Here is a 288,358-nt window from a genome sequence, read left to right on the forward strand (position 1 = left end):
ACCAAGGAATCTGTTTGTCCATGGATGCCTTCCTGGTTGAATTTTACCGGCATGTCTTCGGGGCACCTTTTACCTCCCTGCCAAAGCTGTACCTATTTATCTACTCACATTGCTGTTTTCGAACTGCTAGATAAGCAGAAGCTAGGGCTGACAGCAGGAGTTCACCCCAACCCGCGGCTTGAACTGACAACCTTCCAGTTGACAAGATTTTCTCTAGCTGGCGGTTTAAGTTGCTGTGCTAACCACGGCCCCTATCATACGTTTGCCTACCCTTGTAACCCTGCCTTCCCACATTTCTGCTGCTGATGATGATGATGCTATAATACAGACCATCATCAAAAGTGACAGTTCTGCTTCAGTGCCAGTTTGCCTGCTTCTTGCAATAAAGCCCAGTGATAAAATCTCTAGACTCTGGAACTCCTTTCCCAAAGACCCACTCCTTGTGATCCTTCCATTGGCAAAGTAGAATTTTTAATTACAGAATCATAGAATAATAGAGTTGGAAGAGGCCATATGGGCCATCTAGTCCAATCCCCTGCCATGCAGGAAAGGCACAAAATAATAACAAGGTTTTTTAAAACTAGTCTAGGGCAGAGCTTTTCTGTTGATGACACACCATTTTTATACATGCATAATTTTGTGACACAGAAATTGAATTTTACTAGCAAACCAGAAATTAAACCAACCGCTTATAAGAGATACAGAGATACACCTAGATTGCCATAACAAAACTTATGGAGTCAAACTATCTCATGAAAATCTTTCATTTATATTTTTTAAAGATTTATTGTGTATTTTACAAAAACTCAGAGATTTCTCATTACGTTTGTGCGACACTCCTATACACTGCAGCCGACACACTAATGTGTCGTCACACACAGTTCAGAAAGCTCTGGGGTAGGGAGTGCTGGGTTGTTTAAACTGACATCTTTTAAATAGCTTTTAGTATGATTTTAATTGCATGTTATTCTTTTAACTTGAGTTTTGGATTATTTTAATGCTATGAATAGTTTGATTCTGTTTTAATCTCCACTTTTTGTATGTTTTTAATTGTATTGTTCTGCCAATTTGTAAGACACTTTGATTCTCAGTTTTCAAGAGGAAAGTGGAGATAAATGTTGCAGCAACAGTGAGGGCGTCCCTCTGGGCAGCTAAACCAGGAAACCCCAAATTGATGCCTCCCCCCCCCCCCAACAAGGGTCTTCCTCCAGGGGTAAAACAAGAATGGGCAACTTGGAAGTCCCTGAACAGACTCAGAAGCGGAGTGGGAAGATCAAAAGACAACCTGGCAAAATGGCACTACCTAGAAGACTCCTCCACCTTGTGCAACTGTGGAGCAGAACAAACAACTCTGCATCTGCATGCTTGCCCACAATACCCTGCCTCATGCACAGGGGAAGATTTGTTTAAAGCTACAGACAGTACAGATGCTGTTGCCCATTTTTTGGTCTAAAATTATTTAGTCTCCTGTGCGCTCCCTCTATTTTATCAGTTTTATACTTATATCTGCAATGCTTTTGACACGAAATAAAAAGAGGGATGTCTTAGGGAAGGCAGTGGAAAGGCAGTCCAAAATCCCATTTGCAATACATTTAGCATAATGGTTCTGAAGGTGCACTAGGAAAGAAATCCCATTTGAGTGGTATTTTTACACACAATGCAATTATAGTGGGAAAGGAGGCTCACGTGGTAAGGCTCTTAGCTATAGATCCTCTCTGGTGCTCTTTGGTGCAAAACACCAGGATTTCATGAGACAGAAAGTATTTAGAATCAAAGTGCTATAACCCTATAGTTCAAAAGGGCTCCAGTCAATGCCCCTGCTCTGTGCTCATTCTCTGGTCCAGGCACACACTGTTGAGTGTCCAAACCTCTGTTCCCTCTTCAAATGGTTTTCTACTTTTAAATCAGACTTGAACACACACAAAAATCAAATATGGTATGCTTTCATGTTGAAGATTATCTTCTGTAAAGTACCTCCTACATAAGTATGTCTGTTGCTAAGGAATAAGAGGTTCTTTTACAATATTGTCATTTTTACAACAAGTCTTCATCTCTATTTCTTTAACACATATTACATAATATATTGAGGATTCTAACCATTTCAGTTTTAAGTCCATTGGTTGTATTTTATTTTGTTTTCTCTCATTGTTTCCTGGTTTTCATATATTCTTTTCCTATTCTTCTGAATAGGAATTTTTCATAGCAGATTATATTACATTAAAACTTTTCTTAGATTATTTTATTATTAATCTCTACAAAGAAAGTTCTACAATTTTCATTTAGATTGTTAGTAGGTTAGTGTTTTATCATTTTATCATTATCATGCTGTCTCTCTTTCTGTATTTACATCAAATATATTTTCCATCTATAACTCTTGGGATCAAAAACTCTTCTGACTTAGCCATAATATCTCAGTATGATGATATTCTTATAGTCCATTTTTAAGAACTTTCCCTGATAGCTCCTGAAGGCCAGATCTCTCAAACTTCTCTTTCTCATGGTTTTGTTCACACTCGCCTGTCTAACCTTCTTTTAGATCAATCTGTATCACTTTCACTCTTTTTCTGTATGTACATACATGAACACATTCATATATATATGTGTGTATGTGTGTGTGTATAGATGATAGGTAGATAGATAGATAGATAGATAGATAGATAGATAGATAGATAGATAGATAGATAGATAGACAGACAGACAGACAGACAGACAGATAGATAGATTTCTGTGTATATGCTTCAATAATTTCTATATCATCGATATTAGGCATTTTTCTATTATAATTTCTTAACAAATGACCCACCAGATAGTATTCATCTCTTAAGTTTTAACATATCAAACAGTATTTCTAAATGTTTACCTGATGTTTTATGTTACCAAAATGCTAGAAATTCAGAGATTGTGGCACTCCTTGCCCAAGGAAATTAGGCCAGTCCCATCTCATTTAAGCTTCCATTGGGCATCCAAAGCAGTGCTATTTGAAATGGCATCCAGTGTTTGAAACTGCTATTTTGAAACTGGATTTGAGGGTTGTTTTTAGACTGCTTTCAAGAGTTTTTAAAGTGTATTTTAATGTGATTTTTAAAATTGTATTAATTTAATTAGCTTTTATTTGTTTGTTGCCTTGTGAGCACTTGTGAGCTGAGAGATGAAACAGAATCATTTTAAATAAATAAATAATGGTGAAGCCAGGGCCTGAATACTTTAGTATTTCATGAGAAGTAAGACGTAAACAATCCACATCTCAGTCTCAAGCTTTCTTGTTCCTCTGAATATACCTGCAGCACTCACCATGAAGGGGTGACCTTTCCCAACAAAGTCCACATTGTTGCAAGCTATCCCTGTTATTAGGCAAAATATTTTTGGGGTGACCTGGTCTTGAATGAGCAGCCAAGATCCACTAGCTGTATCTAGTCCTGGTGGGGATGAAAACTGCTAGAACTAGTTTGTTGATATGGAGCGACACAGCTGTTTGCAGTTTGTGATCCTCCTGTAAGTGGAAGGTGGTTTGTCTGTGACGATGGTTGTGCTAAATGTCTGCACTTCAAACATTACCACTATGGCACTTGGCATCTCTTATCATGATTGCTTGACTGGTTTAGAAGTGGTGAATTCGACCGAGATTATTTTCTTTAAAAGTAAAAGTGAAGGGAGCTCTACTAATCTGTGTTAACTGTGTTTCAAAATCAGAAGCAGAATTCTTGCTTTTTTGGGGGGTTATTTTTGCTAGTCTGTGGCAGATAGCTACCAAAAGTGGCTGTTTCAACGCGCTTTCGAATGAGTAGACCAGTTAGATACTCATTACAATCACTGCACTTTATCAATGTTCCTCATCATTGTTCATTTTAATATTTTTAAGGAGACTTTCCCCGCCTTTCCCTACACTATTATCCTCGAGCTTCACTCAGAGACCTGCATAAGTTCACCCCTGCACATTTTGTACTATGCCTAGGTCTAAGGATTTGATATGTTTTATGCTATTTTATGCTGTTTTATATTGTTTTATTGTTTTTAATTTATGGATTGTGTTTTAATATAAGCTGATGTTGGGCTTGTCCCCATGTGAGCCGCCCCGAGTCCCTTCGGGGGGGATGGAGGCAGGATAAAAAAAATTAAGTTGTTATTATTATTATTATTATTATTATTATTATTATTATTATTATTATTATTATTAGGCAGGGTTTTTATATCTTTGATTAACAGTTTTATGATTAATAAATTCAGCAGACAGAGCTTTCTCCACCTGTGCAGGAACATGACACTTTTCTAGACAAAACCACTTTCTGGTCCATGTTCAAAAGCTAACTGAGTATCAGAGTATGAGTTTTGAGATCCCACTATACCTGCACACAGAACATGATACTGTATAGGGCACATAGTTTTCTCCTATTGTTGCCTAGGGTGTGCTCCGGCTAGCAACCGTTAGGGGTCTGCTGAAACCCTTTGGGGGTGCATGCGGCCCACATGCTGGACATTATTCATGTCTGCAGTACATATTCCTTGTGCTATTGAATATATAGGGAGGATAAATAGGAACGATCATGAATGCATAATTACAGGATGTGCATCTGCTATTGTGAATTGCAGCCTGTATTTTTAATCCAGAGTTTGGATAAGTTACATTCCAGACCCCTGAGCCAGGATAGAAGGGTTTTTTTTTGTGTCAGAAACAATTTGAGTCGCTTCTGGCCGTCTGCAAGGACATTGCCATGTGGACACTCGGATGTTTTGATGTTTTACCATCCTTGTGGGAGGCTTCTCTCATGTCCCCACATGGAGCTGGAGCTGCTAGAGGGAGCTCATCCATGCTTTTCCCAGGTTGGATTTAAACTGGCAACCATCAGGTCAGCAGCCCAACTTTCAAGTCATCAGTCCTGCTGGCACAAGGGTTTAACCCACTGTGCCACCAGGGGCTCCTAGGATAGAAGTTGTAACCCCCAGAAACAACTTTCCAAAGTTGGTCTTCAAGCGAAGACCAAATGACAGCCTGAACCTTTGGTAGTTGCCAAACAGGTCAGGCCTGAGAGAGAAGGCCCTGCAGCTGTAGGTTAATAATGATCATAAAACAACAAAGAATGAGGAGGAGGAGGAGGAGGCAGCTTGCCAAGCCTGATAGGTAACTGTTTTAACCACAGAGGTATACATATCCCAGGGTGCTTTGCAGAGATCTGGGACTGCAGATGGAGCTGAGTGATTCTTCTCTTTGTAACAACAAACATGAGCATGAAAGAGAATTTGAGCAGGTGCAGCCAAGCCGGGATGTTAAATGCTGGATATGCTCATAAGGAAAGACCATAACTCACTGGCTGGACAATACACTTTGAAGGCAGTGAACCATAGGTCCAGTGCCCAACATTTCCGGCTACCAATGGATGGAAGGTTGACTGAAGCCTCCAGATGTTCTTGGGCTGCAAATCCCATTGGCCCTAGCAATCATAGCCAGTGGCGAGGAGAGCCCTAAGCTGTAACCAAATAACTCCTGGACAGCCTCATCATTCTCTCCCCTTTTCTGTATGTTTAATCAGAAGTAATTGCTCTTTGATTTCTATGAAGCTTATGCCCTAGAGCAGAGCTTTCTAAACATTTCATGTTGGTGACACACTTTTTAGAAATGCATCATTTTGCAAAACAGTAATTCAATTTTACCCAAAGAGATGCAGAATCAGCTTTTTCTGCCCAATTACGGATACGGCACACCTATATATTCCTTGACTGTGGTGCATACATGGATAGAGCAGAAGGGAGTATGCACTATACTAATCAACACTTTTGCTGCATAAAAATACATGCAAGTTGGTATTGCTTATTTTAGATTGAGTCAGAGATTTTTCGTTATGCTTGCATAACACACCTACACACTGCAGCTGATAGAGTAATGTGTTGCAACACACAGTTTGGAAAGCTCTGCCCTAGAGGGTATGCACAGAGCTAGGTTAGGCACACTGAGCCAACTCAGTCACCAAAATCTATGGCACATCAATGATATCTTCATGGCTGTTTTTCTTGAACTTCCCAGCCCTTTTTGTCGTTAGGGTGGCATGCAGAAATGTATCTTCTTCCAGGCATCTGAAGAGGTTTAATGACCTGGTTTTTATTATTCTTTTCTGCTGTGCCCTGCTGTGGAGGATAATGTTTAGTAATTCCTCAGCATCGTGATGAATATGCTGTGGTTTGTTGTAGAACTTTATTTTCTTGTAAATTATTTTGAAGCAACTTTTGGTGGCATGATTTTGTGAAAAATGCATTGGTTTAATTAACTAACTAGTCAATTAACTTGAGGCAATGTAAACACCTTCCTGAAGGATAAACTTTAAAGGGTCCTCTTATCTGTTAGTGCTGAGACAAGGAACCTGTTATCCTCCTGATGTTGTTGGACTGTAGCTCCCATCATACCCACACTTTGTTGTAGTGACTAGCGATTATGGAAATTGTAGTGTAACAGTACCTAGAGGATGACACTTTCTCCATGCTGTATGAATGCCTCAGTTTCTAGTGTAGTATAGTGATTTGAGAATTGGGCCAGGATCAGGGGTGGCCTTAGGTATAAGCGAGGGAAACTTTTGCAGGTTGCGCCAATCCCCTAGGGGTGCTGTCGAGGCGCGCCCGGTTCAGCGCCGAGAAAGAGAGAGGCGAGCAAACAAAGGTTTACCTCTCTGCCTCAGAGCCACCTCTGCCTCCGACTAAATCCCCAGCCAAATGCTCAAGAGCTAGAGCAGCACCCAAACCTAGGAGAGAGTCTCTTTCTCCTGCGGCAGCACCCAGTTCCTCCCGCTTCCCTCCTTTGACTCCCTCCAGCCCTGTGAGTGAGTTTGCCTCTTCCCTTGGCCAAGATCCGCAGCGTCCTAACACCCCACCCTCTCCTCCTCTTATTCCCAGTTTTTTTTTTTAAACTAGTTTGGGTACCTGCCAATTCCCAGATTATTTGAAAGGGGCATTGTTTGTTTTTTGGAAGTTAGGGATTAAATCAGATCCTGGAATCAGATCCTGGAATATAGGGCAGTGTAGATTCATCATGAGGCCCCTTCCATAGTGCCCCTACATCCCAAGATTTGATTCCCTACACTGCCAGATAATCTGTGATAAGAAGATAATCTGGGAACAGATCCTGGGAATTAGGTCATAGATTCAGCCTGAGGCCCTTTCCACACTGTACCTATATCCCAGGATCTTATCCCAGATTATCTCAGATTATATGGCAGTGGAGGCTCATATAATCCAGTTTCAATAAGATCATCTGGAATCAGATCCTGGGACATAAAGCAACCTTGAAGGGGCCTGATTTCCATTATTAATTCCAATGGGTTTAACAATTTTTTTTTGGGGGGGGGGGGGACAAACCTCAATTAAGGTATCAGTTTTTAAGTGTGTATACCTTTTTCGGGATACCCAGTTTAGAGCAAGTTCAGATGGAAAGTGGGGCTCTTAATACAGGAGGATTAAAGGCATAATAATCTATCCACACTGACATTTCTATGCAGTTTCAAACCAGTATTGTAAGGGGGGAAATGCAGAAAATCCTGGAACAAATTTGAAGCCTGGAAGAGGAGGGAATTGCACCAATGGCAGAACCTTGTTCCGCATTGAGGAGTTTGCATGTAAAGGATCAGCGTAGATTGGGAGGAGGGGAAGGGACTTGATTTCCATGCAATCAGGATAGAGGGGTCCTGGTTCTTCCTGTTTGCATTGATCAACTAACCTAGATTCCTGGCTGTATGCAGCTAATTGCTGTAGGTTTTTCGGTCTGTATGGCCATGTTCCAGAAGTATTCTCTCCTGACGTTTCGCCCACATCTATTGAAGGCATCCTCAGAGGTTGAGGTCTGTTGGAGACTGGAGAAGAACCTACAGCCCGAAAAACCTACAGCAATCCAAAAAAATCACTGCTTTCTCAAAATGTTAATTGTCCCTCCCCTCATTAGTGTTTCTTTGTATTGACTTTTGTTTTCCAAAGTTTGGTAACTGAGAGTTGATATATACATTTTAGGACCTGATTGGTTTTTTTTGGGGGGGGGGGCAAAATACTGTTTGCTAACGCTTGAAAATTACCTAGGGCCAGCCCTGGCCAGGACTTCTAGAGACCAGCTTTGGAAATCTGCTAAGTGGCCTTGGGTAAGTAACTCTCTTTCAGCCTCAGAGGAAGGCAGCAGCAAATTTTCTCTTTAAAAATCTCTTCAGGAAATCCACAATATGGATTCACATTAGGGTCATCATAAGTCAGAAATTATTTGTAGGCACACAACAGCCACATTATCAGGTTAGTGGCAATGAAGAATTATACTTTGCCCTTGCCATAGTAGCAGTTGGCAGTATGATTACCAGGGGAAGAGTGCTTAGCCCTGCCAAACATCTGGAAAGGGGCTACTTTTGAAGCCTTGCACAGCAGTTTAAACATAAAAAGTGAAGCTTTTTACATCCTGAATGTGGAAGTGAATCCTTTTATAACCCGAAGAGCGCCAATTCTTGAAGATTGAACTGCACTTTAAAGGAACAGTTGCAGTGAATGGTTCAAAAATTGCCAACCTCAAGCCCTCAGCCAGCAGGGCAGTGTGTATGTGTGTGTCATATTATATTGACGGGGCTTTACTTAAAGAACAAAAGTCCTGTGACAAATGAAACTATGCTTGATGTTCTTCCAACTCACACATAGGCAAATTCCTGGCCCTCCCACCTGCTGAGCTCTAGAAAAATTGATCTACTCCATTAGCCACCCTAGGAGAACAAACAGGTCCCTGAGGCAATTATTTCCTTCTCCAGCTTCCCTGTTTACATGTTATTTTGGGTTTAAAAAAAATTTATTAACATACATTTTAATAGCAAAAGAATACATATAGTAGACTAAACTTAGGGGGGGGGGGGAAAGCAAAACGATAAAATAAAAGTACACAAAATTACATACATACAAAACTAATTAATAACTAAATTTGATAATATCTACATACAACTACATATACACAGGATATATATGACATCCAAATTGCCAATTTGTGATTGTAAGTGTTCAGCAACTTAGAATCATATAACTGGAAGAGACAGCATGGGCCATCTAGTTCAACCCCCTACCATGCAGAGTACCCCTGACAGATGGCCATCCAGCCTCTGTTTAAAAGTTTCCAAGAAAGGAGCCTCCACCACACTCCGAGGCAGAGAGTTCCACTACTGAACAGTTCTTACAGTCAGGAAGCTTTTCCTAATGTTCAGGTGGAATCTCCTTTCCTATTATTTGAACCCATCCGAGTCCATCGGAGTCCTAGTCTCAGAAAACAAGCCTGCTCTCTCTTTCTTATGACATCCTTTTGCATATTTTTACATGGCTATCATGTCTCTTCTCAACCTTCTCTTCTGCAGTCTAAACATACCCAGCTCTTTAAGACACTCGTCATAGAGCATGCTCTCCAGACCTTTGATCCTTTTAGTTGGCCTCCTCTGTACACTTTCCAGCTTGTAAATATCTCCCTTGAATTGTGGTGCCCAGAAATGGACACAGTATTCCAGGTGGGGTCTGACCAAAGCAGACTACAAAGGTACCATGACTTACCTTGATATAGACACTATACTCCTTTTGATGCAGCCCAAAATCTCATGGTCTTTTTTAACTGCTGCATCACACTGTTGGCTCATGTTCAACTTATTGTCCATGAAGACGCCGAGACTTTTTTCACATGTACTGTTGTTGAGCCAGACATCACCCATCCTGTATCTGTGCATTTCATTTTTTCTGCCTAAGTGTAGTATCTTACATTTGTTCTTGATGAAATTCATTTTGTTAGTGTTGGCCCAACTCTCTAATCTGTTAAGATCGTTTTGAATTCTGATCCTGTCCTCTGGAGTATTAGCTATCCCTCTTAATTTGGTGTCATCTGCAAACTTGACATGCATGCCCTCTAAACCTTTATCCAAAGGCCTTACTGAAATCAAGATATGCTACGTCCACAGCATTCCTTTTATCTACCAATCTTGTAACTCTATTAAAAAAAGAGATTAGATTAGTCTGGCATGATTTGATTTTGGCAAAAATCCATGTTGACTTTTTGTAATCATAGCACTCTTTTCTAAGTGATTGCAGACTGCCTCCTTAAAGATCTCCTCCAGAATCTTTCCTGGTACAGTATGTTAGGCTGACTGGATGGCAATTGTATAGGTCCTCTTTTTTCCCTTCTTGAGGATAGGAATAGCATTTGCCCGCCTCCAGTCTGCTGGGATTTCTCTCGTTTTCCAATAATTCTCAAATATTATTGCCAGCAGTTCTGAAATTGCTTTTGCTACATCCTTCAATACTCTTGAGTGTCATTCATCTGGCCCTGGAGGCTTGAATTCATTTTGAGTAGCCAGGTATTCCTTGACTACTTCTTTACCTATTTTGAGTTATATACCCCTTATTGGCTTGTCTGCCCCATATTGCTCAGTTTCAATTCTGATTTCCTTTTGGGAAAAGACTGAAGCAGAGAGCGTGTTGAGTAATTCTTCCTTTTCCGTATCCCCTGTCAGCATTTCACCATCCTTTCCATGCAGGGGTCCTACCATTTCCTTCTTCTTCCTTTTTCTACTGACATAACCAAAGAACCCCTTTGTACTGTTTTTAATCTCTTTGACAAGCTTGAGCTCATTTTGTGCTTTAGCCTTTCAGACTTTTTCCATACATATTCACTATTTGTTCAAATTCCTCTTTGGTGATTTGTCAGTTTGTTGATTTCAGCAAAATTGCATGGCTTCATTAACCATTTTGTTTGTATTGGTATGGCCATATCTTTCCATCTTTGTGCAGAGAGCATTCTAGATAATAAAAAAATCTCCCAACTTTCTCCCAATTCTCTTCATACCATAGCCCCATATGTACATACAGTAGAGTCTCACTTATCCAACACTCGCTTATCCAACGTTCTGGATTATCCAACACATTTTTGTAGTCAATGTTTTCAATACATCATGATATTTTGATGCTAAATTCATAAATACAGTAATTACTACATAGCATTACTGCATATTGAACTATTTTTTCTGTCAAATTTGTTGTTAAACATGATGTTTTGGTGCTTAATTTGTAAAATCACAACCTAATTTGATGTTTAATAGGCTTTTTCTTAATCTCTCCTTATTATCCAACATATTCGCTTATCCAACGTTCTGCCGGCCCGTTTATGTTGGATAAGTGAGACTCTACTGTATTATTGTTTGTCCTCGATTCCACAGCAACAAAGCTGGAAATGAGAAATCAACACATTTCCCTTCGTAGCTCTTCAATCTTTTCATATCCTGCTTTTATACTGTGCCATATCAGGCACACTGGAAGATACCTACAAGCAGCAATAAGGGAATAACCCCAAATAATTCCACCAAACTGTGTACCGAATAACAATTGCAAGATACATTTCACCCACATTCATAGCTAGCTGTTGGGGCTGGGTGCTTGATTTAATGTTGGGTGGCGGTGGGAGAGATTCATTGAACCAGAAAGACATCACTGCCACATCCTTGTGAAAATAAGAGGTCATTCCACCCATGCCCCTTGTATGTGAAAGATCTCTAGGTGCAACCTTATGCAGGATCATAGAGATTCTCCAAATGAAGGTGGGTGCTGGCAAAGGAGGATTTCAGGGAACTTCCTCAGTGCTAGGATCCTTTATGAGATAATATAGTCTCTACATGTCAAGATCACCATTTTCCAAAGCAGTTGCCTTATTCTCAGCTTAAGAACAGAAAACAAAATATCGGTGGACAATAAAATATATTTAAAATAAATTTCAAAACTGTGGTATAAACATTGGGAACTGGGAAGCCCTGGCCCTTGAGCATTGTAACTGGAGGTCAGCCATTATTAATGGTGCTGTGCATTTTGAGTAGGCACAAACACAGGACGAAAGGGAGATGTGTGCAAGAGGAAGGCGCACCAAGCAAACATTTGTCATGACTGCCTTTTATCTGGAAATCTATGTTCTCAGTGTGAAAGACCTTGTGTCTCCAGAATAGTTCTTCACAGTCATTTATGGATCTACTTCTAATACTCTACCTCTGGAAGACAATGAGACTAAGCCACGAGTGAATGTCCATGTGACATGACAAGGATGGGCAAATCAATTGGGTGAATACATCCCTACCTTTTCCTGGTAATATATGACTGTTCCTTTGTTCTCTATCAGCATGATGTACACAAACATTCAAAGTTATCAGTAACCGTACCCATGCAGTTTTCCTATAGTACAATAAAGGGATACTTTAATTTTGTTCCAGCTACATTCATTTTAGGTATGCCATGCGGAGTCATGTAGCCAGAGCTTTTGCTATGACCTCCCAGACCATCCTGCAAACCTCTTTCTTGGCCTCAGTTGTCTGTATCTATAAATAAGAATGACAGTTAACTACCTCATTTGTGAGAACAGGTCAAAACTTTTTAAGTGTTTTGTAAGTCAACTTCAGTTTCAGGCAAAACCTTTTATCATGCCAGCAGTGGTGATGCCACCCCGAGAGGGCGTCACTTTAAAAGACCACCATGATCTTTGCTCTTTAGTACTGGTAGCCCCTAGAATAAATGCAGACACCTTACTTACTTACTTAGGCGATCCCTTGTAGTTCGAGGATGATGGTCCTCCATTTCTTGGAAGATGGCTGTGAGTGGTTTTTTTAAATGTGTGGAGGTCGGTGCACGGCCGGTCAACACACAGTCTTCACAGATTGAGGTCCCAGCAGTGGTGTGATTAACACAACGAGAGTGGCTTCTCAATCTGTTGCAGCCTTCTTCCGCCTTCACAGCCGTTATAACATGTACCATGTTATCCTCCGCCTGCTCCGCCATTGAGGTCTTTGGGTCTTCGGATTGTTCTTGGTCTGGATCCTCCCCTGTGGCCACTCCTCGGAGTGCATGACTCCAGTGCTTGTGCCCACAGGTTCATTGGAACACGTAAGCCCCCTCACCACATCAAGGTGACACCTCTTTACTTATATCTCTGCATCTTCCTTGTTGTAGTGGGAGGGAGATGCAAAGACAGCAATAGCAAAGTTGTTCTCTTTTGACATTCGAGAGCCATTAGAAGCCATGCTTCCATGTTCCTAATCCTCCCTTCTTCTCTTTTCTATAATCGGAATTGCAGGGGATGACCAGCCTCCCACATACCAGCATGCCATTGTTCTCCTTCATTTGTCAAATTTTACAGGAGCTTCTAGGTATGTTGTTGACATTCACTCATAACTGCTCTTGTTTTACCACTACTTCCTCCTTTATAAATTACCTCAGAAAATCTGTTAAGGAGAAAAGATGAACTAGCAGCAAAGAGCTTTCTAACAACTTCTCCCCCTCTGGTTCTGCCTCAATGACGCTGGGAATATGAACATTTATCATAAGGTTAGAATATCTGATGTGTTGAGAAGGGAAAGTAAGGAAAACACCCCGTGCTAATTTAATGCTAACTATTTAATCCCCCCAAAACTGCCATTTTTATATAATAAAAAGATACATAATGTATTTCATTCCCAGAAATGGCCAGCCTGGACAACTGAAGTTGATATTAAAACCCAGTATTCATGTTGTGATAAACATTGGTATGAGTGTACAGGTCATAGAAATATAACATGGGTGCCATCTGCTGTCTGAAACTAGCAAGGCAAAGGTAAGTTAGGAAAACCAGGAAACAATTCAAGCATCTGCTATTTTTTCTGCAGTGTGAAAACACTTACATTTAAAAAATATTTTGAGGGCACCAGAGTTCTTTGAAGATCTGGGATGGAGTTTCGGGGGGAACAAAGGCAGAATGCAAGGACACATGCAGCCTGCAATCACAATGTGACCACTAGTGTTGCAGAGAATGGCATTAGCTTCCCGTTGCTACAGAAATGTGATTTGGGTCATGGCAGGTGCCCCACAATTTAGCACTGTTTGTTTTTTCTCATGGTATGTTCTGAAATTATAGAGAAATGCCTTTTAGGACATCATCACATGGGGCTTTTTCCCCGTCATAGGATGCTTTCAGCATGAAGCCAGTATGGGGCCTGCTGGAGCCCATCACATGATGTAGGGCTAATTCCGACAGGACTGCACGCTGACTCCATGTTGAAAGCATTTAGGAGGAAGAATTTAGAACACAGGTGACTGTCTGTGTTCTGACTGAGTAAACCCGGGACAGCGTGAGGGGAAGCCGGGCAGTGACGGCTTCCCCTGTGCGATGTGGGCAATGTGCGGTACAGAGCAACAGTTCCCTCCACCGCCCCACAGATTCCCCTGTTGTCACCCAGCTTAAAGACCTCAATATGATGAGGTCCTTAGTTTACACATGCAGCTAATGCAGGAAAGAATTGGGGAGAGAGTACTTTTCAAAAAGTAGACACAGATTCTGGACTATAGGAAATCAAGACATGGGTGTAAGAATCTGCAGTATTGATTTAAATAAGAGCTTGGAAACATTATTTTCTAGACTACAACTCCCAGACTCATGGCTAGCAGGAGATATTATAATCCAAAAAGGTCATTCTTCCAAACTGATTTGAATGTAGGAACTTTATCCTGCAATGGTAGCATCAACACAGCTGGTTCAACAGGAAGGCCTATGATGTGGTTTTGCATTCGCATTACTGCTGCAGGATACACAAAAACTGGTGTTAATGTTTTTGAAAGAAGATGCAAGGGAGCAGCTCTTCTGTCACATTGGTTCAATTGCTTTCTAGGCAATCGGGATAGCATATCAGCTGATCAGCCTTAATCAAGGGTCAAAAATTAGGAGAGGATTACTAAATATTTTGTAATGCTTCAGGAATGTGGTTACGTAATTTCTAACCCACTCACCTCACAATTGCCTCATTGCTCTTCTCCTGTGAAAAACACTATAAACGTCCTCACAGTGAGTGGAGTGGGAGGAAGCCCAGTACTGAAAGTGAAGCACAGAAAACTGCTGAGGAGTCTTTTTACGAGGAAGATCTGTATGCGTGCTACAATGGGCCCATTGAAAGTAGATCGCAACCACGTTCCACATGACCCAAAAATCAGGGGTAGAAGAACCTGTTACGTGATTAGTACAATTCGTTGCTGTTTTAAGAGAAGAGACAAGGGAGGGAGCAATATTCTACAGACAGACATTTTACGCAAAATATATTGACTTGTGATAGTTATGGATTTGTTTACCCCATATGCTCACAAATAAATCTAAAAAAATTTGTCAAAAAATCAGCCCCAAAACCCTGGGTTAATTTATCCACAAGTCAGTATGAGTACTATATCTTAACTCTTATTTTAAAAAGTAACAAACTCCTTTTCTGAGTAGAGTGGTGAAACACAAGAGCTTAGTCAGTCCCAGGAAAACCTAAAAGGAGCAGCAAAGCCCTCTGTTACTTGCCACCATGGCATCACCTCCGGCTTTTTATGAATGCCTGGGCAGGGAAATAGCTGCAGAAGCCAAGGGCGGCATTCTCCTCTCCATGGAATGACTCTCAGCTTATCCATGGGTTATATTAGGCTTCAAAACCTGCCTTCAATTTATACATGAGGTCAATTTATACATTAAAATATACACTATATTTATATCTTATCATCCAGAAAAAAGAAGAAAAACCAGTTACCTTCATAGCAATCTGGTGACTTGTTCACATGTAATTATAAACTATAGTTTATTGTAATTTAGCATTAAGAGAGAAAGCCTCAGTGAATCTCAGACATGCTTGTTTGCTTTCTTCCTTCTCCTCCAGCATAAAAATAATGAGACACATTTCACTGTTGTGTTAGATTAAAATCAGATTGCTATGGCATTCAGGGTCAATTTTAACTACGGTATGTTAGAACTACACTGCCATATAATCCAGTTTCAGAATACAGATTAATTGCATATATGGCAATGTAGATCCAGCCTTAGTTTGGAATTTGAACAGAATGTTAAAATATTGTTGATTTAAAAGAGAAGGAGGAGTTTCCAGTCTCCTCCTTTCAGCCACCATGAAGTAAGAATGGTAATTCATTTTCTTCACACTAAACCATGGTTTAATGCAATGTGGAAAAAGGTTTAGTTACTGGTTAGGCAGAAAATTGCTTGCACAAGAGCATAATGTAATGCTTGGACTAGACATTTAACATATGGTGTTGGCCCATTGATGAAAAGTTATACAAATCCCGTATTGCTAATAAATACACTAAGCAATATTTTTTAAAAGAAATTGCAGTAAAAACCTATTTATACTATTTTTAAGATAGAAGCCATTATGAAAGGCTGTAATTTAAGAATTTGTGCATCACTCTTCCAACCTACATCATGTTTATTTCAATCACAGTTCCCTAATCAAGCCAAGACTTTTCTGTTTAAGGAGTGTCAGCTGAATAATGGAGCAGATGCTTCACCCAAAGAAGGTCCCAAATTCAATCCTTGACATTTTGAAATAGGTTTGGGGCAAAGGGGGGGGGGGGGCTGCACTTGAAATCCCAGAATGCCACTGCAAGTCATTGCAGATCAAAGGGACAATGGAGCCTCCGATGGCGCAGTGGGTTAAACCCTTGTGATGGCAAGACTGATGACTTGAAGGTTAGGTTGCTGATCTGAAGGTTGCCAGTTTGAATCCAACCCAGGGAGAGCTCAGATGAGATCCCTCTATCAGCTCCAGCTCCATGCAGGGACATGAGAGAAGGATGGTATAAACAGCAAAAACATCCAGGCATCCCCTGGGCAACGTCTGTGCAGACAGCCAATTCTCTTACACCAGAAGCAACTTGCATTTTCTCGAGTCGCTCCTGAAACAAAAAAAAAGTGCCAATTGTCTGGATTTCCAAATGCTGCTGAATTGCACTTCCCTGCAGGTCTATCCAATGCAAACAGAAATGTTGAGTATTCAATCCAACAATATCTGGGAAGCTGCATGATTCCCACCGCTGATGTAGGCAGTATTGAGCTAGATAGAACAATGTTCTGTCTTGGATTTGAGACAGGTCACAGAAGTTCATAAAAACACATTGCTTGTTGTGGTGTGCCTTCAAGTTGCTTCTGACCCTCAGGAGGACTTATCATGGGATTTTCTTTTCAAGATTTGTTCAGAACAGGTTTCCTCTTCAGCTAAGAGAGTGTTACTTGTCACCCAGTGGGTTTCCTTACTGAGTGGTTATTTAAACCCTGCTTTCCTAGAGCAATCCCCAGTCCAGTACTCAGTCATCTATACTATGTTGGTACTCAAAATACACGTTTCTTTTTGTTGTTGTATGCCTTCAAGACATTTCCAACTTACAGTGACCCTCTCTCAAAAATAGTTTTGGAATCTTTCCAGGAGAGATGTGATACTTTTGAGTGGAGAAGCAATGCTTAGTTTTATCTAAAAATGACAGAACCTCCTCCCAGGTTCCTTTGCCAGTCACAAGGCACAGAAGACATGGCACAGAAGACATGAGACAGGTGCCTTTTTGTCCTTGTAAATGGCAGCAATGGGTTGGGAGAGAAGGTGCAATTCGAACTCCTGCCCAGCAGCACCAAATTGGCTTTAGTGCAACTGGACAGTAGAGACCCCCTTCCGTTGCTGAAGTGGCTTGGGGTATCCCTATCAGGCCGCAATGCAGGCCAGAATTGGCATTTCCACCCCACATTTTGTACCTTAATAGAACTGACCCTAGTGTCCATAGCACTGCTTACTCAGGTGTCATTCTCATTGTGTAACTGGATAAGCAGAGTATGATTACAGCCTAGGCAAAGTTCACAGGAAAACAAGTATCACTGATATTGAACAGCAACAACTGCACAGAGTATAGTAAAATAAATACAAAATAAAACACCACCATATTTAAAACAGAAATATCCTCACTTCTATGAAATACAGTGGTTCTCAACCTGTGGGTCCCCAGATGTTTTGGCCTTCAGCTCCCAAAAATCCTAACAGCTGGTAAACACGTACAAATCCAGGATTGCACACATTTTCCACCTTGTGTGGATGTGCCCTTGAAAAAGGGGAAGATTTCTTTTATATATACACAACTAGCTGTGCCCGGCCACGCATTGCTGTGGCAAAGTGGTGGTGGTATTGGTTAAAAATTGTTGTGCAATTTTTATTTGACATTTGTATTTTTTTATTAATTTTATTGTAAGTTATCTTTTTATTTATTATATTTTATTATTTTCTTGTATTATTTTTTGTTATTTTCTGTTATTATAGTATTTTATTGTATTAATTTTTTAGTGTTTTAAATTATTTTTAGTGTTTTTATTATTATTTTTTATTGGGTTGCTAGAAGACCAAGTTGGAGGAGCTTAGCCTTCTAACTGGCAGCAATTGGATAAAAGCAATTATTCCTCTCTCTCTCTAATTAGGACTTTATTTTTCTTTTCTTTTTGTTGTATCAACCTAGAGGCGTGGATGATGGGTTGTGTTGTCAAATTTTGAGGTTGGGGGGCCTGTAGTTTTGTTGTTTTGTGGGTCACTGTGATGCCATCACTCTTTTATATATATAGATAGTGAAGGAAGAGTGCTTACATTGACCCATGGTAGATTTTTGCCTAAAATTTCTAACTTATGCATGAGTACATATAGTATGTATTTTAGTAAAGACTTCTGTCCTGGTTTCCCAACAGGAATGTGTGTGTGTGTGTGTGTGTGTTTGAATACGAAGCTGTGAGCAACTATGTTTGGTACTTCGCATGCATGTTCTTTTAAGACTCTTGTTAATTTATTGACGATGTCATGAATTTCACAGGGAATAAATACTTAGAGATGGTTTGCCACTTCTTTCCTCTGACATATAACTCATAGTACCTGGTGTTCATTGACAGTGTTAATGGACAATGACACCTGCAGCAAGTGTACTAGGCCTCAGGTCTTGACTTGGAATACTTAGGGTCTGTGACAATCCTGAACTGGTAATCCTAATTCTCATACACTGCTGAAAAGCAAAGGCTGTGTCATTGTGATAGTTCCACATTTTAGTCATAAAAATAGTTCTTGCCTGGTAATAACTCAACATTTGAGAACAAGCCAAGAATCACCCTGGCAAACTCCACAGGAATCGTTTCATCCTGCTCTACCAGCACATTCTCATTTTTGCTTCTTTTGGCTTATTGCCAGTTCTCCAACATGAAAGGCTGTTCCCATTAGTAACCTCATTTTAATTAGATGTCCATGCTTTGTAATTAGTCAGGGAAACAGCAAAATGATACAACAGGAGAGGACTGTTTTCTTTTGAGTCAGGGCTAGGGGATATGGTTAAGTTGCTTTTAAAACAAACTCAAGGCATCTAGGATACGTAGTTTTGTTTACAAGGAATGTTTGGCTGCCTGGAGATAGCAGGGGCATATAAACAAAACATCATGTATGAAGTGGTATGTTTGTAACCAAATGATTCAGAGCGGGAGAAGCCAAGATAGCCACACACTTTCTTCTGTGGTAGAAATGCAAATAATCATGAGGAACGGATTCATCACATTCACTATTAGTGCTGATCTTCTACTGGCTCTCATCGAGGATTGAACCTACTGTTAGCCTCTGCTAAAAGATCAGTACAAGATGGGTGGAATTCTCTCTAACCATAGCCTTAAACCACAGCTTGGAAATTAGGATTTGACCCAATTTACCTCCACATAAGCAGTGTGGATCGCAACTTTATGAGAGGTACATCTTCTGAGATATTTTCAAACCAGCAATAGATCAGTCCTGTTTAGAGATTTCACATAAACGGTCTCTTCACACAAAAAAACCCCAACAACTTGGAATGGATTTGATTTTGATTTTTACAACGAGAATTCCCCAGTTGCCATGGCCACTGCTCATCATACTCTGAAAAATTCTGGCAGTCCTAGAATAAAAAGTACCCTTTCCAATCCCTGGCCAAGATTTACCCAAACGTACATTTGCAATCTCCATGGCTAGCTAACGATATGCTTAAGAGTTTCAACACATTCTCTGAACAGCTGTTTCAGCAGTTCAGACCTGAGTAGAATCTGTTGTCACTTCATTTATGGCATGGGCAAAAGTTCTGCTGTTGGCATTATTTTTTGAAGGCATTCTTAGTTTTCCTGCGGCACACACAAATGCACACACTTTCAGCTGCAGGTGCCAGGAAGGCTGAAGTGACTTGATTACTCAGGTTTCTTACTTTGTTTACACACTTTCATATCCCCATTTTATGATCTATTGTCTGCTATTTTCCTTTCAGCCCCATGAGAGCCAGGCAACATTTTTCCAATTGTTTTCTAACACGTTTGTTTGTCCTTCTATTTCTAAGAGGAAGCAGTTGATACAAAAAGGAAGTATCCGTTATCTGCATGTTACTATTCCATGCATTTGTTTTGTTCAGGCAAATCCATGGTTGGCCTAAGACATTTTGCTGCCTAAGGCAGAGCAACAGATTCCCCGGTCTCTATGACTCCTAAATCAAAGGCCACATCTACAATGATATATAATCCAGTTCTAAGCAGTTAATCTGCTTTCTGAAACTGGATTATATGGCAATGTAGATCCAGCCAAAGTTAATAGTACTTGAAGCCAGTAAAGTTATTCTTGCACACAAGGCAAAAAAATCCCACAAGTGCCTTTCTCCTTCACTTGTAATAAAACTACAATAATAACAAATTAAACAAGAAGTATTTTGCCTCGTTTTCATTATCACTCAAAATGTGTTCCCTAAGGCACGGGCCTCAGTCTGTCAAACAACAAGGCAGACCATATTCGAATGTCTGGCAAATATTATATGCAGAATATTCGGTAGTAAGAGCCTCAAAAGGCCATTTTATTCATGCCATTTTTTTTTTTTGAGTGAAACAATATGATCAAGAACTGATGACATTAAGAGGTCTCATCTCATGAATTAGCATGTCTCACTTTTCTTTTAATTTGAAGTATAATAATATCAAGCTTCTCTTGGAAACGTATGCCTCACGTGTGGCAGCAAGTGGATTGGATTTGCATTGTTATAGCTCACCTTTGTTCTGTGGGGCCCTGATCAATGTGTCTGGAGCTGAAAATTTTCTCTGAAAAGAATTCTTGATATCAACACTAGAGACTAACTCAAACTTCATTCTTATAAAACAGTAGTAGTTGCTCTTTAGTCCAATCCAGTGGTGTGAAAGTGATGTCGAACAGAAACGCATCAGCCCCTGCCCTCATCCTGCTCTGATTTACCCCCAGTCCCAGCCAGGAGCTCCCTGGCTCTCGGGAACATTGGCTTTCCTTCCTACCCTACCCTCACACCTCAGAGATACACTGTTTCCATTTTGCTGCAAAAAGGAAACCTCTCTGCCTCCTCTCCCATTGAAGCTCGCTTAACTCCTATTACTTATTAACCGACCAGCAATAAAAAAACTGTTGCAAAACACTCTCCCTCTTGTTTGCAGGAGGCAAGGTCTCTGGCAAATCACTTCAAAAATCCCAAAATATTAATAATTTCCTCCCAGAGCTGCAGATTCCTGCGGGCTTTGGCAAGGTGATCCCCAGGTTGCCTCAGAGGTAGGGAAATACAGTTTCTCAAACCGCGGATACCAGGGCCCGCGGATCTCAATAACCACGAACTCACCAATTTCCCCCAGATCGATCACTATGCGCATCGGAGTCAATCTGAAATCTAACTACCATCTCAAATTTAGCCGGAATAGCCCCGATCTGGCTCCACAGGCTTAAATTGTTTTGTTTTTTTTTTATGAATGAAGTCTTTATTTTTATGAATGAGCACCAGCAACGCAGCTCGGAATTGCTTTTAAAATGCCTTTTATGAACTTCTTCTTTCTGAACTTTTATAAACTTTTATGAATTCCCTTCTAAAGAGATACACACCCCCATGGAAATACGTCCAGGGATCGAAGCCTGGCCCTACAGCCATGGGGCTCCCTTGCGTGTCACTATCATATGATTGTATTATTGTTGTTTTCTATTGCCAATATTATTTTCCTTATGAAAAGTCTCTCCCCTCCCATGTATGTATCAAAGCGAAGCATGATGACCGAGGTCTGACCTCTGTGCCAGGAAATCAGCCCGGATGCTCCAAATAAGGACATTGACCTGCCATAGCTTGAATTCCCAAAATTCCTTTATTGACAATAAGTCTCGCTCCAGGCTTCAGAGGACACTGGGATGTCAGTCCACCTGGGGAGAGACCCCATAGGTAACACAAAAGATTCATTTCCTTGAGGAAGGGGAGCTGGTTTCAACTGGGGTCACCCTTTCTCAGAAGTTTGAGTCAACCTATAATCCTATCACTCGTTCCTAGTCAAAGACTGCAGGAGCCAGACCCCATTCATAAAACTGATCAGGAACTATTAGCCAGCCCATTGTCCAAGGTCTGGTTGAAGATAATCCTGTCATCTCCACCTGTATGCTTATTGTTCCCCTACGGCCGCACCTCCTCCTCCTCCATTGGACAACGTCATAAGCGGCACTCGCTCGCTCATTGGATGAAGAGGCCAAGCCCCCTGGCAGTGCCTCCTCCTCAATGACATCAGGGAACCTCCTGGTGAATCAGCGCAGGGCTGGGAGGCAGGGAAAGGCAGGAAATTCAAAACTAGAAATGTATAAAAAGCGCTTTTTCTACTATAAATGTATGCCAGTTTATTTCTGCATCATATTGTGACCGTCATCCTGTACCAGCTGGACAGATTAAAAAGCCTCGGTGATTTCTGCTTCTAAATGTTCTGGTGAGATTTTATTGGGATAAGGGAAATCTGCTTCTCGGGAGCTCGCCAGGCGATCACGCAATTCTCCTTGCAGACTTTGGGCAGGATCCCCTCCGCTAGGAGAGATCCCCAAATTCTTTGATCTCGACCTCAAAAGTGACTAGTAAGCACATTCTGTTCATCATTTGATACTGTCATCAAGTGAGATAAGTCCATGCAGAAATGAGCCTTAAGGTAGCAATACCATGCAGACTTACCTGATGTGTCTTCTTGGTAGAATATATCATGAAATAACTTCACATATACATAACAAGATTATATATCATCTCATAATCAGAAGCTTGGCAAACATAGAGTGAGGAACTACACATACAAAATGGAGGGTGAAAATCTGAAATTAGATGCAAACTAACTGAAGGTGCATCTACACAGGAGATTAATGCAGTTTGGCATCACTTTAACTGCCATGGTTCAATGCTATGGGATCCCAGGAATTATAGTTTGGTAAGCCATCAGAACTCTTTGGCAAAGAAGGCTGAAGACCTTGTAAAACTGCAACTTCCAGGATTCCCTGGTATTAAGCCATGGCAGTCAAAGTGGTGTCAAACTTCATTAATTCTACATATAAATGCACCCTATGGCTAGAAGTTGTAGGAAGAGAGAGGGTGTGGTTTAGACCAGGAAATAGGATATAACATGAATATATCCTATGCCTAAAGCCTGTATAAGATAGCAATTATAAATATGCTAAGAATGTTATCTGTACCATTATCACCCTCACTGGCTGCTCCCAAATCCAGAACTCTCTGGCTGAATACTGGGAGCAGTGGCATAAAAAACTAGCCATTCTAAACTTCTAGAAAATAGTTATATAATAAAAATTAATAAGCGTACAGAAAGTGCTTTGTTAAGAGATTTCTGGGCATCTTTTCCATGTACACACATGCAATAGTTGCTTGAGATTCCTTCCAATCATATTCTGACATCTATATTAATAGGAGTTATGAGACAGTTTTAACTCCAGGAGCTTAACATTTTCAGTTTTCAGCTTGGCTGGGTGTTTTCCTGAAATCACAGAGTATAATTATTCATAAATTATCTCAAGCCAAGAAACTGTAGAATTCAGAAAAGACATTGAAATAATCACTGGTCCACTCCCTTTTAATTAGACAGTGGAAGAAAAACAACAGACCCCGTATTGGTTTCAAAAAATTCAGATTGCATTAGCTGTCATGACTATTATAGATTAATGGATACCTCTAGCTTATTAGAAATCATTGGCAGTGGATAGTGTTGTTTCCTGGTTCCTATGAAATTTAATTGAATGTATGGAGTATTGGTTTTCAAAGTAGTATTTCTCTAGTTTGCTAAAATCTAATTATTTTGGTGTCATTTTCTAACATTCACAAATGGGGAGGAGGGTACCTTGTAACTTTAAAAATAAATGTAGAAGCCAAGAGTGGATAAAGCTGAAGTATGCTATATATCTGACACAGCATACCAATGGAGCAAGATGTTTTTAGTCTGACCCAAGGGATAGTTTATGCAATCATAATGGGATAGTCTTCCGCTGTTTAGACCATGGAAACAAACATTCCACACCATTAGCTGTTTGCTTTCAAACAATGGCTGGGCTGTTTAAGCAAGATGAAAGAAAAAATGTTTATACTCCTTACTTAAAGGAAAGAAGAATAAAACCACAGTATTTTTCCCTCTGATGTACGTAGAACACTCATTCTAAACAGGGAAAATCTGAAACACTCCTCCTGATAAGGTCTACAGATTATGAGATTGTTACACAGAGATATTTGGGGTCGATAAAACTTCCCAGTCACGGAATTGTTCAGGGTTGAGTGGGTGCTGTTTATTTTCACCCACTTCACCCTGAGCGCACACAAACAAATGTATGTCATGAATCCTTCAACCGCTTTCCAAATTATTATGAGTAAAATGCACATGACTCTCTCGGGGCTAGGCAAACACAAGCAATGTTTAAAAGAACAACGCTTAAATGCTCCTCAAATGTAGAAAAAAGAGTTACATAAGATTCAGTATCTTAGAAGTGTGCATGGTACTTGTTTCTCCTGTTTCATTCGTTATTTCATTCCTTTCATTTCAGGTGGGAGTAAGAAACGGGAACACCCCCTGCGGAACTAAAATTAGCTTGAAACAACAGAAAGCAGGAGCAGATACTGTTTCCTTGCTTGCTTTTCATGAGCACAGTTTAATCTTTTTTTATTAATCCCCCAACAAACAAAAAGTAAACCCCCATTTACTCTTCTCTTCCAGGAAGTCATTGTTCTTCCTTATCTGGAAGTGGGAGGCCTCATAAAAATGCCTTGGAGAGTGCATGGCTCCTCCTCTCTCCTCCTCGGCTCTTGGAGCTGCCGTCTTGGGTCCTTGCTTGCTGCTGCTGCTGCTGTTGCTGCACTGGGTGCCTTCCTCCTCCTCCTCCTCCTCTTCCTCCACCTCTCATACAAGAAAGGCACCTTCAGCCCTCCCTCCTCTTCCTCCTTTGCACCTCGTATCCTCTCCTCCTCCTGCCTCCTCAACTCTTGGAGCTGCTGCCTTGAGTCATTGCTGCTGCTGCTTCTGTCTCTCATGCAAGGAAGGCACCTTCAGCCCCCTTCTCATCCTACTTTGTGCTTCTTACTCCAGAGTAAGCCAGGCAGCAGCAGCAACCCAAGGTGGCAGCTCCAAGATGGGAGGAGGAGAGGATAAGAGGCGTGAAGTAGGAAGGGGGGGTGAAGGTGCCTTCCTTGTATGAGAGACAGAGGAGGAGGAGAAGAGGAAGGCGCCCAGCCGGGCAGCAACCGCAGCAGCAACCAAGGACCCAAGGCAGCAGCTCCAAGAAAACCATACCATTGCCAAAAATGCCATTGCCACCAGCTAAAGAAGAAGTGAAATAATGCAACTGAGCACTGGGCTGCATGTGTGGTGTGTGGAGCATCTTTGACATTTGGCCGAAAGGAATGGTGCCCTGCCCTGCCTCCCTCCTCCTGCTGCTCCTGGAGAAGTTAGCAGGCAGGGCTAGCAGGGTGAGAAAGGGAATGTTTTTAAGGAGATTTATAGAAAGAAAAAATCCCTAAAAATCAGGGGATGACCCAAACGTTATAAAACATGGTGGCCTAAGAGTGGTAGATGTGACTTCCATGTGTGGCAATTTTCACTCCTCTAGACCTAAAACTGAGGGGAAGGGGAACCTGGGGAATCCACCCATTGCCACTAATGGACCGAAAATTTTCGTATTTTCAGATGCAAAAGGAATACACCCATGCAGTGTTGCTTTTCCCTAGAAGTTGGGCCCAAGGATGTGTATCTTGAGTTTTAGCTCCTGGATTTCTCTGGTTAAAACAGCAGGTGGCTTCTAAGCTGCTGCTTCCCCACTTCCCCCGGCCCTAAAAAATTAAATCATTTTCCATCTAGGAAAAAAGTTTGACCCTTTCCTTCAAGGAAAAGCCTAAATTATCTCAGGGGAAAGACACGGCTGGCTAAAAGAACTGTTCCATGCATTCAACGGTGATTCAAGGAGGGCTCTGCCTTACCGTAGACAAGCCTTGGAGCCAAGCACATGATGCAAGCAGTCCCAAGGGAGCCTAATAGGCAAGTAAAACAGATGAAAGAGCAGACTCCTTATCAAATTAATGGAATTTATCTGTAATTTGGAAGTGCTGAAAGAGTGAGTTATCAAACGTTTAGGTGTCAAAAGGTTGGAGAAGCCTGTACTCATTTAAAACAAAAAGTGCTCTTTAATGTGTTGTTCCATCAAAAGGTGGAGACAGTCACAAAGAAGGCAGCCATCGTCTCTCCCCCTCCTCCATAAAAAAAGATTGTCTTTCCCCTGAGATATTACATGTGCTACTGTCATCATGTGCAGATTTACTTGAGCCTGGTGTTTGTCAGGACTGTATTGTCAGAGTTCTCAACCCTTGCCAATTTGATTACTCTACTTGACGGAACTAGTGCGATTCCTCACATTTCACAATATGAACTACATACAGTAGGCCTCTGGATCCACACATTCTGGATCCACGGATTTCACCACTCAGGGCCTGGAAATATTTTTAATCCCAAAAAGTACACATTGATTTTACGATTTTATGTAAGGAACATAATTTTACTACATCATTGTATATAAAAGAACATGAGCATTCATAGATTTTGGTATCCATGGGAAGTCCTGGAACCAAACCACAGCAGATATGAAGGTCCCACTGAATTAAGAAGAAAATACAGTCCGATCCCCATATTGGCAGACTATAGAATAGTACTGGAGAATCCAGAGAAGTGAGTCATACTGTAAACAGTTCTCAGTGTCAGTACCACCTTAAGCTTAAGGTGGCAGGGACTAGAAGAATCATTTGGTTTAGACGCAAGAGAGGGTTAAACTCTCCTTCCCTCTAAACTGCCAGTCCTCCCATACAATTCCCCTTTAAGCTTCTGACTAGTGACTGAGGCCCCATCTTATACTGCCATTATACTGCAGATTGAATTGCATCATATAGATGAGTGATTTCAGCTAACTGTATAAAGAGAGTTCAAGCCCAGCGCGCTTCACAAAGTCCAATGAGACAGATTCAAGAACTGGGTTTGAAGGCAACGAAAGAAGTGTATTCAATTTGGCAAGGTAGAATGGCAGTACAGAATCTGCACTCAAAAAGAACTGATATAAATCTTATAGGGAAGTATAGAGCATTTGATCTACTTTGATTGCCATTCAAAATACCTGCGTCCTCCCCTGATTGATTGAAAAGTCACAAGTGGCAAATTTATGTACAGAGCAAGCATTGTTCGGTTATATATTCATTTTGATGTACCTAGTATTAACATTACAATTGTAAATTCTGTACTTATTGTATTACATTCAATATAAGTTTATTTTTATACTTGTTTATTAACTATTTACCACTGCATATCGTTGTACTTGTGGGAAAAGAGGAACAGCTGTGGATGGTATATTTAAAGGCCAAGTCCTTTTAAAGATCTGCCCCCCCCCCTCCCGAGGGGCATGTGTCCAGGAATGTGTTAATGAAAAAGGCAAATAGTTATGTGGCTGACTTAATGTCTAGTCCAGTGGTTCTCAACCTGGGGTCCCCAGATGTTTTTAGTCAACTCCCAGAAATCCTAACAGCTGGTATACTGGCTGGGATTTCTGGGAGTTGTAGGCCAAAAACATCTGGGGACCCCAGGTTGAGAACCACTGTTCTTGTCTAGGTAAGCTCGAAAAGATAGTCTGGAAAACACAAAAAAGGGTGATTGATATTATCTGATGAAACAAAGGCTGGTTCCACCTGCAGCAGGTGTGTTGCAATTCTATCAATGCAGACCAGGAAGTTTCCCAGGCCACATATGCAGATTAGTGAATGGGAAGAGGCTTGACAATGGAATGGAATTGCTGTTTACATTCACACAATGGAAATTCTATCCAAGAGGCTTGCATTCCTTAACCATCTTAGCCCATTTCCTGTCTCCAGACATGAAATTAAGCAAGACAGATTTATACATTTGCAGTTCCAGTTACATTTCATTTGATTCTATTTCACATAATTTATATAATTTCATAAAAGTGGATTTCATACACAAGAGGAGATTTGGTTGGTTGGACTTTTTGCAGTTAAAGCGTAGCGGTACTTCAGAATTGTGAAATTGAAAAAAGGAAAAACATAAAATAAAATAAATATTTAAGTCAAAAGTAACTAAAAGAATAATTTCCTTTGGTCAGAATGACTTTTGAAATGTGTGCAACATTCCCTCATTTTGTTATTATTTTTTTCTATGATATGACACTTGAAAAACCATTTGGCCAAGATAACAAAATAATAACCAAGACCTTGCACATTCAAGCAATTTGCTTCCAGTGGCTGGAGTCCAGAAACCACTTATTAACACTTGGTCCCCCTATTGAAAATTTGGGCTACTTGGAAGAAAAAGAATACTCAGATTACTGCCAAAGGCCATTAAAATTTGTATTTCTCAGCTCGTTTCTTCTTGGCATTGGGCCAGAAAGGTTATTATTCTTCCTTCTTCCTTTAAGAGCCTCCAGTTTAGGAATATCTGAAAATGTTGGATGTTAAAAGGAGGGGAAAGGGGAGGGGGGATTCATGATGTTTTTCTGACAGGACTCCTGGGGTTTCAACAGCTGTAACACAGACAAAATGTCAACGAGTTATATTTTATTTATTAATTTCACAGTGTTGTTTAGATATTGGAGAAAATGAAATGTATAAGTCAAGAGAATGTTAGTATAGTTAGTATGGCCTGTGCTTCCCATCCACCACTTAGCTCTTGCTACTCATACAAACCTTCTTCCAAAAAGGATGAAGTTCAATGAAGGGCTTAAGAACAGCAGGACATTTAGGACCCTCAATAAACCAGAGTGAACATCAGGAGTTTTAAGAAGAGCCCATCTCCAACCACTCAACCTGCTTTCTCATTGGGTGTCATTTTGTGCCATCTGGAGAGTCTTCAGAACAGCTCAGGCTTCCAAAGTGATGCCAATGGAGGCTGGACATATGAGAGCATGTGCAATGCTCACTTTACCCATTTTTTGTATTGTATTCTTCGTCTCTGCCCTACCAAGAGTTTATCGTACAAGGTATGCAAAGCTGGCAATGGTCCCTATCACATGATGCCATGAGCAACTCACTGCTGGTTTGCATCCTTCCCATAATTTTCTCATGTCTAACTATTGACACCATCATGTCTCCAATGCCCCAACATTCCCATTATCTACCTTTTGTGTAATGGGCACCTTCCACTTCTGTGTCAGTTTGTTAGCAGTAAAGTGACATCAGGTGGTACGATTCTTCTCTTCCCCTCTTCTGTTTTCCCCTCACAATTTATTTTTATTTTTATTTGCCTTTTTAAAATGCTGAAATTGAATAATTGTTGTTGGAAATGACAACCTTTTTAAGCCTCCTCTAGTAATGTTTACCTATGATCCTGTTTGTATATATGTTCTGGTATGCAGCTTCTTTTACTCTATGGTTCCTGAGAAGCTGGAAAAGGGGCTTCAGAACACATGCTCTTTCTCTCTCTCCTTTTGACTATGTGATCTGCTGATACCTGTTTTATTATAAGAGAGATGTCCTAGCAGGAGACACAGAGAATTATCTCAAACATATCTGAAACTGGACTGATAAGTTTTGTACCTGTGTATGCTGAACACATGAAGGTTGTGAGTAAACCAAATATGCTATTTTTTATCAAAGTCTATTTCATTTTTGTCTCTTGAGTGCATGATATAAAACAAGTTGTTTTATGGGAGAGAAGATAGATAGATAGATAGATAGATAGATAGATAGATAGATAGATAGATAGATCCAAAAAAACACTTCTAAAACTCTGCTGTTTTTATGCACCGACAAATCTGTTTTCCTGACAGATCAGAGATAACAGGTCATTCAGTCTAACAAATGAAAACCATTGCCTAGCATAATTATATATGGTTGTACCACAAGAGAAGATTCTACTCTAAATGGTTTTTGGCTCTTCTCTGAAAGGTCATACATTTCTTTAAAAAGTTATGGTATCCAAATGGTGTTTTCCAAAAGGTTATAAATGCAACTTTTCAAAAATTGTACTAAAAATAAAAAGAAGAAATGGCAGTAGTGCAGGAAGGTGGAGTTTTGAGGGTGTACAGAAGTACAATCACAGGACCGTAAACTGGCGAATCAGTGGAATTGTGCTAATGGAGAGAGGTACTATTTTGAAGGTTCTCAATCTGGTATGTATCTGCAATCAATGATAACACAATTGTTGTGGAATAATGGGTTCAAGTGGTAAAGTCCTCAGTAAGACAGGGGGTTTCTTTTTCTCAAGACACTGTCAGGATTGTTGGGGCACATGGAGGTGGAAAAAAATAATTTTTGGGAAAAAAGTAAGATTGTGGGCCACAAAAATGGAGCTGAATGTTATCCATGACCCATACTTTCTCAATTCTTCCTTTAAAAACCATGGTTTTAAATACATGGAGTGATCTCATTGTTTAGAAAATTCCTACATAGATAGGAGATCAACATTTCTTCCTTTTTAACTCATTTGCTTTGCGTGAACCAGAGAATAACCTATTACAAAAAACAGGGGCAAGCAAAAGGAGCACAGCAATTAAACCCTATATTTGGGAGAGTTATTCCCAATACTAGCAAGAATAATCTTTTCCACAAAAAAAGGGAGAGTAGTTTATAGCCGTGTTTCTCTTGCTTGTCTCATTTCCCTTTCATCATCATCTGAAACCTTTTCTCCACAGCGTAAATCAAAGTAATTGCCCTGTGAATCAGTCAGGAATGTTTTAAACATTTGAACTGAAATGTTCTCACTATAAATTCATCAGAAAGGTTACACTCACCAGGAAAGTCGTAAGACCTATTCTCTCTACCAAATACCATGGGAAAGTTTGTTTTAAACAGAATACTGGGGCAAAAACAAAATATGTATCAAATCTACATGTATGTATACAATCTATCTTTCTGTCTTACAATACACACATTCACAAATATAAATATAACCTTGTTTCCCCTCTCATTCATCTCTGAGCATATCATTTAAATCAAAGGCAGGCAAAATGTAGTCCGCAGGCTATTTACAGGTAGTCCTTCTGGGTTTTTGTGGCCCCAGGGATCAGTCCCCCCCCCCCAAAGGCACTCTCTGGGCATAAAGGGCATTTCCACCATATTTTAAGCCCTCTCCATCTCCAAGGGATAAAAAAAAATTACCAAAAAAATTATATCAAAATATCCAAAAATATTCACTAACAGCAGAGAATGCATTTCAACTATATTTTGCAGACTCCTGGAACATAAATAGGAAATGACTTCTGCTGATTTCCAATTATGAAGGAGCCCCCGGTGGCACAGTCAGTTAAACCACTGAGCTGATGAACTTGCTTACTGAAAGGTCAGCGGTTTGAATTCAGGGAGCGGGGTGAGCTCCCGCTATTAACCCCAGCTTCTGTCAACCTAGCAGTTTGAAAACATGCCAATACGTACTGTTCTGACGGGAAGGTAAAGGCGCTCCATGCAGTCATGCCAGCCACATGACCTAGGAGATGTCTACGGACAACGCCAGCTCTTCACCATTTGGAGCCATGGAGAAAAAGAACTAAACAAGTCCCTGGACCACCTCAACAGCATCCACCCAAACATCCAATTCACCATGGAAAAAGAAAACGAAGGGGAACTGCCATTTCTAGATGTCCTAGTCATCTGCAAACCCAATCAATAATTGGACCACACAGTTTACAGAAACCTACACACATGGATAGATACCTTCATTAAAAAAACTCCAATCATCACCCAAGTAAAAAAAGAAGCACAATTAAAGCCCTGGCAGACCGTGCACAAAGAATCTGTGAACCTCACCTCCTCCGAGGTGAACTAAACCACCTAAACTGGGCTCTATGGGCCAATGGATACTCCACCACAGACATCAGAAGAGCTGCAAGGCCAAGAACAAGCCATGATAGCAAAGACAAAGATCAACCCAGAGGAAAAGTGTTCTTACCATACATCAAGGGAACCACTGACCGCATAGATGAAGAAACACAACCTACAAACTATCTACAGACCCACTAAGAAAATCCAACAAATGCTACAGTCAGCGAAGGACAAGAGGGATCCTCTCACCTCTGCAGGAGTCTACTGTATATCATGCAGCTAGGGACCACCAAACGCAACGATGCCCAAACACCAATCAAGGAACATGAAAGGCACTGCCGACTAACTCAGCCAGAGAAATCAGCCATAGCAGACCACTTGATGAACCAACCTGGACACAGCATATTATTTGAAAACACAGAAATGCTGGACTACTCTAACAATTACCATGTCAGACTACACAGAGAAGCCACTGAAATCCACAAGCATGTGGACAATTTCAACAGAAAGGAGGAAACAATGAAAATGAACAATATCTGGCAACCAGTATTTAAAAAATCTTTAAAATCAGAACAGTAAATAAAGAACAACACTCTGAAGACAGGGGAGTTCCAGACATGAAACAATCAGGGCCAGCTAACACTTATGAACAAAGGATTCCCCCAGGAAGGAATAAACCAGGCCTTGAAGCTGGCAAGGCCATAAAATGTTAATCAGGGTGACTAATTACAACATTCACACTTGCCTCCAACAGACAAGAGTTCTTTCTCCCACCCTGGGCTTTCCACAGGTATATAAACCTTCCTTGCCTAGTTTCCAATATACCTCACAATCTCTGAGGATGCCTGTCATAGATGTGGGCAAAACATCAGGAGGGAATGGTTCTGGAATATGGCCATACAGCCCAGAATACTCACAGCAACCCTATATCAATATTTCTTTGGATTCTTCTTTGCCAGTAATAAATTGTTTCTGTTTTGAACACAACACAGAAACAATTCTACTTATGAATCTTTTTACTACACATAATATGGGTCAAAGTAGGGGAATGTGTAAACACCCACATGGGAATGGGAGTCCTATATTGGTAGAAAGGCAGGATATTAAATTTATGTACAGATATATATATATATATATATATATATATATATATATATATATATATATTCCTGAATATTCATGAATGGAAATTGATAAATGTATGGAAGTGCAGATATATTCAAAAATTTGCACTCCTTTCCCTCTTTTCTTTCCCTACAAGATTTTTTAATAAAAAGAAATCTTATTACCAATGTAAGCAATGTGAATGTTTCTGTTCTCTTCCTATATTTTTAAACAATACTAGACAGTGGCTAACTCCTGTCTGCAAGGTTTAGCAATAGTATTGCTCAGATGTTACATGAGGCTGGAACCTTGAATGAAGGTTACCTACCTTCTAAATGTGATGGATTAACAAAGCTTGTAGGTATGGTGATGAGATAACCAGTTTAATTTTAATGATCATTATTGGGGGACAAAAGCAGTGACAAAGATATTATAAAATACACATGTATATGCCTCCTGGCCCCTGCATCTTTGTATTTAAAGTTTGAGTACACATACAAACTTCTCAGCTGATAAGGGTATCTCCATTTTTTTTAATTCTTGAAAAACAGCCCTAAAGGAGTTTAAACAATGTATCAATAATATACATGCTTCTTTCCTTTCTTCTTCCTCCCTTGTTCATAAGAACAAAGCAAATGTTTTTCTTCAGACTGAACCAGATGAAAACAGAAAGACAGAGAGAGAAAGAGAAGGCATGTCCTGCATACCTTGTTCCTCATTCCAGATTTCCAATAGATGGGTTGTATTGCCTCACTTTACTTGAATAAAGCATTAGAGTCTAGAAAAGCAAGGCAGTATTTTGTCTGACTCAGAAGCTGTTCCCTCATGACCACAATTTCCTTCAAGATTTATGTGTTTCTTGGAAATCTTCCAAGCAGTTGACCTAGCCCAGCTCTGCTATGGTTCTAAATCATTGCATCAGGTCTTCAAACTGCAAATAAATTGGGATTCCGCTAAGACTATTAATCTATTGAAGTGGTTACCTTTTTCTTTCTGAACTGAGGGTCATACTCCTTTTCAGGGAATCTTTTAGGGACTACATGCCAGAGGTGGATGGGCCATCTATCTGCTCTTACAGATTGGCACTTTGATCAGAGATACTATGTGTCTCTGTTTGTTCAAAAATGCTATGCTATCCCAATGTATACACCAGTTTTCAACCACAATTCCTCCTTGCATGTTGTAGCCAGCAGATATCTAACTTTCTCCCATGAATCAGATATGAAATGAGAACAGATAATGCAGTGGTTCTCAACCTGTGGGTCCCCAGGTGTTTTGGCCTACAACTCCCAGAAATCCCAGCCAGTTTACCAGTTGTTAGGGAGTTGAAGGCTAAAACATCTGGGAACCAACAGGTTGAGAACCACTGAGATAAGGGAACCTGGACACACAAAAGGGAATAGCCACTAGAGCCATCACCACACCTGGCATCTTTGGGCAGCTACTGTGACTTCAGCACTCTAGCAGAGCCTACCGCTGATACATGCTTCAGTGGTTTAGCCTTTTAAATAACCCAGCCATTCATTCCTAGTAACAAAATCCTAGTAATGAAAAGGCAAGAGGAGGGAGGGAGGAAATAATCTAGATTTCAGTTTGATACCTAGCCAGCATCATGTTATCTTCCATTACGTCCCATCTCATAGTTATCATGATTGGAGAAATCCTATTTTATAGGTAGTAGCCAGCTGTGTACATGAAATAGAAAATATTCTGAATATGCGGTCTTACCCCACAATCATGCCATGTATTGTACATGTTCATAACAAAAACAAAAATATTAAAATAAACTAAATGTCTTCCTACACAGAAGGCATTTGCACATACGTAGATCACTCGATGCAATAGTCCCCACCTTATGCTTTTTGCACACATTTTGCTGCATCTATTTATTGATTTATTTACAACATTTCTACCCCGCCTTTCTCACCCAAGGGGACTCAAGGCGGCTTACAAAACTAGCAAAATTCAATGCCAATAATACAAACCACAGTAATAAAATAAAACATAAACATTTAAACACCTAAATATAATCAAATAAAAACAGTATACAAAATTTAAAACATAATATTGCTTAAGTCCATTCATCCAATAACCTTAATTTGCAAACTTTATGTCGAGCCATAAGGTTTGCAAATATATACACCTATATATGAAACCAACACATGTAGTGGACTTCGTGAGCTCTTACACCAAACTGCTTTAATTTGTAGGCCAGCCATTTTGCTTATCATTTTCTCTTTTTATTGTTCAGAAGAGAAATATTTGGTTTATCCAATTTCATACCAAATTGTGTTCGCATCAATGCCAACTCTTCGTGACCTCATGGACCAGTCTATGCCAGAGCTCCCTGTCACCCATCACCGCCCCCAGCTCCTTCAGGGTCAAGCCAGTCACTTCAAGGATACCATCCATCCATCTCGCCCTTGGTCGGCCTCTCTTCCTTTTTCCTTCCATTTTCCCCAGGATCATGATTTTTTCCAAGCTTTCCTGTCTTCGCATGATGTGGCCAAAATACTTCATCGTTGCCTCCAATATCCTTTCCTCCAGTGAGCAGCCGGGCATTATTTCCTGGAGGATGGACTGGTTGGATCTTTTTGCGGTCCAAGGCACACTCAGGATTTTCTTCCAGCACCAAAGTTCAAAAGCGTCTATCTTCCTTCGTTCAGCCTTCCTTATGGTCCAGCTCTCGCATCTATAGGTTACTATGGGGAATACCATTGTTTTAACTATGCAGACCTTCATTGCCAGTGTGATGTCTCTGCTTTTCACTATTTTATTGAGGTTCGCCATTGCTCTCCTCCCAAGAAGTAAACGTCTTCTGATTTCCTGGCTGCAGTCTGAATCTGCGGTGATCTTCGCGCCTAGAAATATAAAGTCTGTCACTGCCTCCACGTTTTCTCCCTCAGTTTGCTAGTTATCAGTCAGTCTGGTTGCCATAATTTTGGTTTTCTTGATGTTTAACTGCAGCCCGGCTTTTGCGCTTTCTTCTTTCACCTTGGTGATAAGGCTCCTCAGCTCCTCCTCACTTTCAGCCATCAGAGTGGTATCATCTGCATACCTAATCTTAAATGTTAGATACCTAATAAAACAGGTTCTATGGAACCTCCATCACTGTTTAAGTGTCTATCTTCCCAAACTGTTTAAGTGTCTATCTTCCCAGTGACCATTGTCACCTCCTCACCATACTCACAAGTCTTTCATTTCTATTGCTGTTTACACACATAATCTGCTCATTCATATGTATGTGTGTGTTCCTAGGCACTTCATTCCATGTATTTGAAGTAGTCTCAACTCTACAAAAGCTTATACCAAAAAAAATCATTCTCTCACAAGTCTCAAAGGGGCTGCGATATCCCTTTTCATACTTTTTTTCCATATAAGATGTGACTTGAGAAACTGCAAGTTGCTTCTGATATGAGAGAATTGGCCATCTGTAAGGGCATTGCCCAAGGGATGCCTGGATGTTTTTTTTTAATGTTTTAAAATCCTTGTGCGGAGGCTTCTCTCATGTCCCCGGTTAGGGAGCAGAAGCTGATAGAGGGAGCTCACCCACTCTTCCCAGATTCAAACTGCCATCAGTCCTGCCGGCACAAGGGTTTATTTAACCCATTGCATCACCAAGGGCTCCCTTTTTCATACTGATCCAGACTAACATTGCTGTATCTTTGAATTGTAAAGGAGAGCAATCATTGAAGCATCTCCAATGTAGCAGCACAAAAATATTTGCATAGGAAACATGCATGTAATGTTCTGATTTTTCTGTATTTAATCTATGAGCAGAGTGGTGCCTGTCCTTCAGTACATAGGGATAAACACTAGAAGTGCACATATGATTTCCTGGCATTGTAAAGCTAAAAGCATACAACTCACATCAGGCACCAGAGCGTTGCAATAGCTGGCTAATGTTGACCTGTCTCAAGATGTTCTGTTGAGGCTTCTAATGACAACGAGGAATTACCTGGTTTTAATTCCATTATCCAGCAGCTATTTTGTTCAAGAGAGAAACCACAGAGGGATTATATTTGCATTCTCCTTCTCAATTGTACTTTGGCTGTGCAAATGAATCTCCCAATATCACAAATCCAGACATACTTATATTACACACTGATTGCTAAATCCATTAGTATGAACTATGTCTTAACTGTTTTCAAGAACTGAGTTGAAGTGAAGAAATGTGTATCATTAGGAATATTTGCCTGGTCCTTAGAAGAACATTTACTTTTTACTTTAATTCACAGGTCAGGAACCAGAGATTCAAAGAATTTGGTACCTTGCTAATTCCAGAGAAAGGTCAAGCGAAGGGGTACTTCTCATAAGAACATAGGAGGCCGCCTTCCACTGAGTCATCTGACTGTTTTGTCAGCTCTGCTGGTAGTGACTCTCCAAGGTTTTAGACAGGATTATTTCATAGCTCTATTGGGAGATCCCCGATATTCCAAACAGTAACAAGGCCCAAATGCTGCTTAGATTCTGAGATCAGATGAGATCAGTTGTTTTGTTTCATTGATTGGCTGATATCCTGCCTTTCTCCCAAATATGGGAGGGTACACTCTCAGCAGTGTATAAGCTGGAGGAAGCATTGCAGTTCTCTCACAATAAGAAAGAGTTCCATTTGTTGATGGTTAGAGAGGCCCTCCATGGCTGGAAAATGTGGGGGAGAATACAGGATACCACTAACGTGAAAAAATGAAGTAGAAATCTTGGCAGCTTCAGCTACACGGTAGTCATTCAGTGCTACTTCTCCTGAGATTATCTGAAAAGGGATTCCCACACTGCAGCTCCCAGAAGTTCAAACAGAAATGAGGAGACAGAGATCTTCTTACATTCCTTGGTGGACTCAAACACTTGGGCCCGGGCTGTGGCGCAGGCGGGAGAGCAAGCCAGCTGCAACTAGCTGCAATGACTCACTCTGACCAGGAGGTCATGAGTTCGAGGCCTGCTCGGAGCCTATGTTTGTCTTGTCTTTGTTCTATGTTAAAAGGCATTGAATGTTTGCCTATATGTGTAATGTGATCCGCCCTGAGTCCCCTTCAGGGTGAGAAGGGCGGAATATAAATGTTGTAAATAAATAAATAAATAAATAAATAAATAAATTAGACCTTTTTTGTTGTTGTTGAAGAGGCACACATCTCTGCCATTGAATCTGTCACTGGAGGATTTCACAAGTTACTCCAGTTTCAGAGCTCCTCTATAACCTGGGGACATATCCACCATGCCAGCACAAAGTTAGTCAAGGGCCAGTATATTCTAATCAATTGCCAAGACGCTTAAGTTGGAAAAGGTTTTGAATTTGACACAGTTGGTAATTCTCCTCTTGCTTTTGTGAAAACTACAGAAAATGTCTCTCCCACTCTAAAATTTGCTGCTTCAAAGAAAAGCTAGTCATGGCAACATGTCACATGAAGAAGCAGAACCAGAGCAGCATCAGTTTCTTAAGAAAAATGTGCAATATTATATCAGCGATGCTAGTCACATCTAATGAAAAACTGTTCTGTTAAATTGTTTATCTTTTTGAGCTTCTTGAAATCAAACCAATTTGATTTCCTTTCCTTTAACCCCGGAGATATATGAGATTGGTGACTTAAACCAAGAAAGACTTGCTGTGATCAATTCAGTGTCACTATGCCATTAATTAAAATATATGCATAAAATACAGGTGCAGTAAAACTGTAGTATTTTTCTTCTGTTAAGAATTGCGACTGATACTATGATTGCTGACATGTTAAGATACTTTGCTAAATTGGATTAATATTGGATTAATATAATCCACAGTGAGTAGATGTGGGAACATACGTGTGTTCTTTTCCAGTATTTATTGGTAGGTAAAACTGTGATAGGTAAATAGATCTAGGTAAGTAAACGGTGGTATAAAGTCTCTGACACTGCCATATTATTCAGGACTTATTTAGTTCTAATGAATTCAATGAGATTGACGCCTACATAAGAGTATGCAGGACCGGGCTGTGGCACAGCTGGTTAGTAGCCAGCTGCAACAAATCACTAATGAGAGGTCATGCGTTCAAAACCAGCCCGGGTCAGAGGAAGCTCCTGACTATAAATAGCCCAGCTGCTGTTGACCTATGCAGCCAAAAGACAGTTGCATCTGTCAAGTAGGAATGTAGGTACCGCTTATGTGGGGAGGATAATTTAACTAATTTACAACGCCATAAAATCTCCAGCAGAAAGAGGAGGAAGTTTCCATCAAAGGACTTGGTGTCCCAATGGATGATGAAGCAGCAGCTCCCCTAGCGGCCGGAATCGAGCATATCCTCATGAAGCCAAAAGCTGGTGTTAAATTGTCTCTGTGTCTCTGTCTGTATGTGGTTGTCTATACATGTCGTTTGTTCAATGGCATTGGATGTTTGCCATTATATGTGCATTGTGATCCGCGCCGTGAGTCCCCTTCAGGGTGAGAAGGGCGGAATATAAATACTGTAAATAAATAATAAATAAATAAACCAGGGTGGGCAATTGTGGTGTTCCAGATGCTTTTGCACTGTAAATCCCATCAGCCTTCATAAAACATCTGTATGTCAATTCAAGTTGCCCATGCCCAACATACAGTGCTACGAAATCCTCAGTTCAAGTCTCATTAATCCATTAACTGCTTTTGGAGAAGTAACTTTCTCTCAGCTTCAACCTCTCAGCTGCTATATGATAACTATTATGAAATACCTTCCAGGATTCTTGTAAATATTCTGAAATAAAAATTAGTTGGCAATTACTGTCAAATCAGATTTAACTCATCTGAGACACCCCTGAGACACTATTAAGGTCTGAAAACTCAGGGTCATAGTTTTCTTGACTTAGTTTTTTCAGTCTTCCCTTTTCCCTACAGCTAAGCATTACTAATGAAACCATGAAATATCAAACTATGATATAGTCTCGGTTTAGCTATCTTGGCTTCAGGTCGCATTTGTTTCAGGACCCATTTATTTGTCTTTTTGGTGGCCCATGGTATCCATACAAGTCTTCTCCGGCACATTTCAAATGAGTTCATTTTCTTCATGTTAGCTTTCCTATTAACACACAGAAATTGGATAAATGATATATGAGGAGTATGTTAACTTACCATTCAGCAGTTGATTCAATGAGTATACTCTAGTTGGGAACAGCAATCAGATCTAGACCCAAGTTATAATACAAAGATATTGGGAAAGGCCTTAGGTTAAGGCACTGGGCTAAAAGTGTAATTATTTAATCTATTTTATTTATTTTGTCCCAATCTCATGACACAAAACAAAATTTAACTAAAAGTTAATTGGGTTGTTGTATGTCTTTCGGGCTGTGTGGCCATGTTCCAGAAGCATTCTCTCCTGACGTTTCGCCCACATCTATGGCAGGCATCCTCAGAGGTTGTGAGGTATGGAGAAAACTAAGCAAAGAGGTTAATATATATCTGTGGAAAGTCTAGGGTGAGAGAGGTCAGTGTGAATGTGTAGTTAATCACTTAAATTAGCATTGAAAAGCTTATCTGCTGTCTTCTTCCTGCCTCTGGGGCATCCTTTGTTTAGAGTCGTTAACTGCCCTTGGTTGATTCATGTCTGGAAACCCTCTGTTTTCAGAGTATTGCTTTTTATTTACTGTTCTGATTTTTGAGTTTTGTAATACTGGTAGCCAGATTTTGTTCATTTTCATGGTTTCTTCCTTTCTGTTGAAGTTGTCCACATGCTTGTGGATTTCAATGGCTTCTCTGTGTAGTCTGACATGATAGTTGTTAGAATGGTCCAGCATTTTTGTGTTCTCAAATAGTATTCTGTGTCCAGGCTGGTTCATCAAATGCTCTGCTATGGCTGATTTCTCTGGTTGAATTAGTCTGCAGTGCCTTTCATGTTCTTTGACTCTTGTTTGGGCGCTGCGTTTGGTGGTCCCTATGTAGACTTGTCCACAGCTGCATGGTATCCGGTAGACTCCTGCAGAAGAGAGAGGATCCCTCTTGTCCTTCGCTGACCGTAGCATTTGTTGGATTTTCTTCGTGGGTCTGTAGATAGTTTGTAGGTTGTGCTTCTTCATCAGCTTCCCTATGCGGTCAGTAGTTCCCTTGATGTATGGTAAGAACACCTTTCCTCTGGGTGGATCTTTGTCTTGACTCTCCTGGCTTGTTCTTGGCCTTGCAGCTCTTCTGATGTCTGTGGTGGAGTATCCATTGGCCTGTAGAGCCCAGTTTAGGTGGTTGAGTTCACCTTGGAGGAGGTGAGGTTCGCAGATTCTTTGTGCACGGTCTGTCAGGGCTTTGATTGTGCTCCTTTTTTGACTTGGGTGATGGTTGGAGTTTTTATGAAGGTATCTATCTGTGTGTGTAGGTTTTCTGTAAACTGTGTGGCCCAATTGTTGATTGGGTTTGCGGATGACCAGAACATCTAGAAATGGCAGTTTTCCTTCCTTTTCTTTTTCCATGGTGAATTGGATGTTTGGGTGGATGCTGTTAAGATGGTCCAGGAACTTGCTGAGTTCTTCCTCTCCATGGCTCCAAATTGTGAAGGTGTCATCTACGTATCTGAACCAAACAGTTGGCTTTTTTGGTGCTGTTTCTAGGGCCTGTTTTTCAAAGTATTCCATATAGAAATTTGCTACTACTGGGCTGAGAGGGCTCCCCATGGCCACTCCATCCTTCTGTTCATAGAATCCAGTGTCCCACTGAAAGTAGCTAGTGGTGAGGCAATGGTGAAACAGGGCTGTGATGTCTTCTGGGAAGTTTTGTTTGATTAGTGTGAGGGTGTCAGCTACTGGGACTTTGGTAAAAAGGGACACCACATCAAAGCTGATCAGGATGTCCTTGGTGCTTAGATTGAGGTTGCTGATCTTTTCTATAAAGTGTGTAGAGTCCTTGATATAATGTGCAGTGAGCCCAATGTGGGTTTGTAGCTGTGTAGCCAGAAATTTTGCCAGGTTGTAAGTCGGCGATCCAATGGCACTTACAATGGGTCTGAGTGGGATGGAGTTAATTAGTTATAAATTCAAAGAATAAAAAGCAATTAAAGAAATACTTTAAATGTAAAAATGGGAGTAGAATGCCCTTACCTAAAGTCCCTTCTTCATAGTCAAAGGCCAAAAGTTAGTCCTTGCTTATAGTTAAAGGGACCAGTATAGTTTCCCATGGAAGAGAATTCCATGGGGTTGAAGCAGATAATTTAATAATTGACACTGGGCAAACATTTTGGACTGCCAGTTAACTTTTACATATATACTGTCTTCAATAAATATATTTGTTTATATTTGTTGAAGAAATTTGTATAATTTCTTCAACAATTCGCAATTTTAATGAAATTAGTGGCTTTTCTGAGGATAGAAGTAAAGCAGCTTAGTAATGAAAATAGCATTTAAACTTAGGGATGACAAACTAAAGTATTCAAGGGGCAAAGGAAATTCACCCCTTGATCACCAAATAGAAAGGAAGAAAAAGTTGAGATGTTTGATATCCTCTTCAACATCTATACCCGTTAGCTTACAATGTTAACACAATGTTGTTATGTTGTTGTTATAGTGGGAAGATTTTGTGATCTGATAATAATTAGTGAGCATACCCTGTCCAAAATCTTGGCATCAAACAGTAAACTAATAGTGCTAGAAAAAGCATTTTTCATTTTTACTCTTGCCAGACAGAATGTATACACCACTTGAAATAAGATTGTACTTTCATCCTTTGTTGTAAAAAACACTTATCATAGCACCTCTATTTGGCAAAAAGAGATTCAACTCAAACAATCATAGGGAGAGTAAAGTTATTTTATTAAATCATGCACATCACGTGTGTTAGTGCAAATAGTTCAATCTGTACTCCAGAAATTCTATTGTTTCTTTTATATCTTTACAAAATAGATTTAAAACAATTATTTACTTTTAAAAATGTAATTCTGAAGTTAAGTCTTTTCAGAATAATATTTGCAATAACCTATATACAAGAGGTACTAAGTACCACTGGTGTGTATATGTATGTGTTGTGTGTGTGTGTGTGTGTGTGTGTTACAGCTTCCTTCAACTGCAAAGAATGAAATGAACAAAAATGACATTTTCTACATCTGTGTACTAACATTCCCTTAAATCTAAATGATCCTCCCATTAACAAATCCCAAATAGTTTTAAGACAGAAACTTTAAAGTAAAATGACCCTCAAAACCGCAAAGGCAAATAAGAACTAAATTCTATTTAAATATGTAATTAAATCTGTTGATTGCCATTCAATCCATTAAACCAAACTCTGAGGCAGTCTTCCTGTGAAATTTCCATCAGATGAATTGTTTTACTTTGCAATTCATTTTATATAATTATAGACCTTAATGAATAGAGCAGTTGTGTATGCCAGCACTTCACTCAGGCTTTAATTATAGATGCCCCTATTCATAGGTTAACCCTTACTGGAGACATTAATATTAAGGCCATATAAACTGTGGTGTAAAGCTTCTATTCATTGAAAGCACATTCTTTCAGTTTAAGTTGTTGCATAGAGGACCAATTAGATTATTCTAACTTTCCCGAAGGCTTGTGCATTTTTTGTTTTTTCTTCATTTCCCTAACAGTAGAACCACTCAAGCACTTCACATAATGAAGTTATGCCAATGAAAGCGCAATTAAAGAGACAAATATTATTTCTCCAGCTTATTTTGATATAATATGGGACTGGAAAAATCATTTCTATAATGTGATATGTGAGAAAATACGTTGGTTTCTATAGTGTCTATATACATGAGATTTAATAAATTACATTCAAACTAAAAGTTGGATCACTGCATTATGTCCATCAGGAAAAAATCAAGATTTTGCTCCCAGAAAAACCTTAGTTCACTCAGGCACACACATGCACACACCTGCACACAAGAAGTCTAGACTGAGGCTTTCCATTCAGTTTCTTCTAGAGCTCTTTAAGGCTGACAATGAATTGTACTATTTCCCAAGTCATCAACAAAATAGGACCTTTACTGAAGAAAAATATTTGTTTCTGCCAGAAGACTTGGGGAAAAAAAGAAAATTGTTCCCAATAGCTCAGTGACTCACAGCAAGTAAAAAATAATAATGGTATGTTAATATACAAATAAAGTCAAACTGAAAGGCACTGAGCACACTGCACCTGTTTCTGAGTATTTAACGGGTATTTGGCATGGGAGTCCAAATCAGAGAAATAATGCATTGCTTTCAATCTGGCAATCAGATTTTAAGTAAATTATCCACACACCTAACCACCATAAATAATTTGGTACCAAGAAGCCTACTTTAGGCCACCATAACAGTATTTAGAATTCAAACATACTACTTTAAGAATTACATGAAAGTGTAAGCAACAATATTGCTCACAACAGAATGAAGTAATAATTTTATTCCCTCTTTATAGACAGATACATTTTGTACAATTTAAAGCAATGATCCTACTGCTGCTCTGAAGCCAAACTCTGTGGTATTACTAAGGTAAAAAACGGAACAGGATGAATCTGGTTTTCCCCCCAGTATGCGAATGATGCCAGCTTCTAAAGGGAGGATGGTGTATGGATTCAACAACAGTTCTTATGGAGAGGCTCTGGTTAAGCCTGGGTACAGCACCAGGGCTGTCACAGCGACCAAAGCTGCCATCACAGGCATCCAAGGCCATTGTCTCTGTGTGGGAGAGAAAAGAAAAGAAAATAATCAGTATCTCATTCTCTTTAGTGGACAGCACATCCCTTTAAGTATCCAGCAGTCCCTAAAATGGTTCCCATGTGTTCTAGGTTTAGATAATTTCAACTGGATATTAAGGAGAATTCAATGCACACATGTCCCCATGATGTGGCTTCTTCAGATTGTTAGCTGCATGATGTCATATTTTAATAGAATTGCTTCCCAATAAACACTTTGTAATCTAATTCACTAAGAACACTCCTTCTTTGCATCAAGGTAAACTGAATACATGCCATGCCAAATTATGATTCCTCTAAACACCTTCCAACATCCTACAACAATGCATGAGATGAACTTTGCTTGCTATTATTTAACAATACTTTTCTTGTTTTGATCTCATTTTAAAGAAGATAGCACATGCAGAAATGTTAATCTTATATGTATATTTATCATCACAGCTGCCATATAACTTACATTTTGACATATAATTCCACACAGAAGGCTGTATTCTTGCAGAATATATTTTGAAATGTACTACAAATCAGTGCAAATGTCTGTTGATTTCATCTTGTCCCCCCCCCCCCCCAAATACCTTCTTTATCACAAAAGTGAGAAAAATAAAAAGCATTCAGCCCCAAAGAGAAATATTTGAATTAGTTGAAGATGGATAAAAGAAAAGAAACCCCAGGACCAAATGCAAATATGCAAACACCTCATGTGTTACATTTAATTAAACGGTTAGATTTTTCTCCAAAACGTCTCTGCAGTAACTTACAAAAGACAAATGTGTTAGAAGACGAACAGTCAGAAACATTTAGGTTATTAAAGGAACATGGTTAGCACTAGCACAAGGATACCAGACAGATGTTAAATGATTAGTTTGCTTGTTTTGCCAGTATTACACATAATAATGGCTTATTAGATGAAGGATTTGTGTCAGGTACATAAAAACCTGTTTTTCACCATGCATTTTTACAAAAAAAATGGCACAAACAGGTGACAGGGACGAACATACATGGACTGAATAGTGCGTGTAGTACCTTTCTCTACCACAATGGGCTGTAACACCAAAACAGGAAAGCCAGGATTAGGCCGATGAATACGGCTGGGACAGGTGGTAATATGGAAGGCTAAAGGGAAGGGAAGGGATATTAAAATCATTTTGTGCTATAAAATATCAATTAGGTAAAATGATTTAGATAGGGGGAGAGTTCAAAGATCACGTTTTGTTTCAAGTGAAACACTAAAGACATCTAACAAGACACAGCTAGTCTGGTATACAAAGTTAGTACACCACTGTACAAAATAAACATGGATACTGAAGATAAAGCATTTTTCCTTCTAAGTCAGTCACTGCAGTATTTCATTTAGTAGTTTAGAACAAAATGAGCTTAGACTCATTTTGAGGCAGAAGGATGCCCTAGACAATAGAGTACAGCTATGTTTTATATGCACAACAAAGTACAGAAATTCAATCTACAGTGTTCCCTCACTGATCGCTGGGGTTAGGTTCCAGGACCACCCGCAATAAGTGAAAATCCGCGAAGTAGGGACACTGTATTTATTTTAATATTTATACATTATTTTAGTAGTTATACACTATTTTAAGTCTTTATCAACCAATCGTGTGTTGATAAATTGCCTCCTTCTCCTCCTGTTGCTGCTTGGGCTCCTTGGCTTCTCCTCTTGGTTTCTCCTTCCTCCCTTCCTTAGGCTGTAAATTGTAATTCTTTTATGATTTATAATAGTCTTTTAGAGTTTATTGAAAAACTGCGAATCCGCGAAAAGTGAACCACAAAGTAGTGAGGGAACACTGTATATTCAACACATAATTCAGAAAATAAAACTGCTAATCAGGTTTTTCTTTTTTATATGCTATCATTTAAAATGCTCTTCCTCGAGTATAACTTCTTTTCCATCTTAGAGATCTAACAGAATGCATTTTGTTTAGTAATTTTTGTTAAAACAGGGGCCATTTCACACAGACACAAGTATCATCTCCATGTAGGAATACCAAAAGTGACCACTATCAGTTATGAAAAACAGACATACTTACTGAAATGTCTGTGCTCATCAATGTTCTTAACAAATGAGAATGCTTCCTTTATACTCAGTATCTTGGTGTTACCTGTTTGACCGACATTCAAGCTGGTTTTAAAAAAAACCTTTCCAGGTCAAGGAACAGCATACGATATTTTATCAGTTCCTCTGGTATGCCAAAGACCACATTTATCTCAGTATCCCCAATAACATTATTTTTCTGTTTGTGTACTACCTATGTCCACAGCACTATTAGCGTCTGTTTATTTGAGACTGAGTCTAAAAGAGAAACGAATTACTCCAGCTGAGATTACAGTAAAGTGTAAAACAGTCCATCTCTCAAAGCACTCTGCTATCATTTGTTCGTGATCCAACAACTCCGTCACCAGGTCTGAATCTGTTTGAGCTTTTCAAATATTTTCAAATATTTCTACAAGTTAAATGCTAGATAAAACAATGAAATATTTCTGTTCCACAGAATTTGTATTTGTTAGTCAGGATCATTGTCCATGTCAGAACTACTTAAAGAGGCAACAATACATGGAGTATTCTATACTATCAGGAATAGCACATATTCTTTATTGATGATTGGTCCAAATCCTAATCTTAGCTCTTGATGACTGTAATGATCTCATACAAAATGAGCCTTTTCAGAAACAACAGTACTCAATTATGCCATCTTTGTGTGTGGGGGGGGGGGGGTGCTCTAATTTCAATGGTTTTTAATCCTTTCTATATTTCAAATGTTTCGTTATTTTGAAAAACAATCTCTGCTATATCTTTTTCCTTTCTTCTGATACCTGTGTTAGGCCTACTGCTTTTAATTGACCATTTTGTAAAGGTTTTGGATTGTGCGTTTTCTCGTAGATCATCCAAATAGCATGTACAATGACAACTCTATTTAAACAGATTTGTTTGTATACTACTCTTAGTAACAGCTTCACATAAGTACTGCCTTAACAAAATTTGCCAAACTATTATCATCAGAACAACACAGAAACTGAAGTTATGCATCACAGATAACAGCCAACAGATCAAAACAGCGGGAAGATCACAGATAAAGGAAAATGAACTTGCCAGCAAGACCAACAGCAAGGAAATATTTGTCAACATTTTAAAAGGTATTATCTGGTATGTAGACAAAGGAGAGAGCATGCTGTAGTGATCTGAGCATATAATAATAATATTATTGGGGTTGTTGTGTGTTTTCCAGGTTGTATGGTCATGTTCCAGAATCATTCTCTCCTGACATTTTGCCCACATCTGTGGCAGGCATCCTCAGAGGTTGTGAGGATGCCTGCCATACAGCCCTGAAAACACACAACAACCCTGTGATTCCAGCCATGAAAGCCTTTGACAACACAATAATAATAATAATAATAATAATAATAATAATAATAATAATAACAATATGAAAACCAGCATAAATATCTCGTTTGCTGTACCATACTATGTCGTTGTGTCAATAATAATAATAATAATAATAATAATAATAATAATCGTAATCTTTATTTGTATACTGCTCTATCTTCCCAAAGGGACTCGGGGTGATTTCCAATATAGGTAAATCACTCAATATCAATATAAAAAACATACATCACAACATAGTAATACATAAACATAATTACTATTAACACAATATACTCATTTAAAATTAAAGATTAAAAAACCCGATTCGAAATTATTCCATTGGGTGGATTCAGCTACCAAAGGTCAGCATTCCAGGGTGGGCCTAGACACTGTAAAAGGCTGGGCAAGGGTTAATGCAGCAAAGTAAACATAGAGGGGGTGGTGGTAATTAAAATGAAACTGATAGGGCCTGGGTTACTTGGTCTCCAGGCCTGGTGAGGAGCTATAAAGTAACAAGGCTAGTGTAACGAGGTATGAGGTATCGGTATCGTAGGGCCGGGAAGTGGATAAAGTGCAAGGCGAGGCCCTATCTGGAGGCATGAGTGGGATCTGGGATTAAACATTTTCAAAGGCCTGCTGGAACCACCAGGTTTTCAGGTTTTTATATGACTCTGAACACCAGGATTCCAATCCCTGCTTGGCCATGGAAACCCAATGAGTGACCTAGGGCAAATTATGCTCTCTCAGTCTCAGAGGAAGGCCAAAACAAACCCCCTCTCAACAAATCTTGCTAAGAAAACCCTCTGCTCCAACAGATTTGCCTTCGGGTTGCTATAATCCAGAAACAAGTTGAAGACACACAATTATGGAAATAATCAATAACAATTCCTCAAACATAAGTAATAAAGTAATATTCACTGGAGGAATGGGCTGGATCATAACATCACATATATTATAATTCTCATTCAATTTCTGTATGCTATTACCTATGTAGGTAAAACAGTAGCACACAAACTCAAGCAGGGAATTAAATGACTTGGAAAAATTCTGAGATTAGCACAAGTACAAAATGAATCTGTAAGAAGATTTTTTAAAGGGAATCCAAGAGCAACAAGTGAAAACAGCATCATTGGGGGCCACAGCATGCCCACTATTCAGAGGCGAGCCCTTGGAAATTAACAGGATATGCAGTAGCTGGAGAAGGACACATATGATTTAAAAGGACAAAAAGAACTAATGAGAAGTATCTCATTAGCTGGTCCACATGACAAGCTAAAATGTCCCTTAAAATCAGTGGAGAAATGCATGATTGTAGAAATGCTAGGCCACCAGCACTGGAACTCTCATTAAGATAAGCAGTACAGATAAGAAGCCTAACTCTATTCTTGTTTGGAATGAAATGTTGGAATGTAACCCTGCTAAAGTGTCAGGTGTACTTTGATTGTGCTTTCCTGCATGGCAGGGGTTGGACTGGATAGCCCATGTGGTCTCTTCCAATTCTATGACTCTAATGATTCTATGATTCTAATGTAAGTTTGAGAGCAAATACAGTTCATTGTCTTCATCCTTCAGGCTGGAACAGGTTGTGGTTGGGACAGCAATTTATGACAGCCCTTTGTTGCTAACATGTATATTTCAGTGCTGTCCAAAAACACTAGAACATCTATCTACCCAAAATGCCATTCCAGACCAAATCAAAGATTCAAATATATGTAATCTTGTGTTAAACTAATTTGCATATAAACTGTTTAAATATTCTGACACTAAGACAGTTCTATACTTAAAATAATACCAATTCTGAGTATTCTCCTGTCTTTGATGATAAATTTTCAACTGCCACATGCAACAGATGCTCACCAAGGATACATTTTGTGGTCAGGCCCTATCTATTCAGATTATTGCACATGTAGGGAAAATTGCATGACTTATCGACAACAGAAAGGAATCAGGAGGTTTAACCAGAGTTAACGGACTGCTAGGAAAAGAGATTGGGAAACTGAGGAGAGGAGAGCAGTTTACCTTACATAATTCAAATTCAAATTTACATTTTGTAGACTCTTTATCAAGAATTACGTTATTCCAAACACACTAGTTTTCTGTGTAGTACAACATTTTGACACTAAGAACAATTTTTGGGAAAATTCTTATTTCTTATTTCTCCCTATAGGATCAATACAAATGAGATTATTTTTTAAAAAATTAGTGGGATACTAAAGTGTCTTTTTCAGTAGCTTCCACATTTTCTAACTGTGTTCATTATATACCATGTACATGGGCTAAATGAGTATGTAACAAGTGATATGAATATGATGGATTTAGTCATGGATTTAGTCATGAAATAGCAGAGGTGGAAGTCAGCAAAGGATGGTTAAAAACATGTTTCTGTGAACTCAGGAGTATGTGTTAAATGTTCCTTGTTTACATATTAAATCTAGGCACTGGTCACTGGATTATAACTTTGTAATGGCAAGACCTTATTTTGGATAGGTCTGGGAAGGTGTAAAGTCCTTTCCCAACACTTAATCCTCAAATCCTATGTCTGTTCCTCTTCCAGTAATTTAACTCAATTTTCCAACCCTGCAGATATATTTTGATTTTTATCTGAGCCTCAGGAGAATTTAGGGCTTTTTATGTGGAGGTGTGCATCATTAGCCCCTGAAACTTATTTCTCAACCAAAATCAGGTGAGTTTTGCCAGCAATCCTACAAATTTCTTTTATATACAAGTATTTATTCTAGATATATACAAGTCAACGTAGGTAGATATGTTTTGGACCATAAAGACTCGTACATGAATCTGGACCAAACATGGTACACATACCCTTCATTATCCAACTTAAAAGAATTGAGGGCTTTGAATTACAAAATGGCCCCCTTTTGGGGGCAAGGCTCCCAAAATAATGAAAGATATAGGCAGTGCTCAGAGGGTCAGAGCATTGCCATGGAGACATTGTGAGGGAGGCCTTTTCAGAGGATCAGGCAAACATGGAAGCAAGGTGGAAAAGGCAGCTGGACAGCGGCTCCTCTGACACCCGGGAAATGCCGAGTATATGTGCTAGTTATTTAATATAATTCAAATTTTGATTTGGTCTATACAGTTCAAAATGAAAGATGTGCTGAAACCTTTTGCTACTATTCCTAGCACATGGAATACTGCTAGGAATCAATATTCCATGAAAGGGATAAATATATCTAAAAGAACAAAGTGATGAAAAAAAGCCAAAGATTACATTCCTTCCTACTCCAAGCAACCAAATAAATAATTATATAATGTGGATCTGAAAGCAAATCACAATCAAATGCCATAAATAATTTTTCACTCTTCTTTTACCAAAGGAAGTACACTTTCAACTACATGCAAGGTGTACAGCTGTACCTCCTCTCAGTTTTGATGCGGGTATGAAGAGGGACACATAATAATAAAATGGTCATTTGAATCTAATTCTATCTTGAAGCATATTGAGAAAAAAATTCAAGAGGAAGTCTATTTGAGCTCAAAGGTTTTCAAGTAGAGGAACCTAAATGCTACATGTTTCACTACAAATCCCTTAGTTTGCTATCAATCATTATCTTCTTGCTAAATATTTTTCAGTTGATAAAAGATCTTATGCCTCACACTTATCTCCTTTAAATTAACCACTTTTTTCATACATAACCTTCCTCACAAATTATGTTTGATAATATAGCAATCCAGGAATAAAACTGATATGGTAGGAAATATGGTCCTATTTCAAACTAATCTAGTTTGCTAATCTAGAGAAAAGTTTTCCTCCTCCAAAAAGCCAGATCAAGTAAAGCCATCAGAATGTTTCTGATCCTCAGAAAGCAAACATCATTTAGATAATGCCCACCTGATCCTTTTATGTAACTGAATTAACACTGTTATGACTGAAAACATAATCTGTGAAGGTTCTGTAGGAAAATCCAGTGAGCAGACAACCTAATCAACACAGATGCTATATTTCAAAATATATGTCACATTTCTTCAGTCACAGATATCACAATCACTTCCTATACTGAAATGGGATCCAAGAGAAAAAAGCAGCAGGTGAGAGTCCATGCTGAAATTAATTTCAATTATTGATACTTTAAAGGTATTTTATTGATATATGATGACATTCATGGTTGTTCTATACACTGTTCATTGTATTTTTCAAATAGCATTTAGAGTTAATTTAACACAAAAGCAATCAATAAGCATTATTAAGAAACGCTGAAACTGCAAGCTTACAGGAATGTGAAGTGTTTTCACCCCATTCCAAAGTACGTACACAGACCTACATCAGAATACAGCCATAAGAAGACTATATTAAATCACCCATTTCATGCATCCTTGGGGAACAAAGCTCTTATTATGACTGAATCCTCCCTGAATAATGTTAAACTGCAAAGAGATCATTCTAGATACTGGGCAGGAGTATAGTAGACCCAAGCTCTACTTTTCCTGATATAAAACAGTAACTCATTCTTCCTAGAAAGTTAACCTGTTGTTCAAGAAAATATTTGCTGCCACAAAATATGGCCAAAGACAACAACACTGAATACATTTCTTTTTTATATCATGGTGTTTGTTTTTTTGCTTTACATAATATAACATCCTGTGAAGCAGAATGTTTGAGTAATTGTATATAATAAATTGTACATATTCACTAGCCACATTATTGGCCTTTACAGGGATATTCACTAGTCACATTATTGGCCTTTACAGAAGCACAAAAGGAGAAATACTGGTGAAGTTCTCCCAAGCCAGGTTCAGCAAAGAAATCAATATGCTCTTTTAGATCTTGTTTCAAAAGAGGCGAGATTTGCAAACCTCAGAATAGTTTTCTCTGGCAAAGAACTGTTATCTGAGTGTAACTGAGATGTACCTCTTTTCATTAACAGGAAAAAAAATGCAGAGGTCTGTAAGGGCAAAATTCAATTAAGGAGAAAGCCATCCTCAAAGCCTTCTCTAAATTTTTCCATCTGTATCCAGAAATCACCTGACAATACTATTGTGCCTACTGAGCTTTGCAAAACAAACACACAAATAAATGTCCAAATCTTTAGCCTGTAGGTCTAATATATATGCTCACAAAACAAAAATGAAATTACCAGAATCTCACACACATTTTACACCAACTTACATGGTTTCCTTTTTCTTGTAACAGCTTCAGGTTTTCTTTACACTGTTTGAGTTCATCTGTGATTGATTGCTTTTCCTGCTCAGTGATTTCAAATTTAAACTTCAGTTCTGAGAGTATGGTCTGTGTCTTTTCATACTAAAAGCAAAAAAACAAACATACATCTATAGACCTATTTAGAGTAGATATGTCACATCTTATGACTGTGTTCCTAAGCTTCTTAATGTATTTCTCAGATTGGGTTTTATAATGGAAATTTGTGGCAACAGTTTAAGATGTGTTTATTTATAAATATGATGCCTATTTGCAGCTGCACAATACTTATTTATTATTTGTATTTATTAGACACAAAAGTCAAGGTGAAAGCAAATGCATGTCTATTCCCTACACAGAAATACTTGATTTACTAGCAATGTTGAATAAGATTTATCTCCCACTGTTGTTTTCCTACTCTATGATTCTATCGTATGGAATAAATGTAGAAATTGAGTCTTACAGTTGAATTTTTCAGAGATGCATATTCATATTTCACCTAACTCAAGAACGAAGTCAACAAAGAAATATGGACCAAGTTCATAATCAGGTTTTACAGTGAATAAACAATACTCAGTTTTAAAAGGCCTGGACAATATTTCAATAAGTATAAAAGCATGTTAGAGACATAATACAATGGTCCCCTTCATGTATGTTTAATCAGATTTTAGATACCCATCCCTGGACTTTAGACCTCCTCTTTTATAACAGCTGTGACACACCACAACTTTATTTATTTTTTATTCTGAAAGCAACACAATGCCATTACTCATTCACAACATTAAACTATGGTTCAAAATGGTGTGCATAAGGCTCAGAAATTGTGGGCTCCTCCTGTTCTTGTCCTCCTATCTAGCAAGGTAATTTGAAAGACACTGAAGGCTACTGGTTCTATAGTTTAACAACCACAGTTATTTCTTAAATCCAAATCAAATATAGACATACTGTAGTATGTCTTAATCACTGTTTAGTAAAACATAGTATAGCTTACCTGCCTGACCTGTTTCCCTAAACCATAGCATAGTCTAACTATCTTCAAATCCCATTTTGAAAAATTGAGTAACTAGGATTGAAATCAGAAACAATAGCTTCTGAGCTATTTTTATGATCACATAAACAGGCTAGAATAGGATGGGAGAGTGGAGAGGCCTGGGCATGTTTTATAAAACTAAACAATTGTTCAGTATTGTACTCAGCCAATGAGCAGACTGGATAAGAAGTGTGAATCCTTATTACATTACCATAGTCTAGGAAAACAAAATTATTACTATAAACATCCATATAGGTGAAATCAATTTGATATCAACCTCATTCTGAACATCCTTGGCTTGGTTTTCTGCCTCGTGAAGAAGAGTTTTTAGACTAGCGGCATCTCGCTGGTGTTCTTCTTTCAAAGAACCCATTTTATTTTCAAGCTCCTTTCGAGTCAGTTCAAGAATACTCAGGTCACTGGTAAGTGCCAGACTATGTTGCTGAGAGCTGGAAAAGACAAAAAAGATAAAATCTCAAAGGAATTGCTTGAGTAGAAAGAAATGCTTTTAATCAGCATCTTCAAAACTATGTTTTATATGCTAAACGCTAAACAAATCTTTATTATGGTCATTGACCAGCATAAGGGGAGTAGGGTACAGTCTCATAGAAGCATTATGCATTAAAATCATTATAATATAGGCTAAAGGCTAAAATACAGAGGTGTATTAAAAGGCTAAAATACAAAATACTATTCAAAAGAGAAAAAATGACTAGAGAAATTGAAAAGGGAAGAAAGTCTGGAGGAAGGGGTAAGAGCATTCAGGCAGTATGAGGGAGCATAAAGAGAGAGAGGGTACAGGCACAGGTTTAGGGGGCTAGGGAATGGGAGCACTAAATATCTATAGTTTCAATTTGTTGATAAGTTAGAGTGCTAATTTTATATGTTTTATAACCTCTGTACAGTACTAGGAATCCATAGCAGTCCCTAGATGAAAGAGTGTATTGATATATTGGTATACTGTATAAAAAGGACAAAGCAATATTCTGTGGAAGGATAATGCTTTGTTATTGGAAATGCAAACCTTTATTTGTTAAAGCAACAGACAATTACTAAATTATAATATACTATAAAAATGGAATGGTGCCAATGTAACTTCCTAATTGGAGGAAATGGCTGACAGGAATCCCAAACAGGAACAATCTTGTGAAGAAGTTAAGGTAGGCTACAACACTTGTTATAACAATATACAGCCAGTCCCTAAGTTACAACCATTTGACTTACAAATGACTCATAGTTAAGAACTAAGCGGAGGCAACAAGAAGTGAGAGAAATCTACCCGTCGGAAAGGAAAACTACTCCTGGAAGAATTATCATGGGGAAAAGGTGTCCCAACTGAAGCTTTATCATCAATTCTCAATCAAGGCAAATTTTTCAAAATAAAATTATGTTATCACGGGGACAGAAAGTGAGGTGAAATTTGAACAGGTTATTACTTTTAAAGGCCTATATGTGTGACCCTAGGTCACATATGGGATTGACTCTTTCCATATAATCCACTTCATATACTCCGAGGGACATTTGCTTCAATCAGCCAAGACTATGTTGGCAACTATCAGCCAGATAACTTTTCTTCAGCCAGACTTTGATTGTAGAACAACGTGACAGAAGAGGCTTGCTGGCTAAATATGCTGCCTGAAGTTAAAACATCATCTCTTTCAGCAGGGCTATCGAGATAATTTTAAATTATGGATTTTATATAACGAATATTAATTTATGGACTGATTGTTTTAATATGTATTTGTCTTATATCTACATGTATACTGATGTTATGTGTTTTATTGATTCATATGTTTTAAACTGATGTTATGTGATATAATAATCTGTTTTTGTTCACTGTCTCAATCTATGGGGAAAGTTTGGTAAGAAAACAACAACAACAACAACAACAACAGTAATAATAACTAGTAGTAGGGGTGAAGCTATTTGGAAATTATTTCAGACAAAGTAAAGTACTTTTTGTATACTTCACAAGACTTTAGAATTAATTGTTCCATAGAAAAGGAGATGATGGTTATGATGATGATGATTAACTGAGACCCAGAAGCACTTGGTTTCTATGTAAAATGGCCCAAGTTCAGTCCCTAGCATCTCAATAAAGAGTAGGAAAAACAACGTACAATGGTCATTCACTGCAGACAGTTCTGAAAAGATGCACCAATAATATGGTCCAGTATAAAGTAACTTTTGATTCACTTCTGATTTTGTATAACAGCTACTGAGCCTATAGAATATAGCTCCAGCCAGGCAATTATCTGAATTGTACACAAGATTCATTAATAGATATGATATTTAGGTTATATAAAAAAGATAGCATTATGGAAAAAATGCATAGCTATTGACCTTGACATTACAGTAGAGTCTCACTTATCCAACACTCGCTTATCCAACGTTCTAGATTATCCAATGCATTTTTGTAGTCAATGTTTTCAATATATCGTGATATTTTGGTGCTAAATTCATAAATACAGTAATTACTACATAGCATTACTGCGGATTGAACTACTTTTTCTGCCAAATTTGTTGTCTAACATGATGTTTTAGTGCTTCATTTGTAAAATCATAACCTAATTTGATGTTTAATAGGCTTTTCCTTAATGCCTTCTTATTATCCAACATATTCGCTTATCCAACATTCTGCCGGCCCGTTTATGTTGGATAAGTGAGACTCTACTGTACTTGCATTTGATATTGTTTTCTATTTTAATTCTACAGGTGTATTTGAGTAGCATGAATTATTACTTTTACTGAAGTAAACTTAAAACGTATCTTCAAATCCTGTCGCTAAATTGGTAATTTTAACTTGTTTTTTTAAGTTAGGAAATACTGGCTTCCCTCTACCTTTTAAGGTTCCAGCTCTTCCTGATGCCTGTGAACAACTGTCCCTTCTAGCCATTCCCTCAGCCCTGAAAAGGTGGCAGGGGCAAAAAAATGATTTGTGATGTAGGTCTGACAGAGCACATGGCAATCTGATAAAAACCCCTAAATGTGCTGAAATTTTTTTTATTATTGAATGCAGAGATCACTGTTTGGGCTTCTCCTTATTCCCAACTCTTCCATCTAATGTGAAGATCTCCTCCTACCCCACCATCATGGTATCAAACCTCCAGGTCTTCTAGATGTGGAAGCTCTCTGCGCCCACAATATAGCATTTGATAGATAGTGTAAGGCTCTGGTTTCACCCAGTCAAATCCTGATATCTCCCATTAGACTCAGAAGCACTTACTTATGTAGTTCCTTCTCATGTCGCTGAAGTTCACCCGCAAGCAAAGAATTCTCCTTCTTTAATGAAAGACACTCTGTTTCAAGAACAGTCCACTCCTTTCTCAGCTTTTCAAGTTCACCTACAAGCAAATAATGCTACGTTATCCATTAAAACTGACAAATAATATCTTCAAAAGCCTCCAGCAGAGTCTACAGACATAGCTTCAAATTATATGAAAGAAATGCTATGTTATGTGTATTTTGTGGTTTTTAAAAGTCTGAATGAGTAATCAGCATCATTATCTCATGCAGGTTACCACAGAAGCCATAGCACTATTATGTGCTGAGCAAAATTTCCAAGGGAAACCATTCACACATAGATATGAATTAACAAAAAAAACTTTATGCATCTGATAAAATACCACCATAAATCATAATCCCACTCATCAAACCAACCTGAAGTAGAAAAGACAATGAATCAACTTAAGAGTATGACCAAAATATTTTTTTAAACCTATTATTTATTTATTTTACGTCATTTCTATCCCGCCTTTCTCACCCGAGGGACTCAAGGCGGCTTACAAATCTGGCAAGATTCAACTATTAATAAGAACTTGTATCACTAAGAACACATGCAAGTGTATCTATAGGGTTTCATCAATACTATAATAGAAAGAAACAGGCATTTAAAGTATGATATTAATGAGTGAACTCATTCTAAAACTAATGTTTCAAGCATCAGTCTTCAGTGTGCTTATGGCATAATTGCTACAAGAAATAATTTCCATTGATTTGATATATATATAAAATATACACAGGAGCCAAATTACTGGAAGCTCAAATACTATTTAAAAAACACCAATCAATTTAATTTGCACTGACTCTTGAAGGAACTAGGTAAGTGTGGCTACAATTCTTGCAAAGACTCTTACAACTAATGAGCACGAACAGGATGTTATTATCAAGAGCTCTAGGACAGTATTACCAATCTCAGTTTTTCTGGTGGCTTATTTTAACCAACAATTCTGAATTCTGAATTTGATGCAGCCTGCTAATATAGCTTGATTTAACATTACATGTTTTTTCATGGACTACATGGGCAGTAGAAAACGGAGTCTTTAAATCGATGTGTATAACTTCATATGCTAGAGGTGAAAACATCTACGTAGAATGGTCAGCTAGATGCCCCAAAAAATACCCTGGTAGAACATGAAGGCAGCAGTTCTCCTCTGCTATTGTCCCTTGTCCCTGGCAAGTGAAATTACCCAATATGCCAAAGATGTCCAAGAAGTCTCCTGACCACCACTAGTATTCCCTTAAAGTCAATACTGGTCTCTCCAACCTCTTTCTCTGTCTTAAAGGCTGTCTTGACTTGAATTATCATTTGTACTTAAACCTAATGTAACGAGAGTACTTTTCTTAACAAACCCTTGAAATCCTCAACCTAAAATAGCCTAGTTGTATTACCTCATCTGATTCATCAAAATCCTGATCAGTGTAACTTTCCAACTCCTCTACACTATCTTCAGAATCTGATTAAAATTTTCACAAATCTAAGTTGCTGTCAGAAACCTTCCTATTAATTGCGCTGCCTGCAATAACTGTCTGCTTTGTCTTTCTTCTGTACTTCAGAGATTTATTGGATGAATTAACTGCAATGTCTTCCTTTCTCTGTTCCTTTGAAGTCATTCTTTGTTCCTGCACCTGCAAACTCAATTGCATTTTATTAATTTCATTGAATGAACTTATTCCTAACCTATTTATACTTTCATTTAACAATGAACTTAATGAATCAAATTGAGAAATGAGATTAATCAAATTGCCTGAATTATTCATATAAGTAAAATTGTTTAAATTACTTCTATGCCATAAATTAATGTCCCTTCTTTCTTTCTTAAGAGCTGCCTGACTTTCGGCATAGAATATGATTTTTCAAAATGGCAACCAGATTTCAAATTTGTGCTTTTCAGATGCAAAGACCCTTTGCCACTCTTACTGCCTTTACAAGATGTGGGTTTTTTAAAGAAATGCAGAGGTGTTTTTATCTGGCGCTGCCCACTTCTGCAGAAACTCGCTCTCAGTTTCGCTTACACTAATCAAAATCTTAATAGCAACTCCATTCCTGAATTGGACTCTTTTGGCAATTAATTTTTAATATTGGCCACATTGTGCTGCTCACCCTCCGCAATCTGCTGACTCAGTCTTGGAGGGACTTAAGAAAAATTAAATCACGCTCCACTTGTGCCCTTCTTTTCTCAGGATGCAAGCAGGAATCTTCCTTAACTTTGTCTGCTTCATTCTTATTTTTTCTTGTTGAATAAATCAGTAGCTCTGTCTTAAGTGTTATCTTAAATAACATAATTTAAGACCTATAATTAATTTGCAATGTAATTAAAGAAAGACGGAGGGGGGGGGACATTTGATCAGTTGGCAAGGCAGGCATTTTAAAGCCGAGAGGAGAGAGTATTTGGAGACAATGGATTAGTATTTTGATGATTCCTGCTTTTAAGACTTTGGAACAAATTATGAAACCACTCGTAATGGATTGTTCTTTTAGCTTATCTGAGAATGCCATCTTGCCTCCTTCTTGATTTACACTAAAGATATAAATGAAGATAATTTCATCTGACTATTCAGTTCTGAAAAGTACATTTCATTAATTATGAGGCCCCATTGCTATACCTTGTAAACGGGAGGCCTCCTCTTTCTTCTGCTCCTCGCACTGCTGACATCGTAACTGAAAACTGGCCTGGAGACTCACAATTTCTTTTTCATATTCAGAAGCCTCTTTGCGCCACTTTTCGAGCTCAGCTCTTACTTCTGTAAGCTCTTCTTGTAAAGAGGTGACATCTACTTCCCTTTCTGATGCAGCCTTTTCAGCCACTTTCTGCAGTAAGAGGATCTCACTCTGAGCACTAAGCAACTCATTCCGTGTACTAGAGATCTCGTTCTCCTTTTCCTTACGAACACGTTCAATGTCTTCCTGTAGCCTAAGCAGCTGAGCTGTGAAAATGTGTAAGAAATCAGAATTTATAAAGCAATCACTAGTAACTAATGGGACTTTAAAACTTAATTAAAAGAAAAGGGAAAAAAAGATTCATATGGAGTAATAAGGTGCAATACATTTCTTATATTCTACCATGACTAAATTAGCATTTTTAAGTACAGTATTCAGAAAAAAATGGAAAACTGGGTACATTAATATTTAGCACAAACACACGTTTGTGACAAGACTTCATGGTGCTGAGATTTTTCATATTGATTGACAGGGTGCATATTCTTGTAATTACAGAATCATAGAATTGTGGTGTCAAAGATATATCACTGTTTGCCAGAATGGGGATCTGCCAGCCACCAAATACAGTAGAGTCTCACTTCTCCAAGCTAAACGGGCTGGCAGAAGCTTGGATAAGCGAATATCTTGGATAATAAGAAGAGATTAAGGACAAGCCTATTAAACATCAAATTAGGTTATAATTTTACAAATTAAGCACCAAAACATCATGTTTTACAACAAATTTGAAAGAAAAATCAGTTCAATACGCAATAATGTTATGTTGCAATTACTGTATTTACGAATTTAGCACCAAAATTTCATGATATATTGAAAACATTGACTATAAAAATGGCTTGGATAATCCAGAAACTTGGATAAGCGAGGCTTGGATAAGTGAGACTCTACTGTACTATTATAAATAACAATAGCAGTTGAGAATAATAAAGGGACAAGTGATATTTGCTCCCATTTTTTTTGTCTGGACACAAGGAAAAGTGATAATATGCCAATCTACAGATGTCTTAATGGTGTGTCTTATTAGAAAGGTGTCAATACCACAAATTAGTAGGTACTCTCTTTTTTGCAAGCACTCCATTACATTCATTTGTTCAGTCATTCTTCAATGGAAACTTTGTTCTGTTTTCAGAACAATGTTTCCAATTCCTTGCTCTTTCAGTGACATCATCCCCATAGTCATTTTTGTATTCTAGATTATTATTTTTTTACCTTGGAGAACTTGAATTTGCTTAGTGGACTCTTCAGCTTGCAATTTGTAAGCCTTTCTTTCTTCTTCTAAAAGAGCTATAAATAAAATGAAATTATCTTAGAATTTTTATTAGTTATTTTTACTGTTAAGTAATTTGCATATTAGACATTAGTTTTTAGACTAGTTTAGTGGGTCATTAACAAAGCCAAGAGAAGTAAATTATCATATTTAAATGACTGAATTATTTTGCTAGTAGTTAATAGTTCTTTAAGTTTGTTCAAAATTTGAACTTCTTTTCTGTACATCCATGATATCCTTATGCTATGAAGCATCATAAATCTGATCATAAGAAAAGTGTCTTATGTTGTTTCCACTGCTTGCACGATAAATGCTTTTAAACTTAAATTACAGTGCAATCCTATGCATGTTTACTCAGAATTAAGTCCCACAAAGTTCACTAGGACAAAGTTCACATGGAAATCTTTAGTAAAAGGAGAAAGATTTAGATGATCTGAACAGAAACCAGAGTAACTAGGACTAACTTCTAAGTAAGCCAACAAAGAATTGCAGTGTTACACTTTTTCCCCTTCACTAAAAACAGATAATAAAATATACTATGGACATAGATGAAAGTATCTGTTTCTATCACTGATGAACTTGGACATACATTTTCTGAGATATTCTGCAGATTCAAATGAATCTTAATCTCACCTTGCAGTTCAGAGCATTTTTGTTTACTTGTCCTAGCTAGCTCTTGGGCTTCAACCAGTTCCTTGTGCAGCTGTTGAATTTCTTGGTTAGTCTCAGTTTCTGACTGTGCACCCTGCAATTCATCTGCTAAAAGAACATTTTTCTTTAAAGCATCAGTTCTGGCAGTGGATCAGTTTCTATTAACTTGTTAAGACAGGATCTTAAAGAGTCATGCAAAATAAGTTAGCTACAAATTAGACAAAGGTTAAGAGATAAAATATTGTTATGAAATCAAATGCCCGTACATTGAAGTTCTGCATGCCAAAAAATAAAGTGTATTTCAGCAGGTATAATGAAGACTACTACTACCACGACGACGACGACTACTACTACTACTACTAATAATAATAATAATAATAATATTTATTTCTATCCCGCCCCATCTCCCCAAAAGGACTTGGGGCAGCTCACAACGTAAGTAAATAAAAAGTAAACACATAAGTGATAATGCTGACCACAGTGTATACTTTAAGATTTCAGACAAGATTTCATAAAGATGTTCAAATCAACCTGAAAATAGCTGATCTTTCATCTCAGATGTTGAAGTTATTACTATGATACAAAAACAGAGCACTACGCATGCCAGATACCAGAGAATACCTAATAGAAACAGTGGGTCCTTGAGCTATTTTGGAAATGTTTCTAAAACATGGAAATTTCAATTTTTAAACATTTTTCTTGTGATCAATGAAAAAAAGCAGTATAGTATTGGAAATGGTACAATTACACTTTCAAAATGGGAAGGCAGGGTTTTTTTTTCACTTTTCATAAGAAAAAACGTTTAAAAATGTGAAAAGTTGGGGAAAACATGAGTATGCACCCAAAAGGCTTGAGATCATACTTGAGATCATTCTAGCAGATTGGGTGTCACTGACTTAAAGAGGAAAAGATAAAGCACCATGGAAGAAGTTCTAACAAATTACAGTACCTATCCACCTTAACTTCAAGTTGCATAGCTTCCAGTAAAGAAGTGGGACAGATAACAAGGTAAATAGTGGTTGATAAACAAAACAATAAACCATCTTCTCTATGCACTCTGATCAAGAGGGTGGGGAAATCATAAGGAGATAAAATACTAATTTAAATGCATTTAGGCTAGTGAAATCTACTCCCAAAGTCATGTTATTTCCAGAAGGCAAGACAGCACAAAATATTTGTCAAGGTTTACTAAAAGTCACATCTATGTTGAAGTGATTTCTCTAATTCAGTAATCAGAGGGGGGAAAGTAGTACAGCACAAAGAAATTACAGCTTTATTTTCAGAAGAGAATTTCAAATTATTGCCACGATGTCTGATTACATTGCAGATCCTGCTATCTGAACTGCAGAAAGATAAAAGATAATTTAAAATCTCCTCTTTGCCAGCCTGCTTGGGACATATGACCAGCCAAGGAAATCACATATCATGATCTCTTATTGATTGACCAGGGACAATTTAGAGTTAAGACAACTAGCCCTTGAGGGTTATATTTTCCAATTGTATTCTTACAGATAAATATTTGAGAAATTTACGATGAGTTAGAAGTTATATAGCCGTGAACCAATAAGACTGAATGTGAAATGAAGCTATGCAAGGAAGATGAACATTTAATGGATAAAATGTATAAACTGTGGTAGTAGTTGGTAAGAATGTATGGTAAAATGGGCACAAAACTTTGATTACAATATGTATATTTGGAACAATGGGGTAACTGTGTACTAAGGGCTTAAAATTTATATTTTTGTTCTGATCTAAAGAATAATTTTATAAGATGATGTACCATTGGTACTTGACACCTGACTGGCTAAAAAATATAAAGTGTAAACAATGACTGTTGGAAAAGTGGACAACAAGAGGGAACTTTTTAACCATATGTGGGGGACTTGTGAAAATGCAAAAATAAAAGGGGGGGGGGCAAATATATTATTTCACCTACAAGATTCTTAAAGAATGTCATCAAGAACAATATGGACTTCTGGTCATTGTTTACCTGCATAGACAAATATGGACAAATACCAAAGGACTGGGGGCTGGAAATTATTGTTTCAATACATAAAAAGAAAGTGAAGCAGGATGATCCTGCTAACTATAGATCCATCAGCCTCTTCAATACCATCAGCAAAATATATGCAAGGCATCTTCAATGGAAACTGCTGGACTGAAGGGAGCAAGACAACAAACAATTTTATCACAAGACGACTTATAAAACTTTGAGATTTAACACAAATGGACAAGTTACCTACTTTAATAAGAGACAAATCTTTGGAAAACTTTGTGAAAGTCTGGCCACCCTTAACAGTTGAGGTTTTTTGGTAGTGCTGGAGGAATAACATTTTAATATGGGTTTTGAATAGTAGTTAAAACATAAGTGGTAGACATATGAAATACCGTTGATTAGTATAAAGGGAGTAAAATTTTATAGCATCTGTAACTATCTGCCATACAGCTTATTTTATTTGCGCTTTTAATTATGATCTGTATTTTATAGTTTTATCATGTTATGTTTTTATGTATATTTGCTTGTTTTTATGTTTGTATACTATATGGCATCAAATATTTACCTTTTGTATGTGTAAACCACCTGGGTCCCTTTGGGGAGAGAGGGCAGGTTAGAAATAAATTATTATTATTATTATTATTATTATTATTATTATTATTATTATTATTATTATTATTATCGTTTAAAAAATCAGAAGTCGATATTCTATTCAGATATTTTCTTCTTTCTTTCCTTTCCCTTCTTTTGTATATAGTCTATTCTACCTGTAGCTTTCTGTTATTTCTTTTTAATCTGTATATCTTATTTTATTATAGTTAAAATAGTTAACAATTTTTAAGAAATAAAAAAAGAAAAGAGAAATCTGTGGGTATAAACACACTTACCTTTGTGTTTGTACTGAATGTTTATTTTACCAAACAAAATGCTAAGAAAAAACAACTGCCATTCAAAGTCTAGACAAATAACCCAACGTGGATGATGAAATAGAAGATATTCTTATCAAATTTGCAGATGACATTAAATTGGAAGGGATAGGACAGGATTCTGTTCTAAGAGGACAGGATCAAAATAAAAAATGACCTTAACAAATTAGAGTGCTGGTCCAAAACTGACAAAATGAGCTCTAACAGAGAGGGAAAAAAAAACAAAATATATAGATACAGGATGGGTGACACCTGGCTTGAAAACAATCCATGTAAAAGGGATCTAGAAATTTTAGCTGCTGAACATCAATCAACAGTGATGCAGCAGCCAAAACACTCCAATGCAATTCTAGGCTGCATCAATAGGACTATAGTGTCTGGTTCAAGGGAAATGATTAGGAGCGGCTTACGGAGTTGGGGATGTTTAATGTGGAGAAGAGAGGGTTGGGAGGAGACAAAATATTCCTATTTTAATATTTGAAAGGAAATGTTGAGGAAAGGACAAGCTCATTTTCTTCTGCTCCTGGAACTAGGACACGGAGTAATGGATTCAAACTCCAGGAAAAGAGATTTCCCTCTAAACATTAAAAAGAACGTCTTTATAGTAACAACTGTTTGGCAGTGAAATATGTTGCCTTGGGAGTGGTGCAGTCTTTTTCTCTGGAGGTTTTTAGGCAGAGGCTAGATGGCCAACTCTCGGGACTACCTTGATTGGGTTTTCCTTCACTGCAGGAGTTTGGACTAGGTAGCCCTTGTGGTCTTTTCCAATTCTATGATTCTATCATGCTATGTTTTAACTAATTTAACAGTCTCCTGATCAGTCAGACATTAGCATTCACAACCAAAGCACTTTAAGATATTCATTCAGAAGTATGACTTCATATTTAAAGATGAATTCTAATTCCCGAACCTGAAAACTATCACCAATCATTAAAATACAATCAAAATGCAATTGGCTGAAAGTTCACAAGTCCATATCAATTCAGAGGGCCAAAATAGATGAGACATAAGGGAGACATTTCTTATGATCCTTATCTTTGCTTCAAAATAAGTGAAGGATGGGCAGGGGTTGAAGTTCCTGCATGAACAAAGGATTTCAGTTCTTTTACCACACCAATTGCAAAAGGTACTTCCCTTTTCCTCCTTTTTAAAAGTAATAGAAATCTTCAAGGACCAAATTGAGAAACGGTATATGTTAAAGGGTCAATCCCTCTCATGAACAAAACAGCTGTACTTCAATTTGTGCTTATTCCAATTTGCAGGTGCCCTTAGGCAGAGAACAAGAAATTATCAGGGTCAATCAAGGATCTACAAAGCCAAATCTTATTTGCCTAGAGCTAACTGGTAGCTGGTACACTGAGAAGCCTTTCACAATGGGCCACCTGCTTCTGAGTAAGTGAAAGTAAGTGATGGCTGAACTGAACTTGGGGTTGCCATGCCTTTTCTGTATGACTCATGACTGATATTATGAGAAGTGTCTGCTCTTCAATTCAAGTCACTTGCAGTCGTTGCACAGATATGTACAATTACATACTATAGCTTCATTACAGCTGAACTTTGATAGGAAATAATAATAATATTATTATTATTATTATTATTATTATCAACCAGTACAGGTGGTCCCGGTAGTGATGGGCACACTGGGTGCCGTGCCAAAAGATGTCAGCCGGCATTTGGAAACAACAGACATTGACAAAATTACGATCTGCCGACTGCAAAAAGCCACCCTACTGGGATCTGCGTGCATCATCCGAAAATACATCACACAGTCCTAGACACTTGGGAAGTGTTCGACTTGTGATTTTGTGATATGAAATCCAGCATGTCTATTCTGTTTGCTGTGTCATACAATAACAACAACAACAACAACAATAACTTTATTTATACCCGCCACCATCTCCCCATGGGGACTTGGGGCAGCTCACATGGGGCAAAGCCCGAAACAGCATAAATGAGCAAAACAGCAGCATAAATACAATTTACAATATACAAAAGATAAAACAGTAGTACAATAAAACAAGAATTTTACAACAGTTAATAAAAACAATCAACCACCAGGTACAGTCCTGTCGACTATATCGGTGGAGGAACTACAGCAGCCATGCAAGAACAACATATGTTAAAAATACACAGATGATGGGGACCTAATAAAATTCAGGATAGAATTATAAAGCCATCTGAGGCTGGTCATCCAGTGACTGTCTAACCAAAGGCCAACCGAAACATCCAAGTCTTCAGTTGTTTCTTGAAGGAGGGTAGAGAGGGAGCCAACCTAATCTCCCTGGAGATGGAGTTACAGAGTCGGGGGGCCATGGCCGAGAAGGCCCTCTCTCTCGCCCACACCAAACACATTTGTGAGGAAGGCAGAAGCGAGAGGAGGGCCTCCCCGGAGGATCTTAGAGATCGCGTAGGTTCATAGGGGACGACGCGGTCACAAAGATAGGCAGGTCCCAAACCGTTTAGAGCTTTATAGGTAATAACCTGCACCTTGAATTGGGCTCGGAATATTATTGGCAGCCAGTGAAGCTGCTTAAACGGGGGGGGGGGGGGGGGTTAACGCTCCCCGTAAGCAGCTCCAGTTAGTAACCTAGCTGCCAACCGTTGTACCAATTGCAATTTACAGACCATCTTCAAGGGCAGCCCCACATAGAGTGCATTACAGTAATCCATCCTTGAGGTAACCAGAGCATGGACCACCAAGGAATGCTGTGCAGCAACACAAAAACTCAAGAGGAAAGTATATGCATTATATTTTTTGTTTGTAAAATATTGATACTTCAGATATTTAAATTTTATTCACCTCTGTTTTTTTAAAAAACAACTTGGTTAAAATGAAATAAATATACTAATATATTTGATTTGGTGCTCAAACGAGCATTCTCAAGGGATTTATGTTGACAAAAATGTTAAGAAACTTTTCACAGAATGCATAAAATCTAAATAATGCTTTTAAGTCTACAATCCTATGCAGAATTACACTGCAACCACCTTAGTGAAAACCACTTCTACACAGAATTCAGCTGCTGGCTAAACCTATCCATACAGCATCAATTATACACCACCAAGAAACAATTAAAATTCTTCATTATATTCTACAAGCAAACCGATGCTCCAGTTCACCTTATTTCCAACTTATTTTTTACTATCAAAAGCTGGAATATTGTATTAAGAAAAAGTTACAGGAATCAATCTGAACTGTGAAGAAAAGCAGTAATTTACCTTTTAAGAGGGCTACTTTAGCAATAGGTTCATTCAGTTCATGGTCATCCATTTGAGCATCTAAGCGGAAAAATAAAAGTATTATAGCATTTCAAATATCATATCATTTAAACATATAATCAAAAAAGTAGCAACATGCATTTATCTGAAAAGACAGCATTTAACTACTTTATTTGAAATTTAAAGCTTTTGTTTTATTTTTAAATGACATTTGAGTACATGTAAATGTATACCCCAAACATACCTGTAGTGTCGTCACTGCTTTTCTCTTTGCTTGGGCTAAGAGTATCTGACAATTCTGCTTCCTTAGTTTTTGCCTGATTTTCTATAAAACAAAAAAATGCCTCTGTTACAATACATAGATATTGAGCAGTATTTTTTGTATTCGTTCAAAGTTGTATTTTTGATGTGTTAAAATGTAAGGTCAAAACAATCTAAAAGAACACAAGTTAAAATCAATGTTTTCTTATGCCTTTCCACTCCGGTTCCCAACTGGATTAAATATCTCCAGGTCACATATTTAATACTAAACAACCCAACACAGGATGCAGTTGCCTCATGCATAGTTCAGCCTTTTGTTTAAAACTTGTACTCTGGCCAGCTGGAACCCAGTGTAAAGTTTGTTGTTTTGTTCACTAATTCAGGGAGCAAATCAGGAGAGAGGGACACTGAAAACTAGTTCCAGAACAATACAGATATTGTAACATGTTAGAAAAGAAAGCTATTAGAATGAACACTGCTTTAGAGCACGTTGTATTAGGTAAGACAAGGCTTGCATAATAATAAGAGAGGGCCTCCAGTACAGAAGCACAAAATTTAAAATAATCCAACATCTGAAGTAATACAGAACAATATAGACAACTTTTCAAAAGGAGTGTTAATAGGAAATTGTGTTCAAATAATCCTGATACAGTAAATCAAAAACTACCTTGTCTCATTTGCAACTTTTTATAAGCCTTCCTGCCCACCCACAAATTATGCTTCAAAGGTTGTCTGAAGCATATAAGGTTGATTGAATGTTGATGAATTCTGAGAGAAATGAGAACTTCATTGTAAAGTTCATTTTTCATACTATTCAATTCTATAAATTAAAATGCAGTTTTTATAGCCAAATTTCAATTTAGATGGATGCTTTAACTGAACAAAGTAGAAATAATCCAAAAAAAGCAAAGTATGCCTCATCTGGGAAAACACATTCCGTTTTAACAGAGAGCTCCAACTCACAAACGAGTTATCCTAGTGTCTATTTTTTTTTAAAAAAAATCTTATAATGTATTGTATTAAGTACAGGCAGTCCCAAGTTACAAACATCCAACATAAAAACAACGGGGGTGAGACAACAGGAAGTGAGATAAATCTACCCCTAGGAAGGGAAATTCACTCTTGAAAGAGTTATCAAGTCCCTACTTGATTGATCACCAGTCCTTGTTTCCACAACAAGCCAAATAACAAACCTACAGAACCTATCTTGTTCGTAACTTGGGGACTGCCTCTATTTTGTAAGCCTCCTTGAGGCCCATTATTAAGGGAAAGGTGATATATAAATGAATATAAAAATATTAATAATGACTACAACTACTTTTACTGCTACTACCCCTCCTCCTAGGAAGCAGTGGCAAAGCAGCCACTGTTTTCAAAGCAAGTATTTAAAAGAGATGTTGATATTTTAGAGCAAGTGTTTTCATAACATGCAAACACTACATAGAGAAAATTCAGACAGCTGTGTTAGTCTCGACTGGTAAGCAAAGGGGTCTCATGGCACCTTTTGGACTAACTGAGAGAAAGAAGTTGGTAGTTTTTGTAGACTTAAGTGTACTTCATCAGGTGCATCTGATGAAATACACTTATTCTATGTCTATGAAAGTTTATACGACAACTTGTTACTCTCAGTTTCAGAAGTGCTACAAAACCTCTTTGAATCAGTTTCTTTTAAAAATCAATCTTAAGTTGTCTACTATGCCACAATTAAAAATGTATCAGTTTCACTGAAATACAGAGAGGAAAAAAAAGAAGAGGTACATTTTCTATAGAAAAGAGATGGCCACTAAAAACTCAAAGAGAAATATACTGATAAGGGCTGTCTTGTAACACTGAGCTGAGCAAGAATTGTAGCACATTTCCCAGATATAGAAGAAAAAACTAATATTTGACATTTACAAGAATTAAAACAAAATATCAAGAAAAATCCTTTCGCTTTGCTATATACTGCACATCTAGTCACAGACGACATCAAATTACCATTACTAGTCACATTAATACATCTTTAAACAAGCCTTCAGCCCAAATTAGAACAAGCCCTCTCAAAAACACGTAACTCCATTTCGTCATTTTAATTCCTGGTACCCGAACTGTGCTGTTTTTGCCTTCCTTTCTCCCAGACCTATTCTCATTTTAGAACTATAAGATCTAAACAGCATGATTTCTTGTCCTTGTTTATGTTTCTCTACAAGGTGTCATATACACCCATGGCAATTTGATGCCTCCTAACCACTGGAGGAGTGAGCATCAAGTTCAATTGGTCTACCCTCATCACTTGGTAGTTTTAATTGGTTTCCTGGTGACCTAATAGAATTGTTTACTGACACAGCTGGTGCTCCTGTCAAATATGTAGTTTGTCTCTGGAATTCAGAATTGATCAGGATGACTGTAATTGCTTCTAAGCAACTAAACTGATTCCTCAGATTTCCAGGGAGGGAATAGTTTCCTGAAATACAAATGGGAGAAAAAAATGGGAAAGCCCCCTGTCAAAAAACGTCTTAGAGCTTCTTGTGAAGGCCTATTTGATGGCAGTGACAGCGACAAAAAGCTGGTTATCCCCAATGTGCACAGTGCTGAACTTTTTTAAAACAATGACAGATGTTCTATCGTGGCTTATAGAGAAGCTCAGGTGACTCTTAAGAATCTCCTTCACAGATAAAACTCTCATATTTACTCTCATTCAGATTCTAGTTTAAATTCAATATATACAGATGCAGAACACTCCAAGAACTACAAGAACATTATAGTTATGACAGCCCAAAGATGTGTCAAAGGATACTGAAAACTCATTTTACCAATTTTTTACAATCCTTTACCATTCTCACCAATAATATCTAGATAAGAGAAATGGATACATAGCCAGATAATTAACTTTTTTTGGAGGAAGAATTGCTCCAGCAGTTGTGAAATCTCCCTTAAAGAACCCTTCCCTGGACTGCATTAACATTACTACTGGCTTATGGAGAATGTCCCTTTCTTGGGTAAGCCACTTGAGCAGACAGACTCATTTCAAAAGTATTTTTCCTTCTATTTTAGTCACTAACAGACTGTGGGTGCTCCTACTGATATTTCTTTGACCATCCAGAACTTTTAATATGATGAAAATGTTATCACAGAATGTAGATGTGAAGCATTTTATTCAACAGTTCTGCTCCTAACTAGGTGGGCTGGGCAGTTCAAGAATGGAGTGGTAAAAAACTGTTAATTTGGTGACCTACACACCCATTTCTTCAGCATCTTCATAAACCTGCTGGCAGATGTTGTTCACAGTTTTAGAACTAGATGAGATCAATATTTATTCATTCATTAACATTTATCAATTGCTTGCATCTTGTTGAGATTGCTAAGACAAATACATTTTAGTAGTGGCTAGAAAATCAGAAGAAGCTTTTAAAAGAAATTGTACTGGGAGGTAGTTCCAGACATTAGGTGCTTTGACACCAAAAGTCTTGCTCTGAACCATCCTGCACTTAGTCTCTGATATCTTCAGCACCAGCTGGAGACATGGCAAACACAGCATCCAAACAAAGAAATAAGAGATAAATGATATTTTAGTATTTGGGTCTTGGATTGTTTAAGGCTTTGTGAACAAGTACAAAAACAGTAAACGTATAGAACAAAAAATAAGTACAGAAAAGTACTGGAACCTTAATGCTCTCCTTTTCAATTAAAGCAAGATAAAATTGTACATAAAAGGAGTCAAGAAGAAGTAACCAATGAAGGGAAGGTTATCTTCCTGGTTTTTCAGTGTCCACAATTCATTAATTGTTTTAATAGATTTGATGTTTTAAATTGTTTGAGTGCCTACCAATGACTTTTTTCCTATTGTTTTATTACCAACATCACCCAGTATTGCATGTTAAAATGCTAGTAGATTTCTTGACAGTTTATTATCTTGAAAGTATTAATCTGAATGCAATGCCTTTTGCAGCAGTATAATTCATATTTCCCTATATGGACAAAGAAGAAACAAATGACCTATCGATGAGGCATAGTGGTGAGTCATCCGAGACACAGGCATTAAATGAATTTCATTCTCCTATCCACTCATTCCTACTCCACTTTGTAATTCTGATTCTAAACTTCAATATATATAATTCTACAGGAGTTTGTATAAAAAGTTTAAAATGTGGAGGATAAAGCATCCAGTTTTCAGTATTGTTAACTATAGTGATAATGATACAAAAACTTTTCAATATGTATTGAATGCCCCAAGGAGAATTTTCATGATGTTTCCTGAATGCCAGCCCTCACGCTGCACAGCAGATTATATCTGAAACTAAAGAAAGTAAGAAAACAGTATGTCATGGCAATCTGCTGCTGAAAAGAATTCCACAAGACTACTTGGATGGGTAGTTGAACAGTTTTTTGATGGCAGCAACTCCTCAAAGTTTCAGAAAGTAGCCCTTTCAGTTACTTGATTTGTTTGTTTTAAAGTGAAATGCCAGGGATTTAATCTCACATCTTCCCTGTACTCAGCATGAACCTTACTATGTAAAAATTCAGGTTTATGTTTATTGTATTAGTCAATTTGAATAGGAGACAAATTCATATTTATATTGGTTTCTTTTATTATCCTATTATTGCTTCATATTAAAGTAACTGTATTATTTTAGATTTTATTTTTAAACTTCTTCGATGGATTTTTGGAGGGTAAATGGAATGCATTACAGATCAGTGCAAAAATAGCTCACCATTCTTCAAGATAATACTGGCATGTAAGCATTGAATTACACTTGTGTTTATTGTCTGCATTCTTTTCCAAATATGGTATGCCTCCTGCACTTTGCACAAAAGGAACACACAGAAAACCAATCACGTACAAGCTTTAAAAACTGTTAGTGTTTAAAGAATAAAAATGACAATATTAATCTTTGATTAAAATAATTTGATGAAGTATTCATAATTGTATAAAGACATATATAGCATTCAAGGAAATCTTTATAATTCAAAGTACAGCAAAATTTAAAATCTTGAATAAAATATAGTTCACAGTGGTTGGTAAGTTCTACAATGAGTTAATTATTTATCAGAAGGGAATTCATTTATAGTAGGCAAATAAATTTTTATTTCTATATTTAAGCCTGTAATAGAGAAAAGCTGAACCTGTATTCTCAAAAGTATGTCTCAAATTATTATTATTGCTATCATGAAGGATGGCATTGCTAAGAGCATTACTTGGAAGTAGGAGTATTTTTTGAGAAAAGAGTGTGAACAAGAATTTAGTGTATCATATTCCTTTAAACATTCCTCACATTTATAAAGAAACCCTAATGCCCAGTTCAAAGGTTCATTACATGCCTCAAAAATAAGAAAATTAGGAAGGCTAACCTTTCAGAATCTTTGTTTCATCCACTCTGGAAAGATGTCCTTCGTCTATGAGCTTGTCTGCTGAATAAAATAAGGGTTACTATCCTAGCTGAAACTGCAAGCATTTCTTTGTACATGTCTCAACCTACATTCCATGACCAAATTTAAACAAGCAATTACCTCACACTTCTCTGTGTGAGACTCAGTGGGTTTTTTCCAGTACAATGAAACAATTATATAAAATACGGTTTGAAATCTCTATGCAAAATAAGATAAAAATAATTTCAAATGTTGTGGAAGGTTTTGCGAGTCAATGCTACTGAATGGAAACATGGGGACATAAAAGAAAGCGCTGCTGGATCAAATCAGAGGTCTATATAATCCTACAATTCTAGCTCCACAGTAGCTAAAGAGATCGCTATAAGCAGGATGCAAGTGCAATAGCGCTTTGTATGTTTCCAGCACCTGGTATATAGAAGCATAAATTTATAATCACAATTACTAGTGATACCTATACAGTTCACTGACTAGTCAAAAAGACGTAGATATTTATGTATTTAACCATTTTAACTGTTTGTAAGAAATACAATTCACAAAGAATTCATAACAAGGACATGTAATCATCACGAAATTGTTTGAACTACAAAAAAAGACAACCCCATAGACATTAATTATTACTACTTATTCACCCAGTGTTCTCCTAATTGTTGAAGCATTTTTCTAGGTGCTCAATACAGATATGTATTGTCCATGCAGAATACATAGTGGTCACATTAATACACAATACGGTCACATTCCGTTACAATGTCCAAAAATGAGTAACAAAACAAACCGTTGTGAAGACAGTACACAGAATGGTGCTATGTCATCTAGCTCACAACTATATCGAATTTCGCCACAGACATAGTTTATCTCCTTAACTTTATTGTTTAATTAATACACGTTTCTCCTTTCTCCTGACATGGGATCTAGGGCAGCTAATAATATACCACATTTCTTAGATTCTAAGATGCCATCAATTGTAAGAGGCACACTAATTTCAGCACCACCAACAGGTGTAGGCAACCTTGATTCTAAGATGCAATCTCTTTTTACAGCTGTTTATATGGGGGGAAAGAGAGTCTTAGGGCTCTTCCACACAGCCATATAACCCAGAATATCAAGGCAGAAAATCCCACAATATCTGCTCTGAACTGGGTATCTGAGTCCACACCTCCATATATTCCAGTTCAATGCAGAAAATGTGGGATTTTATTCAGCTGTGTGGAAGGGGCCTTAGAATCAAATAAATAGGTTATACTGAGCCTATTTTTATTTCATATACCTCCAACCACACATTTACCCCAGCCCAACTATTTCCTCATACTGTCTACAAATTTGAAAAGGAAGAGAAGAACTAGATTTCTCTCTCATGTAGCTGCCAATAAGCTAGAATTTCAGCCCAAGTGTTTATTTTCATGTAATGATCACTAGGAGAACTAGAAAGTGGGAATGAAAGAAGACTAGAACAAGATGTACAACTCTGGTGGCCTCATACTTTGTTAGCAAACTAATGAGGCAGAAACAACACACTGTACAAAAATAGGCAGGAAAAGAAAAAATCAAATTAACATGACAATGTGGAAAATCAGACTAAGAAACCAAATGAAAGTATCAGTAGAAGGAAAAAGGTAAAAAGAAGAGTCATAAACTGGGAGGTGAGAGAAGAATAAGAGGTAGCACAAGACAGATGGGGCAGAAAATGAGTCGATCACACATTCTGTACTATCTTGAAGGCAGAAAAAGTAGAACAATAAAATGGTGAGAATGTGAAGATTCACAAAGATTTCAACTGCTTATTTTTCTTATTAAATGTATTTTATTATGTTCCCTGTTTTACAACAGCAACATTATAATTTGCATGTATGAACAATCTTCAAAGACAAAATTTCTGCCCAAACTGTTTTCAAATATGATAGCTCATGTATCCACATGAAGGATTAATTGATTAAATGCATTTTAATGTTTCTAATGCTTGTCTCACAGATCTGAAGAGATAATGAGCTACATCATATGTGGGTTGTTGTGAGGTTTTTTTTTTGGCTAAACAAACTAATGTAAGGTTGATCAGGATAACTAATTAAGGCAAATCCAAAATGTATACTCAAGGATAAGACTGCAATGCCAAAAGAAACTATTCAACCTAAAAACTGACTTTAAATGTTTTATTATTAGTGGACAAATTAAGAAAAACCTAGACCACATTTCACCCCATGGAAACAGAAACTGCTGCTTGAAGCTTGGGTTATGCATGATATATCTTGTCTATGGAAATATACCCTGCTCAAAATTGATCAACTAGTATGTTAACATACAGGATTTCTGAGAGAAAAGCACAAACTGAACACTAACAATGAAGCCCATTCTCTATCTGTAAAGAACTTGTATAAAAATGCTCTGTCATCTAAACACAATAAAAAAATACTGATCCTCAAATGGCAGGCAATAATATTAAAAAATGAAAGAGCATTTTTAGAAAGGAATACCAGGGTCTTCCTTTGACTTATACTGGGTGTGTATACATGCTTTGCATTTTATGTCATCATTTATATAATGTTTTGTGTCTACAGTGACATACATTCCACTCAATCAGAACTTTCTTCTCCTTTCCATGCTCCTTCAGAAGTATATTATGCCCAAAGCCTGTAGAACAGGCTATGAGAGTGTGTACAGGGGCCTGCAAAGGGGGGCAGTGGGGGTCATGACTCTAGCAGAAGCAGTGAGATCCAGCAAAAGTGCATCTCTGGACCTTGGCCAGTATTTTAATACTCCATTTTAATAGATAAACAGCCTCAGGAAGGCTTAGAGTACAGCTAAAACTGGGCTATAAATCTACTAAAAACTAATAAAACTAAAACATAAAACATCACAAAAGCGCTTTTAGAAGGACTCGGGGTTGTCAAGAAGTAAAATGTGGCTTGTTATGCACCTTAGATTTCTTGACAGTTAACAGTAAATGCCCAGTAAGCCACGAGGAAAATATACTGGGGGTAAAAACCCCAAAGCATAGCCATATCATACTCTTACATGAACTTTCAGGAATTTCTTTTATTAAAGGCATACATAAAAGTACATTGCATGTTCCAAATCTGTAGATCTAAGCAATTAATCACATACGTTTTCCAACTATTATGAATATTTTCTATATAGCTATGCAGAAAAATGTCATGTGTTAAGTTAATTTATTATTTACTGTTAACATGTTAAGTTACTGTTTACATGTTAAGTCCTACTCAGACACAATTATGCTGAGTGAAAATCCAGCCACAGACCTTCCACATTTTAACTTGTTTTTAATATTGTTCTTAATTTGTGTTTTTAAACAGAAATGCAGCTTGTTTTTTTAACATTTGTATTAAGCATTTTAAAATTGCATTGTGCTTTTAAAGGGTTGTATACTACCTTGGACTCTATCCTGGGGAAAAGGGGGGATATTAATTGATTGATTAAATAGGAAGTGTGTTCTATACAGAGAATCATAGTTCTTAGCAATTTTAAGAAACTAGAATGAACTAGATTAGTAAGTGTCTATGAATATTAAAGAAATAAAAATAAGGAAAAAGAAAAATCAAGAGCTAGTTGTACAATTTGCAGAGATTTTACAGTACAATTGTTCATAAGGAGACAAACTGCACTGTTAACAAGGGAAGGGATACTGCAAATCTTATGTGCTTCGAGTTAGTCTAAGAGATCTATCAATACTTTATTTCAATGTTGTTGTTTGTTTTATTCACTTAGCTTGGCAATTTTTTTAACATGGCTGCAATGTCTGAGTTGTATTATATAATTAAATGAATAGCATTCTACAATATTATCGTCCCCAATCTAACAATTCTTGGAATGTATATGCTGAACTTATTACTGGTTATAATAAAATTGTGAATCCTTATCTTTTTGGCAGGTGTTACTTAAGAAGGTTACACAGAAACAGAGAGAGATGTACAGAGACAGAAGGATAGATCTGGAAAAACGATAAAGACAATTTCTGAAATTTAAAGGAGATTAAAAATTAACATCTAGTGATCCGAATCAACCCTGGCGATCAATGGGGTGACAGATGTCGCAGCCAGATCGCCCTCCCATCCAACATCTAGTGTGTTATGGGGAATGCTATGCCCAATACCCTGTCCGGATTTTGGTTTTTAACTTGTTACTAAAAGTAACAAGACTTAGTAGAATAAAATGAAGCACTCTCAAAATGAATGCAAGTGGCTTGAAATGGCGACAAGGACATACTTGATGTATTAATTTGTTTTCTTGCACATCCTAAACAATTATAGATCACACAGATTCTTCCTCTGAACTGGCCAAAAGCAGTTCTCATAACTTGTTAGAGCAAGATTTTCCTTTTATTCCATAAAATTTTGCCATAATCATACAAGACACGGAAGCTGATTCACTTCCCACACTTTTAAAATAATCTGCACATCTCTTCCAAAGTAAAAGCTACGTTTGTATTTTACTTATTTTCTATGTAGGGATATGCAAATTCTCTCTTCACATGCTATACTAAAACTACAGAAAGCAAATGTACAGTTGAGCAAGAACCTGAATCTAAATTACTCTGAACCTAAATTTCTAAATTTCACAGCCTCATGCCAGTATTCAACAGTAAATGGAATATAAAACCAGGTCTTCCCCAGTGACTCAGTTTAATTTAGACACACAAATGCAACCACATAAAGAGAAGGAGCTGGATGCATAATCATGGAAGAGTTCATACAACTCTCTTTCTGCAGCAAAATATGGATTATTTTGTGTATGGGTTACTTAGACTTCAGCTCAGACTGGTTTTGCTGGTTCACAATATTCCCATATTGTTGGGGAAATGAATGGGAATGTGCTCACAAAAATAATTTTGAGGATGCAGGATAATGATCACCCAACTGTTTGAGCTAGATTTACAACCTAACATTGACTTGGTAAACCACATCCCACAAAAAATCCTGAGAATCTATCCTACCCAGGATGTTCTAAAGATATTTATGATTGCAGAATCATCAGTTAACATAACTAGATATAACTATTTACTCTGGTTTCTCTTCAGATCGTATAAATCTTTCACCTTTTACTATTTTCCAATAGAATAATAGTAGCTGTAATTAAGGTACAGCTTCCAACATGAAAACATATATTAAAATATGCTCATTATAATGATCTGGGATTGATAGATTATTTTTTAAAGTTGTACTTCCTATCACAGCTTCCAAAAATACCACTAGAACTGCTTAGATGATAGATGATATTCTTTTTATAGACTTTATAGTGAATGTGATGAATGCTGTGTACTCACTCTGGCACTCTATGAACTGATGAATAAAAGTGCAGTCCCCTCCACTCTTTGAAAGAAAGAGCTCTAGTAAAGAAAGAAACATCTTTAAGTTCATACCTTCATCTTTTGAGCGCTCATAACAAAATTTATAAGCCTCACAGGCACAGGGGAATGTATGTTTCCTCAAAAAAAAAACCATAAAAATAAAAAGGATGATCAAAAATCCCAATAATAGGTAGCAGTGAAACACAGAATACACTGAAGATGTAAATATACAAATTTATGATTTGTGTGCTTACATATTCAAAATTTATTAAGGCTTACAATTTACAGCAATGCTTGTTTGAATTGTTGACAGTTCACATATTCCAAATACAGATTGTGTCAACATTATACTTCTACAAGTTAGTTTAATTATAGAATTTGGGAGAAATGTATTTTTGCCCCAATTCCATTTCATATGCTTAATGAAGAAATATTATCTCCAAATTCATCGTTCTAAACTGAATGGTACTTCATCTCTCAACAAATCAATTTTCATGTATTTGGTTATCACTGGGTTTTTACATAGTATGTTAGATTGATTGTAACTGCTCAGTCCTACAACCTAACAAGTAGCTCAGAAAAAAGAAACATATTTTTAATAAATTAATTAATGGTTAAATAAATTATTTCAAATAAGTCCCTTCAATGCTGCCTTAAAAATCATGATTCAAGAAGAATTCTGAAAAGGTCTGCTGGACATTTATATTCTGTCATCTGTTTTATAGAACATAGCAGTTATTAAAAACCCATCTCAAGTGATTTGTTTCTAGCTATATCAAAATATATGAATATAATCTGCAGCTGATGTATCATATCTTCAAACAACTCCAACAATACCATGATTATATTTTCTTAATTATATAGACTAAGATGTTTCGAGTAAGAGTAATGGTTATCAATGTAACATTTTAAAACAGCTATGTATTGCTCCTCAACTTTCTCCCTATTCATCTCCAAATATCCATTGGCAATTCTCTTTTAGGGCCCTACCTTAAGATAGGAACATATTTTCTGTTTAAGAATTGCACTTTCAATTTTCTAAGGGGCTCCACAACAAGAGGGTGTCTCACTACAGCCTAAGAGGGTGACATTCATTAATACATTATATTTATATTCTTCTCTGGTCTTCAAAAATCTGTTATGACTTTATCATCTGTATAAACTTTCCTCATCGTATCAAGGGAATTCACAGGTGAATTCCCTTCCATATCAAATTCATCCAAATGCAACAGCTGCTAATTAACCGCTCAGACATCAACAAACATTGCCACTACATCTATGTTTTGAAAAGAAAAATGAACTCATTTGAACAGGGCTATCAACACAGTTCTTTTAATCCACCACTTCAAAGAGACCTATGAGATCTTATTCTCTAGTCTCTTCCCTTATGGATAGGGCAGCAGAATGTGCCCTCAAGCAAAGCAGCTAAGAGGGCAGGTGATACTGTGGAAGGAACTAAAAAGAAATGTGAGATTTAGTGCAGAATCCTGATGAAACCTAGTAAAACAGGCACAAAGCCCAAATGAGAAAAAATGGGGGCATTTTGAAAGGCAAAGCTAGGATGAGCTATGCTACATTTCTTTTACAGAGAAAGACTAACAATAGGCTCTGTACTACAAGAGCTACAAGACAGAATAAGATCGGAGTAGCCTGACTACTTTCATTCATCGAAGAATGATGATCTGTTATAACTTGATGAAATTAGAGGGGGAAGAAACAAGAATGAAGAGTTCAGAAAGATTTTGTCAGGAAAACAGTATACAGTGTTACCTCACTACATTGCAGTTCGCTTTTTGCTCCCTTGCTGTTTCGTGGGGGTTTTCTGAGCGGTGGCGCCTGCCAGTTTCCCTTTTGCAACTCGCCTTTCCTCTCGTCAGCATCCAGCCAGGCTACTCTGGATACCAATGAGAGGGAGGCGCATGCGCAAAATGGAAACTGGCAGGCGCTGGGGAGGAGGGCACCAAGAAGAAGCACAGGAAGAAGGCTTGTGAAGGGGAGAAAGACCACCTAACTACTAATATAATGTGTAAATATTGAAATAAATATAGTGCCCCTACTTCACGGATTTTCACTTATTGCGGGTGGTCCTGGAACATAACCCCCGCGATAAGTGAGGGAACACTGTATTATATGTGAAGGAAAGCTGTATGGCAAAAAGATTCTGATCATTAAATTGTGAAGGAAACATGGAAATTAAGTGACATGAGCAAGGAGATGTGAAGCTAACTAAATAAATAAAAGAGTAAAAGGAGCTTCCTGGCAAAGTCTAAAGAACAATGACCCCTTACAGACTGCTTTTACACATGCGACTACAATTTGGGAAAATAGCTGATATTTGTTTAAAAGGGAATATACCTTATAAAAAGCAGAAAAGACAACTAAGCTTCTTAAAATTATTTAACTCATTACAGTGTAACACATTACACTTCTACCCTTCTTGAATAGTCAATGTGTATTTTTTTAAAAAATCAAAGAAAGCATAATTAATAAGAGGCACAACCTATCAATTCTGTGGAATAAATGTATTATCTTCTGAGATCAAATAAGGTGTTAATTGAGACCCCAGGTAGCAAAGAGGTACAATTTAGTGCAGAACAGAAATTGCTTGGCTTGCCAAGCAGCCTTCTGGGGACCCCATCATCAAATTACTCCCCACAAAAAAGATTTACTTTTAAAAAGGATGATCACACACACAGAGGCCCCCATGTGTTGTACTATTATTTTACATCTACAGGGTGGCCCAAAAGTCATACTATCATTAAACAATTAAAAATAATCTTTATAAGGATTTTTAAAAATCTTAGATATTAACATTTCAACCCTTGGACATTTTTATGAAGAAAATTAGCAAGGTCCAATGAACCAAAATTGTAAAATATTATTTGGAAAATTGAGTCTATTACGTGCACACAAAGAGCATAGAGATTATGTGGCTCCTCAGTGACATGTCTTGACAAACTGTAATTTTAAATAACAGATTTCAACTGGCAAACCAATTTTCCTGGATTAACTGATCCATATTTTTTCCATGTAGGGCTACCTAAAGAATTGTTAATATTAACAAATTTTACAGTATCTAGCAGTTTAAAGAAAACATTTGAACAGAAATTCATGTATCAGGACCTGACACACTGAGCCTTGCCATTAAAAATGCACGTGAAAGGGTGCAAGCTTATGAGGCAGCAAATGGAAGTCATCTGTGCGACATTCATATTTCAACGAAGTAAATTACAAAAATATTATATTGTAATTTATAAAAACATTCTTTCAAAATAAAAAAAATAGCAGTTATTCCATTTTTAAATGATAATGTGTCTTTTCAGCCACCCTATACTTCTCTCTTTTTCTCTTTCACACATGCCCCAAGCATGCAATTCCGCTAGTTGCTTCTCTCTCTTTTTTTAAAGGAATAGTGACAGCATACAGAGGATCCTGGGTAGTTGCCCACCTAGAAGTGAATTTTCATACTGTTGCATGTAGTTAAGGTTTTTTTTTCCTGTTTCTAAACATTCCATTATCACCATAATTGTTAACCCTGGTTAAAATGAATTCTCAGAATGCCCTTAAAACCATTTTGAAAACCCAGTTCCAATAAAGTCCCCAAAACAAATATGGAGAGAGGCAAGAATAATTTAAATTATGGGCACTAATTGTCATATAATATCAAACTGGAGAGGGAAGTAGGGAGAATGCAGATGTGAGTATGCACAGACTTTTGTGGCCTAACCCCTGAGAACTCACTTCTGTTTTTTTTTTATCCTAACTGGTCTGTACTCCGACCGTCTCTTTACTACAGCTGATGACATAAAGTCTTTTTTTCCATCTTAAATTTATGTCTTGTTCATTAGGTGTGGTAGTGTAATAGTAAAAAAGCCCCAGTTGTCCAACAGTTTTCTCTGGATTTCAGAGTTGCAACAAATTCAGGAGACAAAAGATTAATATTTTAAAAGAAAGAAGCTGCTGTTTTATCTGGGCTAATGGTAACAGAATAGGTTTATACTCAAAATCAAAGCAAACATTTATATTAGTGCTAATAGGCAATCAAAAGGGAAGGTGTATAGGGCTCAAAACTAGCTGGAAGAAGGCTCAATGAAGTCAGCCAGAAATTAACTTCTTTACTCATCCTTATTCATTTTTGGAGATATTAGTATCCCCCCCCAAACAAAATGTTGTCAATGTTTTGATATTTTTGATAGTAGGCTTTTTATATGAATTTAAAAGGGACTCCAGCTAGCATCAGATTAAAAATGTGTTACTGAAATTATTTCCTAATTTGTCATGCAGACTTTATCTGTCTTTTATGCCAGTTACTTCCCTACAAACTGTCATATTATAGTCATATAGGCATGATATCTTTTTATTAAGACTTCATTTGTAGATGCAGTCCACTAGAATTCTACATATTTATAATACCAATAGTTTCCTCTATAGTACCTTACTCCTTTTCTGTTTTAGAATAAAAATGAGCAAATAAATAAATATGCTCATAACTAAAAATAACACAAGAAGAAAAAACTGTTGTTATTCAGGATACTCTACCTTTTTCTGCGCTTCCATTAATTTTAGGAATGAAGTCATCAACTTGTATGCCTAGAATTAACAAATGGTATTAATTCTGAATATGTAAAATAGGCTTACATATACAGGTGTCAACTTCCTGTATTGATTAAAGCTAAATTAAAAGGTCCACTGTCCTTTACTGCATCAATTTAGAGGTGGCAAACCTTAGGGTGGCATTTGGATTATTTTCAAAGCATAATTTCAATAACGGAAATGCAAAATGTATTATGGTTCTTGTAAAACCTTGCTGCTGCTGGACTTTATTTCTTATAATGTCACAAAAAAAAGAATAGTTCTAAAATGCGTAAAAGGGGAAAGTGATGACCTCCTTTGCAGAGAGTGATCTTCCCATTCTGCCTGCAAAAATTCTCCTGGTAGTAACAATCACACTGGGTCCGTCCTGAAGAACTAAACTGAGTGGATTGGAAGAACCAGTGGACCGTGTGCTCTCACTCTTCAAAGTTGGGAACATTAAAATTGCTTTATTCCAAGTCAAAAGATTGTCCATCTAACCCAATGTTGTAATCACTGCCTGTCTACCAGTGACTCTTACCTGGAGTACCAAGTTAGGAAGTGTTTCCTAGGCCTATTTGGATAAGCAAGCGACTCAATCCAGATTTCTTTTGTATCCATCAACATTATTCTATGTTATATCACTGTACTACAGTGAATTCTGGAGTTATTTGCCTACCCAATTCAAAAGGAAAATAAGGGAGGCAATTACACCTTCCTCTGCTGCTGTGAATCTGAGCCAAATTTTGGAATGTTTGGCCAAGTTTCAGCATGCTTTTATCATCCCATTTATGGAGGAGGGGGCAAGAAAACAGATAAATTGAAGCTCCAAACAAACAGTAAAACTCCAAACAAACAGTTAATGACATAAAATTTCACCTGAAAAACAGGAATGTTGTGACTTTAAAAAATGTCCAAGAAGCTCTTTATATAAAATACTCTAAAAGCAGTGCCCTCTACTGGCATTTTTACAAACATTTATTACCTAAATTAAGCTACAATGAAAGGAAAGTGTATTATTAGATAATCTAGTTGCCTATAATCATTTAATGGAGTTGGGATTCTAAGAAAGAGATAAAGTTAATAATCAAAATCCAGGATTAAGCAAAGTATTGTAATGTTAGACCTACCTAAGCTGTTGTGTTCTTTAAGAGCTTTCTCTTGAAGATGTTCTAATCGGACTGTAAACAGAATTCCAAAAATATATATATATTTCACATTTTAAAAGAAAAAGGTGTAATAGAAATATGTTTGGACTACTGAACTGACCTTGCAAAGCAGTTAACCGTTCATTGGTGAAGTCATTATCTGCTTGTAAAGCCTCTATTTTTGCTTGAAGTTCCTGCTCTCTCTCTTCCATCTCTTCTATTTTCTGCTGCAATTCCTTCTTTTCAACCTGTCCCTTTTGCTGGATTTCCTCTTGTCTTCCTTCAGCAGTCTGTACACAAACCAGAGAAAACAACCCATAGATCAAATAATTTTAAGAAAGAAAATTGAGATGTGTCTTGTTTTGTCAACAGCAAACTAGGATACCTGTTTTGTTATATAGAAAATACATTTTATTCATAGAATAGACCACTGTAGGCTTTCAGGTGAATAGTGAAGTACTAGTTTTTATCTGACCACTGTCATCTTACATTAAAAAGTGGGATATGAGCCAGAGGTGTGCATAATTCATGAGGGCCTTTTACTTCAAAACCATATAATGGAACTGTCTATATCAAGTATATGGAGGTTCTTTTAGCCAAATGCCCTAATTAATTTCAAAGATGTGAGGGGAGCATTCCAGTGGTCTACATGACAAAGACAAAATAAGGTATTTCAATTATTAGCATAGTTTAGCTTATAGTTCTTGCTGCCTCATAACTAAGTCTTACGAAAAGAATGTAGAATGGGAAAAAATACGACTTTCAGTGTAAATGAGCACATTTACAAACAGAATATTTTTACTTGTCATATTTGTTATGAAGCACTCATGAAAGAAATAGCTATGGCAGGTTTCTATTTAGAAAATGACAAAAAGTCCAGTATACAAAATTATATTCTGTACAGTAGCATCCCCAAGCAATATTTTTGGGATATCATATTAATTATCATCCACAGTGGTGGACACCAAAATCCATGGATATTCAAAGCCCATTATGTCACAATGACATAATAAAAAGATGTCCATTACCACAATTTGCAAACTACTTGCAAAATCAAGGTACTGTATGTATTTTGGATTTTTAAAAAAATATTTTAAAGCTGTGAATTGGTTAAAATCATCAATGCAGACCTTTCCAATATAGAAATAAAATAAATTGTACAAACTAGAAAAAGTATCAGATTTGAAAAGTATATGTTCTAGTCTTCTCTTCTTCTTCTTTCACTCAGTCGTTTCCGACTCTTTGTGACCTCATGGACCAGTCCACACCAGAGCTCCCTGTCAGCCGTCGCCACCCCCAGTTCCTTCAAGGTCAAGCCAGTCACTTCAAGGATACCATCCATCCATCTTGCCCTTGGTCGACCTGTCTTCCTTTTTCCTTCCATTTTCCCCAGCATCATGATCGTTTCCAAGTTTTCCTGTCTTCTCATGATGTGGCCAAAATACTTCATCTTTGCCTCTAATATCCTTCCCTCCAGTGAGCATGTTCTAGTACTTTCCCAGAAAAGAATCTTTATATGTAACTAGCTGTGCCCGGCCACGCGTTGCTGTGGCAAAGTGGTGGTGGTATTGGTTAAAAATTGTTGTGTAATTTTTATTTGACTTTATTTGCATTTTTTTATTAATTTTATTGTATGTTATATTTTTATTTATTATATTTTATTATTTTCTTGTATTATTTTTAGTTATTTTCTGTTATTATAGTATTTTATTGTATTAATTTTTTTGCGTTTTTTATTACTTTTTATTGGGTTGCTAGGAGACCAAGTTGGAGGAGCTTAGCCTTCTATTGGCAGCAATTGGATAAAAGCAATTATTCCTCTCTCTCTCTAATTAGGACTTTATTTTTCTTTTCTTTTTGTTGTAACAACCTAGAGGCATGGATGATGGGTTGTGTTGTCAAATTTCGAGGTTGGATAATAAAGAGGGATTAAGGAAAAGCCTATTAAACATCAAATTAGGTTATGATTTTACAAATTAAGCACCAAAACATCATGTTATACAACAAATTTGACGGAAAAAAGTAGTTCAATACGCAGTAATGTTATGTTGTAATTACTGTATTGACGAATTTAGCACCAAAATATCACGATATATTGAAAACATTTACTACAAAAATGGCTTGGATAATCCAGAGGCTTGGATAAGCGAGGCTTGGATAAGTGAGACTCTACTGTAGTTAAGGGGAAACTACTACCCCCATGAAAGTATTTGTATGCCTGACAACTAAAAAAACAAACTAACAAATGTGTACATTTGTAACAAATGTGTAATCCTAACAAATGTTTAGTTGAACTTGTGCATTTTTGCTTTCTTTTGTTCTAATTAAAAATATCTTGGTTTCACATGCCTGTTTAAAGAAAATGAATTTCTGGATATAAGATAAAGGCATACAATAAAAGAAATCATAGGTGAATAAATTAAGGCATTCCACATGATCTGGCAACCACTGAGAAAATAATACACTTCTTTGTTATTTTTTAAATGTTTATTATTTTTAAATGTATTGTTCTCAAATGAACATAATAAAAAGTATAAATTGCTTTGTAAAATGTTATATGAGTAATTGTTTAAACAGCTTCTTCAGAAAATGAAAATAAATTGTTGCCTAGAACATAGGACTTTCACCCTTTAGAATACTGTACATGTCCAAAACACAAATTAATATATAATGGCCCTTAACCTGAATAACTATGTACCAGAAATCGTTAAATAACCACAACACACAAAGCTCTCTATGGTAGGCCAACATTAGTAGTTGTATCACTTGGGAAATATTGAAGTGCATTGTTGTCACTCTGCAACATTTTTTATGCTCCCAACCTCCTTTGTTAGAACTTGCTTTTCCAGGAATCAAACAGATGTTCCTATACTCCTTCACTAGCCTGGCCCACAATACTCAAAGTTCCACTACTTAGGATTGTACACACCACAGAAGAACTGCCAGAAATCTTTTTAATGATTATTTATTTGTTCATATACAACACTTTATTAGAGATAATGTTTTTCCACAGGTTCAGTATCTATCTTCCTATAACACTAATGTCTTGACTACCATAAGGAAGGGTGTACTATGTACACAATAAAATAAATAATAGTAATAATAGTAATAAGATCTATTCAGCAAAGACCTTTTAAAATATTAAACATTTCCTATTTACAAGCTCAGAATATCTTGCTACTTTTTTTTTGGAACATGACTAGAAGTTGAGTGATAATGTGTCCTAATAGCATCAGTTTCCTGATGCTCATATGTGGAAGCAGGAATTGATATTAAAATAATTATCCACTAATAACTTAGGCATGCTTAACAGAAAGTAATAAATTTAAAATGTAGGTAAAATGGTGAGGGATATAGGTTCTAAAATCAATCTGTCAATTTTGGGCTAAATCTGAAAATAATTGTTTTGTTTTAAAATTTAAGGTATAATTTCTCCAAAAAGGCTCAATGGCACTTACTGTACAGTCTTTTGAATACTTTTTGTTTTAACAAACACTACTAATTATGTTTGTGGGGGAAAGAGAAGTTCATAAAGATGATGATGGAATGTAACAGTGAAAGTACCATTGCCAAGATTCTTTGTAAAAAGTGACCAACAATTGGGGTTATAACTAACTTTGAAAGCAACCACTACTTCAACAACTACAATCTAACATGTGTATAGCCATTGGTACCTTTAGTTTGTCAGTTAAATCTTTAATTTCATTTACAGCTCCATTGTATTTATTTGCCAATTCCTGCAGTTCTTCCTGAGTCCGTTCATTCATTTCTTTCAAGTGTGTACATTCATCTTCGGTGTTGCTTAAACTTCGCTGTAAGAAGGAAAACTGCACTTTAAAACTAGAAAACCTTCTAGGTCTATTTTTAACATTTTCAGTAACTGTAACATGCTAGAGAGCTCTAAGCATTTCCCAAGGTAAATGTATAGAACAATCAAAGCATTCTCGTCTCTAAAGATAACATCTGAATGATGTTGTAGCAAACCTTACAGAAAACTTTATCGATTTAGGATCAAGTGTTTGAAATTATAGGATACTGGATTTAGAAACAATCTTGTGAACAAGAGGCATTTTGATACCCTCTAAAACACTGGGATTATTGAGATCAAAAATAACCAAAATTAAAGCATTCAATGAAATATTTTTAAATAGTGTACTTAGATGAGGAATATACAAACATGATTTGGCTTTATTATTTCCCATGGTGACAAGAAGATACCGTATTTTTCGTTTTATAAGACGCACTTTTTCCCCCCAAAATAGAGGGAAAAAGTCAGTGCGTCTTATAAACGCAATCTGCGTCCAGGAAGGGAGAATGGGGACGCGCGGACGGCACAGATCGCCCCATTCTCCCTTCCTGGATGCGTCCGCAGATCGCCCTGGCTGTCAATGGGCCTGTGCGTGTGCTTGAGCAAGGAAGCCTCCGATGTGTCACGTGAGGCTCAGAGGGCGGACGGAAAGGGTCCTCGGGCTCCCATTCCTCCTGCCCGCGGGGCCTGTTCTTGCTACTGGCCTGCACACCCCCGCCTCCTCCTCCCAGGCCTGCGGCCTCTCGCCGGCCTTGCCAGCCTTGCCGGCTGCTCGCCTGGCCGCGATGCCTGCTCCTGCCTGACCGGTGCCTGCCCCCACCTGGCCACAATGCCTGCTTCCCCGCCACCTTCGCCTTCCCTTCCGCCCCGAAGGCGGGATGGCGCCGCTGGACCATGGTGCGCTTCTCCGTCCTCTCCAAGGCAAGGAAGGAGGGAGGCGGGGGAGCCAAGCCAGCAAGCGGTACCAGCAGCAGCAGCCCCCTCCTCTGCCTCCTCCTCCTCCTCGGCTGGGGCGAAGGCCAGGTGAGAGGCAGGGGCCCTTCCTGCAGGCTTGAGGGACTCCTCCCTCCCTTCCTTCCTTCCTTCCTTTGTCCCTTCTTTCTTTCTTTTCCTCTTTCTTTCCTTCCTTCTTTCCTCATCTCCTTTCTTCTGCCTCCCTCCCGCAGCTTAATTTTATTTATTTATTTATTATTAATATTAATTATATTATATTAATATATTATATAATATAACGTATAAATAATTATATTTATTAATAATTAAATAAATAAATTTATTAGTTTAATAATAGTAATACCCCTTATCCTTATTTAATGTGATAAATGTATTACCTGTCTCTCCTTATCTAGCCTAATAATAATAATAATAATAATAACAACAACAACAACAACACCCTGGCACCCTCCCTCTTCTCCCTCCCTCCTCCTCTCCCTTCCTGCCCTTCCTTCTTCCTTTTCTCCTCCTATGTTTCACTCCTTCCTTCCTTCATCCCTTCTTTCTTTCCTCCTTCTTTTCTTCTTCCCTTCTTTCCTGCCTCCCTTCCTCCTTCCTCATCTCCTTTCTACTGCACCAACATACATTGGCCATTTTCCCAGTCACTGGTGGGGTTATGGCTATGTTCCATAAGCATTCCCTCCTGGCGTTTTGCCTGCATCTATGGCAGACATCCTCAGAGGTTGTGAGGTCTCTTGGAAACTAGACAAGTGGGGTTAAATCTATCTGCAGAAGGTCCAGGGTGGGAGAAAGAAAGAACTCTTGTTTGTTGGAGGCAGGTGTGAATGTTGTAATTGGCCACCTTGATTAGCATTAAATAGCCTTGCAGCTTCAAAGCCTGGCTGCTTTCTGTCTGGGGTAATCCTATGTTGGGAGGTGTTAGCTGGCCCTGATTGTTTCCTGCCTGGAATTTCTCAGTTTTCTGAGTGGTGTTATTTATTTACTGTCCTGATTTTAGAGTTTTTAAAATACTGACGTTTCACCCACATCTACTAAGTTTGTCCCCACTTCAAGTAAGTCACCCCAGCCTTGCCATCAATGGGGCGATCTGTGCCGTCCGCAGATCGCCATTCTCCTTTCCTGGACGCAGATCGCCCACAGCACAGATCGCCCCATTTTGCCCTTAGTTCCTGGATGCAGGCGCAGATCGCCCGGGCGATCTGCGCCTGTGTCAAGGAACTAAGGGAGAATTGGGCGATCGCCCAGATCACCCAATTCTCCCTTACTGTTATGTTATTTTATTAAAATGTTCTAGGTCATCTTTTAGTTCAAATTATTTTTCCCCATTTTCCTCCTCTGAAAACTAGGTGCGTCTTATCATCAGGTGCGTCTTATAAAGCGAAAAATACGGTAGATATTCAGACCATGAGAGTTCAAGACTCACTCCAATTTTCCCGATACAATCATAGTAGGGGCAAATATCTACTCATAGATAAACCACAAAATGAAAACAATGAAACAATCCCCACCCTCAAACATCAAACCAAGATCTTAGCAAAGGAGTAAACACACCAATGTTTTATTTATATGGTATGTAGGCAAATTATTTTTGTGTTCTAAAAATGTAGGCAAAATATAATTAGCAAATACCTCCACTTCAGAAAGTTTTCTGACCACTTCAATTTTTTCCTGAAGGACCCGCCTCAAGGACTCTTTGGCAGTTGTCTCATAGTTATGTTTATCTTCTTGCAATGCTATAAGTTCCTTTCGTAAACTGTCTTCTGTTTGAGTCTGTAAGTAAACAGGTTAGCCAAAATTTTAAACCTGCAAGTTTCATTTACTTTTTTAAAATTATTCATTTTTGTCTGGAAAATATATAATTCTTTTACAAGTGTATCACCAGATTCCTTAGGATGCTTGAATACTGTCAGGAACTGGCTGTTCATGTAAAATCCTCTTCATTATTATCTTTGGTAAACTATTTTCCTCTCAGGGCTTAAATATTAAACATAATTTCACCTATAGATTGTGATTTTTCACAATTTAATATTCAGAATCTCTCTCCCTAATTGCAGCATTTCATTCCATTTCACCCTGTTTTTTGCATTCATAACCTTCTTGGATATCTAGTTGATAAACTGCAAATAAAATTTAGCAGTTAACTAAATGGAAAATTTGGTAATTGAAAATTATTATTTAAAGATTTAAAATTTAAATCAGATAACCTTGGCAATATGGGCACGCTAAGATTTTCTTTCTACTATATTCTACAAACAGAAAGAACAAATCTCATGTTGGCATTTTTTTAAATTATGAACCAGATCATGGTTAGAAATGATGATGGATTATGGAGGTTAAGTCTCACAATATGCATTAAGCATCGTGAATAGAACCTCCATATCCAGACAACACACTACTGAATACCAATGCGTAGCTGCGAAGAAGCTAATACTAGGCAATGCCCTTATGACTTGCTAATAGGCCTGCAACACTGGGTTTGCCACTGTGATCAGAAGGATGCTGGAATCACACCTGGGCCCAGAAACAGAAAAAAGGCTCTCCATTCAACACAAACTGCCATGGGCCTAGCATCTGAAGGAAAGATGGAACAGACACATCTCCATCAATGTATAGGCTCCAAAGCAGATGAAAAGTCATATCACTGCCCTGACCTTGAAGGGAGTGAATGAGAGGCAAGTACTGCTCCATCATTCCTAGGCACAGACACAGATGAAAGCCCTCTCCTGCATCTCAACTGCAACTACTGTAGCTTTGAAGGAAGGGAAGAGGCAGTATATACTGGACTTAATCTCACAGTAACTTCTCTTTCCGTTTTGTGTCATGTCTTAGACTATAAATCTGAAGAAACTGTTGTGTTTTATTTGTAAAACACCACATACAGCAATAGTGCTATTATATAAATAAAGAATAATAATAATGGTGTGAACAGACTTTGAACAAATTGAGCAAGCTTTCCTTTTATGTGGTAGGTAACTAATCAACTACACAAATAATATATTCATACCACAGACTAAATTTTTTTTATCATAAATGCTTTGGACTAGAAGTGTTTAGACTTTAGATTATTTTAAATTTTATTTTGACATACCTGCATTTGCAAGTATGTACATACATAATAAAGTATCTTGAAGATGGGACCCAAGGCTAAACACAAAATTCATTTGTTTTATTTACACCTCATAAGCATAGCCTGGAGGTAATTTTATACAATTTTGATTCATACCTCCCACATTTTCACAGATCCTTGGGTCTCTCTCCAGCATTGCATCTTGTTTGTTTGCTACTTGTATTGCATATGAAATATGAAGCTAGAGAGAGAGAGAGACTGATGATCTGTGAAACTGAGAATCCATGTCTCTCACCATTTCATAGATCTTTGCATCTTTTCAACCTTGTGTATCTCTCCAGCCTCTCCCCTCACTACAGTAGGCTTCCCAATTGCCCACTTCTACCTTGACAGTGAAGGCAAAACAAGGTGGATTGTGGCAAAAAGTTTTTTATTTGGAGGCATTTCAAATTTTTAATTTCTGGATAAGGGAGGTTCAATTAGTATTAGATTTTTCAGGGAACCAAAATACCATATATCACAATAAAACAAGGTACTTACCTTTGAACATGCTTGTAACTGGTTTCCCATAACTTCTAATCTTGATAGTAGTCTATCTTCATCTATCAATGCCTGTTTTTTTAAAAAAAAAATCCAAATTCATTTAAAACTAACAACATCTAGCAAAACAAAGACATACAATAAAAATAATTAAAAAAACGGTTGTCATGTGACATATGCAAGATATTATTGTTTACATAACAAATTTGGGTAAGCTAGTTGTAATCAGGCAGTCTCCAAGTTACAGGCAAGATAATTTTTGTAGGCTTGCTCTTAAGTTGAATTTAGAGAGAGTGAGTTTTGGATAGCATAGGGAATGGTTAATAATACACTTGTGATGTTTGTTTTGTTGTTCGTTTAGAAATTTTCACCTCACTTTCTGTCCCTGTGAGAATTGGGATTTGAAAAATTTCGCTTGATGTGGAAACAACATGACAAGTTTTAGTTATAAAGCTTCAGTGGAGACACCTATTATCCCCATGATAATAACTCTTCCAGGAGTGAATTTCCTATTTCTTAGGAGTCGATTCCCTCTCAATTCCTGTTGTCTTACCCTGGCTCTTAACTATGAATTGTATGTAAGTCTGATGTCTGTAACTCAGGGACTGTCTGTAGTACTTAAAACTTAACACTCTTAAAATTTTAGACGTAAAGAAAAAGTCAAAAGTAAGAGCTCACACAATACCTGCCAACTAGTATCGGATGCCTCTTGAGTGACAGCAAGCAATCGCTGTAAGGTGGCCAGCTTCTGTTCCAACATTTGTTCCCTGTGTAAGGCCTCCTACAGCAAACAAAATGAGTTAATTCAAAACTGTAGCCGTGGGAGTCTTAATTTATTATTTTAATTTTTTTCCTGTACATGTCAACAGCCCTGGCACTTTAAGGAGAGTAACCAATAAATAGACAAACATTTCCATTTATGTCTCAACCTTTGGTATTTTTGGTTAGATTCTTACATTTATCATACTAGTGTGAAGCTAGGAACACCAATCAGATAGCATCATGTGCAGCCCAATATGTGCCCAATCTGAGCAATTTCTCAGTCCACAACAGGGTGTCTGCTAGCATATGTCACAAGGACTGTACTTTCTTTTGTTGGCAATTGGAATTACTGCAACGAAAGCTTTAGCTGTAAGAATATGACTCCTCTAGGTCAAGTCTGAGTATCTGGAGAAGCACCAAGATACGCTAAGAAGAAAAATAACAACCATAGTTCATGATGTCATTTTTAAGGTAAAAACTGAAATAACTTAATTCTAATAAAAAGGAAATAAATGAACTCAGAAATAAAATAAGATTTCAGGGAAATTGGGGAAAACTTGTATCAATTTCCCAACAAATCATGCAAAGTTTTCTCAGTAGTAACCACTAGATGGCATATTCTTACTTTTGCCTATAAATTGGCATGGCAGTAAGTAACTACTGTATTTTATCTTTATACAGCCTCCAGGTCAGGAATAATAATGCTGAATTTTCCACTCTCGTTCATAGTGCAGGAAGAGATGGATCAGTTAATGAAAGTGAGACACCACATGTCCATAGGGGATCTGAAATGCATTTGTTTCACTCTTTCTGAACAAGTATGTCAGAGAGTTCTGTAGACAATATCTCACAGGATTTGTTGTGTATTGTGTGCCTTCAAGTCACATCTGACTAGGTTATATATAGAACCTATTACAGGGTTTTCTTGGCAAGCTTTGTTCAGCAGGAGTTTGTCTTTGCGTTCCTCTACAGCGGAGGAAGACTTGCCAGTAGTCAACCAGTAGGTTTCCATGTCTGAATGGGGAATCAAACCCTGGTCTCCCAAAATCTTAGGATGAACCTACAGAGTAGAATTAATGAAGTTGACACCACTTGACACCACTTTAGCTATCATGACTCAATGCTATGGAATCCTGGGAGTTATAGTCTGAAGGAGTGCCAGCACTCTGACAAGACTACAACTCCCATGGTTCCTTAGCCTTGAACCATGGCAATTAAACTAATATCATACTGTATTAATTTTACCAAGTAGATGAACTCCTAGTCCAACACTCAAACCACTATATCACACTGGTAGTAGCTATAGTGATATAGACTAAAACACTTAATCCTATGTCTTAGTGAGTTAGTTCATTCATTAGAATGCCTGGCTCTTCCACTGGCAGACTTAATAAAATTGGGTCTGAAAAAATTAGGATTGGAATCACAGAAAATGCATCATGCACTTTGTTAACATGCCACAAAATCAGTTGAAGCGCTGGAAAGCAAAGGAAGGTTTAAACAATTAAAAAATACTCTTTCTTAGCGTCTTCTTATATCTTCTCCATGTTCTGTTTTCCACTAACCTATTTATTAAAGATACCACACAATGAAGGTTTCCATGAGATGGGAGCTTTTATTCTGGAGCCAAAAGATTCCTTTAACAAATTCCATGTCTTCCCCATCTCTACTCTACTGAATCACCTTGGAAAGAGTAAATGTTTCAGCAGATTACTCTTTTGGCTCCATCTAAGAGCTCCAGTCTCACCAAAGCCTGCTGGCTTATTCTTTCCCCCTTTTGCTTTTCATCCACCTTTCTTCAGTGCATTACACACTTTAAAAGCTTTGCATCTTGGAATCGGAAGGTATCATATAGCTAATTCACACCCACTGATGTAAATGATCAAAACATATGTTCTGTTTATTATGAATGTATTTTATTTTGTTTATTGTGGAATTTTGGGCTTGGCCCCATGTTAGCCACCCCGAGTCCCTGCGGGGAGATGGAAGCGGGGTATGAAAATAAAGTTATTATTATTATATCACTGATCTTTGCAGATCACATTTCTTGATAAGATGTTGGGGAAGCAGAAAAGATGCAGTGATTCAAATGTGCCCAGAGACACATTAAACATTTCTGATTAAGAATTCTTCATTCTTAATTCACTGTTGGTTTTTGCAGCAGCCACACATGCTGGTGAGGGTGGGAGGAGTAGAAGAAAAAATTGAACAGGTTTTAAGCTGAAACCTCATTCTTTAGGCCAGTTTTTCCCATTCAACAACAACAAGAAAAAACTAACTTGAAGGAAGGCAACATTAAAATGAGAAATGGAACACTTGACAATACCAAGAACAAACTGAGTGACTTGAGGCCAATGATAACAACCCCATCAATGCAATATTCTATAAATCTGATGGTCTGTACTCAAAGGTAGCATTTTAAATGGGTTAATTCATTTTAGCATAACTAATTAAACTACTTTAATTAGTTTGTTGCATTGAAGAAAATGGAACAATTTCTAATATTCAAAATATTACATTAATTTTCAAACTAAATGTTATAAGGTTTGCTAATCACAACTAGAATTTGGGGGAAAAAACAAGTGTCACATGTGCTTCACTATTACCTATTTCTCCTTTCAGGATTTGCTTGGCTGGGGGGGGGGGGGGGGTCCTCAAATTCTCAACACATTCAACTGCACATGTTGAGGAAAGCTTATCTATGCAAAATGAGTTTACCCACCTTCAATCTTGATTTTTACATATTCCAAACCAAAACTTTTGATTTATCATAAAAAAGACAACCAAGTCAATTTACAGAGAATGAAGCACAAATTACCTGTAGATACTGAGAAAGCTGAAACAGTTCCTGAGAGTACATACTGGGAGTGTTAGCAGCAACCTGAAGAAATGGAAAGCCACCATGTTTATTGATTTTGTGTCAGATTTTCAAAGGTTTCTTTAGCGGTCGTATTACTTTAAACTAATAAAATGAACTGCATTAGCAAGATTTTCCTTGGTATTTTTGTTATAGATACCATTTCTCTTAATCCGTCTAAAGAATTCCCCAGAACCTATCAAACTAAGGACACGTTACTACTTATTCACACTGATTTGTAATCATAATTAATACATGTACAAATAAGACTTGATAAAATATCAACATCAATAAACTTCTAAGAAAAAATATAATATGTATACATATTTGTGTACCCTTATTTTGGGCTAAGGTCAAAAAGAGCCATCATGTATTCGGCTGACTATCCCAAACCTGTAAACTATTTAAAATGAAAATGGGCCTTTTGTTTTTTTATATACTTTTTTAATACATCCGCTCAGACATGTTTAACTTTAATAATAGTAAGGGAAGCCACTGGAAAACAGTTACTGACTCAAATACGTATATAATATTATGGCCTTTCTACATTTCAGTCTTCTTCCATATATGGAGGAAATCAACCTAGTAAAATTTTCGTCCTCTCGTGGAGTACTTTTATACAATATTAGTCATTGTTTTGGAATGTTTAATGTGCAAAAAACACACTCACACAGCCAATTACGAAAGTACACATGAAAATACCTGTATGTAAAAAACCAAGTTTAAAATTAATTAGTCTTCATATGTAGGTTATCTGTGGACTCACAATTCCTCCTGGATTAGCAGGAAGAGCTGCTCCTCTCAATACGATTGAATCCTGGCTACAATGTTTTATTACCCATGCCAGGGGTTGTCCATGTTTTATTTAGTAATGAAAGAACCTTTAAACTTTATTTTAACAAATTTTGTATCTGTGATTTGCTTAAATACATTTGTGTGAAAGAGAAATAGGAATTTATACAACACTACCTTAGTTCAAATGAGCAATTTGAAACAATCAAAATGTATTTCAGATTAGTTTGCCAATAAAGGGAGAGGAAAGCAACATGTTATTTGTCCATCTAAAATATCCAGTGTGTTTTTTTATATGTCAGGCACATTTATTTTAAATATGAATTATGTCATCTTGGACAGAAGGGTGGTTCCTCAACTGTGCTGAGAAACCTCGAGGACTCCTGTTACAAATTCCCCATAAAATGCTTACAACTAATTTGACCCTTAATGACACCACAGAGGAATACTATAGAGGAGACCAAAACACCATTTGGTCTTGTTGTTTGATATCTGTTTCAGTTATTATATATAATAACTTTATTCTTATACCCCGCCCCATCTCCCCGAAGGGACTCGGGGCGGCTTACATGGGGCCATGCCCGGACATAACAATATAAAAGCAAACAATGCAATAAAACAAATCAATCAACAATAAAAACAACAATATTGATAAAAACAGTCATAAAAAATCAGCATACAAAATGGATATTAAAAACATGAGTTGAATTCACGGATCTGGGCCAAAGTGCAAAATATGTCAAGGTCATCAAGGAGGGGTAGTTACCCAGCTGATGTAGTCGTTAAAGTGCTGAGTGTAATACTAAGGAGGCATACCTATAGGTCTATGCTTGGTGGGCAAATAGGTCGAACGTACCAGTTGACATGGTCTGAAGTTGCAGACAAAGTGCCTGAAGGATTTGGCTGACAATTTTGTGCTGGCTATCTTTGCCCGTCTTGCCTAACGGTATATTTAGCCCAGAGGAATGATTAGGCGAATTCTAGAAGTGATTAATGTCTCATTAATGAGGAAAAATGAAGCAGAATGTGCTGAAGAATATGACTGTGTGATCACTACTGCATCCATTTCATTGTAATGTGTTGTCGAAGGCTTTCATGGCTGGGATCACAGGGTTGTTGTATGTTTTCCAGGCTATTTGGCCATGTTCCAGAAGTATTCTCTCCTGACATTTCACCCACATCTATGGCAGGCATCCACATTTTAGGTTCAAATCTGGATTTGGTTATGAAATTGTCTTTGCTGGCCTCATGTACAACTTCTACATACAAAAGAGAAATCCAGGGACTTCACAAGGTTGGTTCCCTTTGACTTCTCAGTGGCATTGAACACTGTATATTGCAAAACTGACTTTATTTGGAGGATAAAGTGATTTTGCTTGTACCCACAATAGCATTTCTGCTATAGGATTTCCACTTGATCTGATGGCATATATGTTGTGATGTCCCACAGGATTCATATTTATATGAAGATGCAAAGTAGTGTCATCTGAGGATCTGGAATGAAGTTCAGCCAGTTCTCTGATGATGCCCCACTGTTTCTCTTTGACATCAAAGTCAACAGTAGTAATGACCAGATTCAACAACATGCTGAATGAAGGTACAACTATTTAGGGATGCAAACATGTCTGGCCATAGCAATCCATGCTCAAGTAAACTCCTAGATGGATTACTGCAATACTTTGTGCATCAACCTTCTCTGGAAGATTATTTAAAAAATACCCCACAGAAGGAATTTGTGTAACATGATTTTAACCGATACAAACAGATACTGCCTTTAAAACTGATCCAGAAGGGTACTGCAACTGATAGTATTAAAAGTCACTGAAAGCTCAAGGAGAATTAACAGAGTTGTATTTTACCTTGTCTCCTTACTGATGAAGGTCATCCATTGGAGTGACCCAAACTGATTGTATCTCAGACTAGAAAGATTCTAAATATCTTTTTTTGAACATGAATCTAGAAGCGAGTTTCTATTATTGAGAAATTTACCAAAAAGTATTTGCAACAGTTACAGTTAATCATAAATCACAAAACCAAGAGCTTTTTCAAAAATAGGCATATTATAATCATATTTATTGTTGGAAACATCAATTATTTATTTATTTAATGCATTTATAACCCGCCCTTCTCACCCCAAAGGGGACTCAGAGCAGCTTACAAATTAAATTTACATACAATATTATATAATTAGCATAGCACAATACTGGCATTAAATTACTATATTGTATTATATTGATATATTGTAATATTATTAGTAATATTACATGTAATATATAATATATAATTAATATTATATTGTATTATTAGTATTATATTGTATTACAATATAACATTATCAATATTATCAATCCCTTACACAAATGTTTACTCCAAGTCAATCAGATCCAACTCTAAATCCATCTCATCAAACCACTCAACTTGCTCAGACTAGCCAAGACATTCAACGCCCAAAGATGGAACATGGCAAATTGTTCTGAATATGGCATTCAAAGGATCATAAATCAAACACATATCATATCTCATTACAAAGGGGATGCCAAAGCTGCCACAGGGAAAGCCCTCTTATCATGGGGATTGCACTTGAAGTAGAAGCTCAGTTGCAGATCTTAAGGCAAGCTGGTATATGAAGAGAGATACTGTCAAGTATCTAATATCAAGTCATAGATTAAATAACACTGGCCACATTTCCTGGGTAAACATTTTATTTATTCAGTTTGCTGTATCCCTTTCTTTCATACTAGAGTACCCACAATCAGGACTTCTACAATTTCAAAAGGGATGGCAAAAAAGCACGTGGGTTATAAAGAAATATACTCATGAATCAATTAGTATGATATTTGAACTACCTGCCTCATTTCTGTTTTGACTTCCATTTGACAGAAGTAAATAAATGTTCTAAGACTTACCTTGTCAACAGGGCTTGGTAATGGAGCATGGATGACACTGCAGAACAAAAACATCATTGTTTAAATAGAGCCCTTCTGCCATTTATTAACTGCTTCAATTGCAGCAAGTCTCAGTTTCTGAAACAATCTGCTTCATAAGTGTTTGCAATCATTGCAACTGATTATATTCAATGTGTTCTAATATTTTTTAAATAAATACTTCAGGAAAAGAATAATTACTTTTGCTATAAAATAATGTCTTCTAATAGCCTCAAAGGTATTCAGCATTTCGTATTATAAATTAACATTCATTCTGTTGTCGAATGGGCTATACAGTTGGAGAGAGCCATGGTACTGCTTTATTAAAGCTCTGACATAATTTTAAAAAAGACTGTCATCAGTGCGCAGAAAATCTGTTATATCTAAAACTTGTTGGACATTAAAATAACAGTTTTGACGCTACACTTACTCTGATCGTAGCCTAGCTTCCATACCATCTGGGAGAAATAGTTTTATTGTGGACACAATGCATCCATGGGTGACTGGGAAAAAAAAAGTAATAATGTAAGTTCTATGTAATAGGTTAGTGAGAATTTATTAATTAAAATAAAAGTTAGTTTAACCATTTAGCGTAACTTTAGTAATGCTGTCTTATAAAGATAAAGACAACATAATAAAAATAATAGCAGCAACAACAACAACATAGATGCACAAGTGAAAGCAAGAAAGAAATATTTTTCTTTAATTTTTTCCAACTAATTTGATAACATAGAAGCAGCTGATTCAGAAAGACTTAAGTCCTATACCACCTCCCACCTTTTATTGTAGTTCCCATTCTGAATTGTTCAGACAATATGCATGAAACTTCTTTCAGAAAACTGTTTATGACTAGGCAAAAAAACAAATATTAGATAAATGTTTTTATTTGAGATCATACAGCAAATCATTTTCAAAATGCAATAATGACAGGTAGATAAAAAATTAAAATCAACCTGATTGGAAAAGATTAGAAAAATAAATCAAGAAAAAATAAGAAACACTACAAAAATCTATTACAGACATGTTTCAATTAATTTGACCAAAATAAATGTTGTCAAAATTATACAATACATTTATGAGTTTGACTTTTTTGTGGATATTAGGAATCTGTTGATCCTCCAGTTTGACTGTAGACTGAGAAATTCCTTGGGAGGTGGTCGCATAATTTGCGTTTTTTCCACTTTCATGGGGATCTTACATCTTAGCGAGTGTGGGGAGGTTGACTGTAAATCTTAACAATGAAAAGCTTATTGCAAGAATGTTATTCAAATTTGGCTTGCTATTATGACTTACACTTAAGTATCAAACACCTATGGGTATGTGCAATTCTATTTTCCATATTGCTTTTGGCATTCCCCATTCCACCAACAAAACAGCCCTTGAGTAGCAAACCAAAATGTTACTTGTTGTGGGGTTATTTCAAAAGAAGATAAACTAACACATTTCTTGTGCCCATGCAAAAAGAGTACGCGTGCACAGTATCTTCTCGGAATATACTTGGAAAAATAGCACCAGTGAGAAATGAAATGGGATGTACTCCTACATGTACACCAAATTTATGTCCCTAAAAGCAAATCCAAAATACATGATGGGAGGGACACTAATGCATTTTCAATTACCATAAAAAGTATACATTCCTCTAATTGCCAACACTGCATATTTTATAATGTTCTGTAATATTTGGTCACACACTTAGAGTAATTATGTAATGAAAAATGCCTATCAGACTGTCCAACTAGTAGACAAGCATACAGAAAAGGAACAACAGCAAAACCAATAAACTTATTTATTTGTTTGTATTTATATTATTTGTATGTCCCTGCTAATATACCAGTGCTAAGTAATAATCAAAACAATACCAGGCAATAAAGGCAGTGCAACCTACATACAATGTTAAATATAAGTTGGCATCTGTGTGCATCCTTGGTTTTCTAATCAGCACTTGCATGGTGTAAATAGATGTTTAGTAGCAATAATTTTAATTCTGTGCATCACATTCTAGTCAATAATCAATTTGAAAGAAACTGGTACCTAGAGTTTAGGAACTACTCAGGTATTCTTATATATGCATGACTGACTGGACAAACAGAAAGTAGGACAAACCAAACAGAAGATAGGTTTTTAAAAGTCAAGCTAAGTTTTGCTTTTTTCATCCCCAGCTTACTTTGAAGCTTAAAATTTAAATTTAAATTAAAAAATAGAAGGGAAAAATGATCCATACCCTTACCTTTCCGCGTGTTCTCCGTCACATCTACGCCAAATTGGATTATATCACCAGACAAAATTTCACATGGTGGACTCTCTTCAGATCCTCTGCTCAGTCGCTGACTGTTTATAAAGGTACCGTTACTACTCTTAGTATCTTGAAGATAGAACTGTAAAGAAGACATACAAAGTCTGTAAATCATATGCAAAGAAAATGTAAAGCCAAATTTAGGATTAAAATGATAGACAATCATAAACATGCAACTCAAAATAGCACATGAATTGATGGATGAATAAACAGATGGATAAATAGATATAGCAGTCAATATGGAACATCACTTTAATTGCCATGGCTCAGTACTATGGAATCATAAAAGTTCTACTTTGATGAAACACCCATGATTCTATAGTATTGAGCCACAATAGTTAAAGCAATGTCAAACTGAAATTAATTCCATGGTGTGGATGCAGCTATGGCATAGTGGTTTAAATCTTAGATTAGAACTTTGGGAGACCAGGGTTCAAATAGCTGCTCAGCCTTGGAAACCCATCAGATGACCTCAAGCATACCACACTCCCTTGGCCGCAGAAAAAAGCAATGGCAAATGCTCTCTAATGAAACCTTACAACAAAGTTGCTTTAGGGCTGCCATACACACACAATTTCACTGCACAGTCAAATAACTTCTATCTTTATTGTTCTCTGTGACCATCACTATGAAGGGAAAAGCATCCAACAAGATTAATTAAAATCAATGGCCAAGAAAAGGAATACAACAGATTAAACTTAAAAGTAGGGAAAGGTGTTCACTTATACAAATGCTTATTGAATAGTGCATGCAGCTGCACAAAATCCAAATCATCAACAATTATATCATTATGAATTCTTATGTTTATTTAAAAGGAACTTCCTAAAGGAGCTCTTTAAGTCCAAACTCATTTCTGTATCTGTTACTGGGATTTATTCTATCCTATTTTGCTGTTTAGATCCTTAAATTTTCTATCAAAATCTTCTTTTCATTTTCTCCTTTATCTCCTTTAAGTGTGGGGGCGTTTTTTAATTATCCTAACAACTTTCACCTCTAATTTCTTTCCAAGAGCATGTGAATTTAAAGTACATGTTATTTTGAGGAAAACACTTATTCTCTTCACTTTATTTTACTACTGCGTGAAGTCAGGTCCCTATTTCCCTTCACCTCAAGAGACTGCTAATTAGGAAAGTGGGATTACATAAGAATGGAAAGATAGGATTTGTCAAGGTCATCAAGAATAGACGAATAGGGGGCAAAAACGTTAATGTAGAGATTTAAAACATATATAACACTAATTGGTGGCCCAGAAGAGAAAAGAAACTGTATGCAGGTAAATGAGTAGGTTGCAGCAGGATGGATTACTCAAATTGTCTTTTCTGGTCATGAAATAAACTTAGCAGGCTGCAGAAGGATGAAAGCCCCTTCATTCTCAACCCAGCAGAAAAATTCAACACTCTGTTCTTCTTCTAGAAACTGTCAGTAGGCTAATTACAATTTTCCTTATATGGCAGTAACATCTGGAGGCTCATTTATAAGACCAGTCTAAGGAAGAACATCTGAGAGAAGGGGGGGGGGGGGGTCTGCAGAATTCTAGGCAGGAATGCAAAATATAGATGCCACACTTTATCTGCATATCAAATACACATATTTTTGTTGCTTAATTGACATGTACAACTGTGCTACCTGAAATGCTTAAAAAATATAAAATGCATGTGCCTCCAAAGCACTTGTTCACTAATGGCAACCCCATACATTTCATAGGGTTTTTTTTAAGGCAATGAATATTCAAAGGTGATTCAGCCAGTTCCTTCCTCTGAAATACAGTGCACAGTACCTGGCATCAGTGTAAATTTGAGAATATATGCTAAACTAAAGTAAAAGCAGCAAACTGCCATACCATGTGCTACCTAAGTCCACAGATTTTAGCTTTTGTAATCTGAAAAATAGGGATGGAAACTATCAATATTGCATTTAATAAATCTAAATTTATTTGGGCTAAAATAGTCACATGCAGTGACAATGAAAGTACTAGACTAGCTGCATGTTTTAATAGAAAATTGACAATGAAACATTGAGCCCTTCAACAGTGGTATTATTATATGGCACAATACTTATAGGTAGCAGATATATGGTTTAGGTATACCTTGGTTAACAAAACCTTTAACAAAGAAGCACCTTTCTTTCTTTCTTTTTTTAAAAAAAGTGTTTTATACTGACTGAGACTCAGCCCATATCGCTTCTCAGGCTTTGTTTAGCAGCACGATCATTGGGAAAATGATGAAGGAGGGTGGGAAAACACTATTGCTGCCTATTGCAGCAGAAGTTTTGAAATAAACATTGCGCTTGGAAAGAATGGGATTCTGCTCTCTCTGATTTTACTGTGGATGTGTATGCATGCCTAATAATAATAAATAATATAATAATATAATAATAACTTTATTTTTATACCCCGCCCCATCTCCCCAGTGGGGACTCGGAGCGGCTTACATGGGGACCGAGCCCGAGACATACAGCAATAGAACGATAAAACAATTATTCCAACAGTAAAACATCAATATCAATAAAACATCATAAAAATCAACATACAGCATAAAATGTTAAAAACAGGAGACTAAAACAAGGATCTGGGCCAAAGTCTACAACAGACAAGGTAAGCAGCATCTGTTTTCAGAATCCCCTAGCACCCATGAACAAAAAAACAGACAAAAGGGGAAAGTAGATAAGCCTGCCTAACCAGCTATCATCAACATGTTAAGTAATATCTATAATTTTGGCCATCAAAATCTTAAGAAAAGCTGAGAAAATTGTTCCTGGATACATTTTCAATAATCTTTCAAATAGCATAGCCAGCATTCCACATTCACTGGGGTTAGAGGCACAGTACCCCACCAAAAGTTTTTAAATAATGAATTAAAATGCTATTTTTGACATCATCTTCTTCATTCACTCAGTCGTTTCCGACTCTTCGTGACCTCATGAACCAGTCCACGCCGGAGCTCCCTGTCGGCTGTCGGCCGTCGCCACCCCCAGTTCCTTCAAGATCAAGCCAGTCACTTCAAGGATACCATCCATCCATCTCGCCCTTGGTCGGCCTCTCTTCCTTTTTTCTTCCATTTTCCCCAGTATCATGATCTTTTCCAAGCTTTCCTATCTTCTCATGATGTGGCCAAAATACTTCAGCTTTGCCTCTAATATCCTTCCCTAGAGTAAGCAGCCAGGCATTATTTCCTGGAGGATGGACTGGTTGAATCTTCTTGCAGTCCAAGGCACTCTCAGGATTTTCCTCCAGCACCAAAGTTCGAAAGCATCTATCTTCCTTCGCCCAGTCTTCCTTATGGTCCAGCTCTCGCAACCATAGGTACTATGGGGAATACCATTGCTTTAACTATGCGGGCCTTCGTTGACAGTGTATTTTTGACATAGGAGAACACATTTCTAGGAATCTTTATGTCGTCTACTGAAACTCAATGGTCACACCCTTCGAATCTCTAGGTCCTCCAGGACAGATCTATGATTTACGTCTGGTGGAAGTTGACCATACAAGTGAACCTAGAAACCTGGAGTACCTAGAAATTTGTAGATAGACCATATTAATCACATTTGCAAAAGTCACAATTACAAATGTGGAGAGCCAACTGCATTTAGAAGGTTGAAAATGGTTTTGTTTGCATATTCAATACTTATCTGGTTGTTTCATTTCACAAGTCTCTCTCTCTCTCTTTTATACTGCATAAAAAGTGTGCTGAAACATCAACTGCTCTTATTTTTTACAGTATAGACACATATTCTTTCCATGATATTTCTGCCTTTGTATCAAATTTTCCATTAAAAAGGTAATGCCCAGGAACACATCTACTTAAATAACAGAGGTATATCTGATATATCTCAGGTGTGAAACCTCTTCCCTCTTGTATTCTCATCACATTTTTTCACCCATGATCCTCAAAGTTACCAACTAAAAATTGTATGGTATAGGGGGATGCTCTGAATCCCTCTCACGCTTACGGATTTGCATGTTTCACAACACAGGTGAGCAAAACGCATACACCCAGCAGCCTTTATATAGCATTCTAAAGTATGCTCAATTCAAATTATAGAAAATCAGAGAAAAAGGACAAGATTGTTTGATGATTTCACCAGGGATAAGAGAAAGGCTTTAGATACTTCCATGGGCTTAGTAGGTTCATTTCTAACCTGGCAAGAATGAAAGGTATTGTATTAATATATTGAAAGGGTGGGAAAGTTCTTAAAAACCTTTATAACAAGAACTCTTATTAGTTCTGCGCCTCAATTAGGATTGTAAAAATTACAGTTATTACAAATGCTTGAATAAAAAATACTGAACACTTTTAAATAACCTTCAAAAATCTGGGTGGAGGAATATAATTTTTTTGAAAGAAATGGAAAACTTGTAACACAAAGCACTTCATTAACCAAGTGAAGCAACCATATCACTTAAAAGTTATGGAATGGAATAACACTTATTTACCTACATTTAAGGCACCTAAATAAACTAACAGTACTTAGAAATGAAATGGCTTCAGCACTATATCAACATAACAAAAGGACACTGTTCTTTAAAAAAGATTACTAGTTTAGATTTCTAAAGCATTTGCATGGTTTTTGTGTGCAGTGTAATTACGTTCCTGGGAGTCTTTCAAGCATTACTATAAATTGGCAAACAACCACTTAAAAACAACATGTTCAAATGCCACTACAATTCCTCTTCCTTACTGTACTCATACATACTGTTGCTTCTTTTTCAGTACTGCGGATCTTGTTACTGTGTCTTACACCTACTCACTTCTAAAGGTTTTCAGTAATGCTAAATTAGTTGTGTTGTCACATATGAGCCAGGAAACACAGATAATATAAACATATACCCAGAAGTAGCATCAAGTGAACAAGCAGGAAATCGTAACATTTGTAAAATATGCTTTTTTCATTATAAAAGAGTAAAACATCTTAGTAGAGCAGCTCAATGGTTTATAAATCATTCTTATATTTGATTACATCATTGGGCTATGGGCTCATTTATAATACCAAAACGAACAGTTTATATAATAAGGTTTTTTAAATAGTCATACACATAGGTTCCATTCAATTATGCCCAGACATTTTGCAGTATGTTTTAATTGTAGCAAAGATTATAATTCACGTAATATTCTCACCCTGGGGTGGGAATCTTTGAAAGCGAAAAGGCCAAACTCAATGTCAGAGAGTTTCTTCGAGTATGCATTCCAGTCATGGGTGGAACCAAAGCACAATGGTACACCCAAAAATACCAATGTATTTTAATTTGAAACCCTTACTAAATCAAAAGAGAGGGATTTCAACCTTTCAGAATGTCAGGGGACCACCAAAGGGCTTCATGGGAAGGAGGCAAAGGTATCTGGGAAATCAAAGCAGCCATAGCCCCACATCCACTGCTTTAATGTAAGCAAATTCAAATATGACTGACATTTGTCTATCAGTGTTCAATGCTGTAGATAAGCTTTCTTATCTCCACAAAAGTTCATTTTTTAAAGGCTGATAGTTATGCTAGAGATATAGAACATTCAAGTTATTTTTTCTATAACAATTTATAAAAATCCATCACATTTCTCCTCCATAATCTTATGCATATCAGTAGTTCTTAACCTTTGGATCTCTGGACTTTTTGGGGACTGCGATGTCTTGAAGCCCCTTATATCATGACCACTGACCAGAATTCTGGGAACTGATATCCCAAAATCTAGAGGACAGCAGATTGAGAACTCCTGATATACATCCTGAATATATTTATGGAAATCTGTTTCCCTATATCTTACATACCAGTGTTCAAATGTTGGAAGATTTGCTAGAACCAATCAGAATATTTTAATATGCAACATTCTCCAAGAGTATATTTCTAGTCTGATCCTTCTCTGGAAAAGGGAGTGGGTTTGTGTAGTTAAAGTGGGATTTCTAATTTTAGAAACAAAGAGAGTTGTGTTTTTTATATATGACACACTCTGCCAAGTTCCCTGTTTCTATGTAAAAGGGAGGAACAGTGAGTGAAAGGGACAAAGCCCTGTTCATCTCTGATCGGTGTGAGCCAACCAGTCAATCCTGCTCACAGGATGTAGAAACACTTCTACATGTAAACACACAAATTTCTGTCATGTCTAACTGTAAATATATGCCAAGCAACTAAAACTGGGTTAAACAAAAGACTTTAAAAAAAACCCTAAAGGACACTAACCAACCTTCATTTATAGTTATTTATTTAATTTGTTTTTTATCCTAACTTTCTACTGATATAAGGATTCAAGATGGCTAACAAAAAACATGACAAAATACAAGTTAAAAATAGTCAATTAATTAAAGTATGAATATAAAAATCAAAAAAACAATTAAATTATGTGTGTCACAAAGTGTAAAAACTAAAATACAACTAAAATACATTTAACTACATTTAAAAATTACACTGCCCCTCAAAAATCCCACTCACTTCATCCCCAACAGACAAAGTTTCTGCAGTCTGGCTGAAGCAGTACACTAGCTAGAAAAATTAGCTAGAATAAAAATGAAGTGGAAATGATTCAACACAGAGGCTATATATGAGACTCGTATACTCTGCATGAATTGAAATATGGGAGGGGTTGTATGGTTATTCAGGTTCTACTTCCAGTCATTTCATGCAAGCTATATTTCTCTGCCATTCATATATTTCAATGGTATAAGCAAGTGCCCCATGTACAGTAAGTGTACAGGTAGGCCCTGGGTTACATACAAGATAAGATTGTGTTGGTTTGCTCTGAAGTTGAATTTGTATGTAAATCAGAACAGGCCCGGCAAGGCAAGGGGAGCACCACAGCAGCAAAAAGTGCACTCTTTGTAATTTGGCCGAAACAAGTGCACATTATACAGTAGAGTCTCACTTATCTGTCATAAACTGGCAGGCAGAATGATGGATAAGCAAAACTGACAGATAACAGGGTGGGTGCTCGCTCGCCCACCCTCCCTCCCTCACTTAGCAGGCCGGATCCCAGCAGCAAGCGAGTGACCGAGCGAGGGAGGGCCTTTGCTGCCCTCCTTCGCTCGCCCGCCCTCTGTCCTTCAGCTCCTTCACCACGCCAGGTCCGGGCAGCACCGGGCCCCAGCCTGGTGAAGGAGCAAGCAAATGAGCGAGGGAGGGCCTTTGCCGCCCTCCTTCGCTCGCCCACCCTCCATCCCTCAGCTGCCTCACCACGTCGAGTCCCGGCAGCACTGGGCCCCGGCCTGGTGAATGAGTGAGCGAACGAGCGAGGGAGGGCCTTTGCTGTCCTCCTTCGCTCACCCGCCTTCCGTCCCTCAGCTCCTTCACCAGGCCAGGTCCCGGCAGAACCGGGACCCGGCCTGGTGAAGGAGTGACCGACCGAGCGAGCGAGGGCCTTTGCCGCCCTCCTTCGCACACACGCCAAAAGACTGAGAAAGGAATAAAGCAGCATGATGCGATTTAACATGCCAAAGCAGTTTGAAAAACACTACTTTTGAGGGATTTTACAAACCAAAACAGAAATCTACAAGCAGTGCCCAATGCTTTGCCTGCTGTGATGATTCCTTTTTAGCTGAATTTTTTAAAAAATAATTTCTGGGACGTTTTTAACATAAATTGGTTTTACACAGAAAGCTATACATCAACAATTACAGCAATTTCTTCTTGCTTATTCTAACATCATGTTTAGTGTATCTGACATCAGCTCCTATTTAATCACCAGGAAAAGTGGGTTAGATGAATAAAATAAAACACAAGTAAAATAAAAATATGATACCAAACTTAATTCATTGGCCACTATCATAACTATTCTAGTGCCATTTTAATTCATATTAAATTATTACTAATAGTGCAAAGTTATACAGTATATTATCTTCTATATTATCATTTGTGAAGTCTTGGCTCTGCCTTTTCCTCTCCTTTGCTTTAGTTCCCTCTGTTTAGGTTTTCCCAATAGTGTAGATACCTCCATTTGTATTCATTTTGGGTGGAGCATAACATCCCCCTAGAGGCCAGCCTTAGTTGGTCTATTCCTTTTGCCTGTATAGAGCTTCTTTGCTAGACTCCTCCTTTTTTCTGCAGTAGAGCAATAGAGACTAGAGGCCTGGTTTTTGTTTGGACATCCTAGGCCCAGCAATCCAAAACAGGCATCCTTAGCACTATAAACTCTGCTTTTAGCAGGATTCTTATACCACCAGTCCCAGAGACAACAGAAGCTTGTTGTAAGCCCAAATTTCACAAAGAAAGAAAAGTGAGACAGCCTTTGGGCTCTAGCTTGTGAGACATTGCTTTGCATCACAGGCAAAAGACTTTCAAGGACTCCAGAGAGATGACTGCAACCAGCAAAATCTCCTTTTGTAATACTGTTTTGAGCTATTTTATAATAGTCCTGGGTGGAGTTAATCCTTTATTCATCTTGTTTGAATAAACTCATTTTGGTTATCTTTTCACCTTGCCTAAAGTGCCTCTGTATGTTGAGGGTCTTGATCTTAGCAGAAGTTATACAGATAGCCCCCAAGTAAAGCCAGATACTATAGTTTTCCCAAAGGTTTAGACGTGCCATCACATCATTCCACTATATAACAAACAGCTCACAGTAATTTCTTACTAAATATATCTACCACAATTATATTTGTCAATTTTGCCATTTATGCTAGATTCAAGTTTTCAACAAGTACTCAATAACTGTTCAGACTGAAGTAATGAGGGAGAAAATAGACAAGAAATGAAAAGAGATACTTGGTGGTAAAAAAAGGATTAAATAAAATATATGGAAGAATGATAGAAGATAAGGAGTCTATGTATAGAATAATGGAAAATAAGTGGGAAAGGAAGGGGGCCTAGGAAAAGAAAAGATAGTCAATGGTTTAAATAAAATAAAAATAGACAAATATAAGGAATTAGAACTGAAAATAATTACGAAATGGTACAGAACACCAATTCAGCTGGCACACACAATTCAGGGATTAAATCCCAAATGCTGGCATTGTGGGAGTAGGGAGTCATGGTACTCTCATCTATGGTGGGAATGTTAAGAGATAAGGGAATGGAAAAGGAAAATGTAACTATGATTATGTATTATAAAATAATGATTAATAAAAATTCCCTTTGGGGAGAAAAAAACAAACAAACAGAGGTAGTACAGCAGACTCTAAGTGCCCTTCCAGATAGGCCCTATATCCCAGGGTCTGATCTTAGGTTTTCTGTTTATCCCAGCTTATCTGGCAGATAAGCAATTTAAAGCAGAAAACCTGGGATCAGATCCAGGGATAGAGGGCCTGTCTGGAAGGGACTAAGTTAACTGGCACCCATGAGGATTGGTAGATGCCAGATAAATTTAGTTTCTGGTTGCTTGAGAATTACTATTAAAATAGTTCTAACAAATGCTATATCCCATACCATACCACATTCTATACTGGATACCTGCTCTCGATACCATACCATAAATGATATATTGATATTAATATTGAAATTGAAATTAAAAGAAAATTAGGCCAAATAAAGACAGATGCAATTTAATGTAACACAGTTTTACAAGTCACTAAAAAAATATTGTAATTTTTATTTAAAATGTCATTTCTTCAATGTTGGAGTAAGTTGATTGAGAGTTCCAGTTGCTTGAGTTCTGGTTAACTGATAGTCTGTAGTATCCCATATTTGCATTTGTAACATATAATCAACATTATTACTACTGTTAACTGAAGAATCAATTCCAAACTTTTTCAAAGTGCATTCAAAATCACAAAAGCTTACTTAAATTTTATTTTTTGAGCAACACACAAAAGAAAGGCATATCTGAAGATATTTGTCAACAGTGAAGCATCACCTCATAGCATTTTAGACATATCTCTTTCATGCATGGGTTTTATCAGATCCTATCAAATCTTTTGCAATTTCTGGTGCACACCAATCTATCCCATGTTTACTGAAATCTTACATTTGCTGCAGTGAGTTTTAATTTTACAGGCATATTTGAATACATGACTCATATTCCCTGCAGACATAACTGGTGTAGTCCATTCTTCGAATATATTCTGCTGCATGTACAGACAGACCTTGTGCAATTCCTCTTACCATTAATTAGGCAGGTGCTATGGACAAATTTATATCTGCATTAGGGCTGCATGTTTGTTAATCCCAATCTGATGGCTCTTCAGAATATGATTTTCTGCTCATTAAACAAAACTCAGGCAATGGCTTGACAGTTGATGCACAGCAGAAGTTGAGCGCAAATGTGACCTGACAGTCTGGTTTTTAAAACTTATAATCAAGGTTAATCAGCAACAGAACCCTGACAATATTTTTGTCTAACTAAACATCTTTGTATTAGACTTACACTTTAGAAATCTCTGACCATTTCTGATTTGCTTGGCTGTGTTGCTTTCTTACCATTAGAAGTCTTACAAATCTTTCAATTCTGAAGAAGGGTTCAAATTTTGAAAGCTAATCTAGAAAACTGCACACTTCCACTGAGTATATAAGTAATTATTCGGAAACAAGGCCAAATGAAGGGAGGGTGCAGTCTCTACAAGTATGTACATGGATTTATATTTATAATGCAACAGTATAACTTATTACTGTTTTTGAAAATGTTATCTTTTGCCTTAGCCAAGTAACATCTGTAATATGTAACAGCAACATGACCTAGTAAATGAAAATAAAGTTTCACAAAACAAGACCTTCTTTAAATGCACAAAAAAACATAAATTATAATTCCCTGGCAAACAGCAGAGGCATTATTGTGCTTTCTTTGGATTCAAAAAATAATACAGGCTAACACTACAGTCGACCCTCCATATCCACAGATTTCAATACATGGTTACAATAATCCACGGCTTAAAAATGTTTTTAATCTTTAAAAAAAGCTTGATTGTAATACTGTATACAATAAACACAGTTTTATTATACCATTGTATATATTGAGATTAGAAAATTCACAGGTTTGGATATCCACACGGAGTCCAGAACTATGCTCCAGTGGGCTCACTATATGTATTTATGTATTTATTTAGTTTTCTATACCTTCTCCCAGGTCCTAAAGGCTCCCAAAGAAATAAAACCATTAAAACTAATTAAAATAATGCAAGGATTAAAACATTTTATAAACACATTAAAACACTCCTTAAAAACACAAAAAGCAGTCTAAAAACAATCCTAGAAGCCAGCCCAACAGCAATTCCAAACACTGAACGCCACGCAGAACAGCATGGTTTTGGCTGCATGACAGAAGCTTAAAAGAAATGGGACCAGTCTTAACTTCTTTGGGTAGGGAATTTCACATTTGAGGTGCTACTATAAAAAAGTTATGAATAAAAGAGAACATCACATATATTGTCCCACTCAAGTACTTATGTGAGGTAACAATTTACTCCAATTCTTACGAACTTTCAGTTTTCTAACACTGTGCGTATGTGTCTTCAAATCACCCATTGACTTATGATGACACCATAAATGTCACCGGGTTTTCTTAGACACTGTCTCCTCTCTGAGCTTTCATTTTCACCTTTCTGTTGCTGCTCGGATGTAAGTATTGACATTTAATCCTGGATGTTCCATGTCATAACCTACAATCATAATCAGATCCTGGCTTGATCTCTTGCTTCTTCAATAGGTTGCTAATGAATCTTGTTCCTAGTCCAATTATCCAGCAAAACATATCAGTTTGAAGAATTTTTCCCACTTTGGTCATTTGTCAGGATCTCTTATTTTATTTCCTCTTACTCATTTTTGTTATAGATATATCTTCAGCATGCCTTCCTTTTATCCTCATAAGAACAAAAGAGATAAATGAGGCTGAGGGAGACTGACTGGCACAATGTCACTGAAGAAGTTCCATGACATAGATTAGAATCTGGATATTTATGAATGAGTCCAGCATTTAAGGGGAAATCATGATCTAGCTAACCCTATTCCCATTGTTTCTTCTATTAACTAATGTTTTGAATGTACTCACTCATCAGTTCAACCTGAACCCAAATAATTTTTTTAAAGTTCATGATAGATTTGCTTGTAAAAGATAAACAATAAAACAATTTTTAAAGAAAAAGAACCTGCTGATGACCACCCTCTTTTGCTTTTCCCTTCCTTCTTTTAGATATTCTGTGACTGGCCTGGGCTAAGTTAACTACTCAACAACTCTTGCGTTTAGTTTGGAATAACTTCCAAACCCAATGTAGCACTCAAATATGGGAGAATTAAAATAAAGTCTCCTTAACTGAACCTTTAAAATATAATCTTTGTCAGCCACAATCCAGTATTTCGCTTCCAATATCAGTTTTTTCTTCAAGGCTTGAAAAGATGGAACATTCACTCCCCACGAAAGGCCAGTGCTATAATTGCTAATAATGAAGTACTCAGCAAGAAAATTAATTGATTGAACATTAAGGTATCCAGTAGGAAATCTGGATGTTTTCTCCCTGAACATACATGACACAAATGTATTCTTGGCTTTAACTTTATAGCATGATGATGAGCCTTTAACAGAATTCAATCCTAAACCAAATATACATTTGTGATCTTCCATTAGTCTTCAAGCCCACAACTTAAATTATAAAATGAAAACCACAATCTTTGCCAGGATTTATATTTTTGTTTCCAAGGTGAACAGACTGAATAGAAGAATTAAGAGTGTGCTCAAAATAGCAGCACAAAACTTAAGGGTTACTTTATAACCTTTTGGAACCATTTCTTTAAAAGACACACACATACACAGATCAACATCCATGAAAGATGCATGCCAATCCATTGCATTCCTTCTCATGTGCCATTCTGACAACACAATTGTACATTTTACATTGTACACTTTGCACCTATCACATGTAAACAGCATAACACCATGTGTCCTTGCACTAATCCAGTTATCATATATTTCATGGGTCTCATGTACAAGATTTCCTTCACAAGATCTATTCAGAAGTAATTTGTCATTGACATTCTCTAAGGCTGAGAGATTATGATTTGCTTGAAGTTACTCAGTAGGTTTCCATGGCTGACTGGAATGTGAACCCTGGTCTCCCAGATTCTTAATCCAACACACAAACCATTACACCACACTGGCATAATTCCTCACTACTTAAGGAGAAACTAAGTCCATGTCATAAGTCACCTTCCACAGTCAGACAATAAAGACAGAGAGGTAGAAGCAAATATCCAGGAATCTGTAACTCCTGATAACAATGGTCTCTCTGAGACTGAGGAGAAAGAAGAGTTGAGGCAGAGAAAGGTCCAAGTGCACAAAGATGCACTTCCTGAAGATCAATTGCCATCATTTGCCAAGTAACAAAGACACAGGAGAGATTGTGCCACTCCCAATGGTTATTTTGTAGGAGACAATTGCCTATAAATCTCTCAGCCACTCCCTGGCAGCTTCATTGCTTTCAGTCCTCCCTTTGGATGACTAGCAGTACTTTTCAACATTCAGGTTCTTCCAACCTTGGACGACTTGCAATTTACAACTTTGTTTTCTTCTTGCTGGCTTGGTTTATATCTGAACTACTGATTTGCTGAATCACCTCTGCTGATGACCACCCTCTTGCTTTTCCCTTCCTTCTGCTAGATACTCTGTGATAGCCTGGGCGAAGTTAACTACTCAACAGCTCTTGCATTCTAACCATCCAACTCCTGGGACATTTGCTGACATAAGACAAGCCTTCTGATATTTGAGGAAAGTCTGTATAACAGAGTTCTAGTCGAATACTCACACTAGACTGGTTCTATCATTTACTGAAATCAAATAATTATTATTTTTAATTATCCCCATATCTATACTGTTCCTTTCCATCTGTCAGGATGAAAGACAGCTAATCTGTGGCAAGAAAAAAAGCAGATTCTCTTATCTTGAAAATCTGGTGCAGTTCTTCTTTTAAGGCAATCGAATGAAGACCACATTTTTAAAAAATCAGAATTTTTTAATAAGATATAAACTTTTTAAAATGCTGGTAAACATACCACTTTCCAGTTTTTCATTCTGCGCCATTGTTTTCTCCACCTCACATGATTCCTGACAGCTATTAAGTTCTGCTATTGTCTACTATCTGATTTCTGAAACTATTAAAGAACGTAGATATTACCCAGGAAATAAAAACCAAAGATATATTATCTAGATATGTTTTCTTGGGCATAAAACAATTGAGCACCAACCTTGAAGAAAATATTTTTTTTTGAATAAAACTATGTTTCTGAAGTAAATCCAAATGCAAAACAGTTGGAATTTTTCAACTGGAATAACCTCAACTAGGAGCAGACAGAACAACTATTTTGTGGGTGTTGAATTCATTAAATTTACTTTAAAAGATAAAACTGCCTTCAGAAAACCAAAACCTAATTTGAATTCATAACTGAAAATAGCAAGTCGTAAAGGTCAGCAGCACTTTTAAATAATTAGAAGTAGAGCTAGATCTTGAATCCCATTTTAAATTACGCAGTTATTTATTTCTCTTTCTTTCATTTCTCATACTTTTTTCTCCAATTTGGGACCCAAAGCAGCATATTATATATATGTATATAAAAAAAAATAAAGAAGAAAAAACAAATGGTTAAGCCAAAACTGGGATTCCTGGTGGGTCTCAACTCTCCATCTGAGTAAATTCTATTAGGCTAGATTAGACTAGTGATTTGAGAAAGCATAGGGCAGTTTCATTATGCAAAGGATGCAAGGAAATAGTTCTTTGTTGGGTTGAAAGTTTCCTAACAGACCAAATTAATTTGCTATTACTTTGAAGATGATAAAATTTCATGCTTGTAGCTAGGGAATCTATCACCAACGGTCAAAATGCAATTACCATCAGGGTCTGGGGAAGGTGACATCTTTTGAGGTAACAGAAAGAGGCAGTAAAACAGTCCAGCCCACATTTGTAGTTTCCATTACGATGCCCTTTTAATCCTCACTGGATAAGATCCACGTCCTCCCACTGACTGGCAGATGTCAAACCCTGGAAAGGGCCCCTGGTGCTGTTGTTCTTCAGTGGGGAAAGGAAGGAGAAAAGCCATTCAGAGCACATAGAAGCAGTTGATCTCAGCTCCATTGGAGGGAAAGCAGTAAGACACATTCTTAAAGTTAGTACATCCACCTTTAGCTTCTTTTGGGTGCTCAAAGCAGTTGGATCTATAGTACTTGGGTCTGAATCACACACACACCTTTCTTCCCACTGGTGTGCAATACTAGCAGGCATTACTCCCAGGTTTGACAACTGTCTGGTGGGGAGCACACAATAACACATGAATACACCTATGAACCCATCCAAAATGTGACGTAGAACCACGTAAGTCACTAACAGGATGTCAGCTAATAGGTGAAAAGTCTTTGTTTCCTTGTGTGTCTGTGTGTGTTCTATCTCCTGCATAAAGCAATCAAAGATGAAAAATCTGGAAGTATGTTTCTAGTTGGTGCACTTAACAACTTTTTAAATGATATGCCTATAATATAGCTTATAATTTTATGGAAATCAGATAAAATTATTGGTTTTTTGTGGCTGCTTTAAAACTGCACCCATTTCACAAAAATATTAAAACAGCATTAACAATTTTTTTAAAATACAATTATTTCACAAAATCATTTCAGTTCCTGCAACTCAGGCACATAGTGTTTGTCTTAAAAATAGTTCCCAATCACCCCATTTAACCACAATTTTTCTATAAATAGACAGATCTGCATGTAGAATCCAAGACAACTATCTAAACCTTCATTTTTAGCTCTTAACATGAAGACAGTTTTACAACAGAAAACGGGTTTACATTATTGGCACTGAAGATTCTCAAAATGCCACAACTAAGCTTGCCCAGCTATTATAATAGTGAGAAGCATGTACAGATTTTTTTTAAAAAACTGTCTTTTGATGGTAGTTTTACGCAACAATTTTTCTCAGCAGATCCAATAGCCCAAATTGATTGGTGGTATCATGGCTCCAAGACAACTATAGAAGAGTTTTTTGGTTTAAGAAACAACACAATGATAATATACAATAAACTGAGGTTGTTATGATATGAAACTTTGCTATCTGTACTAATGTACCAAACATACACTGTGGCATCTCATTTGTTTGTGCTTTACATAGCTCTGCACATAATCTGTTAATACCATCTCCATGCCTTCTTAATTTAAGTAGCTTTATGTTGAGCTGGTTTAACAAACATTTCTCTTTTAAATGCCACATTCTTCGGTTATTATGCTTTACATTTTCCCATACCTGATGGAGTGCTCTACTACAATCTATTTATCAAAGGAAAAAACTTTTAAAAATAAAATGAGACTATATCTGTAGTTAATTTGTCTGCCACCTTCCTGTTCTTGCAGTCAATTCCTAATCTAGTTAATATGGGGCCATCTTAGGTAAACAGGTAAGTTACATATCTGCTTAGAAAAAAAATATTTATAACCCACTTGCCATTGGACTCCTTACTGTCTGGACCAGGGGTCCCCAAACTTTTTAAAAAGGGGGCCAGTTCATTATCCTTTGGACCGTTGGAGGGCCAGACTATAGTTGGCCACCGAGCAATAATAATAATTATAATTATAATAATAATAATAGACCCTTGGGCCATTGAGTCCAACCCCCTTCTGCCTTTGTGCACCGAAAGCACAAGCAAAGCACCCTTGACAGATGGCCTCCCAGCCTCAATGTCAATAGTAATAATAACAACAACAACAACAACAACAATAATAATAATAATAATAATAATAATAATAATAATAATAATAATAATAATAAAAGGGTTGGAAGAGACCCCTTGGGCCATTTAGTCCAACCCCTTTCTGCCTTTGTGCACCAAAAGCACAAGCAAAGCACCCTTGACAGATGGCCACCCAGCCTCAATGTCAATAGTAATAATAACAACAACAACAATAATAATAATAATAATAATAATAATAATAATAATAATAATAATAAAAGGGTTGGAAGAGACCCCTTGGGCCATTTAGTCCAACCCCTTTCTGCCTTTGTGCACCAAAAGCACAAGCAAAGCACCCCTGACAGATGGCCACCCAGCCTCAATGTTAATAATAATAATAATAATAATAATAATAATAATAATAATAACAATAATAATAATAATAAGGGTTGTAAGAGAAAAAGAGACCCCTTGGGTCATTTAGCCCAACCCCCTTCTACCCTTGTGCTGTGGGGGCCGGATAAATGGCTTCGATGGGCCGCATCCGGCCCCCGGGCCTTAGTTTGGGGACCCCTGGTCTGGACAATGCACCAGATTGACTACAGCTGCATTCGACAGAATGGAAAATTTGCATCATTCCTATATCTCTTATCCTTACAAAAGGAAAGAAAAAAAGACAATTTCCTTTTTTTCTTTTTCAAACTGAACTACAAATACTAACAATGGTTAATGCAGGTCCTCTCCCCCCCTCCCCAATGATGCAGAATACTGGTATATTTATGTAACTTGCATGGAATTACATACCATATATTCACACAGCCACTTTCCAGCCTAGCAACATGTTTATTTGGTAAACTGAATATATGTTTCACATTTTCACTGAAATCAACAGGCTGTAAACATATTTAGGATTCTCTAGATGTAGGCAATTTTGTGTGGGAGCAATTTCAAAATGTTTCTACTAAGTGAAGGAATAATGTTCTAGTTCATGTAAGATCATCATAAATATGAACAGACAATTTCATCCATAGGATTCCTCAGGAACTACCCTAACAAAAACTGCAACACATAAAGTCAACACTAGCCATCTTAAGGATGCAATTCTAAATGCACATTTTAGGGGGCAGGTCCCGAAGAATTCAACAGGACTTACTTATGTTCAAACATGTACACAGGGCTATGCAGCAGATTCCATCAAAGGACAATTGTAGCTTCATTTTATACATATACAAATAAATTAGGACTACGTCAAAATCCACATCCAGAGCTTAAACCAAAAAGAGATTAAAGTCAATTAATAGTATATGAATCACTAGAAATTAAACCCTCTATGAGTATGTTGTCACTTTGTAGTAACTTTAGATCAGTTGTACCTTCAATCCTTCTCATGTTAAGATGGTAGGTAAAGGTAAAGGTATTCCTCTGACACTAAGTCTAGACGTGTCCGACTCTGGGTGTTGGTGCTCATCTCCATTTCAAAACCGAAGAGCCGGCGCTGTCCATAGACGCCTCCAAGATCATGTGGCTGGCATGACTGCATGAAACATCATTACCTTCCTTCCCGCCAGAGCGGTACCTATTGATCTACTCACACTTGCATGTTTTTGAACTGCTAGATTGGCAGAAGCTGGGGCTAACAGTGGGAGCTCACCCCACTCCCCAGATTCGAGCCACCAATCTTTCGGTCAATAAGTTAAGCAGCTCAGCGGTTTAACCCGTTGCGCCACTGGTGGCTCCGTTAAGATGGTACAACAGTGTAAAAATGGCAAAAAGTTCATTCACAAAGCACCAAATTATGACATGGAATTACGTTCTTCACTAAGGATATAAACAATATCTATCAATGTTATCACCTGTGACGAAAATGAGTGTTTCAACATGTGAATACATCCTGTCAACAACAAAAAATCTACAATTATTTATTTTTATTTTTTGCAAAACTGTAGAAAAAGAAAGTAACAAAGAAAGTGCAGAACTCTTGTCAAAATTCTCACTTAGGGCCCTTCCACACAGCCATATAACCCAGAATATCAAGGCAGGAAATCTCACATTTTCTGCTTTAAACTGGAATATATGGTAGACTGGATTTAGATAACACAGTTCAAAGCAGATATTGTGGGATTTTCTGCTTTGATATTCTGGGTTATATGACTGTGTGGAAGGGCCCTTAGCCTTTATTATTTTTTTGTTATCATGTGGAAGAATAAATAACAAATAGAATGTAATAGGATCCAGAAAAATGCAAATTATAAGACTTGTCCTAATTTTTCTAAGGGCTGCATAAAGTCATATAGGGCTAGATCAAGGGTCCCCAAACTAAGGCCCGTGGGCCAGATGCAGCCCTCCAAGGTCATTGACCTGGCCCCTGTCCTAAACAGGTAGACTTAGCGTTGACCTAAGTCTACCTGGTCTTTGGAGGTCTCTGTGCATACCTGTGGTCTTATGAGATCGTTTGGATGGTCTTTGAAGGTCTCTTTGCTTAGATATGGCCTTATGAGACCATCTAGGTGGCTTTTGGAGGTCACTTTCCTTACCTAAGGGCCTCGAGATCGACTAGATGGCCTTTGGGGGTCCCTTTCCTTACCTATGGTTTTATGAGATTGTCTAGATGGCCTTTGGGGGCCCCTTTCCTTACCTATAGTCTTATGAAACCATCTAGATGGCTTTTGACGGTCCCATTCCTTACCGGTGGTCTTAAGAGACCATCTAGATGGTCCTTGGACGTCTCTTTGCTTACCCATGGTCTTATAAGATGGCCTCTGATCTAAACTTTAGATTTAGGGTTGACATAAGTCTGAAACGACTTGAAGGCACACAACAAAAACAATTCTAACTTTGAACTATTCATAGTCCGCCCCCCCAACAGTCTGAGAGGCTGTGAATCGGCCCTCCACTTAAAAAGTTTGAGGACCCCTGGTCTAGATCTTTGCAGTGGTCAGTGTTGATGTGTAAAACCTATAAATCTACTTCTCTAAAATGAGTTTCCTTAGGTTAAATCCTTTTCTGAGAAGATTCCTTTCCCTACATGTGCACTAGCAAAGATTCATTAAGACATGTAGTGCGGTATAAACTTTCAGCTTTTGTTCATGACAATATGCTAATTCCCTTTAATTTAGTATAAAACTAATCCACATATAACTCGACAGCAGGGAACCCAATGTTCACCACCCTTATTAATTGCAAATATAACAAATCAACAAATATTTGTAAAAATCTGATTTCCCCAAAAGTGATAAATATTATAGTTCTATCAAAAGTTGTTCTTTTTAAATCATATACTCAAATGTTTCACCTTCTAATTTTCCCCTGTCATGATGCTACTCTTTCAAAAGCTATTCAGCTTTCAAGCAAATTCTAAAATCAAAATGTATGCAAATTATACCTGTCACCAAAGTGGAGACAGCCACAGAATAATACCATAAGTACAATTTATTTTTAGCTGAAGGAAAAAAAATTGTAACTCTTGACTTACACTGAATACTTAAATAACTTTTTTAAAAGTAAGCACAGCTGAAGTTAGCTTTTAAAATGTATAGAACAATAAAAATTTCATTCAGGAATATGTAATTTAAAATACAGTAAAAGTGAATAAACTATAAATATGAGTGATAAAAGTACAACTGAGAAGAGATACACAACTGGTGATTTCTGTAGATATAGCAATTGGAAAATGTTTGTGGATTATGAAAAAATATTAATAGGCCTTTCAAAAAGAAGCTTCTAAATTTAACTACTGTAGAATATAGCAGGAGCTACAAGGAAGAGTAGTCCTCTTAGTAATCTTGCAACAATCGAAGCAAGTTTTCTTGAGAAAAAGCATAACAGAACACATTACACTTATTGTTGAAAAATCAAATTATTTTACTGGAATGTGAATTTATATCTCAGGGTTATTGGCTGCAACTCCCAGCACTCCTGACTATTTTAGCAAGCACTGCCAAGAGTTGCTGTCAATTAAATTTGCATATTTCCTACCCTGACATCTAAATGCATTAAACCATATACTGTAACACATTATACACAAATCTTTTGAAATGTTTCATAAAAATTGCATTACCTGAATTATAACTTGGTCTCTGCAAATTCTCCATATCAAAGAAGAAATCTGCTACTAAAACACCTAAGCATGATCAGTATTTAGTAAGCAGTAAGTTGAAATGAGGAAGTGATTGTGCATTTTTAAGTGTTCTGCAACTCTAGGAAGTGCAATATCTCCCGCTGATTACAACTGTGTAGACCTGGAATTCTCATACTTTGTGAAAGCTGTCTGCTGTAAAATTAAACTGCCCTCTTGGATGTGCAAACATATGATCTGATATTTATGAAAGCACATATTTAATTTGCAGCTACCTATTGGATCTACATGACCAAATAAAAAAGTAGAGTAACTACTTATGGTAGAATAGTTTTTCATTCCTATACATTTAAAAAAAAACCAATGTGTAATGGAACTGTCCTGGATCTCTAAAAGTAAAGACAGACATTAAGGAGACCTTGGAAGTCTTTTTCACCCCGAGGCCTAATTCCAATTTAAAAATGGTTTTGTAGGGTCAAATTCCAACCCTGAACATGACTCATGACACAGAGTGGTTCAAGAACAGAGCAGGACCAAATTTCTATTTATTAATTAATTGACTGAATTCACATTCCACCTTTCTTGAATGAGATCCAAAGAGAGTTTTACAAATTTAACTAATTAAGCATGCATAGTCACACATTACAAAATTCTAAACATGTCAAGAGTAGGCCCAAGTGGAACAGTGTAAACCATATGGTATTTAATTATTTTTCAATATCCTCTATATTAAGCATAGGCGAAATTCGGTCCTACCGGCTGTTAGAAATTATAAGAATTGAAGTCCAAAAACACCTGGAGGGCCGAAGTTTGTCCATGCCTACTCTATATTAAAGGTAGGAACACTGTGGCCCATGAACTACATGCAGGCCAAAAGAGGAGCCCTTGAAGCTCTCCAAAATCCCAATCATTCACAATATTGATATGTGTTGCAACTTTAGGCACTAGGAGAAGAATGTGCAAGATTTTTATATTTTTTACCCCCAAATTAACTCACAATACTGTCACTAAACACCAACAGACTAGGTTCCCCAGTGAAGAGATGGAAAGTATTACGGCTAATTAAATACAACCATCCAGGTATCACCCTACTGCAGGAGGACCACAAGTACAGCAGAACCAATCAGAATATATGATCTCACAGCTGCTTAAGTAACCGTTCTGCACAGGTGTGTCATCCAAAGCAAGAAGAACAGTAATCCTTCTATCCACAGACTGTTCAAAGACACTTTGATCTTTCAGAACCCAGATGGGTGATTTGTTTGTGTAAAGCAGGGGTTCCCAAACTTTTTAAACAGGGGGCCAGTTCACAGTCCCTCAGACCGTTGGAGGGCCGGACTATAGTTTTTTAAAAAAAACTGTGAACAAATTCCTATGCAGTGCACACTGCACATATCTTATTTTGAAGTAAAAAAACAAAACAGGAATAAATACAGCCTCAATGTTAATCATAATCATAATAAAAATAATAAAGAGGGTTGAAAGAGATCCCTTGGAACATTTAGTCCAACCTCCTTCTACCTTTGTACACCAAAAGGACTAGCAAATCACCCCTTAATAATTAATTATTAATTAAATAATAATTAAAATACCATTATAAACAAGCAAAGCTTTGGAAGGCGAGGGAGGTGACGGGAAAGGTGCGTACCTTTCCCTCCTACCCCGCGCCACACACGCCTTCCTTGGCGGAGGAGGGAGCTGCCGCCACAGGGGCCAGATAAATGGCTTCAATGGGCCGCATGTGGCCCCCGGGCCTTAGTTTGGGGACCCCTGGTGTAAAGGGCACGCTGCCTGGCAAGATGTTTGCAATTTGTTCTTATTATGCTCCCACACAGGTCAAATAATTTTTTTACTCATGTTTTCCAAGTTAGCAGATTTTGTTGAGGAAGGATTGTTATTGGTTGGTGACTCAAATATAATGAGACAGAATGGCAACATGTTCCAAATTAAACAACAATTTGATCTCTCTAGAATGGTCTCCTCTTACCATTTGTTAGAGGTTTAGATGGATCTACTGAAGAGAGATTGTGCTTATTTTTCAGCAAGATTTAATTAATATTTCTGGACAGTTCAAAGTCAATCTTCCCCCTCAATATTTGTTCAACTGTGAAAATTGTACAAGAATGCCCTGGCTGTCAGATCATTCTCCTCTCCTACTAAATGGTAGTGGAATATGGTGGGATGTAGGACTCATATGTGGAGACTGGAAACAAGCTTGCTGTCAAATCAAACACTTGTTTCAAAATTAAGAAATATATTAATTGCTTTACAGACAATGCATAATCAGGAATAAGCAATACTAATACACTCAGAGGCAGTGAATAAACATGTATCAATAAATTGGAGAAAATCCAGATGCGAACAATTCAGTCCAAACCACATAAGAACAGTACTAGCATCAAGCTAACTCTGAACCTTCTGCCAAAAAAACTGAATTGATGGCATTAGATGGAAATAAAAGCCATGCATTGTTGGTCTGTTTCAAAATAAACTATAATAAACTTGGGGGGGAGGGGAATCTAATACGCTAGCTAGCCCTGTCAATACTAGGGGGAAATGGAATAATGTTGTGGTTATGAGACAACATTTCTTTCCAAAACAATCCTAAATATTTTTAGTGAAGTTTATAAAAAGCTATATGTCTCTGCGTAAACGTAGGAGGAGGGCATTGGGTATGACAAGTATTCTTTCCCAACCAAATCCATCAGCACTGAGGACAGTGAACTGCTAAATAGCTCAGGTAGCCTAGGAGAGGTCACCATTGCAATAACAAGGTTGAAAAAAAGTAAATATCCAGGATTTGGTGGTGAAGTTTGCAAGGTTTCTCAGGAGACTCTTGCCATCTACTTAACTGTTGCATTTAATAATGCTTTGGAAGGGAGATGCATTGCCTATTCATTGAATTTGACACAAATTGTGGCAATTTTGAAACATGGAGGCAACTGCTCACAGTGAACTATTATAGAGCAATTTTTTACTGCTTGCATTAATAATGGCAAAAACGTTGACTTGTTTTACCTCAAAGTACATCTCTACAGATTAATTTTTTGTCCCATACAGAAAAATGTCAAATTTTGTGTGCCACGCTTATAACATAATAAATCAGGCAAAGATTAGCAATTGTCAGTTGTCATTATTATAATCCCTCAACACCATGAAAGGGTTCAATAAATTGGAATCAAGTTGTTTTACTAAGACTGCTACATCACTTTCGCCACATCATGAGAAGACAGGAAAGATTAGAGAAGAGAATGATGCTGGGGAAAATGGAAGGAAAAAGGAAGAGGGGTTGACCAAAGGCAAGATGGATGGATGGTATCCTTGAAGTGACTGGCTTGACCTTGAAGGAACTGGGGGTGGTGACTACCGACAGGGAGCTCTGGCGTAGGCTGGTACATGAGGTCATAAAGAGTCAGACGCGACTGAATGAATAAACAACAACAGGTAATTGAAAGATATTAAAATATATTAATTCAACAAAAGAATATAAAATATTGTACACAGACATTTGCCTTGTCCCCAGTGGAATATGTTCACTGCGCCTGACTATTAGCTATTGCTTGAGTAAGTTTTAATGTATTTCAGTAGAATCTCACTTATCCAACGTTCTGGATTATCCAACGCATTTTTGTAGTCAATGTTTTCAATATATCGTGATATTTTGGTGCTACATTCGTAAACACAGTAATTACTACATAGCATTACTGCGTATTGAACTATTTTTTCTGTCAAATTTGTTGTATAACATGATGTTTTGGTGCTTAATTTGTAAAATCATAACCTAATTTGATGTTTAATAGGCTTTTCCTTAATGCCTCCTTATTATCCAACATATTCGCTTATCCAACATTCTGCCGGCCCGTTTATGTTGGATAAGTGAGACTCTACTGTATATGTTTTATGATTTTATGTTTATATATTTTAAATGTATTTATGTGATTGTATTGTATTATGTATTGCTGGGCTTGGTACCCATATGAGCCGCCCCGAGTCCCTTTGAGGAGATGGGGCAGGATATAAGAATAAAGCTGTTGTTGTTGTTACGAGGGTTGAATGAAAAGTAATGCCTACACCTTTGTAACTCCTCAGCAGATGGCAGTACTGGTATGTGGCAAGTACTGGCTTGTTCAGTAGACTCTCCTCTACAGTTCCATTTGGCAGGAAGCCTTAGCATTGAACAGTTGTGTTGTTAAAGTGCCAAGTATGGAACCCTGTGCAGACAGTCGGTCAATGCGACTTAAGCAACGTGCAGTCATTGAATTCTTGACAGCCGAAGGTGTAACCCCAAAGGAGATTCATCAGAGAATGCAAGCTGTTTATAGTGACTGTGTTGATGTGAGTACTGTGTGTCATTGAGCAAGTAAGTTTAAAGATGTTGAGGTGGGAACATCTGACTTGTTGGACGTCCTATGACAGCAACCACCGGGTTTCACAAGCAAAAGGTTGACAGATTGATTCAGGACGATCGCCATATCACTCAGAGAGAAATTTTAAGCATAATCGGCATTTCACAAGAACGTGTAGGTCACATTATTGCTTTGCTTGGCTATCGGAAGATCTGTGCACGATGGGTACTGTGAGATGCTGGTTGTGGAAACAGAGTGTCGACTTCTTGTGTGACGGCTTCAGAAAACTTGTTCATCATTGGCAGAAATGTATCCAATTATGTGGAAAAGTGAATAGTGGTAGTTAAAGAGCACATTCTAAGGATTATTTCTGTGTTTGATTTATTAAAATATTCCTATCCAAACCCAAGTAACGAAGGTGGAGGCATTACTTTTCATTCAACCCTCGTATTATTATTCTGATAGAGAGCTAAGTTATCATCCCTTTGCTCCTTAATATTGTAATCAATGGTGACCCTCCCCCCTAATAAAATATACTTTATAATCATGGAATGTATAGTTTTGCCAAGGACACCAGGCTGGAATGATATAATAATAAGAGTTAAATCTTGGAAATTTGCCAATTTGCCAAGGGGACCAACAACCACAAGGAACACTTCCCATGTTAAATCTGTGTACATTTGACCAAGGTTTTATATTCTATATTTTACATTTAATATATTTATAGCAGAAAGTCACAAGGGAAATCATGTCACAAAAGGTATTTTGACCTTTGCCAAACTTAAGCCACGCCCGAGCTAAGAATTAATGACTGTTAATTGTTTCCTACTCCAATCAATGGCTCTCAGATAAAGGAACTGCAAGGACTTTGTGTAAGGCTTGGCTGAGGAATCCTGAGGAGTGAGGTTGAGTGGGCCTTAAGAAGCATTGCTACCCTGTTTCCCCTAAAATAAGACATTCCCAGAAAATAAGACCTAGTAGAGGTTTTGCTGAATTGCTAAATATAAGGCCTCCCCCAAAAGTAAGACCTAGCAAAGTTTTTGTTTGGAAGCATGCCCATCGAACAGAACACCAGAGCATGCAGGATCAATAAATGTATGTACCATATGCATGGAAATAATGGTAGTAATAAGAAATTCTTGATAGGATTCACAGTTTGTCTGGTTATGCTGGTTTGTGATGACAACTACAGTACAGTATATAATAAATGTTCATTATTTTTGTTCAACAATATATGTAAATTCTTCTTCATGGAAGAATAAAACATCCCCTGAAAATAGGACCTAGAGCATCTTTGGGAGCAAAAATTAATATAAGACACTGTCTTATTTTCGGAGAAACACAGTAATAACAAGGCAGCAGGAGACGATGGGATCCCAGCCGAGTTGTTTAAAATCTTGGAAGGTGATGCTGTCAAGGCGATGCATGCCATATGCCAGCAAATATGGAAAACACAAGATTGGCCATCAGATTGGAAAAAATCAATTTATATCCCCATACCAAAAAAGGGAAACACTAAAGAATGCTCAAACTTCCGTACAGTTGCACTTATTTCCCATGCCAGTAAGGTAATGCTCAAGATCCTGCAAGGCAGACTCCAGCAATACATGGAGCGAGAATTGCCAGATGTACAAGCTGGGTTCAGAAAAGGCAGAGGAACAAGAGACCAAATTGCCAATATCCACTGGATAATGGAGAAAGCCAGGGAGTTTCAGAAAAACATCTACTTGTGCTTTATTGACTATTCTAAAGCCTTCGATTGTGTAGATCATAATAAACTATGGCATGTTCTTGGTGGTATGGGGATACCAAGTCACCTTGTCTGTCTCCTGAGAAATCTGTATAAAGACCAAGCAGCCACAGTAAGAACAGATCACGGAACAACAGACTGGTTCAAGATTGGGAAAGGAGTACGGCAGGGCTGCATACTTTCACCCTACCTATTCAACGCAGAACACATCATGCGACAGGCGGGGCTTGACGATTCCAAGGCCGGAGTTAAAATTGCTGGACGAAACATTAACAACCTTAGGTATGCAGATGATACCACTCTGATGGCTGAAAGTGAGGAAGAGATGAGGAGCCTTATCACCAAGGTGAAAGAAAGTGCAAAAGCTGGGTTGCAGTTAAACATCAAGAAAACCAAGATCATGACAACTACACCAATTGATAACTGGCAAATAGGAGAAAACGTGGAGGCAGTGACAGACTTTATATTTTTGAGCGCGAAGATCACTGCAGATGCAGACTGCAGCCAGGAAATCAGGAGAGAGAGGAGAGAGAGCAATGGCCAACCTTGACAAAATAGTGAAGAACAGAGACATCACACTGGCAATGAAGGTCCGCATAGTCAAAGCAATGGTATTCCCCATAGTAACCTATGGATGTGAGAGCTGGACCATAAGGAAGGCTGAGCGAAGGAAGATAGATGCTTTTGAACTCTGGTGCTGGAGGAAAATCCTGAGAGTGCCTTGGACCGCAAGAAGATCCAACCAGTCCATCCTCCAGGAAATAATGCCCGGCTGCTCACTGGAGGGAAGGATATTACAGGCAAAGCTGAAGTATTTTGGCCACATCATGAGGAGACAGGAAAGCTTGGAAAAGATCACGATGCTGGGGAAAATGGAAGGAAAAAGGAAGAGAGGCCGAACAAGGGCAAGGTGGATGGACGGTATCCTTGAAGTGACTGGCTTGACTTTGAAGGAACTGGGGGCAGTGACAGTCGACAGGGAGCTCTGGCGTGAAATGGTCCATGGGGTCATGAAGAGTTGGAGACAACTAAACGACTGAGCAGCAGCAGCTATCAGTCTCTAAAACTCTTTCCTCAAGAAGTAAAACTAAAATTATTGCTCATTTCTTTTCACGCACAAGTATAGACTTTTCTATTCAGGCAGGCCTGCTTACACAATTGTTGCACTGGTGCAGGTGTGTTTTTAACAATGCATATTTTAACATGGTTTAATTTTTTATTATTTAATTATGTTTTAACTTTTGCAGTTCATTGATTTTTAACAATATCTTTTTAATTGTAAATCATTATGTGACCCAAACTAGGGCAAATATGGAATAGAAAGTGTTGTTATAGTGGAAATAAGATTAAGTAAAAAAATTCCCTACAATCAGGATTACCAATGGTCTAGTTATTTTAATAGCTGTTTAGTAGAGTTGTGACCCAAACCTGAAAATAACCCCACAGCAATATCGCAAGACAGAATTAGCTTAGAATATTGCAACCTTGCTACCCACATGACAGGGACATTCTGTACATTTGGTGAAGTTTAAAATATGCCTAGTACCTTGCCCCATAAGCACCCTTAATTTTAAAGGAAGTTATTTTTAAAAAGGGATTTGTGACATGGTAAATGATTTTTTTCCTCTTTCCCTCTACAATGGAAGAATTTCATATTTTTGATCACTGAATAAACACCATTCATCCCCAGCTCTGGTTTTCTAGAAAAACTGTATGGAATTTTACTGAGATATTCTACTATTTTAGTAAAGCTTATTTCCAGAAATAGACATACAGGATTAAAGATTGTTTATTTTTTCTTGACATAATTCTGTAGATGTAGAGCAATTCTTCAATTTAAATCTACTAATGAAAAGCTTTTTATTTTAATAACAGTTGCCTGAATTAAGCAAATCTGAGCTAAAGGCAGTTACACCGAAAACTGAAAACACATTATAAATGATGATATTCACAGAAAAGTAGGGACACAAGATATGAAATACCCATCATTTTTGGTCAAACTAGCATAGAGACATAGGAATTATTGACAAAAGCCAAAAGCGTATCACTAAATCATGCTTTTCAGATTTCCATTCACCAGGTTTGACACACTACAAATATCCTTCCAAAGCACTAGACCTCACACTAGCACAAAGTAAGTAAGGATTAGCCAAGGCTGAAAAGGGACTGCAACTACCAATTGTTTAGGAACCAATTAGCATCAAGAAATCAATTAGTTCCCAAGCAAATTGAATGCTTCCTATACATCTTGTTTAAAGGCTACACAAAGCATCTCTAAACATCACACTGTGTTTTGTTAATTGTTGTACAGATGTGTACATACGGGTACATGTGTGTTTTTAATAACATACGTTTTTAACCTGGCTTTAATTTTTGGATTGATTTTTTAAACTTTTGAATATTGCCCTAGCATCTTGTCTCTAAATCTCTATTTTATCCAGGACCTCATCTACACTGACCACTTTGGCAGCAGCTGAACACCGCAAGGGGTATTCTAAAGTAACACAGGGCAAGGCCACCTTAACATAGCCTTACCCTGTGTTCCCTGACCTAGATTCCACTGTAAAAAACATGTATCTCTAAGGAGAACAAGTGTTAAATTTAGAACTTTGTAAGTATTTTGCAATGTTTTTTATAGTTGATGTTCAATGGATAGGTAGTTACTTATATTGGTTTCTTTGATATATATTTCACAGTTTAATTGGCATGTATCTCTAAAGAGAACAAGTGTTAAGTTTGGAACCATGTTAGTATTGGCAATGGATGATGTTCTATGGATATATTTTCTTACTTATATTAGTGTACATAACTATTTTCAGACCACCAGAGGAAGGCCTGATGCGGGGTCGAAACCGGTCGTGGCGGACTTATTCTTCTCGGCATTAGAATACACAAGGCCGACTGCATTTCAATGTATATTGGACAATCCATTTGACGTTTGTTATTACTGTGAATTAAACAGTATAACTAATTTGCCAGACATATTGTTTACTGAACTGGTTTATTTTCAATTGTGTATAGAGTAGGTTATTTGTGTTGAGTTGACTCAGGAACCCATTTAGATTGGGCTTACAATAAAACACATATATAAAATTGTACAATACATTGTGAATCAATTAAAAAGTTATTAAATTACATCAGACATTCATAAAAACACTTATAAAATACAGATGGGCATGTTCGAGTCTAAAAGACTGGGTCTGTCAATTGAGTTCCAGCGTGCATAATAATAATTAGTGCTGCTAATTGTTATTCGAAAGCCTGGCCCCATAACCAAGTTTTAACTTTCCTATGGAAAGATAGGAGGGAGGGAGCTTGCCTGACTTCACTGGGGAGGGCGTTCCACAGGCAGGGAGCCACTACTGAAAAGGCCCTGTCTCTCATCCCCGCCAGCTGCACCTGTGAGTCTGACAGGACCGCGAGCAGGGCCTCACCTGACGATCTTAAGCTTCGAGGTGGGTCATAGCAGGGGACACGTTCAGACAGATAAGCTGGGCTGGAACTGTTTAGAGCTTTATAGGCTAAAGCCAGCACCTTGAATTGTGCTCGGTAGCTAATCGGCAGCCAGAGGAGTGATACGCTCCCTGTACGCCGCTCCAGTTATTAACCTGGCAGCCTCCCGTTGGACTAATTGAAGCTTCCGAACAGTCTTCAAAGGCAGCCCCAAGTAGAGTGCATTGCAGTAGTCTAAACAGGATGTAACAAGAGCATGGACCACCATGGCCAAGTCCAGCTTCCCAAGGTACAGTCGCAGCTGGCGCACAAGTTTTAACTGTGCGAAGGCTCCCCTAGCCACCGCTGAGACCTGGGGTTCCAAGCTCAACGATGAGTCTAGGTTCACCCCCAGACTGCAAACCTGCGCCTTCAGGGGGAGTGTGACCCCATCCAGCACAGGCTGTAACCCTATACCCTGTTCGGCCTTCCGACTGACTAGGAGGACCTCTGTCTTGTCTGGATTCAATTTCAATTTGTTGGCCCTCGTCCAGTCCAACACAGCAGCCAAGCACCAGTTCAGGACCTGAACAGCCTCCTTAGTGACATGTGGGAAGGAGTGACAGAGCTGGACATCATCTGCGTACAGACCCCGAAACTCCTGATGATCTCTCCCAGCAGCTTCATGTAGATGTTAAACAACATGGGGGACAATACAGAGCCCTGCGGGACCCCACAAGTCAACGGTTGTGGGGCCGAGCAGGCATCCCCCAAGGACACCATCTGGGACCGACCCTCCAGGAATTAGTGGAGCCACTGCAAAGCAGTACCTCCAAGTCCCATCCCTGCGAGGCGTCCCAGAAGGATACCATGGTCGACGGTATCGAAGGCCGCTGACACACTCCCCCTGTCCAGTTCCCGGCAAAGCTCATCGACTAAGGCAACCAAGGCTGTCTCGGTACCATGCCCCGGCCTAAAGCCAGATTATGCCGGATCCAGAAAATCAGTGTCAACCAAGAATCCCCGGAGCAGTAAAAAACAACCACATGTTCCAAGACCTTGCCCAAATAGGGGAGATTGGAAATAGGCTGAAAGTTTCCGAATTGAGTGGGATCCAGTGATGGCTTTTTCAACAGCGGCTTGATCACAGTCATTTTTAGGCTCGTTGGAAACTTGCCCTCCCGAAGGGAGGCATTCACCACCACCTTCACCCACTAGGCCAAACCCTCTCTGGCTTCTCTCGCCAGCCAAGATGGGCAGGGGTCCAGGATGCATGTGGTCGGTCTCGCCTCTTCAAGGATCTTGTCCCATCTCCACAGCAGTCCCTGTGGAAACACTTTTAGGTCCCATGTGACATCTCAAATGCCAGATCAGCCTTGAAATAAGAGTCTATGTGTCCTTGGATAGCTGACTAGATAAGGCCTATCATGATCCAGAATGAGGAAGTTGTCTATAGTACTTGTTGACATCTGACTCAATTGGCTAATAAGAGAGGCTCTTATTAGGTATGCATTAATAGTGCTAATCATCCAAATACTCCATTGGGTAGTCAATAACAAGCTCCCAGTTTATCAACAGAATTGGCCAAAGTCCTAATGAGGGGAAATTCCATACCAAAAATACTGTCACTGCTGGTAATCACAAGAATCAGTAAAGTTAGACATCTGCAATCAGAGTTTGCACATGATGCATTAGACTATGTAAAGCTTTGCACACTGTTAAAAAACTTCAATTTTCTTTTCAATTTCACAAATAATTCTCATTGTACAGAACACACCGAGCCTAGTTCTCGTGTACCCTCACCGGTATAGCAAAATCCTCCCCTTTCCAACAATTAAACCTGTAAAATGATGTCCATGTTAGGTTCTCGGTGATGGCATGGCCATTGATCTGTTGTGTCACCTCTGTATTCCATCCAGCAGGAAGCAGAATCTAGCTTCTACTTATATTCATTTATTTTCCTGATCACTTTCCCACTTGCTCCATTCCTCATATGCATTTGTTATGTTGCTCTTAATACAATTAAGCCTTTTGGGAAGGAGAATGCAAGATAAATTCTACAATCAATCTGTGGGGCTGCCCTACAATTCACAACAGACTCCAACAAAGCTGGACGCTACATTACCCTATTCTGTTCTTCTCTTCTGGCAATGAGATGAAAGGAAGAAGCTGCTGCAGCTTTGGTTGTGTGGGTTGTGGCAGCAATCAACATTCTCACAACAAGAATATAATGAGGAGGGAGGGTAAACAAAGCTGGAATAGAAGGACCTGCTCCACGCTTGGAATTACTTCTAATTTCCTTCAACACTCTTAATTTCAATAGATGTTAGTGATTTACATTTCTTGGTTCACCTGCCCTTTTTTCTCACTGCATATTACTTAAGCAACCACTAGTATTCAGGTGCTAAAAACAAATATGTAGACCATTTATTTCCCTCAAACAGAAAACTCTACTTAGAAGAGTTAATATAAGTTTTACAAACATATATCGTTGTACAATTTTCTTATCCTCCTGCTTCTCCCTCCCCATTATCAAACAGCAGATTTTTCTATTTGCATTACCTCAAACAAGTGTGATGTGGTTTAAGAATTGGACTACAACTTTGGAGATCAGAGTTCAAACGCTACTTGCCACACTCTCTCAGTCTCAAAGAAAGGCAATAGTGGCAAAGCCACTGTAAAAACAAAAAACTACATACCATTTTCACACAGGAATACAGTAGAGTCTCACTTATCCAACATAAACGGGCTGGCACAATGCTGGATAAGCGAAAATGTTGGATAATAAGGAGGGATTAAGTAAAAGCCTATTAAAGATCAAATTATGTTATGATTTTACAAATTAAGCAACAAAACATCATGTTTTATAACAAATCGACAAAAGAAACTGTTCAATACACAGTAATGTTATGTATTAATTACTGAATTTACTAATTTAGCACCCAAACTTCGCAATGTATTGAAAAAATTTACTCCAAAAACATTGACTACTAAAAGGCAGACTGCGTTGGATAATACAGAATGTTGGATAATTGAAGACTGGATAAGCAAGACTCTACTTTATATACATAGCTCTGGAGGGGCATATATAAATGGTTCCGATAACATAATATTAACTTAAAATGTAAAGGATACTACTTGTATATTCTGAAATATCCAGAATAAATATATAACTAGGACACATCATTTCCAAATAAAGTCACTAGATATGGCATAGATATTCATTTGTGAAAGAAACAGATTTATCTTCCCCGAACAAGGCTTTCCCATGTCCAAAACTAGAGTTTTGGGTGTCTTCAGTAATGATGCAGATATAGTGTAAAGCACGGGTCCCCAAACTAAGGCAAGCAGGCTGGATGCAGCCCTCCTAGGTCACTTACCCGACCCCACCCCAAACTTGACTTAGGGTCTCCTTAAGTCTGAAACAACTTGAAAGCACACGACAACAACAATCCTGATTAAGTTGACTATCCCATCAGCCAAAAGCAGGCCACACTTCCCATTGAAATACTGCTTTATTTGTTTTCTATTCAAGGCAAGAAAAAACAGGTGAATGCTTGATCTACACTGCCATATAATACAATTTGGAACCACATATATGGTCAGTGTAGACCCATATAATGCGGTTTAACTGCACTGAACCATGTTATATGGCAGTGGAAATCCAGCCAATGTTTTGTATTGACAACTTCTTTATTCATACTTTATGCAGTTTGAAAATAGAGATATCACAATTTTTTCCATTTTGTTTATACAGTACAGCATGATCAAGAAATTTAAGATACTACAAATTACATCAAAAATAGAAATAATATGGCAAATGCACTCACATTTACCAAAACAGATAAGCCTATTTATGATAATGGAGTTAAATGATAAAATAGGACAAAGAACAAATATAGCATAACCACTGAAATAATAAGCTATAAATCAGGAAGTCAGTTCTTGATTCAAATTTTACCTCAGTCATTATGTCACTCAATGATTTTAAGCAGGCTCTAGTCTCTCTACAATCAAAATGTTTAACCTTAATTTCGTTTTGAGAATCCCATCCCAATCATAGTACTCTGAACATCTGTTAACATTAAAACTGTCTCATCAAACAAGTTATCTGTTAGTGAATATTAGAAATAAATCAGAAACCAATAAACGTTAAATGGAAGTTAATATTTAAAGCAGATGTTAATTTACCAATTAATTAAAAAACCACTAATTAACAAATACACCCTATATTTTTATGTATAACTCTACAATATTTTGTCAAAAAAATCAACCTGTCAACTTATCCATGGGTTATCAGGAAGTATCCCCCTCTCTGAATACAACAGCAAAAGGCAGAAGTTTACTCCATCCAAGGAGAACTGAAGAAAAGCACCAATCCCCTCTACTCTCCCCACCATGGATCCATGGCCGAGCAGAAAAACAGCGACAGAGACGGGGTGGCTGTCCTCCTGATCCAGAATTGTTTTTCCCCCTCTCCATAGAATGACCCTTGATTTATCCACAGCTCGTATCAAAATCCAAAATTTTGCCCAAAATATGACCTTGATTTATACATGAGGTTAAATTGTACATGAGTATATATCGTAGTATGTGATAAATGCTATTAACCATCCTAGCATTGTTACAAATTTACTTTTTTAAAAATCAGAGACACATTGCCTTCAACTAATGGTTCTTTAAGTTAAAAAATATATTGTAAGAAAACTAAAAGCTTTATTTCAAGATTAGCAACTCAAGAAAAACTAGCAAAATAGTTGGAAAGGAGGAATAAGACCCCTTGGAGTCTGCCTAAGGGGATAAAGCATTACTATTTACAGTCTGATTACCACAATCATCTATGGATACTGCAAAACATGGATAATAGTGAACCCTATATTTCAAATACACTTGAACCAGAAGCATACCATAGAATCATGCTGGAGGGCCTAGAGAAGTAAGGAAACACTTTCAGGAGATGGGATTTTTTTTTTGGGGGGGGGGGGGGGGAGAGATGGTTAAGTGGAACCATGGATACTGAATCCGTGAATAATGTACTCGGTCACGTCATCCCTGCAGTTACATTACTACATGACTACTTCAGGATGCTAAGCCCACCCTAACACACATTCAAACAGTTTAAAGGGTTACAGTTATAGGCATGATTTATTCTGAAACGAAAAGACTCATTTAATATATGCCTCAGCCATTTTTCACTGAAATATTTCATTCTGCAAATATAAGTAAAGCAAATTAATGTTTTAGTTTTTCAATTATCTGAAGGAAACAAATATTCCCCACTATCCTATTGTTATTTGAAAAGCCATGACAAGACACAACATCTCTCTATAATCTATATCCGTAATAAAAGTGAAAACCCGTATGTGTGTATATGGAACGGGTGTCCACTCACACAGACAGCCTCCGGCCTCCACAAACAGGCTCCCGTTCTCAGTGCGGAGGAGCCACCAAGTCACTCTTTTCCACTGACATTGCAGTTACAGCAAATGCCATGAACATGCAGCCCAAACACTACGGCCCACCACCCAAGGAATGCTTTCGTTTGGGGACCATTTCCTCCTAGATTTTGCCTTTTCCTCCACCACAGGCAGGCATCCCAGGGTTCTCCACTGGTGTGGAATTTGCATGACCCCGCCCACTGCCCTTCCCTTTCCAATCTGTCTGCACAAAAAACACAGCAGAGGAGGTTTTGGGGGATTGACTCCACATGGTGGAAGTTGTAGTTCACCCTGCATCAAGTCAGAGCCCTGTGACACCTACTGGGGAATGTAGAGGAGTTGTAGTTCACCTACACCCAGAACGCTATGAACCCAAACAATGATGGGTCTGAGCCAAACTTGCCATGCATCTCTGATATGCCCAAATGTGAATACTGGTGAGTTTGGACGGGAATTGGCCTGGACATTTGGGAGTAGTCGGTACTGGGATTTATAGTTTACCTGCAATGAATGAACACTTCAAACCCCACCGATGATGGACCAGGACCAAACTTGGCACACAGAGCCCCCATAACCAATACAACATACTGGACAAGTTTGGTGGAAAGGGAGTTATAGTTCACCTGCATCCAGAGAAACAGTGACCCCCACCGACAATGGACCAGGACCAAAATTCACACAGAGAAATCTCATGACCAACTGAACATACTGCAGGGGTTTGTGGGAATGGGCCTTGAATATGGGAGTTGTAGTTCACTTGCATCCAAAGAGCACTGAACTCAGCCAATGACATATCTGGACCACACTTGGCACACAGATTGAACATTGCCTGCTGTGGATACTGACAGATGTTTCGGGACAATTGCCCCAGGAATCTGGGAGTTGTAGTAGTTCACCCCCATCTAGAGAGCACTGCAGCCAGGCGATGACCAGCCAGATCTGGACCACGCTTGGTACACAGATCCAAAATGGCCAACTTTGAATACTGGCAGGTTTGGGAGAATTGACCCACGATTCTGGGTATTGTAGTTCACCCACTCCAAACTGAGAATACATAACATTCAAAGACAAAAAATGCCTTTTTCAAATAACCTGAGCACTGCCGGGTCCCCAAGCTAGTAAAGAATAATTTTAAGCTGGTTTTATTTCTTCTGGGCCCATCAGTATTTTGCGTACATTTTTTACCTTGTGTCCTGTCTGACCAGTTAATAATTACCGTTCCAAAAATGCTACCCTCACACATTCTATTGAACTTGAGGAATAATTTTGTGATACCTCTCACATTCTGTGCTCTCTGCAATGAGTCAGAGTAATTAACCTGCAGGTACTTGTACAATTCTGGTATCTATCAAGATGGGGGGCAATTACACAAGCTTACCACCCTGCAATTAGGTCCCCATATTATACAGTCTTCAAGGCACGTGATCTGCATTGGCAGTTGGGATGGATAGAGGGCGTTTCATCTGCTCCTGGGCCTAGGCATAGTTGAGTTAGAGCTACTGCTTCTCTCTCTCCAAGACCAGGGCATTGGCAGTTGGCATGGATGGAGGGCATTTCATCTGCTTTTTCGCCTAGGCATGATGGAATTGTGCCATTTCCTGTCTTTGTTCTTTTCTGTAATAGATTAGGGTACCAGTCTTGTCTTGTTGATTTGTGGCTTTTTAAACTGTTCATATGGTTGGTACTGTAGCTTGAAAAATGTTTACTGTAATTATAGCATCCTTGTCTTGTGGATCTGAAAAGATGTGCTTGTATCAGAGGTCGAAGTAGGGGTGAATTTTTAAAGACTCAGAATTAGCCATATTTTTACTGCTTTTAGGCATACTTTACATATGAAGCCCAAGAATTTAAAAAGAACAGTTATAGATCTTATACAGAAGCATATGCTGTTGATGTAAAACAGCTCTAGAACAGGAGACTTGGAAGACTCATGCATTTAGTCAGAATGACAGTTCTTCCACATTCACATATTTTAGGGGGGGGAAATCTACACATAAAACATTAAAATGACATTTATCACACTGTTCTCCATTTTGCTTTGTAAGACAATGGAAGAGGTTTCATTACCACATTAAATTGTTGCAGTGTCTCTTCATTTTTTCCAATTTATGGCAATCTTATCACAAACCTATCACAGGGAATTATTAGCAAGATTGGTTCACAAGGGGGTTTGTCACTGCCTTTCTCTGAGGCTGAAGGAGTATGACTTACCCAATCTGACCCAGTGCATTTGAATCCTCGTCTACCAGAGTACTAATCCAACACTCAAAACACAACATGCTGGTGTTTAAAACATTATTAACCCAATTTATAGACACGATAAGCACAGCTCCTGGATGCCATATGTTTCACACTATGTACTTCTAAATATTAGATTTAGAGCTCCTCTCTTGGCCCCAAACAAAGGGGGAAGCACCCAGAAACTCAATTTAAGAAGAGAAAATTCCAGCTATCAATCATATAACATGGAGGTCAGGGACTGTAATCTACCCTATCATTTTTTTCCAAAAGAAGTGTTCCAGCTTCATGAGGGCCCATGTGGACAGTTTATCATATCTTCGTTCCAGTTCCCAGTCAGCATCATATTACATTCCAATGACTCCTTCAACAATTCGTATGGCTATCTCCTCACCCTGGTTTTAGGAAAAATTCTTCCTTCTGCCTTTGTCTCCATCGATTATCATTACATCTGAACTTTTCAAGTTTTGAGTTTTATGGTACAACAGACTGTGTACCTGTGAATATTGAGCTTACTGAAATCAGTTTTCTTAAAGTCCAGAGCACATATCCAACCACATTTTGCTTGTTTTAATCTCGTAAGGTACTACAAGATTCCTTTCTTATATCCTGATAATACAAACACAGCTATGTCTTTTAAATTCAAAAACATAGCCGTGTTTGTGCATATCAGCATGTAACAGGATACTATGGCACTTTTCAGATTAAGCAAAAGAAGTTTTTAATGTAAGTCCAGGAGCCTTACAGAAAAATCCTGCCAATGAAAAGGTCAGCAGTTCGAGCCCAGGTCAAGGTGAGCACCCGACATTAGCCCCGGCTCACCTGCCCACCCTAGCAGGTTGAAAGCAGAAATGTGAGTAGATAAATAGGTACTTTTAGTGGGGAGGTAATAAAGGCGCCCTTAAGGACCTCAATCGGAGGAAAGCTCCTTGGCATGGAAGATGGAGCAACAGCACCCCCTGTGGTGGGAGTCAAGTGCAGCCTTCAAGACGTCAGAATTAAGATGGGAAAAACTGCTTTTACCTCTGTTTGTGTTGTCTGTCCTTGTTAACTGTATAATCAGCATTGAATGTTTGCCGTATATGTGTTCTGTGATCCACCCTGAGTCCCCTTTGGGGTGAGAAAGGTGGAATAGAAATACTTTAAATAAACATGTCCCCCAGTACACTATATACTCACATCTGGTGCTGAATTCCAATTTCAGAGTCAGACCTTTCTCCCTAATTTGTGATATCTTGTAAGTACTGACAAAATTCAACATCTACAAAGCACTTCAATGCCACTTCCACTTCAATGCTGTCACCAAGCCTTCCATTAGTTCAAAATTTTCTTTCGGCCAAACTTGAAGGGATCTCATTTTGAAAGTATGCCACAACATTTACAAGGCTATGAATATCTGCAGTGAGGAAAAAAATACATAAAAGCTCATCGCTATAGATTTAGGCACATTGGTTCATCCCTCCTGCACTCAACCACAGTCTAGGATAGCATGATGCCAGGTATTCACAGAATCTTGGAGCAAGTATCCCAACACCCAACTCGCTTCTTTTCCATGTTTGTGTTTCCCGAATTCCCTCTATGGAACTTTTGATGGGTTTTTTCCCCTTTGGATGAGTTCAGATTCAAGAAAAATTCTTCCATACACCTCCATTCCCGATTCTATCTTTGAACTGTAGTGCAAGACTCTGCAGACCTTAGGCAGCCATTAGTCTCCCTACCATTACCTGTACCAGTTGGATCCAGATGGGACTGAAAACTACAGGTGATTAGCCGCACTTTTTGGCCCAAAAGCTGAGCAATACCAGGACACAAAGAATATCTCAGTAACAATGACCAGCCAGAAGGTTAAATGGTTCCTCCTCTGAAGCAAGACAAATATACCAACTCTATTTTATCTTTGAATCTATTTATCCTGAACAGAAGCATTTATACATGCAATACTGTGTTCCAAATCCCACTTGTCTCTCTTAATTCACAAGCCATTAATGTGTTTTCAACTGCCATCATAATTCAAAATCTTGACCTTTCTCCATACATAAAAAGCATTAAACTCTAGTGACTGATTGTGATGAGTCATGGGCCATGTAGTCCCATTCATGGCACTGTAGTCCCAGATGAAGAGGAGAACTTGGGTTTTTCACCGTCTCAGTCAGAATTGGAACCTTCCCAGCCAGATTTGGGAACCTTGCACCTGCAAGAGATTTGTCTTCCAGAAGTCTGTCAAACAAGCCCTGAGCCTAAATCTCCTGTGTTTTCTCGCCACGAGTTTTGTAAACAACAGAGAGGAGTTCAAGCGGCCTCTCGCAGGAGTGCTAGGATAGCTGCTAAGAATTTAGCTGATTAAGCCTGTTTTCCATGAGAAACTTTAAGGAGTCATGCATCTGGACTCAGAGATTAGCTTTCGTTTCTGGTTCCCCAGTGAACTGTTCTTTGGTGGGAAAACTAGACCCTATTTAGGTGTTTTACCCACAAAGGGATCTTGCGGAGTCAATTCGTCAGCTACTGGAGTAAGTTGTGTGTGGACAGCGCGCTCCGTTTCCAAGCCTCGTTCCTGTTTCAAGCCTTGTTCCTGATTCCAAGCCTTCGCTCCTATTTCCAAGCCTTCGTTCCCGTTTCCAGCCTTGTTTACCTCCACGGACCTTGCCTTGTTTCCAGGACTCAGCCTTGCTTTGTTTTCCGGATTTTGCCAAGTAATTCCACGGATCTTGTTCTCGCTCCTCGTTCCTTGTTGCCTTGTATCAAGCCTTGTTTCAAGTTATTTCCTAGCCTTGCTCAAGTTCATGGACTAAAGGACCTTGTCATCTCCCCTCACTTTGCCTGGCAAAGTGAGTGTTTCGGTTATTGGATTACAACTTTGGACCTTAATATTTCATATTGGACATTGTTTTCTTGGACTAATTTTGACCTTTCCTGAAAGGTCTACTTCTGGACTATTTCATACACTTGCTTTTATTAACTTTATATATTTCCTTAATAAAGATATTAGATAGATTCTGGCCTCTGTGTATGGTTATTGGTGCTCTGCAGCCTGGGTCGTGACACTGATGTAGAGTATTTCATCTGTATTTTCATTATTCAGTTTAAAGGCCAGAAATTATTTTTGAAATACCTTGAAATATTATTCAATCACTATTCAGATTAATACTATAGTTTTTTTAATGACTAATATTTTTTTCTAACCAAACTCAGAGAGCAGTGAGATGTCTAATTGAGTTGTAGAATTCAATTTTAAGGGTTAATGTGGTTCTAATTCTGAAGAATTGAAGTGATGTGATTATTATTGGATCAGAGTCAAGAATTACAGTATTAGCTCTGCAGCACTGGCTACATTTGGTTTCACTGCAGGAAAATCCTGATCAGTAGGCAATAAGATCTCTCACCTATTAACTGCTGGAATCGCTTCTCTTCCTGATTCTAAAATAAGATGCTGTAATGATGTTTATTTTAAATAAATTAATATCTCATTTTTCAAAATAATTTTCCAATAAAACAATTTTCCACCTCTCATTTTTAATTCACACACTATCTCTAAATCAAAAAATTAAATGTCTGAAACAAAAAAATGCATCGTAGCAATAAATACTATCAAAAACACATCAAATAATTGTATGGACTTCAATTCAGCTATTTCACTATTATTTCACTTGGAATAATACTGACAAAATAGAATTTTATTAACTTTGTGCCCTGATCTACGTGGAGTGTTTTTTTTTTGGGGGGGGGGGGAGGAGGGGGTTAAAGAAAAAAAACAATTAGTTATGAAATTCCCCTCTGCTTGTTATGAATTTTCTAACTTTTCGTGTGTTATATTTTCTTTAATGATGAACACTCATATATCTTCAGCTTTTGAATATTTTGTAGTTACTGAGATTCGTTGTCTATTATCAATGGATTTACCCCTCACAAGCTCTAACATAAGACTGACATACATTGGAGCACCATCCTGATGATAATCTACTTAAGTGTTCAAGATAGGTTAGAAAGAGTGTAATGTTTTCTAGCTGACAAATGATGTTAAAGGATCATTACAATAATGATCATGAACACGTGCCTAAGGCCATATGCATATCCACAGGTATACAATCAGTTAGACTTGTTCACACCTCCTTCACTCTTGATGGGCTCAGTAGTATCTCTATAGAAATTCAAAGCAGTCACACAGAGACAGGTATCATGACTGTTTTCTCTTGATATTACCTTACATATTACATTACCTTACAAGAACCAAAAAGTAGAGCCAAAGCATCAACAGATTCCCAAACAGTAGAACAAAATCTGTTCTGAAAAGTTTTAAAAGGTGTCTAGTTGTATTTTTATAGTATGCTTACTTCTATGTGCCTGTTCCAACTTCCAATTAGGACCTTATCACACTAGACTTTAAAAAGTAGGTAAAGAGTGTGCATCCCATTTGAAATCTTGTAGCTGTCTCCTGCAGAATTCTGGGGTTTGTAGTTTAGGGAGGGGTTTTAAACTGCTCAGTCAGCAAGGTCCTGGGCCTCACTAAACTAAAAGCCCCAGAATTCTGCAGGATAATGCAACAATTGTTGCTGTATCAAACATGTGTATTCTATATGTAAGGTCACCAAGATCTATGCCATCATGGTGGCTTGCCAGAAGAGCAGACAACTGGCTTGGTCTCTGTTATCTTCAGTGAGATTATCATGAACAGCCAAAGGATGGTGCAGCAATTCCCAATACGGAATAGATTAGGTGACAGAAGGGGACCAATAGGGCTCCATGTGGTCTGTAGAAACACCACTAATATTGGTCTGGCTCCTGAGTCTGAGCAACTTGTTGTCCAGACATTCAACAGCTCTTGTCCCCTCTTACCTGCCTGCCTGTCTTCCCAGCTCAATCAACAGCTTGTGTCAAATCCATCCACTCTATTTTAACACAGAGCAACACCCTGGCAAGCACTCATATGGTTCTTTTCTCTTCAAAACCTCCAAGAGCTACTGGCTCTTAGAATGGAGGAGCAGAAGAGCTATTGTATACATGGGCATTAGAGTTTTGCACTATGTTGGACAAAGTCAGTGCCATGAGACTGCACATGTAGATCTACCTCAGCTAATCACTACAAGTTGTAACAGGAGTTTGTACACGCCAAGAGGAGAACAACCCATCAGCATGACTGTGGGGTGAAAGGTAGCAGCTCAGAAAGGTAAAACAGAAGATATGTGACCTCCAGAGTATTTAGTTCCAAGGCACTAGTAGCTATCTTAAGCTTGTATCCTTGTTAAGTAATAATAAAATTTCACCAATAGCTCCATCGTTCTATGGTTTAACTAAATACCATCATATATAACAAGACAAATTAGAATCCATTTGAAAACTATTAATTTTAGACTCAAATTTTTGCCTCTGTTTTCAGTTTCCTGCCATATAGTTGGCCTGTCATTTTGGTAAATATTAACAGGTATCTTATAAGATAATGATAATTATTAACTATAATTCATGGACTAATTCTGGCCATAGGACACACAGCATAACATGTACTAATCAGAACCATAACTGACTGTTTTAGTTTATTTCAGCCCATTCTTTTAAGATGTAAGGTACATCTTTCAGGAAGCAATAAATGACTTCTGTAAACAAATATAGATTTTTATTGTGAGAAAGGAAATCAAACTCTTCATTTTGAAATGGCTTCTGTTCTTTCCATATATAAAAGATATTTATGTTAAATTTCATATGAAATTCATGTTAGACCTTATGAAACTCACCTTTCAGCTTGTCCTGTCATGTTTTGTTATTGCACAATATAGATTAAGACACAGAACAAACATTCTTACAATGTCCATGTCACACAGTGCCAATTAAGCGGTCAGGTGGCAATTTTGCTAATATAATAATCATTAGTCTTCTCCAGAACCAGAAATGTTTACACAAAATAAACAGAGTAAACACAGGACCTTATAAATAACATGTATGGTAGTTAGTGGACTACATAGATGAATACTTCAATTCTAAGAAAGCTATTTAGATAGTTAAAGCAAAATTGGTTTAAGTGTCCCAATTTAGTACCTGAGGGACAGACGGCAATACTGCAAAGTCTGTAACATTTAAACTGCAGCTGTTCTTACTGGAAAGGCCTAGCCTGAGCTAAGATAACAAATAATATATATGCACCAATCCTACCTCACTTACAAAGAACTGTGCATGTTTAAAAAAAAACGCTAAAATCCTTCATAGCACCGGATATAATTACAGTCATTCAGAAAATACTGTTGTGGCTCTAAATTAGATTAGTCGTAGTTAGGTCCCAATGAAATTAATAGGATGAGAGAGAGGGCCTTCTCAGTAGTGGCTCCCCAGCTCTAGAATATCCTCCCTATAGAAATTAGAGTAGCCCCCGCTCTTCAAGCCTTTCGAGTGAAATTAAAAACATGGCTCTTCAGACAGGCCTTTGACCCTGCGTAATCTATGGTCAGCTCGATGACCCACCGATTGTGCCACTCTGCACAAGCAAGTAGCCTGCTTTATTCACAGGTTCTACTACGTTTTAGGAAATTTTATATTTCTTACAATTTTAGTGGAATTTTATGTGCATTGTTGCATTGTTGTTTATATGCGGCACTTGGGAGTGCTTCTGTGAGCCACCTCAAGTCCCCTTGGGGACATGGTGGCAGGGTACAAATAAAGATTTATTATTATTATTATTAAATGCGAAAAGCTAGATACAACGTATGTCAAACATATAAGCAAGTAACCTAACATAGATCCAAACCCAATGTTCATAGTTCAGTATTGTACTAAGGAAAGCTAAAACAGCTAGGACACCTTTATCCATATTTATTTAGTAAATGCCATAAAATTAAACTTCAATCCTGAGTTTTAGCCTATGAAGCTCAAGCTCAAGCAAAAAAAAAAAAAAGGCAAGGCCAACCACTAATTAAAATAAGGCAATGCAAAGTTTGTTTTACTTCTCTTGGGGAACGTATGGTGCCTTACCTTTCCTGTCTTCTGATCAAACCAGACAAGCGCATGGTTCCTAGACAGGACCTTGCAGTCAAAGGTGGCATTATTCTGAGCTGGCCGACATCGAGCCACTGAGCGCCCAATTTTGACAGGCTCATCCAGGTAGACATGGCGTTCTTGAAACGGGTGAGAGTTCGGGCGGCAAGTGAAGATAGCCAAGGCTGAAGGCATCGAGGAGAGATATGTGGTGCTACACCAACCAGGAAAGAAGAGAAACTCTTCTTGATCCAAGCCACCCTCCACAGTTGATGAGCAAAAGCCTCACAACGCTTCACATTAAAGCAGGGCAAACATTATCTGCCAGTGAGATCTAACAACGCATACTTTCAGTGTGTGAACTAGTGTAGGCAACAATCCAGCAAAAAAGCCCCATTGTCTTCTCCTGCAGCAAGTCTGCAAAGTTCCACTTTTAATCCATGTCTGTCAATAACATGAGCAAGCATCTGACAACTCAGAAGAGAGGAACAGAGCTTGTTAAATTAAGGTGGGGATGGCTATAACTCCAAGTGAAGAATGACTCACGCGAAAATTCCTGTTTGGGATGTAATCCATAAACAGGGCCCAAGAGTTTTCCCTCGATAAAAGAGGCAGACTGCAAGACTCAGGGAGTGGGGAAACGGGGGAGGGAAGGACCACAGGACTGCAAAACAACCCTCCGCGAGGAAAAGCAGTTCAGCCCAGTCCAGGGGTGAGTCCACGGCTCGTCCTCGTCGCGCATCAAGGCAGACTCAGGAATGTCCGGGCGCCGGGCGAGCGAGAAAGGGTGGCCTCCGCCTCGGCAGGGCGCGCAGGCCCAGGCAGGAAGGCTCAAAGGGCTGCCCGTCCACTCCTGGGAGGCAGGGAAACGCGATTCCCCACCAAGGAGGCTCCATGCACCTGGGGAGGCATCCCAGGCGTTGACTGAGGCGGCCTTCCGGAGCGGGGAGGGGGATTTGACAGCAGGCGGAGGGGAAGCGAGGCCACGGCACTGTGGGTGGCTGCTGCTGCTGCTGCTTCTCCTTCTTCTCCTCAGCGAGCCCGGAGGAGGAGGCCCTGCCGGCCTGCAGGTGCCTGCTGCTGCTTCTTCCTTCTCCCTCGCCGCCGAAGAGGGAGACTTCGCTGAGGACCAGGCCTTCCCAGCAGAGCCTCCCTCCTTCCCTCTCCCTCCCTCAGGCGTCCGTCGACGAGGAAAACTTTCCCCCGACCTGTGGGAAAAGAAGAGAAGGCAAGCGTCAAAACAAACGCCGGGGAAGCGCCGGCCTCCAACCGCCGCCTTCCCACTTCAGGAGGGAGCGAGGGAGGGAGGGAAGGCCGCCCTTCGCGGAAGGACAGCCAAGCGGGAAGCTCCCCTCCTCCTCCTCCTTCTTCTTCTTCTTCTCCCCTCCCTCCCCTCCCTGCCAACCGCTCTTACCTTCCCAGCTGCAGTCAGAGCCGCCATAGTGACTGGAAACCTACCCGGTGTGGCAGCACTGCCAGGGAGGGAGGGGGGAGGAGGAGGGAGCGGAGCAGGGGGCGGAGCCGCCTCGCGCTCGGCCCGGACCCAAAGCAAGGCTGAGGGACGCCCAGGTTCTCTCTGCGCAGGCGCACAGCCGCAGCGCGCCCCGGGCAACGCATGCGCGGAGGGGAGACGCGAAGCCTGTGGCTTCCGGCTGGGCGGCGTTGCGTGCCCTCAACTAACCGGGCCGCTTCCGGATCTCTTCAGAGATTGCTGTATGTACCCTGGTTGGAGTTCAGTCGAGTCCTTTCCCAGGGCGAGCGGGGGAAAAAAAAGATAGGCAAGCAAGCAAAATAATGCTCTCGCTATCCTCAGGGGAACTAAAAAGTTAATTCCGGTGGACAGTATTCAAAGACCAGGACTGCCCTACAGCCTGGATCCATGACGTCTGAATCCATGACAGCGAGATCCCGTCTGATCTAGAAAGCCAAGCAGGGACAGCCCTGGCTAGTCTTGGATGGGAGGCTGCCGACTAATACCAGGCTTTGTTTCAGAGACAGGAGCTGGCAAAACTACCATTTAGAGTTCTTCCACACAGCTGAATACTGTCCCACATTTTCTGCTTTGAACTGAGATATATGGCAGTGTGGAATTGATATTCTAGGTTAAATGGCTGTGTGGAAGGACCCAGATAACCCAGGGTCCTTCCACACAGCCATATAACCTAGAATATCAAGGCAGATAATCCACAATATCTGCTTTGAACTAGGTTATCTGAGTCTAAAGGTAAAGCTTTTCCCCTGACATTATAACTAGTCATGTCCGACACTGGGGGTTGGTGCTCATCTCCATTTCTAAGTCGGAGAGCTGGCGTCCATAGACGACTCCAAGGTCATGTGGCCAGCATGACTGCATGGAGCGCCATTACCTTCCCACCAGAGCGATGCCTATTGATCTACTCACATTTGCATGTTTTTGAACTTCTAGGTTGGCAGAAGCTGGGGCTAACAGCAGGAGCTCACCCCCACTCCCCGGATTCAAACTGTCGGCCTTTCGGTCTACACTGCCATATAATCCAGTTCAAAGCAGATAATGTTGGATTGGGTACAGCTGTATGGAAGGGGCCACAGTTCAAAGCAGATACTGTGGGATTTTCTGCCTTGATTTTCTAGGTTGTATGTCGCTATAGAAGGGCCCTAAGTGTCCCTTGCCTGTGAAAGAAATGTGTTCCTTTAGTTGTCTGGCAGCTATGGCATAAATGTTGGATTCAAATACAATGCTGGCACCATCTAAAGTGGGCCATGAAAATTGATGGGCCTTTTTAGTCATGTTGTTGTTAAGTCAACTTCAGCAGACCTCACAACCTCTGAAGGTGCCTGCCATAGATCTGGGTGAAGTATCAGGAGATAAGGCTTCTGGAACATGGCCATACAGCCCAGAAAACCCTCAACAATTCAACTTCAACTTATGGTGACCCCCATCAATTAATCAGAATCATTGAGCTGAAAGAGACACCAAGGGCCATCCAGTCCAATCCCATTCTGCCATGCAGAAAAAACACAATCAAAGCACCCCAGACAGTTGGCCATCCAGCCTCTGCCTAAAAACCTTCAGAGGAGGAGACAGCACTCAGGCAGCTGCCAAACAGCTCTTACCATCAGGAAGCTCTTCCTAATGTTTAAGAGGAATCACTTTTCCTGTGGCTTGAATTCATTGCTCTTTGTTTCCAGACCAGCAAAAACAGGCCTGCCCTCTCCTCAGTGTGACATCTTTTCAGACACTTAAACATGACTATCATGTCTTCTCCTAATCTTCTCTTCTCCAAGCTAGACATACCCAGCTCCCTCAGTTGTTCCTCATAGGGATTGGTTTCCAAGCCTTTGACCCTTTTGCTCACACTCCTCTGGACACGTTCCATCTTGTTAATATGCTTATTGAATTGCGGTGCCCAGAACTGGACACAGTATTATTCCAGGTGAGGTCTGACCAAAGCATAATAGCATGGGACTATGATTCCTCTTGATGTACATGCTATACTGTTATTGAGCCAGCTTAGAATCACCTTGGTTTTTTTTTTTCTTTGAGAAATCTCCAACACCCTCTCAACAACAGCTTTGCAGGCTCAGGGCTATGGCTTCGTTGATTCAGTCCATCAACCTGCAACGCAGTTCTTCTCTTTTCATACTGTCCTCTACCAAGCATTGTCACCTTTTCTAGTGTATCATGTCTTCTCGTAGTAAGGCCAAAATATAACAGTTTAGTCATCTTGACTTCATAGAGTTTAGGCCTGATTTATTCTAGGATTCATTCATTTGTCTTTCGGAAGTCCATGGTATCCAACACATTTCAAATTATTTCATTTTCTTCCTATCAGCTTTCTTTGCTTCCAGCTTTCACAACCATGCATGGAAATTGAAAACATGATGGCATGGGCAATTCTAATTTTATTATTTAATTATATTTCCTTACACTTCAGGATCTTATTTAGTCCCTTCATAGCTTCCCTACATGGTTTGGGACCAGGTTACCTACAGGAGCACCTTCTGCCACACAATCTGCCTCTCAGGACACAGGTCCTCTGGGGGGCGGCTACTCCAACCAGCCAGAACCCGATTGACCACTGTCACCCAGAGGACTTTTTAACTGGCTGTCCCAAGACTCTGGGATGACCTGCCAGAAGACTCAAAATATCTAAAAGAACTGTCCAAATTTAAACCAGAATTAAAAGCATGTCTCTTCTGTCAGACCTACCCAGTCAACTTTGAATCATGAGTTTTCAATTTGCATTCTATTACTGCTATATATATCTTTTTACCCTGTGTTTGATGTATGTTTTTATAGTGGTGTGTTTTTCTTGTCTTTTATGTTCATATGTTTTGACTGTTAGGAGAGGCAGGTAACATAAAATGTTGTAGTAGTAGTAGTAGTAGTAGTAGTAGTAGTAGTAATAGTCTTCTTCTGATTTCTTGACTGCAGTCTCTATTCTGATTGATGACTGAGCCAAGTTATGGAAAATCTTGACCTGTCTCAATGTCTTAATTACTGACTTTAATGTTATTTAAATTATCTATGGTGATTTTGTTTTGTTTTCGTTATCGTAAGACCTCTTTATTTCAATACATCTTATTAGTATTAGATTTACTTTAGAGCTGCCTAAGGCTAAATCCATTTAAATTATTTGAAGCTTAAATCTGAGTAGACTGTTTACTCAGAAGTAAGTTTATGTCCATGAAACTGTTATGTGTGGCTATACTCACAGTTAAGAAAGTAATATTCAGATACTTGCCAGTAGCCCTCTTTTGCTGGAATTTTACAGAGTCTACAGAGACTGTTATTCTTCTAAGCCTCCTTTGTTTTTCCACTACTTCTTACATCATCTCTACCACATGGAATATATTAAGGAGAAGTGGAAGTCCGACAGTGCTTCAGGCATTTCTCAGTGTAGCACTTCTCATGTTAACAACTTAAAAGAACTGTACAGCTATTTAGTATTTTTTTTTCTTAATGGATTTTCTGTTATATTTATTTAATTTATATCCTCCTGCCTTCCAGTATGGGACTCAAAATGACTAAAACAAGGCATATTTGAAAGCTGTCATATGAAAAACAATTAATTAAATAGTTCTAAATAATTTTATCAGTCAAAAAAGAAAAACCCAATTCTTTTTCAAAAAGCAAACCATCTCATATCAACGAGAAACATGTATGTGGCCTCTTCTACGGCCCCTTTTACACTGCCATATAATCCAGATTACCAAAGCAAATAATCCACATTATCTGCTTTGAACTGGATTATATGAGTCTACACTGCCAGATAATCTAGTTCAAATCTGATAATCTGGATTTTATATGGCAGTGCAGAAAGGGCCTACGCTGCCATATAAAATCCAGATTATCTGCTTTGAACTGGATTATCTGGCAATGGATAGCCAATGGAGCCTCCAGTGGCCTAGGGGATAAAAGCCTCGTGACTTGAAGGTTGGGTTGCTGACCTGAAGGCTGTCAGGTTCGAATCCCACCCGGGGAGAGCGCGGATGAGCTCCCTCTATCAGCTCCAGCTCCATGTGGGGACATGAGAGAAGTCTCCCACAAGGATGGTAAAACATCAAAAACATCCAGGCGTCCCCTTGGCAACGTCATTGCAGACGGCCAATTCTCTCACTCCAGAAGCAACTCCAGTTGCTCCTGACACAAAAAAAAAATCTGGCAATGTGGACTCATATAATCCAGTTCAAAGCAGATAATGTGGATTATCTGCTTTGGTAATCTGGATTATATGGCAGTGTAGAAGGGATCTAAATAGAGCGGTTGAATCTGTGAGTGCAAAATCTATGCCTAGTCCCAAACAGAATAGTCTCTTTCAATCAATTGTTGAATGGTGAGTCAAAAGAAAGTGGTTTCAACGTGCAGATGATTACATAGGAAAATCCTGGAACCAGTTGAAGGCCTGGATGATGATTCCCCAAACCACAGAGCATTGATGCACATTAAGAGGTTTAAAAACATTTTTTTGTAACAGTTTGTTCTCTAGCCACCACAATTTGATGCTATCTTTGAACTGCATTAAATGGTCAGTGTAGATAGGGCCTTACCGTGGCATGTTCACTGATTTTACAAATTAACCAGCCTTTCCATATGCGCTAATTAACTAACCACAAAATTGCACATAAAAACACAATAAATTTGTCAGATTTCAAAACATGATAAAATCTTACCCATGCCTCCTTCAACATTTTACTGTTTTCAGTGGGTCTCACTCCCAGTGGCCAAGTATTTTGCAGGTGAAGACCAATTTTTGCCCATGCAAAACTTTGATGCCACTTCATGATGTCAGCTGTAGCCTATTTTTTGTTAACAGAAATACAATCATGGGATAGTGAAGAAAAAACACCATGTCTGAGGGCAAATTTGCATAGTTTGGGATTTAAAATGGTCCAAAAATCTGAAGACTTTAGGAGGAGGCTCTGAGGGACATTAACATGGGATTGGGGCTGTTTGTAGTTCATGGGCCATACCTTCTCCACCCTGAGAGAGTACAGAATTATGTAAACCAGAGGAACATAACAAAGGGACAAATAGATTCATATCAAGAGATCTTTTTATTTGTAAAGCTGGAGAATAATAGAAATGCAGGTATCAGTAGAAAAGAGATTTCTATAATAACCAAGAGCTTATGCATTGGGAAAGTGGTGGCAATGAGCCTGAAGCCTAGGAGAGGTCTCTTACCAGAGCAGCCTCTCCTATGCTTTGGGCTTATTGCCATATGGGGGTGGTATGTGGGGAGAAATTGTAGGTCTGGTTTGGGGAAGTTCATGCATACTAATTTGCTGGAGCCAACTTCAAATTAGTGTTAGAACCGGACAAGCAGCTTGTCACACCAAGTTTTCCTCCAGGACAGACAGCCCAGGTGCTTCTGCGGTAACTTCAGGACTTGTACCTCAGTGAAGGAAATAGGCATTACTACAACAATAAATTATAACCTGTTAGAGACCATTTGAAAGCTTATCCCAAAATGCATCCAAGGATGACTTTTTTTTTCAGCAACTTTCATGTTTCTTATGAGCAAACCTACATGTTAGAGGCTAAACCAGCTGATGATGCAAACTTATCTACTCATTCCTTTGCTCTGCTTTGCTGTTGAAGCATGCTCATTAAAAGATTCTGTGTCTCCATCAAGAGATAAAAGTAGGATATAAATAATAATATAATAATGATTCTGAGTGCGGTGTGTTTATTTTTCCCATTGTAGGCAGAGAGACACAGCTACAGTAGGATCAACTAGAATAGGACTCTACTCTTTCCCAATTCAAGCATAACCACATTGTTTACTGCAGATACATTGCTGCAATGTAACACTGAATACATTTCTTCAACGCTTCTTCCCCATCCTTCCAATGCTAATGCTGCTAGGAAACCTCCAGAGAGCCAAAAGATGAAGAGAAAAAGTGAGTTGGACAAGCATAAGAAGCCTTTGTAAATAGGAACTTCTGTATTAAAGGCTTTATTAACTGAGGTATGCCTGTATTGGAGACCACATGCCTCCTCCTTATGCATCATGCTTTCTGAAAATTATATGTCAACAGAGATGTGTAGTTACTCTGGTACAATGTTCCCTCGCTATTTCGCGGCTCACTTTACATGCCCTCACTGTTTTGTGGGTGTTTAATAAACACTACAATAATAGTATAAATCATAAAATAATATTATAAATCCCACTTTCTACTTCCTTCCTAAGGAGAAGCCTAAGAGAAATACAGCGTCCCTACTTCACAGATTTTCACCTTTTATGGGTGGTCCTAGAACATAACCCCTGCGATAAATGAGGGAACACTGTATTTCCCAAAGTATATTAAGAATAGCCATCATAGTGTAGCAGGAGACATTAAGATCCCAGAGACAGTAAAAGACCACGATGCTGGCAGATAGCATGAGTGTGAGCAAATGCGTTAGGCCTCTAGTATCCAGAAAGCAGAGAAGATCTGTCAGTAGAGGGCAAGGAAATAACATGAATATACTGCCTCAGAGTATGATGAGTCTCCTTCTTTGGAAGTTTTTTAATAGAGACTGGATGGCGTTCTGTTGGAAATGCTTTAATTGGGTATTCCTGCATGGAAGAACAGGGTTGGACTGGTGACCCTGGTAGTCTCTTCCAACTGTATGATTCTATGAAGCATGCTGTTGCTTTGAAATAAAAATGCATGCATACTTCAAACAAACATCCCAAATGATTGCTTTTAGACTGTCAAATAGTATTTTCTGCCTGTTCTCAGAGCTCACCTTCTGTCTCTGCTGATTGAAAAAACAGGTACTCCTACAGAAATATAACATACAAAGGAAATTTATGGCAGCTTTGAGACCGAGATAAAAAAAAGTTTGTAGCATAACTTCCACAGATGCATGGTACTTCATCAAATACAAAAACGTAGCAGGCATTTTTCATGTATGATACAATTCACCTGGTGAAAAGAAATTACAGAAGTACAGTGCAAAATATCTCTATTGCGACACAAAATGTAAGTAAATTAAAATAAATTAGCATATATGGGTTGCATAAGCATTCATCTGTGAGACACCTCAATAAATTGATGCAACCTATTGCCCCAGAGAGAGAAAGGCATTCACCTCTGTGCTGTTTCTGTGCCATTTGATCTCAGATTACGGTAAATACATTTGTTTCTAGAAGGCTCAGGAGTTTCTTTTGGAGTATAATTTTTACAATACATTGATAGAGACTAAGGAGCTATCAAAACAAAACAAGATCAGGATCAAGGAGTGCAGAAGGACAACATTTGTGTTAGATTTTTTTCTAGTCTCAAAATAGTAACAAGTAATAGAGCACTATCAAATCCATCATTACAGAATTGATATAATAGGGGTAAACCACTATTATGTCTAGAGAAAGCTGTCCACTCAAACTACGGTAAGTGACTGAGTAAAAGACATTCATCAGAGATACAATTAAAAGCCCAATATTAACTCTGATGGGGCAGGACAGATCGGCAGCTAAAATGGGATAAATTATGTGTAGACTGCTATCACTTCAAGGCCAGTTTCAGCCAATGCTGAAATAAACCCTCTGAAGTTTGCAAAAATGGACATGGGAGATAAAGGAATAAGATAAGGGGAAATTATCTTATTAGGTCAAAATGTAATTGGACTTGATCCAAAATGGTATGTGTGACTAGAATTATAGAATCATAGAGCTGAAAGAGAGCACAAGGGCCATCTAGTCCTTGACATGCGGAAAAAAGCACAATCAAAGCACTCCCACACGTTCCATCTTGTCAATATCCTTCTTGAATTACGGTGCCCAGAACTGGACACAGTGTTCCCGGTGAGGTCTGCCCAAAGCAGAAGGACGTGGGATTATGACTTCCCTCAGTCTAGGCACTACGCTCATATTGATGTAGCCTAGAATTGTGTTGTCTCTTTTAGCTGCTACACCACATTGTTGACTCACGTTCAGCTTTGGTCTACTAAAACTTTAAAAAACCCTTTCTCAAATACCATTAAAAACCAAAGTGTTTATTGCCCTGAGAATACCATCACCAGAGTGAAAAACAGATGTGGCAGAATTGTGTTATTGAAGGCTTTTTTTCAGGGTCTGGAAGCCTGGTCAGAATTAAAGGCACAACAGGTAGAACCAAATACAACATTTGTATATCAAAATCTGTTTTAGTCTGCAGAAGTTCACATTTCAAATACTGCATAAGTGACTCCGGAGTTGCTTAAAAATAAGAACCCATGTCTTGGAATGATCCAGAAAATGCCCAGACCTCAGTCGATTGAGAGTGTGGAAATATTTTACACTGTTCGCTAGTGGATCTCATTTATCTAGACAAAGCTGGAGCAGATTTGCTAAGGAAAATGGCAAAAATGACAGGATCCAGATGCACAAGGCTGAGAGAGACTTATCAAGAAGTCTCCAGGCTGTCAAAGGTGCTTCTGCCAAGTACTGGCTCAGGCAGGTGAATCCTTATGCAACCAAGGAATGCCATTGCTTTTATTTTGCTGAACCTGTGTGCCATTACTTTTATAATATTTTGTCCTATGCTAGAGCAAGTGGATAGGGACTGAAAGTTTATTTTTACCCACATTGTACATTTGATCAATAGTAAAATAGCAATAAACACCGCCATATTTAAAAAATAACTTTAATAAAAGAAAATCAAATGTGCTGGTGACATATATTCGCATGCATGCCAGGAAAAAATAAGTACCCGGTCTGCTTCCAAGCTAAATACAAAGTACTCATTCTTATCTTTAAAGCCCTAAATGGCTCAGGTCCAGAATATTTGATAAACTGCATCTCCCACTATAGACCAACTCGGACACTGCAGTCATCGGAGGAGGCCCTGCTCTCGGTCCCATCCCCATCCCAAGCATGGCTGGTGGAAATGAAAGAAAGGGCCTTCTTCCTGGCTGCCCCCCACCTCTGGAACTCCCTTCCTAAGGAATTAAAGCTGTCCCCCTCCCTCCCTGCCTTCAAGAAACAGCTAAAGACACACCTTTGCTCACTGACTTACGAGGAGGAAGAATAGATGGTAATGCTACCATTATTCCTTGGATTAATAGCTACCATCCATATCTGTGCCCTGTTCACCCCGCCAGCTCAACAGACATCTTGAGCAATGATCAATCTATTCTCCCTCAAGGAACTGGGAAGGCTTCTGTTCTATGTTTTGATGTTTTGCTTTTTGTCCAGTATAACAGATTGTGTTTTTAATTAAATTTTAGTTGTGAAATCATAATTTGTTTTTATATGTTGGATTGTCAATTTTCATTATTATGGGTGTATTGTTATTGTGTTCAGGCACTGAATGTTTGCCTTTTATGTTTGGAATCCACCCTGAGTCCCTCTGGGGAGATAGGGTGGAATATAAATAAAGTATTATTATTATTATTATTATTATTATTATTATTATTATTATTATTATTATTGTATGAAACAGCAAACAAGATAGATATGCTGGATTTCATATCACAAAATCACAAGTCGAACACTTCCCCTAGGACTGTGTAATGTATTTTTGGATGATGTGCGCAGATCCCAGTAGGGTGGCCTTTTGCAGTTGGCAGATCATAATTTTGTCAATGTCTATTGTTTCCAAATGCCAGCTGAGATCTTTTGGCACGGCACCCAATGTGCCGATCACCACCGGGACCACCTGCACTGGTTTCTGCCAGTCTTTGAAGTTCAATCTTGAGGGCTTGATAGCGGCTGAGTTTTTCCTGTTGTTTTTTGTCAATGCGACTGTCACCTGGGATGGCGACATCAATGATCCAAACCTTTTTCTTTTCCACAACTGTGATGTCTGGTGTGTTGTGTTCCAGAACTTTGTCAGTCTGGATTCGGAAGTCCCACAGTATCTTTGCGTGCTCATTTTCCAATACTTTTGCAGGTTTGTGATCCCACCAGTTCTTTACTGCTGGGAGGTGGTACTTGAGGCATAAGTTCCAATGAATCATTTGGGCCACATAATTGTGCCTCTGTTTGTAGTCTGTCTGTGCGATTTTCTTACAGCAGCTAAGGATATGATCAAAGGTTTCGTCTGTTTCCTTGCAGTCTGCATTTTGGGTCATCAGCTGATTTTTCGATCTTGGCCTTAATTGCATTTGTTCTGATGGCTTGCTTCTGGGCTGCAAAGATCAGGCCTTCTGTCTCCTTCTTCAGGGTCCCTTTGTGAGCCATAGCCAGGTCTTCTCCTTATCAGCTTTTCCTTCAATTTTGTCAAGGAACTTTCCATGCAATGTTTTGATATTATTATTATTATTATTATTATTATTATTATTATTATTATTATTATTACCACAGCCACTGTGGTAGTGTGATCTAAAATAAATTATTTAATTTGGATTAAAATGTGGGCGTGTGACACATGAGATCAAACCAGGGCCGGATATTGTGCGCTAGAGCTGAGATTCTGGCTTTCTTGTGTATTAATCCTTAAATAATTTATCCAGCAATCGGGTCTTCTGAAGCAAACTGCCTCTAAAGGTAGGGGTAGTAAATAACTGCTCGGATTGGAAGATGATGACAATCTCCTTTTAAAGCCATCCTGGTTGGTAGCCTTCACTATATCTGTCAAAACACAATGCACTGTTGGTTTCTCAGGGGGTTTCTAACTTATATGCATGTGAAGTAGACTTTATTTTTACCACTGAACTATATTATGTAGGCAATACACCATGAAACTTAAATAATTTAAGATCATTCCTCCTTTTTATTTTCTGCTACCGTTCTAGCTTTAATGACTGCTATCTGGTGCAGAATGCCCTGGTTTTAAGATGGCAACCATTATCTATGATCTCTTTTCAACATACATGTGTTCCATTAAATTATATGTATTCTGCTTCTGCTTTCAAATTGTTAAATAATTAGCCAGTAATCTCATTGCCATTATTCTCAAGCACTTTCTAAAAATTATGCCATGATGGTACTGTTTGTACCGTATGTTTTCATATTATGCATTCATTTCTTCCTTAACGAAAGATGTAATCATGTGTAAACATAGGTGTGTTTCTGTGTATGGAAAACTGAGAAGCCAGTTCCACAAATATGTACTCGCTAAATTGCCTAACTGACTTGTGCAGTTGCTCCCTTGATACAACATGATCGTATGGTTTGATTATGTAAGTAACTGCTTATATTGTGAGCAAAGTAAAATATTACAAATAAAATGTTTGCACATGTCAGGTAATGAAAGAAATGAGAAAGTTACAAAAGCCAATAATTGTATGGGAGTAATGACAAGAAGGTAATTAATTGGGTATGTTTGTTGAGGGATCCCAATATCATGTGTCAGAAATGTCAGGAAGACAAGGGTGGAGGAAAAGTTTAACATAAAATATCAGAGCAGCCAGGCACAGCTTTATTGATCCTTGGCCCCAGCAGTTTCTGAGGCCCCTTCCACACAGTTGAATAAAATCCCACATGTTTTGCTTTGAACTGGAATATATGGCAGTGTGGACTCAGATAACCCAGTTCAAAGCAGATATTGTGAGATTTTCTGCCTTGATATTCTGGGTTATATGGCTGTGTGGAAGGGCCCTGAGAAGAACTCCATCCATCCCAATGGCCACCACTTTGGCCTCAGAAGCAAAGAATAGCAAGTAGTATTTCGTGGACTTAATAGTATCCTACCATGTGTCAACCCCTTTTCCCATTCTAATACATCTTCTTCGGATTGTGTACCTGAGGGCAGGGAACTCTCAAATTACTGATTTGTAGGCCATGAGGCCTTGTGTCTAAAGAGCATGGTATAAATATTCTAAATAAATAGCTAGGTCTCAGAATAATTAGATGCTTTTATTTGCCATTGAATATGTTTATTTTACATTGGCACAGATATGCATTTCTTTATCACTGTCCCAAAATTCAAAGCAAATAACTACAATTTTTTTAAAAAATCAAAGCAATATAAAACAAAATACACCCACTGGACCTGAATCCTGTGAGACATTAATGTTTAATTAAAATTAGTGAAATTATGTAAAAATAAATGCTACTCATTGATACTGCCATACATTACACACAAGGTAGATAACTGACAAGGGAAAGTATATGCACAATATGTTGTAACTAACTATGGACCCTTCCAGACAGCCGTATCACCCAGAATATTAAGGCAGATAATCCATAATATCTGCTTTGAACTGGGTTATCTGAGTCCACACTGCCATATAATCCAGTTCAATCTGGATTTTATACAGCTGTGTGGAAGGAGCCTATAATATAGCAGTGTTATTATGGCAGTAGTAGAACATTCATTGACGTTAGAGTTTCTTTAAGGCCCTTTCAGGTTTCTTCCAAGTCCTCGGCGGAGAGACGGGACAGGATACAAATAAAGTCATTATTATTATTATTATTATTATTATTATTAAGCATAGTGACACAATCAGCAACAAGCCCATTATTGCCAATCCTCAGATGTTCTTACCAGCAAGTGTCAAAATCCCCTTATCATTTTCCCAGCGTAAAAAACTGGTTTCAAACGAGCTTGCTCCCTGGTAAGTGTATATATAATTTCAGCTTTAACAATTTGGTTTCATTACTAATCCTGCTATTGTTTATCTTTATTTGCCTTGGAAATTGATTCATTTTGAGAGAGAGTCAAACGGGAATATGGAATATGTCCTGTTTTATACCAATAGTTATTGAGATCAAGTAATGTCCCCACACACCAATCTTTTAGGGATAAGTAAAGGTAAAGGTTTCCCCTGACGTTAAGTCCAGTCATGTCTGACTCTGGGGGTTGGTGCTCATCTCCATTTCTAAGCCGAAGAGCCGGCGTTGTCCGTAGACACCTCCAAGGTCATGTGGCCGGCATGACTGCATGGAGCGCAATTACCTTCCCGCCGGAGCGGTGCCTATTGATCTACTCACATTTGCATGTTTTCGAACTGCTAGGTTGGCAGGAGCTGGAGCTAACAGCGGGCGTTCAAGCCGCTCCCGGGATTTGAACCTGGGACCTTTCGGTCTACAAGTTCAGCAGCTCAGCGCTTTAACACACTGATAGGCTAGACTTAAAATATGTGTGTTTTTTTAAAATGCCATTTTATATAAGGTACGCCATTTTTAGTAGGCCATTGTATATCAAACGACTTAAGCATCCATGGATTTTGGTATACACGGTGGGGGGTTAGAATGGAACAAAACCCCAGGGCTGACTGTACATATTCGGGTGGCAGAAGACAAACTTTTAAGCCGAGGGCCAGTTCACAGTCCCTCGGACTGTTGTGGGATTGGACTATAGTTCGAAAAAAACATGAACATGAACACACACTGCACATATCTAATTTGTAATGCAAAAAAACTAACAAAAATGAAATAACAATACAATATTTAAAATGAGGAATAATTTTAACCAACATAAACTTACCAGTGTGGGAAGTGTGGGCCTGTTTGTGGGTGATGAGATAGTCAAGTTACTTAGAGTTGTTATTGTTGTTGTGCCTTCAAGTCGTTTCAGACCCTAAGGGCCCTTCCACACAGCCATATAGTCCAGAATATCAAGGCAGATAATCCACATTATCTACTTTGAACTGTATTATCCGAGTCCAAAATGCTATATATTCCAGTTCAAAGCAGATAATATGGATTTTATATAGCTGTGTGGAAGGGGCCTATGTCTAAGGTTTAGGGCAGGGGCTAGATAAATGATCTTGGAGGGCTGCATCCGGCCCGCGGGCCTTAGTTTGGGGACCCCTGATTTAAAGGAAGGATAAAAATGAGATAAGAAATGGGAAGGAGGAATAGTAACTAACTTGTTGATTTCTTTTCCCCATTGTTTGTTGTTGTCATGTACCTTCACGCGGATTAATTTATTACAACTCTGCCATAGGGTTTTCTTGGTAAGAGTTATTCAGAGGAGGTTTGTCATTGCCTTCCTATAAGGTGGAGAGAGGGTGAGTTGCCCAGGTTCACTCACTGGGTTCCCACAGTCCCCCAGAATCTCAGCAAACTCCATTGCCAATCATTGTTTATTGCTGTACTTTTCATACCACATTACTTGTGCCTTTCCCTTGCTTTTTAGTTTCTTTTTTTCATGTATGCACACACACACATCAAAAAATAAAAGCAAGGAAGTTACAGAGGCAAATGATTAGTGAGGTTTACTCATTACTTCGGGGCAGGGAATGTTATCAGCCCTGATGCCCTCCTCAGCCCCAGAATCGTGACAGTCGACCAGTGCCTTCATAGCTGCTCTTCCAAGTATCTCTTGATTGTAGTCTCCAACACCTAACTTTCCAGATTCTGCTTGTTTTGCTTCCTGATTGCAAACAAATGAACACAATAATTCCCTTCTGTCCTAAAGGATGCAAACAAAATTTACATGGTACATGTGAAAATAAAATCATTATATGACCTTTCATATGTAGCCATTTAGAATTTAGGTTCAACTAAAACCAACTTTGGAATTATAAGAATAATGCATGATCAAAGTATATGTATTTATTTTATTTTTATCCCACCTTCCTCCCAATATAGGGACTCAAACTGGCTAACGGTAAATATCAAATAATGCTAATCAAAAACAATGTGAATACATTAAAATATAAATATAGACATTAATAAGCATACCAGTTATATTATTAAAACCATTAAACATTAAATATTAAAATGTATTAAACTTTATATAGACCTTAAAATCATAAACACTGCCTTTATGTTAGTTAAAAATAAAGTAGAAATACATTGTTTTAATAATACTGTACAAAAAGCTTAAAGTTATGATCATAAAACGTATTCAACAAAAATAGACAGCTGTGAATCATAATATTTAAATTGCAGAACAATCTTGCATAAGACTTGAGCAAATCAGTGGCCCAGAAAAGAATGTTGAATTTAGACAATAATTTATGGAAAGTTATGCAATGAAGCAACCAGTTCTCACTGCATTAATCTACTTAGGCTTTGCTGCTTCTTGGAACATCGCCACTGATTATCAGCATTTTTGCCAGAATGCCTCCTATCACCCGTTCATAAAAACAAACTCGATAAAGTGCATGTGTAAAATGTTCCAGATGAGAGACACAGCCGTCTACATTTACAAAAGATCTACACACACCCTGTTGTGGCACTCAGATACAATGAAAAAGTAGTAGGGAAGTGGTTCTGTAGAATACAGAATCAATTTTTAAAACTAAATTAATTTCTTAGCTATGGTTCTGTACTTAGATTTAGTTATCAGCTGTTCATGTTTGGAGATACAGTAGAGTCTCACTTATCCAACATAAACGGGCCGGCAGAATGTTGGATAAGCGAATATGTTGGATAATAAGGAGGGATGAAGGAAAAGCCTATTAAACATCAAATTAGGTTATGATTTTACAAATTAAGGACCCAAACATCATGTTATACAACAAATTTGACAGAAAAAGTTGTTCAATACGCAGTAATGCTATGTAGTAATTACTGTATTTACAAATTTGGCACCAAAATATCACGATGTATTGAAAACATTGACTACAAAAATGCGTTGGATAATCCAGAACGTTGGATAAGCGAATGTTGGATAAGAGAGACTCTACTGTACTAGTGTCCATAAAGAAAAGGAGAAAAAATAATTTAGGAAAAATGCATTTTTATGTCTGTCTCTCAGTGTGTGCACAAAATTGTTGGGGTCTGAAATTGAAACTACAGTATTATGAAATATTTTCTTTTGCAGGATGATGAGGGGTTTTTTATTTTAAAAGGTTTTAAAATAATCTTGTTAAACTGAGTAATTCCTGATGCAAATACCTCAAATCTAAAATTAAAAAGTTGCAGTGTAGAGATGCTAGTTGTCCTACTATATTTGATTGGATTACTAAATAATAGATTTGCTGCTCTGAGAAGGAAGAGATTATAAATTTTCCTTCTGTTCGGATCCTTCAGCTATCATTTGCCATGCTCCCTCCCTTTCTGAACAACCCTAGTCACAACATTGTTCATGTCCTTGAACTTCCTGAAGGCTGTTTGTGGGTTTCTTCCCAGCAATTTAGAGTTTCTTTTTCTCATCCCTTCTCCAGCATAAAGAGATTAATTTCAGGACAAAATTGCTGAGATCAAAGGTTGACAATCTCCCCAATATGTTCCAATCCAGATTGGACATCATACACTTCCTTGAAAGAAAGGAATCTGAAACTGCAGTGCTGGCTGCAATTGGGAGGAGAATGTAGGAAACATTCTTGCACTTTACTTCCTGCCATTAATTTATCTTAGAATCTAAACTGACAACATCACATTTAAAAGGGCAGGGAAAAACACCAGCACAAGCCATTCTAAAATGTAATACATAATTATGTGTTGTAAATAGAGTATGTTAAGTCTTAGGCTGTGTCTGGTCAAAATGCCTGCATTAAAAATGGTGCACAATATTGTGTAAGTACAGTCCTGAGTTCATCCGAGTGCAAACAGTGCCCTCTTTTTGCTCTTTGAAAAAATATTAAAAATATAATACATCAACCATTATTCATTTGTAAGTTCCCCCAGTTCTGCAGTGGATTAAAGCCTTGTGCCGGCAGGACTGATGATTTGAAGGTTAGGTTGCTGACCTTAAGGTTGCTGGTTTGAATCCAACCTGGGGAGAGTGCGGATGAGCTCCCTCTATCAGCTCCAGCTCCCCATGCGGGGACATGAGAGAAGGATGGTAAAACATCAAAACATCTGGGCTTCCCCTGGGCAGTTTCTCAAGTCGCTCCTGACACAGGAAAAAAAAGTATGGTGGATGTTTGTAACTCGGGGACTGACTGCCTGTGCCATATTCATTCAAAATGCTCTGTGTTATTTAGAACTTTTAAAAGCCTTGGTTTCCTTATCAGTTTGTCTGTTGAGGCTTTAGTCCAGCCGTCCATGAAGATGGAGTCTTCCAAGGTTTTCCAGTGCACCACTATCTCTATGTGTGATGCTGTCAACAGTAGGCAAATAAAGTCCTTGTTTTCTAGTGTGTTTCCATTTTGCAATCCTCAGCGCAAAACCAATGCATCACATTTGCAAGTTGACTAATACATACTATCCTCTAGAATTTCTATTATCTGACTTGAAAATGAGTAAACTGTTGGGCAGATAAGCCACATAAGCACTATAGTTCCCTGTTCTTGGCATCCCTCCAACAGCATGGGCCCACATTTTGCTCCATCTTATCTGATTTTACTAGGGGTCAGTGCTCTGGCCTTGACAGACAGTCAACTATTAAAGCAAAAGAAATGGAAGGACTTACTTAAGACAATAGAACATAAGAAAAATGCCCTGCTAGGTCAGAACAATCAGTACTACCTGCCAATAAAGTTCAGATTTTTTTATTGTGTCGGAAGTGACTTGGGAACATAGTGCAAGTTATTTCTGGTGTGAGATAATTGGTTGTCTACAGAGACGTTGTCCAGGGGACGCCCGGATGTATTAGGTGGGAGGCTTCTCTCATGTCCCCGCAAGCTAGAGCTAACAGATAGGAGCTCACCCTGTGTTGTGGATTTGAACTGGCAGCCTTCAGGTCAGCAACCCAACCTTCATGACAGCAATTCAGCCAGCACAGGGGTTTAACCCATTGCGCCACCACAGCTCCTTATAAGGTTCAGAGTGATTGTTTTAAGTGTACCAATATTGTTTTGCGTGGGAGAGCTTTTTCCAGCCATATTCCTTTATACTTATATTGAAGTCTTACTACCATATCACTTGTGCCCTTTTAATCTCACCATATTTCACATCCATCATCCATTTATAGATTTTTAAAACTTCTTGTTTGTTTCAAATACAGAGTTGTTCAAATAATGTTAGACCCTAGGATAGAGCAGTTTAGAAAGGGAAATTGTTTTCCCTGTGAATCAAGTTATGTTTCAGATCTTGCCGTTTTCCTATTAGAGTCTCAGTTATCCAAGCTTCACTTATCCAAGGTTCTCTATCATCCAAGGCAGTCTGCCTTTTAGTAGTCATTGTTTTTGTAATAAATGTTGCAATGTTTTGGTGCTAAATTTGTAAATACAGTAATTACTACATAACATTACTGTGTATTGAACTGCTTTTTCTGCCAGTTTCTTGTAAAACATGATGTTTTGTTGCTTAATTTGTAAAATCATAATGTAATTTTATGTTTAATAGGCTTTTTTCTTAATCCCTCCTTATTATCCAAGATTTTCGCTTATCCAATGTTCTGTTGGCCCGTTTATTGTGGATAAGTGAGACTCTAATTCTGTGTAGCCAGTCCTCTAACAAAGATGTCTCAGATCTACTTCATATCATCCCATACTGGTCTATATGGGGGGGGGGGGGGGAATTGGGGTGGAACATTGTCAATCAAATGGGTAAACAATTGGTCATTCCATACAATAATGAATTAATCAGCAATGTGTTTTGTTTTGTTCATGTGATAAAATGCAACATTCAAAATATGTGTTTTCTTATAAAGCTCCAACTCATCCCTAGGGGCCTTTTATCGTTGTTTGCTTTTTCTAGAAATCCTCAAATAGAATCTTTAGTCATTCAACATTATTTTCCTGTTCAAGCTGGATCACTTTGCTCTCATAAATTAATTTTTCCCACTTTTTGTGCTATACACTAAATTTCTTTGTTGACACTACTGCAAATGTTTAAAAGGGGTGGACAAATACTGGAATAATAAGTTAATTTTAATCACAACAATTGTACAGTTGATTCTCTCTTATAATTTAGTTTTGCATTTAACCAATCCACACAAAGCTTGGAGAAGATAATGATGCTGGGGAAAATGGAAAAATGGAAGGGGCTGACCAAATGGAGGGGCTGACCAAGGGCAAAATGGATGGATGGTATCCTTGAAGTGAGTGGCTTGACCTTGAAGGAGCTGTGGGACGGCCGAAAGGGAGCTCTGGCATGGGCTGGTCCATGAGGTCACAAAGATTCAGAAGCGACTGAACAAATAAACAACAACACCCAAAGTATTATTATTTTGGTATGTTAGTTTATACTACTTTTTTTGGGATAATTATTCCCAAATACAGTTTTAACATGAACCAAAAAAAAGACCACATTTTCTTTTGCAATTATTTTTATTATTTAAGTGAGATGTAAACTCAGTATTTTACACAGTATAGCCCAGAATATGTTTGTAATGTTGACAATACTTCTTTAAGTTTAGGGAGTTCCTGATGTAGATCAGACAAAAATATTAATACATAATCTGGATAAAGCTCAGCGAAATGTCAGTACATTTAGTTTCCGTCCTCATTACAAGTTGAAATGCTTTCTGTTACTGGATTATTACTAATACAAGGAGCAAGAGGACAGGGGTACCATAACCTCTGATTAAAAGCTGGTGATAGGCAAGTTTGGGACCTGCCTATCTTCGTGACCGCGTCATCCCCTATGAACCCGCGCGATCTCTGAGATCCTCCGGAGAGTCCCTCCTCTCACTTCCATCTTCCTCACAACTACGTTTGGTGGGGACGAGAGAGAGGGCCTTCTTGGCCGTGGCCTCTCGACTCTGAACTCCCTCCATAGAGAGATTAGGTTGGCTCCCTCACTATCCACCTTCAGGAAACAACTGAAGACTTGGATGTTTCAGCTGGCCTTTGATGAGACAGTCATTAGAGAATCAGCCCCAGATGGTTTTAATCTATCCTGTATTTATTATGTCCTTACCATTTATGTGTGTAAACTCAATTTTTTATCTTCGTATTGCTATTTTAGTTTACTGGTTTTTAACTGTTATAATATTCTTGTTTAATATTGTATTACTGTTTTTATCTTTTATGTTGTGATTATATCATGTTGTTGTTTATTTTGTCCTTATGTTGTTTGGGCCTTTGCCCCATGTAAGCCACCCCGAGTTTCCACGGGGAGATGGTGGCGGGGTATAAATAAAGTATTATTATTATTATTATTATTATTATTATTATTATTATTATTATTGAATATTATGAAAATAAATGAGGGCTTTTCAGGCCTGTTTTTGGATATTATAAAAACAAGCTTTTAAATTTCAACATTGTGCATTCTAAAAGCAGAGACCCTGTTCTGTGCTGTTTTTCCTGTTCTTCCTTTGAGATTGTAACAGCCCTCCTGTGATTAATGTCAAAAGGTCCACATCTCCCTTGCCGTTCCACAAATTCATATTTTAATCCTCTCGTCCCTGTTTTCAAGATATTTGAATTTATTTGTAATTGTTGTGTCTGAGATATAGTGGAGGTATTTTGTTTAAGGCCTAAAACAAGGAGCAGAGGCAGTTGTCCCAATCTTTTCTAATCTTTCAGTGAACTTTTCTGTCAATTTGTAAAGGCAGTTGTACCGGTATCAGAGCCAAATCTTCTTTTAGTTCACCAGGGCCCAGTGTTATGTCTCCCCTGGAGAGTTAATCTTCCTCAGAAGACTTAGAGCAGCTGAGTCCTTCTTCAGCAATTCATCCAAAAGTGGAGCTGGAGGAGAAACTCCAAAGATCTCATGAAAGATGAGCAAACATTTAATGCAGACCTTCAGATACAGCAAAATCTATGGGCCCACAGCAGTGAAATGCACTCTCTGGAAACTATCAGGCACGTGGGAGTGAACTGAATCTCCTTAAAAGGTGTCCCTGGATTATAGCTACTGAAAACAACTTCAGTCCCCTTAATGACAACTAGACCTTGCTGTTAGAAGCCTTAGGTTTATGATTCTCAGATTGTTCACTGACTTCTCTCCTTGGACTGTCTTCTGATTTATGACTTTTTGGACTTGGACTGTTGATTATTGCAGATTTTATACTTTGGCTCCTGTAAGAGCATGACACCTGATGAACTCCATTCAAGCATATTAAATAAAGCTGGGCATAATCTAACAGCAACTGCCAATAATGTTTGATCATTCTTTTGTGGCAGGAGGGGTCTCAGCCCGAGGGTACATGTTCTCAATTTCAGAAAGGGCAACCAGAGCAACTACAAACAAATCAACTGGAAATCGGTACCAGGAAAGGTTCTAGAATTGATCATGTGAGCACTTAGAAAGGAATGTTATTATTACTTAAGAGCCAGGATCGGTTTCTTAAAAGCAAGTCATGCTAAACTAATTTTAGATCTCTCTTTTTCACAGAATTACAAGCTTGGAAGATTAAGGGAGTGCAGTAGATGCAATGCATCTTTATTTCGGTAACACTTTTGACAAGGTGCCCTATTACATTTGTGCAGACAAACCTATTAAGTGTAGTCTAGACACTGTTATTGTTGTATGGTTTGTAATTGCTATAGTGGATGGGCCAAACCCAAAGAGCCAATTGTTGCTTTTCGCCCAGCAAATGTTATTCGTTGGATGCCACTAGGCTATATCCTGGATCAAGTGTTGCTCAAAAACTTTCTAAATCACTTAGATGAGGGAACAGGAGGCATATTTATTAAATTTGCAGATGACACCAAATTATGAGGAGTGGCTAATATCACAAAGGACAAGATCAGAATTCAAAATGATCTTGGCAGATTGGAGAGCTGGGCTAAAACTTTCAATATGAGTTTCAACAAGGATAAATTTAGAGTACTGAATTTAGGCATTAAAAAATGAAAGCACAAATGTAGGATGAGTGATACCTGGCTTGAAAGTGATACATGTGAAAAGGATCAAAGGGTATCAGTAAACCATAAACTAAACATGAGTTGATGGTGTGGTGTGGATGGTGGCCAAAAACACCGATGAGATTCTAGTCTGCATCAATAAGAGCAAAGAGAAGAGTAAGAGGTGATATGTTAGCCATCTTTAAATAGTAGACCAGACCTCATTTAGGAGATGGAACAAGCTTGTTTACTACCATTCCAGATATTGAAACATAAACCAGTGAATTCAAATTATATTAAATAGATCTTTTGCTTAAATATATGAAGAATTTATTGACTGTAAGAGCTGTTTGACTATAAAAGGGATTAAGTGTGACGAAATTAAAAATTATGTGTGGTCCACATTTGATCAGCCCACACACTGCCTTGCTAGAGAAAGAAAATATGCCACACAGATGAACAATAAAGAACAAGTAGTTTACTCTTCGTAGTTCAGAACAACAACATATTTACAATCATGTGGTCACTGGCATTAACTCGCTTAATGTCCTTTTATGAGAGATTTAAAATGGTCTTTCTCTGTCCATGTGGAGAATCTCCCTCCAGCAGCTCATGAAGCAAGAGCATACTTCAAACTCAGTCTCTCTGCTTCTGTCTTCTTCCCTCTCTGAGCACCTGCATATAGGTAGCTCAAGCCTGAAAAATATAACAGTATCTAAAAGTCCCAGGATCATCCAACTCCCCGGGCATGGCCCAGCCAATCAGCTTCATGCATCTTATTTTGCAGTTGACACACACACATTAACTGATTTCTTACATGCTCTCACAGATTAAGAACATCCTGTGGAAACTTACTGGCAGTACATGGGGTGCAAACCCACAATTAATAAGAACATCAGCCCTGGCCTTGTCTTACTCAAGTGCTGAGTACGCCTGTCCTGTCTGGCACAAGTCTGTCCATGCGAAGCAGGTGAACATAGCACTGAACGAAACATGCAGAATAATCACAGGATGCCTTAAACTCACACCTGTTGATAAACTCTACAAGTTACTTGGTATTGTCGTCCCCCCCCCCCCCCCCGATGTGCGACAGGAATTTGCTGCTAACTGTGAGAGAAATAAGCATCTAGAGGAGGGCAATTGAAATGATCAGTGGTCTGGAGAACAAGCCCTATGAGGAGCGGCTTAAAGAACTGGGCATGTTTAGCTTGCAGAAGAGAAGGCTGAGGGGAGACATGATAGCCATGTATAAATATGTGAGGGGAAGTCATAGAGAGGAGGGAGCAAGCTTGTTTTCTGCTGCCCTGCAGATTAGGTCACAGAACAACAGCTTCAAAATACAGGAAAGGAGATTCCACCTGAACATCAGGAAGAACTTCCTCACTGTGAGAGCTGTTCAGCAGTGGAACTCTCTGCCCCGGACTGTGTTGAAGGCTCCTTCTTTGGAGGCTTTTAAACAGAGGCTGGATGGCCATCTGTCGGGGTGCTTTGAATGCGATTTCCTGCTTCTTGGCAGGGGGTTGGACTGGATGGTCCATGAGGTCTCTTCCAACTCTACTATTCTATAATTCTATGATTCTAAGGTTAAACATTGTGAAAGCCACCCACTGCATGACTATCAGCCTCCTCCCAGTAGACTCAAATCAGGGGAAAGCTTCATGTGAGAACCACCACTCCTCTTAATGTTCCTCCAGCAACAGCAAGGGTGTCCCACTGGGCTCAGGCGGTGTTGTATTTCAGTGTTGATGTTGACTTTTGTGGGGAGGTGGTTGCCAAGGTAGCGGGAATGGTCAACGTTTTCTAACGTGTCACCATTAAGCTGTATTCCTGGCTTTGCAGAGGGATTAGCTGGTGCCTGTTGGAAGAGCACTTTGGTTTTCTCAATGTTCAATGAGAGGCCAAGCTTCTCGTATGCTTATACGAAGGTGTTTAAAGTGGCTTGTAGGTCTTCTTCTGAATGCGCAGAGACTACGTTGTCATCGGCATATAGGAGTTCTATAATAGATGTTGTGGTGACCTTCTTGGTGGCTGCCCCATGACTCTGGAACTTCCTGCCCAGGGAAGCCAAAATGCCCCCCTCCCTGCTGTCCTTCCGGCAGCAGGCTAAAACCTTTCTATTCAGGCAGGCTTTTAAGGATGGTTTTTAAGAATTTAGCTTTGAATATGCATCAAATATGTTTGAATCGTTTTAACTGTGAATCTTTTTATATTTTTTATATTTAATTTTGTTTTAATATTTGTATATTTTAAATGCCGTGCTAACGTTTTTATGTTAAGCTGCTTTGAGGGGAGATAAAGTGGGATATAAATAATAATAATAATAATAATAATAATAATAAGCATTATTATAATAATATAATAATAATAACCCATTAGCATTATGGAGAATCAAACCAAAACGAAGTCTATACTGGCTCGGTTGTCGCCCAGGATAAAAAGGACCACGGTGGATGCTGCTGATTCTGGACATCCATCGACAAGTGGGCTACGGAATCATCAAAACCCAAATGAACAGTCACAGAAGCGGCAGAAATATACAATGCCAGAAAACCGCACAGTCATGAAATGCTATTACAACTCTGAACCTGAAAAGCGCGGCTACCAAAAAAGGATGCATCAGCTATGGAAACAAGAGTACCCTGACTCACAGATAACAGAACCCCGACTGGCTGACCAACGAAAATTCATAATCAGAAACAAAATGTTCAGTGAAGTTGAACTCGAAGAAATCCAGAAAATCTGCAGAGCAAATTACCATCAGACCACAGCACAGACAGCAGCAGAGACTCCAGCAACACTTGGAATGGTGGAACAGATTGAACCAGAAGAAAGTGTGGAGCTTTTGCAAGAATTTGATGAACCAGCACTTGAAACACCTGTTGAACCACCAGGAACCTTGACAGCAAGACAACAAGAGCTCAAGAGTAAGATCATGGCTCATGCTGCAGCAAATGCAATAAGACAGCGGTTCCCAACTCTAAAAACAGTGCCCAAGAGACACCTGGCGCCTCTCATGAAAGATGTGAATGCAGTACTCTCCACTGTCCAAATAACATCAATTGAACAAACAAACCAGTATGCCTACAGTGCAGCAGTGATAGTAACAGAAGAGCTTGGGCTCCTACAACCAAGGCAGCCCCAAAGAAAATCGACTGGAAAACCAAAGTGGAAGGTCAAGCTAGAGTTGAAAATCAAGAAACTTAGATCAGATGCAAGTAACCTGAAAAATATGAAAGAGAAGAAACTGAAGAATGACAAAATCAAGCAATACCTGATCAGAAAGTACTGGCTGAACACCAGAAAAATTGAAGAAGCTTTGGAAATTGTGAAAGAACAAATTACAGCAACAGCCAGAAAAATTGAGAGATATGAAGCCAGAATCACCCAGTACAGACAAAATCAACTGTTTCAATCAGACCAAAGACGGTTCTACCAGAGTCTGAACCAAACAACAGACACAGTAACCATAAAGCCAGAGAAAACTGCAACAACGAAGTTCTAGAAAGAGCTTTGGGAAAATAATAAGAACTACAACAAAAACGCTGGGTGGATAAAGGAGTTTGAAGGAAAATTCTCACAGAACAAAATGGAACAGATGGAAATAACAACTGAAATGATCAGCAAACGAGTACAAAAAGTCAAGATCTGGACATCGCCTGGTAGTGATCAAATTCATGGATTTTGGCTCAAACATCTGATTAGTTTACATGGAAAAATGGCCCAACAATTCAATGAGATGCTGCAGAAAGGAAGTATCAGTGAATGGCTAACAACTGGAAGAACTTACCTGATACGAAAGGATCCAGCAAAAGGAGCAGCATCAGGAAACTACAGGCCAATAACGTGTCTGCCCACTATGTTTAAACTACTGACTGGCATCATAGCTGACAGAATTCAAGACTATCTTGAAGAAAAAAACATCTTGCCAGATGAACAGAAAGGCAACAAACGGAAAAGCAGGGGCACAAAAGACCAGTTATTGATTGACAAAATGATTCTGGAGAACTGTAAAAGCCGAAAAGCTAATCTTCACATGACGTGGATTGACTACAAAAAGGCCTTTGACTCACTCCCACACAGCTGGATCATCAAGTGCCTGGACGCCATCGGGATTAGTAAAAACGTTGGCACCTTCATTGAAAACATGATGGAGCACTGGAAAACTGAACTGTTTGTTGGAAATGAAAACTATGGACTTGTCAACATCAGGAGAGGAATTTTCCAGGGAGACTCATAGTCCTCTCTGCTTTTCATTATTGCCATGATCCCTCTGTCAACAATCTTACAAAAAACAAATCTCGGCGATCAAACATCTAAGAATTCTCACAAAATTTCGCATCTGATGTACATGGATGACCTGAAGATGTATGGAAAAACGGAAACTGAAATCCAGTCTCTGACTAACACTGTCCGAATTTTTAGCACTGATATCAGCATGGAGTTTGGCTTGGACAAATGTTCATCAGTGGCATTGAAGAAGGGAAAAATCATTGAAAGTGAGGGCATAAATATGCCTAATGGCCAAACAATAAAGTGTCACCAGCCAGAGGCCTATAAATATCTGAGCATATTACAGCTGGACAACATCAAGCATGAACATGTGAAGACTGTGGTCAGCAAAGAATGCACACAAAGGGTCAGAAAAATTCTCAAAAGCAAGCTCAATGGAGGCAACACTATCAAGGCCATAAACACCTGGGCCATACCTGTCATAAGATATGCTGCTGGCATCATAAATTGGACACAGATGGAACTGGACAATTTGGACAGAAAAACAAGAAAACTCATGACCATTCATCATTCACTGCATCCTCGCAGTGATGTTGACCGGCTATATCTGCCTAGAAGATCAGGGGGCAGAGGACTCTTACAAGTAAAACAAGCAGTCAAAGAAGAAGAACATGCCCTGGCAGAATATGTAAAGCAAAGTGAAGAACCTGCTTTGATTGAAGTCAAAAATCAGAAACTCCTCAAAGCACAGCAGACAAAAAACCAGTACAAGAAAGCCACACTACAAACTAGAGCTGACAGCTGGCACAACAAAACATTGCATGGAAAGTTCCTTGACAAAATTGAAGGAAAAGCTGATAAGGAGAAGACCTGGCTCTGGCTCACAAATGGGACCCTGAAGAAGGAGACAGAAAGCCTGGATCCTTGCAGCCCAGGAGCAAGCCATAAGAACAAACGCAATTAAGGCCAAGATTGAAAAATCAGCTGATGACCCAAAATGCAGACTGTGCAAGGAAGCTGACGAAACCATTGATCACATCCTCAGCTGCTGTAAGAAAATTGCACAGACAGACTACAAACAGAGGCACAACTATGTGGCCCAAATGATTAATTGGAACTTATGCCTCAAATACCACCTCCCAGCAGCAAAGAACTGGTGGGATCACAAATCTGCAAAAGTATTGGAGAATGAGCATGCAAAAATACTGTGGGACTTTCGAATCCAGACTGACAAAGTTCTGGAACACAACACACCAGACATCACAGTTGTGGAAAAGAAAAAGGTTTGGATCATTGATGTCGCCATCCCAGGTGACAGTCGCATTGACGAAAAACAACAGGAAAAACTCAGCCGCTATCAGGACCTCAAGATCGAACTGCAAAGACTCTGGCAGAAACCAGTGCAGGTGGTCCCGGTGGTGATGCGCACATTAGGTGCCGTGCCAAAAGATCTCAGCCGGCATTTGGAAACAATAGACATTGACAAAATTACGATCTGCCAGCTGCAAAAGGCCACCCTGCTGGGATCTGCGCGCATCATCCGAAAATACATCACACAGTCCTAGACACTTGGGAAGTGTTCGACTTGTGATTTTGTGATATGAAATCCAGCATATCTATCTTGTTTGCTGTGTCACAAATAATAATAATAATAATAATAATAATAATAATAATAATAATAATAATAATAATAAATTTCATATACTTTAATAAGATGGCTGATTTGTTGTTTTGTGCCTTCAAGTCTTGATTAGATGTATTCCAAAGGAGTCTGTCTCTGATTCCATGCCAAGAAAAATATCCTGAATATAAGATTGTGCATGTAGATACCTATATACAGTATGATTTGCCAATAAGGAAGGTTTGACTCCAACAGTAGATAAAAACAAAAAACACCAACATTTTAGCAAATAATGGGAAGGTTTAATTACCAGGACATATAAAGAATTATGTAAATCTAATATAATTGCACATAACATATCTCCATTAATGCTTTGATATTTTGTTTCAAAAATAACAACTCTATTATTTCATGGCAATAACTGTTTAAAACAGAGCTATTCAAAGTGGTGGTCAAAGGAACAGCATAGGTCAATGACTCATCAGCTGCTGGTTGTCAAGTTTCCAGGAAGAAAACAATTGTTGCCAATGGGCACAAATATGGTACCAGTCTTTGGCACATTGGAAGAAAATATGCCGTGTTATACCTTGTTATGACAGCAATATGTTCAGCAAACTCCAAGATTGCAAGTACTTTTTCCAATATGAATTCTTCTTCCGAAGTAACACACTAAATGATAAATTGGACTTATTTCTTTTAGTTATATGTGCGTATACACAACTATAATTATGTGGATCCTGTACATGTGCAATAGGCTTGAGTTCACTTGCTATGCATCAATCAATTAGTTTTCTGCAAAGCATGACAGAGGTGTGTATTACAGGATATCTGCATACCTTAATAGCTCCATGCAAAAGCTGATTAAATCACATTTTGAATGAAAAAGAAACAGTTGACCTCAGCCTTCACAACATGAATAAGTGGAACAGATGTAGCTTTTGACAGTAATTTAATAAAACATTTTTATGCAAAAGAGCAACAAACTGACTCATCAGATGATTATCTTGACAGCTCAGACATGGTGACTAACAAAGGCAAAGGAGGTAAGGTGGGTGCAATAGGCCCAAATGACCTCAAGACGGCTTGATCATAGTCCAACCACCTGCCACGTAGAAATACACAACCTAAAATACTGTATGCCTGGAAATGGCCATCTAATTTCTGTTTTAAAGATTCATAAAGGACAGTCTACCACCTTCTTTATTTATTTCGTGTCAAAAGCATTGCATAATAAATAAGTTTAAAAGTGATAAAATAAACTGTGGCATAGACACGGAGAACTGGGAAGTCCTGGCCCCTGAGCGCTCCAACTGGAGGTCACAAATGGATGGCTTAAGGGAGAAACGTACCAAGAGGAAGGAGTGTCAAACCAACCCTGACCGGGACCGCCTTCCACCTGGAAACCGATGTCCTCATTGTAGGAGAACATGCGGATCAAGAATAGGTCTCTTCAGCCACCTACGGACACACCCCCAAGACTCCACAACTGGAAGACCATCGTCCTCAGCTTACGAGGGATCGCCTAAGTAAGTTAAGTAAGTAAGTAAAGTACCAAGAAGGAAGGCCCACTCTTTCATTCCCACCAGATGGAGGTGAGACTGAGAGAAGGGCCTCTCCTGAAGATCTCAGGACCCAGGTAGGTTCGTGCAAGGGGATGCGGTCAGCCAAATAGCCTGGACCTGAACTGTCTGGGGCTTTAAAGGTCGTAACCAGCACTTTGAACTGTGCCCAGAAACATACTGGCAGCTAGTCATGCTGTTCCAATAAGAGGGTTGTCCGCTCCTTGTAGCCAGCCCCAGGGAGCAACCTGGCTGCAGCTCCGAGCACTCTTCAGAGGCAGCCCCATGTATAGCGTGTTACAGTAATCCAGACGGGATGTAACTAAGGCATGGACCACTGTGGCCAGATCTGGCTTCTCAAGGAATGAGCACAGTTGGTGCACAAGTTTTAATTGTGCAAAGACCCTCCTAGCCACTGCAATTATCTGGGCCTCAAGGTTCAGCGCCGAATCCAAACTGTGAACCTGTGTCTTCAGGGAGAGTGTGACCCAATCCAGCAGAGAGTGAATCCCAATTCCCTGATCTGCCTTCCAACTGACCAGGAGCACTTCTGTCTTGTCTGGATTAAGTTTCAATTTGTTTGCCCTCCTCTAGTCCATTACTAATGACAGGCACCAGTTTAGGTCAGGACAGCCTGCTTGGCTTTAGGTGGAAAGTAGTAGTAGAGTTGGGTGTCATCCACATATAGGTGGCACCATACTCCAAAACTCTGGGTGACCTCTACCAGCGGTTTCATGTATGTGTTAAACAGCCTAGGGGACAAAATGGAACCCTAAGGAACCCCACAGGTCAACTGTCAGGGGTTCGAACAGGAGTTCCCCAGCACCACCTTCTGGCCCTGCAGGAAGGACTGAAGCCACTGTAAGACAGTACCTCCCAGTCCCATCCCAGTGAGACAATCCAGAAGGATACCATGTTCAATGGTATTAAATACAGTAGAGTTCCGGTTATCCAAGTTCCTGTTAACTGACACTCTGTTATATCTGAGGCACCGCTGGGGGCGCCCCTCCCGCTCCCTCTCTTGAGTTCCTTCCTAGGGCAGCCTTAGAGAAGGAGAGGGAGGAGGAAGCGCCTTGTGTGCGTTGCTAGACAGCAGCGCTGACGGGGTGCTTCCCTGGGCAGAGGGCTTGCCAAGGGATGAACCCCATCCCTCGGCAAGCCCTCAGCGAGCCCTCGCCACTTGGGAAGCGCCCGTGAGCATTGCTAGGCCCCAGTGCCCACAAGATACTTCCCTGGGCCGAAGGCTCGCCAAGGGATGAGCCCCATCCCTCGGCAAGCCCTCGCCCCTTGGTAAGCACCTGTGAGCGTTGCTAGGCCCCAGTGCTCACGGGGCGCTTCCCTGAGCCGCGGGCTCACCAAGGGACGAATCTCATCCCTCGGTGAACCCTCGCCCCTTGGGAACCACACGTGAGCGTTGCTAGGCCCCAACGCTCATGGGGTGCTTCCTTGGGCTGAGGGCTTGCCGAGGAACGAGCCCCTTCCCTCAATGAGCTCTCGCCCCTTGGGAAGCGCCCGTGAGCATTGCTAGGCCCCAGTGCTCATGGGATGCTTCCCTGGACCAAGGGCTCGCCGAGGGATGTCAGCGAGCACTCATCCCTTGGGAAGCACCCGTGAGCATTGCTAGGCAGCAGTGCTCACGGGCGTTTTCCTAAACCAGATTATCCGTCAGTTTCGATTATTCGACATTCAGCCTGCCCATTTATGTCAAATAACCAGAACTCTACTGTCTTCTTCTTCTTCTTTATTCGGTCAGTCGTTTCTGACTCTTCATGACCTCATGGACCAGTCTGCGCCAGAGCTCCCTGTCATCTGTCGCCGCCACCAGTTCCTTCAAGTTCATGCCAGTAACTTCAAGGAAGAACTCTACTGTAGATTTTTAAAATTGATAAAATAAAGGGATCACAAGCTGCTAAATAGATTTGGACCAAAAGCATTGCTTTACAACAGGCACCTTGAAAGCATATGTACTCACAAAAATATGTTTAGGAATATAGTTAAATTGTTCAATTTTACAAGCAACAGTGATACAGTCACTATAGAAAATTACTTCCTATAAGCACACAACAACAATAAGAATTTGAATGTAAAATCTATATTGGCTACAATGTACATTTTAATAAAATGCCTCACTTCTCTTCTTATGTCAATTGATAACAACATCCGCAAGAGACACATTCAAGATTAAAAGGCATTATTAGCCTCATGTATGAAACTGGCCATAGAATGCATTGTATAAATCTAGATTGCAGGGGGAGAAAGCGTCTGTGGATTCCTGAAGATATTCATAATTAACACCAAATCTACTCATAATCTAATTACTTTTTATCCAGTTAATGAACATCAGAATGCAATAAATATTTATAGAATGCTTGGGGTTGCCAATAGTTTAATCCCAAAAGAAGGAGAAAAGGAAACTGCTGTGAGGCAGATCATTGCATGTGAGCAGTTTCCTGCTTTCTGGTGTGTATTTTTGGTTCATGGGAATGGGGCCAGCTAATGACATGTAAATATAACTCCCCCGTAACACACCCCTGGACACTTTTGACTTTTTCTCTTGGCTCAATTTATTTCATTAGCTTCCAGCCCTTCCCAACATCTGCTTTCTTGGAAAATGCTGTAGAGCTGATCTTAGAAGCTCCAAATGAAATGCATAATGCAATGATAACTCTTGCATTCACAAATTCAGAATTTAAAACCTCTTTTGCCAACATGGTTAGATAGAAAACTTTTTTGCTGTCTTCATGTATGGTACAGTCAGAGGCGGTCCACCGGCAATGCGAATTAGGCGGTTGCCTGTGGTGCAACGCAACGGGGGGCGCAGTTGAGGCCATGACCATCGCCCATGCTTTTTTTTTCATTTTTACCAAAAAGTCAGATGGTCCTGTGCACGTTCGCAGGGCTTCCCCACTTGCTTGTGCGGACGGGTGGCTGGCGTGCCTTCCGTGTCCCGTGGGCGAGTGGGGAAGCTCTGCGCGTGCGTACAGGCCCATCTCCCAAAATGGCCAATGGTCCTGTGCGCGTCCGCAGGGCTTCAATCACCCATGCGCACACAGAAGGCACACCAGCCACACGTCCACGCGGGAGGTTGGAAGCCCTGTGTGTACGCACAGGACCATCACCCAAAATGGCCGATGGTCCTGTGCGTGTGCGCACTTTCCAGACTCCACCCGCTTCAACCGGCACTTCCTTCCGCCGATTGAAGTGGATGGAGAGTGTGCACGCTGGCACGCAGGGCAGGCCCACACTGGTGTGGGTCTGCCCTGCATGCCGGCGTGCCTGAAGGAAGCGCCGGTGGCATGTGCACTCTCCAGGAGACTGCCGCCTCCGCTGCCGCCTCCGCATCCTCCTCCTCCTCCACTGAAGTCTGCAGGAAGGAAGGCAAGTGGGGTTTTTTATTTGTGTTAATTGGTTTTAGGGGTGCGCAGAAATTGGGGGGGGGTGCTTGCCTACTATTTAAAATAATCTAGGGATGGCTCTGGGTACTGTGCTTTCAGCTATGTGCTATAGTTAAAGGGAAAAGAAGCCTCAGGAATCCATTTATCCACCCATAAAGGATTTGCATACAAGGACTTCATCGCAAGCAATAAAATCAGTGTTTCTACACATTTAAGAAATGGCTACCGACAGAGCCCATCACATGACGCAGGCTCGTACAGTGGGTTCCAGGTAGTTAGCAGTTTATAAAGTGTGTTTTTTCCCTATGCTTCCTGAGTCGATTGGCAATTGACTTCTTTTTCAATTGTCCGCGTAGAGACATTTAAAACCACCCAATGTATCATGTAATGGGAATTTCCCCTTTTCTATTTGTAAACATGACATCGCCATGGTGGGAGGAGCTGAGATGGGCAGTATTGATTCCTTTCTTCCACCATTACCATTTTGGGACCGAGGAGGGAAGAACAATAATGTATATCTCTTTTTAAACATAAAATAAATATACTTACATTTTGAATTGAGAACTAGCTATATGTACTTATTTTATCTGAACTTTGAATGTGCTTATCCTGCATGGCAGGGGGTTGGACTAGATGGCCCATGTGGTCTCTTCCAACTCTGTTATTCTATGATTCTTATGAAAAGAAATTGTAATATCCAAAGAAAATGGCTTGGAAGTAGAAGACAGTGGAAGGATACATATATCTCCTGTGTGATGAGAAGGCAAACAGATAATTAAAAAAGAAAGGGGAAAGAGGAAACCGTGTGGTGGGGAGGAAAATAATCCATTTAATTTCGAAATGGGGCATTGCGAAGCTTAAGGGAAAAATAACAATCCTAAATGCTTTAGTTATCCTGTGGGATGAAGTCCCAAGTGTTGGAACAGGACTCTGGGAGACCAGGCTCAGGCGTGGAAAACTCTTGGGTGACATTGAGCAAATCACAGCCTCCAAGGAAGGCAGCATCAAGCCCTCTCCAAACTAATATTGGCAAGAAAACCCCATGAGAGGAGCACCACAAACCAGAAACAGCTTGAAGGCACACAACAACACAGCACTATCCAACACCAGAGTTATAAATGGTTGGCAACTCTTTCCTCCCAGTCAGTGAGCATATTTTGACTTAAGCAAGAAGTAGAGACTCACTATTAAGGCAAGGCAAGCTTCAGAAAAGGAGCTCTTAAACCTCTTCTCTCACCTCCAGAAGACATAGCAATTTTGCCAGAATTCTCTCCTTTTTATACATCTCAGGTTTCATTTCCATTTGTCTTGGCTTTTGGCTTGTGAATGGGAACGAAGACTGGGACACAAAACAAACTCAAACTTGGCTCCCTTCTATTCAGCATGAAAATGAACATGATGAGGCTGACAGCCCACCAGAGTCATGGTCTATCTTCTGGAAAGGATGAGCTAATGGAAAGATGGATTATCCATCTCCATTCACTCCACAAATGCTGACTTCTGTTATGACGAAGGGCCCATGTAATGTGGTTTGACTCATAGAATGCAGTTCAGTGCATTATAGTAAACTACTTTAGAAGGCCCCTTCTCCCCTGGTCTATTTGTAGCCTTACTCTACAAAAGCTTATGATACCAACTTCTTTCAGTCTCAAAGGCACTGCAAGATCCCTCTGCACACTGATCCAGACTAATGAGGTTAAGTCTTTGAAATCTAAAGATAGGACATATCTAAATGCTCCCTTTATAAACCATTCAGGAAATGTACACAGGAACAGCGAAAAGGATTCTCTTTACTTTTAAAAATAATCCCACCCCTCTTTATATTCTGCTGGGATCAATGCTGAGTAGCTGGGTACAATGATCTATCTATATAAAAATGCATACAGCTTTTGCAGTCAGCTTCAATAAGTGTGCATTATGCGGGTGTCATTCTGATTAACATGACCCATTGCATAGGAAGAAGGAACAGGCTGCAGGGTGAAATCCTTGCTAATATGTGCGTAATCTTCGGAAGTGTCATCGCATTGTGTCCAAGGAAAGCTTGCCTCAATGCCAGGGATTGAGCCAAATGTCACGACCTTCAAATCCTTCAGGCGTGAGCCATTGAGCTCCTGTGATGTTGTTGTTGTTGTTGTTGCTGTTTTAAAGAACCTTGCACTATCTATCTATATAAAACCGGGAAAACAACTGGAAGACTTTCTAGCAATGGAACCCTATGGAGAAAAGCGCCAAGCAGCGGGACAGGTATGTATTCTTTGTGTTGTCGAAGGCTTTTATGGTTGGAATCACAAGGTTACTGTGAGTTTCCGGGCTGTATGACTATGTTCCAGAAGCATTCTCTCCTGACGTTTCACCCACATCTATGGCACGCATCCTCAGACATTGTGAGGTATATTGGAAACTAGGCAAGTGGAATGTTCAGGGTGGGAGAAATAACTCTTTTCTGCCTGAATGCTTCAATTGGCCAGCTTGGTTAGCATTGAACAGCCTGGCAGATTCAAAGTCTGGTTGTTTCCACAGTATCCTTCTGAGACGCCTCACGGGAATGGTGCTTGGAGGCACTGCTCTACAGTGGCTCCAATCCTTCCTGGAGGGTCAGTCCCAGAAGGTGTTGTTGGGCCCCGCAACCATTGTCTTGTGGGGTCCCACAGGGCTCAGTACTGTCCCCCATGTTGTTTAACATCTACATGAAGCCGTTGGGGGAGATCATCAGGAGTTTCAGAGTAAGGTGTCATTTGTATGCAGATGATGCCCAGCTCTGTCACTCCTCATCTGTCACTAAGGAGGCTGTGTCGGACTGGATGAGGGCGAACAAATTGAAACTGAATCCAGACAAGACAGAGGTCCTCCTGATCAGTCGTAAACCCAAATAGAGCATAGGGTTACAGCCTGTGCTGGATGGGGTTACCCTCCCCCTAAAGGTGCAGTTTCGCAGCTTGAGAGTGATCCTAGATTCATCCTTGAGCCTGGAACCCCAGGTCTTGGCGGTGGCTAGGGGAGCTTTTGCACAATTAAAACTTGTGCGCCAGTTGTGCCCGTACTATGGGAAGCCTGACTTGGCCAAGGTGGTCCAAGCTCATGTTACATCCCAAAGAGACTACTGCAACACACTCTATGTGGGGTTGGTTTTGAAGACTGTTCGGAAGCTCCAGTTGGTCCAATGGGCAGCAGCCAGGTTGCTCACCAGAGAGGCATACAGGGAACACACAACTCCCTTGCTACACCAGCTCCACTGGCTGCCAGTCAGCTACTGAGCACAATTCAAAGTGCTGGCCTTGGCCTATAAAGCCCTAAACGGTTCCGGTCCAGTTTACTTATCGAAACGTATCTTCTCCTATGAGCCACTTTGAGGATTAGGATCATCTGGGGAGGCCCTGCCCTCAGTCGCACCTGCCTTGCAAGTGCGGCTGGTGGGGACGAGGAATACGGCCTTCTCAGCAGTGGCCCCTCATCTGTGGAACCCCCTCCCCAGTGACATCTGATCTACCCCTTCCCTGCTAGCCTTCAGAAGGAAAGAAAAAAACATGGCTCTGGGGTCAGGCTTTTGGTGATTAGTACAGTGCAATAATAGACCTGGAATTATGTACAATTTGACAACGGAACAGCCTCGAATTATGATTTTTGGATGATGTGATTTTAATATTGAACGTAATTGTTTTTAAATGCTTTAAATGTTTAATATGTATTGATTTTAATTTTAATTGATTTTAAGTTGTTGTCTGTATGTTTTACAAGGCATCTAATGGCTGCCATATGTAAACCGCCTTGAGTCCCCTTTGGGGAGTAGAGAAAGGCGGGGTAGAAATAAGGTAAATAAATAAATAATCCTTTGTTGGAAGTAAATAAGGAACAACACTCTGAAGACAGGGGAATTTCAGATGAGAAATAATCAGGGACGAGGGATTCCCCCAGGCAGGAAACAGCCAGGCCTTGAAGCTGAAAGGCTATTCAGTGCTAATCCAGCTGGCCATTCACACTTGCCTCAGGCAGACCAAAGTTCTTTCTCCCACCCTGAACATTCCACAGATATATAAACCCAACTTGACTAGTTTCCAACATACCTCACAACCCCTGAGGATACCTGCCACAGATGCAGGCGAAACGTCAAGAAAGAATGCTTGTAGAACATGGCCATCCAGCCCAGAAAACTCACAGCAACCCGTTTTAGAGGCGCTTTCGTTTCCCCCGCGTCATTCTCCACGTTCAGTGCCCTCCTCTCCCCCCCCCCCCCCTCCATCCCTTTGGACTCTTCCACCTCACTCTGCTCATTGTCTCTCGGGCCGCGGTGGGTTTTCCCACAGCGGAGGGAAGGGGGGTCAGGGGAGGCACGCGTCACGTAGCCCCTCTCTCTCCCTCGGTTCCTTCCTTCCCAGTTGGAGCCAGAGTGGGTGCCTTCAGCCGGAGGAGCCGGTTAGGTAAAGAGGAGCTCCGCCGCCGTTCCTCGACCTGTCCCGTTGGAAGAAAAGGCAAAGCGAAAAAGAAACGGAGTCCGAGTGCGTAAGGCACCTTCTCAGAGGCGGAGGAAAGTGTATGAATGAATGAATGGATGGATGAATGAGGGGGGGGAGGGGATTTCCGTGGAGGGACCTTTTGGCTCTGTCCACTTGCTTCCCCGTCCTCTCTTCTTCTAATCTAAGGGCTCTCCGCGTTTGTATGGGGTCCCCATTTGCCCCACCCCACCCCAATTTTCAGCCACTTCTGGCGGCCCCATGAATTTCTTAGGGTTTTTCTCAGGCAAGGAATACCCCCGAGGTGGTTTGGCCAGTCCCTTCCTCTTGTTTCCTACAAGGGAAGATGCACAGCACAGGCAAGGTGTTCCAGCCTCATTCAGGAAAGGCCTGGCAAGTTGGATCAGACTGGAAGGTGCAGAGAGGAAGACCATTAAGATCTGAACATTAGGAAGAACTTCTAATGTTCAACAGTGGAACTCTCTGCCTTGGAGAGTGGTGGAAGCTCCTTCCTTGAAAGAGGAAGAAGGGAGTGCTGCTCTTGACTGAATCTATTGCACTTTATCTATTTAAAATTTCTAACTCATAATGTGCACCTTGCTTATCCGCTATTGCAACCTCATTGTTTTTAATTTGATGTTTTAATACCGCGTTGTGTTTTTTCGGCTGCTGTGTATATATTATTATTGGTTTTTATTATTGTTCTTTGATGTTTCATATTTTATTTTATCATTGTTTTGTATCTGATTTTGCTGTAAGCCGCCCCGAGTCCCCTTCGGGGGAGATGGAGGCGGGATATAAATAAACTTATTATTATTATTATTATTATTATTATTATTATTATTATTATTATTATTGACTGCTCTTTTCCTGCATGACAGAATGGGGTCTCTTCCAACTCTATTCTTCTATGGACACATTTCCCTGTTAAAGGATTCAAGCCCTGTGTTTGGGTCCCAGTACAAACCTGTAAAATAGGCAGATCTTCCAACTGAGACAGACTCGTAATACCATTTCATAAACCATGGAATCATTTATTTCCATTCTGAAATGACTGTTTCGTTGCCCACATTTTTCAAAATTCACATCTTGGCTCTTTGTTAATAACACCCAACCTGAGAATCCTATATATATGCTTGCTGACTTGTTTTGTAACTTTTGGGTATAAAATAATTACCTTGTCAATTAATTGCTAATTTTATTCAAATTGACCATTATGGCCACAAATCACTATCAAACCTCTGTTTGAGAACTGTTGTATTCAAGCCTTACTAGTCCATGTTGGCCCAGCGGAAATCATTGGCCACACAATCAACTCATATGTATGACTTTGTGAACTTTGATTGGCTCCTGTAAATCAATGTGGATGTTTTATGCTTAGGTTTTATGTCATTATATATAATTTTGTTTGCTTACATTTTGTTTAATTTATTGATGTTAGATTCTAATTTTACGTTTACATGTGGGGTTATTCTGGTTTATTTTGTTGCCACCTGTTTGTTTTATTAAGACATTGAATATTTGCCCTTTTGTATGTTGGAATCCATTCTGAGTACCTCTGGGGAGATAGGGCGGAATACAAATAAAGTTGTTGTCATTATTATTATTATTATTATTATTATTATTATCTAAATTGGTCAGTTAGTATGAAATCTGTGTTTCTATGGCTTTTTTATTGCAAAATAATAATTTCCTCAACAGTCCGACCTTTATGGTTGTTTTGCATTAAATACACAAGATGGTAGTCATCTACTGGTTTTCTTATGTCCTAGTTTACTGAAACCTTCCAACTTCTGCCAAAGTCACTGTATAGCCCAGTGTTTTACAAACATTTCATGTTGATGACACACTTTTGAGACATGCATCATTTCAGAAAATAGTAATTTGGTTTTGTTACTTATTTCACATGGAAGTGTCTCATTACATCCATGTGACACACCTGTGTACTGCAGCCAGTGTGTCGTGACACATAGCTTGGAAAGCTGTGGTATAGCCCCTTCAGGTTATGTTATGCATATGCCATGGAAAATTAGATGCAATTATTTCTTGTAAATCCCCTTTAATGATACTTGAGAGATGGTGAATATTTTGCAAAAGTAGGTTTGGATATATTTTTTCATACTTCTGTGTTCATAATGATGCTTTTGTTTGTGGAGTAGATATTTAGAAAATACTTCTATTTCCACAAGAACTAGTGTCATAGTTTAGCAATAATTGGAAAGCAAGGTTAATGTTTGTTCTTTTGAATCTGTGTTCTAATGTACAGGTGCTACTGTCCAAGGTTGAACTGGCATAGTGAATGAATTCAAACAAGAGGCGCAATGTATCTAAATTCAGTTGTCTTCTGTAAGCGGTCTTGGATGAACTTGGCCCTAAAAAAAAAAAACCCATGTATTTTAAATAACAAAATAAAAATCAGTTCACAGGTGATATTGTACAGATTTACTTTCCACATACAGGTCTGATTACTATACCACAATGGAATTTGTGCCCAAAGACTTACATTTTAGAAGCACTTAAATACATTGTCTCTGCTTATCAGCAAAATGAGAACAATGTACTCAGTGTAGTCATTTAGTGCATGTGTGGTTAAGTCTTTTGATTTGCATTATCCATAGGAATTGATACAAATTCTACAGTTTCTGTGGTGTCCATCATAGTGGTGCGGAGTTTTTCCATGTTAACTTGTAATACTACATCATAGCAATAGACTAGATATCTCAGCGTAGAAAGTGTCAGTGCAGAAATTATAACTGATTCTGCCTGAACTCTACACTTGTAAGGCATATTTAATAAATTGTAGTTGGTCCCAAACTTAGACAAAAAGATTGCTAGAGAAGTCTTGATGTAGGTTGTAATTTCCAGCAACTTCACCCAGAGAACCTTTTCATCAGTGGCCCCAAGAAGACTGTGGAATGACCTGCCAGAAGAGATTTGTCAGCTAAACTGACTGTCAGAAACACAATTAAGACCTATCTTTTCAGCAGGCCTCCACAATCAATTTTAAACTATATTTTAAATTTACATTTTAATAGCAATATTGTTTTAATCTTTGTTCTGTGGTTTTAATGTATTTATTTAATGGCCTTGTGTTTTATCTGTGTGTTTTAATTATGTTGTACCCCACCTTCAGTTATGAGGAGAGTCAGACAACAAATAAAATGTATTATTATCATTCTTTTTAAAAAGGTCACATAAAATGACTATAAAATTTCTCCAAGTGGCAAAAGACCTGTCATTTAAGTGCCTTTGTATTTCAGCCTGCAATACATGACACCTCCAAGGTCATGTGGCCGGCATGACTGTATGGAGCACCGTTAACTTTCCGTTGAAGCGGTACCTATTGATCTACTCACAATGGCATGTTTTCCAATTGCTAGATTGGCAAAAGCTGGAGGTAACATTGGGACACATTACACCTGGAGAAATATTTAACAGCTTCAGAAAGTTTATAACATGGCATGGATTGGGTGAAATTAGCACTGATGGGGCACAACTATTATCTAGAATGCTTATTGTAGCTCGAATTAAGGACATTATGCCATCAGTGACCTGGTCTATTGCTGCATACATGGCAAAGCTAAATTGCTAAGAGTATACCAATGGCCTTGTGTTTTATCTGTGTGTTTTAATTATGTTGTACCCCACCTTCAGTTATGAGGAGAGTCAGACAACAAATAAAATGTATTATTATCATTCTTTTTAAAAAGGTCACATAAAATGACTATAAAATTTCTCCAAGTGGCAAAAGACCTGTCATTTAAGTGCCTTTGTATTTCAGCCTGCAATACATGACACCTCCAAGGTCATGTGGCCGGCATGACTGTATGGAGCACCGTTAACTTTCCGTTGAAGCGGTACCTATTGATCTACTCACAATGGCATGTTTTCCAATTGCTAGATTGGCAAAAGCTGGAGGTAACATTGGGACACATTACACCTGGAGAAATATTTAACAGCTTCAGAAAGTTTATAACATGGCATGGATTGGGTGAAATTAGCACTGATGGGGCACAACTATTATCTAGAATGCTTATTGTAGCTCGAATTAAGGACATTATGCCATCGGTGACCTGGTCTATTGCTGCATACATGGCAAAGCTAAATTGCTAAGAGTATACCAAAAAAAACTAAAAATGGGCCTTGAATGAATATGCCAAAATGGTAAGTTTTATAAGAAAGAAACCACTCAATTTCAAGATATTATGAATAGCTTTGTAGATATATAGATACATAAGATATCCCCACAACATTTAACATATTTGCAACATAGTTTCTGTGAGTAGTTTCCTGTTTGTGAGGCAAGCAAAAACTAGATTTGAGATCTATTTTCAGTTAATGTTTATGAACGAAAATCATAAAAACCACATGGGCCATTCATGGAGGAGACCTCATGGGCCATCCAAGCCATCCCGTCCAACCCCTTTCCAAATGAGTTTGTAACAGCAAAGGAAGACAAGGTTATAGGAATATCCATGTTTGGTGCTCTGAAATTGCAAATTTCTTGGCTCACTTGCAAGCAGATTTTCCATATACTACATGGACTATTGAAAAAGAACTATAGAACAAAACTATGGAAGTTTTCATCACTTTCGTAAAGCCATGCTTATGTGAAAAATCATTTGTTGCCCTTGTTTATCTTAAAATTAAGTATATGAACCATTTGAAAATGTAGAATCAGAACTCAAAATACAAGTTTCAGTCATCAAGTATAATATAAAAATACTTGTAAGTGAAATGCAGGTCAATAATTAAAATAAACAAGTGATATGAGGCCATGTTTTGGTGTTCAAATATTGTTGTAGTCGTAGTTTTTGTTATTTTGCATAGAGTCTTTCCAATAAAAATATTGTAATAGGAGTGTATGCATGTATTTATTTCTCTTTTTTCTCCAAATTTGAAGACCTCTGATGTGCAACTTTAAATAAATATTTGATGCATTTTAGTATCTTAAATCTTCAGGTAGTTCTTGGTGGTTTGCAGCAATAAAAATATTTAGAAGGGGTCCATAGTAAAGAAAAGGGCAAGAATTGCTAGCTTAATGCATGCTAGAGTTGAAGCAGATGGATTTTGGACTTGTGGGATCTACTTCTTTTTTTAAAAAAGATCCTAAAATCTTCATATTTAACAGCCACAACCTGGCATAAAAATGTATACTTAAATAACTTTGAGCCCAGGAAGTGGTTCTGAGAACCACAACTGAATGGAGATCATAATTGTTTCTATAAAACAACTACCTCTTTCTGTTTACCCAGGCCTGCTTCAGTTTAGTAATATATGTTTGTGTGAGAAACTCTCATTTTGTTGCTGCTATTGTTCAGCAGTTGGAAGTCAAAAATCGTTGATCTATTGATGTGATGCAGCAGTTTAAAAAAGCCAATGGGATTTTGGCCTGCAGAAATAGGAGTCCAGTGTTTCGATCCAGGGGAGTCTTGCTACCCTTCTATTCTACCTTGGTCAGACCACACCTGGAATCACACTGTGTCCAATTCTGGGCACCAGAATTGAAGGGAGATGTTGACAAGCTGGAATGTGTCCAGAGGAGGGTGACTAAATTTATCAAGGGTCTGAAGAACAAGCCCTATGAGGAACGGCTTAAAGACCTGGGCACGTTTAGAAAGCTGTGAGGAGACATGATAGCCATGTATAAATATGTGAGGGGAAGTCATTGGGAGGAGGGAACAAGCTTGTCTTCTGCTGCCCTGGAGACTAGGATGTGGAACAATGGCTTCAAACTACAGGAAAGGAGATTCTATCTGAGCATTATGAAGAACTTCCTAACTATGAGAGCTGTTCAGCAGTGGAACTCTCTGTCTCGGAGTGTGGTGAAGGCTCCTTCTTTGAAGGCTTTTAAGCAGAGGCTGGATAGCAATCTGTCGGGGGTGCTTTGAATGTGATTTTCCTCCTTCTTGGCAGGGGGTTGGATTGGATGGCCCATGAGGTCTCTTCCAAATCTGATTCTATGATTCTATTACAGATCACTCAGAAGTGTATCGGTAGGCCCCATTCTGTCTTCTTCCCACACCTGGTGCATTCTCCCCTTGACTGTTGCTGCTCTAAATAAATTATTTGTCCTTTTAGGAAGATACACAAATCTCAGATTCTTTGCTTACTGTCCCTGAAGTAGATCTCTTCAGATAAAATATAAAAAAATATTCAAGAGAACTTTAGAAATGGAGACCACATCAGTCTCATGGACTGTCACCTCACTCATGTTGCTGCTCTGAGCTGGCAGTGTGCTCCTGTGGGAACTCCTGGTTACTGTGCACGCCCTGTTCTGACATCAGCATAAGCGTCTGTGCAACCAGGAAGAAAGAGGAGGCAATCTCTCCTTCCTGGTAACATGGACACCTCCATTGATATCAGAATTGAGCTCTATAACAGTGACCAAAGCACAATCCATCCCTTTCTCCTATGTTGATGAACACGGAAAAAATGATGGAAGCAGAGTCCCATGTGGACAATGGACCAGTCCAAATTAGACCCAATCCAGCTGTGCCCACTGTCTTAAAGCCACATAATAATACAGAGTTTCCATAAAACTCTGGAGGATCCTCCGATTTCTACTAAAGCGAGGCAAACCTGGATTAACCTGGTATAATCCATAAAGTCACCAGAAGTGAGGAATGTTGTGAAGTCGACTCCGTCTGAGCCCTGGTTTTAATATCCATGTACGCAAAGACTGATAAGTTCTGGATAGAGTCTGTAAGGAGAACAAATATGACTGCTGCAAGGACGGCTCCCTTGCTTCTAGTTCATAATCACTGAGTCATCCCAGTTAATATTTCATCATAGTGAATGTCACACAATGAAGTAATTCTGTCTGTGGCCAGTATCTCATTGTGGCCTGGCCACTGCCTTTTGTGGCCAGGCTAAAGCTGGAGCTTGTCATTGTGTGTCCTCTGCTTACAGTTCTCCTGACACTTTATCCCCACAACTTTGCCGTCCCTGCATTTTTTCCCTTCAAGAAGGCTCAATGAACTTGCATGTGTTAGATTCATGAGATGGTATGACTCAAGGTCACATTCTCAGTTGCATGTTTTCTTTTTACGTATTCACTCTTCCTTTCCTTTCCTTGTACCAGGCAAGAATTTTGTTAAAAATACTGTGCTTGTAAATTGGTTTCAGATGTTTCTTGCCCATGTTCTTCCACATCCAGATGCTGTGGGAACTCGTGTTGTTAAGGGAACCGCTCGTTGTCATGGCACCCTCTCCATCAGAGTCCTCCGAAACTGTGTTGGCACTTGTCAGGTAAACAAACGGAGGAGTTTTAAAACTGCATGACTGTGATCTCACTGTGAGTCACAGAGTGTGAACGTTCTAGCAGAATCCATAATCTCTAGACGTTTGCTTAAAAAAACACAACCTCACACAGTGAAGAAAAACTTAAACAATCAGATAAGCCAGGTGTTTGTAGGAGTTTCGTGTTCTGCGGAGAAGGTTACTCATAAATTTGTGGCAATACATTCATTGATCGAGACATCAATGACTATTAATTAGGATGGGAATATATCAGTCCCAGTGCCATAAGGAGTATGCCGTGTATGTAACACCGGCCAACACACATTTTGGTTTCTCGAATATTAGCCCTGTTTCTGGGTATATTTGATGTACTGATTCCAAAAATGGCACCAGTTTTCCCTTCTCGGCTCTAATTTTTGAGATACAAATGCCATCTACCAGTTGCCATCTGCACGCTCATAGAAAATCATGATAACCATATCTAAGTAGCTAGAGTTGATGCAGTACATCCAATGCAAGTTTCTGAATCGGTGCCCCAAATAACTCCAAGACACCAAGATTTATTTATTTATTTTGTTGTTGGGCTGTATAATCTGAGACAAAGCGTGCTGTTGTATTCATGTCATAATAACAGGCTTCCTATAGGCAGCTGTATGGTCAGATCATTGGACTAGATCAGTGCTTCCTAAAGTGGATGCTCTTTTTCCCAGGGAGCTGCTGGAATTATCCAGAAAAACAAAAATCAGCCTGGGGTGCAATTGGGGGCGGTGGGGGCATTAAATAAAACAAGGGGACAGTGGAAAAAAGAAGAAAATTGAATGTCTGTGAATAATAAATGTCTGTGAATGTTTCATCTGGCGTGAACACACTAAATGCAAGTTATAACCAATCAGTGGTCAAGGCCTCTAACATGTCTTAACAAGCAAGTATTGGCAGATGAGCGTGTCTTGTATTGTTGGGAAGTTCAGCATTCATCAGCAGGAATATGTGCATGTAAGTACTTGTTTACAATACGATACAATAAATAAGCAACATGTATGAAATCTAATTTAGATTGTTTCTGAATTGTATGGCAAGTGGTTAACAAAAGTCCAAGTGCAATGAGTATTTTTAAAAATTAATTTTAGTGTTAACAAAAATAGCACTAAACATTAATAAATTGATAACAATGCACCAGGTTCATTCTTCTCATTTAGGATTATTTTTAATGTTATTTGTAATTTTTATTTTAACAATATGCTTTGTTATATTCATTTTCTGTGTGCAAGGCAAATGTTACTATGGTTAAATTTAATAAATGCAGTAGAGTCTCACTTATCCAACATAAACGGGCCGGAAGAATGTTGGATAAGCGAATATGTTGGATAATAAGGAGGGATTAAGGAAAAGCCTGTTAAATATCAAATTAGGTTATGATTTTACAAATTAAGCACCAAAACATCATGTTATACAACAAATTTGACAGAAAAAGTAGTTCAATAAGCAGTAATGCTATGTAGTAATTACTGTATTTACGAATTTAGCACCAAAATATCATGATGTATTGAAAACATTGATACAAAAATGCATTAGATAATTCAGAACGTTGGATAAGTGAGACTCTACTGTAATTTCATAATTTCAAGCTTCAATGTATCTTATTCACAACATCTTTTTTACCATGTTATAGGATATAGATAGAAATACTACTACTACTACTACTACTAACAACAACAACAACAACAACAACAACAACAACAACAACAACAACTTTATTTATATCCCGCCACCATCTCCCTGAAGGGACTCGGGGCGGCTTACAAGCAGGACCAAGCCCAGTAATAACAAAGTTAACCAAGTAAAAACACACTTAAAAATTCAATAAATATATGACAATCTAAAACAGTAAAATATTAAAACATATCGGTAATTGAAATAAATTAAAAATAATCTCAATAGATCCATAAAAGAATGCAAAGTTGTCACTGCATCTTTCTGTTTGTTTGCTTAAAGAAGGTAGATTTCTAGGGTGGCACTGAGTAATTTTTTTAAGGGGGAGGTAGGCCATTTACGGTTGAGAACCTCTGACTAGATTATCCCTCAGTCTGATCCAACATTATTTGGTGTAAGTTTCAGCTCTTCTGCCATGTCCTTTTCCAGGACACTCCCATTCCATTAACTGTAAGCATCCCACCCTGAGTTTTCCAGAACTCCCTACTCTCACCGTCAGTAATATTCTAGGGTCACTGAGCCTGAAATAAAATAACTGAAGGTAGGAATCCCTTCCTGAAAACAACCAAATGTTTATTTGTCTGTTTTTGGGAAGGTTTCCTTTCTTCAGTTTTTTTCTATAATTTATTTTACGCTTCTGCAAACTTCAGTTCACACAAGATGATTGATAATTTCTCCCTTGTTCGGAGAAGAGCCCCTTTAAGCTACTTAAGGATCTCCATTTTGAGAATATTAATAAAATGACTAGTTGAGCAGCAAATATTTTGAAAATTCAGAGAAAATAACAAAACTTTTTTAAATCAAGCAGAATAAACTACAGAATAAATATCACATGTGCACGTGCAGTTAAACTTTCCTGTGTTTGCTTTCACAGTTGTATCTCACCACTGAGGTACTATAGTGATTTTAGGCCTTTTAAGACAGGGAAATCAAAGAATATACCATTCGTATACTCTATGTAAAATAATTTCCACTTACAAAATGTTATTCAGAGATGTTGTTGTCTGCTTTCAAGTCATTTACTACTTCTTGGCAAACCTATCATGGGGTTTCCTTGGCAAAAATTTGTTCAGAGAGGTTTACTTTGCCTTTGCCTTCCTCTGAGGCTGAGATAATGTGACTGGCCCAAGGTTAGTGAGTTTCCATGACTGAACAGGAATTCGAACTTTGGTCTCCAGAGTTGTAGTTCAGCACTCAAACCATTGCATCACACTGGCTGTCATTTAATGTAATGCCTTGATCATAATTCTGACATGAGAGATTATTGGCACATTGTGCTCTGTAAAAAAAAATTAGTTTGCTTAGTGAGACTTTCTGCTATGTGGTTGTGTATATTAGTCCAGCTTTAAAGTGGTTAGACATAGACAGTGGGTCTCTATTCTGAAATCCTAACAGATAGCTTTGCATTCAGTTGTGAAGCCATGTACTAATTAACTATTTTAATTGAATGTAGTACTTAAGAGATTGGAAATAGAAAACAGCTGATGTCTTGTTATAATGTCCTTATCTTCCAACATAAGCACGAAACAATGGGTATTTTGTATTTAGGGCTGTTAAAAAAACCTTTTACCCACAGAGAATTAATGTTTTAACAATAATAAGAGAATAACATGATTCTAATACAAAATTTAAGATTGGAATGGTAACAGCACATGAAGACTGCTTCTCAAATATTTTGTCACTTTGAACTAAATATAGCTATTTCCAATAAAATATTAAAAACTGCTGCATTTTTGCCCTAGAGTAACCTGGGAAGTAATGCTAACATGAGCTTCATGGGGCTGTCACCAATCACTGGCAACATTTACTAAAGTAGTATCTTTTTAAAAATTTCCATCTTAGAAAGAACCTAGTGGGAGTAAATATCCTAATTTGGAAACTATCCTTGTGAACAAGTTATTTTTAGAAATTAATTGTATTTTGCTTAACTAGCCCCAGAGGAAAAAGAACAGTTTTGGGATGATGGCACATTGTGTAAAATGAAATGAAAAAAAATGAAACTTATGGTTTAGCATACAGTAGAGTCTCACTTATCCAACGTTCTGGATTATCCAATGCATTTTTGTAGTCAATGTTTTCAATACATTGTGATATTTTGGTGCTAAATTAGTAAATACAGTAATTACTACATAGCATTACTGCATATTGAACTACTTTTTCTGTCAAATTTGTTGCATAACATGATGTTTTGGTGCTTAATTTGTAAAATCATAGCCTAATTTGATGTTTAATAGGCTTTTCCTTAATCCCTCCTTATTATCCAACATATTCACTTATCCAATGTTCTGCCGGCCCGTTTATGTTGGATAAGTGAGACTCTACTGTATTTCAAACAGAGTAGTTACCTCCTTGTGACTTCCATTGGATATTCTGTGTTATATCCAAACTTCCATTTGGCCGAATTCTCCCAACGGAGTGTCTATTCTATACTTCAGAAACAAAGTGCAAGAACTGACCCAGTTGCACTTGGATCTGAAGGCTTCATAGCAGATGTTTAGCTGCTAGTTATATCAGCCATAGTCAGAATAATCGATGGTGATTAATCTGGGAGTTGTGGTTCAAGAATAGCTGCAGGGTTTGCCCATCCGTAATTTACAATAATATAGTCACACAGTCTTCTCCAACTAAATCTATGTTAGATGTATTATAGTTAAATTCCTATCAATCTGCAGTTCTATGGCAAATAGTTAGGAATGCTGAGAGTTGTCGTTTAAAATCTCTGGACAGTATTAGATTCCGGAAGACTGCAAATTATCAAAATGTATACTTTTGTCCCCCAAACCTGCCCTTGATTTATACATAATGCCAACTTGTACACAGGTATATATGGTACTGTTCTGCCTCCATGCTTAACTAAATGAACTGGAAGGACTCATAGCACGAAGGACAGATTGGAGACTGTAGTTGGTGAAACAAAATATTTTATTAATAGACAAAATTGATCTCTTTTCCTCTTGTTGCCACTATGAATTCTCTTGTGAGGAAAGAAATCTTTGAGTCTATGCAGTTCTGGATAGATATTGCCACAGAGTATAAAGTCTTGTTATGACTGGATTCTTTGTATCTTTGAGATGACTTCAATGCAGTGTTGTCATGGCTTTCTCTATTGCTGTAGTCTGTGGCTTTTTAATCTAATTTGAATACGGTTCCAACGTGACGTGAATTTCTGTGATCCTTTTACTTCCTACACTTCCTTCCAGAGCCTCACCAACTGACAAATTCTAACTGACAAAGAATAACTGCCATTTCAGGCTGGCAGGAGCCAAGGCTAAGCTCCGCCCCTTTGGAACCTTAAAGAGACAGGGCAGCAGGTAATGTTTTGCCTCCTCGTGGCAGGACAGGTACTTTGAATTCTTGTTATTTTTAAACAAACACACCAATGCCATTGCTCTGCATGCATTTCATTTATTTTTGTTTTGAAATGGAAGTAGCTAAACCGTGGTAGCATTAATATCCAAACAGGTGGTGTTAACAAACATAACAAATTCTCATGAGGCATTCCGTCTCACAAAAGAGGCTGAGCTGCTGTTTATATGATCTGTACTACAAGTCTGAGAGAAGGACCAGTGTAATTGAAAACAGCGGGTTCTAAGAGGGCTTTTGAGTACTCCCAATAAGCTATGAGAGGGAGATAGGACATGAACAATCACAAGTATTCTTTCACTGGGGAAAGAAAGAGAATCCCTGTCTCTTGTGTTGTCTTGTTTTAATGTGCTTGTTTTCTTTCTCTCTCTGTCTCTCCGCCCCCTCTGCTCTCTAAAATTCAGGTCATATCTTTCTACGAACCTGTGGAGGAGAGGTTGCTGTGTACTTCCCTCCTTTAAAGCAGGATCTCTGCTGTCCCCATCTGAACCCATGAAGAAAACACCTCCTCCCAAATGGTTTGGTTGCACTTAATCTCTCCTTCTTGTTACAGGTGAGGAGAATATTCACAGAGATTACTCTCTGATAGCTTAAGGCTAGTAGGTAGGTAGTGCATTACAGAGCTCTTGTGGGGGCCAATTAACAGGGTTCAATCCTATATACAGGGTATTTGAATAAGAACTCCCTAGTTTTAATGTGTTCTTGCCTTTGTCTCCTGAAATTTGCTTGAAAGGGTTAGGAGGTTTCTCTGGCACACCCTAGTAGGTGATGCTATGGAGGAATCTCCAAAAAAATGTCCCCTCCTTCTGCATTACGACCCCTTTTATACCTGTGCAGTGAAGATCCCAACCCAGGTTCCTCTCTTTGCGCTTTCTTCAACAGGGGAACAGAATTACTTTTCCTAAATCTGATAATTTGTAATCTCTGATATTCTTACTGATCTCATAAAAATATTCTGCATTTCAGGCCTTCTGTCATATTTTGAGTGACAAATTCATTTTTCACTAAAATGCTGCAGTATTAGCTACACATCATCCAAATAGGAGACATTAAACTATCAGGTAAGGTCTTTGAACAGAATGCAGATTTGTTTTGAAGTGTGCAGAATATTACAATTTGCTGACTTTCTATTACAAAACATGAACAATTATATTAGAATCAAAATAGAGTCAGAACAATTCACCATTAAGTGCCATCAGAGTGTTAAGCTTTACCACATAGGCAAATGATTCTGATGGCTGCCCTGGCTCTTTGCAGTTGCTGTTTTGGTAGCTATTTCCTTGCAAGTGTAGCCGATCTGTGTCCATATGACAAACCAGTTTAACAACAGCATCCAAGTTGTTTCATTTCACTGTGGGTAAAGAAGGAACTGCTTATGTAATGCAGTATTAGATATCTCCTTATGGAAATGCAAAAAACCCAACTATTTCCATAAATCAGTTACACCAACTTAATGCCCCAGTATTATGGTATTTTGCATTTAGGTATGGAATTTAGACTTTTGAATTTATAAAACAAGTAGCTTGGCTTCATATTAGTGATTGACTTGAATTATTTTATAGACTGAAATCTTCAAATATGGAACCAGGATTGAAAGTGAAGTAGTGGATCAGACCAAATAATCCATTTGCTAGTGTGTGGTCAAAGCTGACTAGCATGTTAAAAAGCAAATGGTAGAATGTAGTATATATAAGCAGTGACATCTAATAAGGAAATTACCATCTTACACCAGCCTGACTTCCTTGTAATGTAAAATAATGTATTTATAATAATAATAATAATAATAATAATAATAATAATAATAATAATAATAATAACTTTATTTTTATACCTCGCCCCATCTCCCCAAAGGGACTCGGGGCGGCTTACATGGGGCCAGGCCCGATAAAACAAACAAATAACAGTAACAAAGCAATAAAACAATTATCCCAGTAAAAAACATCAACATCAATAAAAACAGTCATTAAAATCAACAAGCAGGATACAGTGTTAAAAACAGGAGACTAATTCGTAGATCCCAGGCGAAATGCAGAGTGATACGAAATGGGAAAAGGAAATTTCACAGCTGGACGATAAAGTGCGGTATAAAATGGCAAGACAACAACAATGGGACTATTATGGAATGGACAGATAGATCAATCCAGCAACAACTAAACATCGAAGGCCTTTTGAAACAGCCAGGTTTTTAAGCTCTTCCGGAAGGAGAGGAGGGTAGGGGCCTGCCTGATCTCTCTAGGTAGAGAGTTCCAAAGCCGGGGGGCCACGACGGAGAAGGCCCTCTCTCTCGTCCCCACCAACCATGACTGTGAGGGTGGTGGGAGCGAGAGAAGGGCCTCCCCCGATGAGCGAAGAGAACGCGTGGGTTCATAGAGGGAGATGCGGTCTCTAAGGTAGGTGGGTCCCAAACCGTTTAGGGCTTTGTAGGTGATAACCTGCACCTTGAATTGGGCCCGGAAAGTAAATGGCAGCCAGTGAAGCTTCTTAAACAGAGGCGTTGAACGCGCCCTGTAATTCGCTCCGGTTAAAAGCCTGGCTGCCGAACGCTGTACTAGTTGTAATTTCCGGGCCGTCTTCAAAGGCAGCCCCACGTAGAGCGCATTGCAATAGTCCAGTCTAGAGGTAACTAAGGCATGGACCACCCTGGTCAGATCAGAATTCTCGAGGTATGGTCGCAGCTGGCGCACAAGTTTTAGTTGTGCAAAGGCCCTCCTGGCCACGGCCAACACCTGAGCCTCAAGTGTCAGCCCCGAATCCAGGAGGACCGCCAAGCTGCGGACCTGTGCCTTCAGGGGGAGTGCGACCCCGTCAAGCACAGTTTGCCACCCAATACCCCGATCAGACGTATGACTGACCTGGAGGACCTCTGTCTTGTCGGGATTAAGTCTCAGTTTGTTCACCCTCATCCAGGCCAACACAGCGGCCAGACACTGGTCCAGAATCCGAGGGGCTTCCTTGGATTTAGGTGGAAAAGAGTAGTAGAGTTGGGTGTCATCCGCGTAGAGATAGCACCGTACTCCAAAACTCCGGATGACCTCTCCCAGCGGTTTCATGTAGATGTTAAAAAGCATGGGGGACAAAATAGAACCTTGCGGGACCCCACAGGTCAATGGCCAGGGCTCCGAGCAGGTGTTCCCCAGCTTCACCAACTGGGAACGACCCTCCAGAAAGGACTGGAGCCACTGGAGTGCAGTACCCCCAAGGCCCATCCCAGAGAGCCGCCCCAGAGGGATACCATGGTCGATGGTATCGAAAGCCGCTGAGATGTCCAAGAGAACCAGCAGGGTCACACTCCCCCTGTCCAGCTCCCTGCGGAGGTCATCCACCAAGGAGACCAAAGCCGTCTCGGTACTGAACCCAGGCCTGAAGCCAGACTGTGATTGGTCCAGAAAATCCGTATCTTCCAAGAATCCCTGGAGCTGAGAGGCAACCACCCGCTCCAAGACCTTGCCCAAGAATGGTAGGTTAGAGATTGGCCTGTAGTTACAAGGATTGGTCGGATCTAATGAGGCCTTCTTCAAAATAGGCCTTACCACGGCTTGTTTTAGGCTGGATGGAAATTTGCCCTGCCCCAAAGAGGCATTAATTATTGCCACAAACCAATCAACTAACCCACCACTGGCCTGTTTTAAAAGCCAAGATGGGCAGGGATCTAGAGCACAGGTAGTCGCCCTCACCGCTCCAAGAATCTTGTCCACATCATCAGGTTGCACAAACTGAAACGAATCCCACAAGATCAAACAGACAGATGCCTCGGTTACCTCACCTGGCAATGCTTCAAGACTGGCGTCCAAGTCAGAACGAATCTGAGCGACTCTGTCTGCAAAATGGTGAGCGAACTCGCTACACCGAATTGCTGAGGAGTCAGGTGCCCCTGCACCCTGAGAAGGGTGGAGGAGCTCCCCAACAACTCGGAACAACTCAGAAGATCTATTTGTTGCAGACGCGATGCGGGCAGTCGTGAAAACCTTCCTGGCTGCCCGCAACGCCGCGGAATAAGCCTTAATAGCGGCTTTAGACCATGCTCAGTCAGAAACGTCGCGAGTTCTCCGCCAGCGCCACTCTAGTCTCCTTCTCTCACGTTTCATCTCCGCCAGCTCCCCGGTGAACCAGGGAGCCGGGGCAACTCCACGCAGCGAGAGGGGATGTTCGGGAGTGATCATGTCAATAGCCCTGGACAACTCGGTACTGTAACGAGCGACCAAGGCATCAACAGGATCGTCAGCCTCCATAGCAGACAGAACCCCAAGAGACGTCAGGAGTCCCTCAGGATCCATAAGTCTCCTGGGGCGGACCATCTTAATGGGCCCACCACCCCTGCGGAGGTTTGAGGACACGGTGAGTCTTAAACTGATCAGATAATGGTCAGACCATGACAATGGAAGAATAGTTTGCTCTTCCACTCTGACCAAACCGTCGCCCACAACAAAGACCAGGTCAAGTGTATGACCAGCTTGATGGGTGGGACCCGATATTACTTGGGGCAGCCCCATGGTCATCATGGCAGCCATGAACTCCTGAGCCGCACCTGTCAAGGTGGCCTCAGCGTGGATATTGAAGTCACCCAATACCAAAAGGCGCTGGGAGCCCAACACCACGCTAGAGACCACCTCAGCTAGCTCAGGTAGGGAGACTGCTGTGTTGCGGGGTGGACGGTACACCAGCAGAATCCCCAAACTGTCCCGGGTACCCACCTTCAAGTGGAGACACTCAAACCCAGCAGTTTGCGGAACGGTGCATCTGACCAGGGCGATGGACTGCCGAAAGACCACCGCAACCCCACCTCCCCGCCCTCCAGGCCTGGCCTGCTGATGCACCCCGAAACCCGGAGGACAAAGCTGGGTACGGTTTACCCCCACCCAGATCTATGTCAGATTTCAGAGGGTATGGGCCTTGAGGAGAAACGTGTTACAATAAAAAGCGTTGTTGTTGTTGTTATACAAAGTTATTCATTTAATTATGGAAAACTTGTGTTCAGAAAGCCATAGTCTGTGTAATGCTATGTTGATAGAGGGGCCAGAAAGAAAGCCAAAGCAGAGAGGCAAAGCAGTGCTTCCTGTACCTGTCTTCACATCTTCCTTAGTCTCCAGGACTTGCCATTTCCTCTTTGTTCATTTCTTGACATAACTGCATCTTAGCCAGAACCATGAGGGAGAGAGTCTTCCTTTCCATATAACTCTGTGTACCTTTGCTATCTATTGCGGGGAACTGGAAAAATCAGCAGAGCCGCATTTTTGGTATCATGGAAGGCTGAAGGAGAAATGTCATTTTGAAGGCACACTGGGGCTGTATGCCTCCCACCCCCATAATTCGACTGACAGAACTGCTTCTCAATCAATGTGCTCCTTTGGGTCTTTGTTTCAAGTTTGTTGCTATTACCATCAATCGAGGGGAATCGGCTCACAGGGTTCTCCGTTTCGACTACATGTGTGGTCATCCCTAAAATGGGGAAAGAGGTCATGAAACCATTCTGAGGGTTTAATTCTGGAATGGTAAAATGCTCTTGAATTGCCTTCTATTTCCCAGCAAGAAGCAGAACCATGTCATTTCCCCCTGGTTTTCTTTCTCTTTACTATCCTATTGTAGTAGAAATAAACTAAGAAAGCAGTCTGCTGAGCCTTATGATTATTTCCTGGCACCTACAAAGGAGGCTGCCTTATGCTGCATGAGATCATTGGGCCTTTTGGCCAAGTATAGTGTGTGCCAGCAGTCGTCACCTTGATGTCCTTCAGATGCATTGGATTACAATTGACATCAACCCAAAACTGGTCAACTGTCAAAAGTTTTCAGGCAGAATGTTTTTGTAGCCCTGCAAATTCCTTCACTTAGAGATATTCAAGGATTATATTAGTATATTCATTCATAAGCACAAGGCATGTGGAGTGATATGTGAGGTCTGCCACAATATTATTTAATGGCAAGGACAACCTTGTCTAGTTTATCACAGTACCCTTGATCTTAGCTAAAAGACCAGGAAGCTTAAGTGGCAATTAAGTGTACCTAACAATTTCTTAAAAGTCATTTATTTCCCCCTTTTTAATATAGTATTGGCTTTTCTGGAGTCAGAAACACTCTGAGGTGGAAAAAATGGACCTAGTCTTAAAATGAAAGGATACATTGATAGGTAGTTACATAGATATCTATATCAGACTTCAAAACTTTTGTGTTTCTCTATGGGCTATGCAAGTCCACATGTGGGCTATGCAAGTCCACATGCTTGATAAGAGTCACTCAGTTTTTATTATGTTACCAGATGGGGACAAAACTAAGATTGTAGTGAGGTTTTAAGGTTTGATTCCTCAACTGCTTTGCTTAGCAGCTTTGAAATTCTGTACTTTTTGCTTTAGAATACATGCTTTTGAATTTTTGGTGCAAGCTTCTGACCAATTAACAACCCCTCCCCAGAACAGATGGAGAACAGACTGGGCTTCCACACTATAACTTACAAATTTCCAGAAATGTTAAATCTCTACTCTAGATCTTATTTGGTCTTTTCTTAGATGAGAAGCAGAAATATTTTGATATTTGGGTGTGCCTATGAATGCTTTCCCTTTTGACTGTCTGGATAATGAAAGAAAAAGCTCCTTTGCTCAGAATGACTAGGGGACGTACAGGAGGGTGTTAATGTAAGATTAATGTAATGTGAATGTTTAAATGTAATTTTGTGCAATGCTTGTGAATGTAATCTGATCGTATCAGCAGAGAGTGTATTGACACTGAAAGGGTTAATCAGTCAAGCCTCTAATGAACTGTGAAGATGTGACCCTGAGTGTGCCTGGAACACGTAGGGAGGATTCAGAGATTTCGTTAGTTCCTCTTACTTCAGTGTTCTTTTATCTTGTTTCTGTTAGATTGGATGTCAATGCTGGTGTGTGCTGTATATTTGCTCTACTCAGTAAAGTTATATGTTTGCTTTTACTGACGTCTCAAAGTATCCATTCTTCTGTGCTCCAAAGCTTCTGTCGCACTCTGACAGAGGGATAGGGCTGTGTTTATGCAGATAATTAATCCCATATACTTTTACTATTGTTAGGAATAGAGAATTTCTGCTATATTTCTCAACTAGACAAGGACTAAGGGGGACCAACATCCAAAGCATTTTCTTCCAGTTGTAGGTGAGATTTAAGAAAGTGCGTCTAGAATATTATACTTATTTGTCTACAGCTCCCTCTGCTGGTCCCACAAAATTTACTGGATAAGTCCTTTTGTGGTTTCATGGATGATCCCAAAAAGCTGACCCAGTGCAGAAACAGTCTTTTTAATGCGGCCTGCTCTTGCTGATTGGGATGAATCATTTATTCAAAACAAAATCAGTCCCATGGTTTTTACAAAAACACTACCATTATATTTTTGGCAAGCCAAATTTTATAAAGTTTAATAGTAGTATTATACTATTATGTTGTACTTTCCGACCTTTGTTAAAAGTACAGTGTAAAAGGGAAGCGCTATCTGCTTACATTTCTGTGAAGAGAACTTTTGCAGCTCACAGCTAAGGTAGCAACCAGATGAAGACTGTCACAGACATTTTGTGATAGAAATCAGGCAATGAAGACAAAAGCGTGTTCAGAGCTATCAGATTGTGTTTGTCTTCCCTGCCACTGCTGTGCAACCAAGAAAAAGACATAGAGCACCAAAGGATTGCAGCTGATGTGTCTACTATAAATATGCATAATGAGCCATTTCTCATTGACTGGGATCACAGAGTTGTGTGCTTTTCTGGCTGTATGGCCATGTTCTAGAAGTATTCTCTCCTGATGTTTCACCCACATCTATGGCAGGCATCCTCAGAGGTTGTGAGGTGCCGTGGTGGGGAGGCTTAACTACTCCAATGATGACTGAAGCTGTGCTGGCGGTAGTGTAACTACCGGTAGGTCCAACCAAGCCAGAGAGGTTTCAGCTGAGGAGTAGAACTAAGAGCACCTAACCCATTAGCATTAAGGAGAATCAAACCAAAACGAAGTCTATACTGGCTCGGTCTGCGGTAGATGCTGATTCTGGACATCCATCGACAAGTGGGCTATGGAATCAAAATACAAATGAACAGTCACAAAAGCGGCAGAATTATACAATGCCAGAAAACCACACAATAATAATAATAATAATAATAATAATAATAATAATAATTATTATTATTATTATTATTATTATTATTATTATTATTATTATTATTATCCAGTACATCTTTAAAGAGCCAGGATGGGGGAGGATATTAACAGTTATAAAAAGAGAACTTACAGTCAGTAACAAAATGTGCTACTAGGAAGTAAGAGAGGCAGCCAAATATTCTCAGCTTGTCATTTTTGAGATGCATTTGAATTACAATCCTGAAAGATGTCCTGGGATGGTGTGATTAGTTATGCAATGAACTGCCAGGTTGGCGAAGGCTGTCCTGAAGCATAGGATAAAAAAATCTGTTGCATTACATTGTCTTACTAATGGGCATCTTTTTGCCACCTTCAGTCAGTATGTGTGCAGTTTGGATTGTCCTGATCAGAAAGGATCGAGAAGATTCCACTGAGAGAACAATGCGTTCAGCAATAAATGTTTACTAAAAACAGTTGGTGAATCTGACGTGGAGAATTTGTAATCGGAATGCACCTAAAAATGTGCAGAACATCCTTTTATATTATTGAACAATTGCTTCCCCACTCCTTACACATTTAGTATCAACAAGCGTAGTCTGCAAATATCAACTGTAGAGCACATACTTTTGCATGCAACAGCCAGGAATCTTAGTCAGTACTCTGAGGCCCCTTCTACACTGCCATATAAAATCCAGATTGTGTGCCTTGAGCTGGATTATATGGCAGTGTAGAAGGGGCCTGAGTTTGTGCTTTAGTATCATGTGATATTCATGTAAAAAACACAGGAGTCACCTTTCAAAATGCAACCTTTTCCAAGATATGTGAAGATAATAATCAAGTTGAAACAATTTGTCATGATGACATTCATTTCTGGTACTTAACCACAACATTACACCTATTATATTAAAGCAGGGAAAATATTTGGAGTAGTGCCAAATTTGTCCAAAAAATCAATGTTACTTTAAAAGGTTATGCCTACACCAGCACTTGCATAATATTTCCTTTCACTTTTACCTCTTCTGGTCCAGATATTAATTGGGTGTTTTTCTTCTGAAAGCACTGTCAGACTGATTTTTGGCCCTAATATATACATTTCTCAGTTCCTTGGAAAAGAACCCTCACATCATCCAAAAATGTACTTCTATTTGGAAGAAAAAGGGACATGGAGTGGGTGGATTATGAGCAAAAAAACTTGTAGAAGACATAGACGGAGGTGGGTTAGCTGACAAATGATCACAACATGTCTTTTGTATGAGATTTTGAATTTAAGAAAAAATTCATTAATGAGCACAAATAAAAATGATCCACTCATACAAAACAACCAGAAAAATGCCCAGCAGTACAGATAAAGTTGAGAACTTGTCTGTGTCTAGAAACGGGAGAAATATCAATAGTTTGTCCAGATTGTTTGTTAGATTCCTGAGCTCTTGAATTTACAGTAGAGTATTTATACTCCACTCTTCTCACCTTCCTCCTTGCTTTGGTCGAATTGTTGGCATGTTTCTTTATGGGTGCCTTTAAAATACCTCCCCTGCTTTTAAGCAGTACCTATTTATTACATGTTTTGATTTCGAACCGCTACTTTGACGGAAGCTGGGCTAAAGGCCAGCAGCTCACTCTGACCAGGGTTTTGAACTCTCAACCTTGAATTGGCAAGATTTACTGCAGATGGTGGTTAACCTGCTGTGCTAAATCCCAGCCATAAATAAAGTTCTTGAACTGCAAACAATGGAAAATCTCTGGTCTCATTGCTTATGTTTTTGGTATGTGTACATGCTTTCAAGTCACCTGTTAGGGTGACATTATTAATTTCATAGGGGTTTCTTGGGTAAGGAATATTCAGAAGTATTTTTGGCCCTCTCCACACAGCTGAATAAAATCCCACCTTATTTGCTTTGAACTGGAATATATGGCAGGTTGGACTCAGATAACCCAGTTCAAAGCAGATATTGTGGGATTTTCTTTGGTATTTTGGGATATAGAGCTGTGTGGAAGGGCTCTTTGTCAGTTCCTTTTTCTGAAGTATAATGGATACCATTTTGTATGCATTGGCAGTCTCCCATTTAAGTACTAACCTGAGCTGACCATGTTTAACATGCCAGCATTTCTCTAATGACAAATATTTACCTCACTGAATGGCAAAATATCGATCCACAGCTGTTTCAACGTTCATCTGCATACCCAACCACTTTCAGTTTGAATGCGGCTTCATAACACAATCTTTTTGACATTCTGATGTGCAGTAAGGGACTGCAATGAAATAAACACAGCTCTGTTAAAATGTAGGTGGTTTTAAAGAGAGAACCAAAACCTGCTCATTGATGGTGGCTACACACTTTGTTCAAAAATAGATTTGTAATCCTCACTCATTCAACCTTCACTCACACTCTAGAACAGGCCTGGGCAAACCTAGGCCCTTCCTCCAGGTGTTTTGGACTTCAACTGCCACCATTCCTAACAGCCTCAGGCCCCTTCCTTTCCCCCTCAGTCGCTTAAGAAGGGGCCTGAGGTTGTTAGGAAAGGTGGGGGTTGAAGTCCAAAACACCTGGCGGAAGGGCCCAAGTTTGCTCATGCCTGGGCTGTAGCAACAACATAAGAAGAGCGAGTGAAGCAACAATGCTGTCGGCCCGAACCATTGCCCCGGAATCCTTTTCCGAGGCGGATCAGCCGCGCCCATGAGAGCTCCCCCTGCCGCCCGAAGTGGTACAGTCCAAGTATAAAAGGAAGTGGGACTCCTTCCCTCTCGCAGGCCGAGCCGCCTCTGCGCCTTCCCAGAACGCACTGCGGCAAGAAGAGGCGGAAGGGAAGTAGTCCAAAGGCAAGCACAGCGACAGGAGGGGGAGGAGGGAGCGCCAACTACACTTCCCAGAAGGCTGAGCCCCTCCCTCTTTTCCTCAGTCTCCGGGACTCTATTTCCCGTCGTGCCTCGCGAGTGGACCCCTTCAGCTTTGAAGGAGCGCGCCGCCGCTTGGCTCGCCGGGAGCGGTAGTCTTCCTGCCTGCTTGGCTGGGCGAGGGCGGCGCCGCGGTGAGGATGTGGCGGGCGTGACGCGATTTGGTCCGCGTTGGAGCCGGGGCGGCTGTGACGTGGCAGAGCGAAAGGAGAGAGGAGAGAGAAGGAGAGAGGAGACCAGCAGCCTTCCTTCCCTCCTTCCTTCCTTCCTCCTTCCCTCAGCGAAAGGCAGAGAGGAAGAAGAGGGCGACGACGACGATAAGAGGAAGAAGAGGAAGCAGGGCCTTCGCCTTCCCCCTCCTTCTGCGCCGCCATGGGCCTCACCATCTCCTCGCTATTCTCGCGCCTCTTCGGCAAGAAGCAGATGCGCATCCTCATGGGTGAGGGCCTCACGCGAGTCTAGATATAGATAGGCAGACATAGGCGCGAGGGAAGAAGAAAGGAAGGGAGAGAGAGAAGGGCCTTCTTTCTCCCCCCCCCCCCCTCCTTCTCGCCGCCTCCTCAGCCTCCGAGGCCGCAGGAGAAGCGAGGAGCGGGGTTCCTGACTAGGCCACTGCCGCCTAATGGGAAAGGAGGCCGTGGTTGAGGGTCTGCGAGCTTCAAGGCCTTCTGAGGCGGCGGCGCATTCTTTCCTCTGGGCCTCCTTCCCTCCCTCCCTCCTTCGCAGGAGGCCTCCAGGATGTGGTTCGCTGCTGCTACTGCTGGGCTTCCTGTGTTTTCAAACCAGCCCTGGCTCTTTGGGTCACAGCCTTCGGAGCCACAACCCCCCCCCCCCCCCCCGGGTTGTTGTCGGTTTTGAAATGCTATTTTTAAAACGACGTTTATTTATCCTCCCCAGGGAGATTAGACAGGCCCCTACACTGTCCTCCTTTCGTAGGGACTTGAAGACGTGGCTCTTCCTGCACTTTATCCCATGCCCTCTCTCCAATACTGCAGCTGGCAGTTACTTTATTCCAATGTTTACAGTCAGACCATGTTGCCAGTAATTTACCACCACAGTTAGGGGATCGCAGCTTGATTGAGTCTGAATTGATGTTTTATATGTTGCATGTGTTTTATTTTATTGTATCTTATATTGTGTTCACTTTTATGTTGTTTTTGGGCACCTTGTGCCGTCTGTAAGCCGCCCCGAGTCCCTATGGGGAGAAGGTGGCGGGATATAAGAATAAAGTTATTATTACTATTACTTATCCCCCCCCCGACACACACACACACACACGTCTTCTGTGTGTTGAAATGCCATTTTTAAAAGGATGCTTATTTACCACCAACCCCCCCCCCCCAAACACACACACACATACCCGCACACGCACACACACGAGTCTTCTGGGTGTTGAAATGCTATTTTAAAAAACAAACACTGTTTATTGGCACTTCACTCCCCTTTTACACACAGAAATCTTTCCCAGTCAAGAGGGTAAAGTGAGTTATAGTGTAATAGTAATATTTCTATGTAATAATAATAATTTTATTTTTACACCCCACCACCATCTCCCTGAAGGGACTCGGGGCAACTTACATGCGGGACCAAGCCATACAACAAAACATATCAACTAAAACAGAGTTAAAAAGAATATTCATATAACAATGTACAGTAATTAAAATAATTAAAAACAGTAGGGTATAAAAACATCATCAAAACATATCAAAACCAAACTTCAAAAACCAGTAACCAGGGATATGGTGGGCATGTATTCATATACAGCAGAGTCTCACTTATCCAAGCTAAACGGGCCGGCAGAAGCTTGGATAAGCGAATAACTTGGATAATAAGGAGGGATTAAGGAAAAGCCTATTAAACATCAAATTAGGTTATGATTTTACAAATTAAGCACCAAAACATCCTGTTATACAACAAATTGGACAGAAAAGGTAGTTCAATACACAGTAATGTTATGATGTAATTACTGTATTTACAAATTTAGCACCAAAATATCATGATATATTGAAAACATTGACTACAAAAATGGCTTGGATTATCCAGAGGCTTGGATAAGCGAGGCTTGGATTAGTGAGACTACTGTACTTCGTTTTTATCCCATCTTTCCCAACTCAATATTCAATTTACTTATTTCTTTATTTACTGTATTTTTACCCCACTGTATCTCCACCCCAAAGGGGACTCAGAGCGGCTTCCAGTTTGGCAATAATTCAATGCCACACTGTAACATAGAAGCATATAAAATGCGCAGCACATTAAGTATTAAAATCATAAACAAACCATATAAATACATTTAAATAAACCGTTGAGAAAGCATTGCACCTAATCCTTCAATTATAGTCCAAGCCGATTTATTTATATTGACTCAGTGGTATAGTATTGTTAGGGTACTACTCCCCAAATGCTTGCAAACTCAATATTCAAAGCTAACCACTTTGATGGAAAATGTAGGGAATAGTTTTCTTTTAACAGGACTCTTCCCTTTGGTTGACTGAAGATGTGTCTACACCAGGCATGGGCAAACTTTGGCTTTCCACCTGGAGAGCCGACGTTTGCCCATGCCTAGTCTACACTGTTAGTCACCACAATGATTGCTATGGCTCAATCCTGTGGGATCCTTGTATGTGTAGTTTTCATAAAGTATTTAGTCTTCTCTGTCAAATAGAAGGGCAGTTGTTGTCACCAAACTACAACTTGAATTAGAATTAGAATAACTTTATTCTCTTTGTACATTGTACAATGAAATTAAATGCTTTCCCCAGCACATATAAAAACAACACACCCATCCCTCCACACCCCAACTACCTCTGCAATGCCACATCAGTGTTAAATAATGGAGTTCAGTATAGTTACAGCTGTATGATAAAAGCTATCTCTCAATCTGTTTGCCATTGTCCCATAGCATTATTCCATAGCATTGAGCCATGGTAGTTAAAAGTGGTGTCAAACTGCAGTAATTCCACAGTGTAGATGCATCTGGAATGTATATCCCTCTCATCCCTCCCAACTCCATCTGTGCTGTGCAGAGACCCACGTTCCTTCATACTACGAATGGGATTGGCAGGGTTTTAAGTGCAGAGAGTGCCTAATGTTACCTGTGAGAAGTGGATGGGACTATTTTGACATTAGATGCAAAAACTACTTTTTATTGTATTTATTTTGCGGTCAGTGCTACCCAAATCAACAATGGAAATCACCAAATATGTTGATTGTGAGCTGCTGATAGTATTTGAATGTTGGCTCAGGGTTTTGCCCTAATTACACAGTGTCTGTTCTGAAATACCATTGGTTTTGAATGCAGTTTCTCTAGGGCAGTTAATTTAATGGAGCATGTGTATTTGGAGTTGCTGAATCAGTGACTCTGAAGTCACAGCTCTGATTTTGAAACTGGAAATGTCTTGTACGCCTGCCCATCCCCCACCTAGTTAACAAAATGCTAAGTGTTATCTCGTTTTCTGGTATTTCTTAGTCTAGGCGTAGCTTTTGAAATACAGCCCTCATTCTTTTGAATAGTCATCCCTCGACATTTTTCGGTTTTGACATTTGTGGATTTGATTAACAATGTTCTTTCTAGGAATCTCTAGTTCCTCTAGTGCAATTCTGTGCTCAGCTTCTAGAGAAAGTTGGCCACAGAGTCATAATGGAGGACCTACAGTTTCCTAGAAAGGTGTTCTTTCAGTTTAAAAAGAGTGACATTTTAAAATTATATTTATTGAGATTTATATAATAGCAATAGACAAGATACACAGTAAATATAGCAATGTTTTGTTTGCTGTTTTTCATTTTCATGGAGATCCTGTGACCTTAACTCCAGCAAATGTGAAAGGCTGTACTTTGCTTTTACATAATGTGTAAGGGATCTTTTCCTCATCAAGCAGTTCCTACTCCTTGCTTCATAGTCTTATTGGACTATGCTGGTGAGAGACCTGAAATGCATGGTAATTACAAATGTATGTTTTGTTTACAAAACATAAAGATGTATTTTTTCTTGACTGTGACTGTCAATATGCCTGCATTCTTCCCTGATTTCAAATTTCAGAATGTCTGAAATAATTCAGCTTCTTCAATTCACAAATTGGGATGTGTATGTAAGAGCTTGAATGTCAGGTTTTGAAGTTTTTTAAAATGTTATTGATATAAGCAGAATTTCAGACAACCAGTGTATGCTCTGTGATTTTCTGTACGATTCTAGGATAGTGTCTTCAAAAGTCAAACATTAAAGCCTTTTAGATTTTACTTTACACCTGGGAAAAGGAGAGTGGCATTGCCATATCATTTTCAGTTTTTCTCCATTGCTCCCTAGGACCGTTCCACACAGCCATATAACCCAAATTATCAAGGCAAAAAATCCCATGATATGTGCTCTGAACTGGGTTATCTGAATCCACACTGCCATATATTCCAGTTCAAATCAGAAAATGTGGGATTTTTTTCAGCTGTGTGGAAGGGGCCCCAGTTTGTTTGTAACCTTCCCCATGTGCAACATTGCTTTCCCCACAAAGGCCTCAATGTTCCCCTTTCTCTACACTGTTATTCTGGAACTCATAACTACTTGCTAACTCTAGGCTCTGTCACTCACCCTGAGAATTCATGCCAAATACCTCCCAGGCAAGAAGTCTCTGTGTGACAGCAGGCTTGCTCTGAATGGATTAACTGAGTAGATGTCAGAAGCAAGAAGGCAACTTAAAGTAGGCCTTCTCATTTTCTCAGCTTTTCTCTATTCCCCCTTTTCAGATGCAATCTAGGGGTCTCACTCTCTTCCTCTACCTTTTTCACACTAGAAAAAGGGGGAAAAAGAGCAACTCCTTGACTCTGGAAGCTATGAAAGAACATAGCATCTGTTAAAACAATTGTGAAGTGGAATTATTTAAGGGAAGACAGAAAAATCTGGCATGGATATTTCAAAAGGATAGAAAAGACTATATTTTAGCATGTTAAATTATCAGAAAGAGGCCTGAAGGTAATTTGGACGATGGATTCAGTGCTATCTGCATTGCAAGCCTTTCTCTTTAACTCTGCAAGGGACAGATTACCACTCACTGCCTATATTGAAAATGTATTTAGAGGTGTTTTGACTATAGAGCAGGCATGGACAAACCTTTTTGCCTAGGGGTTGCATTGCGGGCCTGGCTGGGAGGGCGGAGCCAGGAGGGAGTGGGGCTGGGTACACATTGGGTGGGCGCAGGCCTGGGAGGGGGAAGGGGCTGGGTCATCCTCAGGTTGTCCTCCCAGCATAAGGACGGGCTCCTTGCCCCATCCTTATGCCAGGAGGAAGGTGGGACCTGCGGTGACTACCCCGATCCTCCCCGCCTCCCCAATCCTCCCCATCGTCCTCCTCCAATCCTTGGCATTATGCTAGGAGGAGGGTGAGACTCGCGATGGCTGAGAGTGCTCCATGGGCTCTCAGCCGCTGCATGCTTTCCTCGAACCATCCTCCTGGCACAAGGATGGAGCCACTGAGTAGCCCCCATCCTCAGCCACACAGTGGCTGAGTGCACTCTCGAGGCTCTCAGCTGTTGTCTGCCTTCCTCTCTTGTCTTTTTTAGGATAAGGACGCAGTGGGCCACCATGTCCTTATGCCAAGAGGACAGGGAAAATGAAGAGGGCTTGAGGTATGTGCCCAGGGGGCCGCATCCCATGCCTGCTATAGAGTAAGCCCTCCACTTTTGCGGGGTTACCCAGCATTCCAGAGAAAGTGGAAAAACTAATTAAAATCTATTTCTACCTTATTAGAAATCTTCAGGTCCTCTAGATCAACTCTGGTTAACCCTCAGCAAAAGTTGACCATAGAGTGTTCCTAGAGATAACATATTAAATCCACAAATGTTAAACCCACAATTGGAAAGGGCCAACTGTAGCTTTTTTACTAATAAAAATTGAGCTTGGCTACTATTTTAAAAAACATATTTTGTCAACATCTTTCTTATTTTTGGTCCTTCTTTCTTTGTCCTAGCTCTGCCACACAGTAGTGTGTTTCTGTTTCCTTAGATATGCACTTTGAACCCTAAAACCTGCCCTGTCGAAAGGTCAGGAGCTAGACTTGTTTTTTTCTACAGGACATGTTTTAGGACATAATTGTTCACCATTATTCCATCTTACACCTATATTCTATCTGTTCTGTATTCTATCAGTAATTAAATTACTAAATGGACAATCTTTGGTTGTAAACCAGTCATATCACTTTTTAGTTCAGTAGCTTTTTTAAAAGAACAAACATATATCTAGTTTTTTCATCAAAGTGTTCAAAACACTTTGAACTTCCAGATCTCTGACACACATTAAGACACTATAAGACATTGTTTTTAACTGTGCAACAATATAGTACAAGGAACATGAAGATTAGATTGCACATGCGCAAAATCCTCCTTTGCAAGTTCTCCTTGGCTAAAGTGACCAAACACAAAGCAAAGTTAGTAAAATACTTTCAATTTCTTTGCATATGGCAGGTTATTAAACTAATACAGTGTCTTGGTCTCTCTATCCATAACACATCATTAACCTGAAAAAGCAGGAAAGTAAAACAAATAAATGCTACAAGTGGCACCCTCAGATTAGTATATATGTTATGCACCCTGTATATGAGATATCACCATTTGGCAAAAGAGCTTGACTGTTCCTTGTTCTCAACCTGGGATTCAGATCCTGAGTAGCCTTCCATACCTTGGAATAGCCTAGTGCCCAGGGGTATAGTTAAAGCAGACGTTGCTGCCCTGCAGGGAATGACTTTGTTCAAGATGTATTCTCCTTGGTGAAAAGCATTAATAGCCTGAAGTTTTAGGTCTGACTGGTGAGAACCTTGAGTGGAAGGGAATTTTCCAGACACCTTCTTGAAGCCCCTTGTATCCCTTAGAAGCTTTTCTGTAGGATTTTGTAAAGCCCCTTTACCCGATGTGGCTATGTGGCAGCGGGTTTCTAATATTTCTAAAATACAGAAATAGAAAGAAATAGAAAGCTAATTTTAATGCTGTGTAATATTGCAGGATATAGATAGTCTCATCATTTAAGCAACTGAAGATGTCTTCAGTGGGTCAAAATTCTTGGCTTTTTAAAGTTATTATTTGCTAGGATACATTATTTTAATGGGATTTTTATTTAATGTGTTTGTTTTCAATCCCAAATGTATTTCATAATTTATGCAGTGGCTAAAATATATCACACAGCGTCAAGTTTGTTTTTTCTAGGTCAGAATTTGCATTTTAATGTTTCCTAAAATAAGAATAAAAGAGCAAGCCTGGTGTAGTGGTTTGAATGTGGAACTGTGACTTGATACTAGGGTTCGAGTCCCCCTTGGCCATAGAAACTCATTGGGCAAGTCACACTCACAGCCATAGAAGGCAAAGACAGCCCCCTCTGAACATATTTTGCAAAGAATACCCTATGATAGGTCACCTTAGAGATGCCACAAGTTGAAAACAGTTTGAAGGCAGCCAGGCTTCTAACCGGAGCGAATTACAGGGCGCGTTCAACGCCTCTGTTTAAGGAGCTTCATTGGCTGCCATTTACTTTCCGGGCCCAATTCAAGGTGCAGGTTATCACCTACAAAGCCCTAAACGGTTTGGGACCCACCTACCTTAGAGACCGCATCTCCCTCTATGAACCCACATGTTCTCTTTGCTCATCGGGGGAGGCCCTTCTCTCGCTCCCACCACCCTCACAGTCACGGTTGGTGGGGACGAGAGAGAGGGCCTTCTCCGTCGTGGCCCCCCGGCTTTGGAACTCTCTACCTAGAGAGATCAGGCAGGCCCCTACCCTCCTCTCCTTCCGGAAGAGCTTAAAAACCTGGCTTTTCCAAAAGGCCTTCGATGTTTAGTTGTTGCTGGATTGATCTATCTGTCCATTCCATAATAGTCCCATTGTTGTTGTCTTGCCATTTTATACCGCACTTTATTGTCCATTCAACTGTGAAATTTCCTTTTCCTATTTCTTAACACTCCGCATTTCGCCTGGGATCTACGAATTAGTCTCCTGTTTTTAACACTGTATCCTGCTTGTTGATTTTAATGATTGTTTTTATTGATGTTGGTGTTTTTTACTGGGATAATTGTTTTATTGCTTTGTTACTGTTATTTGTTTGTTTTATCGGGCCATGCCCCATGTAAGCCGCCCCGAGTCCCTTCGGGGAGATGGGGCGGGGTATAAAAATAAAGTTATTATTATATTATTATTATTATAAGGCACAGCACCACAACAATAAAAATTTTGAGTAGATTTAAAACTGAAAAGTAAACATTGCTCAACAAAACCATAATCCATCATTAGAACTTTCCAAATAGTATTTTATGAAGACCAACTTTGTATTTATTAAACTAATAATACAATTCATATTTCTAGTTGGTTTGGATGCTGCTGGGAAAACCACAATTCTGTATAAGCTGAAGCTAGGAGAGATTGTCACTACAATTCCTACAATTGGTAAGAAAATAAAAATACTTGTTCATTTTGTTCTGAAAAAAAGCAATTTTATTAACCTTTTAAAATGTTATGGGTACTGTTTCATTATCCGGGCGGAGGCCACAAGCGGGTGCTAGAGAAAGAGGGATATCCATTTAAGGGGGTAGAGTGGGTTGAAGGAATAAAACAATTTCCCCCTGTTTTCCTATTATCCACCCGCCCATGTTCCTGTCATGGAAACAATCCTTGTTTATGATATTGGAGGGGGAGGGGGCATAACCAGCGAAATTGGGGAGGATGGTTTTCCTCCCTCAACTCCATTTCTCCCCCATAAAATGGACTATCCTTTTGTCTCTGTAGCACCCCCTTGTGGCCTCTGTCCAGAAAATGGAACAGTACCATGTTATGTTTGTGAACAGACTAAAATATGTTTATAACAGGATATCGGAGCTAAATACCTAGGATTTCTTCCCATGCAGTATGGTTATACATATGGTCAGGCTCACAAAAATTTAATGAGGAAGAGTTGCTTCCTTGGGTAGCCACACCAACAAAAAAGCCCACTCTGAAACCAATGTACTGGTTTGCGATTTTTATATGTATATCTAGAATGCAAGATAGATTGTCATAACATTTACGGTTTGATATTTTTGAAAACTTTCATTTGTTTATAATGATAGTCTCTAGTAAAAGAATCCTGCAGAAACCAGAATTGGTCTACAAACCAAAAGCAACAGATACTTATACAAACAAAAACTTATTTATTAAAATAGTTTTATACATACAGGATGAGCATTACTTATTATGAAATGTCTAGGACCAGAAGTGCTTTGGATTTTGAAATACTTGAATTTCTGTCTCTATGTAATGAGATATCTTTGAGATGGCATTCAAATCTAAACATAAAATGTGTGTTTCTTATATACCTTCTACGCATAACTTGAAGGTAATTTTATACAAAAAAACAGTATTTTTGTGTATGAAACAAAATTTCTGTGCACTGAACCATCAGAAAACAAAGGACAATTCCACTTTGTGGACACTTTCATGTTTGGGAGTATTTCAGATATTGGAATTCTGGATACAGGACGCTCAGCTTTTAACTGTGCTTTTTAGAAATCCAAACATGACTAAATAAACAAAGCAAGCAGTAGTGGGTGGATGGTTATTTTCTATAAATTTGATTCATATGACATACTAGAAACTTAGATGCCCTCCCCAGTTTTCAAACATCTAGGCACTAGTGAATATGGATATAAAGACCTTACGTTACAACATTGAATTCTCAGTAGTTTGAATTCTTTTAATGACTGCTTGTTACCTTCTCTCCAGGTTTTAATGTGGAAACAGTAGAGTATAAAAACATCTGTTTCACTGTTTGGGATGTTGGTGGTCAAGATAAAATTAGGCCACTCTGGAGGCATTATTTTCAGAACACACAGGTAAGTCCTCTTGACATATGTCAAGCAAAATTTAACTCTCTTTAATAGTGTATACTGGTGTGATGTTATAACCCCTATTAAGTCTCCACAGTTACCATCAATTCTGCTTTCAGAGATAATTTATTTTATTCATTAAAGACATTTATATTCTTTATATGTTGGTTGGTGCTAGTTTGTACCACAAAAACTTTTTCACGGTTTGATGTATCTGGACCCAACTTTGCACGCATGTCCTTCATTATCAAATTTGAACTAATTGAAGGGTTTGGACTTTAAAAAGTCCATTATGGGTCCAGAGTTGGGGGGGGGGAGTAGATTGTGAGAGAAAAATAAGGGAAAGGAAAGAAGGGGGAAGAACAAAAAAGAAGGGAAGGATGGAAGAGAAAGGAAAGGGGGAAAGGTTTGAGAGGAGGGGAGGAAAAAGAAAAAAAGGGTTGAAAGGGGGGGATGAAGGACGGGATGGAAGAAAGAAAAAGAAGAAAAGAGAAAGATGAGGAAGAAAGAAGAGAGAGAAGGTGTATGAAGGAGGGAAGGAAGGAAATAAAGGGAGAAGGTGTATGAGGGAAATGGAAGATGCAAAGAAAGAGCCACAAAGAAAATGTATACCCAGACAATGCTGGCTAAATATACTAGTGACTTATATATGTCACCTCACACACAGCATAGATAAAAAAATTCAACAATACATAGATACAAACTTATTTCACCAGTCTTGGTGTGGATAAACAAATGTGAGGAGGTATTCCATTAGATACATAGGTCTCAAGGTTTTAGGACTTTACAGGTTTAAAGAACTGCCTCATCTTGAATTGGGGCTAGAAAGAAATCGCCACTGATGTGCCAGAATTAATCACATATGAGGTACAGTGGGGAAAAAATATTTAGTCTGATACCAATTGTACAAGTTCTCCCACTTAAAAAGATGAGAGAGGTCTGTAATTGACATCGTAGGGTCAATTTCATCATCATCTCAACTATGAGAGACAACATGAGAAAACACATTCAGAAAATCACATTGTCTGATTTTTCATGAATTTATTTGCAAATTATGGTGGAAAATAAGTATTTGGTCAATAACAAATATTCATCTCAATACTTTGTTATATATCCTTTATTGGTAATGACAGAGGTCAAACGTTTTCTGTAAGTCCTCACAAGGTTGGCACACACTGTTGCTGGTCTGTTGGCCCATTCCCCCGTGCAGATGTCCTTGAGAGCAGTGAAGTTTTGGGGCTGTCACTGGGCAACACGGACTTCCAACTCTCTCCAAAGGTTTTCTATAGGGTTGAGATCTGGAGACTGGCTAGGCCACTCCAGGACCTTGAAATGCTTCTTACGAAGCCACTCCTTCGTTGCCCTGGCGGTGTGCTTGGGATCATTGTCATGCTGAAAGACCCAGCCACGTTTCATCTTCAGTGCCCTTGCTGATGGAAGGAGGTTTACACTCCAAATCTCACGAGACATGGCCCCACTCATTCTTTCATGCATACGGATCAGTCACCTTGGTCCCTTTGCAGAGAAACAGCCCCAAAGCATGATGTTGCCAGCCCCATGCTTCACAGTAGGTATGGTGTTCTTTGGATGCAACTCTGCATTCTTTCTCCTCCAAACACGACAAGTTGTGTTTCTGCCAAACAGTTCTACTTTGGCTTCATCTGACCATATGACCTTCTCCCAGTACTCTTCTGGATCATCCAAATGCTCTCTAGCAAACTTCAGTCGGGCCTGGACATGTACTGGCTTAAACAGGGGGACACATCTGGCACTGCAGGATCTGAGTCCCTGGCGGTGTAGTGTGTTACTGATGGTAGCCTTTGTGACGTTGGTCCCAGCTCTCTGCAGGTCACTCACTAGGTTCCCCCGTGTGGTTCTGCGATTTTTGCTCACCGTTCTTGTGATCATTTTGACCCCACAGGGTAAGATTTTGCGTGGAGTCCCAGATCAAGGGAGATTCTCAGTAGTTTTGTATCTCTTCCATTTTCTAATTATTGCTCCCACAGTTAATTTCTTCACACCAAGCTGCTTGCCTATTGCAGATTCAGTCTTCCCAGTCTGGTGCAGGGCTACAATTTTGTTTTTGGTGTCCTTGGACAGCTCTTTGGTTTTCACTATAGTGGAGTTTGGAGTGTGACTGCTTGAGGTTGTGGACAGGTGTCTTTTAGACTGATAACAAGTTCAAATAGGTGCCATTACTACAGGTAATGAGTGGAGGACAGAGGAGCCTCTTTAAGAAGAAGTTACAGGTCTGTGAGACCCAGAAATCTTGCTTTTTTGTTGGTGACCAAATACTTATTTTCCACCATAATTTGCAAATAAATTCGTGAAAAATCAGACATTGTGATTTTCTGGATGTGTTTTCTAATGTTGTCTCTCATAGTTGAGGTCTACCTATGATGTCAGTTACAGGCCCCTCTCATCTTTTTAAGTGGGAGAACTTGTACAATTGGTATCTGACTAAATACTCCCCCCCACTGTATATAGTCGCGCCGCTGTAGTAAATACACTACAGAGTTTGGCATTGTCTGGTATTTCCAGATAGCACATTACAGAAATTTTAGTGGTTTCAAAAAAGAAAATTATTATAGGAGAGGTACTACAACCATTTCCCAAACCAAAGCTGCAAGCCTAGTGACAGAGGACAGGGGTCTATCCAGATAACTTACTAGTTATTCAGTGCGAAAATGTTCCCATTCAAAGGTTTATAATTTTCCCTTTCCTAGGTTTTTTTGGGAATTACCAATATTATTCATGTCAATGTAATACTGAAGGCTTTCATGGCCAGAATCACTGGGGTGTTGTATGGTTTCCGGGCTGTATGCCTGTTATTCCTATCAGATTTTTTTGCATTCATACAGCCCAGAATTTACATGACATCAGAATTAATCACACCTTTCCAACTTTACAGTGTCCTATTGGGAATTGAGTGACCAGGATTGTATCTGTTCCAAGTGTAGTCACAACATAGCTTTATTTTCAGTTTCTTTAAACACTCAATACAGTATTTTGCATTTTTGCAGCAGTCATATACTGAATCTAATCTGTATCCTAGTAAAAGCTTCATCACACCCCCAAGATTTCTTTCTTGGTCTGTCGCTGCCAGCACAGATCTCATCACAATATATGTGAAATTAGGTTTGCTTTCAGCAATGTACATCATTTTACACTCCATTTTTGTGTTCTTTGCACACTGTTTTCATTCTAACCCATCTCCCTTAATTCTGGATCATTTATGAACAAGTTACAAATGGCATTTATTTTATTTTTCAGCTGATAGCAAAGACTGTTCCTGCAAAGATTTTAGAATTCTTAGAATGTTTGTGTTTCATTCTGCTTCTTTGCTATGTAAATTTGTTAATGTATTGTAAATTATTGAAACTTGACTGACCCCCCCCCCCCCCCAATTTTTAAATGGGTTAACTTCTTTTGTGTGTTGTTTCAAGAATCCCAGGGATAAAAAGTGCTATAGAAAGAAACATTGATAGTCTTACATAATATCTATCATAGTGGATGTTGATACTTATGGTGGACAAATTTATGATTGGAAATTATGAACCTTATTTATTTTGTCCTTTCAAGATACATTTTAGTTAGAATGTGCATTTCTGAGGTCTGAGCAATAGTTAAGAATCGGCTGGAATGCAACAACCTTGGAGTTTAATGGTTCCTTTCTATTTCCAGCTGTTGGATTTGTGGGCTATCTCTTCTTTGACCTGTTGTCTCAGGACTCTTCTACACTGAACTGAGCTTCACTAAACACAGAATGGTGTTCACTTGAAAGTCTGTGGTGTGTTGGGAAGAAAGATTTTTCACTAGTAATCTATATAGCTCAGGAATCTAGAAAGTGGCTGTTGTGTGCCTTTAGGTTGTTTCCAACCTTAGGCAAACCTGTCACAGGTTTTCTTGGCAACATTTATACAGAGGAGTTTTGCAGTACCTTCTTGATTCTGAGAGAGCGTGACTTGCCCAAGGACACGCAGTAAGTTTCCATTGCTAAGTGGGGATTTGACCCCTGATCTCCCAGTCCTAGTATAATAATCAACTAAACCATGCTAGTTCTCAAGATTATTCAGAGGAAGTTTTCATTGCCTTCCTTTAAGGTTGAGTTAGCATGACTTGCCCAAGATCACTTAGCCGTACAAGTGGGGGTTCAAATCCTGATCTCCTGCAGTCCTAGCATGACATTCAAACTATGTCCCAACTGATATTTATCAATTAAACCACTATGCAACACTAGTTCATACAGACATCAAATATTGTACCACATAATTTTCAACTCCTCTTGATTGCTGCAGCTTTGCCATTTCAGCCATCATTTTGGGTAACTGAAAGTGAATTGAGTACTTCCACTATTCTATTTGGCTGTTTTGGTATGGGCAATCCCCTGCACAGCAATAAACAGTCCCACTCGATTTCTCTCTCCCCTCTCCCTAGTATAATGTCACCTGTAGGACTGTATTGTGTGATAGGAATGATATTCTATCTCAAGTATTCTAGTGAGCACCTTTCTGGACACATTTCTGATCCCACTATGACAGCATGATAAATCCCTTTTTTAAACAGTGCCATTTTCATTGGTGTTGGCTTGGATTAAATAGCAGAAATTCTTCAGGTTAAAACAATATTACTTTCTGCTGAAAGCTATAATTTGTTAGATATGGCTTTCAGAACAAACATCAATGGTACATAACCTTGATGGCCTTCCTAACTCCTCTGTAGTGGAACTTTCGTCTTTGAAGTCAACAGTGGGTTGCAGTACTTTGTTTTCTTACATATGTTCATGCTATAACCATTGTTTTCAGATTAAGATATAGGTATTATATTTTGGCAATGGTGACTTTAGGATTCATTTCAAGAGTAGATCTGTTTCTGATCAACCTTATCTAATCAATCCTTTTCAGGGTCTCATTTTTGTGGTAGATAGCAATGATAGAGAAAGAATCCAGGAGGCTGCAGAAGAACTGCAAAAAATGGTAAGTCTCTTCTTTTTAGTACGAGTTTAGACATTGTTTGCTAGTTGAGTTCTGCCTAGCTAGTAAAAGGGAGAAAATTTGCAAAAATGGCAAACACCATAGGAAAACCAAAGTATAAGCTATCCAGTTGTACTGTTCTGTGCCCTGAACCTGTAATATGATACTCTTCTAAATTGTTGTTGTTCTGGGCTTCAGTACAACCCTTGCAGCTGTCACTTTACTTCAACGTGCTCTTTCTTGTCTAAGCTACTTAGGTGTACTGTGATAACTGAATCGGTTACTGAAAACTATTTGGGGAATGCAGAAAAATATGTGCAGCCCATCTATTTTCTTAATTTGTAGTTTTAGTGATAGTAGCTATAAACAGGGATTTAACTAGCACAGTTTCTTCTTTCAGCTTCAGGAAGATGAATTGAGAGATGCAGTGCTGCTTCTCTTTGCAAACAAACAAGACTTGCCAAATGCCATGGCAATCAGTGAAATGACAGATAAACTAGGCCTTCAGTCCCTGCGTAATAGAACTGTAAGTACTGAGATATTCTATGTTCTGTCAAGCTCTCAATGAACAACATATTTAGTGTTATTATTCTGATGTATTTAGTGCATGGGTAGTGCATGTGTAGCCTTTCAGATGCTACTGAACTGCCAACTCTCTTCTGGGTAGTCTGCCTAGCTAGCAGTGTGAGTGGGAGTTACAGACCAGAAGCATGGGGAGGCATGTGTTCTTTATCCCTAATTTAATGAGACTGATCTTAGAAAAATAGTGCCTTTCTATTTGTCCTGAAAAGCAGCTGGTGAGGTTTGGAGACACTTTGTAATAGTGTCTTATTGGGAAGTTAATAGGACTGCTCTTGTTAGATATATCTGTCCATTCACACATTATTATTGAATCAAACCCATATATTGTAGTAATAAGAAATGAAAACTTGTAAATGAATGCCTCCTTTTGTACTTCTCCTTTGTTCCTACATTTTGGGAGAAATTACTGCTGTACTACATTTGACTGGCTGAAAAAACATAGCTGAATGTATGAAAGACTTCCTTGAATACGTGTAGGTAATTGTTAGAAGTATCATCTTCCTTTGGCCCCATTTTATTTACTTTAGGCAAAGCAAGGGTGAGGAAAGTGCTCCCTGAATGTCCCCTTCAGATTTTTTTTGGAGTCTTTAAATTTAAAATATCCCTGCACCCTCTTGGATTGTTATTGTCATTTTGTTCTTTCAAGACTGTTCTGATTTATGGCAACCCTATCACTGGATTATCTGGGGCTGAAATTGTATGACTCATCCAAAGTCACCTAGTGGATTTTCATTATTGAGCTTGGAATCAAACCCTGATCTCCAGAGTTGCTGGGGACAATTTGGCTATGTTTTAACGATTTTAGAGCTAGGAAAGAATGAAACAACTCAGCTCATACCTTTGAAAATGACAGAATCGCCCCCTAATGGCCGTGGGACACATTTTCAGGAAAAACATTGAAAGAAAAACAGGTGGATTTATGCAGTGGGTGCCCTCATCAAAAGTCTGAATGCTGTGTGTGGCCCTTGGTGCTTAAATAATTGCTCACTGCTGGGTGAAATAATATCATGCTTGTCTATTCTTGCCTAAGCAGCTGGACTATCTTGCCACTCATTCTTGCTGCAATGTGACAGGATGCTTACACTTCAAGCATTTTCTTTTAATTCTCAATCAGAAGTTGTTTGAATGTAACCCTATGTTCAGTGAGCCCTCCGTTTTCTTGACTGAGGAGACAATTATTATTATTATTATTATTATTATTATTATTATTATTATTATTATTATTATTATTATTATTATTATTATTATTGGAGGGAAGCTTGTTTGCCCATCCTGGCATTTTTAGTTGTGTTATATAATGGGTGGTCTGGAACTATCTCTTACATCATGCATGGCAATTTCAACAGATGACAATGTTTTAAAAGACTGCTTGTTATGAAATTTAATAATCCTCTTCCTCCTTCTTAACAGTGGTATGTTCAAGCTACCTGCGCCACACAAGGAACTGGTCTGTATGAGGGACTTGACTGGCTGTCAAATGAGCTATCAAAGCGCTAGCTGAAGCTGGATGACTTTCGCACCAGGGACATGTTTGATATAAGTGGTCTAGGCTTGTTACATCAAAATTAGTTTGCATCTTGGTTACTATACAGTATCTGGAACTGGTTTGGGCAGGATATTACAGCATTTTGACTTATTTTGTTGCCAATTATTGTTCACCAAGCTACACGTTGCCAAGGTAACAGTAAGCTTGGGTTAAAAAAACTCCTTAATTTGGAAAAAGTGTATCTTCTGATTTTTACTTCTATTGTTAGCCTAAATGCCTGAATATAGTTGTGACTTCGGAAATCTGTTTGAATGCTTCTTGAGCCCCAATTAAATTAAGTATGTTTTAAAAGATTTCCCCATGTCTTTAAGTTACTGATATTATTTCATTCCTTGAGACACTCTGCTGATTTAATCTAGCATTCCATTCATATTTATTTCTCTTCTTTATTAAAAAAAACCTTCCTAATATTCTTTATTGGGAAAATACTCTAAAACACTATTCAGATCTGCACTAAGGAACATTTTATTAACCCCTTGGGTTCTCCTGACCCACTTTTGCCTTGTGTCAGCTGAATCTGGTTGGTAGAATATTTCTGTGCTGAATGCAACAAGCTCCTTGAGATTTTTTTAATATTCAGCAGATTGTCTTTCTTTATATTGTATTTTTTGTTGCATGTTGCTTTTTGGTATCGGCCTGTTTTACCCAGTGTATAGTAGTTCTGCTAAAGTTTAACTGTTTATTGGTGAACATATCTTCATGAAGACAGACTTTGGAAATTCTTCAGACTCAATTGATTAATTTCTTCATAACCTATTCAGATTTATTCCTAATAAAATGATACAGATGTATAGCTTTGTGTATGCTCCTTGAATTTTAAGTTTGTGGAACTGATAATATGAATGTGTGACCGATTCTTTTTCAATAAACAGGAGTTTTTTTCTGTACCTTGGGACACTCAGATCTGAATAGCCTTTGAATTGTTTTCAATTTGGCAAAAAATCAAGATGGGCAGTTAAACTTGTGTACAGTGTAACTGGTTTATCATCAAGACTAAAATTCTGTAAAAGTGTTCTGAAGCTGTAAAACGAAATCCCTTGAAGATGTCCAGATTTGAGAGTACTAACAGTTTAAAATTGTAATAAAATACAAACTGCCCAGATAATGTGTGTTTCATTCTTAATTAGACAGAATAAGTGTGTTGTCGAAGGCTTTCATGACCGGGATCACAGAGTTGTTGTATGTTTTTCGGGCTGTATGGCCATGTTCCAGAAGTATTCTCTCCTGACGTTTTGCCCACATCTCTGGCAAGCATCCTCAGAGGTTGTGAGTGATTAACTACAACATTCACACTGACCTCTCTCACCCTAGACTTTCCACAGATATATATTTACCTCTTTGCTTACTTTTCTCCATACCTCACAACCTCTGAGGATGCCTGCCATAGATGTGGGCGAAACGTCAGGAGAGAATACTTCTGGAACATGGCCATACAGCCCGAAAAACATGCAACAACCCCAGACAGAATGTTTGCTAGTTTTCCTTTTTCACCCGTATGTTTTCTGTATTTTACAACATTTAATCTATTATGGCTTTGGAAAAGCACTTCTTCACTCATATAAACCATGTCCTAAAATCTGTTTTCTGACTGTACAGTACTTCAAACTCATTTACCCTGTTATGTTTGGAAATAATGTGCTTGAAATTCATATGTGAAATCTACTGAATTAATTTTAAGTTAAGACATAGAATTTTCTGGATACTTATTTTCTTTTGAAAGAACATATGAACTCACAAAAAAGGATTTCAGAATCCTTTTATTTCCTGTTTTAATGTTTGTATGTTTGTAGATTTTGATTGTATTGAAATACTTTAAATATAAGCCACTTTGAGTCTCCTTGTGGAGAGAAAAAATGGGATATAAATAACATAATAATAATAGTAGTAATAATCTTTTCTGAGATACTAGTTTGAGGAACTAGCATGATATAATGTAAGGAATGATTGCTTTCCACATTTCTTTGATATTTAATTGATAGTTACAGTCGTGCTTTGAAACAAAAGATGGCATGGCATCATGATTAATAGTTTGATTTGTGCAATGTCAGTCAATTTGAACATGCTGTCTTCTGAAGGATGATGATTCATTTCTGTTAATCTGTTATCTCTTGAGCTTCAAAAACTACTTCTTTCAGTTGATGCTCCCATCAAGTACTGTCTGTTTATGTGTAGCAGATGCTGTGTCCGCTACACTACTGAAGACCTTGCAGAGTTCCCATTGCATTTTTCCTGTCATCTTTCCCCCCTTGTTATGAGAGTTTCTTACATTCTGCATTATATTGTGCATATGAGTATCCAGTTTCATTGAGTGATGGCAATGTGGGCAAAAATTAACCCATTGAGCATTTGAAGTTACCTATTGTTTTAAATATGAGAGCTGAAAATTCATTAATCTGCAAACAATACATTTTCACAAGTTCCATTTACACTAGTCACTATCAAAAGCCAGACCCAATTCTTTACAAACATTTGCAGATCACTTCTCCTTATTCAGGAAGAAATACAGCTCAAACATACCCTATTTACTCAAATCTAATGCTCATCTTTTAAGGCTAAATTGCCTTGCCAAAATCAGGGTGCAAAAATAACCAACTCCTCAAACCCAAAAAACTAATCCACATCAAAAATAATACATTATACTGCAATATTACTACTAATATGTGATATATAATATACAATTATATTATTATATATTATTGTGCTAGATTATTATACCACAATATATATAATACAATACCAGTACATTATACTGTTAGTGTTATATAATAATATATTATATGTTGTAGTATATACAATATATTATAATTATAACATTATTAATATTACATACAATATTAATTGTATACAATATAAAGTTATTTGAGAGGCCTCATATCTAATTCAATGGCCATGGCTTAATGCTATCTCATCCGGGGATGTGTAGTTTGGTGAGGCATCAGCATCTTTTGGCAGAGAAGGCTCAAGACCTTGTAAAACTACAGCCCCCATGACTCCATAGCATTGAACCAAGGCAATTAAAGTGGATTCATTCCACAGCATAGAGGCCCTCCCAAGTTTTTTTCATTGCTGGAAGCTTTGGTACTCAAACACATTTGTTTTTAAAGAAGGAATTCTAAGCAGGCAGCAACTGTGATGCACACTTTTTTGGGCCAAATTACAAAGTGCACTTTCTGCTGTTGCATGTTACATGCAGCAGCAAAAACTTCTTTGGTTTCAGGGTTTTGAAAATTGAGGTGCGCGTTAGATTCTGTGGTGCATTAGACTCCAGTAAATACGGTAATAGTGACTTATTGAAGCACAATGCATCTGGTTTACATGGGCAAGGCTTTTCACTTTCACCACCCCCGCAAATCACTGGAGAACAAGAAACTGCCATATAATGCTTGAATGCTAAATTAATATGGATATTTCATGAGGGAAGAATACATTTGACAGCTTGTCAAGGAATACTTTCCTGCCAAGAGACAATATCAACACATTGACAGCATACACTTTCCGCCAAGACTCCAGTTGCCAAATTCATTCAAGTTATTCCATTAAAAAATAAAGGTAGTTTAAGCAAAACATGTCTAATCAGCATTTTAAAACAATCTGAAAAGGAATCTATAATTCAACTTTTAAAAGAACATTAATTGTTGACAACTACAAAAATGTAGCCATGGCTAAGAGTGCTATGAGACTACCAGGCATGGGCCAACTTGGGCCCTCCCTCCAGGTGTTTTGGATTTCAACTCCCACAATTCCTAACAGCCCAAGTTTGCCCATGCCTATATGAGATACATTTGGTCTGTCCCAAACATCATGAAAATGACTTTTTACACAGTGCAGAAGGGCCAGGAAAGAAAAGTGAGGGTTGAGACAAGTGGAAGGGAAACCCAGGTATACAGTTTAGTCCTTCCTCAGTTGAGTCTGCAGTTTGTAGTTTATGTTAGCAAAGTGCACAGTAGTTTTTGTGTCTTGTCATGAGTGGAAAAGCAAAGGAACCTGGAGTAGCATCCTTCAAGAACTGAGAACGATGCTGTTGGTGTGAAAGCTGTTTCTGAATACTTCCCTGCTCGCCAAAGCTCTGACTTGTCTTTCTCCTGCAGCTCAAAACCCAGCTCAAAGGACATCACTTTGAGACAGTTGAAAAGGCCCAGGCAGCTGTGAGGAAGGATTTGAATAACATCTCAAGTTAAGACTTCCTCCACTGCGATGAAGAGGAGGAGCAACAACGCTGTATTCGGTCACAAGGAGCCTGTTTTGAAGGGGGAAACTATCATTGCATGTATGTTGAATAATTGTTTTTAAACCATTCTTAAGGTTTTGGGGACAGATCATGCCTGTGGTGCAATGCCAAGCAGGGAAGAGGCACTCCTTGATCCAAACCATCCTCCACAGTTGAGAAAAAGTCTCACAACATTTCACATTAAAACGGCAAACATGATATGATTTCAGTAAGGCCTTTGACAAAGTCCCCCATGACCTTCTTGCAAGCAAACGTGTCAAACATGGGCTAAGCAATGCTACTATTAGATCTGTAATTGGTTAAGTAACCCAAAGGGTGCTCGCCAATGGTTCCACTTAATCACAGAAAGAAGTTCTGTTCAACATCTTTATTAATGACTTGGATGAAGGTTTAGGGGGCATGCTTATCAGGTTTGCAGATGACACCAAATTAGGAGGGATAGCTAATACTCCAGAGGGCAGGATCAAAATTCAAAATGACCTTAACACATTAGAGAGATGGGCCAAAACTAACAAAATGAAGTTTAATGCACGATACTCCACTTAGGCAGAAAAGTGAAATGCAAAGATACAGGATGGGTGATGCTTGGCTCGACAGCAGTACGCGTGAAAAAGATCTTGGGAGTCTTTGTGGGCAAGAAGTTAAATATGAGCCAACAGTGTGATGCAGCAGCTACAAAAGCCAATGGGATTTTGGACAACATCAAAAGGTGTATAGTGTCTAGATCGAGGGAAGTCATGGTGCTTCTCTATTCTGCTTTGGTAAGACCTCACCTCGAATAGTGTCCAATTCTGAGCACCACAATTGAAGGGACATATTGACAAGATGGAATATGTCAGAGGAGGGTGACTAAAATGATAAAGGGCCTGGAGAACAAGCCCTATGAGGAGCGGCTTAAAGAGCTGGGCATGATTAGCCTGCAGAAGAGAAGGCTGAGAGGAGACATGATGCGGGCCATGTATAAATATGTGAAGGTAAGTCATAGGGAGGAGGGAGCATGCTTGTTTTCTGCCGCCCTGGAGACTAGGACGTGGAACAAAGGTTTAAACTACAGGAAAGGAGATTCCACCTGAACATTAGGAAGAAGAGCTGTTCAGCAGTGGAACTCTGCCTTAGAGTGTGGTGGAAGCTGCTTCCTTGGAAACTTTTAAACAGAGGCTGGATGGCCATCTGACAGGGGTGCTTTAATTGTGCTTTTCCTGCAGGGTGGGGGTTGGCCTGTGTGGCCCCTTCCAACTCTATGATTCTGATAGGAAGCGGAGGAGCCGCCTCGCGTGGGGTTTGCCCAAAGCAAGGCTGAGGGGCGCCTAAGTTGCTCTGCGCAGGCGCTGAGCCGCAGCGCGCCCTGGCAGCACATGCGCGGATAGGAGCCTTTAACGAACCGCGCCTCTTCCGGATCTCTTGAGAGGAGTTTGTTTCCCTGGTTGAAGTTCAGTGAGTCCTTTCCCAGAGCGAGCAGGGAAAGATATATGCGAAGGCCGGCAAAATAATGCCCTCACTGTCCTCAGGGGACCTGAAAAGTTAATTCTCGAGGACGAAAGTATTACAATATCAGGACTTCCCCATAGCCCGCAATACGAAACGGATAATTATTATAGATCCGTAACAGTGTGCACTACAAACGTGTACATGGGGCCTACATATCTTAAAGCAGGCATAGGTAAACTTCGTAGGTTGTCGGGAATTGTGGGAGTTGAAGTCCAAAATACCTGGAGGGCCAAAGTTTGCCCATATCTACCCCAAAGGCGCCTGACCTGTTTGGTACCTGGATGGGAGGTCGCCAACCAGTACCATATTTCAGTGAAAGCCCTGGCAAACCCACTTAGACTATTCTTGCCCCTACTACACTAGTCAAAAGGCAACTTGAAGACACATATATATCACGAGGAGGGGGAAACGTTTGTTTCGTGCTGCTCTGGACACAGAGCAATAGATTCAAATGGCAGGAAGATTGAGAAGAACTCCCCGACAGTGAGAGCTGTTTGTTTCCACGAGGGTCTTCCTCCAGGTGCAAACCAAGAATGGGCAACGTGGAAATCCCTGAACACACTCAGAAGAGGAGTTGGGAGATCAAAAGACAACCTAGCAAAATGGCACTACCTAGAAGAATCCTACACCTTGTGTAACTGTGGAGCAGAACAAACAACTCAGCATCTGTATGCTTGCCCACAATGCTCTGCCTCGTGTACAGAGGAAGAACTGTTTAAAGTTACAGACAATGCAGTCACTGTTGCCCGTTTTTGGTCTAAAACTATTTAGCAGCTTGCGATCCCTTCATTTTATCAGTTTTAAACGTATTTATTATGCAATGCTTTTGACACGAAACAAGCTGTTTGGCAACGGAATAGGATACATCCTTGGAGAGTGATGGGGTCTCCTTTGAGACTGAATGGCCATCTGTCAGGAGGGCTTGGATTGTATGGTCCTGCGTGGCAGAATGGCGTTGGACTGCACGGTCCTTGGGGTCTCTTCCAACTCTATCATTCTTGGATTCTATACATATGCATAGCTAGTGATTCAAATATACTGTGCCAACAACTCCAGTACCTTATCCCATAGCAACTCTCAGATAATACAAAGTCAACAATACAGTAGAGTCTCACTTATCCAACATAAATGGGCCGGCAGAATGTTGGATAAGCGAATATGTTGGATAATAAGGAGGCACTAAGGAAAAGCCTATTAAACATCAAATTAGGTTATGATTTTACAAATTAAGCACCAAAACATCATGTTATGCAACAAATTTGACAGAAAAAGTAGTTCAATACGCAGTAATGCTATGTAGTAATTACTGTATTTACGAATTTAGCACCAAAATATCACGATGTATTGAAAACATTGACTACAAAAATGCGTTGGATAATCCAGAACGTTGGATAAGCGAGTGTTGGATAAGTGAGACTCTACTGTATATCTAATAGGTTTTTTTTATGTTGTTTCATTTTCTTCCATAAGTAATTTCAACTAACACCTATTGGGTGACCATGGGCAAGCTGCGTGCTCTCAGCCTCAGAGAATGGCAAAACCCTCTTCTGAACAAATCTGGCATAGAAAACCCAGCGCCCTTCTACACAGCCATATAACCCAGAATATCAAAGCAGAAAATCCCACAAAATCTGTTTTGAATTGGGTTATCTGGGTCCTCATTGCCATATATTCCAGTTCAAAGCAGATAATGTGGGATTTTATACAGCTGTGTGGAAGGGGCCCCAGTACAGTAGCTGTAGGAAATGACTTGAAGGCACACAGCAACAATAAGAATTTGAATGTAAAATCTACATTGGCTAGAATGTACATTTGAATAAAACGGCTCACTTTTTTCCTTATGTCAATTAATAGCAACATCCACAAGATACACATTCCAGATTAAAAAGCATTATATAAACCTTATGCATGAAACTGGCTGTAGAATACACTGCATAAATCTAAATTGCAGGTGGGGGAACACATCTTGAAGACACCCATAATAAAAACTAAATCTACTCATAATCTAACTACTTTCTGACCAGCTAATGAACACCAGAGTGTAATCTATATATATAGAATGAGGTTGCCAATACAGTAGAGTCTCACTTATCCAACATAAACGGGCCGGCAAAACGTTGGATAAGCGAATATGTTGGATAATAAGGAGGGATTAAGGAAAAGCCTATTAAACATCAAATTAGGTTATGATTTTATAAATTAAGCAGCAAAACATCATGTTATACAACAAATTTGACAGAAAAAGTAGTTCAGTTCATGGTAATGCTATGTAGTAATTACTGTATTTACGAATTTAGTACCAAAATATCATGATGTATTGAAAACATTGTCTAGAAAAATGCGTTGGATAATCCAGAATGTTGGATAAGCGAGTGTTGGATAAGTGAGACTCTACTGTAGCTTAATCCCACAAGCATGAGAAAAGGAAACTGCTGTGAGGCAGATCAACGCCTGTGAGCAGTTTCCTGCGTTTTGGTGTGTATTTTTGTTTCATGGGAAACCGGCCAGCTAATGACGTGTAAATATAACCCCTCCCCCACACATACCCCTGGACACTTTTGACTTTTTCTCTTGGCTTAATTTATCTCATTAGTGTCCCTCTGCTCCCAACATCTGCTTTCTTGGAAAATGTTATAGGGCTGATCTTAGAAGCTTCAAATGAAATGCATAATGCAGTGATAACTTTATATGAATGTAGACTTTAAAATCCGTTTTCCCAACATGGCTATCAAGCATTTTTGATGTCCTAATGTATGGAACTGTGATTCAGCTATATGTTGTTTAAAGGGAAAATAATCCATCCACCCATCCATCCATCAAGAATTTGCCACCAAGCGTTGGAATAGAATTTACTGAATGTGTTGTCGAAGGCTTTCATGGCCAGAATCACTGCGTTGCTGTGAGTTTTCCGGGCTGTATGGCCATGTTCCAGAAGCATTCTCTCCTGACGTTTCGCCTACATCTATGGCAGGCATCCTCAGAAGCTGTGCGATCTGTTGGAAACTAGGCAAGGGGGGGGGGTTATATATCTGTGGAAAGTCCAGGGTGGGAGAAAGAATTCTTGTCTGTTTGAGGGAAGTTTGAATGTTGCAATTGGCCAGCTTGATTAGCATTTAATGGACTTCCAGATTCAAAGTCTGGCTGCTTCTTGTCTGAGGGAATCTTTGTTGGGAGGTGTTAGTTCAGTGGTCCTCAACCTGTGGGTCCCTGGATGTTTTGGCCTACAACTCTCAGATACCCTTGCCAGTTTACCAGCTGTTAGGATATCTGGGAGTTGAAGGTCAAAATATCTGGGGACTCACAGGTTGAGAACCACTGTTAGCTGATTGTTTCTTGTCTAGAATTCCTGTTTTCTGAATGTTGCTCTTTATTGTTCTTTATATGTTGTTCCTGATTTTATTTATTTATTTATTTATTTCAATCATTTATACCCCGCTCTTCTCACCCGGGGGGACTCAGGGTGGCTTACAATTGGCAATTGATGCCGTTACACTGATATACAATGAACTAAAACGTTAAAACAGTTAAAACAGTCATAAAATACAATATACAAAGTTTAAAACAATGCAAAGTGCCCATGCCATTCCTTATGTACCAGACCTTATGCAAGAGCCTTAATTCAGACCGCGTCGAAGCCAACACATGCTTATTCTTTGAATGCCTGCGTACATAGCCAGGTCTTCAGTTTTTTTCTGAACCCCAAAAAGGATGGGGCCTGCAGAATGTCACTGGGGAGGGAGTTCCACAGCCGGGGAGCCACCACCGAGAAGGCCCTGTCTCTCGTCCCCACCAGCCGTGCCTGTGAGGCAGGTGGGACCGAGAGCAGGGCCTCTCCAGATGATCTTAAGGTTCTCGTGGGCTCATAGGGGAAGATACGTTCGGACAGGTAAATTGGACCAGAACCGTTTAGGGCTTTGTAGGCCAAGACCAGCACTTTGAATTGGGCTCAGTAGCATATCGGCAACCAGTGGAGCTGGCTTAACAAGGGAGTAGTACGCTCCCTGTATGTCGCCCCAGTTAACAATCTGGCTGCCGTCCGTTGTACTAGTTGGAGCTTCCGGGCCGTCTTCAAAGGCAGCCCCACATAGAGCGCGTTGCAGTAATCCAACCGGGATGTGACCAGAGCGTGGACCACCGTGGCCAAGTCAGACTTCCCAAGGTACGGGCGCAGCTGGCGCACAAGTCTGAGTTGTGCGAAGGCTCCCCTGGCCACCGCTGAGACCTGGGGTTCCAGACTCAGCGATGAATCCAGGAGAACCCCCAGACGGCGAACCTGTGTCTTCAGGGGGAGTGTGACCCCGTCCAACACAGGCTGTAACCCTATTCCCTGTTCAGCCTTACGACTGACCAGGAGGCCCTCTGTCTTGTCTGGATTCAATTTCAATTTGTTAGCCCTCATCCAGTCCGACACAGCGGCCAGACACCGGTTCAGAACCTGAACAGCCTCCTTTTAGAGTTTTTCTAATACTGAGAGCCAGACTTTGTTCATTTTCATGGTTTCCTCCTTTCTGTTGAAGTTGTCCATATGCTTGTGGATTTCAATGGCTGCTCTGTGTAGTCCAACATGGTGGTTGTTAGCATTGTCCAGCATTTCTGTGTTCTCAAATAATATGCTTTTGTCCAGGTTGGTTCATCAAGTGCTCTGCTATGGCTGACTTCTCTGGTTGAATTAGTCTGCAGTGCCTTTCATGTTCATTGATTCATATTTGGGTGCTGTTTAGGCAAATTTATTTATGTACTTTGTTTTATATCCCACCCTCTGTCCCTCACTGAGGGACTCTGAAGGTGCACACACTATGGAAATAATAATGCAGCTCGACTCCACTTTAACCGCCATGATTTAATGCTAAGGAATCATGGGTGTTATCTTTTGGTGGATAATGCTAAAGACCTTGTAGCACTACACATCCCATAGCATTGAGCCATGGCAATTAAATGGTGTCATGCTGCATTAATTCTGCAGTGCATCCTGGGAGAGCAGGATTCAAATCCTTGCTCAGGCTGGATCTACACTGGCATATAAAATCCAGATTATCATCTTTGAACTTGATATGGCAGTGTAGACTCATATAATCTGGTTCAAAGCAGATAATGTGGATTTTCTGCTTTGATCATCTGGTGGTGTACATCAAGCCTTATGGAAGCAATTTGGGGGACATGAGATGAATCACACTAAAAAAATCCCCACAATTCTTCCCTCCTCGGCATTTTCCAATAGTAAACCAACGTAACAGACGGGGCCTTCGGTATCTATTGGGACGTGATTCCAGGACACCTGTGGATATCGAAATCAGTGGAAGCTCATGTCCCATTATATACAATGGTTCAGGAGAAAATATGGCGGCCCTTATATAGGATGGCAAAATCAAGGTTTAAGGTCTTTAAGCAGATGGTTGGACCCATGGATGCAGAACCTGCAGATACGGAGGGGACATACTTCCATGGAGTGGACTTGGGGCCCTTCCACATAGCCATATAACCCAGAATATCAAGGCAGTTAATCCACAATATCTGCTTTGAACTGGGTTATCTTAAAGGCTAATTGAAGGTTAATGCCTTTATAGTCTGATTTTTAAGAGTCTATCATGTGGTAATTGTGTGTGATGTGTTATTTTATGTGTATTTAAGTTTAATTTTCTGTTATTTTTTGTTAGTTTTATATTGATATTGTTTTATCCACTGTTTGATTTATTATTTGTTTGTTTCCGGCATTGAATGTTTGCCATTTTGTTACTTTTGCTGGAACCCACTCTGAGTCCCTTTGAGGCGGGTTATGAATAAAGTATTATTATTATTAGAGGGAGGGCCTTCTCGGTGGTGGCCCCCAGACTTTGGAACGGCCTCCTGAGGGAGATCAGGCTAGCTCCAAACCTTCCGCACACAATTAAAGACCTGGTTTTTCCGACAAGCCTTTGATCATATTTAGACTGTCTAATGTACATATGAGGACTTTTAGATTCTTAGATCAGCACTTTACAATTTTGAGATTGAATACTGTTTTACCTACAGCAATTGCTGTATTTTATTGTTTTTACCAGGGGTTACTGTGAATTTATGATGTTATGTTAGACTGTTTATTGTCTATGTTTTTGTTTTGCACTTGTATTTTGTATGTCACACTTTAAGTGTTCAGTGAGTCGCCCCAAGTCCCCCTGGGAGATGGTGGCAGGATATAAAGTTTATTATTATTATTATTATTATTATTATTATTATTATTATTATTATTATCTGAGTCCACATTGCCATATAACTCAGTTCAAAGCAGATAATGTGGGATTTTATACAACTGTGTGGAAGGGGCCTTGGAAGGCGGCTGGGGCTTCCTACTTAAAGTGACTTTTCCCACGACCTCGTACTGGTTGCTAGAGACTGTGAGAGTGATGCTCCTCCTCTTCCCCTCTGTTGGACAGTGGACTGTTCCACTGCCCTCCCCTCTGCTCTCTCTGGGGCGGCTATGGCTCTTCCCACTGAGGAGTGAAAGGGGGGAGGCGGGGCCCCCGGAGAGGCACGCGTCACGTGGTCCCTCTCCCTCCCCCCCCTCCCCCCCGGGTTGGAGCCAGAGCCGGTGCCTTCAGCCGGAGGTGCTGGTGCGGAAAGCGGGAGCTCCTCTGACGCCGCCGCTGCTCCTGGCTATGTCTCTTCGAACGCTGCGTGAAGGCGGGCAGCTGGCGGAGACGGAGGAGGCCGAAGAAGGCGCGCCTGGGGCCCGGGTTTTGCCGCCTCCGCTGCTTCCCTGGGACCGCTTCTCGGCCTGGCTGCATTGCGCATGCGTGGTGGGCTTCGACCTGGAGCTGGGCCAAGCGGTGGAGGTGAGCGGGGGACAGACAGGCAGGCAGGCAGGGGAGAGCAAGAGGAATGGAAGGCAGGCAGGAGGCAGGGATCAATGTGTTGTCGAAGGCTTTCATGGCCGGAATCACTGGGTTGCTGTGAGTTGTCCGGGCTGTATGTTCATGTTCCAGAAGCATTCTCTCCTGACGTTTCGCCCACATCTATGGTGAAGGGCAGGCATCCTCTTTATTGTGAAGTTTGTTGGAAACTAGGCAAGTGGGGTTTATATATCTGTAGAAGGTCCAGGGTGGGAGAAAGAACTCTTGTCTGTTGGAAGCAAGTGTGAATGTTGCAATTAATCACCTTGATTAGCATTGAATAGCCTCGCAGCTTCAAAGCCTAACTGACTCATGCCTAGGGGAATCCTTTGTTGGGAGGTGTTAGCTGGCCCTGATTGTTTCCTGTCTGGACTTCCCCGATTTTCAGAGTGTTGTTCTTTATTTACTGTCCTGATTTTAGAGGTTTTTAATACTGGCAGCCAGATTTTGTTCATTTTCATGGTTTCCTCAAATCAAGGAATGTGAAAGGCACTGCAGACTAACCCAACCAAGAGAAGTCAGCCATAGCAGAGCACTTGATTGAACCAAACTGGACTCAGCATATTATTTGAGAAGACAGAAATGATGGATTACTCTAACAACCACCATGTCAGATTACACAGAGAAGCCATTGAAATCCACAAGCATGTGGACCAGGGGTCCTCAAACTTTTTAAGTGGAGGGCCGGTTCATGGTCCCTCAGACTTTTGAGGGGCCGAATTATCATTTGAAAAAAAATACGAATAAATTCCTATGCACATTGCACATGTCTTATTTGTAGTGCAAAAAAATAAAACAGCAACAATAAAAGAACAATACAATATTTTAAAATAAAAACAATTTTAACTAACATAAACCTATCAGCATTTCAATGGGAAGTGTGGGCCTGCTTCTGGCCAATGAGATAGTCAAGTTAATTAGGACTGTTGTATGCCTTGAAGTCATTTCAGACTTTGGGCAAGCCTAAGTCTAAAACTGAGAGTGGGGGCCAGGTAAATGACCTTGGAGGACCGCATCCGGCCCCCGGGCCTTAGTTTGGGGACCCCTGATGTGGACAATTTCAACAGAAAGCAGGAAACTATGATAATCAACAATGCACATTAAAGGGTTTCCTTCCTGTGTTTTTTTCTTTTTTGGGGGGAGGGGGGTTTGTCTGACCGCCACAGTTTGAACTGCATTGAACAAATCTTGCCAATAGAACCCAGTGATAGATTCACCTTAGTTGAAGACACACAAGAACAAAACTCCATTCAGATCTGATGCCTTGAAGATGGAAAAGGAGATGATTGCAGAGGGAGCCACTTCATAAGGGAAGTTATACTCAAAACAGGACTCCTGGGCAGTCAGTTCATGATTATTATTGTGTGATAAGTAACTATTATAAACAGTTCCTCTCCTATATATCTTTGTGTAGTGAAAGGATGGTGATTGCAAAAGGGAACATGGAATAAGGAAAGTGATAGTCAAAACAAAATAGACAGGAGTTTCAAGACTGAATATTATGTTATTGTCTGACAGATAACTATGTTAGCACTTGCTGTCCTATATGTAGCTCTTGTTAATTTGATGTCTTTTTAGTCAATGAGTTTTAGATTTGACATTATTTTAATTGCAGCATAAGCACAGTAATTGTATGAATGACATCTTATGCAGTTTTTCTTTAGTGAAAAGACACTGAAACAAGATAGGGACAATGAGTTAGTATACTCCTTATAGCTATTTCTGTTGAGTTGCTGTGAGTTTTCCGGGTTGTATGGCCATGTTCCAGAAGCATTCTCTCCTGACGTTTCACCCACATCTATAGCAGGCATCCTCAGAGGTGTGAGATCACACCTCTGAGGATGTCTGCCATAGATGTGGGCAAAAAGTTAGGAGATAATGCTTCTGGAATATGACAGTACAGCCTGGAAATCTCACAGCAACCCAGTGATTCTGGCCATGAAAGCCTTCAACAACACATATTGACACAGGCAAACTTCGGTCCTCCAGATGTTTAGGACTTCAACTCCCGCAGTTCCTAACAGCCGGTAGTCCAAAACACTTGGAGGGCTGAAGTTTGCCTGTGCCTAGTAGGATTTTGATGTATTTCTATCGCAGTAGGTTTTTTTAAATATTGTGAGATTTATAAAGAAACTGTTTGAGTGGAAAACTGACAAGATCTAAAACAAATACAGTATTTCTAAGGAACAGCCAATATCAACATATCTGGCTCTTTATCTTGTATTTTTAATGGTTGCTAAGTAAAGAACATTGCTTTCTTTATAAAAAAAAGAAGAAAAGAAAAAAGCTCTTCTGATTGAAATACTGAAATACTAGTCTTGTAAAGGGTTATGAAGAGGCATTTGTGTTTCTGCACTGATTCTCTCCTTCTGTGTCTTATTTTAACTAAGCATCACTGTGAAATCTGAATAAGGCAGGTTATGTTTAGTGTTAGTCACTAAATTGTGATCTCTTAAGTGTGGTTTAGTTTGGGCAAAACAAAAAGATGAATTGGCACATGAAAAGAAAGCTTCAGAGCCTTCAGACCATTTTTCCAAATATGATGCCCTCATAACAGCCATTTGTACATTAATGTAGTTTTGGGCAATGCACATTATTTATAGCCATCTTCATGCTTGTGTATTTCTTCTTCCCTCCTATCCTAGAGAAGGCATTTGGAAACTTTTACTGAAACCAAAATATTACCCAAACCAGGAACTGTGGGTAATTCTAGCTATGATTTAATTTCAACAAGCCAGAAATAATGAGTTGAAATTTTCTTGTTTGAATTAGTCATATTTAGTTCATAACTTCAGTTAAATGTAGGTTTCCAAATACTGTCTCTAAGCACTATAGAAAGAGGAAAGGGTATATCTGTAATCCTATGCTTTCGTGTGCATTTTAGCAATTCATGGATGCTTTGCTGAAGTCACTGTAGTATGATATAGCGCTATGGCTGTACATATACCCAGGGTGCTCTAGACAATTTTACATCTCCCTGCTGCTTTCAGATAGGAACTCAGTTATAACTTACAATGTTGCCAAGTTCTGCACAGCAGCAATTAAAATACGGCAGTCGATGACTAATAGCACAAGCTAGTACAAGTCAAGATTTGATCTAGCAGGAAATTGGGATTATAGTCTTATAATTATAGTATGGATGTTGCTCCCTCCTCTGTTTGATTGGACCTTCCCTTCTCTGTGCCTGATAAGAACCCCAATTACCTCCCTTCAGACTCCCTTTCTTTTAATTCCACTAATTGTGTTTGATTTTGATATAATTCTGTATATGGCTTTGTCTTAGATTCTGGTCTTAATTGTCTTGATGTCCTGGCAATGCACTTATTTTAATGTTTTAAAGTTTTAAAGTTTTAAATTTCCTGACCGTTAGACCTAATGTGTTTGTGTGGGACCGGGTCCCTCTTCTTATGTGTTGGTCATTGACCGTAATAAAGTGAACTTGAACTTGAACTACTGCTATCTTTTCATGGAGGCTTGAGCAACTGCTAGAAGTTGGGCAGTGATGCATGGAGTCACATTTTACCACTTAAATCTGTATGGGCTTGAAAAGGGCGGGTTGCTCCTAAATTTTTAAAATTGTACTGAGCAATTGGGGCATTCCTGACAGTTTTTGAACAACAATATTTTGTCAAGGGTTCTTGTGACCCCTGATAAGGCTGCAAAAAACCCTCAAAACCCTGGAGGAATGCATGCTGGCTATAAGCCACGTTTCCCCTATAGTGCTGTTGTAGTGTAATGTACTTTCTTGAACATATGCCCGTCTTTCTTTTGTTGTTTTGGGTCTGTTTAGTACTTGGGCTAGAGACAACCAGGGCATACCAGTGACCCCTAGATATATCTGGGAGAGATTACTATGCGAAATCCTAAAAATTGCTTCCAATCAGAATTGGCGTCATTAGCTTAGATGGACTAGTGTTCTGAATCAGTGTAAAGCCGTTCCCTTGGTTTGACGTGTGCAAGAGTGGTGTGTATTGCCTTAAAGTAAATACCAGTATAAGGGCGGTGTTATTTGATGTCCTTGTCTGACAGGCTCAGTTTGTATCAGCAAAGTTGTAAGTAGCCTTCCATTAGAGTCCTTTGTGTTTCAAGGAATACCATATGATATCTAGGGAGGCAAGGAATGATTTATTAATCATTAAAACAAATGATTACACAGGAATGGGCAGCTTTCTATGAATCAAATATTATAGGGAAATCCATGGTGCTTATTCTCCAAGTTGCCAATCCATGCTAAATTTCTCTATCTCAAGTCGGGTTTTAATGTTACAGATTTGTATAGCAACTCACAATATAAAGTTGGGGGACCATTGATCAGAAGACAAAATATTTTATTGAGTTTATGTAAACTCTCTGAAAGCTCACAACCTCAGAGGATGCCTGCCATAGATGTGGGCGAAATGTCAGGAGAGAGAATGCTTGTGGAACATGGCCATACAGCCCGGAAAATGCACAACAACTCTCTGAAAGCAACTCTGAATAAAACCAAAGAGTTATAGATTACAGTTGCTGAATTGAAGGGTATGTGCTACTTTTTGAGAATCATGTTTTTACAGGCAGGTTAGGGCAACTACACCCAACTTGCAGTATAATAGATTGTTTTATTATACAACTAATTCAGAGTTTGTCATTTGCAGGTAATATATCCTCAACATGCAAAACTTACAGATAAAGAGGTGAGTAGAAGCTTCAGAAGATTTTTATAACATATCATATTCCCTCCAAAATGTAACTTTTATTTTTCTCCCCTAGAAAACCAATATTTGCTATTTGTCTTTCCCAGATTCCAATTCAGGTAATTATTTATCGGCTCTGCATGCTGTGTACAAATGTAAAATATCAATGTAGTGTTAAGATAGAATTTTGCTATGGCTATGCTTATTCTAGTTAATTTTTAATTTTATTTAGTGAACTATGAAATACATGGTAGTAAATCATTTTTCATACCTGAGGAGCTCAAAATCCTTAACAAACAATGATGAATCCAGTGTAAGCTGTTGTGAACGAGGTATATAGTTACCCATACAGAACTGATGAGACCCAAATGTTGCCATAGTGGTATCAGGATGTGATCACTTAGGGATCCAGGGATGTAGCTAGGGCTTCAGGGTGGGGCCTAGGTAAAAGCATTAGCAAGTACCACACTGCACAAAATTAAGTAGATACAAGAAAGCTACTGTACCTAAAATTAAGTTAATGTATTATTAATTTGACTTTGGGTTAAAATGCTAAATAAAATCACAGTGGCTTTCAACTATCCCAATGCCTTTGTACTCCTCTCTGGAATGCCAGAGGCTAAGTTTTCTTTGAGAGAGTGGTGTAGTGGAACATGTTTTTTCTTATCCACAAGACTTACAACAATGTGGTGAATGATGGTTGTGATTATGATGAAAAACAACAACATGTAAGAAAAAAATGTGCAGAATCACCCTTAAGAAGAGTCTTCTCTTTTCAGACCTTCCATTCATGACAACTGTGCTACATTGGGAACATATTTATTAAAATTTTAAACGAGAGTATTTTACTTCAGATGTCATGTATGATTCTGCATTCCTTCACTGAGAACATTTGAGAAATGCATCTTCATGTGCCCCATGGTCTGAATGATACATTTGTCAACTTGAAAGAGAACAGCTTAATGATGTCCAGGAAAAACATGATCATGTTATTTAATGTATTTTATGTAAGGCAATATGCAATAGGCTTTAAGCATTCATCGATTCTAGTATCCATGGTTGTCCTTGGATCGCAGTCCAGAGGATACTGAAGGTCCGCTGTACTTGTGAACTGACAAGGTTTTTTTCCTGTCAGGATGGAGGAGGGTAATATTTGCACTAGCCATTGTGTTTGGTAATGTTTGTCCAACATAAAACAGAGGCTACCTACAGTGGGCTTCTGCTGGTTTGGTTTCTACAGGTATTTTTTTTACTTCTGTGGTAGGATCAGATAAGTATCTCTTAGCAATGCTATAGCTAAATATGTTCTTTTGACATATTTCCAACTCAGTATAGTACTTGTTGTTTTCCTTTTTTTCCTTCTTGGCCCAGGTTGCCTTGGAGACACACAGTTTTGTTTTAGATTTCGACAGTCTTCTAACAGAAAGCTTTCATGGCATTGCCTGCTGGACCAGTTTGACAGAGACCTACCCATTTACCTGAAGGTTGGAAAGTAGACCCTTTCTCTTGGCAAGCAAGGCATTGCTTTTTAATTTTAAGCAGGCAATGACCCTTGCTTCATAATGAAATTACAAAGTTCATTTTTAAGCTTGTTCTTCAAAAGCATATCTCAGCAGATATCTAACATTGGTTTCTGTTGTGTGACAAAACAGCAAAACATTCTAATGTTTAACATGTTAATTATTCTTTGTACTGGAATGTAGATGCTGAACAGAAACTTTTAAACTCCTGTCCAAATTGTATCTATTCCTTCAGAATCTGATCTGAATGTTGCTGTACTCAGTTGTATTCTTAATTGTTCTAATTGTTTAAGTCTTCTGTTGTTTGCCTGCCAGTGAAACTCCTGAGCATTGTTGAGGGAGTTTGTAAAATATAGTATAACAATAAACAATTTCTTATAATTTCAGAAATGTTGGGTCCTAAGATAAAATCTATCTTTCAGTATTATTTATTTAATGCAGTGGCTATTTGGGTTGCGTGGAACTTCAGAGTGCTTCAATAGTTCACAGTGTCATAGACAATATTAACTGAAATTGTAAATACACTGAAGCGATATTCTCATGGAATATTATGAAGGCATCTCTTAAGATGAAATGTGTTTTCTGAACTTCAGGTGTGCCTAAAATTATGAAGCATAATGGAATATTTTGATGTTTCTTTTCAGAGGGATCCAGCATATTTTTATGGCTATGTGTATTTCAGACAGGTTCAAGACAAGACATTGAAGAGAGGCTACTTCCAGAAGGTAATTTTATTTTTAGGAAGAGTGTTCATGGTTGCTATTTTAAATGCATTTACTACAGACATTTGGATTGAAATCAGTAGCATATATTCCACATAATATGCTGAAAATGAATGATTCAATATCCTGCAGTATTAGGTTTTTAATTCTTAGGCTAAGGCCAATAAAATAATAGTACACGGTTGCAGGCAATTCCCGATGTTGTTTATTTATTTAAAACATTTCCCCTGCCCTGATCTTAGACAGAAAGTCTCTCAAACTAGTAAAAGATATGCAGTATAACTTTATTGTCCTCGGGATTGCAATCTGTGCTTAAGACATGATATTAAGGGAAAAGTCATGGTGGTGCTGATAATAAAATGCTTATGATGAGTGAATAGAAATTATTAAACTATCTTGGAAAAAAGTAAGCAAAGAAAATAGAACAATAGTTTTATTATTCTGCATTTTTGTACTCCTCTCAATAAAGCAGCATACGGGGTTCCAGAGGCATGTTAGTAGAAAATGTATTTGGAATGCCATGAGTAGGGAAGGGGCTTCCTATGCTATTTATCTTGTACTCCAGATGAGTCATTTGGGTTTTTTTGCAGGTAGATACATGAAGCATCTAATTCATCCAATAGATGTATTAGTGGTCAGCACAAACAATATTGTTTTTCTATAAGGGAATAAAAATATCATAATACTGAAAGTATAAATATATGTATGCATGTGTGAATGTATTTAGCAAGACACCGATGAATAAATTAACGCTTACACTGAATACTAATAGTGGCTTTGACAAAAGCTAAACATGAATTATTTTATTTTGTGCTAGTCCTTGGTCCTGATCAGCAAGCTGCCTTATATCCACTTTTTTCACACTGTGCTTGGACAAATAGCACCTGAATATTTTGACAAGAATGAACCTTACTTGGAAGCAGGTTGGTAATACGGATTATCAATTTATATTGAAATATGAAAATTAATGTAAATTGTATATTTGCACCATTCTAGTAAAATAGAAGTACACTGTAAATATTTGGCTTACAGAAGGGCACATCAGATAAAATTGATAGGCTTTAGAGTACTTGTGTATAGGTACTCAGTTTATCAGCTGCAGAAAGATGTGTGGTACAGTCAGGAGAACAATGGTAAGTAATATTCATTTGTGGTTTTAATCTGTGGTAGTGATAGTGAGAGAGAGAGAGAAAGAAATCTTTTATTCAAACTGGAAGAATATTCACCAGTGGTTCCTCTTAATCCTGGAGAGAAATGGCTAATGGAATGCTTGTTCCTGGACCCTTTGTGGTTGTATTAATGACTTAGACAGTGGAATATTAAATTTGAAGATAACATCAAATTAGGGGAGATAGCTAGTACTCTATAGAGTTTAGTATTCACAATTCAAAATTACCTTAATAGGTTGGAGAACTTGTTAAAGCTAATCAACGAAAATTCAACAAAGATAAAATGTGAGCTATTACACTTAGGCAGAAATGATGAAATTCACAAATATACCTTATTTGACAATAGTACACGTGAAAGGGATTTTGGAATTTTAGTAGACCGACCTATACATGAGTGAATGGTGTGATACAACAGCTAAAAAAACCAAATGCAATTCCTTGCTGCATCAATAGGAGTATAGTATGCCATCGTTTTTACAAAGCCAAAGAAAAAGGACTGGTACACCATATAGTTGAGTTAGGCAGTGCTATGCAAAATGGTGATCCCTGGACAGGTGTCAGGCCATGAGCCGTAGTTTGCCAAGATGCAGAAATATGCTACTGGTCCCTGGCATAGTTGTTAAGAATACTTCTTGTATTGTTCAAAGCTTTCATGGTTGGAATCACTGGGTTGTTGTGTGGTTTCTGGTTTATATGGCCATGCTCTATCAGCATTTTCTCCTGACCTTTCCTCTGCATCTCTGGCTGGCTTTTTCAGAGGATCATCTGAAGATGCCAGCCACAGATGCAGGCAAAACATCAGGAAAAAATGCTGCTAGAACACAGTTGTACAGCCCAGAAAACACACAACACCCCGATACTTTTTGTGTTTTGTACACTGAAGTCATAGACAAAGGACTCGAAGGGCTGAAATACACCACTTGATTTTTAGAAAGTTGTACATCTTGTCTGTTGAAATCAGCCTGAGATGAGCTGAGTATTTGATTTTTTGATGTGGTCATTGCTTCCTTCATGGAGGAAGAGGCCAATGCAGATTTGAAGGAAGTTGTGGTAAGGGTTTTGTTGAAGGAACCCAACTTGGAGCCTGTGGCTTTTGATAAATTTACCTAATGTCAAATTTACCATTCTTGAACGAGCTGTAGAATATGTGTGGCCTCTCAAATGTGGGTGATACTGATTAGTTATACCCAGTCGGATTTCAGGCCTGGTTATGAAATGGAAACATTTGATGACTTTTACTGTCTAACCCGGAGTTTTATAAACATGTTCCACCAGAGGTTTCTAAGGGTACCACAGAGATTGTGACTAAAAAGTATTTTTTCCTGCTCCAGAGCTACAGTGGCTTCCTGGGATCTGCAAATTATTTCAAGGGTCCCTTGAGAGTAAAAAAAGGTTGAGAAATACTGGCCTGTCAGGTGTGTTCATATTTAGGTCTTCTGTACTCAGAGATCTCTAACTGTGGCATCTTTCAGTTTTGTTTATTCACATTGGACTTAAGTAGGTGCAATGTTAATGCGATTCCAGCCTTGTTTTGGGAAGCAGCGACAGAAAATAGCACTGCTCCATTGAAAGGCCGTTGATCAGTGGTGGAGTGGGGAATGTTCAGCTTGCATGTAGCCCCTGAGCAATTTTTTGGCTGGCCAGGGCCTCCTGCGCATCCTGCATAATGCTCTCTTGAGAGCATGGGGGAAACTCTGCCATGTTTTCATGCCTCTGGGGAGTGGTAGCCCCAGCAGAAGCCTTTTAAAAGAACAGGATGTGGGTAAATGATGTGGGTATGTTGGGTGAGAGGCTTTTTGTCATGTATTTTAGAGTTGAGGGTGATTTTAAAAAAATTATTGTCCATTTTCAGCTTGCAATGATATTGATCGATGGCCACCACCAGTCCCAGGGAAAACTCTCCATTTGCCTATTATGGGAATTGTAATGAAGGTAAATTTACATCAATGCTTGTCTTGTTCGTTTGAATCTAGTCACGTACTTTGGTTATAGTGTGTTTTTTGTATGTAAATATGAAAACAAATAGAGGCATGGTCTCTGAACTCTGATCTTATGCTTGCAAGGCCCACAACAATTGGGAAAGGCAAGTAGTTCTCAAGAGAAGTGAAGAAAATACAAAAGGCTATGATATTTTTCTTTGTAGACTTCCCAGCTAAAAGTACCATATTTTTCCTTTTATAGATTGTATAGGGCTATTCAATGGTGGACATTTTTAGTTTTTAGTTTATTAAATTGCATGTGCTTTATACTCTTCTGTTGAAATCCATAACACTGAAGAGTTCTTAACATTGACTGAATCATGTGCATAGATTTTCTCTGGTGCAGTGTCTCTGGGTAAAACATTTAGCATTTATTTAGGAGCTAATCCTTTTCTCACTAACAAAACCAGGCTAGTCGTTTGAATAGTTTGTTGAAATCAATAGTTGTTTCTATCTGTATTCTTGAAATTTTATTCTTAATTTTCTTCTCTGAATACTTCGGATTGCTCATAGGGATCATACCTAAACAGATGGCATAATAAGAAACAGACCTTAAAAACTGTCCTGTTTGCACTAGAACTCTCAACATCCATAGCCAGTAACTGCCAGAAATAACTTTTCCAAACTCTGGTTAGGGATGTGTGGGTTTTGTGTGTTTTTACAGTTACTTCAGAAGCATTATTTTTTTTAAAAAACATTGGTTTTAAGGAGGAGCCATTAGTTGCAGTATTTTTTTTACAAATGTAAAGTTGCTGAAGTGTTGCTTTCAGAAGTGAATGCCTCTAATTTATAAGCTGGCATTAATTTTAGCACTCCAACTTGTAATCTAAAACCCATTGTATCTTTTTCTGAAGATGCGGATTCCTACCTGTCATGACAAGCCTGGAACAACTGAAGTGCTACAATCCACATACCAGGTAATTCACCAGCCACTTTAATACTCATTCAAAACAAACACTCTACTTTCAGATTTCAATTTCACCAATATAAAAGAACGTATATTTTATAATATAGGAATAGAACTGCAGGTAATAAAATGTAACATGAGAACTGTAGAGTGGAAAATTTTGTCAGTATATTCTCAAGAGTAAATTTCAGCAAGTGCTAACAAATGTTAGAATCCTGAGCAAAAAACAATTCTGTTCTGTAATGGAGAGAGTACAGTTGTAAAGAAGTTAACTAAGGCTATTTCTATGTCCTCCAGGTCTTTTTCAGACTCCCCTCCCAATGAAAGTAGGAAATTATCCATGCACCTCCACGGTTGTCAGTGCCTACCCCAATGCAGAACTAAGAAAGAGTTCCTACAAGAAAATATTATTCTTAGTGGTCAGGTCTAGTGAGTGTCTCACTATAGTCCTGTGCCATAGGTTTATTATAGGGGTGAGAATCATATGGCCTTCTAGCTCTTACTGGAATGTAACTTCTCTTGTTTCTTGATTATGCCAACTTAGTTGAATGACAGTTGCAGTATAGCAGCATTGGAAGGCCCACATGTTTCCCATCCTTGGTTTAGTATGAGATCTTAACTTATGGCCCATGGATTCATAGAGGCCACACTGTCCTCTAAGAGAGTCCACAAAGGCCTGAAAAAAATGTTATGAACTTTTACAGCTGAAATAGACAGGGGCACAAAATAAGGGTAATGGGAAGGGGGGGGGGAGGTATAATGATAAGAATAAGAATAAAGAAAGAAAACATGTATAAGTAGACAAAAGGTGTGTGGTAGAGAGATATGTAGTACAAGTTGTGATGGAAAAGCTAAAACGGATAAGAAATATGTTTTTAAATAACACAAATGTTTAGTTCTCCAAGGAAGGTTCTGCATTACAAAACATGTTTTAAAGTGTTCTTAAATGCTGGAACAAAATGGAAATCTAGACTGATGTGTTCTTTGAAAGACATGCACAGCCTTGAGGAAAACTACCAATGAGCTACCCTGAATTGTTTCAGTTATTAAGTAATAAATACAATGAAGTAAAAAAAATGTAATAGACTGAAAAGAAAGAAGATGGACTGGTGGATGAATAGATGACGGGACGGACAGACAGATAGATGGGTGGTCACATGTTGTTCTCAAAGAGCAGGAACCTTGCTGATATAGATATCATTTGTACGAAGTTTCATTATAAATCATTCAAAAGTTATGAAAATAACTTACTTGATAGCAAAAAATATACTCAGCATTTTCTGCTTCTACATGTGCTGTGAACATGCAACTGATTGAGGCAGCTTAGCAAAAAGAAAGCAGGAGACATTTCTTGCTACAGTCAGAAACTGGTTTAATAGCTTTTCTAAACTCCAGTGTTGTCCATGCCTTCCTTCACATGCTAGAAAAGTCCATTGCTTCTCTGTATTGTGTACATCTAAGTGGAGAATGTTCTTAAAGAAATATATAACAATAAGACTGTGTTCATGGGAAGAGAGAGTCTGAATTAATCGGTGTGGGTGAGTGTTCAGATGGACTTAGGAATAATAACTGTAATTATTGAAAATGATTATACTTCTTCAATTTCTGCGAATAAACATTTACTGTTTACTTGCCACTTGTGAAGTAAAGTGACTTTTTATCATGGTGAATTTTATAACTACATTTAGCTGCCTTAGGATGGATTACTCACTGAATTTGAAATATAACAGTTCTGATCTTCTTACTGAAAGTTCACTATGTTCACAAATGAAGCTTCTTCCAGTCATCTTTAAAAGTGCCACTTTATAGCAAGGAATATTTGTCAATTCGCTGAATGAAGAGAGGCCAGAATACAAGCAACAACCATAGTTGTTATAAATTTGTTGTCTGATGAGACCATAAAACCATCAAAATTGTGATGACATCTCGATCCTAAACATACAAAACATACCATAAAAAGCATTGGTTTTTTTTCAAAAGTAAGAAGCAGGCACTTCAGGAAAGCAAGAAACTGGTAAAAGGACTGCAGCTGGTTGTAAGAACTAAAATGCAGTGTGCCCCCCCCCCCCCCCCCCCATTTTGCCCTGGAAACAGATGAACTCACAGACATAACAAGCAAAGTGACTTTATTGTGCCATATTAAATGTGAGCACCAGAGACATCTTTTTGAAGACTTAGTGTTAATTTCACTACAGCTAAAGAAGTAGTTTAGCAGCTTAAACATGTTTATAATATCTCGTGACATGGATTTGTAGAAATACATTGGAATTAGTGCTGATAGGGCATGAGCTATCTCTGGAAAGCTTATGTAGCATGGATTAAGGTAATCATACTATCAATTACTTGGTACTATTGCTACATAGATAGGGAAGCTCCTGTTACTTAGAAAATATCAGGAAAACTAAAACCTTAAATGAATCTATTAGAATTGTCAATTTTATAAAAAGCAAATTGCTGAATTTAAGATTTTTGTAGTAGCTTTGGAAAGTTATGCCCAATGAACATCATTTGCTTTTTCAGAAATAAAAGCTTTGTCTCATTTGGAGGAATTTTAGAGATGAGATAAGATTATTCTTCATAGATCAGCAAGTTTTACCTCAGCAGTTACACAGATTTTTCCTGGCTAGTAAAATTAACATACATGTCAGATATCTTCACCCATTTAAATATCCTGAACTTAAATTTTCAAGGAGAAAAAGTTAAAGTTTTTAAGTTGAAGACAAGCTTGAAGCAGTGATAAAAAGTAGGAATTCTGTCATCACTGCCTATTGAACCAAACCTCTAACTAATTTTCTTGATTCCATTGACAAAGAGTTGTCAGAAGGACATATTGCTTATCACACGACATTTGAAAGATTTGCAGCATAGTTTATGTGGTTGTTTTTCTGATCCTAATATAAGCAAAATCTTGATTTGAGATAACATTTTCTGTTAATGTTTATGAACAAGAGTGGCTCATAGTAGCAGAGCTTGATAAGCTCATGGAAATATCTGTGAATGGTGCACTGAAGTTGCAGTTCAAGGAACAATTCCTTCCTAATTTTGGGCTTATTTACAAGATTTCTGGAACTATCGAAGACGGTTGTCAAAATATTCATGCCTTCTGTAATGACATACTTTGACTACATTTTTCAAATGGGTTCTGTACTTAACAATAGGCATAGTAACCAGTTCAAAAAGGTAGTCAAAACTCAGAATAGTTTCAGCTCAAATGCAGTACCAGTCTTCTCATTGATTAATTAATTAAAATAAACTAATAATATGAGCCCAAGGTTCAGTGTTCATGTTTTGTTATTATTAATTTTTAAGGAATCATTCCAAATTGTAATAGGAGTATGCATTTTAGTATTTCTCCTTCTCTAGAGGCGATTTTACAAAGACCAATAATGTGAGGATGATCTGAAATGAGCTTCTTATAATAATAATAATAAGAAGAATATCATACAATCCTAAGGTTAGCAGATACCCCAAGGATCATCCAGTTCAACTTCCTTATATCATGTAGGAGGACACAATCCAACCACTCCTGACAGATGGCCATCCAATATCTGCACAATAATAATACACATCGAATCATAGCATCAGACAGTTAGGAGACACCCCTAAAGGCCATCCAGTCCAACCCAATTCTGCCATGCAGGACACAATCCAAGCACTCCCAACAGATGGCCACCCAGCCTCTCAATACTACTACTACTACTACTACTACTACTAATAATAATAATAATAATAATAATAATATCATCATACAATCCTAAGGTTTGGAGTGACCCGTAAGGATCATCCAGATCAACTTCCTTCTGCCATGCAGGAGGACACAATCCAAGCACTCCTGACAGATGGCCATCCAGCCTCTACATAATAATGATGATGAAGATGATGATGATGATGATGATAATAATAATAGATGCATAGAATCCAAGAGTTTGGAGAGACCCCTAAGTGCCCTCCAGCCCAACCCTTTCTACTATGCAGCAGGACCCAATCCAAGCATTCACAACACATGGACAACGTATAAATACTATACAATACTACACAGGGACATACACCCCCTCTATCCTCACCACTTTCACAGTACACAAACAACCAAATGCATACTAAACATAAAGACAACCATAGAACAGACATTCAATACCACTACTACCTCAACAAGTTTCCCCAACACTACCAGACAATGCCACAGCAGCGCGTGGCCGGGCACAGCTAGTAAAATTATAAACGGGTAATATAGCTGTGTGGAAGGGCCTTGAGTCTACACTGCCATATAATCCAGTTAAAATCAGATAATCTGTATCTTATAGGCAGTGTGGAAGAGGCCTGAGGCCTAACTGTGCCTGTCCCCTGGGCTGAGTAGGTTGCTAGGAGACCAAGTGGGCAGAGTTTCACCTTCTAACTGGCAGCAATTGATAAAAACAATTATTCATCTCCCTCTAATTAGGACTTTATTTTTCTTTTCTTTTTGTTGTATGAACGTAAAGGCATGGATGAGGGGGTTTGTTGCCAAGTTTAGTGTTTCTGGGATGTGCAGTTTTGTTGTTTTGTCCTAGGCCGAAATTTTTTTATCCTTTTTTATTTTTATATATAGATAGATAGATAGATTTGCTACATTTTTGCATTTTAAATCTTGCGTTAAGTCTTGGTGGTTTGCAGCAACACAAATTATTTAGACTAGATCCATAATAAAGAAAAGATTAGGAACTGCTGCAACACTGCATGCTGGAGTCAGAGGGGACAAACTTTGGATTTGTGAGATGCTCCTTTTTATATAACAAAACCCCCACCAAAATCTTCATATTTACCAGCTGCATCCTGATGTGGTGGTGCAGCGGGTTAAACTGCGAAGCTGCAGAACTTGCTGACCGGAAGGTCGGTGGTTCAAATCCTTGAGACAGGATGAGCTCCCATTGTTAGCCCCAGCTGCCAACCTAGCAGTTTGAAAACATGCAGATGTGAGTAGATCGATAGGTACCACTTCAGCGGGAAGGTAACGGCACTCCATGCAGTCATGCTGGCCACATGACCTATGAGGCATCTATGAACAACACCGGCTCCTCGACTTAGAAATGGAGATGAGCATCACCCCCCCAGAGTCGGACTCAACTTGACTTAATGCCAAGGGGAATCCTTTACCTTTACACCCTGGTGTAAGATATGCATGCTTTAAATTAAAGAGCCTTAAGCCCAGAAAGTGGTTTTGAGGACCAGAACTGTGTTGAGATCATAGTTCCTTCCATACAAAAAGTTTACCCATGTAAGAAACCACCCCTGGTTATCTAGACTTGTTTCAGTTCAGTAATATATCTTTGTGAGAGAAATACCTATTTTCTTGCTGTTGTTGTTAAGCAGTTGAAATCTTTAGTAATCTACTACAGAGTGATCAGAGATATATCAGCAGATCCCATTCTACCATCTTTCCACTTCTGGTACAGGCAGCCTTTTTCCACTGTCCGACGGTACTCTGATCAAATTCTTTTGTCTTTTTAGGAAGATACACAAATCTCCATTTCTTTACCTACTGTTCATGAAGTGGATCTCTTCAGGTAAAAACATGAAAGATATAGTGGCTTAATATTCTTAAGTCATGTTGCTGATGCATCCCATTCAAGAGAACTGTCGAAGTGAAAGGCTTACATTTATATACTAGCAAACAGGTTCAGCATGAGAGACATCTTTGTTGGCAACCCATTGCTTCTGTGAAAGTTACAGGATGGTGTATGTTCATAGTAGAATTATAAGAATTATTATTGTTACTCAGGAAGAGGGGCTTAGTGATATAAGAAGGCAAAAAGATGCCTAAGAGGCAGTTCAAAGCAGGCTTGAGCAACTAATTGGAAAAGAATCACCTTTAAAACTTCTCCATTGCTGCCTCAATGTGGAACATATTGTTATCTTGCAGAGAGATTCTAGATAGAGTGCAAGGAGAAAGAATGTGAAGGCTACAGGGTGTTTCTCCACTGCTTGCTTCTAGTTCATAACCCCTGAGTCATCCCAGATGGTATTTCCTTGTAGTAGTTTCAGCACAATTAAATAATTCTGTCTTTGGCCACTGCCTTTTTGTGACCTGACTAAAGCTGGAGCTGGTCATTGTGTGTCTCTGCTTACAGTTCTGCTGATATTTTATCTCCACAACTTCGCTATCCCTATATTTGTCCCTTTCAAGAAGGCTCAATGATCTTGCATCTTAGATTCATAAGATGATATGACTCAAGGTCACATTCTCAGTTACATGTTTTCTTTTTATTCACTTTTCTTTACTTGTACCAGGCAAGAATTTTGTTTAAAATACTGTGCTTGTAAATCCATTTCAGATGTTTCCTGCCCGTATTCTTCCACATCCAGATGCTGTGGGAACTCGTGTTGTTAGGGGAACCGCTTGTTGTCATGGCACCCTCTCCATCAGAGTCCTCCGAAACTGTGTTGGCACTTGTCAGGTAAACAAACGGAGGGATTTTAAAACTGCATGACTGTGATCTCACTGTGAGTCACAAAGTATGACGGTTCTAGCAGAATCCATAATCTCTTGTCATTTGCTTAAAAAACACAACCTCACAAAGTGAAGAAAAACAATCAGATAAGCCAGGTGTTGGTAGGAGTATTGTGTTCTGGAGGGAGGGTTATTGATAAATTTGTACAATAAATTCATTGATTGAGACATCAGTGATTTCCTTTTTCATGGAAGTTCCTTTTCATGGTACTTGAGAATGAGAGTAATAAAACTAATTGTTCAGCAGCAACAGTTTTGACAGTTGGTTGAGATAACTAGAATTTACTTAGATTAAATAGAATATAAAAAATGTCACATGTGCTCTTAAATCACACCTTATATGTGTTTGTTTTTGCAGTTGTATCTCACCATTGAAGTACTACAGTGATTTTAGACCTTATTTTACAATACACGACAGTGAATTCAAAGAATACACCACTCGTACGCAGACTCCGTAAGTAATATGCATTCCAGTTATAAAATGTTATCCAGAGCAGTTCTTTTGTGTGCTTTCAAGTTGTTACCAATTTATGGTTGACTCTATAGCAAATTGATTGTGAGTCTTTGCTAGCAAAATTTGTTCGGAGAGTAATAGAATCATACAGGAACGTCCAATCAAAGCACCCCTGACAGTTGGCCATTCAGCCTCCTTAAAAACCTCAAGAGAAGGAAACTCCTTCACACTCGGAAGCAGCATGTTCCACTGACAGACAGGTTTTACCATTAGCAACTTCCCTCAATCTCAACATTGTACTTCTATTGATGCAGCCTAGAATCACATTGGCCTTTTTAGCTGCCTCATTACACTGTTGACTCATGTTCAGCTTGTGGTCTACTAAGACTCCCAAGATTTCTTTCACATGGACTGTTTCCAAGCCAGGTGCCACCCATCCTATATCTATTCATTTCATTTTTATTTTATTGCCAAAGTATAGTACCATACATTTCTCCCTGTTGAAATTCATTTTATTCATTTCAACCCAGCTGTCTAACCTGTTAAAGTCATTTTGGATTCTGATCTTGTCCTCTGGAGTATTAGCTATCCGTCCTAATTTGGTCTCTTTCACAAATTTTGATAAGCAAGTCCTTTTATTCTGTCATTCAAGTCATTGATAAAAATACTGAATAGCATTGGGCTATTCCTGCAGCACATTTTGTTGTAGTTTTTAATGAATATCTCATAGAGTCTCGCCCAATTCAACATAGTTTGTGGCAGCCACAAAAACAAAGTTTTTGGAGTATAACAACTACTTTCAAAGTAAATACCACACAATTAAACAGGAAATAACACTTTCAAACCAGGAATAGAAAATCTTTCAAATTATTAGCACATTGTGCTCAGAGATAACTCTCTTTGGGCAATGGGATTTCCTGCTGAAGCAATTGTGTAGATGAGACCAGCTTTAAAAGCATTAAATATAGACAAGTGAAATCTATTTTGAAATCTTAAAAGATAACTTTGTTCTTCATCTTTGAAGCTATGTACTAATTAACTGCTAAGTAACTATTTTAATTGAATTTCCTACATGAAACATGGGAAATAGAAAACAGCTGATGTCTTGTTTTAACCTTATTATCTCCCAACTTATAGAGCTTAAAGCAATAGTTATTTTGTATTGAGGGTTTTTACAAACAACCTTCATCTGTTGCTACAATATTTATATATTTATTTTGTCCTAGAGTAACCTGACAAGTAAGGCTAACATGAGCTTCATTGGGCTGTCTACAATAATTTAAAATTTAAAATAGTACAATCTTTTCCAGCCAGATGTATATTAGATGTATTGGAGTTAAATTCCTACCAGCCTGCTGCTAGCAGTGCGAATAGTCAGGAATGTTAGGAGTTGTCATTTAAAACCTCTGTGTATTAGATTGAGGAATACTGCAGTTATGTATGTGAGCACTTGCATCTCAGTGCTCTTTAATGTTTAGAAATAAAAAGTATTGGTTGTCAGGAATAGACTGATGGTAGGATACAAACAAATATTTGAAGGACTTGTGGCTCAGTGAGTATTTCTAAATGACACTGTCAGTATTTTGGAGCTTCAGTGTTAAATATGGTGGGGAGAGGGTTTGAAGTCACTCATAGTTCTTCTGCTTTTGTGGAGGTCTTGTGCTGCTAAGCCCTGTGAAAGTGGAGGGCCAGCTGTACTCTCTTTGGTAGCTTGAGACTAGCGGGCAGGTAGCAGACTACACAGCTCTGGTGTTGGCCCAACAACAGGGTTCAGTCTTGTATATTCCTTGAGCAAAATTACACTCACTGAAATGGAAGAAGACCATTTTTTCAACCCCACTCTAAAAAAAACACTCCTCCTTTACTGAATCACAATCCTTTTGATATTTGGGCTGCAAGAGAATAACATAGTTGCTCTTCTTAAACTTTATACTTTGGAATATGTGAGAAGCTTATTGATTTCATTGAAAATCTTCTACATTTCAGGCCTTCTGTCATACTAGGAGTGACAAATCCATTTTTCGCTAAAACACTGCAGCACTGGCCACACATCATCCGAATAGGAGACATTAAACTATCAGGTGAGATCTTTAAGCAGTTTGTTTTGAAGTGTACAAAATACAGTTGGCCCTCAGCATCAATGGATTCTGCATCCACAATCCACATCTTGAAAATATTCCATTTCCTTTTCCAAAAAAGCAAACAGGTCTATGCCCAGCCCTCTCTAGTCTAATCATGCCCTAGCCCTGGTCTGTAACCAACCCCCAGCAGATACACACTGTACTACAATTTAGTGACATTCTATTACAAAATAAACAAAATTATGCTGGAGTTAAAACAGAGTCAGGCCAATATGCCATCAGAATATAAAGCTCTATCCGGGTATTTCTGATGGCTGTCCTGGGCCTTTGCAGTTGCTGTTTTGGTAGCTATTCCTTTGCAGGTGCAGCAGATTTCTGTCTGTATGACGAACCAGCTTAACAACAGCATCCAAATTGTTTCATTTCACTGCGGGTAAAGGAGGAACTGCTTATGTAATCCAGTAGTCAATATACCTCCTTACCGAGGTGTGAGAAAAAATGACCATCTCCATAAATAATTTCTAACAACATAATATCCCAAAATGATTTTGGATTTAGGCATGGAAAACAGGTAGCTTGGCTTCATATTACTGTTTGACCTGAATCAATTTACAGATGGAAATCTTCAAAAATAGAACTAAGATTGAAGCTGAAGTAGTGGGTCAGACTAAATGATCAGTTTGTTAGTGTGCAATCAAAGCTGAATGGTATGTTAAAATGAAAATGGTAGAATGTAATATATATAAGCAGTGACATCTGATATAGAAGTTACAGCCTTACCCCAGTCTGATTTTGTAATGTAAAATGGATTTATGTAAGGTGTATTCAGTTTCAGATACCAATGCAAAGGGTTAGAGATAACAAGGCAAAGCAGGAATCTGATGAGTACCAAGCTTCCTAGACCTGTCTTCACCTCTTCCTCACTCTCCAGGACTTGCAATTTCCTCCTTGTTCATTTCTTGGCATAACTGAATCTTAGCTAGAACCAGGAGGGAGGGATTCTTCCTTTCCATACAACTCTGTGCACCCTTGCTATCTACTGCAGGGAGCTGGAAAAATCTGCAGAGCTGCATTTTTGGTATTATGGAACGCTGAAGGGGAGATGTCATTTTGAGAGCACACAGGGGCTCTATGTCTCCCACCCCTATCATTTGACTGGCAGAACTGCTTCTCAGTGAATGTTCTCTATTGAGTTTTGGCCCTTGTTGGGTTTGTCGCTGCTGCCATCAGCTGAGGGACATCGGATTCTCCATCTCAAGACTGCATGTGTGGGAAAGTAGGGAAAGGAAAGTGGTAATCAAAGCATTCTCTCTCTGAAGGTTTAATTCTGTACTGTGATAGAACTACCTTCTATTTCCCAGCAGGAAATAGAATCGTGTTGCTTTTTCCCTAGTGTTCTTTCCCTTTACTATCCTATTGTAGCAGAACAAACAAGGAAAGCAGTCGACTAAGTGTTATTATTATTTCCTGGCACCTACATAGGGGGCTGCCCTGTGTTGCCTGAGAGCATTGGGCCTTTTGGCCAAGTATAGCCTGTGCTAGTGGTCCTCCTCACCTTAATAACATTTAGATGTATTCAAGAGCAATCTCCATCATCCAAAAACTGCATGGTCAGGGAAAGGCTGATGGCCAACATGGTCAATGAGAAGCTCTCCAAGGTCCTCAGGCAGAAGTTTTTCATAACCAAGCTGCCACAGATTCCTTCACTTGGAGATAATCATGGATTAGACTGGTGTATTCATAGACACAAGGCATGTGCCCCTGCCCCAGAGAAAGAAGGAATGTGTGTCACAATAGTCTTTAATGGCAAGGGCAGCTTAGCCCAGTTTGCCATACTTGCGTTTCTACGCCATGGAGAAGCCACATTTATTAGAGGAAGTTAATACATTGCCCTGGTGAATAAAAGTAAAGAACAGTTATGCAAGGTTGAATTCTCCAAAGCTAACAAATAGAAGCTGTAAAATGTATTTGCTTTTTTAGGTTTTGTGTGTTTTAGATTACAGTAAATACTGTCTTTTCCAAGATTAATATGAAAACAGTTAATTGCTGTTTACCATTGCTTTAGATATTTATTAAAAATTAACTTTCCATCATTTGCATATAAAGTGGCAAAGGACTTTGCTTTTGAATTGAATTGAACTGACACAATATTTGGCTCTCTGTTTATCTAGGTCTTACAGTTTTGTGAGGGTTAGGGGTCTAGCAAAAGCAGATAGATTGCAAATAAAAAAACTCTTTTTTAGCTGGGAGAGCAGCTCTCTAGGAATTTCTATGTTCTCCAGAGAAGATTGATCATAAGAGCCCCACAGGAGGAATTAGAGAAACAATATTAGTCAAATCTGCCAGTAATGGAATTTGCAAAAAATAAATGAGCAAATATAGAGGGCCAATTGTATCTGAATTTAATAGATTTAAATGAAATCTGTAGGCTTTGATACAAAGGGGTTTGTATGCTAGTTTACCTGAGGGGAAAGTCCCACTGAGTTCACTTCTAGGATTTTCCCTTAAATTGGTATGCAAAAGATTGGGTTGTTGCTCCTTGATTTTGTGATATTTCCACATACCCCTCCCTTCCCAGCCAGCTGTCACTGGGGGGAAAGTGATTGTTATCCTTCACCAGCCTCAAATTGAAAGCTTTAATAGGGAAGAAAGAATCCCATAATTCTATTAGGTTTCCAAACACAATGAAAATACAGAAAAATTATCCTCCCAAACTCTAAACCTGACAATATTTGGACTGCCTCTGTCACCCATTGCTCTAATGACTAACTTTTACCTCTTGAGCTGAAGGCAAAGGCTAGGACATGGTTTGGTACTGAGCAGTAGAGGAGATCTGAGTTCCAGAAACAACACAATCTAGCCATCATCTCAGAGGCTGGAGGGGGATATAGAGGGTAGGGATCTTGAGATTTGTTGCATTGTGTCCTCCAAAACTTGGCACAACTGTAGAAGTCTTTCACCATCCCATTTCCAGTTCCAGAGCAGAGAGATAGAGAGATTAGTTCTGTTGTTTACTTTTGCCAGAATATTTGCCATGGCATGGGTGCCAAGCAGAATTTTGAACTGCTGTTAAATGATTACTGGTATATTTTAGCCCATGTTAAAGAAGAAAAAAAAGCCTAATGGTGACAGGTAATGACCTTATCAACCAGCCTGGGAGTCTGCTTTGGATGTTGTTGTTCTGCGTAAGGGAGCTGTCCAAAGTGCTGAACCCTAGTCACTAAAACATGTTCAGCATGTTGGATAGCGTCCTTTAAAAGTTCAGAGTAAAACCCAGACTGAAATTCCTCTTCAGGGACATGGAAGCCACCAGTAGGACTGTCTTGTGGTCCCTGACAATATTGAGACTTTTGGGGTCACATGAGATTCTGATGTCAGAAGTAAACCACTGTCAAAGCCTCCATCTGTGCATAAAACCACATACAGCTCATACTTTTAGTAGTGTGTGCTACTGAAAAGTCTGAACCTAACAAGGCATACTCAGATGATCTTTATTTTGGCAGGTGAAGTCCCCAAACAGGTGAAAGTGAAAAAACTGAAGAATCTAAAGACACTGGATTCTAAACCTGGTAACAAGTTTCAGTATTTTTGATCTACAACTTATAGTTTTGTGAGGAAAATCAGGGGGGAAAAACATATGTGTATTTTTTCCCTCCTAGGTGTCTATACATCTTATAAGCCATACTTGAACAAAGATGAAGACATCATAAAACAGTTACAAAAGGTATTTCAGCCTAGTTGTTGAAGCATTAGTTGAATGGGAAGACAAAGTGGTGGATAATTCCAAAGTCCTTTGTGCAAACCCTTCCCAATGTCCTCAGTCTTTCAAAAAATTGTGATTGTGGTTTCCTGTTGAAATGTGATGGCAAACAACTACATGCAGTGTGTGTATGTATGACTTCATGTTGCTCATTGCTTGATTTTTACATGGGTTTCTTAGACAGAGAATACTCAAGAGGTGGTTTTGTTTCTGGTTTAGAAGCCTGTCTGAATGCAAAGGTTTTAGCCTGCTGCCAGAAGTCAAACCAAGAAGAGGCCATTCTGGCCTCCCTGAGAAGGGAGACCCAGAACCCTGGGGCGGCCACTTAGAGGGCTGCTACTTGTGTTCCCACAAGGCATGCTTATAATGGTAGTGGGACTAAGATAAGAATTTCTCCTGATGATCTCAGAGCTTGGATATACATACAGGGAGGTACAATCTGCCAAATAGCCTGGACCAGAGCCATAAAAGGATTAGAATTATACCAGATACAAACTGGTCACTAAAAAAAGCTATTGTCACAAGGGGGTTGTGTGGTTCTTGTAACCAACTCCAGTTAACAATCTGGTTGCAGGTCAATATTGGTAAAAGTAAAAGTAATATTAAAATTCCTTTAAATGAGAAAAAGAATAATAATAAAAAATAAAAGTTTTGACTTCCGTTCTTCTTTTCCTTGGGTCCATATTGAGACATTTTATTATAATCCATCTTTCCCTTTTGATAAATCAAGTAATTTGTTTCAAAGTCCTAAATTTAGTATGACTCTTTAATGTACTTCTCAAATGATGACCAGTCCGTCATTTGTAGACCTTTGACATGATTCTTCTTTAGTAGATAAGTTAACTTGTCCATATCCTTTATTTCCATTACTTTATTTAGCCATAACTCTTTAGTTCGTAGATTTTCTGTTTTCCATTCCTTTGCAAAAACCATTCTGGCTGCTGTCACTAAGTAGATAAGTAATTTTTCTTTGTTTACAACAATAATAAATTCCTCTTTATATATTCCCAGTAGGTATATTTCAGGCCTCATTATATAGTTAACTCCCAATATTTTTTGACTTTATGTATCATTTTCCAAAATTCCATTGTTTCGTCATAGGACCACCACATATGGGGGTATGTGCCTTTTTTACTATCTTTTTCATTCTTCTCTCTTATAAACGTATATGTTCCCACATTATCACTGTATATTTTACCTAAAACCTCAATAAAAATATATTAAAATTACTTTAAATGATAGGATTTATAGCATTGATATTTCTTTCTCTTGTGGTAATCGTGGTGTGCTCAGATTAAGTATTAAGCCGTACACTTTTGTTATGGCGAAGTGCGACAATTAAACACAAGCTAATGGCTTCCGTTTTTATTGTCTGGCAACTATTGACTGTCCAGATCCTTCTGTTAAGTTTTATGTATTTTTAGTTTTCATTGTTAGTTCTTGGCTTTTAATCAGGGGTAGGCTTCAGGCCCCATACTCTTCGGGGGGGTTTTGCAATCAAAATGTTGTCACAGGAGTTGTCTCCCCCCCCCCAACTTATAAGAGCTGGGGGAAACAATTTAGCCACATTTTCAGGGGGGTTTGAGATGTTTTAGGCCAAAGTGGCCTTTTCCCCACTTTCAGTCACTTCCTGGTTGAGTAAAAAATGCTTCTTGGACTTGCCGCAGTTGCCCAGTTTTGTTTTAAATAACCAGTCAAAATGAGGTTGCCTGATACATATAAATGTGCCCAATGCACACAGATGTAAAGTGCATAGGAGGTGTATTTATAGATGGGTTATAGTTTGTTCAACATCTTCAGCAAACTTGGTTAATCATTGTCCTTGATTTTTTTTTTTAGGGAGTACACCAAAAGCGTCCTGCAGAAGCCCAAAGCATAATCCTTCGACGTCATTTCTTGGAACTGACTCAAAGCTTCATTATTCCACTAGTAAGCTTCTGTGAAATTTTCTGAAGAAGGTTTTGCTGGGGGACTCCTCTTCAGATCCCTGGCCATTGGCCTATAGGGTCTTTCAGGACTCCGTTTTGTCCTCCATGCTGTTTAGCGTATACCACTGGGAGAGGTCATCTGTAGTTTTGAAATACTATACCACTTATATGTGGATGATACTCAACTCGACTACTCCTTTCCACCTGAAACCAAGGAAGCTGTCCTGACCCTAAACCAGTGTCTGTCATCAGTAATGGACTGGATGAGGGCAAACAAATTGAAGCTTAATCCAGACAAGACAGAGGGGCTCCTGGTTAGATGGAAGGCAGATCAGGGAACAGGAATGCAGCCTGTGCTGGATGGGGTCACTCTCCTCCCATTTATTTTTAGATACTTTGAACCAAAAGGGAATATAACTTTGGATTAGTCAGATCAGAGATGAAAATGTAAGCATTTTTTTGCACTTCATTTGTTTCTCTCTTTTTTCCCCAGGAACGATATGTAGCAAGTTTGATGCCTCTACAAAAGAGCATATCACCTTGGAAGGTGAAAATATTTTCAAACTGAACATTAATTCTGTCAACAGCTACAGTCTTGTGCTCTGTTTACTTACTGCTGTGTTTCCCTTGTAGAGTCCACCACAGTTGAAACCATTCAACCAAGATGAATTTATGAAAACACTTGAGAAAACAGGGCCTCAACTTACCTCTAAATTAAAAGGAGATTGGATAGGACTGTACCGGTAACTTTGTTATGTTGAAATATAAATAAACATAGCCTTAGCTAAATCGAAATAGTTTTTGCTAAAGCTTAAGCAACAATTTTGAGAAAAGCCTTGCCTCTAATACTAACTGAATTATCCAAAATGTTGGCATAATTTCAAATAGGAAAAACATTTAAAATGTCAAGCAGCAACAACAGCAGTAGCAGCAGTTTAGCAGCTCAGAGACCTCTAGTGCCAATAGTGCAGCGAATGAGCTTCAGCAATTGCAGAAGCAGAGATAAACTTTAAAAGTTATAAAAGACTATTCAGAGAACTACATTTCTATATAGGAAAGTCACGGCCTAATTATGTAACTATCTTTCTGTGGAGACATCTTGTCTCTCTCTAGGCTCACAGGAGAAGAACAAAATAGAGGATTCAGGGGTTTTTGCCATATACTTAGAATAAGAAGAGCCATGTCCCTGAGAAGTATCAGTCTAACAAATAGGTGAAATGGGGGGAGATAATAGAGTGACAGGTAGACAAAGAGAGCAGTGGGGAAGGAACTTTCTCTGCCAGCTGACTCATCTGCCTAACTACTTCCTTGATGAGGACTACAAATGTGAGGAGAACGTGGTTGTGTTCCAACATAAAATAATGTTGTAGTTACGTCTCTTCTAGCTCATAGGGATTTATACATTTGGTTAACCCACATTTTGAATTTATAGAGCTTTTCTTGATTAATATATAATATCTTAATTTATATAAATATATTAACTGTATGCCAGTGCACACTGTGGAAACAGGATTTATAAGTGGCTTAGCAAAGAAACTAGAAACATCAGCTACATATTTTGGTGCATATTCATCCATTTTGTACATCAATCAATCAAACTTAATTTATATCCAGCCCCAACTCCCCATGGGGACTCACGGCAGCTTGCAACATAAAATAATAAACAATAAATTAAAACAAAACAAACAGTATAAACATTTAATCACCATAAAAATAAATCATAATGAAAGCCAATAAAACACATTATGCAAAAGCAATACAACGGTGTTAAAAGCAATATCCATATCGATATGGTAGGAGGAGCAATTTAGCTGTGAAAGTAACAAACTCAACATATTTGTCAATAATAGTTGATTGTAAAATAAGCCATTGTTATGGAAGATAATTGGTATGTTGGTAAAAATAACAGATGGTTATTTTTGTGGAGAGTTGTTCAGGCTTTCCAACATGCTGGTTGGTTAGGTTTAGTTTTAAGTTCAGAGAATTACTGATTCTAGAACTAAATCTAATAAATTTATTTTCCCTTTTTGTCATATAGCCATTTTTTGAAATCTTCCAACTTTGATGGATGGTTCAGAACACGGCGGAAAGAAATGACGCAGAAACTGGAGGCACTGCATTTAGAAGCATTGTGCAACGAGGTTAGAAAAGTGGCTTTGCCTTAAGCAATTTCTTCTGTGCTCTCTGTGGGTTTTAAAATACAAAACATACTGTATTTTTAAAGTGCAATTTAATTTGAGTAATGAAAGATGATTCCTACAATAAAAATGTCTGTATAAAATGGAAATATCAAGTGATGATAGTTAAAACATTTCAGGCATTTCTGAGTTTATATTGTAAATATTTTAAACATTCATGACTTTAAATTTGTTCTCTGTTGTATTGTGTTAATACTTTTCAAAAAAAATTTATTGTGTGCATTTTAACTACAACTATGAACCACCCTGAGATACATTAGTCTGAAAAATATTAAATAAATAGCACAGGTAAATAAACGAATGGCTACTTTAATAAAATGTGGTGATTTGCAGAAGACCAGTTAAGACAACAAGCAGTTTAGATAATCTCAATGAAGATGTAATTGAAATATTTTTGTGTTTTGCCTTAAGTGAAATATGTTTCTAAATGTTTCTTAAAAGTAAATTATTTTGCCTTTTGATACATAGGACCTGCTTTTCTGGAGTCAGAAGCACACTGAGGTGGAAACAGTGGATCTAGTCTTAAAATTAAAGGATAAATTGGTAGGTGGTTATATATATCTATATCAGAATTTAAAGTGTTTGTCTGTTTCTCTGTCCTTAGTCCATGCAAGTTCACATGCTTGATCAGAATCACCAAATTTGGTGTGTTCCCTGATGGTGCACAAACTAAGATTGATTGATTCCTCAACTGCTTTGCTTATCTTCTGAACAAACACTTTGAAATTATGTACTTTTTGTTCTAGAATACATGCTTATTGGCCAGTTTTGGCAGCGCAAAACACTTGATGCAAGCTTAAGACCAATTTGCAGAAACAGCATGGTTTTTTTTTCCTATTTTCACTATTTCCAGAATTTTTAAATCTCTAATCTGGATCTTATTTGGTCTTCTCTTGGGTGAGAAGCAGAAATATTTTGGAATTAGGACAGGTCCATGAATACTTTCCCTCTTGACTGTCCAAATGATAAAAGGAAAAGCTCCTGTGAGCAGAATGACAAAGGGAAGTACAGGAGGGACAACCCCCAGTATTCCTACAACTGTTAAGAGAAGGTAGTTGTCCTGAGATTTTCACCTATATTTCCCAACTAGACTTTGACTACAAGTGGTCTTATCCATATCATGAACTGTTCATACCTTGTCCGTCTTGACATTATTGCTTCCTTGCCTCTGGTATCCTACAATACATAGTGCTGCCATCCCTCTAGCTTCTGATTTTCTTTTGGTTATGGGGAGATCCAAATTATTATGCTTCCTTCTTTTCAGCTGGTCCCACAACATTTACTAGATAAATATCCTTGTGGAAATACTGTTATTGGGGTTTTCCCTGTTTAATTTAAAACTGCGGTCACTTCCATTGAGAAGATTTTGAATAGAAATCCGCTTTTGTTAAGCAACTGTAATCACCAAATTGTAAGCTGCATTACACAAAATGAGACTTTGGAGGCCACATAACTCAATATGGTCGGCAATGACTGGAAGTGGCCCTTCAGTTTCTGAGACATGGATCTTTCCTATTGCTGTCTGGAAATGTAAGGAATTTTTGCTTGAGGTCTTTTGCATGCAAATCATATATTCGTACTTTGCCACTTTTCTGTGTCACTTTCCCAAATAACAGGTTTAAATAAAAATACCATTTGCGGGGATAGTTGAGAATTATCATTTCCTTTTGATATCTGTGTCTACAGGTGACTTCAAAATTTCCAGAAATTCTTATGGTTTTTTTCTGTGGTTATAGGCTGATGGAAAGAACTTACCAGTGAATCCTGGCACTATGGAAAAGTTACATAGGCACATTGATTCAATTATACTTGCTCAACCAGAAGATTTGCAGGGCATTTTGACCAAAACAGGCTCAACATGACTAGGTGGATTTTTTGTGCAGCTGGATGCATTTCATCAGACCTCTCAAAAGCATAATGGAGACACTTGGAGAATCAATGGATTTAAAAAAGTATCCTGTAACAGAAACAGATCATGTTAATGATTATTTTAAAGCAGCCTTTAAACTCATCTTAATATTTTGTTTATATGTTTGTATTTAAAACTTAAGTGCTCTTATTGTAAAATCTGCATTTATCGTGACCTTTTACATGCAGGTCTGCAACACAGTGCAAATATTGCAGAGTAGTGCTCTGCCCAATTCTGTTAAACTCAGGGGAGCAAGACTCCTATTAATTTTAAAGACTATCCCACTTAAGGCAACTGCTAATAGCTCCCCATTGAGATTTTTTTTATACTACCTCCTGTAAAGATCTCAAAAGCCAGTCTACTAATGTAGTAGCTTCTTTTTGATATTATAGAACTACTTGCCAAACCACTTTAGCTGTTGGAGGCACAGATATGGGGCCTTCTATATTCCTCCTTCTCTTTGTCATGCTGTCTTAGATCAGAGTACTAGCCATAGTCAGGTATGATATGCCAATTGTGGAAATAATTGCTGCTAACCATTGGCTAAAACCAAGCTTGGAAGCTAGTCCAATATCACAGTAAGCTACTATTATCTTAGTCGAGGGTGGTTGGGACTGGGGTCCATGGATACAAAGGAGAAGGTGGAGGTATGCAGTGTGTTAAGATGTCCTTGAACACATCCACTTGCTGTGTATTAAGATGCCCTTGAACACATCTGCTTGGATTTCTGAGTGAAGTGGGGGCTTTAAATGTCCAGTGAACAATACCGATCCCTATTTGGCCTCATTTTTCCTAGAACAGAAATAGCTTAGCTAAATTATCAAGTAATTAATATACTTGCTACTCTTCTTTTTCAAAGAATCTGTGTTTCCTCTTAGTTGTTGGGCAAGAAATTTCTTTGGAATGATGGGGTGAGGGAAGAGATGTAGTTTCTTCTCCCACTCCAACATGCAGGCATTTTTAAAACTTTAAAATCAAATTAAATGAGTGTTTCTCATTAAAAAAAATTTACACCTACCTTATCATGGTAAATCTAAATTTTAAACTGCAGCACTAAAGTTCAAATGTTAGACATTCATTGACTCAAATTTTCTGTATAATTAACGAACTTCCTTGTAGAATTCCTACATACAGCTGTCTCCTACTCTTTCCTCATGCTTCCTCAAAGGTTACCTTCTCTTGAGAAGTCTTTGGATCCTTATACTTGCATACCTGTATAATTCTTTCTATGTTTACTATGCCCCCATTCCCCCTCTTCCTTTATTTTCCTGTGTCTGTTAAAGATTGCAATTCCTTTAGAACAATATTACTCAAAGTGCTAGACCATGAACCCTTGGCTGCTGGTCCCTAGCAAGTTGCCAAAAAAACACTTGTAGCCATTTGGCATTTGGTGTGGTGCCAGGGCCTGGCACAGTAAGGAGAAAAATCTGCTTCCTGTGCTAAAATAAGGGTCTGTCATTTAATCTATGTAACAAGCCATGTGCACTGATGATGCTGTAGAAATAAAAGCAGTGTTCACCTATTACTCGTAATTGCAAAGAAGAGGATAACATGAGCACAGTGTGCAGAACACACAGCTGCATTAAAGCATGTTTCTGGTATAAGGGAGGAGAAAAAATGTTTCAAGGGCAGCTTGCTCTTATGTGAGATGGTTTTCGTTGGGCCAAGTATACCCCCTGCATGTTAAATATGAAAGTTTATTTTCCTGTTTTGTGGATTTGTGATTAATCTCAAAGAGCAGACCCCATACAGAAACATTTTTTCAAATATAACCTGTCCCTACTGGTTGGGATGAATAATTTATTCAAAAGGACATCAGTCCCATGGATGTTACAGGAACAGCACTATAACATTTTTGCCTAGCCAAATTTTATAAAGCTTTGGAAGTAGTGTTATAGTATTATGTCATATTTTATGTTTCCTATCTTTAATAAAAGTATAGTCCAAGAAGGAGGACTACAGCTTAGGTGGCAGGTAGCCTGCTACAAGTACTTCTTTGTGAAGGAAATCAGGCATTGAAGTAAAAGGCTGCTTAAACTAGCATGTTTTGTCTGTCTTCCCTGCCACTGCTGTGTGACCCAGGGAAAGTGCAACCATTAATTACCACTGGGAACCAAAAGGATTGCAGCCAATGTGTTTACTATAAATATGCATAATGAGCCATTTCTCATTGGCAATAAATTGTTGCTACCTGCTGCAACAAACATAAGAATTTTATAACTCTGTAGGAAATAGAACTTGAGAGAATCATTTCAAGAATGTTATACCAGTTTTACTGGGTACCAACACTGTGTACATCACTGTTAAGAATGTGAATGCAGAAACAGGACCAGGATAAAAATGCCTTTGTTTGATATTTTGTATCATTTGGAGTCCTTAATTCTAGCTATAAACTGCCATTTGTATTTTTAAGAATATGTATTTTTAATATTCACTTACATGAATTCCAAATGGTGTAAAAGCTGACTTCTGCAATAGTGCCATTATTGCATTAATATGTAACAGTTTTGCACAGCTGATAAGTAGCATTTTTAAAATATGGTCACTAAATCTTCATTAACTGAAGCATTATATTGTAAGTTTGAACTAGCTACATTAGCTTATTTTCAAGATGTATTTTTTTAAAGGAAATAAATTCACTTTTACAGACATGTTTACATTTATTCAGTAAGCCTCATGTAATATGACCCATACACTGTGAAATTCTTGAAATGGAATTTGTGTTTCTTGACAAACAAATTTATCTTTTTCAAGTCTGCCCTCCATGATTTGTTCTTTTTGGAAACAATAAACAGGATGAAGTTTTGTTTTGTTTAGAACATGCATCAATATGCCAGTTCTTTAATCAGATCTGCCTCCTTACTAGCACTGATGCTGTTTGTGCCTTTGCATCAAGCTGAATCACATCCATCTAATACAGTGGTTCTCAACCAGTGGGTCCCCAGTTGTTTTGGCCTACAACTCCCAGAAATCCCAGCCAGTTTACCAGCTGTTAGGATTTCTGGAAATTGAAGGCCATAACATCTAGGGACCCACAGGTTGAGAACCACTCATCGAATTTATTACTATTATATATTATCATCATCATCATCTTATCTCTGCAGAGAAGGCCATTTATTTTAACAATTTGTTAATGCCTTGATGCTATTTAATGTTGTCCTTAGGTACCTCTTGGATAAGATTCCTGGCCCATATATTGTTGTCGAAAAAATGGAAATAGCCACGGCAGCGCTGATAGCCATAGATGGCGCTTCAAATTACTTTTCAATGCTACATTTGCACCTCTTTTAAAAGTATCTTGCCATCTCTAGAATAAAGATGAGACCAGAGCAGACATTGGTGCATCTGTATGTGGGCACTGTTTTTCTATTACAAACAGACAAATTTTAATACTTCTTGACAGATATGGGATATAGCCTTGTAACAGCCAGCATGGCATATTCTGCCCTGATGGCCTTCATAAAACCAGCAAGAAATGGGATGCAGGTTAGGAAAAGAGTCCTCTTTCCCCTGAGGCAGATCAGACTCTTCAAGATTTGCCATGTTCAAAGTACCAGGGAATTCTAATACTTTAATTGCCTTGTGCATAAACATCGGAGTGAAAAGGCCCTACATGATGGTACAGTATTATAGAAGCACTCTCACCGTCATTGTGTCTCCAAATCAGATACTGAGGGAGAATAAATCTTCTGAAGAGTGTGCTAAAGTAATAAGTTGCCTTCTGCTTATTTCAGTTGCAGAAGACTGGCCATAAGAGGCCAAGGGCCGTTTACCCTTTTTTGCCTTATTGGTAGTATACAATGACCACCGTGTCGTACTATTAATCAGTAAATTGTAAATTGTTTGCCTTCAAGTGGTTTCAAATTTACAGCAACCCTATCAGGGCTTTTTTTTTTTTCCTGGCAAGATCTGTTCAGAGCAGGCATACACCAACTTGGGCCCTCCAGGTGTTTCGGACTTCGATTCCCACCATTCCTAACAGCCTCAGGCCCTTTCCTTTCCCCCCTCAGCCGCTTGAGTGGCTGAGGGAAAAAAAGGAAGGGGCCCATGCCTGGTTCAGAGGGTTTGCCTTTTACAAATCCTGAGGCTGAGAGAGTGTGACTTTCTCAGTGGTTTACATGGTCTCACACATTTGCCCTTTCAGAAATTAATCCCAGGAAACCTACCTTTTGGTACAGTTGTCTGTGGGTTAATTCGGACAGTTTTAGACAGTTCATAAAGCAAACAGATTCCAGCTTGCTTTGGCTCCACCATAGCAGCAAATCTGGGTATACATGGCTTGGAGTGGTTTTAATTACTGTACATGGCAAGCGTTTTAACATTTCCAGACCCTAAAAGGGTCTAGCTGAGTAAGTGCTGCTTCCTCAGATATGAAGAATATATACAGGTTTTTGAGCCTCTCTCAAACTGGAGAAGAAGGGGGAGTGGAAAACACAGATTTTAACCTATAATTATATGACTATAACTTGGTATAGTGTTGTTGAAAGCTTTCACGACCGGAATCACTGGGTTGCTGTGAGTTTTCCAGGCAGTACGGCCATGTTCCAGAAGCATTATCTCCTGATATTTTCTCCACATCTATGGCAGGCATCCTCAGAAGTTGTGAGGTGTTGGGAACTAGGCAAGTGGGGTTTATTTATCTGTGGAATGTTCAGGTTGGGCAAAATAACTCTTTTCTGTTTGAGGCAAGTGTGAATGTTACAATTGGCCAGCTTGATTAGCATTTAATGGCCTTGCAGATTCAAAGCCTGGCTGCTTCCTGCCTGAGGGAATCCTTTGTTGGGAGGTGATTAGCTGGCCCTGATTGTTTCATGTCTGGAATTCTTATGTTTTCATAGTGTTGTTGTTTGAAACTGCAAGGCATTTTTATGCTAATCAAGGTGATTAATTGCAACATTCACACTTGCCTCCAACAGACAAGAGTTCGTTTTCCCACCCTGAACCTTCCACAGATATATAAGCCTCACTGACCTAGTTTCCAATATATTTATTTATTTAATACATTTATATCCCACCCTTCTCACCCAGAAGGGAACTCAGAGTGGCTTACAAATTATATGTACATGCAATATATTATATTATTAGCACAGCACAATATCAGCATTATATATTACTATATTATACTATACCTGTATACAGTTTATTTATTTATTTCGTGTCAAAAGCATTGGTACAGCAAATACATTTCAAATAATGGAAATAAAATAGAAAAGAAATCACAAGCAACTAAATAGTTTTGGACCAAAAGCGGGCAACAGCAACCGCATTGTCTGTAGCTTTAAACAACTCCTCCTCCGTACATGAGGCAGGGCATTGTGGGCAAGCATACATATGCTGAGTTGTTTGTTCAGCTCCACAGTCACACAAGGTGGAGGATTCCTCCAGGTAGTGCCACCTTGCCAAGATGTCTTTTGATCTGCCCACTCCACTTCTGAGTCTGTTCAGGGACTTCCAAGTTGCCCATTCCTGGTTTGCCCCGGGAGGAAGACCCTCTTGGGGGGGCCATCCAGTTAGAATTGCCAGGTTTAGCTGCCCAGAGAGACACCCTTGCTGTTGCTGGAGGAACATCAAGAAGAGTGGTGGTTCTCATGAAGCCCTTCCTTGATTTGAGTCTGGTGGGAGGAGGGTGATAGCCATGCAGTGAGTGGCTTTCACAATGTTCAACCTTTTTTCTCTCACCGTTAGCAGCAACTTCCCGTCGCACGTCAGGAGGGGCAATGCCAGCTAACTTGTAGAGTTTATCAACAGGTGTAGGTTTAAGACATCCCGTGATGATTCTGCATGTTTCATTCAGTGCTATGTCCACCTGCTTTGCATGGGCAGACTTGTGCCAAACAGGACAGGCATACTCTGCAGTTGAGAAAGACAAGGCCAGGGCTGATGTTCTTATTACTTGTGGGTCTGCTCCCCATGCGCTGCCAGTCAGTTTCCGCAGGATGTTATTGCGTGCAGCTACTTTGTGCTTGGTGTTCATGCAGTGTTTCCTATATGTTAGTGTTCGGTCTAAGGTGACACCAAGGTATTTAGGATGGAAACAGTGTTCGAGCTCTTGGCCTTCCCAAGTAACTTTCAGTTTCCTGTTCGCTTCGCGGTTACGTAGGTGGAAAGCACACACTTGTGTCTTGGCAGGGTTAGGCTTCAGGTGGTTCTCTTTGTAGCAGCTGGAGCGATCTTTCAAGGCATTGGTGAGTTGCTTTTCAAATGTTTCAAAATCTTTTGCTTGTGTTGTAAGGCCAAGGTCATCAGCATATATAAAGCTCTTTGTGAGTGGTGGTTGTGGCTGATCGTTCGTGAAGATGTTAAATAAGGTCGGTGCAAGAACGCTGCCTTGGGGTAAACCATTCTTTTGCCTCCTCCATCTGCTTTTCTGGCCCTGAAACTCCACATAGAAGCTGCGATTTTCTAAGAGGGTCTGGACAGTTTTTGTAAAGTCAAAGTCCCGGGTGATATGGTAGACTTTATGCAGCATTTTTCTATGTTGCACCGTGTCATAGGCTGCCGTAAGGTCCACAAAAACTGTTCCCGTGATGCAGCCTTTCTCGTAGCCTTCCTCGATATGTTCAGTCAGATGAAGAATTTGACCTGTACAGTTTTTCCCTGGTCTGAAACCTGCTTGTTGTGCAATAAGCTTGGGTTCGATAACAGGTCCTAGTTGATTTAATAGCATCCTCTCATAGACTTTATATAGATGACATAAGAGGGAGATTGGTCGATAGTTCCTGGCATTGGAGGCATCTTTACCAGGTTTTAAGATGGCAATTATCTTAGTTTTCCTCCATGCTCTGGGAATCTGTTTGTGTGCCAGGCATTGATTGTAGAATTTCAAAAGCCAGTTTTCAGCTTTGGCCCCCAAGTGTTTGATTTGCTCCATCATCAGGTCATCTAGGCCAGGTGCTTTACCAGTCTTCCATCGCTTGATGGCTTCTCTGAGTTCTTTCAGGTTTAGAGGAGAAGACAACTGGTGGGTTTCAAGTTCTGGCACCCTGTTGATTTTCATCTTTATTCTGCTGCAGTTGGTTTTCCCATTCTGAATTAGCTGGTGAGCTATCTGGTCTGCTGTCACGTTCGTGTGTCCAGGGTTGACCAGAGGGTCGCTATCCAGGCGTCTCAGCAATTGCCAGGCTTTTCGGTTACTCTTGGACATGTCCAGGTTCTCAAGCAGCTCTATCCAACGGTCTTTCTTAGCATTAGCTAAGGCTTACCTGTATACAGTAATGTGACATGTAATATATCTATATATATAAAAGAGTGATGGCATCAGGGCAGTGGACAAAACAACAAAAGTACAGGCCCCGCAACCTCGAAATTTGACAACACAACCCATCATCCATGCCTCCAGGTTGATACAACAAAAAGAAAAGAAAAATAAAGTCCTAATTAGAGGGAGAGGAATAATTGCTTTTATCCAATTGCTGCCAGTTTAGAGGGCTAATCTCTGCCCACTTGGTTGCCTAGCAACCAGCCAAGGGACAGCCAGGCTTCAGTTCGGGGACAGGCTGATTTAGGCCTCACTTAGGCTTCTTCCACAGATTATCTGATTTTAACTGGATTATATGGCAGTGTAGACTCAAGGCCCTTCTACACAGCTCTATAACCCATTTATAATCTTACATTATCTGCTTTGCACTGGATTATCTTGACTCCACACTGCCATATAATCCACTTCAGTGTGCATTTTATCCAGCTGTGAAGAAGGGGCCTCATATAATCCAGTTCTAAGCAGATAGTAGAAGATTATCAATATACAGTAGAGTCTCACTTATCCAACATAAACAGGCCGGCAGGATAAGTGAATATGTTGGATAATAAGAAGGGATTCAGGAAAAGCCGATTAAACATCAAATTAGGTAATCGTTTTACAAATTAAGCACCAAAACATCATATTATACAACAAATTTGACAGAAAATGTAGTTCCATGCGCAGTAATGCTATGTAGTAATTACAGTAGAGTCTCACTTATCCAACACTCGCTTATCCAATGTTCTGGATTATCCAATGCATTTTTGTAGTCAATGTTTTCAATATATTGTGATATTTTGGTGCTAAATTCATAAATACAGTAATTACTACTTTTTCTGCCAAATTTGTTGTCTAAGATGATATTTTGGTGCTTCATTTGTAAAATCATAACCTAATTTGATGTTTAATAGGCTTATCCTTAATGCCTCCTTATTATCCAACATATTCGCTTATCCAATATTCTGCCAGCCTGTTTATGTTGGATAAGTGAGACTCTACTGTACTGTATTTACAAATTTACCACTACAATATCACAATGACTTTAAAACACTGACTACAAAAACATTGATTATGAAAAGGCAGACTGCGTTGGATAATCCAGAACATTATATAAGTGAATGTTGGATAAGTGAGATTCTACTTTAATATGAAATAATTACTGGGATAGAATAATGCAGAACAATATAATCTCTAAAACCAGGACAGTAAATAAACAGGGGAATTCCACACAGGAAACAATCAGGGCCAGCTAACACCTCCCAACAAAGTATTCCCATCATCAAAGTCTGGCAAATCCTCTGTTTTCTCAGGGCCACAGACAGTAGACGCACATAAAATATCGCAAACAACACCACTCTGAAAACAAGGGAATTCCAGACAGGAAAGAATCAGGGCCAGCTAACACCTCCCAACAAAAAATTCACTCAGGGAGGAAGCAGCCAGGCTTTAAAGCTGCAAGGCCATTACATCCTAATCATTTTTCCTAATTGCAGCATTCATACTTGCCTCCAACAGACAAAAAAACCCAATCAGAAATATTGTATATTCACAACCTTTAGGAAATAATATCCCCTGATGGCGCAGCGTGTTAAAGCGCTGAGCTGCTGAACTTCTGGACCGAAAGGCTGCAGGTTTGAATTGGGGGAGCGGAGAGAGCCCCCACTGTTAGCCCCAGCTTCTGCCAACCCAGAAGTTCAAAAACATGCAAATGTGAGTGCATCAATAGGTACTGCTCTGGCGGGAAGGTAACGCCGCTCTATGCAGTCATCCCACATGACCTTGGAGGAGTCTATGGAAAACGCTGGCTCTTCGGCTTAGAAATGGAGATGAGCACCAACACTCTGAGTCAGACATGACTGGACTTAATGTCAGGGGAAAACGTTTACCCTTGACCTTAACTACCACCAGTTCCTCAATACTTTATTTCCCATACCACCATATTTTGCCACAGCAATGCGTGGCCGGGCACAGCTAGTAATATATAATTAACATTATATTGTATAATATAACTCACAACCTCTGAGGATGCCTGCCATAGATGTGGAAAAAACATCAGGAGAGAATGCTTCTTGAACATGGCCACACAGCTCGGAAAAGTCACATCAAACCAACTTGGTATAGTTATAATAATAATAATTATTTCTTATAACCCGCTTCCATCTCCCCGAAGGGACTCGGGGCTGCTCACATGGGGACAAGCCCTAAAAACATCAGTTTGATGTACAATTAAAACACAGTACAAACTACAAAATTAAACATAGCAAAACAATTATTTAAAACATCTTAAAATTAAACACAACCATATCAATTACAGAGCAAAGTGGAACTAGTTCTCAAAAAGTGTCTCAAAAATAGTTCCCCCAAAGCTTCTTTTGGCCTACAATTACAAAGTGCACAATGACGTGTCTGACGTGACGACGGCAATATCAAAACAGTGAGAAACACTGGCCAAGAGAGAAACAATCCCGTCGGCTTGAACCATTGCCCCGGGATCCTTTTCTGAGCCGCGCCCAGAGGAGCTCCCCCTGCCGCCCTAAGTGGTACAGACCAAGCCTCTGCTCGCGTGGGGCCTCCTTTTGTACCTGGACTGTACCACTCAGGGCGGCAGGGGGAGCCCTCCTAGGCGCGGCTGGTCCGCCTCACACTGCTTCCGGCGGGCTAGCAGCACCTTATGCCTCCCAGAATGCACTGCGGCAAGAAGAGGCGGACATGAAAGCACGAAGGAAGGCAAAGGTTGTTAGGGAGCTGAGTCCCGCCCCTTCCAGAACCGCCTCGACTCTTTTCCGGACTGCATTTCCCGTCGTGCCTTGCTCCTAAAACCCGTAAGCCTTGAAGGAGGATGGCCGCTGGGAGTCGTAGTCTTCCTGATTACTTACCGAAAGGCCTCTTCCTTAGTTTTCCCCCTGCGAGGATGTGGAGGCCGCGACGCGATTTGGTCCGCGTTGGAACCGGGGCAGGAGTGACGTGGCGAGCTGAGCGAACAAAAATGAGCGAGTGGGCTCGCCGGGCACAGACTTGGAGCTTCCCTCCCTGACAGCAGAGGAGGAGAGAACGACGACGACGGGAGAGGACGGAGGAAGGAACGCGTACCCGTCTTCTGCGCCGCCATGGGCCTCAGCTTCTCCTCGCTCTTCTCGCGCTTCTTCGGCAAGAAGCAGATGCGCATCCTCATGGGTGAGAGCCTCACGCATCGCAATCAAGGCCGTTGGCCCCGCTTTGGCTGCTAAGCTCGAATGCCATGAAGGTCTTATGATTTCATAGCATTGAGCCACAGCAATTGCAAATGTCCAGTTGCATTCATTTTACAGTGTAGACCAGGCCTGGGCCAACTTGGGCCCTCCCTCCAGGTGTTTTGAACTTCAACTCCCACAATTTCTGACAGCCTCTGGCCCCTTCCTTTCCCTTTGCTTTCGCTTAAGCGGCTGACGGGGGAAAAGAAAGGGCCTGAGGCTGTTAGGAATGGTGGGAGTTGAAGTCCAAAACACCTGGAGGGTGGGCCCAAGTTGGCCCAGGCCTGGTGTAGACGCACTCTCTTGTCAATGTTGGCTGCCAAGGTAGCGTAAATGGTCGACATTTTCTCTAGCGCCCCCTTCTTGCCTCCGCCCGGATAATGAAACCCATTGTGTTGGCAAATTAGGATAAAATAGGGTCATGTTTATCACTAATGACTGAGCTTAGTGAAATATACTATTTAATTGATGAGTCTCCACAATTAATTGTAATTGGTTTTAAATGTTTTTAGTGCTTAATATTTGTTTATATCTTATTTCTGCACGTTATTATGCTTTGTGTTATTTTTGTCTTGTATTTTATGTTAAATGTGCTTTGATTTATATTGTATTATATTTATACACTGTGTATTTGCATTGTGGCACTGAAGTGGCCAAAATGTAAGCCACTCACACCCTTCGGGGTGAGAAGAGCAGGGTAGAAATATAGGGAAGGAAGGAAAGAAAAGACAGGAAAGACTGGTCTCTAGCAGCAGTGGTGCAATCGGTTAAATCCTTGTGCCGGCTGATCTGAAGACCTGAAGGTCAGCGGGTTGAGTCTGCAAGACGGGGTGAGCTCCCATCTGTCAGCCCCAGCTTCCCATGTGGGGACATGAGATAAGCTTTACCCAGAATGGTAATATATCCAGGAGTCCCCTGGGCAACGTCTTTGTAGACAGCCAATTTTCTCACACAGAAGAGACTTGCGGTATATTCTCAGTTCGCTTCTGACACAATAAAAAAGCCTATGAAATTTTCAAAATGAAACCTGAAGGTATTTAGGATTCTGGGATCCGTACTCAGGCCACACAGCAGTGTGTTGCTCTTCCCTTAGAAACCTGGTCCCCCAGCAGTGTAACCTGTGTTCTTTCTATAGGACAGTTTTTGGATGTGCATTGTCCACCAGTATTACATGTCTTACTTACATTCTGTGTTTTATGCTTGGTTTCATTTCTACATTACATATTTCTGAGCCATGCTTCAGAAAAGGAGGTTCAGTGTTTTTCAAGGTAGGAAGTCTGTTTTAAGTTGGTTTAGAGGTAGAAAGTAAACATTGCTCAACTGAACCACAGGCCATCTTAATATCTTTGGAAAATATTTTCTGAAGCCCAAGTTTTATATTTTTCAAATGGATACAATTTATGTTTCTAGTTGGTTTGGATGCTGCTGGAAAAACTACACTTCTATTCAAACTGAAGCTAGGAGAGATTGTCACTACACTTCCTACAATTGGTAAGAAAATAAGAACACTTTATCTTGCCAATCTTCTAGAAATGGCAACTTTTAAAATTTTGTAAACAGACTAGAATAAACAGAAGTTTGCCATTAAACATACCAGAACAAAATCCATATGATTCCTTCCCATACATATTTTGTGGTATATATGGCTATGCTCATAATTTTTCATGAAGAAGAGTTGCTTTTTTGGGTAGGAATAACAATGAAAGAGAGCCTTCTGAAACCAGTGTCATGCCTTAATATTAAAATATGTGTGTCTAGAATACAACATAGATTTTAATGATGTTTTATGTTTGGTTGCTTCAAGACCATTTTTTCCTCTGTTTATAATGATGATCTAGTAAAAGAATCTCATAGAAAGCAGAAGTGGTCTACAAACAAAAATCAAAGGCATTCTTATACAAACAAAACTTGTTTTCTTAAACATTATTTGTACCTTGTCTTTTTAGACATGACTAAGTAAACAAATCAAGCAGTAGCAGGAATTCTTGATAGTTTCTATATATTTTATTCATATGATGCTCTCTAGAAAATTAATGCCCTCCCCACTTATCACACATCTAGACACTCGTGATTGTATTTATACAAGTTGACCTTATGCTACAACATTGTATGTTCAGTGGTCTCTATTCTCATAACAACTGCTTTTTGCCTTCTCTATAGGTTTTAATGTGGAAACAGTAGAGTATAAAAACATCTGTTTCACTGTTTGGGATGTTGGTGGTCAAGATAAGATTAGAAGACTCTGGTGGCATTATTACCCGAATACACAGGTAAGTTCTCTGACATCTGCCAAACAAAAACGGTTTAATTGACTTTAATCAAAAGCTGTACTTTCTGTTAAATATCCCATGTTACCATGAATTGCCCATACAGAGATAATTTCTTTTTATTTATTTAAGGCATTTCTGTCTTACATGTGGTACTACTCTGCCTGACAGACCCAACATGACGCAGCATAGATAAAAACATTTTAAAAAATGCATAGGTATAAATTTAGTAGATAACCAGATAAGACATTTCTCTCTAGTCTTGGTAGGAACAAATATATGATATGAGGTATTCCATTTAATACAAAGGACTCGACACTTTGATGCATGATGGGTTTCTGAAATGTTCTCATCTTAAATTGGAGCTAGAACGGAAATACTACTGATGTGCCAAAATTAATGACAGATGTTGTATGCAACCTTCCTCTCTAAATACACGGAAAAGTTCTGCATTAGCTCTATTTCCAGATCATTCTTAAGGGTAGCATTTTGCAGAAAGCAAATACAAATTAGAGGAGAGGGGCAGGCAAGCAGTTCACCAACCAAAGCTGGTAAAAGGCATTTCTAACTCCCTGTGGGCATAGCAACAAAGAGCAGGAGTATACATTAATGGGAACGTGTTATTTATGGCTTAGCATGTTCTCATTCAAATGTTCTTCATTTTCCTGAGTTTTGAGATCTACAAACTATCATTTCTGTCAGATTATTTACATTCATACAGCTCAAAATTAACATGAGATCAGACTTAGCTATATCTTTTCCAACCTTATAGTATTCTATTTGGGATGGAATTAACAAGAGTAACAGTTTCAGATATAGCTAGTTTTATTTTCAGTTCCTTAAAGGAAATTTGCAGCAGTCATATACTGAATTTATATCCTAATGTCTTCATCTGTGTCCTAGTATTGCAGATCTTTTTCTCATGAAGTTTCTTTAATACATTTCTTTCAGGGCCTTATTTTTGTGGTAGATAGCAATGACAGAGAACGAATCGAGGAAGCTGCAAAAGAACTGCAGAAAATGGTATGTCTTTTTAGCATGCTTTCAAAGATTGGTGGCTTGCTGAGTTCTCCCTCGCTAATAAAGGAGAGAGAATTTTCAAAAACACCATAGGAAAACCAAAGTTCAGGATATCCAGTAGCACTGTTCTGTACTCTGAAACTGCAAGAACACACTTTCTTTGTAGTTTTGGTTATAGGAGCTGTCAGTAGAATTTAACTAGAATGATTTTTCCTTTCAGCTTGCAGAGGATGAATTGAAAGATGCAGTGCTGCTTGTCTTTGCAAACAAACAAGACTTGCCAAATGCTATGGCAATCAATGAAATGACAGATAAACTTGGCCTTCGGACTGTGCGTAACAGAAGTGTAAGTACAGAAGTTTCTGTTAACAACATGCTGGTATCTATTGTTCTTATTCTGAAGTGTCTATTGCATGGGTAGTGATTTTGTGGTCTTTCATATGCTGTTGAACTGCCAGCTGTCTTTAGCCATAGTATGCCTAGCCAATAGTTTGGATAGGAGTTGCATTCCAAGAGCATGGGGAAGGCTACATGTTCCTTATCCATGGTTGAATTATTTTTTCCTTATTCCTGCTTTAATTAGTTTGACCTTATGAACAATAAATGGAATAGTGCTTTCCTATTTGTCATGAAAAGCAGCTTGTGATAATTGGAGCACTCTTTGTAATGGCATCCGTTTGGGAAGAAAGTCCAATTAGAAGCATCAGTCTACTCATACTGCATGATTGGATCACAGTTCCTCAGTGTAGCCGTGTGTTCCTTGAACCCACGTTTTTCTTGACTCAGGAGACAATTATTATTTTAGGAGGGAAGCCTGTTTGCCCATCCTGGCATTTTTAGTTGTGTTATATAATGAGTGGTCTAGAATTATCTCTTACATCATGCATGGCAATTTCAACAAATGACAATGTTTTAAAAGATTGCTTGTTATGAAATTTAATAATCCTCTTCCTCCTTCTCAACAGTGGTATGTTCAAGCTACCTGCGCCACACAAGGAACTGGTCTGTATGAGGGACTTGACTGGCTGTCAAATGAGTTATCAAAACGCTAGCTGAAACTGGATGACTTTCACACCAGGGACATGTTTGATATAAGTGGCCTAGGCTTGTTCATTAAAATTAGGTTGCATTTTGGTTACTATACAGTATTGAGCTGGTTTGGGCAGGATATTGCAGCATTTTGACTTATTTTGGTGCCAATTATTGTTCATCAAGCTACATGTTGCCAAGGTAACAAGTTTGGTTTTAATTGTTTATTGGTGAATGTATCTTCATGAAGACAGACTTTGCAAAGACTGAATGGATTATTTCTAATGTATTTCTTTGTGTATACCTCTTGAATTTTAAGTTTGTCAAACTGATATGAATGTGTGACCAATTCTTTTTCAATAGTTTTTTTGTACCTCCGAATAAACAGATCTCTATAATCTTTGAATTGTTTTCAATTTAGCAAAAAATCAAGATGGGGAGTTGAACTTGTGTTTATGGCAACCTCACTTATTTTGTAAGATTTTCTTAGGCAGGCTAAGATATTTTCTCCCTCTGAAATATAGCATACCAGAATCTAGTATTCACTGGTGATCTTGCACCCAAGTACTAACCCTGGCCTGACCCTCCTTAGTTTCCAAGATCAGTCATGATTTGGTACCTTGAATATTGGCAAGACATTTGGGCAACATAGTCAGGCATGGCAACCTCATTTTTGTGGAAGCTCAAGAATTTGTTGTCTTAAAACAAATGTGGGTGTGGTAGATTACATGAAACACCTATCACGTGCTTGTGATTACAATCCTGATTTTCTTTCAACATAAAAATAACGATGCTGCAGGAAGTATGGATTAACCCCAAGTCATATTGTGATCATCCCTGGAACGTTTTATTTTTGTTTGCTTCTTTAAAAAAAATAAAATGGGCTTCCAGACATCATTGGTCTCATAGAGATGGCAACATGGCCTAAAGTCAGGCAAAATCAACCCTCAGAGCCTTTGTTGTTTTAAATCTGAGAATTAAAACAAACCTGTCATGGGCAAACTATATTTTAAAGAAACACACATTTACACTACTGTATGCTACCAAAGCTAGTCTTGATTCTTTACAAACACTTGGAGATCAATGTTCCTTATTTAGAAAGAAATACTGCTCAAATATAGTCATGATTTTTATTTATGCACAATGAATTTGGTTTATACAGACAAGATTCCCCACTTCCACAGGTCACCTGAAGGCAGGAAATTCTGCCAATTTAGTTTTGGAATGCTAAATTAATATGGGTAGTTTCATGTGGGAAGCATACATGTTGGCTACTTGTCAAGGAACATCTACTTCCCAGAAGGCAATATCAAGACACTGACAGAATACACTTTTCTTCCAAAATCATTCCAGTTATTCAATTTTTGAAAAACAAATTTAACTTAAGAAAAACACTTTTGATCACCATTTTAAAACCACCTGAAAAGGCAATCGTATAATTTAACTTCAAAAGAACGTTCATTGTTGACAAATTTTCCTATCAAAATAGAAAAATGAAGCACTGGCTAAGAGCATTCCAGATATCAGAAGTTACAAAGAACTGAGAATTTGGCATAAAGTTAATGATGGACATGTAAACACTTTTTAACCTTTGTCTGTAAAAAGTTATGACCAAGTTGCCCAAAAATAGCCAAAACGCCTTGCATAAAGGCAAAATATCCCCCCCCCCCTTTTAAAGTCTACTTCCATTTTAAATCACATACTAGTGCTATGTGATCTGAGGGATGTGAAACACTTGGTAAGGCCTGATGAGTGGTTACTTCTTCATGACTTGGCAGTGGAATTACTTGTTCAACTTCCAAAGCATCTGCATCAATGAAGATGTAGTCCAAACATCCATGGAATCCTCCGACATAATTGGTATAGGCTGGTTCTCCACAGGCACTTTTAAGTCTGAATGGATGAGTCAGAGACATGCTGCAATGTGGTTCTTCTCCGTCTGATCGCCAGTCCTCATGGTCTTCAGCAATACTGCCATTAATGACAAACCCATAGGTTCCAGTTGATGGTGTGCTATTAAAATCACCACAGAATAAAAGAGGTGTGCCAGGATACAAGTCATGTGTTACGTGCCTAAGATGTGATAATGCTATTGCAATTTGAATCAGACGGATGTTTCCACCTAAGGATGCAAGACAAAAAAAGGAAAAAGAATCTGCTTTTGTCATCATGTTCCATCAAAAAGGTGAAAACTAGAAAAATGTAATATACTGTTTATTCAATGTGATCAGCTATACCTAGAATTCTTTCCTTACCATTTTTACGTGTAACAAACAACTCCAATTAAACATCCATTCATTTTGTTCATTTTCAATTTGCTGTATCCTGTCTCTTAATGGGAATTTAACCCAAACTCTTCTGCTACACATGGTCACGACGTTTCTTTCCTCTGGTGGAGCATAAGTTCAGGCATTAATTCAGAAAGATCCTCTTCCCATCCAGCACTATTCACTTCTTCATTCAGCAATGGTGTAACTTGAGACATTACTTCTTGTGGCAGAAGTCAACACGATTATCTATGTTATAATGGATAACTAGGCTCTTTGTACCCAAACCTCGTACCCAAAAACAAAACCTTCACAGAAATTAGCAAAGAAATTACCTTTTGGGTGCCAGTATAGGTGAGTGTTGGCAACACAGATCTGTCTTGAAGGATCATTTATCGTCTGAAGAACAGAAACCTGGAAGAAAAGCTCTTATGAGTTCTTATATAATACAAAAAAGACTTCTAAGAACATTTGCAACATTAAAAAGGACTTTTACAAACAAATCTGTGATAGTTTAACTCGCATTGTAAAATTAGATTGGTTGCACTGCATTTTACCTTTATCAGTGATCCCCACTGCTGAACATTGTGAAACTAAATGTTACTTTCCCCCTCATCCTGGCATCAATGTTAAAGCTCTATTCTTTTTAAAACTGACTTCAGATCTGTTGATAGTCTCTCTAACTCAACTAAACAATTATTTGAGTGATATTTGACAGACGCAATATTTGTGTAACACAAGCCAACAAGTATTTTTCATCAGATATAGTTTTAGGTCATTCTTACAGAGTTTTTGCGCTGAATTCAGATCTGTGTTTATTTTTTCTCTACCACGTATAATTTTTGTGATGAGGCTAATTGAATAATTAGTGCATTTAGGCACTGATATCAACAGAATCTAATTGATATCATTGCATAAATGCTTTATTTGATTAGCCTCATCGCAAAAACTATAAGTGATAGGAAGAAAAAAACCTCCGATCTGAAATCAGCACAAAAACTCTGTAAGAATGACCTAAAATTATATCTGATGAAAAATACTTGTTGGCTTGTGGTTTTTCTGTGAAAGATAACAGACACCCTGCCTCTCAGCATCCAGTAATATATGCATCATAACTCTTCCATCCCCTCTTATCAGCATTCACATTAATGATCATTCCCCTAAAGTATGGGAGTGCAACATATCTCATGAAAACCTTTATATTTAAAAAAAATACATTACGTATTGCTTATTTCACAAACTGTTCCAGGCAATCTTAGGGCACATCTACACTGACCACTTAGACCAGTTTCAAACTACTATCAGCGGAAGTGGCTTTGCTATGCAAATGATAGACAACATAGGAAATTCTGGAACTGATTCAAGGCCTAGATGGTAAATACACAAACTATGGTTTTAGGATCAATCTCCACGCCACCCCCCCAAATGAGCAAGTTCAAATCAATGGAGCACTTTGGGTGTCCACATTGACTTACACTCTAAACAGCTCATTTTGCCCTGCGATGTAGTTTACATTGGCTTGCACTGATGTGCATTAAGGGCTTTTTTTCAGACTTTGCTGCAGACTTTGCTTATGTTGGTTTAAAGCTCTTAAAGTGCTCTGCAGTGCACTTTTGCACCACATGGTCAGAGTTGATAAGGCAATAGAAAAGGATCACAGAGCCGGAAGAAAACAGAAGGGCCATCCAATCTAATCCTTTTGTCATGAGATCCTTCTAGCCAATTACACTACAACAAAATTTGAAAAAAAAATTATGTCCCTTGTCTGAAAGTGTTATTTCCTGTTTAATTGTGTGGTACTTACATTAAAAGTAGTTATACTTGAGACTTTGCTTTTCTGGCTATTATTTCTTTAGTCTACTCAAGGCATTTTGTTTGTAATTTTCCTTAATTAAAATATGCCATTTTTAACCTGTCAATGTGCAGACTGTAACACAGAATCATAGAATCATAAGAGTTGGAAGAGACCCATGAGCCATCCAGTCCAACCCCCTGCCAAGAAGCAGGAAAATCGCACCCCCGACAGATGGCTGGCCGTCCAGCCTCTGCTTAAAAGCTTCCAAAGGAGCCTCCACCACACTCAGAGGCAGATAATTCCACTGCTGAATGGCACTCACCGTTAGGAAATTTTTCCTAATGTTCAGGTTGAATTTCCTTTCCTGTCGTTTGAAGTCGTTCCGCATCCTAGTCTCCATGGCAGCGGAAAACCTCCTCCCTATGACTTCCCATCACATGGCCCTCATAATGTCTCCTCTCAGCCTTTTCTTCTGGAGGCTAAACATGCCCAGCTCTTTAAGCTGCTCCTCATAAGGTTTATTCTCCAGACCCTTGATCATTTTAGCTGCCCTCCTCTGGACACATTCCAGCTTGTCCACATCTCCCTTGAATTGTGGTGCCCAGAATTGGACACAGTGAGATTCCAGGTGTGGTCTGACCAAGGCAGAACCAGGGAGCATGACTTCCCTGGATCTAGACACTATACTCCTATTTATGCAGGCCAAAATCCCATTGGCTTTTTTAGCTGCAGCATCCCATTTTTGGCTCGTGTTTAATTTGTTGTCCACGAGGACTCCAAGGTCTTTTTCACACGAACTGCTGGCGAGCTGGGCGTCCCCCATTCTACATCTTTGGATTACATTTTTTTCTGCTTAAGTGGAGTATCTTGCATTTGTCCCTGTTGAACTTCATTTTGTTAATTTCGGCCCATCTCTCTAATCAGTTAAGATAGTTTTGGATTCTGCTCCTGTCTTGTGGAGTGTTAGCTATTCCTCCCAGTTTGGTGTTGTCTGCAAACTTGATGATCATGCCTTCTAGCCCTTCATCTAAGGCCTAAATGGTTTTAGCCCAGCTTACCTGTCCGAATATATCTCCCTCTATGAACCATCTTGGAGTTTGCAATTTTCT

General features: G+C 39.0%; 5 protein-coding genes and 2 long non-coding RNA genes across 53 annotated transcripts in view; 3 read left to right on the plus strand and 4 right to left on the minus strand.

Moving 5' to 3' along the window:
- Positions 1-42,723: 42,723 nt before the first annotated feature.
- Positions 42,724-149,225, minus strand: slmap (sarcolemma associated protein). Of its 44 annotated transcripts, none has more exons than XM_062969845.1 (25): positions 149,071-149,224; positions 147,654-148,864; positions 102,809-102,956; positions 101,012-101,084; positions 100,564-100,600; positions 96,827-96,889; positions 93,932-94,027; positions 93,247-93,318; positions 91,269-91,409; positions 88,552-88,689; positions 84,999-85,167; positions 84,860-84,910; positions 83,697-83,747; positions 79,134-79,196; positions 73,823-73,879; positions 68,478-68,558; positions 68,234-68,293; positions 62,075-62,197; positions 61,384-61,458; positions 60,063-60,383; positions 57,403-57,520; positions 54,454-54,625; positions 53,117-53,251; positions 45,642-45,731; positions 42,724-44,601 (listed from the first exon to the last, which is right to left on the minus strand). In XM_062969845.1, the coding sequence occupies exons 2-24, from the start codon at positions 147,849-147,851 to the stop codon at positions 45,648-45,650; spliced, it is 2,526 nt and encodes an 841-aa protein (XP_062825915.1). In that variant the 5' UTR covers positions 147,852-148,864; positions 149,071-149,224; the 3' UTR covers positions 42,724-44,601; positions 45,642-45,647. The 44 variants fall into 44 exon arrangements, with proteins under 44 accessions (XP_062825915.1, XP_008103476.1, XP_008103473.1 ...); XM_008105269.3 differs by having other exon boundaries at positions 73,823-73,882; positions 102,803-102,956; XM_008105266.3 differs by having other exon boundaries at positions 62,075-62,200; positions 73,823-73,882; positions 102,803-102,956.
- A 38,632-nt stretch (positions 149,226-187,857) lies between these two features.
- Positions 187,858-193,104, minus strand: LOC134296043 (uncharacterized). The gene is made up of 2 exons (XR_010002601.1): positions 192,411-193,104; positions 187,858-188,190 (listed from the first exon to the last, which is right to left on the minus strand). It is a non-coding gene; the product is annotated as an uncharacterized LOC134296043 (long non-coding RNA).
- An 11,185-nt stretch (positions 193,105-204,289) lies between these two features.
- On the minus strand, positions 204,290-209,248 carry LOC134296044 (uncharacterized). The gene is made up of 2 exons (XR_010002602.1): positions 208,342-209,248; positions 204,290-206,147 (listed from the first exon to the last, which is right to left on the minus strand). It is a non-coding gene; the product is annotated as an uncharacterized LOC134296044 (long non-coding RNA).
- Positions 209,214-227,140, plus strand: LOC100565228 (ADP-ribosylation factor 4). The gene is made up of 6 exons (XM_003217714.4): positions 209,214-209,546; positions 217,439-217,519; positions 218,831-218,940; positions 223,839-223,910; positions 224,308-224,433; positions 225,900-227,140. The coding sequence occupies exons 1-6, from the start codon at positions 209,480-209,482 to the stop codon at positions 225,984-225,986; spliced, it is 543 nt and encodes a 180-aa protein (XP_003217762.1). The 5' UTR covers positions 209,214-209,479; the 3' UTR covers positions 225,987-227,140.
- A 10,986-nt stretch (positions 227,141-238,126) lies between these two features.
- Positions 238,127-271,050, plus strand: dennd6a (DENN domain containing 6A). 2 transcript variants are annotated; one of them, XM_062969873.1, is made up of 20 exons: positions 238,127-238,560; positions 243,252-243,290; positions 243,367-243,409; positions 244,662-244,774; positions 245,455-245,535; positions 246,350-246,455; positions 248,554-248,633; positions 249,535-249,597; positions 255,072-255,127; positions 255,896-256,018; positions 256,430-256,525; positions 258,512-258,606; positions 262,110-262,175; positions 262,266-262,330; positions 264,206-264,295; positions 264,788-264,841; positions 264,928-265,037; positions 266,333-266,435; positions 266,961-267,035; positions 268,179-271,050. In XM_062969873.1, the coding sequence occupies exons 1-20, from the start codon at positions 238,132-238,134 to the stop codon at positions 268,251-268,253; spliced, it is 1,962 nt and encodes a 653-aa protein (XP_062825943.1). In that variant the 5' UTR covers positions 238,127-238,131; the 3' UTR covers positions 268,254-271,050. The 2 variants fall into 2 exon arrangements, with proteins under 2 accessions (XP_062825943.1, XP_003217806.2); XM_003217758.4 differs by having other exon boundaries at positions 268,229-271,050.
- Positions 271,051-278,483: 7,433 nt separating this feature from the next.
- LOC100565035 (ADP-ribosylation factor 4) lies at positions 278,484-283,587 on the plus strand. Of its 2 annotated transcripts, XM_003217713.4 has the most exons (6): positions 278,486-278,815; positions 280,282-280,362; positions 281,032-281,141; positions 282,090-282,161; positions 282,379-282,504; positions 283,124-283,587. In XM_003217713.4, exons 1-6 carry the CDS (start codon positions 278,749-278,751, stop codon positions 283,208-283,210), a joined length of 543 nt encoding a protein of 180 aa, XP_003217761.1. In that variant the 5' UTR covers positions 278,486-278,748; the 3' UTR covers positions 283,211-283,587. The 2 variants fall into 2 exon arrangements, with proteins under 2 accessions (XP_062825948.1, XP_003217761.1); XM_062969878.1 differs by lacking the exon at positions 280,282-280,362 and having other exon boundaries at positions 278,484-278,815.
- A 716-nt stretch (positions 283,588-284,303) lies between these two features.
- Positions 284,304-288,358, minus strand: part of pde12 (phosphodiesterase 12) — a 6,571-nt gene continuing 2,516 nt past the window's right edge. The window contains exons 2-4 of one of the 2 annotated variants that reach the window (XM_062969874.1): positions 285,790-285,868; positions 285,443-285,576; positions 285,116-285,309 (exon numbers count right to left, since the gene is read on the minus strand). In XM_062969874.1, coding sequence (XP_062825944.1) covers positions 285,292-285,309; positions 285,443-285,576; positions 285,790-285,868 — 231 coding nt within the window. In that variant the 3' untranslated portion in view covers positions 285,116-285,291. Of the gene's footprint in view, positions 285,310-285,442; positions 285,577-285,789; positions 285,869-288,358 lie in introns of both variants that reach the window. The other variant, XM_003217712.4, reaches the window with a different exon arrangement.

This window comes from Anolis carolinensis, chromosome 2, assembly GCF_035594765.1.
Source record: "Anolis carolinensis isolate JA03-04 chromosome 2, rAnoCar3.1.pri, whole genome shotgun sequence".
Taxonomy (NCBI): domain Eukaryota; kingdom Metazoa; phylum Chordata; class Lepidosauria; order Squamata; family Dactyloidae; genus Anolis; species Anolis carolinensis.

Bases quoted from the DNA above. Each gene is read 5' to 3' on its own strand.
- LOC100565035 (XM_003217713.4), top strand. From the start codon at position 278,749: ATGGGCCTCAGCTTCTCCTCGCTCTTCTCGCGCTTCTTCGGCAAGAAG. The intron at 280,363-281,031 runs GTAAGAAAATAA...CCTTCTCTATAG, and splicing joins CACTACACTTCCTACAATTG to GTTTTAATGTGGAAACAGTA. The intron at 282,505-283,123 runs GTAAGTACAGAA...CCTTCTCAACAG, and splicing joins GGACTGTGCGTAACAGAAGT to TGGTATGTTCAAGCTACCTG.
- slmap (XM_008105261.3), bottom strand. From the start codon at position 147,851: ATGCCTTCAGCCTTGGCTATCTTCACTTGCCGCCCGAACTCTCACCCG. The intron at 85,168-88,551 runs GTACCAATGGCT...GTTTGTGTACAG, and splicing joins ATTTAACTGACAAACTAAAG to ACTGCTGAAGGAAGACAAGA. The intron at 57,521-60,062 runs GTATAGCAATGG...ATTTGCTTGTAG, and splicing joins GGAGGCCTCCCGTTTACAAG to GTGAACTTGAAAAGCTGAGA.
- dennd6a (XM_003217758.4), top strand. From the start codon at position 238,132: ATGCTCCTCCTCTTCCCCTCTGTTGGACAGTGGACTGTTCCACTGCCC. The intron at 243,291-243,366 runs GTGAGTAGAAGC...TTTCTCCCCTAG, and splicing joins CAAAACTTACAGATAAAGAG to AAAACCAATATTTGCTATTT. The intron at 256,019-256,429 runs GTAAACAAACGG...TTGTTTTTGCAG, and splicing joins ACTGTGTTGGCACTTGTCAG to TTGTATCTCACCATTGAAGT.
- LOC100565228 (XM_003217714.4), top strand. From the start codon at position 209,480: ATGGGCCTCACCATCTCCTCGCTATTCTCGCGCCTCTTCGGCAAGAAG. The intron at 209,547-217,438 runs GTGAGGGCCTCA...TCATATTTCTAG, and splicing joins GCAGATGCGCATCCTCATGG to TTGGTTTGGATGCTGCTGGG. The intron at 223,911-224,307 runs GTAAGTCTCTTC...TTCTTCTTTCAG, and splicing joins CAGAAGAACTGCAAAAAATG to CTTCAGGAAGATGAATTGAG.